The following is a 288,358-nucleotide window of genomic DNA, read 5'->3' on the forward strand; positions in this document are numbered from 1 at the left end:
GTCTTCTGCTCATTTTTGGATTGGGTTGTTAGTCTTTTTGATACTGAACTGCATAAGCTGCTTGTATATTATAGAGATTAATCCTTTGTTAGTTGCTTCCTTTGCAAATATCTTCTCCCATTCTGAGGGTTGTCTTTTCTTTTTTTTTTTTTTTTTTTTTCACGGTTAAAGATTTGATGACAGTTCATAATAATGCAGTTGACAAGAAAATTAGTTATTTCTGAGATATACATTTTAAAGTAATAAATAGGATGATTACTTATAACATTATACCAGAACATATAAGATTTTTAGAAATTTCATGTAATGTCTGAAACATTTATATTAACATATTTCCATACATATTTCCATACAAGTACAAATATAAGATTTTTAGAAATTTCATGTAATGTCTGAAACATTTATATTAACATATTTCCATACATATTTCCATACAAATACAAATATGATTTTTAGAAATTTCATGTAATGTCTGAAACATTTATATTAACATATTTCCATACATATTTCCATACAAATACAAATATAAGATTTTTAGAAATTTCATGTAATGTCTGAAACATTTATATTAACATGTTTCCATACAAATAACCCAATGAAAGTTTAGTATTAGTTGTTTTGTTTGTTTTTTTATACTGCAGGCTCTTATTAGGCATCAGTTTTATACACATCAGTGTATACATGTCAATCCCAATCGCCCAATTCAGCACACCACCATCCCCACCCCACCGCAGTTTTCCCCCCTTGGTGTCCATATGTCCATTCTCTACATCTGTGTCTCAACTTCTGCCCTGCAAACTGGCTCATCTGTACCATTTTTCTAGGTTCCGCATACATGCATTAATATACGATATTTGTTTTTCTCTTTCTGACTTACTTCACTCTGTATGACAGTCTCTAGATCCATCCACGTCTCAACAAATGACTCAATTTCGTTCCTTTTTATGGCTGAGTAATATTCCATTGTATATATGTACCACAGCTTCTTTATCCATTCGTCTGTTGATGGGCATTTAGGTTGCTTCCATGACCTGGCTATTGTAAATAGTGCTGCAATGAACATTCGGGTGCATGTGTCTTTTTGAATTACGGTTTTCTCTGGGTATATGCCCAGTAGTGGGATTGCTGGGTCATATGGTAATTCTATTTTTAGTTTTTTAAGGAACCTCCATATTGTTCTCCATAGTGGCTGTATCAATTTACATTCCCACCAACAGTGCAAGAGGGTTCCCTTTTCACCACACCCTCTCCAGCATTTGTTGTTTGTAGATTTTCTGATGATGCCCATTCTAACAGGAGTGAGGTGATACCTCATTGTAGTTTTGATTTGCATTTCTCTAATAATTAGTGATGTTGAGCATCTTTTCATGTGCTTCGTGGCCGTCTGTATGTCTTCTTTGGAGAAATGTCTATTTAGGTCTTCTGCCCATTTTTGGATTGGGGTGTTTGTTTCTTTGATATTGAGCTGAATGAGCTGTTTATATATTTTGGAGATTAATCCTTTGTCCGTTGATTCATTTGCAAATATTTTCTCCCATTCTGAGGGTTGTCTTTTCGTCTTGTTTATGGTTTCCTTTGCTGTGCAAAAGCTTTGAAGTTTCATTAGGTCCCACTTGTTTATTTTTGTTTTTATTTCCATTACTCTAGGAGGTGGATCAAAAAAGATCTTGCTGTGATTTATGTCAAAGAGTGTTCTTCCTATGTTTTCCTCTAAGAGTTTTATAGTGTCCAGTCTTATATTTAGGTCTCTAATCCATTTTGAGTTTATTTTTGTGTATGGTGTTAGGGAGTATTCTAATTTCATTCTTTTACATGTAGCTGTCCAGTTTTCCCAGCACCACTTATTGAAGAGACTGTCTTTTCTCCATTGTATATCTTTGCCTCCTTTGTCATAGATTAGTTGACCATAGGTGCGTGGGTTAATGTCTGGGCTTTCTATCTTGTTCCATTGATCTATGTTTCTGTTTTTGTGCCAGTACCATATTGTCTTGATTACTGTAGCTTTGTAGTATAGTCTGAAGTCAGGGAGTCTGATTCCTCCAGCTCCATTTTTTTGCCTCAAGACTGCTTTGCCTATTCGGGGTCTTTTGTGTCTCCATACAAATTTTAAGATGATTTGTTCTAGCTCCGTAAAAAATGCCATTGGTAATTTGATAGGGATTGCATTGAATCTGTAGATTGCTTTGGGTAGTATACTCATTTTCACAATGTTGATTCTTCCAATCCAAGAACATGGTATATCTCTCCATCTGTTGGTATCATCTTTAATTTCTTTCATCAGTGTCTTATAGTTTTCTGCATACAGGTCTTTTGTCTCCCTAGGTAGGTTTATTCCTAGGTATTTTATTCTTTTTGTTGCAATGGTAAATGGGAGTGTTTCCATAATTTCTCTTTCAGATTTTTCATCATTAGTGTATAGGAATGCAAGAGATTTCTGTGCATTAATTTTGTATCCTGCAACTTTACCATATTCATTAATTAGCTCTAGCAGTTTTCTGGTGGCAGTTTTAGGATTCTCTATGTATAGTATCATGTCATCCGCAAACAGTGACAGTTTTACTTCTTCTTTTCCAATTTGTATTCCTTTTATTTCTTTTTCTTCTCTGATTGCCGTGGCTAGGACTTCCAAAACTATGTTGAATAATAGTGGTGAGAGTGGACATCCTTGTCTCGTTCCTGATCTTAGAGGAAATGCTTTCAGTTTTTCACCATTGAGAATGATGTTTGCTGTGGGTTTGTCATATATGGCCTTTATTATGTTGAGGTAGGTTCCCTCTATGCCCACTTTCTGGAGAGTTTTTATCAGAAATGGGTGTTGAATTTTGTCAAAAGCTTTTTCTGCATCTATTGAGATGATCATATGGTTTTTATTCTTCAATTTGTTAATATGGTGTATCACATTGATTGATTTGCGTATATTGAAGAATCCTTGCATCCCTGGGATAAATCCCACTTGATCGTGGTGTATGATCCTTTTAATGTGTTGTTGGATTCTGTTTGCTAGTATTTTGTTGAGGATTTTTGCATCTATATTCATCAGTGATATTGGTCTGTAATTTTCTTTTTTTGTAGTGTCTTTGTCTGGTTTTGGTATCAGGGTGATGGTGGCCTCATAGAATGAGTTTGGGAGTGTTCCTTCCTCTGCAATTTTTTGGAAGAGTTTGAGAAGGATGGGTGTTAGCTCTTCTCTAAATGTTTGATAGAATTCACCTGTGAAGCCATCTGGTCCTGGACTTTTGTTTGTTGGAAGATTTTTAATCACAGTTTCAATTTCATTACTTGTGATTGGTCTGTTCATATTTTCTATTTCTTCCTGGTTCAGTCTTGGAAGGTTATACCTTTCTAAGAATTTGTCCATTTCTTCCAGGTTGTCCATTTTATTGGCATAAAGTTGCTTGTAGTAGTCTCTTAGGATGCTTTGTATTTCTGCAGTGTCTGTTGTAACTTCTCCTTTTTCATTTCTGATTTTATTGATTTGAGTCCTCTCCCTCTTTTTCTTGATGAGTCTGGCTAATGGTTTATCAATTTTGTTTATCTTCTCAAAGAACCAACTTTTAGTTTTATTGATCTTTGCTATTGTTTTCTTTGTTTCTATTTCATTTATTTCTGCTCTGATCTTTATGATTTCTTTCCTTCTGCTAACTTTGGGTTTTGTTTGTTCTTCTTTCTCTAGTTTCTTTAAGTGTAAGGTTAGATTGTTTACTTGAGCTTTTTCTTGTTTCTTTAGGTAGGCTTGTATAGCTATAAACTTCCCTCTTAGAACTGCTTTTGCTGCATCCCATAGGTTTTGGGTCGTCGTGTTTTCATTGTCATTTGTCTCTAGGTATTTTTTGATTTCCTCTTTGATTTCTTCAGTGATCTCTTGGTTATTTAGTAACGTATTGTTTAGCCTCCATGTGTTTGTCCTTTTTACGTTTTTTTCCCTGTAATTCATTTCTAATCTCATAGCGTTGTGGTCAGAAAAGATGCTTGATATGATTTCAATTTTCTTAAATTTACTGAGGCTTGATTTGTGACCCAAGATGTGATCTATCTTGGAGAATGTTCCGTGCGCACTTGAGAAGAACGTGTAATCTGCTGTTTTTGGATGGAATGTCCGATATATATCAATTAAATCTATCTGGTCTATTGTGTCATTTAAAGCTTCTGTTTCCTTATTTATTTTCATTTTGGATGATCTGTCCATTGGTGTAAGTGAGGTGTTAAAGTCCCCCACTATTATTGTGTTACTGTCGATTTCCTCTTTTATAGCTGTTAGCAGTTGCCTTATGTATTGAGGTGCTCCTATGTTGGGTGCATATATATTTATAATTGTTATATCTTCTTCTTGGATTGATCCCTGGATCATTATGTACTGTCCTTCCTTGTCTCTTGTAACATTCTTTAATTTAAAGTCTATTTTATCTGATATGAGTATAGCTACTCCAGCTTTCTTTTGATTTCCATTTGCATGGAATATCTTTTTCCATCCCATCACTTTCAGTCTGTATGTGTCCCTAGGTCTAAAGTGGGTCTCTTGTAGACAGCATATATATGGGTCTTGTTTTTGTATCCATTCAGCCAGTCTATGTCTTTTGGTTGGGGCATTTAATCCATTCACGTTTAAGGTAATTATCGATATGTATGTTCCTATGACCATTTTCTTAATTGTTTTGTGTTTGTTTTTGTAGGTCCTTTTCTTCTCTTGTGTTTCCCACTTAGAGAAGTTCCTTTAGCATTTGTTGTAGAGCTGGTTTGGTGGTGCTGAATTCTCTTAGCTTTTGCTTGTCTGTAAAGCTTTTGATTTCTCCATCAAATCTAAATGAGATCCTTGCCGGGTAGAGTAATCTTGGTTGTAGGTTCTTCCCTTTCATCACTTTAAGTATATCATGCCACTCCCTTCTGGCTTGCAGAGTTTCTTCTGAGAAATCAGCTGTTAACCTTATGGGAGTTCCCTTGTATGTTATTTGTCGTTTTTCCCTTGCTGCTTTCAATAATTTTTCTTTGTCTTTAATTTTTGCCACTTTGATTACTATGTGTCTCGGCGTGTTTCTCCTTGGGTTTATCCTGTATGGGACTCTCTGCGCTTCCTGGACTTGGGTGGCTATTTCCTTTCCCATGTTAGGGAAGTTTTCGACTATAATCTCTTCAAATATTTTCTCTGGTCCTTTCTCTCTCTCTTCTCCTTCTGGGACCCCTATAATGCGAATGTTGTTGCGTTTAATGTTATCCCAGAGGTCTCTTAGGCTGTCTTCATTTCTTTTCATTCTCTTTTCTTTAGTCTGTTCCGCAGCAGTGAATTCCATCATTCTGTCTTCCAGGTCACTTATCCGTTCTTCTGCCTCAGTTATTCTGCTATTGATTCCTTCTAGTGTAGTTTTCATTTCAGTTATTGTATTGGTCATCTCTGTTTGTTTGTTCTTTAATTCTTCTAGGTCTTTGTTAATCATTTCTTGCATCTTCTCAATCTTTGCCTCCATTCTTATTCCAAGGTCCTGGATCATCTTCACTATCATTATTCTGAATTCTTTTTCTGGAAGGTTGCCTATCTCCACTTCATTTAGTTGTTTTTCTGGGGTTTTTTCTTGTTCCTTCATCTGGTACATAGCCCTCTGCCTTTTCATCTTCTCTATCTTTCTGTAACTGTGGTTTTTGGTCCACAGGCTGCAGGATTATAGTTTTTCTTGCTTCTGTTGTCTGCCCTCTGGTGGTTGAGGCTATCTAAGAGGCTTGATGGGAGGCTCTGGTGGTGGGTAGAGCTGACTGTTGCTGTGGCGGTCAGAGCTCAGTAAAACCTTAATCCACTTGACTGTTGATGGGTGGGGCTGGGTTCCCTCCCTGTTGCTGTGGCGGTCAGAGCTCAGTAAAACCTTAATCCACTTGACTGTTGATGGGTGGGGCTGGGTTCCCTCCCTGTTGGCTGTTTTGCCTGAGGCAACCCAACACTGGAGCCTACCCGTGCTCTTTGGTGCGGTTAATGGCAGACTCTGGGAGGGCTCACGCCAAGGAGAACTTCCCAGAACCTCTGCTGCCAGTGTCCTTATCCCCACGGTGAAACAGAGCCACCACTCGCCTCTGCAGGAGACCCCCCAACACCAGCAGGTAGGTCTGGTTCAGTCTCCCCCAGGCTCACTGCTCCTTCCCCTGGGTCCTGATGCACACATTACTTTGTGTGTGCCCTCCAAGAGTGGGGTCTCTGTTTCCCCCAGACCCGTCAAAGTCCTGCAATCCAATTCCCACTAGGCTTCAAAGTCTGATTCTCTAGGAATTCCTCCTCCCGTTGCCTGACCCCCAGGTTGGGAAGCCTGACGTGGGGCTCAGAACCTTTACTCCAGTGGGTGGACTTCTGTGGTATAAGTGTTCGCCAGTCTGTGAGTCACCCACCCAGCAGTTACGGGGTTTGATTTTACTCTGCTTGCGCCCCTCCTACCGTCTCACTGTGGCTTCTCCTCTGTCCTTGGACGTGGGGTATCCTCCTTGGTGAAGTCCAGGGTCTTCCTGTCAATGATGGTCCAGCAGTCAGTTGTGATTCTGGTGCTCTCGCAAGAGGGAGTGACAGCACGTCCTTCTACTCCGCCATCTTGGTTAATCCTCCTGAGGGTTGTCTTTTCATCTTGATTATGGTTTCCTTTGCTGGGCAAAAGGTTTGAAGTTTCATTAGGTCTCATTTCTTTATTTGTGCTTTTATTTCCCTTTCTCTAGGAGGTGTGTCAAAAAGGATCTTGCTGTGATTTATGTCATAGAGTAATCTACCTATGTTTTCCTCTAAGAGTTTTATAGTGTCTGGCCTTACATTTAGGTCTTTAATCCATTTTGAATTAATTTTTGTGAACGGTGTTAGGGAATGTTCTAATTTCATTCTTTTACATGTAGCTGTCCAGTTTTCCCAGCACCACTTATTGAAGAGGCTGTCTTTTTTCCATTGTATATTCTTGCCTCCTTTATCAAAGATAAGGTGACCATATGTGCATGGGTTTATCTCTGGGCTTTCTATCCTGTTCCATTGATCTATGTTTCTGTTTTTGTGTGAGTACCATACTGTCTTGAATACTGTAGCTTTGTAGTATAGTCTGAAGTCAGGGAGCCTGATTCCTCCAGTTCCGTTTTTCTTCTCAAGATTGCTTTGGTTATTCGGGGTCTTTTGTCTTTCCATACAAATTGTGAAATTTTTTGTACTAGTATCTGTGAAAAATGCTATTGGTAGTTTGATAGGGATTGCATTGAATCTGTAGATTGCTTTGGGTAGTATAGTCATTTTCACAATGTTGATTTTTCCAACCCAAGAACATGGTATATCTCTCCATCTGTTTGTATCATCTTTAATTTCTTTCATAGGTGTCTTATAATTATCTGCATACAGGTCTTTTGTCTCCTTAGGTAGGCTTACTCCTAGGTATTTTATTCTTTTTGTTGCAGTGGTAAATGGGAGTGTTTCCTTAATTTCTCTTTCAGATTTTTCATCATTAGTGTATAGGAATGCAAGAGATTCCTTGCATTAATTTTCTATCCTGCCACTTCACTAAATTCATTGATTAGCTCTAGTAGATTTCTGGTAGCATCTTTAGGATACTCTATGTATAGTGTCATGTCACTGGCAAACAGTGAGGTTTTAATTCTTCTTTTCCAATTTAGATTCCTTTTCTTTCTTTTTCGTCTCTAATTGCTGTGTTGAAAACTTCCAAAACTATGTTGAATAATAGTGGTGAGAGTGGGCAACCTTGTCTTGTTTCTGATCTTAGTGGAAATGGTTTCAGTTTTTCACCATTGAGAACAATGTTGGCTGTGGGTTTGTCATATATGGTCCTTATTATGTTGAGGTAAGTTCCCTCTATACCTACTTCTGGAGAGTTTTTATCATAAATGGGTGTTGAGTTTTGTCAAAAGCTTTTTCTGCATCTATTGAGATTATCATATGGTTTTTATCCTTCAGTTTGTTAATATGGTGTATCACATTGATTGATTTGCATATTTTGAAGAATCCTTGCAATCCTGGGATAAACCCCACTTGATCATGGTGTATGATCCTTTTAATGTGCTGTTGGATTCTGTTTGCTATTATTTTGTTGAGGATTTTTGCATCTATGTTCATCAGAGATATTTGCCTGTAGTTTTTTTTTTGTGTGTGTGTGTGACATCTTTGTCTGATTTTGGTATCAGGGTGATGGTGGCCTCGTAGAATGAGTTTGGGACTGTTCCTCCCTCTGCTATATTTTGGAAGAGTTTGAGAAGGATAGGTGTTAGCTCTTCTCTGAATGTTTGATAGAATTTGCCTGTGAGCCATCTGGTCCTTGGCTTCTGTTTGTTGGAAGATTTTTAATCACAGTTTCAATTTCCGTCCTTGTGATTGGTCGGTTTATATTTTCTATTTCTTCCTAGTTCTGTCTCGGAAGGTTGTGCTTTTCTAAGAATTTGTCCTTTTCTCCCAGATTGTCAATTTCATTTGCATATAGTTGCTTGTAGTAATCTCTCATGATCCTTTGTATTTCTGCAGTGCCAGTTGTTACTTCTCCTTTTTCATTTCTAATTCTATTGATTTGAGTCTTTCCCCTTTTTTTCTTGATGAGTGTGGCTAATGGTTTATCAATTTTGTTTATCTTCTCAAAGAACCAGCTTTTAGTTTTATTGATCTTTGCCATCGTTTCCTACATATCTTTTTCATTTATTTCCGATCTGATCTTTATGATTTCTTTCCTTCTACTAACTTTGGGGTTTTTTTGTTCTTCTTTCTCAAATTGCTTTAGGTGTAAGGTTAGGTTGTTTACTTGAGATGTTTCTTGAGGTGGGATTGTATAGCTATAAACTTTCCTCTTAGAAATGCTTTGGCTGCATTCCATAGGTTTTGGGGTCGTCATGTTTTCATTGTCATTTGTTTCTAGGTATTTTTTGATTTCCTCTTTTATTTCTTCAGGGATCTCTTGGTTATTTAGTAGCATATCGTTTAGCCTCCTTGTGTTTGTATTTTTTACAGTTTTTTTTCCTGTAACTGATATCTAGCTTCATAGTGTTGTGGTCAGAAAAGTTACTTGATATGATTTTAATTTTCTTACATTTACCAAGGCTTGATTTTTGACCCAAGATATGATCTATCCTGGAGAATGTTCCATGTGCACTTGAGAAGAAAGTGTATTCTGCTGTTTTCGGTTGGAATGTCCTATAATTATCAATTAAGTCCATCTTGTTTAATCTGTCATTTAAAGCTTGTGTTTCCTTATTTATTTTCATTTTGGTTGATCTGTCCATTGGTGAAAATGGGGTGTTAAAGTCCCCTACTATTATTGTGTTACTGTCAATTTCCCCTATTATGGCTGTTAGCATTTGCCTTATGTATTAAGGTGCTCCTATGTTGGGTGCATAAATATTTACAATTCTTATATCTTCTTCTTGGATTGTTTCCTTGATCATTATATGGTGTCCTTGTCTCTTGTAATAGTCTTTATTTTAAAGTCCATTTTGTTTGATATGAGAATTGCTACTCCAGCTTCTTTTGATTTCCATTTGCATGGACTATCTTTTTCATCCCCTCACTTTCAGTCTGTACATGTCCCTAGGTCTAAAGTGGGTCTCTTGTAGACAGCATATATACGGGTTTTGTTTTTGTGTCCATTCAGCCAGTCTCTGCCTTTTGGTTGGAGCATTTAATCCATTTACATTTAAGGTAATTATCGATATGTATTTTCTTATTACCATTTTCTTAATTGTTTTGGGTTTGTTATTGTTAGGTCTTTTCTTTCTCTTGTGTTTCCTGCCTAGAGAAGTTCCTTTAGCCTTTGTTGTAACTCTGGTTTCGTGGTGCTGAATTCTCTTAGCTTTTGCTTGTCTATAAAGTCTCTAATTTCTCTGTCGAATCTGAATGAGATCCTTGCTGAATAGAGTAATCTTGGTTGTAGGTTTTTCACTTTCATCACTTTAAATATGTCCTGTCACTCCTTTCTGGCTTGCAGAGTTTCTCTTGGAAGATCAGCTGTTAACCTTATGGGGATTCCCTTGTATGTTATTTGTTTTTTTTCCCTCGCTGCTTTTAATATTTTTTCTTTGTATTTAATTTTTGATAGTTTGATTAATATGTGTCTTGGCGTGTTCTCCTTGGACTTATCCTGTATGGGACTCTCTGCACTTCCTGTACTTGATTGACTATTTCCTTTCCCATGTTGGGGAAGTTTTCAACTATAATGTCTTCAAATATTTTCTCAGACTCTTTCTTTCCTTCTTCTTCTTCTGGGACTCCTGTAATTCGAATATTGGTGCCCTTAATGTTGTCCTGGAGGTCTCTGAGACTGTCCTCAATTCTTTTCATTCTTTTTTCTTTATTCTGCTCTGCAGTAGTTATTTCCACTATTTTATCTTCCAGGTCCCCTATCTGTTCTTCTGCCTCCGTTATCCTGCTATTGATTCCTTCTAGAAATTTTTAATTTCATTTATTTTGTTGTTCATCATTGTTCGTTTGCTCTTTAGTTCTTCTAGGTCTTTGTTAAACATTTCTTGTATTTTCTCCATTCTGTTTCCAAGATTTTGGAACATCTTTACTATCATTTCTCTGAATTCTTTTTCAGGTAGACTGCCTATTTCCTCTTCATTTGTTTGGTCAGGTGGGTTTTTACTTTGCTCCTTCATCTGCTGTGTATTTTTCTGTCTTCTCATTTTCCTTAACTTACTGTGTTTGGGGTCTCCTTTTCACAGGCTGCAGTTTCGTAGTTCTCATTGTTTTTGGTGTCTGCCCCCAGTGGGTAAGGTTGGTTCAGTGGCTTGTGTAGGCTTCCTGGTAGAGGGGACTGGTGCCTGTGTTCTGGTGGGTGGGACTGAATCTTTTCTTTCTGGTGGGCAGAGCCATGTCCAGTGGTGTGTTTTGGGTGTTCTTTGAACTTAGAATGATTTTAGGCAGCCTCTCTTTTAATGGATGGGGTTGTGTTCTTGTCTTGCTAGTTGTTTGGCATGGGGCATCCAGCAGTGGAGCTTGCTGGCCGTTTTGTGGAGCTGGATCTTAGTGTTGAGTCAGAGATCTCTGGGAGAGCTCTAGCTGATTGATATTATGTGGGGCCGGGAGGTTTCTGGTGATCCAGTGTCCTGAACTCGGCTCTCCCACCACCGAGGTTCAGGCCTGACACCTGGCTGGAGCACCAAAACCTTGTCAGACTCACAGCTGGGTCATCCTTTTTGCAATTGGATTTCTTAGGTTTCTTCCTTTATTTTCTCAGCAGCCATCTCACTAGAATGAGTCACCTTCCAACCCCTCTATTAGGTCCTATGTTGGATTTGATTTTAATATCTTATTTTGGAATAGCCTAACTCAAAACTATCTACCTCCAAGCTGCAGAGTCTAACAAACATCAGTGTATTTTATTTTGACTGGAGTTATATAAGGTAAGCTTTTTCGTTCATTCATTCATTCAAGAAATAGCTTTTATAGAGTTTACAGTCTAGTGATCACACTGGTGAGTTCAACTTCATGGTTAGAAATGTTGTATTTCTTTGGTTAATTAACAAAATAAGAAAGCAAATTCATTATTACCTAATAAAATTGGGTAATTCATAGCTAATTAGTGTATACAGACAAATGTTTCAAAACAAGGTTTTTATGAAGGAAAAACAAGATTGAAAATAGTCCTTGGGGGACTTCCCTGGTAGCACAGCAGTTAAGAATCCACCTGCCAATGCAGGGGACCCAAGTTTGTTGCCTGGTCTGGGAAGATCCCACATGCCATGGAGCAACTAAGCCTGTGGACCACAACTACTGAGCCTGCACTCTAGAGCCCTCACGCCACAACTACTGAGCCTGCACGCCACAACCACTGAAGCCTGTGTGCCCGAGAGCCCGCACGCCGCAACTACTGAAGCCCACGTGCTGCATTTACTGAAGCCTGTGTGTCTAGAGCCTGTGCTCCACAACAAGAGAAGCCACCACAATTAGAAGCCCATGCCCCACAACAAAGAGTAGCCCCCACTCGCGGCAGCTAGAGAAAGCCTGCATGCAGCAACGAAGACCCAGTGCAGACAACAACAGCAACAAAATAGTCCATGAGAAGCAGTAGAGGATAAACGGTTAAGAAGACAGAGTACCTGAGTTCAAAGCCTGACCCTTCTTCCACTTACCAGCTGAGTGCCCTTGGGGAAATGACTTAATATCCCTGAATCTTAGTTCACACTTTTGCAGAATTGGAGCAATAATAATAGAACCTACTTCACAGGATTGTTCTGAGTACTTGGGTGAAGTTATTATTATTACTTTGGGGATAAAATACTTGGAAACTTACCACTTCAGATAATATGGTTTGAGAAGGTGTCTAGCTGGGGAGACCAGACAGGTATTTCTAAGACAACAGGAAAGCAAAATAAGTCTGTATTAAAGTAATCCATACTGCCAGTTTTGAGAAAGCAGGTGAAATTTAGGTGTGCTCAATTTGATATGGAGCTCATGAGGGAAAAAGTCCTAAAGGGGCTAACTCTTGGATTTGGTCTTCAAACTATAAAACTTTAGAGTAGAAGTGAGTGTAGAAATCATCCAGTTCAACATTCTTCATAAAACATTTCACATCAATAACCTGGTGGGAAGTAAAACAAAAAAAAAGGATGAGAATATAAGATTGGCTAATAAGAAGTTTACTGCTGTGGACAATTGATGCTGAATCCTATAGGGACCAACTGGAATTGCTTCTGATTTGCTCTGTTTGAGGGGCCAGGAAACTGAGCTATTTATCTGTCTAGTTGTGTCCAGGAGCACTTCTATGGTTGGGGGTTTGCTCACCAACAATTTCATCCTAACCCATGTGTGGGTCAAGAATGCTAGTACATTGAGAGAAAGCCATCAGGCAAAATCATGGGAGTTTGAGTGAGAATCTATTGGCACACCCAGGAACAATGAGTGTGGTGAGTAGTGGGTAGGGAACCAACAGCATTTGCTACAAACCACCACTTTCCCCTCTTGGATCAACTAGTGCCCTCTATTAAGTTTATTCTGTTCTTTTACTGATTTTTTCAATGTGGGGGATGGTCACAGTTTCTTAAGAAAATAAAAAGAGAATTAGTGGCATAAACTATAGTCCCTATTGCTGTAGATGGTCCTGAAGCTACTGCTGATATTTATCATCTTCCTCCTCCACCATCCATCTAGATTCCCTTCACCCTTAGCCAACACTTCTGCTTGTCTAGGTTGCTTGCCTTACAGGGTGACCCAGACCTTTATCTCTGAAGGGTTCAAGTTCCTCATTACTGGGCTGTTGTCAGTCTGTGGTTGCTGAAATTAATGGTTCTATGTCAATCAGCAGTCTGGAAGTAACAAGAGCGTCTCAGTGAATCCTCTGAGTTCCATACATACTTTTTACTACCCCAGTTATGTAGCAGCTATCTTATCTTCTCATGATAACTAGGGCTAATAACTGCTAACGATATAGAAACTGCCAATTGTCCCTGCCAATAAAGAGCCCCAAATGACCAGGCAGCAGGTGTAGTTTTAGAGTTAGAAGAATTTTACTGTGTCCACTGGTAGAAGTATTTCCCCACCCTGGAAACCTACAGAACCTAAAATTGTAGAAATGGGAAGCACAAATTCAACTACAGGTCACTGGAAGAAATTATTCCCAGAGCCTCTTCCCACCCCTGAGTTCCCAGATTTTTGTATTCTACCTGTTAGAAACACAGCACCATATAGTGGCCATTGGTTACAAATATATACAGCATCTTGAAAAATAACACCCTATTCTGCAGAGTTCATCTCCAAGCAGGTGCATTAGCTGTTCAGAAGCTATTCCAACATCTTATCAGGCCAGCAGCTTCCAAATGATGCAATATATGGTAGAAAAGTTGATCTCATTGACATGCACCCATTTCCACATTTCCTTTGTCTTAAAGAGTCTTTTATCTGAGGTGATATTATATGGGCTCACAGGTCAGTAAAATGAACATTCTGTGGACTATCAAATAGTGATGCTGACCAAGACACTACCAGCAGGAAAGGAAAATCCTTACCCAGAATATGTATCAGTTTCATTCAGGATGAATCATTGCCTTTTCTAGAGAGGAGTCTGATATAATCAGTTTACCAACAAATGATCCGTTGATCCCTTTGAGGGATGGTACTATATCAAGGGCTCGGTGTTGGTATCTGATACTGATGGGTTGAATATTCAGCAATAAGAATAACTATATCAGCCTTGGTGAGTGGATCACCATGCTGTTGTGTTCATGCACAGCCTCTATCCCAGCCACTATCACTGCTCAAATCCCATGGGACCAATGTGGAGGATCCTAGACAGATGCTGTACATGGTGGATTTGCAACACAGTTGAAGAACACTGAGCTTGGGAATTTAATGCTTTTACAGCAAGAAAAAGCAAGCCTACTCTTTGACTGGAGGGCGTCATAGCCTCATTTCTTTTGTTAAATGTGCTTATTTTGAAATTCATCTATGTTATTTTGTGTATCCATAGTTCATTCCTTTCTTTACTGAGTAATATTCCATTACAAGTATATGTTTATTCATTCACAGTTTGATAAACATTAAGGTTTTTCCAGTTTTGGGCTATCACAGATAAAGCTGCTGTAAAAATCAATGTACAAGTCTTTGGATGAACATATGCTTTCTTTTCTCCTGGGTAAAACATCTAGGAGACACAATAGGGGTATGTTTAAATTTTTAAGAAACTGCCAATTGTTTTTTCAAGTGGTTGTTCCATAAGAGTCCCAGTTCTTTCACATCCTCTCCAACTCTTGGTATGGTCAGGATTTTTAATTTTAGATATTTTAATAAGTATATAGGGAGGACCTTTAAGATGGCGAAAGAGCAAGACATGGAGATCACCTTCCTCCCAGCAAATACATCAGAAGTACATCTACATGTGGAACGACTCCTACAGAAGACCTACTGAACACTGGCAGAAGACCTCAGACTTCCCAAAAGGGTCTTGGTGCTGCGGCCAGGTGTCAGGCCTGAGTCTCTGGGGCAGGAGAGCCGAGGTCAGGACATTGGTCCACCAGAGTCCTCCTGGACCCTCATAATATCAATCAGTGAGAACTCTCCCAGAAATCTCCATCTCAACGCTAAGACCCAGCTGCACTCAACAATCAGCAAGCTCCAGTGCTGGACACCACATGTCAAACAACTAGCAAGAAAAGAACACAACCTCACCCATTAGCAGAGAGGCTGCCTAAAATAATAATGAGTTCACAGACACCCCAAAACACACAACTGGACGTGGCCCTGCCCACCAGAAAGACAAGATCCAGCCTCAGCCATCAGTAAATAGGCACCAGTCCCCTCCATCAGGAAGCTTACACAACCCACTGAACTAACCTTACCCACTGGGGGCAGACACCAGAAACAATGAGAACTATGAACCTGCAGCCTGTGAGAAGGAGACCCCAAACACAGTAAGTTAAGCAAAATGAGAAGACAGAGAAATATGCAGCAGATGAAAGAGCGAGATAAAAACTCACCTGACCAAAGAAATGAGGAGGAAATAGGCAGACTACCTGAAAAAGAATTGAGAGTAATGATACTAAAGATGATCCAAAATCTGGAAACAGAATAGAGAAAATACAAGAAACATTTAATAAGAACCTAAAGAGCAAACAATCAATGATGAACAACACAAGAAATAATATTAAAAATTCTCTAGAGGAATCAATAGCAGAATAACAGAGGCAGAAGAACAGATAGGGGACCTGGAAGATAAAATAGTGGAAATAACTACCACAGAGCAGAATAAAGAAAAAAGAATGAAAAGAATTGAGGACAGTCTCAGAGGCCTCTGGAACAACATTAACTGCAACAATATTAGAATTATATGGGTCCCAGAAGAAGAAGAGAAAAAGAAAGGGAATGAGAAAATATTTGAAGAGATTATAATTGAAAACTTCCCCAACATGGGAGAGGAAATAGTCAGTCAAGTACAGGAAGTGCAGAGAGTCCCATACAGGATAAATCCAAGGAGAAACACGCCAAGACACATATTAATCAAACTATCAAAAATTAAATACAAAGAAAAAATATTAAAAGCAGCAAGGGAAAAAAAAACAAATAACATACAAGGGAATCCTCATAAGGTTAACAGCTGATCTTCCAGCAGAAACGCTGCAAGCCAGAAGGGAGTGGCAGGACATATTTAAAGTGATGAAAGTGAAAAACCTACAACCAAGATTACTGTACCTAGCAAGGATCTCATTCAGATATGACAGAGAAAATAAAATCTTTACAGACAAGCAAAAGTTAAGAGAATTCAGCACCACTAAACCAGCTTCACAACAAATGCTAAAGGAACTTCTCTAGGCAGGAAATAAAAGAGAAGGAAAAGACCTACTAAAACAAACCTAAAACAATTAAGAAAATGGTAATAGGACCATACATATCGATAATTACCTTAAATGTAAATGGATTAAATGCTCCAACCAAAATACATAGACTGGCTGAAGGGATACAAAAACAAGACCTGAATATATGCTGTCTACAAGAGACCCATTTCAGACCTAGGGACACATACAGACTGAAAGTGAGAGATGGAAAAAAGATATTCCATATAAACGGAAATCAAAAGAAAGCTGGAGTAGCAATTCTCATATCAGATAAAATAGACTTTGAAATAAAGACTATTAAAAGAGAGAAAGAAGGACACTAGATAATGATCAAGGGATCAATTCAAGAAGAAGATATAAGAATTGTAAATATTTATGCGCCCAACATAGGAGCACCTCAATACATAAGGCAAATGTTAACAGCCATAAAGGGGAAATCAACAGTAACACAATAATAGTAGGGGACTTTAACAACCCATTTCACCAATGGAAAGATCATTCAAAATGAAAATAAATATGGAAACACAAGCTTTAAATGACACATTAAACAAGATGGACTTAATTGATATTTATAGGACATTCCATCCAAAAACAACAGAATACCCTTTCTTCTCAAGTGTTTATGGATCATTCTCCAGGAGAGATTACTGCCATTTTGCTGTTTGGTCTTGCTTCCCTTTTCCGTAAGTACCTGCATGGGCCATGCTGAGACTTGATGTTATATATCCTATATATCTATAGGCCATTGCTGTCCAATATAATTTTCTGTAATGATTGAAATATTCTATGTATTTCAACATTATGGTACTATCTTATTTGAAAAATGAACTCATTAAGGTTATATTTATCTTTGCCTCTTTTTTGCCTTCATTAAGTAAATTAAACACAGGGGCATAAATCTTTATAATAAAATCAATCTTAAAATCCAGTGAATCCATACACAATACTCAAAAAAATAAGCGTTCTTCTAACTGTACACAGTAAAAGGCACAAATAATCCAATAATAATTTTCCTAATTGGCCAAATACATTTCCAACTCTTCTCAAAACAATCAAGGGAGACAAGAGCAGATCCTGAGGAGGATATCATCTTGTGATGAGTCTACTTCAAATCAGGGCTTTGCATGGTCTCCAGGTGATGGAAAATTCACTCTATCCATGGGAAAGCAGCTTCTCCTGCCATCCCAGAGACACCTGAGGGGGAATCTGAGGTTTGAGCGTTCTCAAAGATATACACCAAAATTCCCTCATTCCTGTTCTCAGGGTCTCATTCCTTCCCTTTGGGGTCCTGACCCTTGCATAGGGGCCCTGCAGGAGCTGTAAATTCAGCTTCCTTTGTAACTCTTTCATTCTTACAATCAGATCTTGGGCCTGATCTTCAGCATAGCCTGCCTTGCAACTGCAAGGAATTAAGTCTCTTTTAACGTTGCCATGGAGATCCTCTACCTTTCACATCATGCCCTGAGTAGATAGTTGGCTGATCTATCATATGTTTTTTCAAGTTCTCTGAAACTTGCCAATAAAACAAGCCAGCCATTTTTATAATTAATATTGCCTCCATTTCTTTAAAATAGTAGAGCTATTGCATAAGCCTTCCACCTGTATTCCATCCCAACCCTCAAGAGGTGAACACCTAAGTAATTGCTATGCTACACATGCTGTGGGTATCACCAAATTACTTGCACTGAAATCTTTGAGGGAAACCCAAGGTGAGACAAAGATCCCAGGGAGCAATATTAGGCAAGAGGGGACGTGACACAGGGAAGAGAGGAAGTAGTATGTGTGTTTATGAGCACACTGGGGACCACACGGACCTGTGTAGAAACCGTCTCAGAGGCTGAGTTTGTTGGGCATTTATCAGCCAGTTACCATCATCATTGGTGGTAGCTGTGCCTGTGGCTTTAACACCTCAGTACTTCCGTCCACTCTGCGCATGGGCAGAACCTGCCCCTGAGACCAGAGAAAGCGCCCAGGCAGAGTAACGGGTTGGCAGAAAGGGTAGTCTGCATGCCCAGGCAGAGTGAGTGCCGGGGGGAAATGGTCGAAGACCACAGCATAAGGTACAATGTTCTTTCCTCTGCCTTTTGTTTATCTTCAGCCTGCACAACTCATGCCATCTGTGGTTCTCTTGAAGATCTAAGATTTGCAGTTTCTCTAACCAAAACACCTGTTTTCTTACCTCAACACCATCGCTCACGCTGTGCCCTTTGTTTGAAATATCCTCCGTTCCCTAAGGTCCACCCTACTGCCCTGCTGAACTACAACTCTTCTTTCAAATCTCAGTTCAGCTGCCGCTTCCTCTTGGAAGCATTCCCAGCCTCCCGCAGGCAGAGTTGCGTTGGCCTCGAAGCCCACTTAATACCCTGGACATATTTCTGGTATAGAGCTTCTTGTGCTGCTGTTGTTACATTTGCTTTCCTTGCCTATCTCCCTGAAGGAACTTGGAGCAACTTGAGGGGAAGGATTTCTCTTATTCATCTTTATTTCCTAAGAACATAGCATGGGGCCTGGCACTGGGTAAAGAATCAAAGGCTGTTGAATGAATAAACAAATGAATATCATCTACTATAGCTCAGATTGTTTTCCAACGTCTCATAGCCAGCCAGTAGCAAAGCTGGGGGTAAAATTCATGTTTTTTAATGCCCAGTCTTGGAGGAAGTGGCTTTTATCTTAGGTAATTAGAAGGCAAAAAACATGGGTGTCCCCGGATGCCACGTACAAAGAATTCTCTCAGTGTTGTCTTGTTTACTTTGGTATTCCAGACCGTGAGGGTTGTCCTGCTGACCTGGAGAACTTTGATTTCAGGGCCAGACTTGGAGTGGGTGTTGGCGGATCTTGGAAGATGTACAGTGGCTTTTCTCCTTAGACGTTCTGGCAGGAAGAACCTGGTGGAATGGATCTGTATTAAGGGAAAATGATGGTTACTTTTCTGAACTGTCATTGGTACTTCACTGTTCAGAAGGCCCTTTCAGTGCTTTCATGAGTGTGCCTAGCTCATTGTTTGCTTCACATTTTCAGCCCGCAAATTTCTTTCCAAATGAGCTCAGCACAGCCTCAGAGTAACTAGTTTAATTTGCTTTCATGCAAATGCCTTATATGTTACTTTTGTCATCACCCACAATAATGATCTTTCTGGGTACTCCTTTAGGGTTCCCCAAGAAAATCCAGAGTTGCTGAACCACCACTTTTCCTTCAACGTGGCTCCTCGTTCTTTGAGGGTCAGCCGCCAGGTGAGCTGAGTTTTACACTGGCCCAGAGTTTTATATAAGCCCTCCCAGGCCTGGCTCAGAATGAAACAGTGATTTTCTGCTTAGCAGCCCAAAGATTTGGGTGGCAGGCAGGGTTGAGGTAGGGGTTAATCAGGATAGGCTCGCTGGTGGGCCGCCAAGGGGCTGCAAGGTGAACATTCATCTTGGCCAGGTGACTGAGGTCAAGGTCTGACCCTTGGCTCTATTGCTTTAGAAACCTGGTTTGTCAAGGAGGCAGGATTCGTCTCTCAAGAGGCTCTTGCAGAACCTGAGCTCAAAGAGACTGACAGATAACACAGAATACTCACCTATTACTTTATATTGAAGCACATCTCTCTCATGTACATTAGGAAATGCACATCATGGTCTCTGTCAAATTCTAGAAGGCCAAATTCTAATCGGAAACGAGTTCTGTGAGCAGGGAATCAGAAAAAAGGGAGCCTGCGGCATGACTGAAATGCTTTATGGCATCTTGCTGATAACTGAGCCACTATCCAATGGATAGCTGGGCTACCATGTTAAAAATGCAAATCTGAACATAAATCTCTTGGCTTAAAACCTTCAGTGGTTTCAAATTGCTCTTGGAATAAAGGGGAAAAAAGAACTTGTTCCATAAAGTCTGACATGATTTTTCCTCAGCTTCACTCTATCTAGCTTCTTGGTTTGCTTTTACTCTCCAAAGCCTTCTTACCTGCCCTTCTCTTCCTGCAGTGGCTTTTCTCTCTCTTATCCTAGTTAACTCCTACTACTCTTTATTTATTTATTTTTTTGACTTCTTTATTGGAGTATAATTGCTTTACAATGGTGTGTTAGTTTCTGCTTTATAACAAAGTGAATCATCTAAACATATACATATATCCCCATATCTCCTCCCTCTTGTGTCTCCCTCCCACCCTCCCTATCCCACCCCTCTAAGTGGTAACAAAGCATCAAGCTGATCTCCCTGTGCTACGTGGCTGCTTCCCACTAGCTATCTATTTTACATTTGGTAGTGTATATATGTCCATGCCGCTCTCTCACTTTGTCCCAGCTTACCCTTCCCCCTCCCCGTGTCCTCAAGCCCATTCTCTATGTCTGCATCTTTATTCCTGTCCTGCCCCTAGGTTCATCAGAACCTTTTTTTTCTTTTTTTTAGATTCCATAGATATGTGCTAGCATACGGTATTTGTTTTTCTCTTTCTGACTTACTTCACTCTGTATGACAGACCCTCGGTCCATCCACCTCACTACAAATAACTCAATTTGTTTCTTCCTATGGCTGAGTAATATTCCATCATATACATGTGCCACATCTTTAGAGAAATGCAAAATGCAAATCAAAACTACAATGAGGCATCACCTCACACCGGTCAGAATGGCCATCATCAAAAAAATCTACACACAATAAATGCTGGAGAGGGTATGGAGAAAAGAGAACCCTCTTGCACTGTTGATGGGAATGTAAATTGATACAGCCACTATGGAGAACAGTATGGAGGTTCCTTAAAAAACTAAAAATAGAACTACCATATGACCCAGCAATCCCACTACTGGGCATATACCCTACTACTCTTTAAAAAATGTGTGTAATACATGATTTCCAATCACCTGTAGTTTTATTCGTTTTTTAATAAACCTGTATTAGTGCCTCTTATGGGTATTAGGGATACAGCAGAGCAGTGAACAAAGCAAAGTCTGTGTCCTGTAGCCTTCTTGGAGAGAGACAAACAGTAGGAGGAACAACCAATGGAAAACAGAACATTATACACACACTGCACGCCTATGTACACATATGTGCATACATATATGTATACATTTTTATATATATATAATATCTAAAAGTAATAAGTATAATAGAGAAAACATAAGTGGCATTAAGGGAGGTGGCGAAGGAGGAAATTGCTGTTTTATACCAGGATTATCAGGGCATGTCTCACTGATAGAATGATGTTTGAGCAGACCTGAAGGAAGTGAGGGGAGAGCTTTAAGGATATCTGGAGAAAAATGGTTCCAAACAGGAGGAACAGCAAGTGTAAAGGCCCCAAGGTAGGGTTGTGCTTTGTCTGTGGCTTTGTAACATTTATCACAGGTATTCGTTACAGCAATTATATATTTATATGTGTTATTATTTTATTAATGCCAGTCTCTACCACTAGACGTCTAAGCTTTCTGGGAGCAGAGACTCAAAATTTTTTAACTTTGTATTCTCAACCTCTAAAGCATAAGTCCTGATAGAGACTATACAGTTCATACATATTTGTGGAAAAGTGAAAGGGAAGGAAGGAGAGGGAGGGAGGAAGTGGATGGGAGAAAGGGAATGAGGAATGAGGGGAGAGGGAAGGAGGGAAGGAGGGAGAAAGGAAGTAAGAAATCCCCCAAAGAGATGAGTTAAGCCCCTTGTCTCGGGCACCCTCTTCTCTGGTATGGGCAAAGACGGGCATCACCAATATTAACCCCCAGACCTTTTCCCTCCTCTGCTTCTGTTGCTGCACAGCCCCTCTGTTGCCAGACATATTTTTCCCTTTAAATGTGTTGATAATTTCCTCTGGGTTAGCGTCAAGTCTTATGTGCCTGGAAAAACTCTTCTGAATCTTTAATGTGAATTCTCATATTTTTGCTCTGATACATTTTCTGTTGATTTTACAGTTTAACTCTTGGAAGGCCTCTGTTTTTCCTTGTATTCAACACTTAGAGGAACCTTACTTTCGCCCCCGCCCCTCCTTAACATGCATCCTTTCTCATTTTCTTTTGATCTCCACTAGCCACCAAACTAGGCCAATGCCACAGGTTAGTCCAGACAAATGTCTCTTTTCTGGGACTGTCCAAATTTCCCTGGCAGTTGGGCAGGGGTTCACTTCCTGTATTTTTAAAGCTCTTGCAATTGAATGCCAGGTTTGGAATAGACACTCTCTAATCTGAAACAAGGACTCTCAGGAGGATTGGCTTTTTACCAAGTGAGGTGGGCCAGACCACAAAGTTTGGTTTGGGTTCCAGGATGGGTAAGAGTAGTCACACACCCACAGAGTGCTTTGGCTTAGCTTTCCTCCTGAACTAACACACCAGTCGTGAACCACCATGTATTAGTTTGTACCTGATAGCGAGGAAATAAATATGTTACAAGGGTTTTGCATTTTTGCCAAGAGTGTCATGTAAGCCCTCCGGACTCAAGTCTCCCACGATCTCCCCCAACTGCCACATGATGTGGGGCTTTCCTGGGCAAGTCCAATCTTTCTCCTGTCAAGAGAATTGAGGAGGCCTTTTTGCCCCTTCAAAGCAGTGTACTGAGAAAGACATTTGGACTTCAGAGCAAAGAGATTAGAGGGCAGCTTAGGTGTCTAAGTTCAGAGCTAGTGAGATACTCAGAAATCACCAGGGGTCAGCAAATTTTCTATAAAGGGCCAGATAGTAAATATTTTAGGCTTTGAGGACCATATGGTCTCTGTAGCAACTATCTCTAATATTAGAGCATAAAAGGAGCCATGCGTTCCAATAAAACTCTACTTAAAAGACAGGTGGTAGCCTGAATTTGGCCCATGGTGGAAGTTCGCTGACCCCTGTCATAAGCCATAAAAATCCTTCATTTCTGTTTGAATTGAACTCTACATTTGATGGTGAGCTGCCACCAAAAATGTTGAGTATGTAGTTATTATTTTACACCCTTTAAAAAACGTTGATCATTGTGCACATTTTACAGAATATTGTCTTTTCCCCCAAAGAGTCTATCATCTAGTATGTTTAATAAGAAATCTGTGATGACAAATAGGAGTTACATCAACAAAGTGAAAGATGCTCTTGTAATTTGCTGTTCAAAGTGTGCCCATGGGCAAGGAGCATTACGTCATCTAGAAGCTAGTTAGAAATGTAGGATTTCAGGAACGTCCCGTGATACAGTGCGGCAGAATTTGCATGTTGACGTGATTCCCAGATGCCTGGTGTGTATTAAAGTTCAGGAAGCCCTGTTCCACCACTCAGCCCTGAATGCAGTGTCTCACAAGCATTTCCTATTGCAAAACCTAAAAGATGGAATGCAGATTTCCAACAACTCTCTAAAACAACTGTGGTAATAGGTCCAGATTTTCTCAGAGCCTCCTACAGTAAATTTTTGTTACATGAATAACCATCCATTTACTTAACTATGTTGCAAATGATTGGTTTTCACACTATTCCTTAAAAAGTCTGCCACATTCCTACTTTTACACCTGGACTTTCTCAGTTTTATTGGCCTGGAATGACCTCTCACTAACTGACCTCTTTCACTCACTGAACCCCAAGGATACCCTGGGGCATGATTCAAGCCCCTTTCCCTTTGACGTGGTTGCTCCCTTTTCTGAACTCCTATTATCTGGTCAACTCACAATTTGCTAAGCATGAGTTCTAGACCGCAGTCTCTCTAAGAGTGGAGACCAGCATCTCAATCATCCTTGAAACCCTAAGGGCTTACAGCGTCCTCCTTTGAATATGGTAAGAACCTTAAATATATATCGATTTCCATATCACGGGACGATAGGGTCCACTCACACCTGCCAAAGAACTGAGGCCATGTTCTTTCTCTGGAAAAATAGAAATCTCACTGTGACTTAAGTAACCTACATCTTGACCCCATTCAAACCAGGCAGGAACTAGCAGCAGTAGCACTTAACCGTAACTCCAGGCACTCTGTGGGTAGCATTGCAGACTATGAACTGCCAACATAAGAGCTCATAGGTGGATGGCATATGATATAAGATCCATGCAGGAGCTCATATTTTCCAGCACCTGATCCAGCCTATCAGATGTCATTTGGTTGAGGGTAAAGTGAAGATCTGCCACTGATACTTGGGTGTTCTCAGGTCAGGAGAAGCTGATTCCTATAGGAAGCCTTGACTGTGTCCATTTAATAGATTCTGCTGCTATAGTGAGACTTTTGATGAATGAATAAATCAGACTCAAGTCTGATTTATTGAGTGATTCTTGGTATCTCAAACTTAGCACTGTGCTTAATGCTGTGAACATATAAAAAGACATATAAAGAAGAACGCAGTGTGATCCCCGATCTTTTAATTCAGTTGGGGAGGTAAGTGAGGACCTGCTTCCTTAGTTAAATAAAATGCATGGTCACTCAGCCAGAGCTGCTTGTGGCAAGGTGGCCAGTACTTAGTACCAATGCAATGAATATGTGGTCAGTAGGTGCTATGGTACCTGGTAGGAGAGCCAGAGAGATTACCATAGGCTGGAGAGTTAGGAAAAGCTTACTGGCAGCAGTGGGCTTAGGGTAGGCCCTCAGCAAAGGGTACTTTGAACAGACTTGTGTGGAAAGGCTTGCGTTGCCCAAATCTGGGATAAGGTTAGCTTCCTTATCCTTATCCATCCCTCTCACCCCCACCCCTCCTCCTTGTAGCGTGTAGCCAGGGAAAATCTGCTGCTCTTTCTTTCCTGGAAGCTGAACCACTGGCTTGGGCTTGTCTGTTAGTCTCCTTTACTCCTCCCCATCACCCAGCAAATCCGGGCGCTTGGCAGCGTGGCTGGACTAGTGATGCAGTGGTAAATGCCCTCTTCTTCATCAGAACTTGGTTCTCTCACTTGGTGCCAAGCTGTCTTCTCTCTGGGCTCCCCGAGGAGGCCATGGAATAGACAGCACGGCAGCCTGGGCCTACCTGAAAGTGAAAGTGAATTCTTGCCGCAGGAAAAGAGCAAGGAGCTACATATGCCTCATCATCTGTTCCTGCGTATTTTTTTTCCCTCTGCTGCAATGAGACCTGCTCTTAGCTCTGGGGGAGGCAGCAGCTAAAGTTAAGTCCCATCTTTAGGAGGAAATATTTATCAACTTTTATATAGAATGTGTTTGCATGTTACTATGCCCCTTATTATGTAGTCAACAGATGTTTATTAGGTACTGATTTTATGCCAAGTCCTGTATCAGATACTGGGGGTGTGACACCGAGTTAAGGCACAGTTCCTGCCTTCTTGGTATTTCCTGTATATGGAGGAAACAGAAAAATTAAGCCAGGCAATTATAGTTCAGTGATAAGTGCTGTGAGACAGGTATACAGGAGATTATTAGGCACCACCCAGGAGAAGTACTTCACCCAGACTTGGGGGTAGTGCAGTAGGAAAGTCTTCCAGATGCACAAATGTCTAAGCAGAGTTTTAAGAACAAGTAGGAGATGCTAGGTGGAATTGAATAGGAATAGGAAAAGCACTAGGGAAATAATTCCAAAACAAGGGAAATGCCTGGACAAAAATCAGGGGAAGAGAGAGGTCATAGTGCTTTTAGGGGATTGCTTGTGGTTCAGTGTGGCTGGAGAGAGAGTACGGGTGAGGAGAGTAGCCTTAAAGTTAGAGACGTAAGTAAGGAACTTGTGTTTGGTATTTTTATATGAGATGGCCAGTCAAGTATTGTCATAAGAGGAAACAGATGAGAAGACTCAGGAAAACCAAGTTTATTGAACTCACAAGTCCTAGAGACAGGGGATATGGCATACTATGCAGGGCCACATGGGAAAACACCAGGGGGGGGTGGTCAGGGGAGAGAAGACAGGGACCAGGCAAAGGTTTAGGCCAGAGCCCTTACTGGGTTTCCTTGGAAAAGGAAGACAGGGCAATGGAAACAGCATAGGATTGGCTAGTTTGAAAAATTATGGAGGGCTTTGGGCTGTAGGAATGGTCTCTAGTTGACTGGTATCTGACCCTAGGATAATTGAGGCAGAGGAATATTGTCTCCTGGGGTATATGGGCCAGATAGGGGAGATAAGGCTCTGGACTGGGTAGTTTGTATACTAAAGGCCTGCCCCAGGCTCAGTCCTTGCTCTCTATGAATTGGCTAGCCCAATTAGGGGGCAGTGTCTCCCCAGGCAGAATGGTTTTTTAGGAGGTCAAAATATCCTAACAAACAGAAAATTAAAAAGTATATATACAGTATACCTTGCATGTGGTATTAGTTTTGGAAGTTATTATTCCAGGCAATAATGGGTAGATACTGAAAGATTTTAAGGGAGGCAGTAATGTGATCATATTATGCATTTTAGAAAAGTCACTTTGGGTAGAGACTGGGTTGGAGAGGGGCAGTACTAGGGCAGAAGGTTGAGGCAAAAGTCATGCAGCTACTTGAGTGGTTTGTGGCAAAGTGGTCTGTACTCAATACCAATGAATGGTAGTTGATAGGCTAATGTTGTCCCAGCACTAAGTTCTATGAAGGAGAGTTCCATTTCTCCAAAAGGCCAAATAACAGTCACAAAACTCAGTCTTCCACACTGCTCTTCTGACTTAGATCATGCTCCTCTTCCTGGAACCAATCATTGTGGCCGGTAAAGTAATAAGCCTGATTCGGCCTAGACCAGGTTATGGGCACCTCCCCTAAAGACTGCTTTCCCAGAGCCCTTGGGCTGAGAGTTGACCAGCAGAGGTTCTTCTAAAGGGAACTCATGGCAGGGTTATCAGAATGAGAGCAAAAAGCAGCTGGGGAAATAAAGAATCAATGCCCCCCTCATAAGATTCTGGTTTGGGCAACTGTCTGGGTCATGGTACCACTCACTGAGACTGGAACCATTGAAATAAGTGTGAGTTTTGAGTATAGAAGGGTTTGATAATTAGGTTTAAAACACAATGACTTGGGACATGGGAATTTTGAGTACTAGAATGAGATATTCAGTATGGGTGGAGAAAAGATTACCTGTGTCTGGGCTTTGTTATTTATACAAACACTGTCTCTGAACTGATGATGTTGGCTCAAGAATTCCTCTCTGTTGTACAAATCTTCTCTGTTGTTCTAGACACCACCACTGTCCCAGACAAGGTTGTAGGTACTGAAAATACAAAGTTCAGTGATCTCTGTCCTCCAGGATCTGATTGTGTGGTAGGAAGGAAGGGACATATAAATAAGAAACTGCATTATAGTGAATTAGGGTAGTGAATTAGGGATTATTAGAGAAGACCAAAAATGGACAGAATTAACATAAAGAAAGGGACTAGTGATAGACTCTATTGGAGAGCTGGGGAAGTCTTCAGAGAGGAGGTAATTTCTGAATAGAGTTTTCCTGCGAGTGGGAAAGGGAGTGGAAACCCTAAATAGTATGTTAAGTGTTTGCAGAATTGCAAGTAGCTCTGTATAGTAAGAACGTGAAATGGTGGAGGTGTTGGTAAGAGGCTTTGCCCACTGATAACTCTTATTCTAAATAACAGCATGTCCACCTCTCCATGTGGTACAATTTGGGAAAGAGCAAACTCTTTCTTCTTCCATCATTTTACCTATCCATCATAGGTATGACCTATCCATCATTTTACAATAAAGAATTAGGGTTTTGAGCAAAAATTAAAATATTAATCTTGAGGCAAGTAAAAAGCAAGGTAATCATTACCTTTTATTATGTATTTTTTCACATTAGCTAATCACATAAGATTAGACAAGAAGGGCTTCAGGAAGTGGGATACATTCTTGATACTCCCCCTCCTTCCTAGACACGCATTAGGATCCCAGCCAGCGTCTGTATATCAAAAGTTCAAGAGCGTTAGTTGCTGCTACAAAAAGGACCACGATTACTCACCAAGAACTATCCAACTCTCTTTAATACGGAAACTCCTATTCATTCTTCAAAATGCTAAATTGCAATACAATAAACCATGATTTGAACTAATGTAGCTTCTGCTTCAAGAGCAATTTTTTCAACTATTGGTACATTGTGTTGCAATACTTCTATTCACTTATCTATCTTACCTGTGAGATGTTAAACTCTTTTTTGGAGGCAGCAAAGGAACCTTATGTATCCTTGTAACTCAAGGGTCTAATGTAATGTGTGGCACACTCAGAAATCTTTTAAAAGACAGAGTTCCATATGGTTTAACCACCATCCAGCTCTAGACACTTCGCTATAGTAGTCCAGAAGGGGCCACCTACTTAGAAGTTTTAACACAGGAATTTCTAAAGATGACACAATTATTTGCTGATGATGATTGAAACTAGTCTGTGTTCTTCCCCTCCCATTTTCTGTCAGTTTTTATTTGTGTACCCAAGCCTCTTCTTCTCACATACTGTTTTGTTAGGGGTGGCTATCTTCATGTTGTAGGACTTTTAACTCAACTGTAAAAAGTTGAAATGTAATCGTTGTATAAACTGATCAAATTTCATTATAAAAATCTTTATAAAACCCCACTGTCTATTTTTTTAGTTTTATAAATACCAGCTTATTGTAGAACTTCCATAAAGTATAAAAGAATATTAAGTAAATAGATTCCCTCATACCTTCTTTTCTTTTCATCTACCAAGCTCCCTGGCCCCAAGGTGACTACAGTTTTCTTCCAAGTTTTTTTCTTTGCATTTACAAATGTACTCATTTATTTCTTCCTTTCAATACATAATTATTGAAATTATATACTATATGCCAGACTGTTCAGACACTGGTAATACTGCTGTAAATGAAAGAGGCAAGGTTCTTGCTTTCTTGGAGCTGAAATTCTAATGACAGGTAGAGGTAGATAGGTAGGTAGATAGGTAGACAGAGCTAAGAAATAACTTTAAAAATATAAAAATGAGTGATAAAATACACAAAAAGATTTAAAACTGATATTATAGAGATTGAATCATTATATCTATATGTATATATGTACATTTTGCTAAAAACAAGACGACAGGTCCAAAATGGAGTCCCGAATGCTGAGCCCCATGTCACCAAACCAAGACTTAATTAGTTTTGGCTCCCCCAGAAACAGAATCTTAAACCAGTCAATCAGGAATCACCTGATCAGCGCTAGTTAGGTAATAGGCCTCCTAGACCCCTGCCAGCCCCTAAAGGAAAGTAACCTTGCAACAACAAACCCACCTTTTTGCCTGGTATAACTTCCTTGCTCTTGCTCCCTTCTGCCCATCAAAGACTTTATTTCGTACAGCTCCTTGGGGCTCCTTTTCATCTGCTAGATTGGATGCTGCCTGATTTCAAATTGATTTTTGCTCAAGTAAACCCTTAAAATGTTTAATATGCCTCAGTTTACCTTTTAACTATATATGTATAAATGTATATAGTATACATATATGCAAAAAGGAACAATTTAATACGTTCTTTTTCAGATTGCTCTCTATCCTTAATAGAATATTGTAGACCTCTTCTGCTGTCATTACATGTGGATCTATGTTAAGCTGTTGCATAAGAGTTCATGGTACTAATGTTGCACATGGGATGAGGGTGCCCCTGGAGTTGGCAATGTGTTAGCCTTGTATAGAAATTCACTTTAAATACAGTCATCATTGTGTTGTATCATGAGCTTTGATGTTATTCCTTATACTGAGAAAAGTGCCAAATAGCCTGATTTCCTTATTAGCTTGAGGTTGGATGGCTCACATGGCCTCTCAGATGCTGTCTCTCTTTAACCCGAGCTTTTTGGGTTGCATCAGTCTCTGTTCTCTTCTGCAATCAGCCTTGCGGGGGAGCGGGGGATGCATGGAGGAGAAGGTGGGTGTGGGGGAATAGGTAATGATGGGATGTGTTCTTTTGGCCAAATGCATTCTTTGCTGTATTTCTTTCATTGCAGAGGTCTGTTCCTTTTAGGAGGAAGAACCTCTTGCTGAAATATACTGCATTTTTTAAAAATGGATGTTTTCCATTGTAGAGTGCACATCTGCACATTTAGAGTGTTTTCCTAGATGACACAGCTAAATAAGCCAATAGCAGCAGTGGCTATAATGATACCTCTATCATGAAGTTTCTGATAACATAATGTCGGACATACAGTAAGTACTCATTAAACACATGAATGAATGATTGGTATCCGGACCACAAGAGGACCCTGCAGTCATCAAAGAGTGGGAGGGTAATATCTTGTAAGGATGTATCTTGTAAGGATGGGAGAAGCTCCTGAAGGGTAAGAGTGTTCATTCATTCAGCAAATATGCAGTGAGCACTTACTATTCAGCAAATATTCAGTGAGCACAGCCTCTAGAAAGGTGCTAGTACCTTTCTAGTCACTGGGCATGAATGGACTCTGAAGATAGAATTTACCAGCTTCATAGATTTATCAGGGATCTCCCCAAAATAATCTGCAATTTTCCTTAATCACTTGTTTTAAAACTGAATGTTTCAGAGCTCTCTGTGGGAGGGGGATATGAGGATGGGAACAGCAACAAGAAAATTAGGATTATAATATTGTTAGAGCGCCTACAATGATATATTTTAAATCATTTCAACTAGGTCACTCTAGAAAGAGCCTTTCTGGTTCTGAAGAGCTTAACCCTCCCAGATAATTTCCTCTAATGTGCCACTTCAAACCCAGTCCTCTTTTCTCTTTTCTTCCCCAACTCCTTAAACCTCATCAGAGGCTGCTGAGCAATCTTTTTGAACACAAGAAAAAAGATCATTATCATCATTATGCTGTTACCCTTGAAGAAAGCATGTAAAGAGACTGACAGAGGATGTATAATTGAAGAAAACATGGAAACTCGAGGTTGTATCATAGCCTCTTGCTTTCCTGACTGCCAGTAAATCTAACTGAGATGAAATATGTGTATATTTACACACACACACACATACCCCTAATATGGGACAGTGTTTTGATAAGTTTCATCAGACTGTAAGTTTCATGACAATAGGGGCCACATTTATGTGTTCACCAATATATAATCCAGTGTTTTCACAGTGCCTGGCACAAAGTAGGCACTTACTAGATACCAGGTGAATGGACAAATACATAAATTGCATGTCTAGCACCTCTTATAGGTTAATTCTTATGTTTATCTTTTTCTATTTGCTGTAGCTTTTACATTCTTGGGATTCCATTTCAAGTATCTCTCCTCCTCTTTCACAATTGTTCTTATTAGTTTATGGAACTCCTGTACTGTTAGAGAATTACCTTTCATTACCTATACCTATATCTGATTCACGGCTTTAGGAGAGGGTCAGTTTTTCAATCTCCTCATTCCTCCTTTTTTTTTTTTTTAATTAATTAATTAATTTTTTTTTTTTTGGCTATGTTGGGTCTCCGTTTCTGTGCGAGGGCTTTCTCCAGTTGCAGCGAGCGGGGGCCACTCTTCATCGCGGTGCGCGGGCCTCACTGTCGCGGCCTCTCTTGTTGCGGAGCACAGGCTCCAGAGGCGCAGGCTCAGTAGTTGTGGCTCACGGGCCTAGTTGCTCCGCGGCATGTGGGATCTTCCCAGACCAGGGCTCGAACCCGTGTCCCCTGCATTGGCAGGCAGATTCTCAACCACTGCGCCACCAGGGAAGCCCTCTTCACTCCTCCTTTTAATAGTTCTCCAGAATTTTCTTTCCTCTCCAATGTCCCCAGGAGCCTCAGTATTGTCTGCTGATTGAGATTTAATATCCTCACCCCCAGGGTTCAGCTTCAGTTCCAATTTCAAGTCAGGGAAGTTCTAGTGAATGAGGCAGCTGTGATAGGAGGGAAGGAACACTAAGAGTCAGACCTGGTTTAATGATGGTATTACAACTTACTAAATGTTCGGGTCTTGGGAAAGTTATTTAAATTCTGAGCCTTTGTTTCATCATCTGTAAAATGGGATTAAGCACGTTAACATAAGTAAATATCTCAGCACAGTGTTTAGCTGATTGCAGATGCTGCAGATTCACTTGCTTTCCTATATCTTCCCCGGGTTCCCTGGACACTTCTAACTCAAGGTTTCTCAACTGAGCCTCCTCAATACTGACACTTTGGGCCAGCATTACTGACATTTTGGGACAGTTAATTCTTGGCTGTGGGATTTGTTCTGTGCATTGAAGGACATTTAGCAGTAGTCCTAACCTCTATTCCCTAGATGCTAGTAGCCCTCCCTCCCACTTGTGACAATCAAAAAGTCTTCAGACACTGCCAAACATCCCCTAGGGTAGGGACGGGGGGGAAAATTGCCCCAGTTGAGAATAACAGCTTTACCCATAGAAACTGAATTTATTAAACGCATTCTGCAAGTTTAGTTATTTCAGGTGCCTGAACCAATCCTGCCCATATTAGAGGATCTAAAATTCCTTCTGGTAATGGTTCACTGTCCATCCATCCATCCAGCCAGCCAGCCAGCCAGCCATCAATCCACCCATATTTAATTCATTCATTTATAAGCTTCTTGAGGTCAGGGTTTTAAAAAATTTATTTTGTTCTCTGCTACATACCCAAAGGCCTGCGGTTATGTCTGACACATAGTGGGTACTCGTTATATATTTGCCAAATGAATGAATGGGTTAATAAATACATCCATCCACTTATCTATCTATCCATCTATCCAAAATTTACTGTCATGAAAGATAAAAAGATGAATAGAACATGGACTCTCTACTCAGGGAGCTTAGAATTTAATGAGGAAGACAGAAATTTACACAAAACCAATAGAACATCTGCATTCATTTCCCAGAGCTGCCATAACAAAGTAGCACAAACAAATTTATTCTTTCACAGTTCTGGAGGCTGGACATCCAAAATTAAGGTATGAGCAGGTTCACTCTCCCTCAGAAGCCTCTAGGGGAAGATCTTGTCTCTTCCAGCTTTGGGTAACCCCAGGCATTCTTTGGTTTATAGCAGCGTAATTGCAATCCCTGCCTCTATCTTCACATGGTCATCTTTCCATATGAATGTCTGTGTATCTGTGTCTCTTTTCCTCTTCTTATAAGGACACCAGTCATATTGAATTAAAGACACACCCTACTTCAGTATGACCTCATCTTAACTAATTACATCTGCAAAGATCCTATTTCAAAAAAAGTCACATTCTCAGGTATTAAGGGTTAGGACTTCAAATATCTTTGTAGCAGGCCCAATTCAACCCATAATGATATTAAATCTGAAAATAGGGGTAGGAAGAAAGTACTCTAGGACCAAGAGGAGGGAGAGAGTAATTCTTAATTGTTAATGGATGAGAGCAAGGAGAAATTGAGATTGGCTTTTTGGAGAAGCCTTGAATAATGAGTAGAGTTTTGGGTAGCAAGATAGCACCAGAAGCAGCCATTTCAAGCTGAAGATACAGCATAAACAATGGCAGACCTGGGTTAACAAATAGATGGCATGCAGGCTATCAACCATTCCCTGCCTTGGCTCAGTCCATCACTGCCTGTTATCTTACCCTAGTTCATTATTCTTGCTGATTCCAAACATCAGTCTCAAAACTCTCCTCAATACAACACTCCAGGCAGCTATGGCCAGTCAAGCAGCCTGGGCACCCAAGACAAAATTTAATTACTACTGTGGCATAGAGGAGGGAAGTGTATTTAAGTAACTGTGACTAGTTCCTATGGCTGGGACATGGCGTCCACCGTAGGATGGGTGGGTGAGGTGGCTGATTCCATTGCAAAAGCTTTTATGAGAACCCAAGCTTAGTTTTTCGTTGTTGTTCTCAGAGTCTATGAGATTTCTGTGTCTTTACTATAACTGCCCCTCTCCTGAAACCATTTTTTGTTCTACTCAAGCTGGTTTTATAAAGTTTCAGCTCCTTGAAATCAAAAAATCCCCACCCAGATAAGTTCTTGAGGAGTGTATTAGTTTTTTTTTTGGCTGCATAACAAATTACCACAAACTTAACAGCTGAAAACATTATTCATTTATTGTCTTAGAATTTCTGTAAGTCAGAAGTCCTGAGCATGACATGGTTGAATTTTCTGTTCAATGTCTTACCAGTCTGATATCAAGATATTGGCTGGGGCTTCAGTTCTCACTTGGGGCTTGGGAGTCCTGTTTTAAGCTTACCTGTTGCTAGCAGAATTTATTTCCTGACAGCTGTAGAACTGAGGTTCCCATATTCCTGTTAGCTGTCAGCCAGAGACAGCTCTCTGGGCTTCTTGAGGCCACCTCCGTTTCTTGTCACATGGTGTCCTCAGGCAGTCCTCAGAGTAGATGTTTGTTTTCTTCTAGGCAAGCCAGCATGTATCTCTCAGACTTCCTGTTTTGCAACCTGCCAGAGACTAACCTTTTAAAGCACTCATCTAATTAGGTCAGGCCCACCCAGGATTATCTTGATTTGGCATTAAAATGTAACAATCACAGGAGTGCTATCATCTTCACAGGTTCCATCCACACTCAAAAGGGAGAGAATGGTATCAATACAAGGATGAGGGTCACTCAGGGTCATCTCAGAATTCTGCCTGCCGCAAGGCATATTCTGGTTGGGTATTACAATCTCATGGCAGACCTGTGACTGCCTGTAATCTTGGATGATGTGCTTTCATCTCTCTGGGTCTTAATTTTTCTCGCCTGTAAAATGAGGGCACTGTTGTTGATAAGGTTAAGGTTGCTGCTGGTTCCATGAGCCCTTAGGGAACAGATACTTGTGTCCATTGCCTCCCGGAAGGTCTTAAAGTTTTATGCATCAGGTTGATTGGGGGATAGAGGGGTGGGTCACCCTTACCTTTTCTATGCCACATAAGGCTCACCAAGCCCTTTGATTCCAGCTTCAACGTCTACTTCCTGTCTGCTCATAAGACTACACTGAAAGCAGAGATATATACAATCACTATGTCTATGTATGCTTCTAATTCCTCTAATCCTGGCAATACCTACTATGGTTAGGAGCCTCTTAGGAGCCTTTTTTTAAAAAATGAAATTGGCACTATCACATATGACTCTCTTCTCTCAGATTTCTGCCTCTCTCCACCTCTTCCAAGGTAAGGCTTAAATGAATTAAATCATAGTTAATCTTTTTTAAAATTCTGAACATTACCACTATTGCCACTGGCAAGAATCAATAATCCACTGAATGCCACAGGAGTCAGATTCCAGGGAGCTTTATGTTTGGTTCAGCGTGAACCACCCCATCTTCTATGGGCTCTACATTTTAGAGGAGATTTTTTTTGGACCTTTAATTATAATGTAGATGTTTTCATTAACATGGGTGCCGGGAATTTCTATTTGATCTGCCTGCTGTCTTCACTGTAGTTGCTCATTTAGTCAGAACTAAATTAGAGGAACAAATGCCCTCCCTTTTCCTTTGCCACATCTCCTGCTGCTTATTGTCTGCGGCAGCCCCAAAGGGCTGTGTCTGTGGGTTGATGGGCTATCTGATGAGTTATACTGAACATGCTATAAACCAGCTGGAAGAATCAGTCCTCAGAGGGTGTGCGTTTCTCTCACAGGGTATTCGTAAACAGAGCCGGTGTGTTATATTCATCGGTGCACTCTCTTATTTCCTGCCCTTGAGTTTTTCTACAGAGTATACAAATGGGCGAAGATGGCATGTAAAGGCTGAATGGGTGGAGATGCTCTGTTGTACTAATGATGTCTCCTCCCTCCAGTCTCTTCTTGGAGAAGCTGCCTATGTTCCCTTCACAAAGTATGCTTCTCTCATCCCTGCCGAGCAGGCAGAGAAACAGGTAACTCAGACCTTTGGCCTACTCGATTACTTGATTGGAATAGAACCATCCAGTCAGTTCCTTGGATTCTTTCTTCTTGGAGCTTAGAATTCAAACTCAGAAACATCATGTTTCTGCAGGGTTGGGGACTTCAAAAGGCATAAGGGCACAGTGCAGGTGGGGACTGTTCATGTGGGCTGTCTCCACAAAAAATCAGGTAAAACTTGAGATAGTGAGAGAGAGCAAGAGAGAATTCAAATGTAACCAGAGAAGCAGAGATGGCACTCTTTGTGTTGTGTTCACCTCAGACCCTAACACAGTGCCTGGCACTCCGTGGGAGTTCAATAAATGTTTGCTGAATGACTGACTGACCCAGTCCTAGAGAGATGGAGTAATTGCAGTGGTCCCTCCTCTACATCTCCTTTCTTTAGATCCCTTAAAATAGTCCTGTGTTCTCATAGTATATCCCCCCTTTTGTTATTTAGCTCCTATGAGTGGGTTTCCATTGTTTGCGCCTTGATCCACAGCTAAGATCCCAGCCAGCATGAACGCCTGACCTCCAGCTCCTCCCTGAACATCAGCTCAGACCATCTGAGTGGCTAGATATCAGTTTATGTTGCATTCAGAAGGCATTCCTTAATATCTGTGGATGTGACCTGTGTTTCCCAATTTATATAACCTTTCACTCTACAGAAGTGTGTAACGCTGAACAAACAAATCTTGTCCCTCCCTAGAAGCAACTTTCACGTCTGGTTTTCTGTTCCAGGCTCAAAGCTGCCACCCGGTTAGAAGTCCCCATCAAACCACTCCTGGGTGACTCCTGGTTGCTCTGATGACAGTCTCTTGCCTTTGTCTTTCTTTTTCATGGGGCATATTTTATTTATTCACACATATTATTGAGCACTCAAGCTGTGAGAGGCAGTATTCTGGGTGGTGGGAAAATGAGGTAAACCAAACAAAATCCTTGTACCTGGTTATTCTCCGTTTATTGCTTCCCATTCCCAGATCCATCCTCCACTTCTCCGCCCTGTTCTGTGCCTGAGATGCTGACCGCCGCAGACAGCACCACCCGTGCAGCCTTGCTGGCTGGATTCCAGTTGGCTTTGGCTAGTGAGCGTCAACGCGCAAAACGGGGTCAGGGTAGAGTGGTGAGAGGTTGGGCTTTCTCCCTGTCCCACGGTCTCAGCTCCAGCACTGGCCATGTCCTCCGCTGCCACAGCTGCTGCCCGCCAGCCCCTCCTGCAAGCTCCAGAAATTGCTGATTCCGTGGACAACATTTCCTCCCTTTGTGCCTCCCTCTAAGCCTAAGGGTGGTAATGCCTACTGGCTTTTTTTCAGTTCTAGATGTCTCAACCTTCTTCACTGTTTTCCTCAAAACCACTTTAGCCTCTGTAAAATGCCCACCTCTCTTTTTAAATCCTTTGGGTGAAAGCATCAGAGTGGAATTCTGTGTCCTGCTGGGACCCTGCTTGATACAGCCCCCGACTTACATGGAGCTTACATTCTGGTGGGGAAGAGACAACTAACAAATGAATAGCAAATTCCTTTCATATAGTGATAGGTGGTACAGAGAAAAATAAAGCAGGGAAACAGAGTGGCAGACACTATTATGGTGAATGGGGTCAGAGGAGGCTTCTCTAAGGAAACTTCTGACTGAGGGAGGGAGGGAGGGAGGGAGTGAGGGAGGGAGCTACATAGACATACGAGCAAGTTCAAAGCCTGAGATGGGAATGTGTTCCGGGTATTTGAGGAACGCAAAGGCCAATGGGCTGGTAAGAAATGAGGTCTTAGTGTTTAGTATATTGCTTGGTTTAGGGAGAGGGAATGTGGTGTTAGGAAAAGACCATGAATTCTGGAGTCACGCAGTGAATCCAAGGTCTACCATCACTGTGTAGCCCTATGACAGCAGACAAAGTACTTCAAATCGGAGTCTCAGTTTCCTTGTTCACAAAATGAGAATAATAATAAAAACCTCAAGAGACTAAGATAAGATTCATGAATTCATAGCCCAGCACCTGGCTCTAGCTTCTTCTACATTTCTTGGCCTTACTCTTAAATGCTGAATTAAACTCCATGGCTTCATGAGCTTTATCAGACGCCCTTGTTGAATGCTTTCGTAGTACCCCTTATTCATTTATTCATTCTACCAATATGGACCATCACAAATGTTATCACCGTTTGCAGCTGTGATTCCATTTTGAGAATGATCTTTTAAGGTGTCTCTCTCCCCCTAGACTGTAATCTCCACAAGAGCAATTCTTTGTTTACTCTTGGATACCCAGACTGTAGCACAGACCCTGGCACATGGTGAACATTTAATATTTGTAGGATGAAAGGAAGGAAGAAGGAAGAACATCTAGTATACTTTCAATAAGATCTTATTTTCCTAGAGACTTTATTCTCCTGGGGAATTCCAGTTCACTCAATAAATACTAGTTTAATTGAAATGAACTGTATGTAAAGCTTTATACTTATTTCTGTGGGGTATATTAAAGAAGAAAACTCTATGAAGGTAGGGATCACTTTATCTTTTTCATCTTTACATCACTAGTGTTTAGTATAATGCCAAGCACTCAGTGATAAATATGCTTAAATATTTGTGAATAGAAGTAAGCTAACAAATTGATTTAAAATCTGATGTGTGTGTGTCGGGGGCGGGGTGTGGAGATTACAAAACGGAATCATCTTAGATATTTTTGTGATATGCAAAGTCACAGTGAGATTTTTTGAAAACCTTTTCCCTTTCTCCACCCAGCACACAAAAGAGGGCTCTGAAAAGACACTCTTTTGGAAACTGTCTAGAAAAGGTGAGGTGTCACTTAGGAAGGGCCCACACTGTGAAAACATCATTTCCTCTTCTCTGTTTAGAAAAGGTTGATAGGAAGATGTGTAAAAGACAGAGATGTAGTGATTTGGTTGCCCTGGGGGGACCTTGAAGCCACAGATGTCCTGGAGGAGGGGCTCGGTGTGTATTCTTTCCCCTACCTGGAACTGGTTGCCTAGAGAAAGCACATTCCAAGGCTGGACAGCATCTGACACCCTGCTGAGAACAAAGCCCCACAGGCCAGGGACACATGGTTCTGGTTATGTGGGGAATTGTGTTTTTCAAGGACAATAATATTTCCCCTTTATACATGTCCTGTTTCAAAGAGGCTCCTGGCCCTTCTCGGGCATGTCTCCTGTCCAGTGGGGTAGATCCATCTGAAAAGCACAGCCACAGGCAGACTGGTCCTGGCCTCTAGCAGAAGTACCTCTCTATTAGGACCAGGGCTGGGTTCCTGGAGGTGACGCTTCTGCAGGGCATGTGGTGCTCATTGAAACACTGTCTCATCAAAATCCTGGGGTAACAGCTCTTGCCCAAAGTACTCCTTCTCTCTATCTATAATATTCTTCAAAGAGCCTATGTCCGAGACAACCCCCCACCAGCCCAACAGAGTTGGCAGATGCAGTTGTAGTCAGTTATATCTGTGTCCCTGCATATTATTGTCTCTGGATGAAGCCCAGATTTGGACATTAACAAATGTGTGAAACAGCAAATGCTTTGTACTTAAATGTCTGTAAAAACCAACTTTCCATGAGAAGCAGGAAAAAACAATATCTTTCTGCCCATTTCATTCTGTTCTTGAGAAATTTGGGTTAAAAATATGTCCCCGAGTAGCTCCTTTTACATTGATTATGATAAGGGATGCCGTATTAATTGGACTCTGGAGAATAGATATTCCCATCCATGGCAGCACAACCTAATAACCTCTTTCCCCAGTTTGGAGAATTCACCATTACATCAATCTTGATGGAAGGCAGGGTTTACTGCCTTATGTGACAGGCACTAAAAAACAGACACTCACTCTCCCCTCCTGCTGGCCCCCGGGAAGATAAATTAAAGACACCCAGTTAAATTTGAATTTCAGATAAATGACAATATTTTCAGTGTTAAGTATACACTAGATATTGCATGGGATATACTTATACCAAAAAATCTCAGTGTTTATCTGAAATTTCCATTTAACTGTGCATCTTACATTTTCATTTGCTAAATCTGGCAGCCCTACCTGGGGGCCAGGATATATGACTAAAGCTGAACCAATTAGGTGTTCCCTCTCTGTACTTTGAATATAACTCAAGTGATGCAGAGAAGCAGCAGCACTTTAGAATTTATTCAGCCAGTGGCAGTGGTGGCGGTGATGTCCAGTGTCTAGTCATGGTAGAAGGGGCGCCAGTGGTGGTTGCCATGGTGCAGGGAAAGTGCTGGAGTCTGGCATCCAGTAGCAGCAACAGCAGCAGCATCCTGAGGAGGTTATTTCTGAGGCATAACCTTGATTCCTGCCCCTTTCCTCAGTCTTTCCTCCAGCCTTCCCATAAATCCTGGGAGCTACCCAACACCTTCCCATAAATTCCTTTTTTACACGTACTTTAGCCAGCATTGAGTTCTGGTTTTTTGAACTCTGAACCCTGACTGCGATGGTTAGGAATGTGGTGACGATGAAATGTGTTATTCAGCTCTCCCACTGTAAGGAGCACAACTGACCGATGGCTTGCAGCTGTTGCCACTCTGAATCTACCTCTGTGTTGGCGCCCTTGTAGGCTGCTTCTGGACTCTGGAGAGATGCAAGACTCCTCCAGTGAGCAGCCTTGGTTAGAGGACTCCCCCCTGGTCTGGCTGAAACATTCTTGGAACTGTGCTGCCGTCTAAGACTCCTTCTACCCAATCCTCTTTCCTTCCTTCTCTCCTTGTACAGGTGTCAGACCTACATCCTGATCTGAGGGCTCTCTCCACCTTCTACTCCCCCCGCCCCTAATAATTCTCTTTCACATCTAATACCATCTGGAAATCTGCAAGGAACTAACACAGGGGTGGAGGAAAAGTCTACATAGCTTTGGTTTACAAAATTTTCCTTGGCGGCGTTACCCGAAAGATACTGTATGAGACAGAAATGGAGATGTTAAGATGGCTCACACCCTCATCTTTGGTCCCTGTTGTCTATCCTCTTGCAGTCTAGGGAGATTATCTGCAGCTATTTTAAGAATGTGTGGCTGATTGGTGTACTTAAGTACTTGAAGGAATCCAGTTCCTCCTCTCACTTTGACTTTCTGGCTCAGAAGACTATCATGATTTGGGGTGTAATGCATATTATGAAATTTTCCTTGATGTTTCAATATAGAAATTAATTTCTCATGACCACTCTGGAGCTGAAGTTCAACTTCTGTCCACGTTGCACCTTTCAGGTAAGCTTCACCCCAGCATCATCTGCTGCGGGCATTTTCATAGTGATGGTGTCAGTGAGAGCCTAGTTTATAGTGCCATTTAGCCCACAGTGGCTGGTGCTGAGAGGAAAGTTAGTCATCTTGCTGTATTTTGTAATTCAGCATGACGGGGAGGTATAGCTCTGACTGGATATTCCACAGACCAGAATTAGCTTTGAGGAGAATATTTCTAGGCAGTGACCACGGCTGTGGCTTGGCCAATGATCTGTTTCAATCTTCTTGTGACTCTGACATGGAGACAAGGTGATCTGAAGAGCAGGGATGAAGTGAGTACTAGACAAGAAATCAGAAGATGTGATTAGCCCTGACCTTGTCTCTGGGAAGCCACATGACCTGGGGCCATTGAAGCATCTGGGAATAGGTTCAATCAAATATCAAGGATGGAAATACTAGTAGTGTCTACTTTATGGGCTTTGTATTGATAGCTTCTGCTCCTTGTGTGCTATGAGTTCATCTTTCCTAGGGAATCTTACTATTGGTGGCCACTTGTGAAGCTCCCCTTGGTTTTCTGGTGACTTCCAGCTGGTGACCTCAGGACACAGCCCTTTGATGGGTGTTCCTCGTAGCTCCACCAGGTAGTTGCCTCCAGCAAACTTGCAGCTCCCTCCTAATATCCACCTTTGGATGGACTCTAGGACAAGAGATTCATCTTTTTACTTCTTGGAAACTTGGGACCCTCTGCCGGATGGATCACAACTCCACCTCCCCATGCTCTTTTCTCTGTCCCAACCACTCAGAAACAGGCTGGCAAAACCAGACATTGACTGGACACCCAAACCAGGAATGAGGTGTCAAGTTCCTCTTCTGACCCACATTCCCAACTTCTAGGAACATTGTATTAGGGCCCTTCCCCTGAGGTGGCTTCAGGGAGGGAGCCAGTGAAGCACTCCCTTCCCCTTCTAAAGGACAGGAGATAGCATCTCTTCTCAAATACTGCAGTTTCCAATGGCAGCCTTTGGGGCTTCCTGGCCCATCTTACATCTCTTTGGAAAAGACGGTCAGACAAGTTTCAGTTTCTGTGTACTCGGGCAGAGAGAAAGCAGGAAAACTAGCATATTCTGAACTGGGAGAATGTAGTGACTTTGCTTTCAACAGAGTCCTCTAGCCATTATAGTCCCTGCTATTGGAGAACTTTGGGGAGGGAAAGGTCTACGTCATTTCATCACACCGTTGTTACTGCTATGTTGTCTACAGTAGAAATCCAGCGATTCTCACATCTTTCTATTTTCTCTCAAGAACTTAACTATGTAAATGATCATACATTTTTTAATTTTTATTTTAGGCTTTTGGTTTCTTCTCTCCCACTTTTCCTTCTTTCTTCTATTCCTCCCTTTTTTCCATTCTCTTTTCTTTTGGTCCTTGGCCTGGACCACCCAGTTATTATGTGTGGTCTAGTCTCATTATGGTTAAGAGAACAAATTCTGAAGTTAGACTGCCTCAGTTTTCAGCTCTAAAATTGGTATAACAGCACCAGTATCATAGGATTGTTGTGAATTTTAAATAATATAATTTCTTCCTTCAACAAACTATTACATAGCACTTCATGCCAGGTTTTGTTCTAGAACCCACAGAGATGCATGTTTCCAGTCTCATCTCTCACTGCACCTCCTTGGGTTCTTGAATGTTATAGTCACACTGGATTAGTGAACATTCCCAAGATGTGCCTCTTCTTTCCTGTCTACTGCCTTTGTTAATGCAGTTTCCTCAACCTAGAATGTCCCTCCCTCATCTATTGAGTGTCTTGATGGTGTTGGGACCTCAGTGTATGTTTGTGCTGGAGTATTGCTACTTACCATTTTCACTTCCAGGTTTCTGGTTGAAGAGCCAGATGGGGTAAGGAACCTCCATTAGATAAAACTTTCTGGAAATAATTAGATTTGAAAAGAGTTAAGCCTAAATCCTGAGGTCACATGACCTAGATTTTCCCCCATCTGTTTGCAGGGGGTAAGGTTAAAACAGAATAATGAAGGTTTGCTCTTGGGCAGTGGGGTGGCCTCACCTCTGGTTACAGTTTTCACCAATTATATTAATCACTTCACCAGAGAAGGGCAGGGAATGTGCCTCCAATGTTACTGCCCTTTGGAAAGTGGACCTGAAGCACCCTCATGTTTTTTATAAAGACTTATGGGAAGGGGAATAAATAGTCCCTCTTAATGATAAGGAGTTATGACTTAATTCTGTAGGAAATGGGAGCCTTTGAAGTTTTTTCAACAAGGGCATAACATCCTCATTGCTTTGCATTAGGATTCACAGCACTCATACCATATATTGATACATTGTTTTAGTGTTTTCAAAGGTTTCTTCAAATATATGATCTCATTTGACATGTACTTCAGCAAGCAAGTGTATTACATCTTGAACTATATACAGGGCAGTGTCTTGCTGGCTCCCCTTCATACTAGAAATCTGAAGATGGATAGTATATCCACAGGTAAGGCAGGGACTTTGTGTTGAACTCGTAAGCAGAATGTTCTGGGTTTTGTTTTTGTTTTTGTTTTTTTTTGCTATCCCTTGGTGTGGTGAACATGTATCTTGAGAAGTTAAACTTGAAAAGGTCAACCTGTCTTTTAAGCACTGAGTGTCTAGGAAACCACACGGCTGTGAGCCTTTGCCATGGAGGGTTATCTCTGTCTGGAATCGAATCTGTATATATTATGTCAGCCTCAGCCAGTTGTCCAGTGATGAATGTGGTGCCTACTTCGTCCAGCTTGGTGTTCAAGGGGGCCCTCTGTCTTCCAGTTGATGGAAGGATAATTAATAAGCTTGACAGAGGATGGTGAAGAGACTTTTGCATGGAGAATCTGTTGGCTTTGCCCACACGTGTGAGTGATTGTCCTTGTACCCTTGAGGGCAAATCCTCTTGTCTAGTGTGAGTCATAACAACTGTAGCCTCTTAGTTGGAGCCTCAGGTCATATGTGAGGGGAAGACAGCTTGAAGCTGGAGCTGCTCACTCATGCCTTTTCAGTGAAGAGCATGAAATGTAAAAGCCAGGTGGCCCATATCTTTTCATTTTGAGAATTCAGTGATGACCCCTCCAGTTACCCACTAACTCAGTGGTATAACTCCTGAATTTGGAGTTCATCCTTCAGAATCTAAGAGAGGTAATTTTATTCATGCCATTTCCAGTCGGGACAAAGACATCCACTCAATCCCTTGCCCATTCTTTGAATTTGGTGCCCCAGGGCAGTAGTGCATGTGAGTGTACACACACACACACACACAAGCCCACAATTTAGACTCAGTTGTGGAATTTATATAAGTTACAACAAATCAGTGAATAAGAATGATTTCTAAACTATGGTCAGTCAGAGACCAAAAAGCTTGGAACAGATTTTTGACGCTGTTTTACTATTTCTCACTATTCTAAGCTCCAGGAAATATATCTGCTTAGTTTTTATTTAAGAAAAATTATTTTCAGCTAGGATTGTTTTCCATTTCAGATAACAGAATACCTACTTACAGTAGCTTAACGAAATAACAGTATTTTTCTCCCATAACGTTAAAAAGAAGTTTGGAGATAAGCAGCTTCCATATGTTGTCACTCATGCACTCAAGATGGCTACAGAAGATGCAGAAGTCATGGATGCAGTCAAAGTCAGAACTCAAGAGGACTGTATCACTGCTGAGAGCCTTTCTCCTCATCGTTTCTTATCTGAGAGATAATATCTTTTCCTGAAAGTCCCCATCATACTTCCCCTCATAATGACTATTCATGACTACCCCTGCATGGAAGGCTGAGAAAGTATGTAATTTGCTTTTCCAACTTTATAAAAGACATTTTAAGAAAGAGAAGAATATTGTTAGTTGTTTTGGAATAGATGACCTATATATAGGCTACACAACTCTATCTCTTAGTGCCTGATATGGGGCTTGCTACTGCCCAGTAAATAATTGTTGAGAGAAAGTGATCCAATCCCTCAATAATCATTGGCCCTGCTGATTCTCTTTCTTTTCATCAACTATTAAGAAGTTACACTTAAGCTACAGCAGACCAAAGAGATGTGGATTCTTCGTTCCTAAGTCCCAGAGTTTCTTCTAAGTGGATCCCAGGTGATTTGGATCTAAAACTACTCTGTTTCCTTTCAAGAAAAGATCCAGAAAGGATTGTCTCAGTGAATACATCGCATTGTTTGAATTATAGCATCTTTTAAATATCTTAATATTTGATAAGGCTATACCCTTTCAGCACTCTTCTTTTGAAAACAATACTGGATTATTATTGCTTAGTTCCTATAAAATATCAATTTTTTTTCTGTTTTCTTTCTTCCTTAAAACTTTCTGTTTTTGTAAAATTGAAAATATATTGAGTTTATTGGTTAATTAAAGGAAAAATTAAGTTTGTGATATTTGATTTTCTGTTCAAGATCATGGCAAACATTTCCATTTGTTTGTCTACTACTTCTGAGTCCGTGATTAGTATTTTGAAGCTTTATTCATGTAGATCTTACATGTGTTTTCTTAAGTTTGGAATTTATCTATTTTGTTGCTTTTGTAAATGAGGTAGTTTCATTCACTTATTTTCTAATGGTTTTTATTGGCATGTATTTAGCCCATTGTTTTCTATATGTGAATTTTGTATATAACTACCATACTAGTTCTTTTAAATTTGTAATAGTTTCTCATTTATGTTCTGGGTTTTCCTACAAAATATTTTTTGGGTGTGCAAACAATAATGATTTTATATTCATCTTTTAAATGTCTATATACATCTCTCTTTATTCTTTTCCTAATTGCATTGGTTAGTTCCTCCACAAAAATATTAAATACTACTGATGATAAAAACATTCTTATTTACCTTTTTACTCTATGGGAATGGTCCTATTGTTTCTATTAATTAAGATTCTGGCTCTGAGTTCTTTTCCTATTTTCTTAAGAGGTATTTTCAAGAGTGGATGTTAAGTTTTATCCTTTGCCACATCTATGGAAGTAATTATGCTTTTACTCTTATTATCTATTAAATAATGGTTAATCAGATTTTCCAGTGATTCACTTGTTTCATTCTTATTCATTACCATTAGCTTTAAGACTATGAATTTTTCTTTGATCACTTCTGTAGTTTTATTCCATGAATTCAATATGTATAGTATTAATTATGGTTACTTTCAAAATATTTTACAGATTTAATTTTTATTTCTTCCTTGATACAATAGTTGTCAAGAGAGAAGCTAGGAGGAAGATGTTTGTTGCTTTCTTTTTGTTGTTAATTTCTAATTTGTTTCTTTCTTTCTCTTCCTTTCTTCCCTCCTTCTCTTTCCCCCTTTCTTTTTCTCTGTCCTTTTTTTTTCTTTTTTCCTTGAAGATTGTTAAAGGCATCAAAGCCTTATATTCTATTTTCAAATGAGGTTGTGGAGAAGTGCAAGACCAGCCCATATTTTCCCCCTTATGAGTAACTTCATCTTTTCTCCTCAGATATCTAAGGAATACTTCTTATTTTTGTAGTCCAGAAAATATATTGGAATGTATTAATTATTTTGTGTCAAATTTATCTGGAACACATTATTCTCTTTTAATCAGTAAAATTAATTTTTTTTTTTAATTTCTAGAATTTTTTTTTTTTTAGTGACAATGCTATACATTTTATTTCTTGCCTATTATTTCTGTTTTTTTCTTTTGGATCACTATTCATGTGTTTATGTATCTCCATACCTTTATTTCATATATATCATTTTCTCTCTGATACTTTTATCTGCTTATTCATATTTCATTTTATTTCCTCACTTTTCTCATTCCTGTACACTGTCCGTAACTGTGTTTTCAACAATATTTTTATTTCTTGTGCTACTTTTAGTTTGACTTTAATTTTTCATCCACTCTTTTCTAAAGTTTCTACACCAACATTTTATCTTCTGTTACCTTATTATAGCATTCTTAAACTCTTGTATCTCTCCTTTGTGCTCTTGTTTTATAGAAGTTGTTGCTATATTGTTTTAAAAAATCATAGTGATATATTTGTCACAATTTTCTTCTGCTTCAAAATTTCTGGTGCATGATATTTGTTTGACATTTTTCCGGTTTTTTTTTTTTTTTCTTTTTATAACATCTTTCCACATAACATCTTTAGACCTTTAGGTGAGTTTTGAAGGTGGTTAAATATGAGGGAGAGTCAAAACCTCCAGTCTGAACCAGAAGTATGAGTGAATTTTCCTAGCCTTAAGTTTGTTCTCTAGGGCTGTTCACAATATAAATTTACTTCTTTTTCTATGCCTCAATGGCAGGCTACTTTCCATATTTTTTACATTTGGTCTTGTTCTTCCCAGCATCTCTAGACTTCATGCTTAAATTAATTCAAGGAAGCTCCCAACACCACTTATATGTTTTTTTCCCTCCTTGTGTTCTGATGAGTTTTTTTTCTCAAAATGTGCCACATACTTTGGAGAAGTAACTTTTGCTGGCTTTGTTTGAATTCTAAAGCTATGGATATTCTTATTTTGTGTCTTTCCATACCCTAGTATGCTTTTTAGTGTATCTGTCCTCCTTGGTTATATATTTTGGTTTACATTTTATATAGATATAGTTTTGTTGAACAAGGATTTGGTATTACCTTTGCTGCTTTGGAGGTGATTTCTAGAAGAATCAGGAGGCAACTCCTATATTTTTCTGTGATTTTTAAAGCTTGAAGATAGTTTATTTTATAATTAACAAAATTTAAATTATAAATGCAACTGTGTGCTCAGTGTTAGAACAAAGTGTATATTGAGTATTGATTTCATTTTCTTCTGTACTTTTCCAGCATAATCATATGATAGTATGATATTACAACCTTTACTTTACTTCACATTGGACTTTTGCAGTATGATAATTTAGAGGGTTACTTTTACAAAAATATTCTGGAATGGCACTATTTTTCCATAGAACTACTCTTAATCTTTGATATTCAACTACTTCTATTTTGGAATGCATATCTCACCATCCATGATGATTTCTTTCTTTTGTATTAATTAACTGGTCTAATTTTAACAGGTTCTCTTGAGTCAGTGACTAGTAGAATTTGAGAAGTTCTGCAATGAGAACTTAGCATAATTCATGGAACCATGAATCTCTTGCAAGTTTGTAACTTTATTTGTAGTCAATTTGCACTGTGTTTGCATTGTATTTTTGGTTGTTTAATAGCTTACAAACAGAAGAAAGTGACCCTCATAGGTAATATAAAGGTTAGGAAAATACACTATTAGTAGGAGGGAAGCAATGTTAAAGTGGAGAAAATTTTTACCTATGATCATAGGAGAATATTTTCATTTTATGATGTTTCCTTCCTACACAGTCTTATAATTACAGGGATTTAAATAATGTATATTGATATGAAGAGGACCTCCTAAACTCCCTTGTTTAGGTAACATGTAAATTCATGAAAGTATAGCTTAGCAAGGAAAATAAAAATTTACTTAAAGTTAAGTAAAATTGGGTTTTATTCTATTTTGACAAGATCCTGGATAAATACATAGATATAAATATATATTGTTATATTTTGTGTGCTATATTTGTTTACATTTTCCATTGCTAGTTCAATATGATTATGAAATTAAGATGATTATCTGTCACCTACTTAAAATAATCCTACCTCAGATATTTTTAAATAATTACATTTACCTACTTTTAAAACTTCTAATTTCACATTTGCTTTAGTACAGATGATTCTTCAATCCATATTAGTGATTGAATCCTTCTTGAATGGAAAAAAACGGTAAATTAGGAATTATAAGACTTGAGTTGAACTTCTTTCCTGACTAGTAAACTTAGTCACGTCATGTCACCTCTCTGAATGCATCTTGTTTGAAGAATATTTTGAGATTTAACTAAAATATTATTGAAAACTTCAAAAGTATATTAAAGTATAAAAGAATCTCTATTCCAAAGAACGTCTAGAAAAACATCATTGGGTGGTATCTAGATGAAATGAAAGAATCAGGCAAATGAGAATTTGCTTGGTCATTTCAGTGACAAAGGAGTCACTTGTGTAATTATCATTTTTGTTTTTCAACAAGGATGATTTTATGTAGATCAGCCCTTATGGATTTGCATCACTTCATATCCTTTCACTGCTGTGTTTCCTCTTGCCTTTAACATAGCTCAGTCACAGAAGCCATAAGATAACATTCTTAGCATATTTAGTATATTAAATTAATCAGTGCCCACATATAAATATATGCCCACTAGCAGTTCTGTAACAACTCAGTGTCTTTCACATAGGTGATCTAATTTGGCTGGATACCACCAAAACACAAAACTGACTATGGTTCCTGTAGTATCATTTCTGTAGTTATTAGAGTTTAAACATGTCACATCTGGCCTAAACAGATGTATCATTCAGATCCAAACCTGACAATCACTTACTGAGATCCCAGTAATTCAATTATACATGCATAATTTATTACAAATATTTACTGAGAATTTTTGCATCTATTCTTTGTTGATATTACTCTAGGTAGTGGGAATGTGGATGCAGAAGATGCTGTCCCTGCTTTCTAGGAGCTTAGAATTGAATGTAGCAAACAGAGGAGTAATGGGACAATTATATTAAAATCAGATATAGGTGCCATTTCCTACCACTCTTCCCTTGTTTACTCTGCTCCAGCCACAAAGGCCTGCTTCCTGGTCCTCAAACATGTTAGTGGAATGTTCTACCCCAGAGAGGCATATGCCTAACACTTCATCTAGCTTTCTGCTTAAATCGCCTCTTTAGTAATGTCTTCCATGACCTTCTTATGTAAAGTGGTACTTTTTCACTCTGCTTTATTTTTCTTCATGGCACTTACAATTTCCTGATATTATATTATGTTATATCATATCATATCATATTATTTTTCTTATTGTCTTTCTCCCCCATTAGTATGTAAACATCCCAAGGGCAGAAGCCTTGATTTGATCACTGCTTTACCAGACCATCAAAAATAGACCCTGGTTCATAGTAGGCATTCAGTAAATTTTTTTTCATAATTCAATAGCTATAATAGAGATATGCACAAAATGTTTTATGTCTGACACTAGACCAGACTTTCATATACATAAATAATTTCAATTAACTCCTACAACCCATGAAATAGCTGCTATTATCTCCTTGTCAGCAATATGGAATGTGAGACATGAAGGATTAATGTGCCTTTATCTGGGGGTATAGTGAGGTACAGCATAGTAGATGATAGAGCCCAGGTCTTCAGAGTCCACTTCCAGTAATCTTTCCACTACACATGGACTGTCCGGTAGCTAGGAGAGCAGATGAGAGGTTAAATACATAACAGAAAATATTCTGTTATTGTTTTTGCTGAGACTCTTCTCACAGGCCTAGAAAACTCTTATCAACATAGATTTTTCTTTAACATAAATCACCCATGAAACCTTGAGTTAGTTCCTTTAGGTAGAGTTTTTATGACCCTGTAGCTCATCCTTTCTATTTATCTCTGAATGGGATGACAGGTCTAAAATGTGGAAAGGGACTGTATGAAGCCACGTGATTTATTGTCTTGGCCAGGTGTCTTTTGGTTGCCAGTGAGAGAACCCCAACTCCAATGGTAAGAGAATTTATTGGCTTATATAACTGGAAAAACAAAAGGTGGATATTCATGTATTGCTGCATTCAAGTATTTGTAGGATTGCATCAAGACCCTGTCTCATTTTCTCCCTCTCTTATTAACAAAATGCCCCATGGCAGTTCCAAGTCACCTGGTCTTTGGAGTGGATGAAGTCAGGAAAAGAAAGAACAACTGTCCCCATGGTACTTGCGAAATGTTTGAGGAGAGCCCTGATTGGTCTGGCTTAGATTACACACATGTTTACCTGACCCAGGAGGCCTGGGGGCTAGTGAGTTCTTTCAGGGTTCACATCCCTGGGTCCAGTGTGGGCCTGAATCTTATAAAGTGAGAATTATTATAGCATTGGAGCTTCTCTTCACTTCCCTGAAGGAAGGCATGCTATGCAGACAGAAACTATTCAACCACCTCACTTAACTCACCCTACTCCTATAAACCTTATTTCTGCAGTAAGCAAATCTTTGTGAGAATGTTCCCTATGCCAAGCTCTGGGATAGGCCCTGACTATTATCTTTTTAATCAATAATCCTTGACCTTGAAGATACAGATATGAAGAGAAATGGCCAACATGGAAAAGATAAATAAAATCATAAACCAAGGTAGAAATTGCTTTGGGAGCTCAGATGAAGCACTGAAAAAATATGGACCTGTTTCCTGACCATGCCCCTCTATATCCCTCCTTCACCATTTCCAGTAATTTTAGATGACAGTCTCCTTGCAAACTCTAGTGTATCCTTGGCCATATTCTTTCTGCATTTGTTCTGTCATCAAAGACACTCCCTCTCTAAGTCATCTCAAACAGCTCCAAAGCTGCCTTTCCAAAGTCATGGTTTTGCAATGTTTTAGGATCTTACTGTCCTCTTTTTATTTCATGCAATTCCTTCAGTGACATTTTGTTCTTAGACATCAGGGACTGTTGCTGGGAGAGGAAAGGGATGGGAACAAGTGGGGAGGGTTAAATCGTGGCAGAAAGTGAAGTCGGGGTACCTTCAAATTAGATTTATTTATTAGCATGATGACTCACAGGATAATAATGCCACTTTGCCAGTGGCCAGGATAGAAGGCAAGACTATAAAGGAATAACTGGCTGATACTTAGAGGCATTCAAGTTGTAATATCTTTAGGAAGTTAAAAAAAGTACCTTAGTGTCTGCTTACTCATCCCTGGGCAGGATGTTCTAAGCTGGAAGAAAAAAAAAAAGTTTGCTTTCCTCTGATTCTGATTGTCAAGGACAAAAGGCCCAAGTTCTGCCACTAATTAGATTTGTGACCTTGAGAAGTCACTCAATCTAGCTTAACCTCGGCTTTTTGTTAAAGAAACAGTTGGTAAATTATATCTATTTTATGGTTTGGTATGAAAATCTATCTACATATCTAGTATCATACCCACTGACATATTTATATGATATGTATATATATACGAAATATATATATATACATATGTATATATGTGTGTGTGTGTATATATATATATATATATATATATATATATATATATATATATATATGAATGAGAATGTTTACTAAGGTCCTGTTCAGCAATAGAAGACAGTAGGTATTGAGTAAATCATCTTCCTTATTGTTCCCTCTTCCTCCCACTTAGTCTTGGTTTCCACCTTTACAGATGGCTGAGCTGAGTCAACTGATCACTAAAATACCTTTTCTTCTCTGAATTCTATTCTTTTGGACATTTTTATATCTTTTACAAGTGAGGAAAATAGCATTATTTTCCAGAAATTATTTTGTGTAAGTAACATTTCCTCTGGTCAGAAGAACTCTTCTGCTCAGTGTTCTCACACACATTTTTTTTCTACCATAAATACATTTAAAGAGTCATTACCACTCAGTTTTACCATAGAGATTTCCAAGTTACGCAGTGCCAGAGAGACAGCCAGAGCCTTTGGGAAAGGGAGAGGCAGCCTTCAAGGGGGACAGAGCTCACCCTCCGCGCATGGCTTTCTCCAAGAAGTTTCTTGGGGATGAAGGGTGGGTCAGTTTCCACGTGTATAGTCACTGCAGAATTTCTTTACTCTTCATCTTTGCCCTCACTTGGAGAGGAAATGATTCAGAGGACAATGGGACAGAGCGTTTCTTCTAAAGCCATCCTACCCATCATCACATCAGCACTGAAGTTAGCTTCGTGTTTCCTGCCAGACTCAATGAGCTCAATTTCCATATCATTTTCCAGGACTCTGGAAGAAACTGTCACAACCCACAAACAGACCAGTAGAATCATAGAATAACAGAATGATAGAGTCAAAAACAACTAAAGAAGTCACCCCCATTTAACTCCTTGCTTTAAGGATAAAGAACTTGATGGTCCTTAAGATTAAGTGACTTGCTCAAGGTCTCAGAATAAGTTAGTGACAGAGAAAAACAAACCAATATTGTCATTACCCATCCCTGGTTAACATTTATGTAACACTTTAAATTTACAGAATGCCTCTTCTATATGTGTCCTATTTCACAATTAAATTTATTTAAATTATTTATTATTTTCATTTCCACATACAGGGAAGCTAATTTGAGGTTAGAAAAGATTAAATAACTCTTTCTGAGATCATATCTCCAGAAAATACCAAAACATAGATTTGCATTCCAGTTATTTTTATTTATTTATTTGTGTGTGTTTGTTTCCCTTGTCATCCATCCAGTCAGGGAACAGCTGGCCAGCCTTACTTTATCAAATTTTAATTAAGGGAAAAAGTAATGAAAGGTATCCATAAATTAGACCCTGATGATTTAAATAGAAAAGAAATCTATTGTGTAATTGGTGGCTTTAAATTTACAATGGACAGACTTGTTTTTGATTGCTATAGAACCATGACTTTTAGAAATCTTAGTAAATAAATACTAACATACTCCTGATTTGGCTTCAGTAGAAAATTTAATATGTCTTTTATTAGGGAAACTGGTGACTTTTTATTTAAAAAATATGAATTATTAATTGAGGTAACATTAGAAATACCTATAAGAAAAGGGAAGAGTATAAAAATTACCCATCCACGACTTTACAATCTAGAGAAAACATTTGGTATACATGCTTTCAGATTTTTAAAATTGTCTTATGCATATGTATAATTCTTTAAACAGAAAAAAAGCGATTATACTATGTGGACTCTTTAAACTATTTTAAAAATAAATTAAGATCATTTTCTTATGAATATATACAAAGATTCTTTTTTAATCACTGCCTAATACACATTTTATGCATAAAAAATATTTAATTTCCTTTTGCTACACATTTCAGTTATTTCAAATTTGACATTATAAATCATGCTACAGATGAATACCCTTGTTTATAGATATTTGCACATTTCTCTGATTATTTCCCTAGAATATATTTCTAGAATTGAATTGCCAAATCACAGAGTATACATATTTTTACAACTTTTTATACATCATGGCAAATTGCCTTCTAGGGTGGGGAGGATGGTATTCTTCCTACCACAACACTCTGTCTTAATAACGTCTGATTTCCCCCATCCAAATACTATTTTCTGAGTTTAAGGGAATGGCTTTGATCCATGTTAGTAATATTTATCACCAATGACTTTAGGAAAAAGAAAAACTCTTACATGTAAGATTGATTCAGATATTCTGGCTCCTAGAAAATTATAAAAAGAATCCTAGCCTCTGGATTTGGGTACACTGTGAATATGCCTAGTACAAGGGATTCTAGTACTTGGTTTCTAGGAAGAAATAGATGGAGACTTCTGGTCTGCTTTTCCAGGGCCATGGTCATTGGCAGTATAGCAAAGAGCGTAGATTCTAGAGCCTGAGTATCTGCATTTAAATGCTGACTCTATTACCCACTAGCTGTGTGACTTCAGGCAATTACTGAATTTCTCTGTACTTGTTTCTTTACCTTTAAATAAGGATGGTAATAGTCCCTATTTAGCAGTGTTATATGAAGATTAAATGAGTTATACAGTTAAAGCTCTTGAATAATGCCTGACACATGAAAATACTAAATAAATATTAGCCGTTATTGTTGTTGATATTATTGTTATTAAGCTGTAGCAATTATTACTGAAAGCCAAATACATAGTAGATACTCAACAGTGTTTGCTGAAAGAATAGTAAAGGAATGGTGAATGCATCTAGAGAGAGAGTTCTTGGCTAGAGACACAAATCTGGGAGCCTCCTACAGAGCAATGGTAGGTGGAGTAGGTAAGTGATTGAAGGGTGGTCCAGCAAAGAAAGTTGAGGAATGAAGTCCTTGACTCAGGAAATACTACTCATGTCTACTATCAGAAAGAAGAAAGTAAGTTTATAAAAGACACAGGTGGAGCTGATGTTGGTGATGAAATAGTTGGAAAACCAGGACAGCAAACAGAGCAGCCTATTCCGGTTTGAGCAGTGGCTTTGGGTTTTAACCCTGGGAGATAAAGATGAAGAAAATAGATATGAGAGGGAATAAGGATCCCTTTGCCCCTATCCATGACTTTAGGATTATAGGTGACCCGATATACTAGCAATAAACTCTTAAAAACCAGCAAGGAGTTAAGGTATGGTTCTTTCCAGATAATAATTGCATTTTCTCTACAGCTGGACTGTCTGACATGATAGCCACTAGTCATATGTGACTACTTAAATTTTACTTGATTAAAATTAAATAAAATTTAAATTCAGTCCCTTGGCTGCACTGGCCACATTTCAAATTTTCAATAGCCACATATGGTCAGTGGCTACATATTTTACAGCACTGAATTAAACATTTCCATCATTTCAGAGAGTCCTATTGGACAGTGCTGCCTTCTATGATCTGAAGGAGTTAGCAGTGTGGGGATTTCAGACACCCTGGCAACAAGGAAACTGTGATTTGAGGGTACAGCACATCCTGAGCCTTATTTAATTCCTGAGATCAGTGTATCAGTCTGGTCTCAGCAGGAAAGAGACACTACACACAGATTGGACAATTTGAGGAGAGTTTAATAATAGATTCCCATTGGCTGGACCAAAAAGAAAGCCAGAGGGTGAAAGAACCTGTTAATGTAATCCACTAAGGTCAGGTGTAGAAGGATGGACCACAGATCTGCAGGGTTACTTGGCAACTGTTGATAGAAATGACTTGTGTCATTTCTCCAGCGCTGAGGTCTTTGACCTACTGAGGGAAGCATGCAAAGTGAATCCTTGCTCTTCTCTCTGGGTAGTCTGATCTTTTCCTTCTGTCTTCTCACAAAGAGGCTTTGGGGAGCCTTTTTTTTTTTTTTGACATTTTTCGCACGTTAGAAACACACTGTTTAAGTTGTGCCTGGGTGGATTTTATTTTACACTTGGAGAGTCTGACATTTTTTATGTTAGTGAATTACCCATTAGTTAGGCATTAAAATATACAATACAAATCAGAACCAGGCTTGGGCATAACCTCAGATGACCGAGGCTATGGGGTGAGGGAGAGGAAGGGGAGAAAGCCCTCTAGACTATACAAGTAAATTTGAGGTATGGAGCCTTGATTTTCTCAAGGATGAAGAAAATGTGGAATTAAGTAGGGAAACATCTGTTTCCTTTTTGATGTCTGGATACAGTCACCAGGCAGCTTTGCTTTTTGAAAGTTAGATTGGGAGAGAAGTATTATACATTTGGTTATGGAACTTGGTCCCCTCACAGACAGTTTCTCACTACTGGTATTTTGATAAGTGATAAGTGGTTCAAGACAATTCAAGAAGAAATTCTTATTCAGCATAAGACCACCTCCCAACACCCACCCAACTAAAAATTGTGTAGCTCTTTAGTTTGTGTGTGGCAGGTATCAATATTAATATCTCATTTTGGAGATGTGGAAACTGAAACTCAGATTAAACAGTTCAGTCTGAATCACACATTTAATTGGTACTAGGATACTCAGAGCCTTCCAATAAAAACTGGTGCTCTTCTACTAAACATTTTTCTGGCATATATAAAAAAGGGATATCACTTATTTCTTGTTTTGATTAAATTTTAATTGAAGAGAAAATGTGCATACATGAAACAATGAGATGGTATTCCATAAATTTAAATATACTGAGGACTCATAGTACCTTCTAGGCAAATTCATTTTCTTTCCCTCCAAACCTGTTTCTCTTTCCATATTTTCTATCTTGGTTACCACCATAATCTTTTGAATCACACAAGCTGGAAACCTGAGAGTCATCTTAAATTTTCTTCTCTTTCTCAAATCTTTCAGTCCATCCTCCAAGTCCTAAAGACTGCTAAAGATCTATCCCCTCCTCTCCAACCCCACGCCTCTGCTCTAAGTCGCGTATTCCTCATCTCTCATCAGAACTGTTCCAATAGCATCTTCACTGGGCTATAGCTCAATCCCAGTCTGAGCCGTTTTCCATCCTGGTCCCTTGGAGACTTTCTTTAAAGCCACATCTGAGCATGCCATTCCAGTTACTATAGCGGTAATTCCCAAACTCTGGCCTTTCTAGTCTTGATTACCTGATTTTAGTCATAACGGCAGATTATCTATACCCAGGGCTGATTCAGCTGATGTGAAGCAAATATGGCCACAGTGATCATTAAATAATGAAAAATAACTCACTCTTTCTGATTTTCCTTGTTCTAAGCAATAATAACTGAAATCACAGGTTGGAATATGCTGATCATATGATGTTTTTATATGAGAATCATTAAACTAAATACATAAGTACTAACTGTTTAGAAGAGTTATTAGCATAACACCTAAAATCATCTTAGGGTAAATGTTTCAGCATTCAGAAAACACAGGACTTTAAGGCTTAACTCCTTAATGTGATACCAAGATCCGCTAGAATCTGACCATATCATTCACATTCTCTCTCATTGGGTCTTACTTTTTTTTTCTGTAATTCTAGATAATTATGTATTCTGACAACTGGTTAGATCCTGGTACAAAGTAGATATTCAATAAATAGTCATTGAATAAGCACATGAAAAGAACTTGCCTGCCCTACTAGATGTTAAGCTCCCTTAAATTTGGGATCAACATGTTGGTCATCACTCTCTCTCTCCTTTTTCTCCAGAACATTGTGCATATAATAAATGTTTGTTGAGGTGACGTGCCAGAAGTATGTAGATAAAATACATCACTGGCAATAAGAAAAGTAAAAGAGCAATATGAGCCAGTGGTTGTAACAGAGGTAGTTGTAACAGAGGTGGTGTGATTTGAGATAGGTCTTGAACTAAGGGTGAAGAGAGAGAAGGAGATAGGGAATTCCATGTGGGGGAATGAATAAAAGGTCAAGGTGGGGCAGATCATGAGCGACTTAGCTAGAGTGTGCATTTGAGAGGAGGTTTCTGTGTAGCAAAGAATTTAAACTTGCTCAAAGAGAGGTCTAGGCTTTGTGCTCGGCTTCTGGGAGGTAGTCTTGGAATGTCATACCTAATAAGAATGTCTTTGTTCGCCTGTAAGTCTTGGGTCACATTGGATAGTCTAACAAAGAAATTAAGGGTGCAGGCTTTGAGTCACATGGTACAGTCTACCTCCAGAGGGACTGGAGACTGAGATCCACCACAATCATCATGCAATCAATCATGCCTATGCCTGATGGGCCCCTAGTAAAAACTGTGGATACCAAGGCTCAGGTGAGCTTCCCTGGTTGGCAGTATTCTGTGAGTATTGTCACATATCAGTGCCAGGGGACTAACACTGCTCTGATGCCACAGGAAGAAGACAATTTCAAGCTACATGTTTGAAAACCTCCTGGACTCAGCTCTCCCCACCTGTTAACTTGGCTGATTTTTAAGCTGTATCCATTCGCTGTAACAAACTGTAACTGTGAATGTAACTGCTCTCAGAGTGTTCTATGAGTCCTTCCAGTGAATTGTATCAATACCTGAGGCTGGTTGTGAGAACCCTCTGAGTTTGCAGTTGGTGTCAGAAGTGAGGAAAGTCGTGAGCACACTCTTCCCTCTACCTTTGCAGCTGGCGAACTTTCCTACTTGCCGACTCAGTTTAGATCTAAAATTATTTTTCTTTTTATTTATTTATTTATTTGGTTGTGCCAGGTCTTAGTTGCAGCAGGCGGCCTCCTTAGTTGTGGCGTGCAAACTCTTAGTTGTGGCATGCATGTGAGATCTAGTTCCCTGACCAGGGATCAAACCCGGGCCTCCTGCATTGGGAGCGTGGAGTCTTAACCACTGCACCACCAGGGAAGTCCCCCAGATCTAAAATTATTTTTTAAAACAAAAGAGTCCATGGAATCCCATTACCTAGAGCAGATGTAGAAGGAGTTGCTGTGACTGCAGCAGGCTACAGACTCCACATCTTGCTGCCTTGACCTTTCTCTCACTGGCCTTGGTAGTCCTGAGGCCTCGGGCTATGCCCATACCCTCAGAAAACCCCCATCACTGGCTAGATGCTCTGCTAGAGGAAGGAAAAGTAATAACATCTTAACACCTACTGAATGTAGCCTTGCAAGCTATTTCATGGCATTTCATTTAATCCTTCAGTCACCCTCTGGGTTAGGTATTTGTCCCTTTTACATGCATAGAAAATAGGCTTAGAACAATTAGGAGCTAGCCCAAGGCCACACAAGTGAGTGCAAGGCAGAGCTGGGATTAGAAAGTCAGCAGAAGTTCAACTTGATCCTTCAGTAATAGGGAGATAACTTGGGGGGCTGAGCAGGGCAGGAATTTCACAGGAGAAGCATGGGAGGAATATGCAGTGTCAGTGTGGAGTCAAGAGAGGAATGAAGATGCTGGGCGATGGTTGAAAGATGAATAGAGTCATGGCTGTGCTTCAGCCAAGCTGCTAGAGATACAGTGTGGATACAATTTAACTTCACAGAGTCCTGGCCTTTTAGGTCAGCACTGGAAGAAAAAAAAAAAAAAGAGAATTTCCTGGACCATTGCTCTCTGCCCCACCTCTTTAAATAGTGAAGAAACATCCTTCTGTGTTTAAATTTTTTTAAAAGCTATTTCATTTTAAGTCACTCATGATTTCACCTGTCAAAGGACAGGCTTTCTCAGAACTAGGAAGAAAATGAATAAAATCTAGAGAAGATCACTAAAGAACTCTAAACCATGAAAGTGTTTCAGTGGTATGTGTGAAAAAAAAAGAAAATCCTGGTGACCTCTGCCAAACTGGAGTCAAAACCAACTCACTTTGTGAGATAAAACTTCTTGACTTGAAGTATTTGACACATAGAATCGTAACAATGTAGGGCATAGGGAAGCTGCTATGACAATGTAATAGCTAGTGGGTGTGAAGCACTAACTCCCTTACGTTCCCACAATGCATTAGCTCATGTAATACACTAACCCTGTGCATGAGGCAGGTGTGTTTAGACCCACCCAGCTGTTCCAGCACAACTATAATTAAATCATCATTTTGTAATTTGTTGTTTAGTGTGTATCTTCTGTTCTAGAATGTAAGTTCTCTAAGGACACAGACCTGGCCTGTCTTACTGATCAGTTCCTCAATGTTCACATGCCTTACCTTCGATAAATATTCTGAGAATGCATGCTGAGTATATATTGCAGCTCCAAATTCAAACTCGGTTCTTCTGACTCTCAGGCAAAGTTGTACACGGTGGGACCCAGGATGATCATTTAGGTCACTATAAACTGACCCCTTAGCTTCTTCCCCAGTGACCTTTGTTGTATCTTAGTTGCCTGACCTATCTGAACCACAGTTTCCCATCTATGAAGTGAAATGCTTGGGATTAATGACTCCTGAAGTCCCATGAGTCTTTGTGAAGCTATGAGTCCCTGAATTTCATTAGTTGGTATTTTAGTCGAATTCATCTTTAAGAGAAGCAAAGCCTGTCATATGTGATAGGGGCCATGGTGCAAATACGTTTCTTCTGATATTATGATTTTTTTTCCCTCCTTCGCCAGGGGATCCCAATAAATTCAGTAAAATTAGGCATCTGTTCCCACTTTACTAGCAATAAGAAGATCTGCCTTCATGTTCTGATTCTGTGATCACTTGATGATATTGAGCACCTTTGGCTTTCAAGCTCCCCATCTGTCATTAATAACAATAATGATAATAATAATACATAATAGTAAGAATAAGAATAAAGTCTAATATTCTTGGAATGTCACTGCTATAACTGAATGTTTGTGGCCCCCTGAAATTCATATGTTGAAACCTAAAGCTTTATGAGGTGGTATATTGAGGTGGAGCCTTTGAGAGGCCATAAGGGCAGAGCCCCCATGAATGGGATTAGTGCCCTTATGAAGGAGACCCCAGAGAATTCTCTTGTCCCTTCTACCACGTGAGGAGTCAGTAAAAAGACGGCCATCTATGAACCAAGAAGTAGGCTCTCACCAGACACTGAATCTATCAGCACCTTAGTCTTGGACTTCCCAGCCTCTAGAACTGTGAGAAATAAATTTCCGTTGTTTATAAGCCAGCTTATCTATGGTACTATGTTATAGCAGCCTGAATGGACTAAGACAGCCAGGTACTATGCCCTCACTTTATATTTTTAATTCATTTAATTTGTAAGACAATGTTATGAACCAGATACTATTATCACCACAAGTGACTATGGAAACAGAGACTCAGAAGTAACTCGCTTGGGGTCTCACATCTTAGAAGTGGTGGGAAAAGGAATTGAAGCAGACCTCTCTGACCTATAGATTTAAAGACTTTAGCCATTACATTGATAGCCTTTGAGATGAGTGAGGTGGACCAGTCCAATTTTTGGACTTTTAAGTTAATTTTGTGTTTTTAAAGTCTTTGTGAAAATCTGATGAAAGTTATAATGTGCCTTCCCCAGAAAAATAAATATGATTATAATCAATATTTTGGAGGCAGTGTAAAGATTTCATAAACTTCCTAAAATGTAGCAATTGGAACTTCAGAATAAAAAAAAAACAACAACAAAAAAAGAAAAGCCCCAAATCTGAGCTAGATTTTCTCTAAGAGCATCTTCCAGAATGGACTTTCAGGAGCCTATGAGGAAAATCGTTTTAAGAAAAGTCACGAGTACAATTAACCCCTTTCACCATTAAGTCTGTATACTATGGGTTTAGTTATACTGAGGCCCCAAACCATCTCCTCGCCTGCCTGTAGGCTGGAGAATTCAGCCTGATTACTGATTACCACCATTGTCACGAGTTTCCACGTTTGCTCCAAGTTCTCAGATTTCTGTTTTTCAATTTTAATTTGCTCGGGACGTTGCAGGAAGAGAAACCGTGGGGGCATGATTAAAAACATATGGCGTATGAGGTGGGGAGGGGGAGCAGTGAGCACAGCGGGAGGGAGGAGGGTTGCTAAATTCAGTGTTTCTAATAAAGGAGAGTGGGAGAGTATTTGCTACTTTTGCTTGGGCTAAACTGTACTGTGTAATACTCCTCTCTCTTGCCCTCCAGGTCTAGCTTGGCAGGTAGAGAAGGAGATTAGGGAACTGTGATGTTACGGTGTCTGGTGTCTGGAGATACATATGTATATATATCTCCCTCTGGAGAGCTTTCATATTCTCTAATGACATAATGACAGCCATCTCTGTCTCTGTCTCTATCTCTATTGTCTCCTGTTAAACGAACAGGACAGTAATGGTTCCCAAACCTGATCTGGCATCAGAACCCCTTGAGGAACCAGAATGTTCCCAAATACATATTCACGGGTCCACCCAAGATGCACTAAATCAGACCCGTGGGGGAGCTGCCATTTGCCTTTAAGTATATATCCCCCTTGTGTTGTCAGTTTCCTCTATCAGAATTCTTTTACAGTGTAATAAAGGCTAAATGGACTCCCAGGATATTACTGCTATAAATAACTTAACACCTGTTAAAGTGGACACTTGTGGATTTGGGCTACCCAAAGTCCACTCTACCTTCTGTTGATCACAGCAGCTATGTTTCCTTTTAGGAGTTTTAGGAATTGATCTCTCCCCATTGTGTGCAGATTTAATTGGATTTACTCTTGCTTTCACCTGGTAATGGGAAGGAAGAATGGTAAATTAGGTTAGTGTGTTCTATCTCTTAAGAATGTCTGAAGTGATAGAAAGGCATCAGAGAGAAGGAGAAGAAGAAGGAGGAAGAGGAGGAGGGGGAGGGGGAGGGGAGGGGGGAGGGAGAGGGAGAGGGAGAAGGAGGAGAAGAAGGAGAAGAAGGGGAGGAAGAAGAGGAAGAGGAAAAAGAAGGATGGATGCACATGTGCTCCAGCATGAGCATGCTGGTTAGGCTGCGTGGGAGTTCCTGCCCCTGAGGTCCCCAGAGCTTCTCTGGTCCCTGTTCTTTCCTGGACTGGTTCCCTGGGACTTCTCTCAATTCTGTGAGCCACCTGAATCTTTCCAGTGAATTTCTTTTAGACTTAAGTTAGCCAGAGTCTTCTTCTGTCACTTATCCTTACATCCAGTTTTCTAATCCAACACCTTTATTTTATGTAAGAAATAACAGAGATCCAAAGATCCTAAGTTACTTGCCTAAGGACTCCAGGTTAATAAGTGGTGACATTGGCCTGGAATCTGGATCTCTTGATTTCAGGGATGAGCCATGAGTATTGGTTTGCCTTTATCATATGGTTCCTCAGTTTTCTGTTTAACCTCACTGTGATTTTCTAGATTCTTTTGGAAGTTAGGCCAATAGGAATAAGAAGCCCCTCTTTGTCTGCTAATGTCACATTTGGAAACACAACTTGCATCAGTTCTCAAAATATTTCACAGGGCAGCAGGCCTTGCAGCCTAATTTCCTGCCTTTGGCAAATATCTATTTTAGATGTTTGTAAAGAAGATGAACTCTCTCCTCCACTGGGGCACCTGGCTCAATATGCCACCCCTATGGGGAGAAGACACTTTCTTCTCACAGCCAGTGGTTGTCCCAAAGCCCCAAGGTGTAGCTATTGATTGAGCACGGTCGAGTTGAAGAGGTGGGTCAGCCATGCTATTTTCATCTTGACTTTTCCCCCCAAAGACACCACCATACACATTATGTAGAAATATTTACACTAGTTAAACCTGGAGATGGAGTCTGAGGTGGTTCAAGTCTGTTGGTTGAGGAGGAATTAAAAGACACAGGTCACAGAGGTTTTAGGAAGTGCCTGAAAATAATTGTTTCCTCCTGTTTGTGATCATCTCCTCCTTCTCTGTCCATATCATTCACAATGCTTTAATAATGGTTCTATCTATTTTAACCCATTCTTTATCATTTCACACAGTTCTTTTCATTCATTCAGCACTTAGTAGTTCACTTACATTACATACTATTAAATTTTCCCAGTACCCTGGAAAGTAGACTCCTGTGAGCCATAGGGACACTTCTAGAGAGGTTAATAACATGTCCAAGGTATACATGCCCCATAAATGGCAATATGAGATCAGAAACCTGGTATCCTGGCCTTGTGCTGCTGCTGCCGCTTCTTTTACACTGAATTGCTGTCATCATGCTGGCAGTGTCTTTGGGGAGGAATAAAGGGGTGAGTATAGAAGATACAAGAGAAGGCTTCAAGTCAGATGTGAGAGTTTTCTGACTGTATATAAATCACTTGCCATTATTCCTCTACCACTCACTAGAGATTGGGTAATTTGTTAACCAATTTATTCATCAAAACTTCTATTACTCTCTTACTGTGTACCTCCAGTTCCAAAAGGAATAAAACACAGCACTCCCTCTCCTAATTTTAAGTTCTTACGAAAAACTGCCTGGCCCAACTTGTCAGGTGGTTCCCTTTGAGCCAAATCAGTTGCAGACATGGTGGGTTCCATTGTGAAAGGTGGATTTGGGAATCTCACTCTGTGATCTGTTACTCTCTGTGATGTTGTTTGTCACATAGTTAAGGAGTTGGGAAGCCAACCTAATAGATGCCTTCACACAACAAGGTATAACGTATTGTGCAGTAATATAGTGTAAGTGGGAAAGAGCTTAATTTATATCAATTCTGCTTTTAAGGTACATGGCATGGAGATGTTGGCCATAAAATAAAGATCTTACAGAGGAGCTTGGTATTTTGTTGAGGTCTTTAGGAAGGTATGGCACAGCAATACCTGGGTCTAAAATACTTTAAAGCTATAATAGAGTAAGTAAAAATTAATAGTATGTAGGGCTTCCCTGGTGGTGCAGTGGTTAGGAATCCACCTGCCAATCCAGGGGACACGGGTTCGAGCCCTGGTCTGGGAAGATCCCACATGCCGCAGAGCAACTAAGCCCGTGTGCCACAACTACTGAGCCTGCACTCTAGAGCCCGCGAGCCACAACTACAGAGCCCGTGTGCCACAACTACTGAAGCCCGTGCACCTAGAGCTCGTGCTCTGAGAAGCCACCACAATGAGAAGCCCATTCACTGCAACAAAGAGTAGCCCCTGCTCGCTGAAACTAGAGAAAGCCCATGCGCAGCAACGAAGACCCAACGCAGCCAAAAATAAAAATAAATAAATAAATTTATAAAAAAAAATTAATAGCATGCAAGCAAGTCACCTAAGTACTTTCAATTTTGAACAGAATTCTCTGGAGGAAATGCATCCTATAAATCTCATAAAAATAAATGAAAAATAATGTTGGTCATCATAAACTAAGTGTGAGAGTATATTGTGTACCCAGGAGAGAGGATCTTTTTTTTCTTCCTCCTAGCTCTGTTATGGAAAGTGTTAAGACATATTATCAGCCAGGCTCTTGATTTGGAAATGATCCATAAGCCATGAAACATTAGTGGAAGTGAGTATATTGGTGCTATGACCATTCTGGGATATTAAAATGCCATTGACATCCATAATTACCAATGTATAAAAATAACAAATGCTAATGAAATGACCCAAGTGCTGAGAGCATGAAGTTTGGCCCTTGTCAATGTTTCGCTTCATGAAATATAGGCCATTCTGCTTCCCCTGCTTACGTCAGACTGTCCAGGAGAATATGCACTTCATTATTCTACTGCTATCCATCAAAACTTTTGTACCCAAAAAGTATTAGGGGGAAACAGTGCCTTATCTTTTTCCTTTTTTTTGCAGGCTGGAGAGTTTGTTGAATAATGGAGTTAAGATTTTGGAATGCGGAAGTGATTCTTTGGGCCCAGGTAATCTGATTATACTGTTTGTATTTACCAGTGAATACTATTTGCTATAGACTGCATGCTTGTGTTTCTCTGAAGTTCATACATTGAAAACCTAATTCCCAATGAGATGGTATTAGGGTGTGGGGCCTTTGGAAGGTGATTAAGTTTAGGTCATGAGGACTGAGCTTCCAGGATGGGATTAATGTCCTTATTAGAAGAGAAAGAGATGAGAGTTTACTATCTTGGCCTTGTGAGGGTACTGTGAAAAGGCAGCTATAGACAAGCCAGAAAGCAGGCCCTCCCCAGGCCACAGATCTGCCAGATCTTAGAATTGATCTTGGATTTCCCATCCTCCAGAACGGTGAGAGATAAATGTTTCTGGTTTAAGCCTCCCAGTCTATGGTAGTTTTGTTACAGCAACTCAAGTTGATACAAGTCTTCCCTGACCAAGCCTCAATATCACACTCTTTGTAATAAGGTGCAAGTTTGGCATTTACACTAAAACATGCCAGATGACTATAGTTGAGAGTCATGTATTGAGGATTACAAATTTATATGAATTTCAAATTTTGGATAACACTTAATCAGAGTGGTAAAGAAAAATGGCATTCTTTGGGTGGTTTATCAAATGTCTACTGAATATCTACTGTATACAGAGCATTGATTCAGATACTAAGAATTGTCTGGAATAGATGCTAAGGACTTACAAGATAATGTTCTCATTCACACAGAAGAGGAAACACATGTATTAAATGATGTGAGGTCAGTTAGGGAAGAATGCACCAGTGCCTGATAAATATCATCCAAATACAATCTCTATGCTAAGAAAAAGCAGTGTTGGACTTCCCTGGTGGTCCAGTGGTTAAGAATCAACCTTCCAATGCAGGGGACATGGATTCACTCCCTGGTCAGGGAACTAAGATCCCACATGCCGCGGGGCAACTGAGCCAGTGCGCCGCAACTACTGAGCCTGTGCGCTCTGGAACCCATGCCCCAGAACTAGAGAGAAGCCCGCGCGCTGCAACAAAACATCCTGCATGCCTCAACTAAGACTCAACACAGCCGAATACATTTTTTAAAAAAGAAAAATTTATGAGACCAAGTGTTAAGGTGACCAAGACCAACAGATTCATAAGTAAAAATCATGAATAGATAATTCACAGAAGTGAAATATTGCTCATTTACAAAGATGAGAGGATGTTCATTTTCACTAATAATCAAGGGAGTGCAAATGAAACCAACAACACTGATATACTAGTCTCTCTATCAACTTGGCAACTTTTCTTTTTCTCTGTGAAGACAATTCTTCATGCAGGCAAGGCTGCACAGCCCATCTGGGAGTTACTTGGCAAGATGTAACAAGCATCTTCAAATATTCACACCCTTTGCCTCTGGTAATTCCAATTCTGGGAACCTCTCTGCTAAAGAAATAGCTAATTCTAAATAACAAAAAAGCTTTTTCAGGTGAACAGCAGTGCCTTTTTTAATGGTGGAAAATGGAAAACAATGTAAATTCCTGAATTTGGGAAACAATTAAGTAAATTATGGTAAATTGACTTAAGTGCTAACGTTTATTGTTTAGACTTTGCCAGATTCTGTTCTAGCCACTTTTGGTGTCTTAATGCATTTAATTTTCATGGAAACTTTGTTACTATTCCAATTTTACAGATGAGGAGACTGAGGCATAGAGAGGATAAATAACTTGCCCAAGGTCACTCAAGTAGCATATGGCAAGGAAGGGATTCAAATTTAGGTGGCCCTAGACTGATGGGCTATTCTACAGATATTTAATAATAAGTTTATACAGCATATCTAATACTGACAATTCTTATGAAAGTGTTAAAATAGCCCAATACATTGTGAGACAATAGCCTAATTCAAAGCTATTTTCAAAACCAACCATATATAGAGTGTATGTAATAAATAGAGATATATATTCTGAATTTTGCTGGCTTTTAAGGCCTTCCTTTTGATTCCATAGCATTCTCCTATTTCCTGCTCCTTCATTACATGACTCTTCCTCTAATATCTAGGTTGTTTTTCTGTCCCCCTCCCTGCTCATGTATATTATATAAATTATAAATGACTTCACGCTCTCATAGGTTATCCCCTACTCTCACTCTTCTGTAGATATTTTTTCAAAGCCCAGTGTCAGTTCTACCTCCTCCAAGATCTATCTAAGATTGTTCCAGCTCATGCTGACCACTCAGTTCTCTGATAGCCATTGCCCTGACCCCTCACAATTTCCTACTCTATCCCATGCTGTCTCACTTACTCATCCCTTCACGTGTATCTGTATGTGTTCTCTGAACTGACCTGTGTGCACCTTGAGGATAGGCGTTACTTTGTACGTCTCTTATCTCTCCAACAGCTCTTATCAGAAGATTGAGTACAAAAACGGCCTCAATACACCCTGATTCACTGAAACAAGTTTTAACAAACCTTTTTTCAAAAGGCTCATTTTACATACTGCTTTAAAATAGAGGAAATTTGTTTAAACAAACAGGGCTTTATTTCAAACACTTAAGAATTACAGAGAAGTCAGACTTCAACACTTTATAATAGAATATTCCAATTGGAAAAAATTTTGAAGGTCCTACAATTCAACTCCTAATTTGACCAATAAGGAAAATGAGACCCAGTGAAATGCAGCACTTGGCCCAAGTTCTACAGGAGTGGAATTAGGACTAGAATCCAGGGCTCACACTTCCCAGGTAGGAGCTGAGATGGACTAGGTGACACTGCACTGTTTCCCAACCACATTTAGATGACTCCTCTCCTTCCCTTGGGCTCCATCCCATACTTCTCCAGTTCTCCATTTTTTTTTTTTTTTTTTTTTCCCTAGTCCAAAACATGGACCTTGCATCCGGGTCATTCTCAAAATGCAGAGGTCCTGAAACAACCTCCTTCCCTGCTGAGGAAGAGGAGAGAAAGAGTTTCCTGAATGTCTTTCTTTTTCCTGACCCCTTCAGCTCTGCCTAATTTTCTGCACCCTGGCACAGACTGCCCTGCTTGTCTGTGGAGAGACAACCCCTGCCATATTCTGCATTCAAAAGTTTTGGGTTTTATTAGAAAGAGCTATAACATTTGACCACCTTACATCAAGACCTCTGACATGCAACCACATGGCCAACTGAAAGCCTTTGAACCCATAATTTGACACTTGTTTTTATTTTTAAAAATTCATTAGTCTTCATTAGGTATCCTACTCTCCACTCAGGTCAGTGATGGCATTTCCTGACCCCACCATCTTTATTGGAAACAATATTATTTCTTTTCTCTGATCACTTGGATGAATGAATATACACACTCACAAGAGCATGGTTCCCAAATGATGTTTATTAGGTAACATATGTGGGAAAATTACAAAGGCCTGCTGTGGTCACCAAGGTGTGCTGGCCAGGAGTTCCTCCCTGCGGGTGCCGCCTACTGAACCACGACAGCCAGAGCTGCTGCCCCTGGTAGCTCACGTTACTTCCATCTCAGGACAGTTTGCTCTGAGAAGTGATTAAATGTGACTTTTCATGCTTCCCTGAAGCCTGCTAATGGAACCTCGCATGATGATGCAGAAGGCAGCCTGCATTGCAACACGCTGTAATCTGGCTGGAATTAAATGAGCTTAAATAACAAATGCTCAGATCGTGGTTACTAATTAAGAGTGATGCCAGAATGTCTCTAAGTTTTACATATGTTCCTTGTTTGGCTGAAATTTTGACAATGAGTAATGCAACACAGACTTGGTCACCTGACCTCCAGGCAACCCTGCTAGTTGGCTGGGAGCTAAGATCCCAGTGAAAACCTTGAGACTATAAATCAGACTGGTCCTAAAGACGACTGCACTGACCAGGATAGCTAGTCCAGGAATGAGGGTATGTGTGTGTGTGTGTGTGTGTGTTTGTGTGTGTGTGTGTGTGTGTGTGTGAGAGAGAGAGAGAGAGAGAGACAGGCAGACAGGGTATGCTTTACCTTGCAATGAGATCAGAACAGATGCCAAGGTCTGACACTAGGAGAGGTATAAATAATCAGTAAAAGCCTTCATCTACTAGCAGCTAAATGCATTTATGTGTGTCTTACAACTATGTTGTACCCAGGAAACAAGGAAAGACTGAACCCAAAGATAAATCTCATATACTATGTGGCCACCCCTCTCCAGCAACCTTGGAAGATGTTCCTTATGGCAGGACCGTGAAGTGTATAGTTTCAAGCACAGAACCAGCCCCTCCAGCACAATCAAAGTTCATTACTGGTGGAATGTAGTTCCCTCACCAACTTCTCCACGTTTCTCCCCCTTCGGCTTTGCTCATCACTACTCTTGTCATTCATTCTTTGTTCTAAACCTTGGCCCTGCTTCCTGGTATGGGCTGATTCCAGGCAAATAACAGACTTCTTTTACCTGGTCTTGGGACATTGTTCTGGGATTGACCTCAGCACATGGTCAGCCCTGGGACACGATCCAGTCTCACGAGACTCACCCTTTCTTTGCCAGTTCTCGCTGCACGACAGTCCCCGTCCCCCAATCGTATCCTTAATATTAAGACAAAGTTTCAATTGCAATTAATCCTTTTTTTCCTTTAGCGTTAAAATAGTTCTTGTGTCTCTGTCTTACTGCCTCTGATATCTGTATTACCTGCCTCATCCCATAGGACCCTTCCCTTCAGAGGACTTTTCAGAGACTCTGTCATCATAGTTTGGTGACAAAGAGCATAGACTTTCATCAGACAAACCTATGTTCTAATTTTGGGCTTTTTCCACTGGGACAGATGACATTTTCTGAGTCTCAGTTTCTCCTCTGTAAAACGTAGATAATAATACTTACCACGCAAAGTTATTGTGAAGATGAAAGGAAATAAGGTACACACTCCATTTAGCATGGGGCTGGTACAAAACAGAGTCAGAAATAATAACTAATAATATTCATTAACAGTTCTCTCCTTCTCCAGTTACTTTCCTTATGATCTTAATTTTTGGTGTAAGTCAATAGTATCGGGTGGTAGTAATCAGAGATGAATGTTCCAAATTAGTGGATTGTTGAATACCAGGCATGCCTTGGAGATATTGAGAGTTTGGTTCCAGACCACCACAATAAAGCGAATATCGCACTAAAGTGAATCACATGAAGTTTTTGGTTTCCTAGTGCATATAAAAATTGTTTACACTATACTGTAGTCTATTAAGTGTGTAATAGCATTATGTCTAAAAAAACAATGTACATACCTTAATTAAAATACTTTGTTGCTAAAAATTTCTAAGCATCATCTGAGCCTTCAACGAGTCATAATCTTTTTGCTGGTGAAGGGTTTGAAATATTGTGAAAATTACCAAAATGTGACAGAGAGACACGTTGTGAGCAAATGTTGTTTGACCAACATTGAAGAAGATCTGTATGTCTTCTTTGGAGAAATGTCTATTTAGGTCTTGCTCAAGTACTTGCTCAATGCAGAGTTGCCACAAACCTTCAAGTTGTAAAAACAAATGTAATATCTGCAAAGCCCAATAAAGCAAAGCACAATAAAATGAAGTATGCCTGTCCTCTAAAACTTCTTCAGGACTATGCATCAATTGGACCATAGTTCTAATCATCCAAAATTCAGATCTTTGATAAAAAAATTAATACATCACTGATCAGTCTTCTTCCCTCACGTTGGACTAGTCAGTACAGAGTCTTTCTCATGTGACCAGAATAAGGAGAGTGTGACAACTTTGACAAAAAGTAAACACTACTATTGGGTTGGGGCATTGGGAATTCCAAGACCAAACAGCAACTCGAGTTACTGTAGAGTATGTAGGACATGCTGGATGTGAAGTCCAGCAATATAATTTCCCTCTGCACTAAACCTGCTGAACCATAGAAGACAGCTTTAACTAAAGAGAAAATCCAGCAAGATCTCCTGCAGGGAGTTGTGTTATATGAATAGAGTGAGTTTTAATTTTAGTCTGCAGATATGAGCTCTGTAACACAGCACCACTGTCACCTGCAGGCCCCGCCTTTTGTCAGTATGGCTCCACTTCTTCGTAACCCTAGCAGGTTGGCATCAGAGTCTTGCATTTCACTGTATTAAATATTTACCAACAACCTATTGGCCATATGTCATTGGAGCGTGTGTGTTGACAGACTCACTACTTGGCACCTTTTCAGGTGGATTCTGTGAGATCTGCAGGGTTCTGTAGGCTCACAGATCCTTTTTAATAGCCAAGTCTTTTGTCCTTTTCAGTCCTCCTGTTCGCTGAGCTGGTATCAATATCATACGCAGGGTTCTGAGGGAGTGAACTTGTCCCGTCATCCTTTCTTCAATATTCTTTCTTCCTGGGGTACCATGAATGATATCAGTATTCCTTCCTCATTGCTTATTTATTTGCTTTTTCTATTGTACAGGTGCTGACTCGTTTTCCTTTAGAAAATGAAATTATTCTGAGAGTTGAATTCTGCTTACGATGCTTATTTACCAATGAGTTCTGATTTCTTCGATGCTGTTTTAAGGAAAACACACCTGAAATGATAAACTTTGGATTTAGACTCGTTAGGTTTTCGAATTGAAAGAAATTCCATGGAGAAAATGGAGCAGTTTATGACATTAAGCGTCGCTTGAAAAATGTTTTGAAATGAATTGCATGTCCAATTAGAATTGATTGAGGAAACAGATATTCTCCATTCTAATAGCTCAGATCCACTTAACAGACATTTCCTGAGGGTCTACTATGTACTTCTCCCTTGTTAAGCATGGAGCTAAATGGATCAATCAGATAGTTTCTGCTCAAGGGTTATGGGGCTGGTCCATCAATTTTTGGAAACTGGTAGCTTCTCTCTTACACCTTGACTTATGTGAAATGACACAGCTTTAACGTTTTTAAAGAAACTTACATAAAGCAAACATACTGGTGAAAGTGTATAAATTTATGGCTTTATCAGTTGTGTATGGTCAACGTGAGTTTTCATTCATCCAGTCTTTTTACAATCTATAATTTTTGTAGATTTACAGTAATAAATCTACATTTGAGTTTTTCACTTATTATTGGTATATGAGATATTATTGACTTTTGATTCTGCAGGGAACCTGGACATTGTGTCTTGTTCCATGGGGTGGGAGAAAAATGAGAATTTTTTTTTTTAACATCTTTATTGGAGTATAATTGCTTTACAATGGTGTGTTAGTTTCTGCTTTATAACAAAATGAATCAGCTATACATAAACATATATTCCCATATCTCCTCCCTCTTGCGTCTCCCTCCCACCCTCCCTATCCCACCCCTCTAGGTGGTCACAAAGCATCGAGCTGATCTCCCAGCAGCTATGCGGCTGCTTCCCACTAGCTATCTATTTTACATTTGGTAGTATATATAAGTCCATGCCACTCTCTCACTTCATCCCAGCTTACACTTCCCCCTCCCTGTGTCCTCAGGCCCATTCTCTACATCTGCGTCTTTATTCCTGTCCTGTCCCTAGGTTATTCAGAACCTTTTTTTTTTTTTTTTTTTTAGATTCCATATATATGTGTTAGCATATGGTATTTGTTTTTCACTTTCTGACTTACTTCACTCTGTATGACAGACTCTAGGTCCATCCACCTCACTACAAATAACTCAATTTCATTTCTTTTTATGGCTGAGTAGTATTCCATTGTATATATGTGCTACATCTTCTTTATCCATTCATCTGTCAATGGACACTTAGGTTGCTTCCATGTCCTGGCTATTGTAAATAGAGCTGCAATGAACATTGTGGTGCATGTCTCTTTTTGAATTATGGTTTTTTCAGGGTATATGTCCAGTAGTGGGATTGCTGGGTCGTATGGTAGTTCTATTTTTAGTTTTTTAAGGAACCTCCATACTGTTCTCCATAGTGGCTGTATCAATTTACATTCCCACCAACAGTGCAAGAGGGTTCCCTATTCTCCACACACTCTCCAGCATTTATTGTTTGTACTTTTTTTGACAATGGCCATTCTGACTGGTGTGAGGTGATACCTCACTGTAGTTTTGATTTGCATTTCTCTAATGATTAGTGATGTTGAGCATCCTTTCATGTGTTTGTTGGCAATCTGTATATCATCTTTGGAGAAATGTTGATTTAGGTCTTCTGCCCATTTTTGAATTGGGTTGTTTGTTTTCTTGATATTGAGCTGCATGAGTTGCTTGTAAATTTTGGATATTAAGCTTTTGTCAGTTGCTTCATTTGCAAATATTTTCTCCCATTCTGAGGGTTGTTTTTTCATCTTGTTTATGGTTTCCTTTGCTGTGTAAAGTTTTAAGTTTCTTTAGGTCCCATTTGTTTATTTTTGTTTTTATTTCCATTTCTCTAGGAGGTGGGTCAAAAAGGATCTTGCTGTGATTTATATCATAGAGTGTTCTGCCTATGTTTTCCTCTAAGAGTTTGATAGTGTTTGCCCTTACATTTAGGTCTTGAATCCATTTTGAGTTTATTTTTGTGTATGGTGTCAGGGAGTGTTCTAATTTCATTCTTTTACATGTAGCTGTCCAGTTTTCCCAACACCACTTATTGAAGAGGCTGTCCTTTCTCCATTCTATATTCTTGCTTCCTTTATCAAAAATAAGGTGACCATATGTGTGTGGGTTTATCTCTGGGCTTTCTATCCTGTTCCATTGATCTATATTTCTGTTTTTGTGCCAGTACCATATTGTCTTGATTACTGTAGCTTTGTAGTATAGTCTGAAGTCAGGGAGCCTGATTCCTCCAGCTCTGTTTTTCTTTCTCAAGATTGCTTTGGCTATTCGGGGTCTTTTGTGTTTCCATACGGAAAATGAGAATCTTGATCTGAATTAAAGCTTATTAAGTGATCAATCTCCTCAGCTGATGCTGTTTTACATGTCTCGTGTGAAATGAAAACATATCATTAGTTCAGAGTTTCAATTTATTCTGAATTTGAACATCAAAGCAAGGATAGCCCTAGAGAGTTAGATTTGGACCAGATTTCAGCCATGACCTCAATATCTATAGTGCTTCCCTCCACAGTGCAGTACCATATCTATACTTAATACTGTTAAGTAATTGTGTTTTAAGAACATTAAAATCCCAATAATGCAGGTGATAATAGATGATGATAAATAAAGTGAGAAAATGATTTATTGGCCATAGACAATCACAATTATTTAATGCTTTAATGTATCAGTATGTATTGTACATAATATAAGGCACTGGTTTTGTCTACCAGCCTAAAGCAGGCAAAGGTAGAAAACAACATATGTTTAAATATTAATAAAACAGTATGCACTGGTTGTATTATGTGTGACACTTTCTGTTGTAATCAGTTTCAGTTTACTGTGTGATTCCCCATGCATAATATTTAAGTGCTTATGAAATGAAGTGTTCTGGTTATTGCAGATGTAACATTAGTGGAGAGAGCTCAGACTTCAGAATTAGATGCTAAAGTTGCTGTTCCTGGTTTTACTACTTAACTTTCACATATTAAATTTCATTTTTTTGTTATGATCAAGATTAAGAAATTGTCCAGATATTGATGATTTCAAAACAACTGGTCAATCACAAGAAATAACACTAGTAGCTGACATTTTATGTTGTGTTTACTAAGTACCCAGTGCTTTCTAAGTATTCTCTGTATATTTACTCACAACACTGCTAGGTAGGTACTATTATTTCTCCATTTTAAAGTTGAGGAACCTAAGGCACAAACGTAATAACTTAATTGCGTACAGCTTCTGGCATGTGTGAGAAGAATTCAGATTCCAGTTCCTTCCTTTGTGTATTTGACTCTCTTAGGCCTGTATCACTGATACATTAATTTGGTTAATTCAGCAGTATTTACCTAGCTTGCTCTGGGTGCGGCATAATGCTTCATATTGGTGACAGCAGGCACACAATCAGTGACCATAAGAAATTGTAGCTCAGAGAAAGAGAAAGACAAGCAAGCAGATAATCACACCTCAGGGCTATGATGGGGTACTAAGGAGCATATCGCAGGAGGATATAACCTTGGTACTAGCCATGCAAAACGTGGGATGTGCATGTGTGTGTATGACAGTATGTATGTGGCGAGTAAGAATGTGGTGAAGGTTGGGAGAAGAAGAGGGAGAGAGCAAGAACATGCCAGACTGAAGAAACAGTATTATAACGCCACCTGTGAGGCAATGAACATTATACACTGCGTGGTCGAGGATGAATTGAACAATTGAGAGGTGAAATGAGCCTGGAGAAGTCAACAGCAGCCAAATCACAAAGAACTTTATTTCAAACCATGTTAAGGAGTTTGGATTTTATCTTAAAGGCAACCCCCTACCCAATTCTACCATGTCCATGGTATTTATTACTAATCAACTGTGACAATGAACTTCAGAAGGCTTCTCAACACAGCTCTCTAGGTAGCCAATAAAAACGAATTGGAGAAAAGGGAACACTCTTGCACTGTTGGTGGGAATGTAAATTGATACAGCCACTATGGAGAACAGTATGGAAGTTCCTTAAAAAACTAAAAATAGAACTACCATACGACCCAGCAATCCCACTACTGGGCATGTACCCTGAGAAAACCATAATTCAAAAAGAGTCATGTACCAAAATGTTCATTGCAGCTCTATGTACAATAGCCAGGACATGGAAGCAACCTAAGTGTCCATTGACAGATGAATGGATAAAGAAGATGTAGCACATATATACAATGGAATACTACTCAGCCATAAAAAGAAATGAAATTGAGTTATTTGTAGTGAGGTGGATGGACCTAGAGTCTGTCATACAGAGTGAAGTAAGTCAGAAAGTGAAAAACAAATACCATATGCTAACACATATATATGGAATCTAAAAAAAAAAAAAAAAAATGGTTCTGAAGAACCTAGGGACAGGACAGGAATAAAGACGCAGATGTAGAGAATGGGCCTGAGGACACAGGGAGGGGGAAGGGTAAGCTGGGACGAAGTGAGAGAGTGGCATGGACTTATATATACTACCAAATGTAAAATAGATAGCTAGTGGGAAGCAGCCGCATAGCTGCTGGGAGATCAGCTCGGTGCTTTGTGACCACCTAGAGGGGTGGGATAGGGAGGGTGGGAGGGAGACGCAAGAGGGAGGAGATATGGGGTTATATGTATATGTATAGCTGATACACTTTGTTATACAGCAGCAACTAACACACCATGGTAAAGCAATTATACTCCAATAAAGATGTTATTAAAAATAATGAATTGGAATTGACAATGCTATTGAATTTATAAATGTTATTTTTCTCAATGTGATCTTAAAAACATTATTTTATTTCATCCCTATTTTACAGATGAGGAAATTGGGATCCACTGAATGAGAAAGATTACATTTCTTCCATTTAGACCTGAGCTAAGAAAAAAGTGCCCCTGCTTATTTTCGCAAGATGACAGCTCTGAGTCCTTGAGTCCATGTGTCCTAGGCAGGGGTCGAGCTTCACAGCTCCAGCCATGTGGGAAACACCAAGCCAGACTCCATTCTGGTGTCTGCCCACTGCAGATTTGAACACATTTTTTTTTACATCAGCTAATGGTTAGGCTATTTTCCTTTTCATTTTCTAAACACAAAAGTGTTCATTCCGCTTCGTCTTATCTTGGATAAGCGATCTTGTTGTCTCCAGTTGAGCTCAGATCATTAAGGAGCTGGATTTGTTTGTAACTGGCTATGGGGGTTGGGTAACATCTATTTTATAGATTTTCCCCCTTTTCCTTTACACGCAACAGCTGATTATGCTCCTCTTCTTGGACAATAGAACTTGAATGCCTCTAAGAGCTTCAAAACACAAAAAGTTTATCTGCAGGACTGCCCCAGTGTCATGCGCTCTCCCATAAATGACAGGAGAAATGTGTGAAAATAAGATCAAGTTAAAGCTACACAGATGAAGAAAATAAGGCTCAGATGTTGAACGAACTCCCCACAGTCACAGAGCTCGGAAATGCATGGTCAGGGTTTGAATGTTTGTCCTAGTGATTCACACCCTGTGTTCTAGCCCTTATACCAGGTGGCTGTTGGAATACAACTATTATCTCTGAGCCATAGGAAGCTGGTTTTCAGTCATGATTGTTGTGGTATAGTGGGAGGTGGCATGGACTTGAGCCAGGCTCTGTGGCCAGACTGGCTTGAATTTGAATCCTAGCCTTGCTATTTATAAGCAGGGTGACCTCAGGCAAGTTGCTTAACCTCTTAAACTCAATTTTCTTACCTGTATAATGTTAATCATGCTTATCTGGCTGGCTTGTTGGGAGAGTTGCCTTAGATTGACGGTTTTCAAACTTGAGCGTTCACAGAATCACCTTGAAGACTTGTTAAAACACAGAGAGCCGACCCCATTCCAGAGTTTTTGATTCTTCTGGTCAGAAATGGGGCCTGAGAATTTGCATTTCTTACAAGTTCCCAGGAGGTGTTGACACTGCTGGTCCAGGGATCACACTTTGAGAACACTCGTATTAGATAGTGTTTATGCAGTGTCTGGTTTAGTGAGTAGCTTACTCAGTATGTCATCCACCCCTCCTCCCTAACAGAAGACAAAGGTCTTGAGGCAATGGGACAAGAAACAGTTAAGTTTGATTAAGGGAGGAAAAGAAGAAGGGAAAGCTACTCACTCAATTAGTTAAGATGCTATCACCCAAGGCAAATGCTAAGGGGAAACTGTAGGGGCAGTAGGTCCTGAAAGAAGGGTGGTATAGAAATGCTGAGACAAATGAGTAGGTCAGAAGAAGGGAAAGAAAGGAAGGTCCAAATCAAAGCTCAGCAACTTCCCCTATTGTCAAAGGCAGACCTGGTGGTGACTTCAGATCTATGTTCAGGTGGTTTCCTAGGCAGTTGCCTTGTTAGGCTTCCCTGAACACTGACCGTAGACAGTCTTAATACACCTTCCACTGTGCAAAATGCTGCCACCTAATTACCTCACTTGTTCATCTCAATGGTCCTGCATGGCAGGGGCTAGTATTCCCATTTTATGAATTTGTGAACTGAGGCCCAAAGAGGTTAAGGAGTTTGTCCAAGTTCAAACAGACAATCAGTGAAGATTTAGAATTTATATCTTGAGTTTTCCAAATCCACATTCCTTTTTCCCCTCTTAGGTTGACTTCTTATGTCTCACTTCTCAAAGTGTTATTCCAATCCCTGAACAAAGAAACAGACCCTAAGAACAAAGGCCAATGTGTTCAGAATCTGGTCCTCTCGTGCATCTTTTGTACCTTGAAGTGATAAGAATGCTTCCTGGCCTGAGCACTGGGGTCCCCTTATTTGCACAACCTCCTGCCCAGGCAGAGCCCACCCCATAGCCTGGGCATGTCCCAGAGCCGCACTGAGTTTTTCCTAGATCTGGTTGGCCTGCTTTTTGCCTTTTCATAACATTCACTGTTTGAGGATGTACATGCAGCTTTCTCTTTGCATTATTTAAGAGACAGTTTCCAGTAAGGGAAACAGTTGAATTTTAAGTCTCCCTGTGATGCTGGTTTTAGGATTTTCTAACTTAAAAATAAAATTGCTTTTTCCTCCTTTACTCATTTATTTGCTGAAATGCCAGTAAATGGTACCAGTGCTTTTCCCAAACTGAAGCCACTGCTGTGAAAACCTGCAGGACTCATCTTCCATGGTGGTCAAAATTCTTGTATAGCAGCTCCTGTGAGAAAATACCAGCTCTGAGCTAATCTGCAACCATTTGTATCACAAGCAAGGTTGGCCTTGTAAATGATGGGTTGATTGATGGATTATTTGGTTCTTGTAGTCCTTCAAGAATACAATCCAGCACCTACCATAGGATGAATTAAAAAACTCTCTCTAATCTTGGGAGAATATGATGGTGAGGGAGCAGATTTGGCATCCTCTATGTATTTTATATAAAACCTGAAAGAGGAATTCTTTATTGTCAGCCTCATTAGGAAAATAAGCAGATATTCTGTCAGTGGAAGAGTTCATCCACATTTCTGCAGGCTCCCTGTATTGTCATTTGCTTCCCTCCTCAAACGTTTAGGACTTCGATAGCTATATCTCCTTCTTTTTTCTTCAGAAACTTGTCACCCTTTCTTTGATTTTCTTATGGTGTATCAGAGTAATTTCACAGTTTGTTGCACTCTCAAGATGCTCTCTATCTTTGTTGTCTCGGAACACAGTTAGGAGAAAGCACAGATATCGTTTTCCTCATGTTTCGTCCACGTGGATGGAGCACAGTCTTCCTTCCTCTCCCTGACTCCTTCCCAGGACTGAGGAGAGACCTAATCTGATGGGTGTTTTTGAATAATTCAGTCCCTTTCTCTCCTTTTTCTTCTGGGGAACCCACTTGCTTGCAGAGGGCATGCGTTTAACGAAAAAGGCTCTGTTCCTACCTGCAGAAACCTACAACTTGTCAGAACTCTCTATGACTGTATAGATGTCTGATAATTTTGCAGCTTCATAACCTACCTACCAATAGGTATAAGCTACATTCTCCGAAATCAGCTTTCTCAATTATAAGGATGATATGTTGGTGCCTATCTGTTTTATTATTCTGTCTTATTTCTCAATATGTTCAGAACTTGGGTGGGAAAGAGTTACAGTATTATGTATTGGACTCTTTCAAGCCCCAACAAAAAGCATTTAAAGTGCTTATTGCTATTTAATATGAGAGAGACATATTTATTCAACAGACATGTTTGTTGAGTGTTAAATCTGTGCCCAGTATTGTGCCAGGTCCTAGGAATACAGAGATAAGATTCCTTCCCTCAAAGAGTTTATGCCCCAGTAGGAAGGACCTCATGAAACAGGAATTACCTTGCACTGTTATGTTTGTCATAACAATAAAAGTTTGTACAAAGTGAAGGAAACCTAAAAAAAAAAAAAAAAAAAAAAGTTATGATAGAAACAGCAAGGCTGGGAATATACACACACTCCAAACACTTATAGAAATCCTAGAGTCAAGGTCTCCACTCCGTAATTTTCTTTTTCCCAGCTCATAATCTAATATGTTTTGCTTTCTTCTTTTCATAGCATGGCAAGTAAGACGCCGGCCTCAGTATTCTCAGCTCTACATTTAGAACTTAGGTTCCAATCCTGGCTATGAGTTTTTGTTTGTGGGCTTTGGGTGTTTTAATTTTGTCTTTAACTTTATCTTGTCCTCTGGAAAATAGGAACTAAATTGTACCCATCTCTTGGGGTGGCTGCGTGAAGTGAATATAATAATCCATATGAATGTTTAGCTTGATACCTGGTACAGAGTAAGCATTCATTAAATATTAATATCAACTTTTCCTATTATCATCATCTTACTGTTCATTCAACATGAAGTCAACAAATCTTTTTTGAGCACATCTTACATGGCAGGCACAGTTCTAGGGTCTGGGACTCTTCAGTGAGTAGAATGGATTGAATGCACAGAATGGATTCTTCTTTCTCCTCAGGAGTCTACTCCTTCTCAATCTCTAAGTCTAGGAGAGATTTTTCTCCTTTGAAGGATCTTCATACTGGAGGTTCATGGGTAAGTTTAGGCAGAGTAGTAGGTGTGAACTTGGAAGCTATTACTCAAATAGATTCTAATCACAAGTGGCTAATTTTCACTTGGTGGGACTTCAGCCTGGGAAATGTCTATCTCCATATACTCTTTGATCCTTTGAGGAGAAACCCGGTAACCATATTTTCCAAATAATAAGTTAAGACCAATTGTCTGACGTTGATAAGAACCCAAACCATCCAATTCCACACACTTCCCTGTTCTCCCTTAACATGACTTTATTCTTCTAAGAGTATGGAAGCATAAAATAATTATTTACTGTCCAAGACTCTATGAAACCCTTGCCTTGAAATTCTTGCTTTGCTGTATTTACCAATCCTAAAGTATAATATTATGTCATAATCCTTACCCAATCCGATCAAAAGACCCACCTTCAACCAGACACCCAAACCTCATAAATATCCCAGCTTTATTGTCACCTCTTTCTAACTGTATTGTCTGGAGGCAAATCCCTTAATTTCTGTTAGCTGAGTTTCCTAAAGGGAGATAATAAGTATAGAGCAAATTTATAGGATTGTTTTGAAGATCATATGAAATAAGCCATGCAAAGTTCATTCAGCTCTGAGCTATGGCGAGAACTAAGTTACAGCGAGAAAATGAAACGTCATGATTTGTGAGCTGTTTGGCCCTTGCAATCCTCCTTGGGAATTGGTAGCTTGATCACAAGAGCAGACTTTACACTGTGGCTACAAGAAGCTCGTGAACACATTGCACTTTGGGGTGTACCACTGGATTCTCTAAGTGGAGACAAAATTCAACAACGGCAGAATTAAAACACTCCTTCGGTCTTTTCCAAGCATTTCCCAGCTCAGCAAATTTGGCCAGACTGGCAAAATCTTAAGGAAATAAATCTTCAGGAGAAATAAGCAGAGGAACCATTTTGACATAACAAAGCTGTTAATGCTGGTAGCAGACTGGATTGCCAGTTGGCTTCATTTAACTTAACTCTTGGTCCCAGACAGACAGGCTCCGAGGGCCAGGGGTGGGATCACTCAGCAGCCTGGGAGCTGACTCTGGGACTCGATGAGAACACATATTTGCAGCTCTGGACAGGAGGAAATGGGGCTCTAACTGAGAAACTTCCCCAGTTCTGGGGACTTTGTCTCCTACTCTGAGGATGAGAAATAAAACAATTTCGACTCTTTTTGTTGTTCAGAACTTAGTTGGGATTTCACAAGTCTTCAAGTAGACTCTCCCTCTATTTTGGCTTATTGACGATTTAATGGATTAATTTATTCAGCGTCCACTGATTGAGCACCAACTCCAAATGAAGCATATTGTCCCTCAACACACATCTAGTTATGTAGGAAAAGCAAATAAAATTATTAAAAGTTGTGTTAAATGTTATGGAATGTCATTTACAGGTGGACCTAGAGGGGAGGAACTAGGGAAAACCAAGACCTTAGTGACAGATTTTTAATCTATTCCATGTTCAATTTATTCTGACTCAACAAAATAAGACAAATAGGACAATCACAATATTTCTGTACCGTGTCAGGATTAGATGAGGATAATCATGGATGTGCAGCTGAACTGCGTTTAACCAGTCTGTTATTACATGTTGTCAGAAAGGCTGCATCTGAATCAGAGTCCTAAAGCATGAACCAGCATGTGACAAAGGCCTGATTGTGGCAAAGTGAGGCCTACTGCATTTTCTTGTTGGAATTACAAATACCCTGATAGTCTAGAACATGTCTACATATGGAAATCAGTTAAATTTCAGGATACATGATTTTGTTATTGCCTGGCCACCAAATTGGAGGACATTATGCCTGGCAGAAAGGTCTATTTTAGAAAGGGTAAGAGTAGAAAGGAGACAGGGAGGCTTAGTACATGCAATCTTCATGCTAATAAATTTTACATAATCCTTTGTTATGCTAGACTAGTTGTTTAAAGTATAACAACACCTATAGTTTGTTTTCAAGTGCTGTTAACATGATGACTGGAAAATTAATCAAACTTTTTTTTCTAAACCTATATACTGTCAAATAATGAGTATGACTTGTTTTTCTTTTCTCCTGTACTAAATTTATCCAGATGACTGATCTAAATCTACTGACCAATTGTTATGATTATAGGTAGTATCTAAATTTGGATTCTTTTGAAAAAATAACTTAAGACAGGGAGTTATGAGCCTAGGAGGTAGTTGCAGGAAGCAGGAATGAAGAATCTGGAAGCGAGAGACAGGGAAGGAAAAAAGGCCAAAGTCAGGGTAAGTTATTCAGGAAGATGCCAGGGCAGCTGAGAGGTCTGAGAATGTCCCTCAGAATTGTCCATCTGAAGGAAAGAGGCTGGTGCATGTTTTTATCCACCAGCTCCTGCCTCTCTTGCTTAAATGTTACCCCCAGAGGGTTAATTCCTATATTTCTAGGCTGCAGTTCCAGTAGAATGGACTCCTGTGGCCTCAGAGAAGGTTGTCAGGCAGAGCTGAAGACAAAGATGCTTGCAGAGGGACGTGAGTCTCAGCTCTCTGGAAATTGCCCACCACAGCTGCAGCTGAAATCAGGGGGGAGCCAGGTATGTGAAAAGAGGTACCAAAGGCATCTTCTAAGGTCACACATAGCTTCTCCTCTTTAGACATCTTATTTATCGTCTTTCCCTCACCGTGAGTGCAAAATTAAGCCAGATCTTTTGAAAGAAATCATCTTTGTTGGCCTTGCATAAATCCCCCTGTATTCTCAAAAGTGGACATGAAGATTCAAAGAGAATTTCTGTTAAAATGTGTTTCTAGAAGCACATATAATTCAATAAGTCTGCATTTTTATCACCTCAGCGTCTCTAAAAAAGGACCAGGAAAAAGAAGTAAAGAGTTTGTCCATGCTATAGAGGTAGGAAGTGTATTTTTATCACTTATGTAATGGCCACAACAGGAGCTTTGGAGGCCATGTTCATAATGATTTAGCACACCTGGCCAGGTTGTCCTTTTCTCTGTAGGGAGTTTGATGGGAGCCACAAGCAACCACTGGCCATGCTGACTTTCTCCTCCTCCCTTCTCCTCACTGAGGCATCGGTATACCTGGACGTTTAATTCAGATCTGAAGAAATAGATAATCTCAATGCCTACTTCAATGTCAGCAAGATCCCCTGCAGTGAAGAGTTTTTACAGATGGATTTCAATGCAAGCTACCCTCTGGTGGGGCACTCTGGGATGTCAGAGGGGATGGAGAGCTTGGCTTACCCAAAGGCAAGGAGCAAAGGCTTCTCTTTACACTTTCATTGGCATAAAAGCTTGAGTTGTCTGAAGTTCTTTCTGCAAAGGGTTTCAAAGGCTGCAGAGCCCTGAAATAAAGTTGCATAGCAAATAATGACAATTCTGACATACCCAAAGTCTTGTGAGGTCCTCTTATCCAGAGGCTGGGGGGAGAAGTGGTGTGACTCAGTGTCCAGAAGAGCAAAAACGGAGGATTTCCAGACATGTCTTCTGCAGAGCTGCTTTGCTGTTATGACATCAGAAACAGTCTATAGGGAGCAGAGGAGAAACTATGGGCAGAAAAACCCACAAAATGATAAATGACCTCAAAGTTGATGAATTTCATCCCAGCATTCCCTTGGACCTCAAACTAGTAACAATTTCACACAGCCTCAAGCTGAAAGATGAAAACGTTTCATCTCATCCTTTCCAGGATCTTGTTTTGTTTTCTCCCAGTGAATAAGATTGTAATCCTTCAGGCTAGGACCCTCAACCCAGGCAAAAAGTAGCATCTGCTTGGCTGGTGATAGGTACTTAATAAATATTTGTTGAAAGGTTGGATAGTTCATTATGGTGTAGTGTAAAACAAATAGACTGGAATTAGGGGGAAAAAAAAACATGGTCCTTGCCCAGGCTCTGTGACTAATAACTTCCTTCACTCTCAATTTGTTTATCTGTAAAATGAAACATTAATTGAGCTTCTGTAGAGAACAAAGCTCAGTGCTATGAAGAATATAGTGAAGAAATTCAAATTTAAGAAGTAGTCTTCATCTTCAAAAAGGATGCTAATTATTTTAGGAGAGACATTTATGAATCATAGAGTGATGAAGAGCTCAGACACTGGAGTCAGTTTAACTTGGGTTCAAAACTGAGGTCCCCCACTCATCAGTAAAATGGAAATAAGAATAGACTACTCCAAGTGTTGTTGTGAAGGTAAAATAAAATAATGCATATGAAGCACACAATACTAGAACATAGCACTCCATAAATATTTATTATTAACAATTAATTATGAACAAGTGATTATAATAAAACCCAGATGCAGCTAACATGTTAGTATATTCTTCTGCAGCGACTGGAGAGGATGGGAACGTTTATGCTGACTCACCGTGTGAATGGAGCAGGATTGGGTGTTTGCAGGAGGCTTCAGAGTTGCTTTTGATTTGGCTCATAAAGCGTGAGAAAGATTTTAGTGGAGAACTTGGTGGGAAAGCCTTCCCAGGAGGAGAGGGGCAGCATTATGAATGTCAAGATAAGGGAAAGGCATCACATAGACATTCTCTCGTGAAGCGAGGGTTGGCGATATTGCAGATCCTAGGGAAACTGGATGAGTAGCACTTATACTGTGACAATTTTTCCCTTCTTCAGGAACAAATGGATTATTATTGCTCTGAAGTGTGTGAGGTACTATTAGCTGCCTATCTAATTTCACTATACCCCTTCTTCCTCCTATTTTATCACTGGAACTCTGTTTTGGTAAAGAGTGTCAATGTGTTCGTTTACAAATGTTCACCTCCCCTGATCCCTTGCAGCTAGGCAAGACTATAGGACCTTGTTCCAGCCAGTGAAATTCAAGCAAAATTCTAGTGGGAGTCAAGCAGCTTCTGGGCAAGCAATTCTATTCCTGACCGAAAGGGACCATTTCAACTGGCAAGAAACTTTGCCTTCACTCCTTTCCTGTCTTTCCCTGGTTCTGCCATGAACACAGAAACAATGTCAGGAGAAAAAATCTTGTACGATGAGGACAAAAACCATATACTATGGATGGTGGAGCAAGATACTAGAATGGGCCTGAATATTTGAGGAGGTCCTTGAAGAGCCACATGGGCACTATGCTGCCTGCCTCATACTTCTTATTATAGGAGAGAAACCAAGCCCTATTTGGTTAAGCTGCTATAATCCAATCTCTGCTACATGCAATTGAATACCATTTTAACAGATACATTCAGCTAGACAGGGGTTGCTGTCTTTTTCTGTATGATATGCTTATAACTACACTGAAAAAGAACGTGGAACGTATCTTGTTTTCCCTGTTTGAGGTGCCTTTGTTTAGGCTCTTTTCAGTATGTATATTTCCTTAAATAGATTAAGGAGAAATTAGTTTCTTTGAATTCAAAATATCTGAAGCAAGTAAGTTAAAGGGAAGTTGTAATAAAATTTTACCATAGGAGGTGATAGTCCCTGAAAACCAAATCCAGTTTATGGGTCCGTAATCCTTGCCCCAAGGAAAGTTTTGAAGAGGGTTGGATAGCACCCTTTCTCTTGCTGGAGAGGTCTTTATAGAATGGCTCAAGCTGTAAGCTGCAGACAAAACCTCTGTGTGTACTGTCTACTATTTTCCCAAGTACTACCCAGTAAACAATGCCAGCTAGTGAAGATTCCCACCTTCTATCAGTGGGAGGAGTTAAAGAAGGTGGTACTTGGAATCACATTTGATAGAAAATAAAGGACTCATGAAACTCTTTGATCTGTCTCAATCTCCTGGTTCATGTCAATGGAAAAAATCAAAACAAATAGAAAAGTCACCTCAAGTCCAGCAGATCCCAAGGAAACACTATACAGGCAACTGGAATTAGATCACTGAGGGTTATCAAACTAAAATAACTGCACATTGTTTTGTTAAGGCAGGCCAGTTATTATAGGCATTCTCAGAGCTGAGGTTTATTATTGTTGTTGTTGTCAATAAGGCTACCTAGTACTTGAGTGCTCAGACCCTGTGCTATTTACTTTACATGGGTTATCTCAGTTAATTCACAATAAACCTTTTGAAAATTTACTATCATTAGCTCTTTCTTAATATGTGAGAACATTGAGGCTCAGAGATGTGAATGACTTGCCCAAGTTCACCCTTTATTATGAAATACTCTATTGTCCTATTTGGTTCTGGCACAGTTTATTTTGGATAAGCCTCTGTTTTCATTAATACAGCTATTGAACTTTCAAGCTTTTCCAATTGGTAGATCATGTCCTACTGGTGAATCTTAAAGCTTTGCTGACAAATGTTCAAAGAGTTTGCCAAAGTTTCACTCACTGCCCTTTTATTCAAAGATCATGATAACAACCTTTGCCTAGATTCCTAACTGGGAGAATACAGAAGGCACTGTTGCCTTCCCAGATTCTTCTCCAGTCACTTATTTATTCCTTTATTAAATATTTATTGTGCTCCCAATATGTGCTAGATTAAGTCTAGGAGAGGAGACAGAGAGGCAAACTGGTAAGTGCAGTAAAGTATTGAAGGTGCAAAGGTAGAGGGAAGTAAGTAAGGCTTGTGAAGGAACTGATCAATTCAACTAGAGAGACGGTAGTCTGAGCGACATAAGAGCTTCATCTTATTAGATGCATATAGATTTGAGACCATCTCTGCCAATGAGTTTCCATCCTACTTCTCTAGTGATGCTCCTCATGTATAACTAAATATTCTATTTTGGCTGGATGTGGTCACATCAGTCTTCTAAATCCTAGAATACTAAATTTTCAAGAGTACAACAGAATCTTCTTTGAAAAGCCATCCAATACTTCGCGATGCAATGATGTCTACTCAGAACACTTGAGTATTAATTCTCATTGTATTAAAATACACAATATTACCAATATATTTTAGAATTATTGGTTGTTAGAATGTGCATTGTTGTATACTTCTATGATGTAATTAATAGAACATCACTTATTCATTAATTTCACAAGTTATTAAGCATCTGCTATGAGCCACACCACATGATACAATGTTGATGATACGGAGATTCATGAAACAGAGTCCCTGACATCAAAGAAGTTACAGTTAAATGAAGAGATAACATACCCTGGTAATTATAATAACTTATTTTAGGTATTATAACAGAGGTGAGTTTAGAGTTCTGTGATTATTTCTAGCTCAGAAAAATCAAGGAATTCTTCCAGAAAAGGTGATATTCAGAGTAGCCTTTGAAATATGAGTAGGAGTTTCTGGAGTTTGCCAGAAAGAGTGCCGTATGTTGGGGGCGGGAGCATTATACACTGATGCAAGAGCAAAATCAGGGAGACAAGAAGGCTGTGACAGTCTGGGAAGAAAAAGGAGTGTGGTTAGAATGTAGAGGACCTGGCAAGAGGTGGGAGACAAGATAGAAGGGCACACTGAGGATTTATTTTGAACAATTTCAAATTCCCTTTCACCTCTGCTCCTTTCCCACAACTCCCTAAATCTTTAATGACCAAGATGCTTCTGCTTTCATAATTTCAGGAAACCAAATGAAGGCAATTTATCACAGCAAATCCACAGCTGACAACCCTCCCTAAAAGTATTTGTTTTTAATATCTCTGTCCTTTTCTCTTAGCAGCACTTTGGCTTACCGGAATAGCTGACACCCTAACCATGGAACATCTCAGCAGAACTGACTTTCCAAAAGGTCCCCACAACCCTGAGAATGAAGTGTTCTTCCTGTGTGTAGACCTATCATTTCAAGCTTTCATAATTTTAAAAATACTTAACCATTGTCTTCCTGAATATTTGGCATGGATTTCCTTCTTCCAGGATCACTAAGATTCTGCTAGCCTTGAACTTCCTAGCCTCTACTATTTGTTAAGTTAGAAGAGTGGAGAGAAAAAAAAATCATTGCAGGCTTTTTTTAGAATGGAAAATTTTATTTTATTCATCCTGATGTAGCTGAAAAAGTAGCTGGATGGAATCACATAAAACTTTTTAAAGAAATTCATCTCAGAGTTCAGATGAAGTGTGGACACCTTTAGGTTAAGAAGAATATATTTTTAAGGAGACTGTGGGGAAACTTGGAAAATAGGTTTGGGGCAGACCATCTCTCTCTCTCTCTCTGTGTGTCTCTTTCCCTTCCTCTCCCCTCCTTCCCCTATCATGCAGGCATACACATACTTGCATACACATATGTAGAATCTTAGTTCAGTGAAACTTCACTTAAATGGTGGCCATGGCAATTGGTGTGTTCCAGAAAAGTGAGTTTTCTGGATAACAGAAAGTCAATTCTTCATACTCATTAACTTTAATACAAAGACTAATTACTGTTAGTGAAAATGTTCCTCCAGTGTCTGGTACATTTTTCTGCCTTCTTAGAGTCCAATAAATATAATATAACTTTTCCAGTTCCACAACTACCTAAATTATGAGTTTGGGGTACATATATAAACTCTGTTTCCGCTTTCTTAGTTTTTCCTTTTCATTCTCTGTATTGAGATAACTACAGTGTTCTGGGTGCCCCAAATCTCTACCCATCCTTCATTCAAGGGTTCTTCCTGAATTCCCATCCTCAACTGCTATTTGCTGCCCCCTGCTGGCGCCTGGTGGCAGTACCCTTCACTTTTGCTGTTGGGGGGGAGGGTACCCTCCTTAACCCTTTGATGGCTCTGTGAATCCCTCATATTCATATTTTGTATTAGTTCTCTCTACACAAGAGAAAATAGATTCTGGAAAGTATAATTTAAATAAGGTCACATTAATTGCCAGCAGAATTCCAAAGTGGATTATTAAATGTGTGGTTCGTGAGCACTTAAAAAGAACTCATGGTCATGTGGAGTGAGTAATGGATCACTAAATATACATGAAACATATTAACCCCGCTAACCCTATCTTCTTTTAGGTTAGAAATACTAGCCTAGATTAGTGAAATGCTGCAGATGTTGATCACATCGGTTTTGCAAGGCATTTAGACCTTGTTGATATCTCCGTGACCCCTTTCCATTTCTTTGTAGTGTTGTCCTTGCTGCAGTGTCAATCCCTTCTGGATCCACACTGAGACAGAGAAGTGTTAGCCAGGGGATTGTACAGCAGTATCAGTGCTCAGCTGAACAAATCTGAGCCCCTGAGGGCAAAGACGGAATTTTACTTTTTAAATTCTCTGTGTCTTTCTCTTTATATAAATATATACCAGAGTGCAGTGTATTTGTGCAGAAAGCTTATTGAAGTTTAGTAACTAGCAGGATGATGTTGGACAAGATACTTATTTCTCTGGCCTTCATTTTTATCACTTAAATAATGAACTGGTTAGACAAGATCTCTAACGTTCTTCAACACTCTAACATCCACTGTACAAAGGTATAGCCTCAGATATGACTGAGTGGGACAGAACGCTAGTTGTACCGATACTAAATGACTTCGGCTTTAAGTGATAATTTTTAGCATTTTTTGGTCAAAGTAATTTTTACTATTTCTGTCACCTATCCACTTGATAGGCTGTCAGCTCTCTGTTCTCTCTATTCCAATATTTATTTATTTTATTTATTTATTTTTGGCTGCGTTGGGTCTTCGTTTCTGTGCGAGGGCTTTCTCCAGTTGCGGCAAGTGGGGGCCACTCTTCATCGCGGTGCGCGGGCCTCTCACTATTGCAGCCTCTCTTGTTGTGGAGCACAGGCTCCAGACACGCAGGCTCAGTAGTTGTGGCTCACGGGCCCAGTTGCTCTGCGGCATGTGGGATCTTCCCAGACCAGGGCTCGAACCCGTGTCCCCTGCACTGGCAGGCAGACTCTCAACCACTGCGCCACCAGGGAAGCCCCTCTATTCCAATATTGATCACTCCTCTCCCACTTCTTATTCTTATTTGCTGATACTAAACTTTGTGTCTGGGAAACCAACACCAATGCTAATTTTTCCATAGTACTGAACAAAAACATGTAAAATCCTGAAGCCCTCTGACCCTTTGTGGTGACCTGAGGTTGACTCCAGTTCATTCTGGGGCAGAAAGCACATGGCCTTGGTGAGAGTTGTTTTTCTTTCTCTCCCACACTTTCCCCCTCCCAAGTTCTGCATTGTGGCTATGTTTCAGATAGATGATGTGGCCATAAATCTTTAAATAAGTGGGGAGCATTATAGTATCATCACTGATAGGCCACCTCTGTATTTCTATTCAGAGCATAATCTGGCTCCACATATTGACTGATTTGTGAAAAGACCAGTGTATAAATCAGTGAACAAATATTTAGTGAGAATGTCCCTTTACTCTACGCATCATGGAGAGCCAGAGGAATGGAAGACAGAGCCCCCAATCTCAGGAAGATGTAACACCAACAGTAAACCGCAGTTACAAACAAACTGGAAGCCACAGAGCAGTGCTTAGCAGTCAAGCGCACGGTTCAGAGATTTAGTGCATTGACTTCGGAGGCTACAATGGATCAAGAAGATTCCTTTGCAGGCTCCTGGGTAGGGAGGTTCTGACACAGAGCTCTACCGTCTTTTTAACAGAGGTGTGTTCACTGTTTCTTCAGAGGTGGGTTTTAGCTGCCATCTTGTGTCCCCTCTTCTCTAAGAAGGCTTGTTCTGTTGCCTCTTCTCTTTTGCTCCAAGATGGCTCTGTCTTTCCGTTCTGTAGTTTGGTGCTTGCCTCACCTTCCCTGAATGGTGGGCCTGTTCAGAAGTTAGAGAGGCATTTCCTCTGGCAGCTAAAAATAGACTCCCTCATGCACACTGCTCCTCCATGAAGTACGACCTGGTGCTTTTATGACCACTAAGGTTCAGCTTCCAGAATGGGAATGGGATGCGAGAGGAAAAGCATGGAGTCAAAGTCAGATGAACCTGGCTCTGAATCATGCTCTACCCCTTCTTGGTTGTGATACTCTGGTCGATTTTCTTAAACTCTCTAAGCCTCAGATTCTTCATCTGTAAATACAGGATAACAAAGAGCGATGACTTTAGGAGAATACATTTGGCAAAGATAAGGTTCTGAAACTTTATGAGGTCAGGGACGTTGCCTATCTTATTGTTCTAGCACCCACCTCCCACAATGTGTGGGTCCTTATAGCCAGTCACTTGATAAATATTTGACGAATGAAAGTACGTCACATCCTAACTTTGCCACATCGCATCTCAGTGACGCCTGAAGTATAAATGGAGGATAATGACATTTGGCTGGTAGAATCCAATATGGCCTGAGTGGCTTTACCTTATGGCATGTTTGGATGACTAGACTTTGGAGTCGGATGGTCCTGAGTTAGAATCCTAGATTTCTTATTTAATAGCTATGTTGAATAAGTAGTTTCATTACCTTGAGCCTCAGGTTCATCTTCTATAAAATGGAGATAATATCATCAACCTAAAATGTGTTGTAAAGACTATTTATAACATATATAAAATGGTTAGTATACTGCCTAACATATAAGAGGTAAATAATCTAGCTCTTTTAATTTTTTATTGTTGTTGTTAGTAACATTAGACCCAACTCTTCCCAGCCATTTGACAAACTAGCTTTTGTTTCTAAGTTGGACTATGTGAAAGAATGCAGCTCAGTGCAAAGCTCATGCACTGTCAAACACTTGGCTTTGGAGAACCAGACTTATTAATAAAGCCTACATCTGGATAGGAACTTGCTATAGCCAGGCTCTTCCCCTTGGTGGGCTTCTCTTTTACCCTCTTATCAGGACAGCTAGGGCCTGACAGACTTGCCTTTCCTATTGATGTGGGGTTCAACATTGCTGCTAGAACACATGGCTGTCTTCTCTACCCTTCTTCCATCCAGAGACTCAGTCTCCCAAGATACTCTGGGAAGAGTGGCTGGCATTGCTCTCAGGGTATGATGTACATGCCTGCCTCCTGCACCAGTATTCCAACTGCATCATCCCATAGAAATGTGATGGAAGGGGTTTGATGGCAATGAGATTTTATTTGTAGAACTATTCTTCCAATAGACTATGAATTAGGAAACCTTTGAGGCTAACCTGGAAACTATCATCATAACCCTTCATCCCCAGCTCCAGTCCCTTTAAATCCCCATCAGTGCTCCGCAAACTGTCACCACACACCATGATTTCTATAAAGGCAATAGTTTATATTCCAACAACCAACATGCAAGTGGTTTTTGGACTACAGCTGGTTAGGATGTTTTCATTGTTAGCGCAATTGTTATGAAGTATGTAATGTGTGGTACAGAAGACCCATTCTGGGGATTTTCGCTCTAAGTCGAGCTCTGCCCCTCACTTGCTTTCTCACTTGGGACCAGTCATATCCTCTCCTGGGACCCAGTATACTTGTCTGTAAAGTGACAGGTTTGGACTGAAGCCCCTTTCAGCTCAAAGGGCCTCTGATTCAGCAAAACCCTTATCATTGTAGCTGTTAGAAAAGGCTTGTTTCAGATTGACTGTGGTGGCCACTGCTTTCTTGGCCTGTCACAGTGTTCATTTCTTCCTTTTCCCCTCATGTCCCAGTGGTATTTTGGCCCAGGATGAGTCACTCTGCCGGCTGTGGCATACATCCGGAAATGGACTGCCATCCTCCTTCCTGGCACAGGGAGGGAGGAGTGTGACTTTTTATATCCCCTCTTATTGATTAATGACATCTACTACACAAGAATTATGATTACTGTGGTCTCATCAAGCCATATCTCTGAATACAAATCCTTTGCATTCCTGCAAACTCAGGATGAGTCTGACCTCGGAGAGGCTTTGGGAAACTTTAGAAAGCATCTCTCTCTACCACTGAAAGGTTCACAACTATTGTTTTCCTCTCCTGACTCATCTTTGAATCAGTAAATTAAATATGTATAACTTGTGAAGATTTCATTTGTATTAAAGCAACGTGCTTTGCTGAGAAACGTCAAGATTTAGAGGTATTCAGCTCTCCTTTTCTCCCTCCTCAATGATTTTCTTTCCTTTAGTGTGCAAGAGGGCTTTCAGAGAGCTGCTTCCTCTCTGCCTCTCTGTGGCTCTGGCTCTTCCCTGTAACATGGAGAAGTTAAAACTGAGTTGACTGCCATCTACTCTCCTAGGGGACTGGCAAGACTTGAGGATCCAGAGGCTGTTTCTCAAGTAAGTGCTGGTCATTGTATCTTCTGGGAGATTGTGCCTTCCTCTAGAATTGGGGAAGAGTCATATTTTGTCCTTATATTGTTTGTGATGTGTTCTGGAATACCCTTTCTTGATGATCCTCCCATCTAGAATGTTCTTTTCCTTTACCCCCCTCGTCCCATCTGCCACTTTATCAGTTCCTAACTTCCTCCATTTTATTTCCCCAAAGGGGACTGATTTATTTTTTTACCTAAAGCCTTTCTGCCTCCATTATTTTCTCCTAACATGAATGTCTGTACAACTTATCATCTCTCTCATCTTTTAAATAATTTGTTTGGGTAATGTATCGGATTTTGAAATAGTTTTTCCTTGGTATGCAATTCTTGCCTTCCCAACTGAATTGGAGGTTTCTTGAGGGCAGGAGACCGCATGTTTTAAATAAATAAATACAAATTCATCAAGTTCTTTTTATGTTTATGGAACATATTATAATTTATTTCTCCCTGTTGTACTATACTTAGCATAAATTTTAGGTGTTACCAAAACCCTTTGTTAACAACAGATTGAGTAGCATATGACATCACCTGAAAAAATATGACTCTTACCTGTTAAACCACCAGAGTAATGAAGGGCAGAGCATTTCGATGTTGTTATTTAGACTGAATTCTTAACTTTCTCCATACATTTTAGTCCTACTCAATTCTCCAAGGAAGTAATAAGTGCTCACTAAATGCCAGGCACTATCCTAGGTACCAAAAATACCAGGAAAATGCTCAGGCTCCCTTTTGCTCAAGGAATGGTTATGCTATCTTTAAGTAAGTCATTTAACACTCAGATCTATTTGCTTCCCAAACAATGGGGACAATAATTGTATCTTGAAAAAATATGCAAAACTTTTTGAAATTGGGAAGTGCCAAGTTACTTTTTATCCTCCTTAATTCATGGAGAGGATATGCCTTATGAAAGGTGATCTTTTCTTGAATATGGGAGGCTTTCTTCTCTTCCTTTAAGTAATTTTTACTTTCACAGAAGGGGACACCTAATGTGAATGGTAGTTTTATGTACCTACAATAAGAAGTATGAGTGACAATGAGTTGCTAGGGTGACAACCTCAGTCTTTCCCCTTTTTACACTTATTTCCAGCAGGCCACTTAGAACTTCTAACTTTTTCCTCATTTATCTTTCCTTTTGGCTTTTTCTTTTCTTTCTGTTGAATCACTGTTTTCACCATAGTCAAATCTTTATCAGCTTAAAAATATTTATTCACCAAACAAGTATTTGTTGAGTTCTTACTATGGTCATTGTTCTAGACACCAGGATTACAGGAGCAAACAAAACTGACACAATCCCGCCTTCATGAAGCCTACTTTCTAGTATAAGTCAGAAAATAAATAAAATAAATAACTTAAAAAAAGAAGAAGAAGAAGTCTATACTGGCAGAGTAAGAGCCATGGAGAAAAATAAAGATGGGGAAGTCAATAAGGGATATGGGGAAAGATGGCTACAACTTTAAGTAGATAATAAGGAAAGCTAATCTTTGCATAAGGACTTGAAAAGGGTCAGGGACAAATCATGTGGCTATCTGGTGGAAGAACATTCCAGGGAGAGTGAGCAGTTTACAGCAAAAGCTCTGAGATGAGAATGAGTAAGATAGGAAGTAGGAGATGCCGAGACAGGGATCAAGTAAACAAGGGTCCGAAGACCTTTGTAAGAACTTTGGCTTTTATGCCAAAGCATTATGCCAAAATGCTCCAATAGCATTTTGAGGAGAGAAAAGACATGATTTAATTTATGTTTGAAGAGAATTACTCTGGCTGCTGGATTGAGATAGACTTTAAAAGGGCAGGTTAAAAGTAAAAACAAAACAGTTAGGAGACTATTGTAGTAATCTACATGAAAAATGATGGTGGTTTAAACCAGAGTAAGAGTGGTAGAGGTTGGGAAAAATGTCCAGGGTCCTGCTGGAGGTAGGGCCCAAGAGAATTTGCTGATGGTTAGGCCATGGGATGTGAGAAAAGGAGTATATTCAAGGATCACTGTAAGGTTTTGGCCTAAGCAGCTAAAAAAATGGACTTTCCATTTTGTAAGAGGAATATGTTTGAGGCACTTAAGTTTGAGATGTTTATTAGAAATGTTAAGTAGGCAGTTGCTTACAACAATATGGAATTCCAGAATGAGGTTCAGGTGGGAGGTTTAAGTTCGGACGTCATCAGTGTATAGATGGTATTAAAAGTCACCAGACTGGATAAAATGATCAAGAGAGTTAATGTAGATAGAAAAATGAAGAGGTGCAAGGGCTGAGCCCCAAGGCATTCTGTGGTCAGGACTCTGGAGAGATGGGAGGAACCAGCAAACCAGACCAGCTTATAAGGGAGAAGGAAAACCAGGAGACCGTAATTTTTCCAGTAAGACGAGTGAAGAAAGTGTATCAAAGAAAAGATGAAATGCTGCGAATGCCAAATGCTGCAAAGTCAGATGAGGATTATCAAAATATCCTTCGACTGGAATCCTGGTTTTTCTATCCCAAATTTCTCAATACCATTAGATTTAGCTTCCTGAAGCATGGTTTTTATCATGTCCTACTCAAAACAACTCCCAGTGAATTTAATTATTATAAACTAAAGCCCAAATGCCTCAGCTTGTCATTCAAGCCCTTATAAAACATCTCTACTCGGGCTTCCCTGGTGGCGCAGTGGTTGAGCGTCAGCTTGCCAATGCAGGGCACGTGGGTTCGAGCCCTGCTCTGGGAAGATCCCACATGCCGCGAAGCGGCTAGATCCGTGAGCCACAACTACTGAGCTCTGCGCGTCTGGAGCCTGTGCTCCGCAACAACAGAGGCCGCGACAGAGGCCCGCGCAACGCGATGAAGAGCGGCCCCCGCTTGCTGCAACTAGAGAAAGCCCTTGCATAGAAACGAAGACCCAACACAGCTAAAAATAAATAAATAATAAAAATAAAGGAATTCCTTTAAAAAAAAAAAAAAAAAAAAAAAAAAAAAAAAAAAAACATCTCTACTCATATCTGTCTAGTCGGAAATGGCTTGTTTCTTGGAGGTTCCTATACCTCTCATGTTCTTTCCTCACTCTGCATATTTGCTTATGCTGTATTCACACTGCATATGGCCTTCCCATTCCTTTCTACCAACCCCAGTCCTTTCCCTTTCCCTTTCCCATCCAGCCTAAATCCCTTACTATGCCAGGCCTTGAGGTGCACTCCCATCTCTGAGTCCCCAAACCTTGCCACTATACCATCCACAGTGGCACTTGTATTGTCTCATGATTTTTCAACAGTCCATGGGCAGATGTGTCATCTTCTTTATGAGACTGTGAGTTCCTTTAGAGTAGGAACCTTGTTTTAAGCTCCATGGTTTCTGTAGCTCACTGAAAAGCTGAGTCTTTAGGATTGCACACTTACTAAGCCTCCAAAGAATATTTTGAATCATTGGAAATTAGAACAGAAATGGAAAGCTATCATTAGCTATTTGGCTGGTCCAGAGGTTTTCTTTCTTTTATTTCATATCAACGGTATTATTTCTTAAAAAGAATATCTTGCAGGAAATCTCAACCTATATAAGAGGATAAATGTAGAGCTGCTATCTGTGGTTGAGGGTAGAGGGTAGGAGCCTTGAACTTTGCCATGTGTCCATCCTCCTTCAGTCACCCTACCCTTATCCCTAGGGCAGCTCAGGGGCACTTCCGTGGAACTCAGTGTTACAGATGAAGAACTTGAAGTTCAGAAGCAATTCATACAAGTAGTAAATAACAAAATTAGTATTTGTGTCCCCAAGTATTGTACTTTGTTTACATTATATGAAAAGAATGAATGAATGAGCTAATGACTAAATGAAAAAAGAGAGAAGTAGAAGGTAACTGATATTCATTCATCAATATTCATTCACTGCTGACTGTAGCCTGGATCTCTCATGACTTAACCTTGAGCTTCTTAACAAGGAAGAACAATCACAACACCCATTGTATAGATAAGGCTGGGGTGGGGAGTTAAACAGATGGCCTCAAGGTTAAGAGATGAAGGTGGGATTCAAACCCTCAAAACTAGTGCCGAAATTTTCATTCTTTTTGCCATGTCAGACCCCTTCTGGAGCAGAAATAAGAGACTAAAGAAGGAAATACATTCAGAGGATATTTTAAATTTATACACCAAAAACTCTTACAGCTTTTATCTGTTCTATTTCTCTCCTCTTTCCCAACTTCCCTCTCTCTTTCTTTTTTACTAGTTATAATATCAGTACAAGACAACTGTAAAGGTATTTATCAGCAAAGGGCTGCAGAGTCACAGGCCAGAAGCTAATTTTGCATTGCAGGATGGATTTCTGCTGAGAGCATATTTCATAAACTTAAAACAACATATTGGGTGGGGACACAAGACAACATCACTATGTCTCATATTTAATTTATCCTGCAAACACGATCTCTCAGCCAGTAGAATTTTACACATCCTGTGTGGGACGCGGGATATTTCTAACTGGTGTCACTTAGTAATGTTAAATGGGATCAGGCTACAAACATTACTTTGGGAGGTTTTTGAAATATTTAATGTACATTTGCAGATCATTTTATGATATACTACATTTCTTTGTAGCCCAGCTTAGATTTGTCTAGAAATGCTGCAGATTATTAAAAATTAAGTGAAATGCCTTCTTGAATGGAATATAAAATATATCCATTCTGGGAGCTTCATAAGTGCTAATTATAAGAAGTTCTAGAGTCTAAATTATCTACATTACAGAAACTATGACTATTCAGGTACATACAAAGAATAATTATGCCATATCTGAGTAATGCTTTCAGTTTCATAACTTGCATTTACATATCCTGTCTTATTTAATTCTCATAACAACCCTGTATTGTAGGTGACAGTATCCCCACTTTAAAGATGAAGAATTTAGGGAGCATAAGACTTACCCAAGGTCCTAAAACCTCAAGCTGATATGTCATAAGTGCTACATGTGGTGGGAAAAGTGTGTTTCTTTATTATATTATTATATATTTATTATATTTTTTATTATGATAAAGAAACATATTTTTTCCCTTCCTAGGTAAAAATTTCCCAGGACTTACAAATTTAATATTTTTTATTAGCATCTATTACTGAGCTAGTAGACTCCATAAATGGTTTTGCTGGGTACTCGTAGAGAACTGATAACCAACAGAGAAGAATATATTCTGTATAGCAATCTGTGGTTGACAGAGAACATTTATCTGCAGTATCATATTTGATCCTTCCACCAATCCTGAGAAGCAGGTTGGTCAGGTATTCTTGTCCAGATTTTATAGATGAGCTGGTTAAGTGACCTAGTAAAAATCTCGTAATCACAGATTGTAAGGGAAGAGACATAAACCCGGTTTTAGATGTCAAGTCCAGAGATCCTCCATGTGGAGTGCTGAACACATTATTTGGCATATATTAAGTTCTTAACACATGGTAGTTGCATTTTATTATTACTTTTGTTGTTTTTTTCTACACCACACTGATTTGTAAGCATATCTCTCCTTGGCCAAGTTGGCTGATGTCTACAAACCCAGCTAGTGAACCCATTCTTTAATCCTCCTGATAAACCACTCAGCTGCAAACAATCAAACAAGTGTCTGGATTCTGGAAGCTGAATTTGAGTGGTCTACTACTGAGACCAACTACTGAGTGGTCAGTTAGGAAACTTTGCAAACAGAAGTGGAGTTTATTTTACAATGTGGTGAAATGTGCAGATATCATTTTATGCCTCTTAGCCAAGATGGCCTTTAGGTTTTATTAATTTTCTTAAGGTTGCAGGGGTGGGGAAAAGATGCCATGGTGACCACTAAATATCATGGAATGTTTAAGTTGCTATAAAATGAAAGTTGCAGTCATATGGAGGCAATCTCAGACAATTACTGAATTGAGTAATCAGAAAATTATTCAGGATTGTTGCTGCAGGACAAAATGCTATGTGTCTCTGTTTAATTCAGAATTTTCAGACCTAAAATCATCCTAAATGTTAGTTAAAATTATTGTCTACATTTTACAGATGACAAAATTGAGTCACCAAGAGGTTAAGAAAGTGGCCCATAGTGCACAAATAGTAAATGGGATGGACCCCCGCAGCAGTGCACCTGCAGAACACATGCAGTTGGGAATAATGCTATACATCCCCCAAATATATGATTGTAGCAAACACATTTTCTTGTAAGAGCTATTTAAATTCCACAGAATTAGTGTTTCCCAGAATACATTTTAGGAAACACTGCCATAGAGCAGCGCAAGGCAGGGAGAAGGAACTGACATTTATTTATTTATCTTTTTACTGCCCTTTATTGATCAACTTTCTGTTAAGCACTTTATATACATAATTTCATTTATTTCTCACAGTGATGTTATTAATAGATATTAATATCTTTATTTTATAGTGAAGAAATGGACACTTAGAGCTATTAAGGTCACTTATCTATGGTCACACGTCTAGTAAGGTTCCAAGCTGGAATTCAAATCCAGGGATATCTACTCTCCTGACACCTCAACTGATTTTTTTTTTTAACTTGTTCATTCTGCGTCTGTCATGAGCTTAGCCTAAAAATGAAATACATACCCATGTAGAAAGGCTCTGAATATTATGGGTGAATATTAATTTGAATGTGAATAGATAGTCCGTTAGAATAATTCAAAAATCTTTTTAATAATACAACATTTTTAGAGAACAATAAGGGTAGAAATTAGTCATCTTTTAAGTTGCGTCACTAGATTCTTTGATGTTACATTTATCCAAATTCTTTAGCCATCGTTAGTTGAGCAGTTATTTGGTGAAAGAATTGAATACTAATCACTCCTATTCCCTCTTCTTAGGAAATATTTACTGATTTTCTACTCTGTGCCAAGCACTATGCCCTTCTCTGTCTTAGTTCCCTTATCTGCAAAATGGATCTCATAGGGTAGTAGTGTGGAAATCAAATAATAGCTTCAAAGCACTTAGAACAATGCTTGCCTCATATTAAGACGTCATACATCCATATGTTCATTTATTCAACCAATTCATTTATTCAATCAATTGGGTATGCAGTATGTGTCACAATTTTGGGAACAAAATATATGAAGGTCCTGCCCTCATGAAACTTATGTTTTGATGAGAGAATCAGACAATGAGAAAGTAAATATGTTTCAGGTAATATATTAGGATTGTCTAGGTTGTGCTGCAGTAAAAAAAAATAAGCTCAAATCTCTGTGGTTTACCCAATAAAGTTTATTTTTCACTTATGCTACAGATTTAAAGCAAGTTAGCAGAGGGGCTCTGCAATTCACAGTTACATAGGCCTTTAGGACAGAGGCTCCACCTTGACCCATATGCCATGATCTTCAAGAGAAGCATGATGAATTCTGCAATGACTCTTAAAGCTCCTACCAAGAAGAGACATAGGCCACATCTCACTGGCAAAGGCGAGTCTTATGTCTGTGCCTAACGTCAAAGGGTGTAGGGAGTATGATGCTGGCGCATGCTTGGAAGGAGTGTAGAACTGCCCTGAAGGTGATCACATGTAGTGAGAGGAGGCCTGGGAGAGAAATAAAGCAGGACAGTGGGGACTAGGGGCCACTTGTGGGGGGAATGCTGTTTTATACAGATTAGCCAGGGAGAGCCTCATTGATTGGGTGTCATATAAGTGGAGAAATGAAGTAAGGGGGGTTGGTCTTGTAGTTGTTTGGGGGAAGAGTTTTCTAGTCCAAGAAGATAGCCAGGGTAAAGGCCCTGAAGAAGGTGTATCCTTGACATGTTTGCAAAACAGCAAGAAGGTCCAAATGATTGAAACTGATGGAGCAAGAGAGAGAGTTAGGGAGATAAGGTCAACGAGAGCAGGAGGCCAGATCAGGTAGAGCCTTGTGGGTCATGGTGAAGACTTGGGCTTTAGTGCAGAGCAGGATGGGCATTTTGAAAAGATGAGAGATGCATCTAGTGTACACGTTAATGGGGCCACTCTAGCTGCTGTGTGGGGAAGGAGGCTGTTGAATTATCCAGGTGAGGGATGGTACTGGCTTGGATCAGAGTGATAGTAATGGAGAAGGTGAGAAAGGGTGAGATTATAGATATATTTTGAAAATGGAGTCAAGAGGATTTGCTCACTGACCAGACATGGAGTGTGAGAGAAAGAGGGAAAGAAGTTAAGGGCAAATCCAAAGTTTTTAATGTGAGAAACTGTAAGGATGAAATTATAATTTACAAAAAGGTGCGACTTTGAGAGGAGAGCTCATAAAGTGTTGTCTTAAGTATCATGATTATTTAGTCTTTACAGCAGCTCTACTAGGACATTTTCCTAGCCTCACTGAAAAAAATACAGAGCGAATGCTCAGTACTGTTAAGTGGCTTAACCAGGGAAATAGCTCCAGAACATTTGGTTCCCAACTCCAAGAGACATATGATAACACTGATAATTACAGGGCATATTTCTTCTATTCTGGTTTACATCATGAAGGCTAAATTACTTTAGAATGAGTAAAAATCCCAATGTAGAATTTGTAAAGGGGTTGGTGTAAAACTACTAAAGAGGGACTTGAAGCTCCTATCAATTGTATTATTAGTATAGAATTACACCAGCACCACTATCGTCTACAAAATGAAAAAATTACAGGTAAATCTGGATAAAGGTATATCTGCATGCATGATCAGGGCATGCAGCCAGATCAGTGGAATAGATTGGGGTTTCATTTTAATATTGTAAATCAGTATTAAGGTAGCTATATATCTGTATCTATATCTATATCTATGTCTATGTGTATATCTACATCTATATTATATGTAGTCTATGTAATTATATATATGTTTTATATATAACCTATTGTTTTAAACCTACTGGAAAAGTTTGCTTCTTATGTATAAATCCTGGACACATCTGAATTTTGTTAAATTATGGAGGAACTTGTAGTTTCTTAATATTGTCCTTGGTTCAACATTTAAAACTTTTGTGACTTAAACCACTCCTTCTATAGACTTGTCTCAATGCCACTCCTCCAGTCTTACCAATTCTTTGCATCCCAGAATTTTCCGTTCTGGTTTATAACTTCATAAACTTACAGATGCTCTTCTCTTTCTCTAAAATGCATTTTCCTGCAACCTCCCTTAACTTTCATGAAGTCCTGCTCATCCTTCAAGACTCAGACAAGGGCCATCTCTTTTTAAAAGTCTTCCAAAACTCTCTCTCCAAAAAGGGCCTGGTATCTCTCCTCTGTGTCATCACAGCACCTTTAGTATACTTCCCTCAGCACTTAGCGTCCTGTACTGTAATCAGTAATTTATTTTCTATCTCCCGCACCAGGCTGTAAGCTTTTTGAGGTCAATTCATCCTAAATGCCTCCATATTCCACGTACCTAAGCCAAGTGTTCACCACATAAAAGGAACTCAATAAATATGTACAAAATGAATGAGTAGATGAAAATTTTCGAGTAAAAGTCCTCACTAACTTTATCTATAGATGTTGAAGTAGAAATTTTAAAATAGGAATAGCAAATGAGTTTCATCCCTTCTGCCTAATCTGGTCGGTTAGTGGTATCACCCTCAAGTGTCAAATAAAAAAAGGTGTTCTGAGGTCCTTTTATCTGCACTTGTTTGGAAAAGAGAGGCACGGTTAATGTGATGTCTGAGGTGGATTTGGGAGAGGGAAGTCAAGGCATTCATTTTAAGTTATTTGACTTCCCTGGGCTAGAATAGTGTGCTAAATTCATGTAACTTCAAGGACTTGTATGGAACGTTTATTTTCTGATTAAATGTCTACTATCAACTTATTTTTACACAGGGTTGCTACTGTGATTCAGATGAGGACCTGTTGCTAATTTCATTGCTGAGCAAGTTTTTCTGCTTGACTGTAATCTCTTGAAGAGAGTATTTCTAAAGAAAATACAAACAGCTCTTGCTTTGACATAAGTCCAAGGTCTCAAAGAGTGACAGGTACATCTGGAAATATCATTTAATATTACTTTCGATTCCTCACTCTGTACTCTTGGAGGCCCGTTTAGAAGATTTTATGGGAAACGTGAAGATTTCTCTTCCATGATTTCAAACTTTTTCTGAAGTGAAAGAATATAAAATAAAGCAAAAATCCAGGAAGTTCATACATATTTTTAAATTACAACCACCTTTTCCTGATAGCATTATACCTGCTATTCCTTCCTCTACAAAAAGCTAACTGTGAAAAACCTAATTATAATAATCATTTTATCAAACACTTTCTAGTGCCAGGCACTGTGCTGTGTGTGTATGTGTGTGTGTATTTATACATAGAGTACATAAATATATACATAGAGTACATAAATATACATACACATTTTATCTATCTATTTATCTATCTATCCATCCATCCATCCAATCAGTATAAGTTTGTTAGCTAGCTTATCTTAAGAAAGACTGCCCTTTATTCTGAAATTGTATCCTTCACACTTTTCTTGATGTTAAAATGCCTTTTCTTTTACTAAATAGTGGAGATAGAAGACAGAAGAGTTGTTATTTCGGTAATGTCCTTACTTGCAAAATGAGGAATAAGAAATCCTACATTTTCCTCCTCCACCATCTCATAGTCTTCTTCCTTTCATCATCGTCATCATCATCATTTTTAGTTTCACTTGACTGAAAACTGAACTGTGCAACAGAAAATGTGAAAAGACATTTTCAATCGATGTGAGGTTGGGTACCCTTGTGGTTTTTCCTCACTTTTTTTCTTTCAGCCAACATGGGACAACATATTGGATTCAGATTCTCAGGGATTATTTCTTGACTTTCGAAGAACACATAAAAATCAGTTTTAAAAGGTGATAGCCAACATATCAGGAGAGCTAATCTGCGGATGAGACTTTGCCTATAGCTTTCCAGAACTTTAACTGGCACATAAACAGAATATTGTTTCTTTACTGTGATGAGAATTTCATCAAAATAAATAAAGTCAATAAAAAAGTTTTAATGATTTTCTAAAATCTCCATTGCCAAGTTGATAAAGATGTTGCCTCCATTTTGGAACCAACCAAAAATCAAACGTAGCCCCTCGGCCTCCTATTTCCGACATCTGTGTAAACTTTGGGTACATTTGTGTGTTTGGTCATAGATTAACACACAGAAATAGAGTTAATATCAACAGTATTGTAAAGGATAGCCTTTTATGTAGATACTCATAAAGTAAATACTTTTTAAAATAAGCACTGTGTCTATTTAAATGGAAGCCTTAATATGAGCTGTTCGCAGACATTTAACAAATGAAAATTATTCATCAAACCATAGTTTTATTGTTTGCCTTCCAACCTGTTGTGAAAACTTCACAGAACTTTTATACTTGAAATCATTCCCAAACTATATAATACCCCAAGTTCCTAAACTTCTTATTCTTTCATGCTGTCAGTTAAAAGATTATTTTGTTCTTTAGATGAAAAACCTAATTGAGCATGGAGAGATCTTTCTTGCTTCAGTACATTAGAGGAGAACTACTCCAACTTTTTGTTTCCAAGACCTTCTTTACACCCTTAAAAATTATTGAAGAACCCAAAGAGCTTTTTTAAAAATGTGGGTCATATGTATTGATACTTTCTGAAGTAGAAATGTAAAATATACATATTATTTTAAAATAATTTTAAAACAATACTAAACACAGTACCTGTTAACATAAATAACATTTTAAAATAAAATATAGGTATATTTTCCAAAACAAAAAAATATTTAGTGAGAATAGCATCATTTTAAATTCTTCCAATTCTCTCTGTATCTGGCTTAATATAAAAAGATGGGTTCTCGTATCTGCTTCTACACTCAATCTACTGCAATACATGGTTTTAATTGCAATATAGGAAGAAGATTCAGCATCACACAGATAGTGCATTTAGAAAAGGGAAGCATACTTCAATAGCCTTTTCAGGTCATTGTGGATATTCTTGCCTAATGCCTAATGTTATTTACAAGCTCTGCTCTTGCTATACTGTTCTTCTCTTCCACTAGAGCCATAACTGACTTTAAAGACTTTACATTTATCATTGAGGACATTCTTCTTTGATGCTCCACCAAAACTTGACAGGTGGTATCTTGCATATTAAAATCCATTGGTCTATCTTTGAGTGCATGCTTTTCTTTACCAGGCATAATTTTGTAACATCATTCAATGGTCCTGTGGAAAATATCAGTTCATTGAATTATGTAGCTCTTGTAAATGTTGACTCATTCCACTGCACAGCATGAAACATTGCACCACTTATTTCACTAGAAAAGTCTTTAAGTTTGAGGAACCTATCAAGCTCACAGTGGTGGATACAACTTTTCTAAAATTCTAATAATTGTTTGCAAGTGGAATTGTTCTCGTTGACAATAGACACTGACAGTTGTTTTCCTTGAAGTGACAGGCTTGTTTCATTTATTTTTGAGAAAATGTCTGCCAGATACCCAAGTCTGAATAACCATAGTTTGTCAGTCATTATTTCAGTTAAAAATGACACTCCATGAAAAAAAAAAGCAGCAGATTCAGCTGGCAGCTCGATCACACAGTACCTTTTCTTGAGACATCTTCAGTATTTAGCAGAAGTGCTTTATTCATACTTCCCCTTTTGTCACAAAGAATATTAAAAAACACATATTCAAGGGTTGAGGTTTAATAAGATTAGCAACCTTTACTGCTTCATCAAGGACATTGTTAAGTGAAACTGGCCTTCTTTTTGTGAGTTCATTTGGTAAAGACTGTAATGATCGCTGGTTTAGTGTTTAGTGTCAGGTCAAGGTGCAAGCAGCGTTACTCACCATTACTTTTGCACAGTCAGTGAAAAAGCAAATATCATCTCAGTGTTGTTATGAAAACCCTTCTGACTTTGTGCCTAAAAATTTCTTGGACACCCCTGTGGGTCCACAGAACGTTCATATCTGAGGCATGATAAGATCCAGGCTAAATTTTGAAATAGGTAAGGATTGCCTTTGATATACACCCTCTCTCACTGTACCCACTCCTTTCCCGACACCCTTCGCCCACACCGTTCTCCTCCCTGCCCACCCGTGCACCACAGCACTCTTAACAGGCCAAGAGGCACTGTGTCTCAAGTGGGATCCCTGGGTTGAATTCCATCTTTGAAATCATCATTTATCAGCTCCCTCCCACCAGTTCTCCATTCCAAAACATGTTTCCTGTGTATCTCATCATGAGGGATAAAATTCCACAGAAAGTACCCAGGTGTACTGATATAAGATCCCATGTAGCATCTTCCTTTTCCAGTGCTATATTTATCACTAGTAAAACTATACATGTTATGCTTACAAGGTTGAATGTCTGTTTATATATTCTAAATCACTAATGAAAAAAATGTCCAAGATCAGTGTTAAAGTGTAATTTTCAATAAGTTAAAAACATGGCCCTCATACAAATATACAGTAATCACGTATCAAAGATTTATTTACCTCATTAATAAGGGAACCAGCAGGATGGTAAACCTAGTTCAAAGGAGAAAATGAGAAAAAAATTATATATATATATATATATTTATAGTCAGTGGAAAAAAGAATGCTAAAATAAGGCTGCAAAATTAGATTCCAAACTGATTAATGTCCTGCAGTATAATAATATCTTAACCTTTGGAGTTATATTTCCTACTGAACAGAAATTATTCACATCTCTACTGGATGAAAATAATTTGCAGCTCATCCATCTTGTACAAGTTAAGATCTAACTTTACCAAGTCCAGGCCCTGATCAAGACAATTACAAATCAAATAGACAGCTAGGGGGAAGCAGCCGCATAGCACAAGGAGATCAGCTCGGTGCTTTGTGTCCACCTAGAGGGGTGGGATAGGGAGGATGGGAGGGAGACGTAAGAGGGAAGAGATATGGGGATATAAGTATATGTATAGCTGATTCACTTTGTTATACAGCAGAAACTAACACACCATTGTAAAGCAATTATACTCCAATAAAGATATTTAAAAAAAAAGACAATTACAAATCAAACACAGTTGTCTTTCCCTAGATCAAAAAATGGACACTTATGTGGGTTTGTTCAACAATAGTTCTGTGTGGCTTTGAAAGGGAGTCCAGTAACGTTTTTGCCTTATTTTCAAGTTTGAACCATTTTTCTTAAATTGGAAATAAAACTATGGAGAAGGATACTTAAGGGAAGATCTTCCCGAGCTCTTAAAATGCTACAGTATAGTTGAATGTGGAATATTTCTTAAATATTTATTGAACATTTCCTTTGTGACAAGCAGTATGCAAAGAGATTTCATGTATAGTTTTATTTTACCTTCACAACAACCTCATGAGGTAGTTATTATTTTTTCTCTTATATAGAAGAGGAAACAGGGACAGGAGTTTACAGAGTTGCATAAGGTAACACAGTAAGTAGTAGAGCAAAGATTCAGATATAAGGTCTGTCTTTTAACCTGCATAGTATGGTACTCCCTACAATGCTCAAGGGCTGTTTCTACAAATTTCACATTTTGTCTCTGGCAAGCAAAATTAATTTATTCATTTTAGAAAGTAATATTTTCTGATTTTAAAAAATATTATAAGATCATTATAGAGGATGTAACAAATAAAAAGAAAAATCAAACTCCCTCAAAATTTCATTACCCAGACACAAACCCAACATTTTGGTGTGTTTCCTTGTAATTTTTATTAAATGTAAAAGTTCATGAATATATGGTTGCAAATTATACTGTGATCTATAAGGTGGAAACACTGATTGAATTATAATATAATACTGCATGGATAGTGTATTAGATAGATCCCCTATCATTGGACTTAGAGTTTTCAATATTTAATAATATAAATATTGTGATGAACATTTTTATATATTGTTTTTTTAATTCAAGAGGTTTTATTTTTTTTTGAATTTTTGAATTTTATTTTATTTATTTTTTTATACAGCAGGTTCTTATTAGTCATCAATTTTATACACATCAGTGTATATGTGTCAATCTCAATCGCCCAATTCATCACCCCCCAACCCCACCCCCCACCACTTTCCCCCCTTGATATCCATACCTTTGTTCTCTACATCTGTGTCTCAATTTCTGCCGTACAAACCGGTTCATCTGTACCATTTTCTAGGTTCTACATGTATGCGTTAATATACGATATTTGATTTTCTCTTTCTGACTTACTTCACTCTGTATGACAGTCTCTAGATCTATCCATGTCTCTACAAATGACCCAATTTTGTTTCTTTTTATGGCTGAGTAATATTCCATTGTATATATGTACCACGTCTTCTTTATCCATTCATCTGTCGATGGACACTTAGGTTGCTTCCATGACCTGGTTATTGTAAATAGTGTGGCAATGAACATTGGGATGCATGTGTCTTTTGAATTATGGTTTTCTCTGGGTATATGTCCAGTAGTGGGACTGCTGGGTAACATGACAATTCTACTTTTAGTTTTATAAGGAACCTCCATACTGTTCTCCATAGTGGCTGTATCATTTTACATTCCCACCAACTGTGCAACAGGGTTCACTTTTCTCCACACCCTCTCCAGAATTTGTTGTTTGTAGATTTTCTGATGATGCCCATTCTAACTGGTGTGAGGTGATACCTCATTGTAGTTTTGATTTGGATTTCCTCTAATAATTAGTGATGTTGAGCAGCTTTTCATGTGCCTCTTGGCCATCTGTATGTCTTCTTTGAAGAAATGTCTATTTAGGTCTTCTGCCCATTTTTGGATTGGGTTTTTTTTTATTTTTATTTATTTATTTTTAACATCTTTATTAGAGTATAATTGCTTTACAATGGTGTGTTAGTTTCTGCTTTACAACAAAATGAATCAGTTATACATATACATATGTCCCCATATCTCTTCCCTCTTGCATCTCCCTCCCTACCACCCTCCCTATCCCACCCCTCTAGGTGGTCACAAAGCACCGAGCTGATCTCCTCGTGCTATGTGGCTGCTTCCCACTAGCTATCTATTTTACATTTGGTAGTGTATATATGTCCATGCCACTGTCTCACTTTGTCCCAGCTTACCCTTCCCCCTCCCCATGTCATCAAGTCCTTTCTCTGGTAGGTCTGCATCTTTATTCCTGTCTTGCCCCTAGGTTCTTCTGATCATTTTTTTTTCTTTTTTTAGATTCCATATATATGTGCTAGCATATGGTATTTGTTTTACTCTTTCTGACTCACTTCACTATGTATGACAGTCTCTAGGTCCATCCACCTCACTACAAATAATTCAGTTTCATTCCTTTATATGGCTGAGTAATATTCCATTGTATATATGTACCACATCTTCTTTATCCATTCATCTGTTGATGGACACTTAGGTTGCTTCCATGTCCTGGCTATTGTAAATAGAGCTGCAATGAACATTTTGGTACATGACTCTTTTTGACCTATGGTTTTCTCAGGGTATATGACCAGTAGTGGGATTGCTGGGTCATATGGTAGTTCTATTTTTAGTTTTTTAAGGAACCTCCACACTGTTCTCCATAGTGGCTGTATCAATTTACATTCCCACCAACAGTGCAAGAGGGTTCCCTTTTCTCCACACCCTCTCCAGCATTTATTGTTTGTAGATTTTTTGATGATGGCCATTCTGACCAGTGTGAGATGATATCTCATTGTAGTTTTGATTTGCATTTCTCTAATGATTAATGATGTTGAGCATTCTTTCATGTGTTTGTTGGCAATCTGCATATCTTCTTTGGAGAAATGTCTGTTTAGGTCTTCTGCCCATTTTTGGATTAGGTTGTTTGTTTTTTTGATATTGAGCTGCATGAGTTTCTTGTATGTTTTGGAGATTAATCCTTTGTCAGTTGCTTCATTTGCAAATATTTTCTCCCATTCTGAGGGTTGTCTTTTCGTCTTGTTTATGGTTTCCTTTGCTGTGCAAAAGCTTTTAAGTCTCATTAGGTCCCATTTGTTTATTTTTGTTTTTATTTCCATGTCTCTAGGAGGTGGGTCAAAAAGGATCTTGCTGTGATTTATGTCATAGAGTGTTCTGCCTATGTTTTCCTCTAAGAGTTTGATGGTGTCTGGCCTTACATCTAGGTCTTTAATCCATTTTGATTTTATTTTTGTGTATGGTGTTAGGGAGTGTTCTAATTTCCTTGTTTTACATGTAGCTGTCCAGTTTTCCCAGCACTACTTATTGAAGAGGCTGTCTTTTCTCCACTGTATATTCTTGCCTCCTTTATCAAAGAGAAGGTGACCATATGTGCGTGGGTTTAGCTCTGGGCTTTCTATCCTGTTCCACTGATATATATTTCTGTTTTTGTGCCAGTACCATACTGTCTTGATTACTGCAGCTTTGTAGTATAGTCTGAATTCAGGGAGTCCGATTCCTCCAGCTCCGTTTTTTTCCCTCAAAACTGCTTTGGCTATTCAGAGTCTTTTGTATCTCCATACAAATTTTAAGATTTTTTGTTCTAGTTCCATAAAAAATGCCACTGGTAATTTCATAGGGATTGCATTGAATCTTTAGATTGCTTTGGGTAGTATAGTCATTTTCACAATATTGATTCTTCCAATCCAAGAACATGGTATATCCCTCCATCTGTTGGTATCATCTTTAACTTCTTTCATCAGTGTCTTATAGTTTGCTGCATACAGGTCTTTAGTCTCCCTCGGTAGGTTTATTCCTAGGTATTTTATTCTTTTTGTTACAATGGTAAATGGGAGTGTTTCCTTAATTTCTCTTTCAGGTTTTTCATTATTAGTATATAGGAATGCAAAAGATTTCTGTGCATTAATTTTGTATCCTGCAACTTTACCAAATTCATTGATTAGCTCTAGTAGTTTTCTGGTGGCATCTTTAGGATTCTCTATGTATAGTATCATGTCATCTGCAAACAGTGACAGTTTTACTTCTTCTTTTCCAATTTGTATTCCTTTTATTTCTTTTTCTTCTCTGATTGCCATGGCTAGGACTTCCAAAACTATGTTGAACAATAGTGGTGAGAGTGGACAACCTTGTCTTGTTCCTGATCTTAGAGGAAATGTTTTCAATTTTTCACCATTGAGAATGATGTTTGCTGTGGGTTTGTCGTATATGGCCTTTATTATGTTGAGGTAGGTTCCCTGTATGCCCACTTTCTGGAGAGTTTTTATCATAAATAGGTGTTGAATTTTGTCAAAAGCTTTTTCTGCATCTGTTGAAATGATTATATGGTTTTCATTCTTCAATTTGTTACTATGGTATATCACACTGATTGATTTGCGTATATTGAAGAATCCTTGCATCCCTAGGATAAATCCCACTTGATGATGGTGTATGTTCCTTTTAATGTGTTGTTGGATTCTGTTTGCTAGTATTCTGTTGAGGATTTTTGCATCTGTATTCATCAGTGATATTGGTGTGTAATTTTCTTTTTTTGTAGTATCTTTGTCTGGTTTTGGTATCAGGGTGGTGGTGGCCTCATAGAATGAGTTTGGGAGTATTCTTTCCTCTGCAGTTTTCTGGAAGAGTTTGAGGAGGATGGGTGTTAGCTCTTCTCAAAATGTTCGATAGAATTCACCGGTGAAGCCATCTGGTCCTGGACTTTTGTTTGTTGGAAGATTTTTAATCACAGTTTCAATTTCTTTACTTGTGATTGGTCTGTTCATATTTTCTATTTCTTCCTGGTTCAGTCTTAGAAGGTATACCTGTCTAAGAATTTGTCCATTTCTTCCAGGTTGTCCATTTTACTGGCATAGAGTTGTTTGTAGTAGTCTCTTAGGATGCTTTGTATTTCTGTGGTGTCTGTTGTAACTTCTCCTTTTTCATTTCTAATTTTATTGATTTGAGTCCTCTCCCTCTTTCTTGATGTGTCTGGCTAATGGTTTATCAATTTTGTTTATCTTCTCAAAGAACCAGCTTTTTGTTTTATTTATCCTTGCTATTGTTTTCTTTGTTTCTATTTCATTTATTTCTGCTCTGATCTTTATGATTTCTTTCCTTCTGCTAACTTTGGGTTTTGTTTGTTCTTCTTTCTCTAGTTCCATTAGGTGTAAGATTAGATTGTTTCCTTGAGATTTTTCTTGTTTCTTGAGGTAGGCTTGTATAGCTATAGGCTTCCCTCTTAGAACTGCTTTTGCTGTATCCCATCGGTTTTGGATCATCGTGTTTTCATTGTCATTTGCGTCTAGGTCTTTTTTGATTTCCTCTTTGATTTCTTCAGTGATCTCTTGGTTATTTAGTAACGTATTGTTTAGTCTCTATGTGTTTGTGTTTTTTACGTTTTTTCCCTGTAATTGATTTCTAATCTCACAGCATTGTCACCAGAAAAGATGCTTGATATGATTTCAATTTTCTTAAATTTACTGAGGCTTGATTTGTGACCCAAGATGTGATCTATCCTGGAAAATGTTCCGTGCGCACTTGAGAAGAAAGGGGAATCTGCTCTTTTTGGATGGAATGTCCTGTAGATATCAATTAAATTTATCTGGTCTACTGTGTCATTTAAAGCTTGTGTTTGCTCATTAATTTTCTGTTTAGATGATCTGTCCTTTGGTGTAAGTGAGGTGTTAAAGTCCCCCACTATTATTGTGTTACTGTCGATTTCCTCTTTTAGAGCTGTTAGCAGTTGCCTTATGTATTGAGGTGGTCCTATGTTGGGTGCATATATATTTATAATTGTTATATCTTCTTCTTGGATTGATCCCTTGATCATTATGTAGTGTCCTTCCTTGTTTCTTGTAACATTCTTTATTTTAAAGTCTATTTTATCTGATATGAGTATTGCTACTCTAACTTTCTTTTGATTTCCATGTGCATAGAATATCTTTTTCCATCCCCTCACTTTCAGTCTGTATGTGTCCCTAGTTCTGAAGTGGGTCTCTTGTAGACAGCATATATATACAGGTCTTGTTTTTGTATCCATTCAGCGAAACTGTGTCTTTTGGTTGGAGCATTTAATCCATTTACATTTAAGGTAATTATCAATATGTATATTCCTATTACCATTTTCTTAATTGTTTTGGGTTTGTTTTTGTAGGTCCTTTTCTTCTCCTGTGTTTCCCATTTAGAGAAGTTCCTTTAGTATTTGTTGTAGAGCTGGTTTCTTGCTGCTGAATTCTCTTAGCTTTTGCTTGTCTGTAAAACATTTGATTTCTCCATCGAATCTGAATGAGATCCTTTCTGGGTAATCTTGGTTGTAGGTATTTTGCTTTCATCGCTTTAAGTATATCATGCCACTCCCTTCTGGCTTGTAGAGTTTCTGATGAGAAATCAGCTGTTAACTTTATGGGAGTTCCCTTGTATGTTATTTGTCATTTTTCCCTTGCTGCTTTCAACAATTTTTCTTTGTCCTTAAATTTTGCCAATTTGATTACTATGCATCTTGGCATGCTTCTCCTTGGTTTTATCTTGTATGGGACTCTCTGGACTTTCTGGACTTGGGTGGCTATTTCCTTTCCCATGTTAGGGAAGTTTTTGACTATAATCTCTTCAAATATTTTCTTGGATCCTTTCTCTCTCTCTTCTCCTTCTGAGACCCCTATAATGCGAATGTTGTTGCATTTAATGTTGTCCCAGAGTTTCCTTAGGCTGTCTTCATTTCTTTTCATTCTTTTTTCTTTTTTCTGTTCTGCGGCAGTGAATTCCACCATTCTGTCTTCCAGGTCACTTATCCGTTCTTCTGCCTCAATTATTCTGCTATTGATTCCTTCTAGTGTAGTTTTCATTTCAGTTATTGTATTGTTCATCTCTGTTTGTTTGTTCTTTAATTCTTCTAGATCTTTGTTAAACATTTCTTGCATCTTCTCGATCTTTGCCTCCATTCTTTTTCCGAGGTCTTGGATCATCTTCACTATCATTATTCTGAATTCTTTTTCTGGAAGTTTGCCTATCTCCACTTCATTTCATTTGTTTTTCTGGCGTTTTATCTTGTTCCTTCATCTGGTACATAGCCCTCTGCCTTTTCATCTTGTCTATCTTTCTGTGAATGTGGATTTTGTTCCACAACCTGCAGGATTGTAGTTCTTCTTGCTTCTGCTGTCTGCCCTCTGGTGGATGAGTCTATCTGAGGCTTGTGGAAGTTTCCTGATGGGAGGGACTGGTGGTGGGTAGAGCTGGCTGTTGCTCTGGTGGGTAGAGCTCAGTAAAACTTTAATCCGCTTGTCTGCTGATGGGTGTGGCTGGGTCCCCTCCCTGTTAGTTGTTTGGCCTAAGGTGACCCAACACTGGAGCCTACCCGGCCTCTTTGGTGGGGCTAATGATGGACTCTGGGAGGGCTCATGCCAAGAAGTACTTCCCAGAACTTCTGCTGCCAGTGTCCTTGTCCTTACAGTGAAACAGAGCCACCCCCCAACTCTGCAGGAGACCCTCCAACACTAGCAGGTAGGTATGGTTCAGTCTCTATGGGGTCACTGCTCCTTCCCCTGGGTCCCAATGCACACAGTACTTTGTGTGTGCCCTGCAAGAGTGGAGTCTCTGTTTTCCCCAGTCCTGTCAAAGTCCTGCAATCAAATCCCACTAGCCTTCAATCTCTGATTCTCTAGGAATTCCTCCTCCTGTTGCCAGACCCCCAAGTTTGGAAGCCTGACGTGGGTCTCAGAACCTTCACTTCAGTGGGTGGACTTCTGTGGTATAAGTGTTCTCCAGTTTGTGAGTCACCCACCCAGCAGTTATGGGATTTGATTTTATTGTGATTGCGCCCCTCCTACCATCTCACTGTGGCTTCTCCTTTGTCTTTGCATATAGGGTATCTTTTTTGTGAGTTCCAGTGTCTTCCTGTCAATGATTGTTCAGCAGTTAGTTGTGATTCCGGTGTTCTCGTAAGAGGGAGTGAGAGCATGTCCTTCTATTCTGCCATCTTGAACCAATCCCCATGATGAACATTTTAAAATAAAAGTATCCTTTAATCTTCCTCTCATCTCAGTGTATAGGTACTATGATTATCTGTAGTTAGTTGAGGAAGGTAAGAAACTTGCACAAAGACACAGCTGGTGGGGCAGAGCTAAGATGAGCCCTTAGAAAACTAAACTTAGATTTCTTTTTCTCCACACTGTTTTCCATGTGCTCACACAAAGAGGTCATGGGATAGTCTGATATTCATTGTAATGTCTACCTGCACATTTGAAATTTCATTTACTGCCACGATCTGAGAGATCTTGATTTCTTGAGATGAAATCCATTCTCAGCCTCCATACACAGGGTTCGTCAGCATCTACTTTGCTCTTTCTAAGCCGATAAAACATACCCTGGGTGGTGGTGCTTCATACATCTGCTTGCCATGTGCTGCCACTCACAATCCACAGGTGTGTTTTTATCAGATTATTAATACTTCTCAACACACACAAAGCTTCAGTCTGCCCAATTCTGTAAAACTCTCTCCTTGAGAAAAAGGTTTGTTTGTTTATTCAATCAAAAGAAAAGTTATCTTCAGTTTTGACACATACAACATATGGAATTGCACGGCATTACTAGGCAAAACAAGAACTCAACCACAGCTGTGAGCACACCAAATTCCACCAAATGTTCGGGATTTGGGGAGTGTTCAAAACTTCTTTAGTGCAAATAAGATGTTAAAAAGTATTAAACTCACCAGAGAGCTTCTACATTTCATATATTTTGTCCTCAGGCAATGGAGAGCAGAGATTATATTCTGAGCCTAACATATCCTTTAATTATGTAAATTAATTTGTTTTGTTGTGCAAAGAAAGGTTTCTCTTTACTGATTTACAGCCTTTGAGGATATAGTTTCAAACCTCTGTTCTGCCTTCTGAAATTATATTTTGTAGGCTTTTATCAATTTGACTCATTCTTGTTAGTTTATTTTTTCAAAAACATGTTTCCATAGCATGGCTAGTGTTGAGTGGATTACTGAGAAAAGTAAACAAGGATATTTTTGAAACGGGTTGATGTGTCTGCTTTGAAAGATATACTGAGGTCAGAAAGGGTCTTTTTAACAGGCTGGATGTACACAACCTTCTGCTTATTAAAAGTACAAAAAAACCAATCATCATCAACAACAATAAACGTTCTTCCAGCTAACCCTCAATACAAATGTTCATTATTTTGAAAATGCTCTTCTTGCAAAGCAATAGAAAATTTGACACAATTAGTGGCAAACTCTGACATCCGTCCTCAAGGGACTCATGTAATTCTCCAAAGTATTTTCAGCTGTTTATGTCATTTTATATCTGGCCAAGTGTGAAAGGAAATCTTATATTTGGCCCCCAGTTTGGAGGAGCTATTAAAGGCAGAAAAAAGCTACATGTCTATTTCTAAATGTACTTTTGAATCTGTCTTCAGAATCAATGCAGAGAAGAAATATTTTATGGCTTTTATGATCGAAAGTAGTAAATTCCTAGTGATACTGATGCATTTATGCAGTACCCAGAACCTCCCTGAACCAGGGCTGCTTCGGGGAGGCGAGTCTTAGGACCATCTGTAAGCCCCAGTGTATCCTGGCTTAGTCTATTAAATGGGGGTAGTGCTGAGTCACTGGCAAGTTAGAAAGCCAGGGCTGGGAGCAACAATGGATGGGTGTTCCTCTTGTTTGTATCCCCAGGTCTCGGGCTTGTAAAGAAACACCAAAAAAAAAAAAAAAAAAAAAAAACACCAAACAAATAAAGTGAAGTGTTCTCCTGGCTATTCTCCCTAGAATTTCACTTGAGCTACACTAACTCTGGGCCCCATAACATCAGAACAGATAGCAAAACTTGCTAACACCTCTGTACCCAAGAAACTCAAAGAGCTAAAAAGGAGGGAATGTTACAAGGGCATCTGCTTTCAAATAGTAGAAACAGGCTTGTCTTTAATATACTGACCCTCCAAGCTCACAAGTATTTTGTGGTGTCCAATACCCCATCTTTTCATGTTAATAGACAACACAGATTCCTTCAAAAAATAAAGCCCTTTCAGTGCCCCCCACTGATTGGATCATGTGGCAGTATTCAGGTCCTAGATAATATGGCTGGGGTTGCTATTTTATGTGAGATAGAAAGAGAAGAGAAACTGATGGCACTTCCTCAGGTCTCTGCATCTCACTGAGCAATGCTGTCTTTCCTGCTGTGTACTGTGAGTCCAGTCAGGTTCTGTCTTGCAAGGAGCTCTGTGCTTCACATGGACGGGTTAGCCCATCAGGAAACCTGGGGGCCATTCCTAGCTTTGTCACTTTCCCAACTTTGGCCCTTCGTTTGTTCTCTTGTAGAATGAGAGGTTTCAATGAGATGTTCTTGGTAGTTCTTTCTGGATCTAGCCTCCTAACAAGGAGTGGTGTGACCATGTTCTGAGTTTCTCTTTAACTTTCCCACTTTCTGCTGAGTCATGGAGGCCATGGATTGGAGAGGCTCCCTGGGACGGGACGCTGGCTCTGCAGGTTGCCAGCTGTTGCACTTTGGACAAATTACTTGTGCTCTCCATCAACCTCAGTACCCTTATGAAATGGGACTTGTCCTCCTACCTTGTAGGTATGTAATGAAATGCGATCATACATGAGAAGTGTTTAGAACAGTTCTGGAAACATTTTAAGTGTTATAAATGTTAGCTGTTTTTTTTCTTTTTTTTTTTTAATGTTAGCTGGTTTTTTTTTCTTTTGTTTTAAATGAGATAACCTCTGTTAATGTACACAGCACAGTGCCTGGCACATAGAAAGGATCTAATAAACGCAACCATTTTATTATTATTGTCTTCGGCAGGAAGTGAAGGTTTTATTTTTAAACTTTTCAAGAGTATTTTTGGTTTGAAGAAAGCTATTTTACTTCATCCCTCTGGAGGTATTTAAAGATGAAGGTTTTCTCCTACCTTTCTCTTGCCTTAGTAGAGAGAACGTGCTGACTTCAGAAAATAATTCTGCTAACAATCCTTTGGTGTCCACACTTTGACCTGGACACAGGACATAGTGTTCTTCCTCGTCTATGTTTCTTTTTTCCCCTTTTCCCTTTATGCACCCTCAGGCAGTAAGTAAACAGAGGCTCAGATGACTTCAATTTGAAGACAACCTCCTGCAGCTGCTGGTGGCTGCATCGGCCACAGTCTGTGCTGGGAAGGGGCTGTCACTCACATGCATGGAAGAGCAGGTCATCAGTCGACCCAAAGCAGACCAGCCCATTAAAGTAGCCAACAGAAGAAATCAAGCAAAGGCATGGGGAATAGGAGACAAATTATATATCCAGATAGATACATACACAGTGTTTTAGTCATCTGGGGCTACCATAACAAAATACACACACTGTGTGGTTAAAATAACCGAAATTGATCTTCTCACAGTTCTGGAGGCTGGAGTCCAAGATCAAGGTACCATCAGGGTTGGTTTCTGGTTAGGCTTCTCTTCCTGTCTTGCAGACAATCACCTTCTCACTGCATCCTTACAGGGCTTTTCCTCTGTATGTGCACAGAAAGAGAGAAAGAGAGAGAGAGAGAGAAAACGAGCTCTGGTGTCTTTTCCTCTTTTTATAAGGACACCAGTTCTACTGAATTAAGATTACACCCTTACAACCTCATTTAACTTATTTACTATCTTCTGAAAAGCTCTATCTCCAAATACAATCACAATACAATTCAACATATGGATTTCGAGGGGACACATTTCAGTCTATAACATATATATAGATATATCTTCAGAGAGAGAGAGAGAGGGAGGGAGAGAGAGAGCCATTTGATTCAGAGATTTGGTCCCTGTATTCTGTGTCTTTGTGATCCCATAATTCTGATAAAATAGGCAAAGTTACTTTTTACCGTCCTTAACAATGTCTTCTGTGAATCTTCTGACTTTGTCATTTCTACCCTACCGTCTGCAGTCATTGTCCTAAGTGCCTATCTCCCGTGTAGTTTTTTTTAACTTATATTATTATTTGTTTATTATTCAATTAACATATGTCTCTGTCTTCTAGACTCTATCTGGTCTAGGCCCTAGGCTTTGTCTGACTCCTGCTTTAGAAATTAGGCTTGTAGAGAACAGGACATTTGTTACTTTGTTCACTACTGTTTTGCTCTGGTCACTGAGTACAGAGTCTGGAATGTAGGACATTCTTGATAAAATATATGTTAAATACATGAATGGACAATCATTTGTTTAGATAATCAAATGAAATTTTTTGAGTTTAGTTCTTTCAAAAGGGGAATATGGGACAGTAAAAATAGGGGATACATTAATTCTCCTCCCAAGAACAATCTTTCTCTACTTCCTTGACTACTCCTATGTATTCTTTAGGTCTCCATGAGCCTTTACGTGATCCATGAAGTTGGGAATGGGTGTCCCTTCCATTTTCCTATTTTCCTATTACAGTGAACTTCACCTTGGTACATGCATCGTACTCCTCTGAATTCTCTTAATTACTTACTAGAATGTATGTTTTATGAGGGCAAGACCCAGGATTGCTGTCACAGAGTAAGAGCTCATTAAATATTTGCTGGATGTATGTTAAGTCTTTGTAAAATGGGGAAAGGTTTTCCAAGCCATAATTAGCTCAAATAACTTATTTTTCTACCCTAAATTCAAGAGTCTATGGGTCGGTTCTCTACCACGTTTAGAACCATTTCTGAAGCTGAGTCCTCCCACAACATTTTCTGTATTACAAGCCTCCACGTAAAAGCGTAACATGGGAGAAACCAGAACACTTTACTTTTGGGGATACATTGTGGGGGCTTCCAACTGGAAAGGAATATGTTCACTAGTTTGATTGAAAAAGACTTGGAAATAAATCCTCTTTTTAACAAGAAAAGGTATTAAATTTTTTTTTTAAAAAGAAGAAAATTCTGAATTAGGTTCTTGTTCCAGGAACCATATTAAGAACTCTATGCCCAATTTCTTATTTAAGACTTAAACCATAAAGTAAGTAATATTATTAGCCCCATATACGGAAATTGATGTTTAGAGATATTGACTCACCCAAGATTATAGACCAACTGAATGATAGATCCTGGACTCTGATCTCAGATTATCTGACCCCCAAACCTATCCTTCTCATCAATGCTACTCAAAGCACTGCTTTGTTTATGTGTTCTATATCATATTACACCTAAGAGAAATTATTTGATTCAACGAGCCTATGAAGCATGTCTATAAAGCCTTGGAGAAACTGTACTTAGACCTTAAGGGGATATAGAGAGCCAAAAGTAGATTTAGAGTTCCTAGTAACCTCCATAGTTTATTCTTGGCTTCCTCAATAGAGGGAAAATCCAAGAGCATTCGAGCTGGAAAATGTCTTTAAAGGTCATCTTGTTTAATGTCTTCATTTTAGAGATGACGAAACTGAGGTTTGAGCAATGATAGGACTTTCCCAATGTCATCCAGGTAAGTTGTGGCAGAGCTAGTCCAGAGTGTTCACTGCTTTGGAAAAACAGAAAAAAAGAAAAAAATCTATTGGTAGCATGAAATGAACACAATTTAAAATAATTATCAGGCTGGGATTAAAAATAGCCAAGCATGCTTGATTAGATCTACTCTTGGGAGTTAAATACTTGTGGTGTAACTTAGTAGGAATGGATACATATATCTTAACTTCAGTCTGTGTTCCTGATAGTTTTTTGAAACCAACCATTAAAAAAGTGATTTATTTGACCCTGGTGCATGCTAAGGTAATTTACGAGCTTGTGATAAAAAGGGATAAGGTTGTGTTAAAGAATGATGTGTAGATATGCTTGGGTAGTTTTGTTGAATCAATAGATACTTGGATCTTGCCATTATATAATTTGTTATTTGACATCTTCATTGGGGAAATTTACTATCTGCCTACTCAGTGAACTCACAGCTAATACCAAATTTGAAATGATGTGAAAATCAGTGTTTTACATATGCTACTTCATTAAAATGGTTATGATTATTATTAAGCCAAGCATGGGATCAGCTCATAGTAGAAGCCTAAGGAATGGCATTTGCTTGTCCATTTTTAGGCTGTACTGGAAATAATTCAGATACAGCTTCTCATATCCACATTAGTTGGGGTGAGAACTAAATAAGAAACGCTGAAAAAAGCACACCAATAGAAAAATTATATAAAATCTAAATACTCAGCACCATAATGTCAAGCAATCAACCTGAATGACACTGAGGAGGATATTCCATCAGCTGACTATAAAGTTTTTCTAAAGGAGTCAACATGGCTCAACTCTAAATTCACAGTAGACTAAAAGTTATAGTGAATTTTCCCCTTCAATAGGTACCTTGCTGAAATCAATTCATTAAATGAGTAGTGGGCTTTTCACTTATTGAACTTAATGTGTTAAATGCAGTTCAGGCTCTTTTTTTAGTGTCCTGGAGTCCCTTGGTTTTGCCAGGAATAGAGAATGTGGTCCAGATGATGTCTACGTATCTTGACCACCATGATTGCATCCCTCCTTTGGGAAAGAGGTGGCTTAGTTAGCAGTCAAAAGATGCTTGTTCTTGTCTTCCTCATCCTCTTTCTAGCAACTGGGGAGTCCCTTAACTTCTTTGCCCTTAGTTTCCTTAGGTATAAAATGCAGATAATCATCTCAGGGGCATTAGGGGTAAAAATGAAGATAAAAATAATAGGTACAATTTATTGAGCATCTACATGGGCAAGTGCCTGGGTTAGGGACTTTGTGTGTTATTCCATTCAATAATTACTAAAACTCTGGGCAGTAAGCATTATCCCTTTTCATAGACAGGAAAAATAAAGGTTAGCCTCAAAGAGATTAAGTGCTTGTCCAATGTCACCTGACAGAATCAAGGTTTGATATGATTTCTCTGATTTCAAAGTCAATATTCTTAGTCACTAGAGTATGCTGCCTCTGGTAATAAACATATAGAAAGCATTGTTAAAAGCAAATAATGGGGAAGGAAATTACGGAATACCTTCAATATACTTAACATCGTGGAAGGTGTTTTCATAGGTAATCCTATTTAATCCTCATGACTCTTGGGGTAGCTATCTTCACGTTTATTATTTATTTACTTTTTCTCTGATTTCAATATATTTCTGTACTTTGCCTAGGTAGAAACCAGAACACTGGTGAAATCACACGAGGTCTATACTATGAAAGTACAATATTATAAAATTGAAATTGTCTCATTGGATGTGAAAGAATGGGTTGTGAAAGGGAATGCTGGTTCTTTGTGACGTCCATCTCAAGAGTTTACTTGAGGGCTTTGAGGATTTTCTTTGGACATACTAGAAAAGAGCAGGCTAGAAGAAAATAATTAAGGGTCAACACGACTTTTCACAATGGTAAATGTTATAGTTGCGGACATTTGCCTGATGTAGTTTTGCTTTTCTAATAAACCTGAAGTGAGAGTAATAAGGAAGACTCAACATGCTACAGTTTTATTTGGAGATGTGAATTTGCAAGTGTAAAAAATTCTTCTAATATATCTTTTATTTTTGAGGAATAAACATAGATATAGTATTTAGGGAGGATATCTTTATCTAATAGACTTCATAAACACTTCTTTCGATAAATACAAATGGTCTAAGTGGAGAATAAAAATATTATAATCAACAGGACAGTGCTACAGGTGTCTTTTAGAAGAGTGGCAGAAATTTTGATATCATGTGGTGAAAAGTATAGGATGGTTTTCAAAAGATGTAAAAGCTGAATCAGAATACAGACTATTTCTTTGCCTAAAATATTTATTTAAAAAATATCACTTGGCTTTTTAGTTCTCAAGTCTCATAAATATTTATGTGTGTGTACATGTGTGTGTGTACATATGCAGAGAAAGTTTTCAATACATTAATTCTTGTTCTGCCTAGATTCTCCTACATTTCCCTTGTCAATTTGGCTTTACCTTGAGAGAAATTGTTAATTCTAATTGATTTTGGCCAAACTGGCAAAACTCTTTGAAAAGTTTTCTATCAGTGCCAGCTTTTCAGGCATTTTCTCATACTCGTGGGAGATGAAAACAGTTTCCAAGCAATATTTCCAAATAGATGATCTTTCTTGATACTTCTTCAGGCACACCGGATCATTGGCCTTTTGATGCCCATACCATCAAATGCACCTGTCTTACTCATTTCCAGTCACTGTACAGTTCGCCATAAACCCTCTGCCACCCTTCCCAGGCCTATTCAGAAGCTTTTGCTTCTAGCCTGAGTGTCAGGCTCAGTTCTCTTTCTGGTTTGCCTATCACGTGATTGGCTCCAGTTGTCACCAAACCCTTTTGTATCTCTTGTGAGGCACTGCTGCCTGTGTTCTCTGACTGTATCTTCACCAAGGAAGCTATTGTATACCAAGGAAGCTAAGATCCATCCTATGAAACCTGCAAAGATTTTCACTTGAAGACTTTAAACATACTTTCAGAGCTAGAGTGAAATGTGCCAGCCCTGTTGGGGACTTAAAAGAGCTGGTAGGTGGAAGAGGTACCACCTTCTGTAGAATGATCTCTGTTGACAGTGGTGGAGCCAAGCTCTGTAACTGGAGACTGAAGACCTCTTTCAGTGCTACCAGGAGAGCTGAGAGATATCCAACTCTGAATCAGCTTGACCAACAGCATGACCATGAGAAAAGAATGAAAGACCCCAGTTACACTTGGCTGGAGTACACAAGATCTCTGTAGTGAATAGTTCATTTTCCATCTAAACTTTCCCAGCATTAAGTTAAAAAACAAGTGACTCAAAACATTTTTAGGATTTACTGCTTGTACATTACATAGTGAATAAGAATGGGTTTTGTCAAACACATTTGGCAATTATGTACTGTGGGTCAGCTGTAGCTGTGACTTGATGTACCCTGAGTTAGAAGTGTTTGTTCTCTAAAACACATGGTTCCCAGACTTACAGTCTGCTATGATTTGATTTTCAAATACCAAAAAAAGCTGTAAAATGCACTAACATAGAAACATTTATACAGAGAAATTTTCAGGTGAGGAACTAATTCCAAATGGAGACTAAGACATGGGAGGAAGATAGCATATTAAATGGTCTGTAGTTTCACATTGGTATAGAGATATAATTCTGGAACTTTACATTTTACTTAAATTTATAAACCTTTGCTGTGGGCAAAGCATGAATAAAGTTATGGTACAGAGTCCCCAGTCTGCATGGATTCTTGGTTCTCTCTTATATAACATGGGACGTCAGGGCCTATCCCATGCACACCCCACCTTTCATCTACTAACCCTCCAGCAAAACCACTGGCTTCAGAGTGTGTGAGAGACTAACCTCTATGAAAAGTTGATAGCTGATCCTTGAACAATGAGTAGAAAGAATCTCTTAAGAAAAGGGAAGACGATTCATTCTAGAGAAAGAGATTTTTAAAAGGCTGACAACATTATAGACCTGAATTAAGGTAAACCAACAAAAACATCTCAGTATTAAGATGATGTACTAGGATGATAAGATGAGTGAGGGGTGCTGGCAGCTGCAAGCACAGAAGGGGATGAGCAAGGTGGGCGTGGAGGCCTGAGTGCCTGTGTGCCTGGTTACACTCATGGGGAGATGGCAGACTGGGGTAGAAAACCAAAGTTAAATGCAGTGAACATTGACACACTGAGTTCTGAGTTTTAATTACTGATATAGTATGTTTGAGTTATCCCTTGCCAGGGGAATAACTGCCAATAAAAATCTAGTGTCAGATATTAGATAGAAAAGGAGAACTAATTTTTATAAAAGCCGTTACTTTAAGCATAGAGGGCTCTGGAATCCAACTGTGATTTAAATCTTCTCAGTGCTCTGACTAGCTCCTCGTGTAGAAGACCCACCTCACAGGGTTTTTGCGATGATTATATAAGATTTTGATGCTTAGGTCCAGTATAGGCTCAATGCCTATTAAAGGTTTATCCCCTTTCAAAAATTCTCACTTTAACATAATTTTTGTTGGTTTTATAAGAACTCCTGTTAACTTAGTTTTGGGCACCATTCGAGTGTAAAGGGTGAAAAGTTACCACAGGCGAGTGGTCTTATTACCCACGCATTTTGTTTTTCAGAAAAGGTTACATGCAAAAAAGGGATTTTATTTGCATCTTCCTTGACTTACAGTCTTTCCTCCTCAGTTCACCCATCATGGGCCTTATTTTGAGGCAACTTGACCAGACTGTTGTACAGATGCCTTCTTTGGTAGAGGGTCCGTAGGGTTCCTGTTTTGAGTCATCAGATCATTTGGAATAAAATCATGAGATCCAGATTGATCAACAAGCTCCAAAAGCCTCATGAGGGTTTTGTCTAACCTCTACTGATTTCGTTTCTCCAAAGTTTATAGTTTAGATCCTCTGGTTCCCATTTTTTTCATTATAGTCTGGCCTGTCAATCTACCTTTCTCTTATTTTATAGTTACACATTTTGGAATTTCTTTAATTGGGCTGCTGGCTCTTAAATTCTTCCATGAGATAAAAGTTTTAGCAGAATCCTGCTAAATTGGTCTAAGAAAGAAAGTTATATCTTGAATAAACACCTATTGTATGAAATTGAATGTTTCCTACCATTTGTTGAGGGTACATTTCATTTTTCTTTTCACTTATCGTTTGTTAGCTTCTGGGCATATTTAAAAGAAGATCCCAATCAGCCCTGATGGATGCTGATATTTGGCCAGATCTACAATTTAGAACAAAGTAGAGGAATGACTCAATTATCCTTACTCATGCCTGAATTATCTTTGTAATTGGGACAGAGAATTACAGGCAAAGAACGCTGCCTATTGCTATTTTTAAGCTCTGCTCCCCTTGTGTTGTTCTTCTTATGTTTCACTAGCACTGTCATTGGCTTTACATATTTTACATATCATAATTAATGATTTGGTTGAACCCTGAGGCTTTCTTAGCAAAAGGTACAATTTGCAAATTGAATAGCAAATAATTACATAGGTGATACCGTTCATGAATAGGAAATGAACAGATATATTATGTGTCTTCAGGTTTGGGTATTTAAACAGCATGTACTCAATTTATTAGTGAGAGGTTACTATTGTCAAAGCCTCAGGTGTGTGTGGGAAGGAAATTAACATTAATAGAGTGATAATTGATCTTTAATGATATAAAGAGAGAATGGTCTACTTGACCTCCAGAGTGCTTAATGGTAAAGAGGAAACACATTCAAATTGATTTTCTCATACAGGTAGAAATCTTTTTGGTCTCTGTAGGTTTTGTTTGTTTGTTTGTTTTGTTTTGTTTTCCATTTTAAAATAGAAAGTGGAACCCTAGCCCTTAGAAACAAAACATAATAAAACTCAATCAAAAACTGGACTTTAGACAAATCTTAGTACTGTGCTTGCATGCCAGTTGTTACATAATTATAATTAGTAGGTATTTCCAATTTTAGTGAACTCTCCTGTTTACTAAGTAATGGGTTACTGTCATTGAAAGTTAGATATCTCCCTTCAAAGGGAAAACCTGCTTTAATACCCAACCTAAAAATGCACTTCCATAACCAAAGACAACTTGGCTATAAATAGACAGTCATGATGTTATTGCAGCTGAGGAGATTTCATCCCATTAGAAACTTCACTCAGAAATGTAGAGGAGTGCTTAATAATGAATGAATGTGATTTAAGGCCACTTTATACTGATGACACTTTTCCTATAAATATTACAGAGACATTTAAATTTTTATCTCCCGTAATTCTAATGAATGAATTTCCCTGACCCTTACTGAAAGTTATACCTGTAAAGTCTGCAATTTACTGATGATTGCTTGGGCTATTAAAGAGACTAGGATTTCAAAACATTTTCATTTCATTCATAGATTCCTGTAATGCCTTCAGAACCAAAGTTTAAAGAAGCTGGATTGGCTGTGCTTCCAACATTAACCATTGGGAGAGTGTTGTAGTTTCTTCAACAACTAACTTCATGAACACAGTAAAGGTCCAACTAAAGTAGAAACATGGGGGCACACAGGGAGCCACTGTCCTGTGGATGGTGTGCTAGGAGAAATATTTAAAAGGGAGAATGGTGCTGTGGCTGCTACTGCTATATTTTGAAAGAGTGTGTCCAATCCACTTGCATTTGTACTAAAGTATTCCTACTCCTGCGTTCCAGTTTGAAGTATAAAGACTAAGGGACTGGGATGTGAAAGTCTTGCTATAATTATTTCCAGGATTAACACTAACTAAGTAATAACACTAATTAATTTCTATCAAATACAAGAGTGAGCGACGCTACATTTAGCTAGAATTATCCAACTTTTCAGATAACTGTAGCTTAACTCTTCCAGTAATACAGGGTTTAGATTTTATTAATTTATTCATTTTAATGGGATACTGTCTAAATTGCCAAACTTATATGGCCCAGGCTGAAAGTATATCAAACATATAAATTCATCCATCAACATATTTTGAGTATCTGTAAGTGATTGAATCACTGTGTGGGGGTAAGAGTGTGCTGTTTCAAGAAATATATACACAAAATTCACAAGAATATGGGCAGAAAAGGTACTATGAGAATAGCATAGGGAGAGATGCACTGGGGAACTTTCTAGACATGATGTTGGACTGAATTTTAATGATGAGCTCTTTCTTGTTAATGGAAGAAAATACATTTCAGGCAGAGAACAAGTATACAAAGCATCCATAAGTAGGGAACAAAATTTAAATTCTCTGATAACATATGTGATATAGGTTCATCCTTTTCCCTCATGCCTCCCCCAACTGAAAGTTTCCTCAGATGTTTAATTAGTCACTGTAAATTTGATCTCCTCAACATCTCCTGAAGCTCTTCCTCCCTGTCTTTTCTGCCCGTGGCCACTGATTTAGTTCAGGTCCTCCTTTTTTCTTCTATGGATTATCACAGTAGCCTTCATACCTCCAGCCTTACCTTCCTTTATCCCATTATTCACACTTTTCTCAAAATGAGCTTCTTGAAACATATATCCAATCCCATCACTCTCTTCTTCTGATTCCACTACCTCCTGGATGAAGGTCAGACTCCAAGTTCAGGGCCTCTTCTCCTGTCAAGTCCCCATGTCCACATTCACAAATGGATTCATTCACAGTTCTCCAAAGATTTCATGCTTTTTCCTGTCTCCTTGCTTTTATATTCAATATAAGTTCTTTTCTATGCCTCTATTCCTAGAACACCCTTAATTCTTCATCCCTTAACCCAATGTGTCTTTCCAGACACATTTCAAGTATCCTCTCCTCTTGGAAGCAATTCCTGGTTCCTCCTGCTTCAGTTACATGTAACTTCTTTGTTTTCTCATAATACATATTCCTGTCTTCTAACATGTATCACACAATAGTAGACAATCCTCTGTGTGTGTGTATGTGTGTGTGTACTTTATCTCTCCATATATGACTCCTAACACAATATTGTACATGATAGAAATTATCAATGAATTAATGAAATGAATAAGCTACTTCTTCCCAGGAATGCAGTGTGTTTATTATTCTTATAATATATCCTCATATCAACACCTTATAGAAAATTCAGTTATCTTGAAGCTCTCTTGATAATTTTGGCACATTTATTGCCTAGGACAGTTCCCAGCTCATAGACTTTGATCCATAAATACTTGTTGACTGAATGAATAAAGGAACTAGTGTTATGGGTTGAATTGTGTCCCCCACTCCCACACACACACACACACACACACACACACACACACAAAAGTTGTTGAAGTCCTATCCTCCAGTACCTGTGAATGTGACATTATTTGGAAATAGGGTCTTTGCAGATGATCAAATTAAGGTGAGATTATTGGGGTGGGCCCAATTCCAATATGACTGTTTCCTTATACAAAGTAGAACTTTGGACACAGAGACAGAGACATAGGGAGAATGCCATGTGAAGATTGGATTTGTGCTGCCAGAAGCCAAGGAATGCCAACAGCTGCCAGCTAACCAACAGAAGTCAGGAGGGAGTCATGGAACAGATTCACCTTCATAGCCTTCAGAAGGATCCTTCCTTGCCTACAACTTCATCTCAGGCTTCTAGGCTCCCAGAACTGTGAAGCAATGAATTTTTGTTGTTTCAAGGCACTCAGTGTGTGGTACTTTGTTACAGTAACCCTAGGAAACTAATACATCTAGGGACAAAGATTTAGATATTTCATTGCATCCAGGGGCTGGTATGGCTCTGTAGGTAGCCTGTAGTAGCACTAATGAAGATTATAGACATCATGAAGGCAGAAGGTCAAGCATTTTTTTTAACAATGGCTAGTGAGAGAATTACTGTAGGTATTATTTTAAAAACTGTAGGTATTATTAAAAAAAAAAAATTCAGATTCTTGTGGTGGGAATATTGGGGGCAGTCTACACTTAACAATTGAGAATTGAATTTTCAGATTAGTGACCAGGCATGTGTATTTTTATAAAAAGCTGCAGGCAAGCCCCAGTGTGGGTGGTGCCAGCTCCCTCCAGGTTGCCTTCTCTTCTCAGTGTGCATTCTGCTAATGGTTAGATTGCAGTGGGAGTGAGCCAGGCCTCCTTGTTCCTTTTCTGATGAGGCTCTGTCCATGAGTGATAAACCTATGTTTACTTTTACAATTGCAAACTTTTCTCATTTTTTTGTTTACCTATCTTTCTGTTTTCCCAAACTCACCTGTGGTACTTAGTCCTGATAAAACTTCTGAGCTTTACCACGCTTTCCTATTATTTTTATTTAAGGAAACAAGCCTTTTTCTTTTCTTTCCTTTCCTTTCCTTTCCTTTCCTTTTCTTCCCTGGGTCTTGCTTTTTTTTTTTTTTTTTTTTTAACTCTACCTTGCTCTCAAATGTTGCTCTCCATGTCAGAACGGCTGAACTCAGACATTGCCACGGAGACTAGTTAAACATAAGTCTTTCCAGGTTAACTCTTGATTTATTATCTGATGAAGTCTTCTGCCCGTTTGAATTTAAAGCAAATAAAAATCCCCAGAGAATCAGAGGGAAAGAATATAGTGTTAAATGACTGTTTTACAAGGATTCAAAAGGGAAAGATACTTTCAGAACCAGGCTAATGTGCACAGCTTATGAAGAAATACAGAGATTTAAGTGTTTTGTGTTTATTTCCATTTAAAAATATCAAAACAAAATGGGATCAAAGGGTTTGAATTTAGTGTACATGAAAGAGCTTGTAGAACTTCCCTTGCATTTAGAGCAATCAGCTAGAGCACAACTTAAGTGGAAATGGATGTTTGAAAAAATCTATATGCTCACTGCAGAATGATATGTTTGTGAGACTTGCTAAGTGCTTACATTAATACATCCTGAAGTACTTTCTAATCAAACATATTATTGCATTACTTTCCACACTGTTGTAAGTTGGAAAGTTTCCTCATATGTTAGTGGTTTTTAAAAATGACATATTAAGTCCTCATTGCAGATCCATTTCATCATCTCCCATTATTCTAAAATGTTTTGTTAGTTTCCACCAAACTTCTGGCTGGCCATAGTTATGCCTTGACATACCAGGCTATCAGTTTGGAGACGGTGCATCTGTTGTCTGAACTTTGCAAATCAGGAAGTGTCACTTCCACAGTTAGACCAGTGGTTATTGGTATATGTGTTGGAAGGGAGAATACCTGCGATGATGACAAATGAAAATACTTTCTCTGTGGAAGCTCAAATCATTTTTGTGAAGCCAAGTTCAAGGCCCATCCAACATATGTCTATAGTGACTTGTGGCTGAAATTTTACACCTGTTTATATTATACATGAATTGAGCCTGGTATCATGTGAATTGTTGATGGTGAAACTTGAAACCATGTGAAAATTATCCGGTTTCAGGTTTGGTTTCCAAAGCAAGACTCAGGCAATAGTTACAGAATGTTCAAGTGAACCTGGGTGAGTTTGTGTAATTCTCCTGGTTTAAACCCAGGGAAATGTTTGTCGTCCTTCCTAGCTATGACATAAAACTATGAAGCAAAAAGGAAACATGATCATGAATGTCTAGGGAAATGTTTAACAGGGATCGGGGATAAACTAAAGAAGCTGGTAAACCCAAGGATGCTATAGAACACTGAGGGTGCAGCCATTACAGTCCCATACACTTTGAAACTTTCTGTTATTCCTTCAAGTGTCATCTTCTTTGTGAAGCTTTCCTTGACCCCACAAATTAGCATTAGATAATTCTGTCCTCTGTGCTTCCAAAATATTTTATTTCCGTCTATTATAAAAGTAGATACTTCTGGGGGGCAACTTTGTTTATTTCTTGTTCCCCCCCCCCACTCCTACACTGTGGACTCCAGAAAAGCATAAACTTTTATTTGTATTCATCTTTGTGTTTCAAAAACCTAGTATAGTGCCTACCACGTAATAGTCAAGCAATATTTGTTGCATGAATAAATGACAGAATTGGTTGACTGTGTGTCATCATTTTTATTTAGCTGTTTGAGACATGAGTGTAAACAGAATGTCAAGCCATAAAAAGAGTGCAGAAATTCCTAAGAAATTGGCTTAGTGTTGTAAATAAGCTCCAGAACTTGGTAAATGTGGAGAAGACTTGAGGAGACCAAAGAATGAATTAAAATGAGTTGTTCTTAAAATCAAACTTTAGAAAACAGAGGCTAAGTCTATGAAGACCAAATGTAATCCAAAAGGAAACTTAGATGTGAAATGATGGGGTTTGATACAGAGTATCATGACCAGTTATTGGTTATCTCCACTAGGATAAAGCAAGAATAAATAGAGTAAGGATTAAGCAAGATATAAAAAAGCTATTACATCTTGTGATAGGTTACTATGGGGCATCAGAATATTTTCCTGCTTCAGACTTCATCTAATAATTGTCCACACTGCCATCAAAGGAATGATTCCAAATTCCAGGACTGAAGATACATTTTCGCAGCTGAAAACCCCTCATTGACTATTTTTTACTTCCAGTATTATTTTCTAAACTTGCCTGAAAATAATAATTCCCCCAGGACACCGATAAACCACAGATATTCCTGCTCATCCTCTGAATGAGAATCTTGGGAGGTGGGCACTGGGAGTCTGTTTTTTAATAAAACATTTGGATATTCTTATCCTTAAGCAAGTCTGGATTTATCACTAGGATAAAGTGCCTTTTCCTTAGAAAAGCACTCTAGGTCCACTCTCTTATACACGGCCTCATTTGCCATGTACCCCCATAATGATCCAGTAATAGTAACATACTGTTTCTCTTTGCTATTTCTTTCCAAATGCTATTATCTCTACTTAAATTCTTTTTTTTTCTCTTTCTACTTAAATTCTATTCACAATTTAAACTGACCTCAAATGACACTTTCTCGAAAACCTTCTTTCACCCTCCCAGAAAAAGTACTACACTTTCACATCACATTCTCTTTATTTGTTCTTCATTTATATTTTTCTATATCAGGATCTTCTTAAGATTAATAAATATGTCTAATTTATTAATATTATTGTCCAAGACCCAGCATAGTGCCTGGACATAATAGAGTATGTATATTTCTCATCTTCCATTGTGTACCAGATAGCTCTTCACCGTACATAGTTTGCCCTTTGTCAAGAACCATCCCACGTGAAGACCCCTCCATGATGACTTTCTGCATGGCTTTAGACTTCCAGTGATAGCTCTTCTTTACAGTCATCCATAATTACCACATCCTGTTTGCTTCTCTTTTTTTTTTCTTTCTTTTATTTTTTTAATGTATGTCTGTCTGACTAGAGTGCAAGTAGCTTCTGAGCAGGGAGAACATATTATGTTTTATTTTCATGTACCCCTGAGTTTGTGGTATTTCATAAACAGCCTGAAACTGTATATAATTTTTTAAAGTATGTGCCCCTTTTTTGGGAGCGAGAGCTCATAACTTGAATTACATTCCAAAGAGATGTACAACCTCAAATCATTTAAGAGCAACTCTTCTGAATTTGCAATAATAATGGTAAGAATAATTTATTTGTGCAGGATTTTACCATTTACAAAGAACTTCCTCATGCATTACCTATGCATTCTGTATAGCAGCCCTGAGAGGCAGCCGTGGCAGACATTCTTAGCTCTATTGATCAAATAAGGAAACCAACACTCAGGGTGGTGGAGAGCCTCCACTGGAGAGTAAGTCTCACGACTCCAGAGCTGGAGTTCTTTCTACTATATGCACCAATGGCTTCTTTCCATAAACACTGGTTTATTTAATCTTCTTTGGACACATGGAGTAGGCTAAGCTCCTGCAAGCAGCAGACAGGCAGGTAAAACTTGAATTACCCTTTATACTTAATGAATGAGGTGAGTTACTTCACTCTGCCAGTCATTTGTCTTCAGTGTCCTGCTTTTGTATAAAAGGAACTTCCTTTTCCTGCTTTCATCCTAAATACAGATTAATTAGGAAAATCCCTGGACTCTCAACACCAGCATCTTCTTGTTCATCATTGAGAAACATTTGTTGAATGCATTTCATATGCAAGGCACTGCGCTTAGTGCTAACAACTGTAAATACATGAGCTGATACGTGCAGACCACTGGACAATTAATACTAAAATAAACCAGCTGGTCCAGCCAGCATTAGGAAGCTGCATCACTGAAATACTGTTTCAGTAATACTTAATGGACTGAGGGCCTTAAAGTGAACTATATATACCCTTTGAACTGGTCATTCTACTGCTAAAAATTGGTCATATATAATTCTAAATCTAGAAAGCTCTTTATGTTCTAAGTAGCATTATTTAAAATGGTGAAAGGATGGAGACAACCTAAATCTCCAGCAATAGATCAATTGGTATTTAAATTTTGATTCATTACTTGTGGATGAACAATTGATCCTTAATCTTTTTTCTACCCCAACACACTTGAGGGAATGCAACATCTTTATCTATAGCATTGGCTCACCAATACAGAGATTCACAGCTGAAGTAACAAGAAAAAAGAAATAAAACTAAAAATCTTTTATGAAGGACAGAAGGTATACATTGAAATGCACCTCATAAAGTCCTGCTACTCTCCTTCTTCCTGGGATAAGGAATATTCTTACTTTGTGGAAAATTCATGGTTCCTGACATTAGAAAATACTCATCTCTTGATTGTGACTATCCACTATTCCTCCTGGCTGTGCTCTTAGAAACAGGAGCTTCCCTTTCTTTGGGAAATTGCTCTTCCCCAACTTCTTATAGTTTTAAGGGGGAGAGGGGTCTACCCCAACACAGCGACTGATCCGGGTCCACCAGCGTCCTTCCCTGGGAGCCAAGAAAGCTCATTCCTCTGGGATTCTAAGTGGGAGGCTGTCAAAGTACTCTCCCTCTTCTTGCCACATTATGTGAATATTTCCTATTTGTAGTAATTGAGAAAAATACCTGATCAACCCCTATTCTTCTAAGTTACATGAATGAGCCTTTTTCTTGTAACATTTTTTTCTCTTAAGCTTATTCAGTTTGGATTTTTGTCACTAGCAACCAAAATATTCCTGAGTATAACAAGTTAATATGGATCCTACCAATACAAACACACTTAAAACAAATTAAAATACACCAAAATTCCAAAATTTTATTCATAGGGAAAATACTGTATGGAACGGTTCCAAAGTAATGATTATTGATTTATTAGAGATCAATTTTTCTCTCAATCTTCCTACATTTCTGTATTCTCTCCCAGATTTTCTGTAATAGGTATATGCTTCATTTTAAACTGTAAACAGCAGCACTCACAATACACGTAGTCTGGCACCGTGGCAACCTCCCAGAAGAGGAAGGGGACAAGAGAGGGAGAGATGTAGGCAGTTAGGTATAGACTGCTTACTGAAAAGTATATTGTTTCCTTTTCACTTCCACCAATTGCTCCTTGAGAAAATATGCTAAGCGCCACTGAAATGTTTAAGTTACATGCTGTCAGACATCTATAGCTGTCATGAAGGTTAGTAGTGAAAAATGTTAAATCGACATTTGTTCCTGAGGAGTGCGTAGGTGTTTTATTGGGAGAGAATGTCAGATAAATAGAGGGAAAGGTTAAAAAAGAAGGCTTTCATTTTAATAGATAGCAAAGAGTAAATATCTTGGTAAATCTTAATAGACTCACGCGATGTTTTGACACCACTGGTATGAAACTGCCAAAAGAGGTACTTACTGGGCCAGGGCGAAGATGGACCAACGCAGCAAGCCATCTACAGTCTAATCCCAGTAGCCTATTGTTAGATAATGTTTGACTACTACTTCAGGAGGAATGAAATGGCTGTGATGATCTGTATATCCTCTTAGCTTTATCAGCAACTGACAGAGCCTTGAATATGGCAGACACCTTAAGTTATATTTCTTTATCTGAAAGGAGTCCCAGGTTCTGGAGTCCTGTGGTGTATAATAGTCATCCGCTGTAAAGCAAGTGAAGATAACAGAGCTTCCACAATAGACTGTAATAGGGTTAAAACTGGTGTTGGTTTCTGAGTAGGCAATTTGCTAGCAAAGCACAGGGCACTTAAAACTGAGCTGAGGTTATAGTATCATTGGATTCAGTCTCATTGTCAAGAGATGGATGGAGTAGGGCTCTCCAGGATAATGTAATAGTTAAAGGGATTATTAAAAACTTTAATCAGATTATGTATCATCTTTGGAAATTTGGACAGTAAATTTAGGCAGTTACATTTAACCCAAGAATTGGGTTCTGAAAACTGACTTCCCAAAGTAGACAGGATTGAAAGATGACATGGCAAGTTGAAGGAAACATATTTTCTGGCCCCTCCCAGACCTGTGTTTCTAACACATGTTTTTATGACAGATTATAATGTTAATTTGGTAGTTGCAGACATTTGCCAAAATACTTCATTATTTGGCCCTGTGATAAGGAGATTAATTTAGCATAGACTTTCATTAGACCTTTATCATGCCTCACCTGGAGCTCTTCCCTAGTTGACTGTCTGACCTCTCAGCCTCCACCTCTTAACCCTTCCAGTTCGCCTTTCCCACCACTATCAGAATGATCTTCAAAAAAAAAAAAAACAAAACTCTCATGAGAACTTGCTTCTATCCAAAACAAAAGAAAACAAGAACTGAGGAACCAATTCTCTCTTTTAGTTTTCTGTTGCCTAGAAAATTGTCTTCTTCTTTATCTTGATATTATATCTCACCTCAACCTACCTGTCTGTACCACCTCTTGCTGCTCTTTACATGGCTCCCATCTTCTTCAGCTACCTTAAATTTCCAAATGTTCCTTAATATGTCACAATTTTTCATGTCTCTGAGATTTTATTTGCATATGTTTTTCCTCTGATTAAAGTGCTTTTGCCTCCTTCTTCGTCTGGGGAAGGTAGTGAATCGTGAGGCAGGAGAGAAACATGGAAGAGTGTAGTGGAGAACTGTTAAATATTGGTGGAGAATTTGCACTTTATCCTAAGGTCAGAAACTAGAGACTCAGATGATCTTGAATCAGAACACTTGGGGTGATAGCTGTCTGAAATTTCTTTCTCTTTTCAGGGATCTGGGATCTCCGGAAAGAAAAGGACTCCATAACAGACCCTGACAACACAGTGTTATAATTCCCCTGATAAAAAAAAAAATCTCCACTTTACAAATGAGGAGACTGAGAACCACACAGTTGTGCCTAGAATCTTGTGACTGGTAAATCCGTTATACCATGCTGCACCTAGACTACCTCAAGTATCCCATCTCAACTGCTTCTTGACACTTTGCTTGTACATCTGCTTTAACATCTGTCAAGTGGTGTTGTAACTTACAAACTTGCAATTTTTTCTTCCTCTCTAAGTTGAAGTCTACAAGAATATGTCATTCAAGTTTATTGCCACAGTGCCTGGCACATTATAGGCAAGTCAAAGAAAAAAATTGTGGCATGACTCATAAGTAGAAGAAAACTTGGTCTGAAAGCACCTTTTTAGTCATTGCATCCACAAAATATATTGTGTTCTACCCAAATTGGTACTTACAATGGCCCTATTTACTATTTTTATTTATAATCTAGATGACAGAATGGTGACCAGCAATACTGTTACAGCCAATAATATTTTGCCTGACTCCAAAAGAAAAGGATTTATATTTAAAATATCTTAGGAATTTAAGAAATGTGAAGATGTGATTCAATACTGTTTATAATTACTATGTAAAGAAAAGAAAAATAATCTCTGAATGTATATTACACAGGACAAGCTTTAAGAAGATCCCAGAAAAGAATTTGTAGATCATTTTGGATCAAAAGAAAAATATGAATTCATAATATTCATACTTTATTGGATTTTTTTTTTCATTTTTTTTAACTGATTTTTTTTTTTTTTTTCCTATTTTTTGGCTGTGCCACACATGCGGGATCTTAGTTCCCCAACCAGGGATCAAACCCGTGCTCCCTGCAATGCAAGCGTCTTAACCACTGGATCTCCAGGGAAATCCCCATGCTCTATTGTTAATTAAGTAAGACACATGTGAATTGGTAATGAAGTATAAAGTTTTCTGGATTATTTATGGTTCTTAGATGACTGAACCTCTATATATACTCTATGACTTAAACAACATATAAAAACTTGAAAAACATCCATTGATAAAGGAAAAAGGTGGGTAGGCAGTGATAAAAATTGACATCTAATATGGATTAGGCATGTTGTTATAAATGATTTATGCATTGTCACATTTGATCCTCACAGCAATCCTTTGAGAAAGTTGAGTAAACTGGGTCTCAAATAAGCTGCTCATCCAATTAGTCAATGGAAGAGCCAAGACTCTGATCCAGAACTGAGTCCAATTCCTATAACCTTTACCCAGTACCACACTGCCTTCAGAAGAAATTTGATTTCTGTGACCTAGAGAAAATAATATTGCAAGAGCCTATGAATATTATAAGGAGTATATATTTATACATAATATGAGAGTCCCTGCTTCCATCAAAGCCTGGACATGAGACCACCCGGTTATAAGTTTCAGTTAGGTCATTTGAAGAGGACACTAGAATATATTGCCTTGGAAAGTGGTGGAGTCTTCTTGGGAGATCAGATAAAGAAAGTTTTAAAGGCCTACAGCTTTCTCTCTGGAGGTGAAGTAGTCATAATGATGAAAGTCTCATTTCAGCCCTAACTTTTGATTTTAGTTAAACAGGGTACTAAATGCCGATTGAGCATCTTTAGAGACTCCAGGGAAGGCAGCAATTAGTACTGCTATGCTGTATAGGGTAGCAGGACTTCTGTTGGAACAGCTGTTTGTTGATCCAGCTGACATTCTCTTTCATCCACCCATCCATTGTTCTCTTTCATCCACCCATCCATTGTTCTCTTTAAACAATAGCGAGATACAAATGTGAGTTTTACTCACTCTAATGAAAAGGGTAGAGTTTCTTTCCCTATAAATATTTTCAAAAGCCTTGATGATTCATGAGATTTGCACAAATACATTTAGAGCTGAAAGTAAGTGTATAAGGCATTTGGAGAATACTCTGCCCCTGGCATAACAGGGAGAGGAGGGCTCCTACATTAAAAATAACTCTGCTTGTACTTTTAAGGCAAACATGTTCTTCATTACTGTCCTCCCTACCCAACTCCCCCCTGGAAAAAATAAACATTATCCAAAACAAAACCTGACAGAAAAGACGACAGCTTCTTGGGTGGGCATAAATGCAATCTTGCCTGAAGCCAGGGGTATACACAAGATGACCTTTAAAATTTCCTTTCAACCCCATTATTCACTGGGTTTATCTAAACATTGTTTATGAAGGAAGATAAAATATGGATGAGTTTTCAAATGAAGAAAGCAGCAAAGACTTACTGACTCTCTCTTGTTGCAAAAGGGAAATTGGATTTGTACCTTCATCTCCTGCATTGCTCATTTATTTCATTCGGGCATGCGGGGGATGTTACCAAGTATCAAATTCACCTGTGAAACTCAGCTTGTACAATCAAAACATGAAGGCTTCATCTCTTTTGCTCTGCAGAATCTACATTTTCATTTCAAGTTAGTAGTCATTCTTGATACTTCTCCCTTAGAGAAGATTCCAAACTTTAAAAAAAATCTCTCTCTGGGCATCTTTCTTTTAGAAATGCTTCTGAAAAGAGGGGCTCAAAGTACATATGAGATTTGACTCAAACACCTGTGGTTTTCCCAAACATTTTCCAAGGTAACCGATCACAAAACCTAATTTTTTTTTTTATTCCTTGTCTTTCATCTAGACACTGAAACCCACTCATTTAGGGCTGTTTCTTACAATTCAGGATGCAGCTTGAATGCCATCTCTTCAAAAATCTTCCTGACCACCCCAACCTAAAGTAGCCACTCAGTCACTAACTGTCACACCCCATTGTTCCAAATCTCTACCTTGAATTTGTTACCATCTTATTTATTTAATGCTCACACCTCTCAGTTGGAATGTGTTCCATAATGAGCAGAGGTTAAGTTAGCTTTACTCACCTCTCTACACCCAGCAGTTACAAGAGCTTACAAAGAGTATGTACCCAATTAATATTTGTTGGATGAATGAATGTATGGTGCCCTCAACAGGAAATGCACTGCAAATGTCCATGAATAATTTCATATTATACAAATAACATAAGTGTGGAGAAATATAGATACATATTAGTTACTTGGCATCAAGTTTGTGTTGATTGATAACGATAAGAAAGGTTGAAAAAGCACAAAATTGGGGTGGATTTTCCCAAGATAGAACATATTAAGGTAAAATGTTAGGGTTTATTCTGGCATTGCCTCTTTATATCAGCAGAACTGCTTTCCTTACGGAAAAACCCAGTAAGAATAAGTTCTTGGCATCCTTGCTGGCTTCAAAGGTTGGATGATCTCTTTTGTCTCCTTTTGAGATCCCTATCCTGTTTCTCCATCTAGCTGACATCTCCTTGAACCCAGGTTTTTTTTTTTTTTTTTTTTTTTTTTGGCCACACTGTGCTGCATGCAGGATCTTAGTTCCCTGAACAGGGATCAAACCCTCACCCCTTGCAGTGGAAGAGTGAAGTCTTAACCACTGGACTGCTGGGGAAGTCCCAGATTTCTTGATTTTAAACACTATTCTTGGGTCGGACCCCATTTCTTTGAACACATCTTAGTTCCATTTTTCAGTTAAAAATTGTTCATACCCCTTGAAGTGTGTCTGCTCTTAGCCAATTTGGGTAACGGACTAAGCAGACCTGCTTTGGCTGCCTCTGCCAGCAACCAGAGACTGAGAGCCCTGGGTTTTTCTTAAGTGCTTACAATTCTCAAGTCTTTTAAATTATCCCTCTTCTTAGATGATCACTCCTTCCATTTTCATCCTCGCTCCCACATCTGTCTCTGCTCATTCCATTTGACTAGCTTGCCATGTTCTATCAATCGTCAGGTTTTAAATTGTCCCCAATCTGCAGGACAAAGAACAATTTGGAAATCAAGCTATAGCTTTAATATCTGTCTTAATTGGAGCCTATACAAACTGTATTTACTCTGTTTATAGTCACAATGTATTTTAAAATTTATTGGCATCCACATTAAGTATGCTTGGAAGACCTCCCTAAAGATAAAGTAGAAATTTTATATTTCTCAAACTGGGCTTCAAATTGAACATTTCAGTAATGGTAATGATTTTTAGATTCCTGAAAAAGCTACTTGATTTTTTCTAAAATTTATGACTGGTGACACCCTTAGCATCAACATTTAATGGAACAGAGTTACAGCCAAGTATATCTTTAGTTGCACAACCAGGATTGGTGAGGGGAAAAGTAAAATAACTTGATCATGGCATTAGAAGTTTTCCATTAGTTGACTGAAAGCTCTATTAAATTACATTTTTTAAAACTTGAATTTATGTAAGTATAGAAGTATAATTACATAACAATCCTTTGTTCATTTTAGAAAATTTAGAAAGTACAGTTAAGGGAAACACATAAACATACGCACTCCCATCTTCACTTTCAAGCAAGGTTTCACTATTCTGCTAAGATTCTTCCTCAGCCACCCAGACAATTGGCCTTGTCACAAATATATCACACTTTCCCTGTCTTTGCTCAGATCGTTCCTGCAACATGAAAAACCCCTTTAAATCCCTTCTCTTTTTGAAATCATAATTACTATTCAGAGTCTAACTCAAATGCTACCTTCTTTATCAAAATTGCTCATGTCATTTCAGAAGAACCCAATTCTTCCTTCCTCCCCTCTAAACAATCAACTTAGCTCATCCCTCAGACTTTTGAATTTCCTGTGAATTGGTAGTTGGACCTTGTGGATTGAGAAGATTTAGGTTAGATTTATTTTATTTTTTCATGGGGCTATTTGGATCAGGAGGCCCATGTTGTCATTTTCTTTCTCTTTTTATAATTTAGCTGTAATTGATTCTCAATGCCTAGATCCATTAATAATTAGGGGATGTCAAATGATGCTATTCTAATTCAGTTTTTCTTCTGTATTATTAGTTGGAATACTTTTATTAAGGAAAACTTTCCTCTTACTTATCATTTGGTTACTGCATGGTAAAGTTTGATAGGAAAAGCAGAATAGATGCCTGATTTTTACTTCCCTCTTTACTTACCAGTTGTCAAATAATTTGATTCACTAGCATCCTCTGAAGATGACTCTCACTTTTAAAAGATCATTCAGTGTTAAAATTCTATCTAGATGATCTTGTACTATCAGATAAAATGAGAGAAGGTATCTAAAAAGAGACTCCTAACAGCAAACCATTGTATTTTCCATAAACAAATGTTCTATCCTTGTTTTATTCTTCTTTTTCAGAGAACAATAATTTTAAATCTTTTACATGTCTCTACTTATTGCACCTTGGAAATGTCAACCAGCCTCATTATTTTAAATACAGTTTATATGTCAATAACTCCCAAATTCCTGGATTTGGATCCTGTCTGGATCTTTTCCCCAAATTCCTGTTTCATGTACCCAAATATTTACTTGGCTCTTGACATCTCTACTTAGATGTCTAACAGTTATCTCCTACTCAACATTTCCAAAACTCTATCCCTAAACCTTCTATGCTCAGTTTTTTCCATTTACTAGCGGCAACTCCTTTCCTTCAGTTGATCAGGCAAAAAATTCGAGTCACATATAAGTCCCCTCTATCTTTTATATCCCCTGTTGGCCATTGATTAAAAAATATATCCAGAATATAAATATAATATAAATATTTCTCACTTTCTTCACCACTGCCATCTTGGTTCAATCACCATCATCTCTTATTTGAATTATTATAATAGACTCCAAAGTTTTCTACCTACTTTTGTTCTTAACTCCTACAGTCTAATGCAAGATGTTGAATCATGTCACACTTACACTAAAAGCTCTGTAATACCTTCTCATCTCACTCAGGGTAAAATCCAAAGTCCTTGCAGTGGTTAGTAATCTCATCTCCTACTATTACAACCACATTAAACTCCTTATTTTTCCTTTAGCAGACAAATCACCACCTTCTTGGGACCTTTACATTTTTTATTCCTTCTGCCAGGAAGGCCCTTCTTCAGATTTTATATGTGTTTTACTTTTACCTCCTTCATTCAAGTGTTAACTTTTTAGTGTCTCCTTCCCTTGTAATATCACCTTCAGTTGTCATCTTCTAAAAAAGATTTATTTACTTATATTGTTCATATTCTGTTTCCCTCATTAGATCATAAGATCCAAGAGGGGAGGAGATTTTGTTTTGTGCACTATTTTACCCCTTTCTCTTAGAAGAGTGTCTGCCAGTAGTTACTCAATAGTTATTTGTAGATTTAACACATTAATTCTGAGCTTGTTACTTCTTATGATCTTTAATTTCTTATTTTCTATTTTTCAGTTTTAGAATGTTCATTTGGCCAGTGTTTATAAATTATAATTCTCTTTTAAAATTCTCTCTCTTCTTCTACTTTGTCCAATTTTTTTGTAACTTTCTTAAGCATATTGATCATAGTTACTTAAAGGTCCTTGTTGAATAACTCTAATATCTGAATCATCTCTAGGTCTATTTCTATTGCCTATTTTCTCTCTCTTTTTTTTTTTACTTTCAATTATTTGATTCTGTGGGTTTTGTTTTTGTTTTTGTTTTTGCACGTCTCATAACTTTTGGCTTGATGGATGAAACATTTTAGGGACTCTTTTGATGGACATTTCTCTAAAGCATGTTAAGGTTTTTCATCTGGTACACAGATGGCTGGCAGATTACTATAGTCCTGGTCAGACTTAGTTTTAGGCTTTGTCAAGATAGGTCTATTTAAATTTTGCCCTTACATGTAGTACATAGTCCTCACTTCTAGAATATGGCACTTAATCCTAGGATGGCACCCTTCTGAGGTGAAAACTGAGAAATACTAAAATTTTTGCAAATGCTTCTTTACTTCCATAGGGATTAAACTCTCATTTTTGTTTTCTTGGTGTGGCTGCTGAGATACATTCTTAAACCTCCCATTTGCTGTTTTATTCTGGGTTATTTGGACTCTCACTCTATAAATAATATAATAGAATTTACATATTATTTATATATATTTATAATATATATTATTTTTATATATTTATGTAGTTTAGGAGTCAGTCAGCAGTTGGGAAAGGGGGATTTGAATGTAGATTTTTGGGTTTCTTCTTTGAACTTCCTCACTCTCCAGGCTTTTCCTCTTCAAATGCTAACTCTTTGGGCAGCCCTGAACTCCATCTTCTATTTTTCAATTATCTTCTGTTCTTTTACTTTGTTTCTGGTCTTTGCTTATGCTAATGAAATGCTGTTTTCATTTCAATAACCAGCATAGTAAATTTTATATGTGGTAAGGTATTTACTCTCATCTCTTTTTCAAAAAGTTTCTTAGAAATTACTACATATTTATTTTTTCCATATGTATTTAAAAATAATCTCTCCAGTTTCTTTTTAAAATTTTGAATTCTTCATGCAATCACAGTAAATTAAGCTTACCAGTTGCTGTTTTATTTTGGGTTACTTGGACCCTCACCCTAAATATAATATATAACATAACATAACATAAATGTAGTTTAAGAGTCTGTCAGCTGTTGGGAAGGGGGGATTTGAATATCAACTTCTGGATTTTGTAAGCCAAAATTTAATGTTAATATGCATTATGTATTAAGAATGGCTACTGAGGGCGGCGACTGCGGTGGAGGCTGCGGCCTCGGGCTCTGGAGAACCCCGGGAAGAGGCTGAGGCCCCCGGCCCCGCCTGGGATGAGTCCCAACTACTCAGTTATACCTTCCCGACCTGGCCCATCCTGCATCTCAGTCAGAGCAACCCCGGGGCCGAGGAGCTTATTGAGAATGAGGAGCCTGTGGTGATGACAGACACAAATCTTGTGTATCCTGCCCTAAAATGGGGCCTTGAATAACTGCAAGAAAATATTGACAACAGAGACTTCTCTGTGTACAGTGCCAGCACCCACAAGTTCTTGCACTATGATGAGAAGAAGATGGCTAATTTCCAGAACTTTAAGCTGAGGTCCAATAGGGAAGAAATGAAATTTCATGAGTTTGTTGAGAAACTGCAGAATATACAGCAGTGAGGAGGTGAAGAGAGGTCGTATCTGCAGCAAACACTCAACGACACTGTGAGCAGGAAGACTGTCATGGACTTCTTGGGTTTTCACTGGAACTGGATTAATAAGCAACAGGGAAAGCGTGGCTGGGGGCAGCTGACCTCTAACCTGCTGCTTAGTGGCGTGGAAGGAAATGTGACACCTGCTCACGATGATGAGCAACAGAACTTCTTTGCTCAGATAAAAGACTACAAGCGATGCATTTTGTTCCCTCTGGATCAGTTTGAGTGCCTCTACCCATATCCTGTTCATCATCCGTGTGACAGACAGAGCCAGGTGGACTTTGACAATCCTGACTACAAGAGGTTCCCCAATTTCCAGAACGTGGTTGGTTACGGAACAGTGGTTGGCCCTGGTGATGTTCTTTACATCTCAATGTACTGGTGGCATCACACAGAGTCATTACTAAATGGGGGCATTACCATCACTGTGTACTTCTGGTATAAGGGGGCCCCCATCCCTAAGAGAACTGAATATCCTCTCAAAGCCCATCAGAAAGTGGCCATAATGAGAAACATTGAGAAGATGCTTGGAGAGGCCTTGGGGAACCCACAAGAGACTGTTCCCGGGACTGCCCTGGTGGCGCAGTGGTTGAGAGTCCGCCTGCCAATGCACGGGGGACACGGGTTCGAACCCTGGTCTGGGAGGATCCCACATGCCACAGAGCAGCTGGGCCTGTGCGCCACAGCTGCTGAGCCTGAGCTCTGGAGCCCACAAGCCACAGCTGCTGGGCCCACGTGCCACAACTACTGAAGCCCGTGTGCCCTAGAGCCTGCACGCTTCAACTACTGAGCCCACGTGCCGCAACTACTGAGCACGCATGCTGCAATTACTGAAGCCTGGGCACATGGAGCCCGTGGTCTGCAACAGGGGAGGCCACCGCAATGAGAGGCCCACACACCGTGGTGAGGAGTGGCCCCCACTCGCTGCAACTAGAGGGGGGCCTGCACACAGCAACGAAGACCCAATGCAGCCTAGATAAATAAATAAATAAACAAATAAACAACCAAACAAACAAGAAAAGAATGGCTACTGAATTTTATGATTTATTTTAATATAATCACATGTTAATTTTCTCCTTTAATATGTAACTTCAAGAGATTTTGACTTAACCATCAAGGCAATTCATACATCCAAAATTTATAAAATTATGTTACCTTAATGAAAAAAATGTGTTTTTTAATATGCTTTTTCAAATGGGCTCATACTGTGTTTAATATTTTTATAATCTATAATACTTTTCCACTTAACAGTTTAATGTAGGTATATTTCTTGTTTATAAATACAGTCCTACATTACCATACAGGTGACTACATAGTATAGTATTACATGGATAGATACCATAATGTGTCATGTTGGAAATTTAAGTTATGTGAGTTTCTAACTATTAAACACTTTTTAAAGACATTATTCAAGGATGTTTTGAATAATTTTGCAACCTGAAATTTACAAAGTATTTTACTGATTTAGAGAGAAAAGATTATTCACAGTCACATAAATATTTAATTTCTTCCTTTTCTTTCTCAATCATAGCATATGCAATTTCATTGTCAATATTTCAAAACTTTGCAAATTTCCTACACATCCCTAATTCATGATAGTCCATTTAAGAATTAGTAGCCACGCATGGCTACTTTTTTCCTCAGAAAATTTTGTAATTATACATGTTGGTTCGGCTTGCAATGATAGAATTTCCATGTATTCTTGTTCTTAACAGAAGAAAATTGAGGGGCAGTCAGAGAGGAAGAATAAGGGGGGCTGTGGAAAACACCCTTTGTGTAAAGTAAAGTAAAATGGGGTGAGGTCACCATCAAAGAATCTTTCCTCCTTAGGAGAGTTCATTCTCTTAGAAACTGTTTGTACCTCATGTTATCATCTCTACCTTTCACTTGTCCAAATCTTTTTATAGGTCATTTCTAGAATACCTTAAGTTAGGTAGTTAAAGATAGTATGGAACTTTCTGGAAGAAATATGTATAACGTCTGAGATAAACTGAAGACAACAATTGGTCAGTGAGCACCAGGATTATAAAAACAGACTATGTCACTAAAATCATATGCTTTTGAAAAATATTTTCAGTCTTTCTCTACACTGTGGAAAGTGTATAGCCTTTGAAATCAGAGAGACCTAGATTCATTGTCACAGATCTGCAGTTACAACACTTAAACTCCTTGAGGTTCAGTTGCTGGAATTGTAAGACGAAGGTAATAATACTTACCTTGTTAAAGGAATGTGGAAACTAGAAAAAAAACATATGAAAAGTTCTTTGCATAGTATGGGGCACTCTGTAGGTACTCTGTAAATGGTAATCAATTACTGTGATAGCATTTTTGCTGGTAATAATAATAAGATATTTTTAATATGTATAGTTTACAGACTAGAAAATGTTCAGACTTTTTCTTTTAACTTTTTAAGAATTTATATTACTCATCTAGCTACTATTTGCTTATACTCATTAGTATTCGTCCTGGAGACTGTCTTGCCATAGTAGATTATTGATGACAGTGCTTCCTGTTCTACTTTTTGTCTGGGAGCAAGATTAATTTATATGCTGATTAATCTGGGGGGCTGCTCACCTTACTCCTCTGCCTTTGTCATAGATCTCATTTGTTTGTAATCAATTTTTCTTAACCTTTATATACCCAAGGAGATGGCACATGAATACAATACTTACTTGCTTCATACTTTCATTCATAAGACAAACAGCTAATGGATAGAATGTTAAAAAAAAAAAGATAAATTATGACTTCTTTTGGTATCAAAACAGTTTCTTTCAAACCTGGAAAGATTAGTTTTGTGAAAATTCTTACCACTGATATCATGTGTACATAAATGAAAATATGGATGCAATGTATATTCATGGGTCATTAAATAAGTATGTATGAAACTAAGAGGAAGCATAGCATAAAAAGTATTTTTCCTTGAATAAATTATATATATAAATTTAAGGTAAAGAGAGGTCCTCTCAGAATGAATGTATATTTTTTTCTAGCTCAGACCTACTACTTAGCTTGTCTAAGTTCTGGGATGCATTCCTATCATGATACCTTTCAACCCTGAAATCTATGATTGTAATGTAACACTGTTGAAATTATTTTTTAAAGAGTAATCTTATTACATGAGTTAACAAACAGTTGTCCTTGAGTGGTAGGGCAAGGGTGTGGTATTACAATAACTGATATCTTGAGAGGCTAACATATTTCATAGTGGGAATGTCTGTAGCTCAATACTGACCATGATTCTGAGCTTTTAAAATGACATTAGAACATCACAATTTTTCCTAAGTCATCCAGTAGTTCGGTGAATAATTATCAACCATTCTCAGAATTAGTGTATTTCTCCCTATTTTTGTCACTAAAGTTTTATTACTAGATGCAATGACAAAAGACCATTCAGGGAAGTGGAAGAGTTACTAGATGGTAATTAAGAAGAAAGAATTAAGAGTAAGGAAAGTAAGAAGGAAGAGAGGGAGGGAGAAAGACAAAGATGAAGAAAGGAAGGAAGGAAGGAAGGAAGGAAAGGAGGGAGGGAGGGAGGAAGGAAAAAAGTAAAAAATGGAGAGGTAAAAAAAAAGAATAAAGGAAGGAAAAATATTAACAACCATTCTTTACTATGTCTCAGTCTAAGGGTTAACACGTGACATTGGATCCTCACAGCATTCTGAGGTAGGAATTTCCACCATTTTATAGATGCATACCTGTGTGGTGCCCATAGAAGGAATGTTTGATTCCAAGGGGTCACAGATACACTGAGCATGACGTTATGCCAAAGCCTTCATACCTTGTTTCTTCACTGGTTTGTGTTTTGGGCTTTATTTCCTGTCTTTGCTCATTAACCATCATGAGCACACTCTGTGGTCTAATTTTAGCCGCAAGGGTTTAATGTTACTGTTAACTACAGACGGCTAGGCAATTAGGTAATTTTGTTTCTCTAGTGGCAGCCTGTCAGGGTAGTGCTGATAAAGCCACTTTAGCTGGAGGTCACTCACTCACCAAGGGCTCCAATCATTTATCTTGTTGTGTACAAGCTACTTTAACTGAAAACACAAAAGCAAAGAAACAGAGTACCATTGTGTGTGAGACCCTGGCTCAGGACCTAGACGGACTGGGTTTGAATCTCAATTCTGCTACTTTTACTAGATGGGATATCCTTTGGGAAATGGCTTAATCTTTCTATACCTCAGGCTTTCTATTCTCTAAAATGAGGATCATAATAATATTTATATCACAGAGTGCTTCTAAGTATTCAAGGAGTTGATATGTAAAAATGTCCAGGCACATAACAAATGGTATATAATTATTGTTGTTATTATTGCTTTTATTATTATCCATGAAGTTAATTCTAGCTTTGAATTCAGTAATTCTAGATGATGTCCCATCCATACACTTACTACTACCTTCTTGAACCTTCCCTGAATTCTAAGCACATCCACCCCCTTGTTCTTGCAGGAGGTCACTGTCTTTGCGTGTTGCCGCTCCTTATGCTGGGAATTAATTCCTAAATCATATTCAGCTCAGTAGAAGTCTTCTCCATATAGTTAGCTATGTCCTCCACCCCACCCCAAAGAAGGTAGATTAGTCACTCCTATACATCCCTATCATGACTCATCGTTGTATACATTATAAATACTGTCAACATCCCTCCGCCACTGGCCCCTTCTCGTATATGCATCTGAAAGCTCTTGGAGGACAGGAACTATATCTGGCTCTTTCTGCCTTCTGGGCACATATCACAGTGTTTGGTACACAGAGGGCTGGCAGCAAATGTCAAAAGAATAAATGAGCTTACCACTGGGAGGGCAGAAATCCAGAGGAGATAAAGTGAATAAAGCCTAGGTACCCAGGGAAAGTAGGTATGCAGCCATGGCAAAGGTTCATGAGAACAGTTATTGGCCTATTCAGCTATCTGTCATCTAGCTATCTGATAAAACTAAAACTTTTTAAGTGCCTTATCCAAAATAAACTAGTAGGCACTTTACATTTGACATCTCATTTAATATTCACAACAAGCTCATGCAATATATACTATTATTAGTCCCATTTTATTGATGAAGAAAGAGGCTCAGAGAATTAAGTAACACAGCTATGACTTGCTAAAGCAGGATTAGAGCCTCAATCTCTGTGACTTCAAACTTTATGCTCCATGTTCTAAATTGATCCTATATACATACTGCCTTTCAAAGTGATAGATACAGAGATTTTTTTATAAAAATATTTTATCTTGTTCAAACAAAGAGTTGAAATGTCTCCCAATAGTTGAATCTCTTTTATAGCCCAGAATAGTCCATCCATCTTATTATTTCTGGGGCAGAATGCAGGAGTTTAGGCGGGAAAAGTTCAGAGAAATATGATTATCTCTTTTCTCTCAGTTTTTAAAAAATCTTGACCACAGTTTAATATTTGCATATTGCTTTTTAATATCCTCTTTTATTAAAAAAATTTAACAGATATCTCTAAACTCAGGGAGAAAAACACATTTAAACTTTTAAAAATTGGGACAACTCCATTTGGTTTAAAAATGCCTTGAAAAACAAATTAAATTGAAGACACAAATTGACAACTGCCACCAGCTCCTTTGAGAGTCATGTTGGAATGGGCAGATTGTCATCCTCTAAATCCTTAGCAGTTGGGTTAAGATGGAAGCCCTGTCTCACTTGACCACCCTTTTTTTCTTTCTTTCTTTCTTCTTGTTTTTTAATGGCAGAGAATCAATCCAAATGCTGAACAACCAGAACTGCATCTTCTAAGATACTCAATTTGACATCTTTTTCTGTGCAAATGAGTATAAGGTGGTGAACAATGTGAACGGATATCTTAGTTTGAATATTTTCCCAAAGTAGAATTTATGAGGCTATTGAAATCCTGCTAGACAGGAATTATTGCCTATGTATTTCCAAGCTGAGCAATTTGAGATAGATTAGAATGAAACCTCTGTGATCAGAGCTGCTAACAAGGAGGCTTCTTACCAATAAGCAATATATTATGGTACTCTTGGTGGGGAGGCTGTGGCAGCCAGTTCTTTCTGGCATAATAGGAGTGGATCCAGCATTTTTATTCCAAGTTACCACTCCTCACCAAAGTAGGGTACTTTGCAAATGCTATCAACTTTTTACTCATTTCACTTCGGAAATCAATGTTGAGAGAAAGGAATTATCTTCAACTGCCAGGTAAAGAAGAGCGGGAAGTAGAGGTGAAGTTCAGGTCATCATGATGAGTTAGGAATCTGGGCTTCTGGATGCCCAGTATTTATCATTTTACGCCCTTCAGCATAGTCTCTGATGTGAAATGCTGATGACTTCAGCATTGGAGAATCTATGAGCCTTCTACATAGCTTGTGAAATTACAGCTTGCTCCTCTGGGAAGTAGACAGGGGTTTCTGAGCTTGGGCATTTACCTTTTGGGATCAGTAAATGTCCCCATTCATTCCTCTCTTTATTGAAAAAAGGTCTTGCAAGAGATCATGGCAATATTCTCCAGTTATATTTCTCTCTCAATTCATGCAGAACAAAGAAACAAAAAACAACAATAAAAAAACCCTACATTTAGCCTATAGAAAAATCATTTCATTAAAACCCTCTTTTGAGATACCCTATTTCTCATCTTCAAATGTAAGATATTTCTTAATATTTGAGCACTCACGGTTTTCTCAGTTTTTTGTGAAATTATTCATCTATATATTACTACACTCTCATACAATTTTATGTTTGTTTTTGGTAGTGATGGTTTATTGCTTTTGCTTTTTTTTTTCATTTCTTCTTTTGTTTTAATTTCAATGTTTAGCTTTGCTTTACTTACTGATGTTAGTGACATATTCTATAATTTCAGGTATAGTACACTGAGCTTTACTGAAAACAACTCCATATAAAACTGACCCTCTTAGAGAAGGTAAGCACAACTCATGGGTTTAATCATTGCATTCCATAAAAGGAGATGTCACTTAACCAGCTTTCCTCTCAGTGCCAAGAGATCAGCTCAAAGTATTTCTATTCAGATAAGTGAACATGCTTGTCATAGCTTACTTATGCCTGTTAAATCTTTCTATGAAATATTTTACAGGGAAATATGTAAATATTTTGACTGCTTATGCCATTCTTTTCAGACTGCTTTGCAGATTACACATGAATCTCTATATGAAACAGGAAGGAAAACCAAGCAGAAATTTCTTAATGTAGCATTTTTCATTAATGAAGACAGAAAGGCTAAAGGAAAAATTTTTTTTAAATGGAGTCTTAATGTAAATAGCCAAGAAGAGTAATATATACTCTATGAATTGGCCTCAAAGTGATACCAGCGTGATGGAAATACATTATGAGTTTCCAGGACAGCATGTCCTCTTACCTTTTCTTACTGACAGCAGATAAGTAAACCAGGGCTTAGGAGTATAGTATTTGCCAAAAATACATTAGCACAGACTTTGTACGTAGCAAGAGTTTTATGAGTTTGCTACATCTTACATGAACAAAGGTCTATAAACCAGCCTTTAATCTTAGAAATACATGTTCTTTACAGCCTATAGTTAACAGATGTGATATATTCTGAACATAGATAGGGTAGAGAAAAGTAAGGGAATTTTTCCCAGGCAGTTCTCATGAAATGTAGAAAGTCTGTTTCATTTCAGTTATTTAATTTTTGCTTTTTTTCATGATTATTTTTGAAAGAATAAGATGATGCTGATGAAACTTGAAGATCAACACCATGGAATAATTGTGCTGTTTCCACCATCTGAGATGACATGGTTGTAGATGCTTTTAATTGTCAAATGACCATATTTTCCATTTTTTTCAATGGAACACATTTTCTTTAATTTTGGAGGTTATATGTGTAAATGTGTGACTTGACTGAGGAAAGCATTCCATCACTAATATTTCCTCATGACTGTGGAGCTGAGTAAAACATCATTCAGAGTCCCTGGTTTGAAGCAACAAAAACCATCTCTGGCCTAAGCCAAAAAGAGATGCATTGGACAAATAGCAGGGATGCCCATAATTGACAATTGGCTGGTAGCCTTAGGCTTAGAAAATGGAGCTTTGCAGGCCAGGCTGCAGGAAGCACAGTCAAAGTCATACCACAGCAACTGTATGATTCATGGGCTCTTGTGATGGTTGGAATCATCTGATTTCCCCCACATTTCCTCATTTTGTGCACTATCCATCCAAGATTCAGAGTTCCAGAACAAAGGCCAGATCAACAAAGCCTAACTCATTGGCTTCTTCTGTGGTACAGCCAGGAGTGGTAGAGGAAGGTCCCAGCTTCTGTGGTTTGAGGGAGGAACAGCAATGGGAAGCAAGCACTGGGAATTGTCTTCCAACTATGTTGGCACACAGTGAGGAACTGATAAAAATAGTGGGAAGTGGATTATGGTCAGCTGAAGAATGACAAATGTCCAAATAAATATTGGCTTTGAAGTCATGATGGGTTCTTAGATTGGACTTTTTTATCATTGAATACTGTGAGACCTTGGATAAGTCCCTTTTGCTGCCTGTTCCTCAGTCTTTAAAATGACAAGTTTGATTTAGAGCAAGATAAGTTCCATTGTCTTTATGCTAGTTTCCATAGCAAACATCATTAATCAATCACTGTATTCTTTTCTCCTGAGACCAGACATGACCTCAGAATCCTTCTCAATACAGTGTTTTGGCAGCAACCACTAAATTGAGTCAACAAATGAGATAAACCTTTCAAATATCTCTGAACTAGAGGTTAATTACATTTTCTTAAAGTGTTAATGTTCTTTGAAGTTCCAGGACTGAAAAGTATTGTTAGTTGAATTATTTTAGAAAATTAGAAAGAACCTAGACCAGATGGGAATAGACTCATAAAGCAGCAAATCCAGTAAAATCTGATTGAAGTGAAAGAAAATATTTTCAAATTTGACTGGCTTTCATTATGAATGTTGAGATATAGAAGGATCTCTTTGTTTCATTGTAGAATGCGCTGATCACCCTCTGTCATCAATCCAAGAAAGTCCTGAGCTCATAAAGACTATTCTTTGAACAATAGAAAAACATGATATCAGTCTGAGGTTTAAAACTGTGAATTATATTATAGAGGGTAAATGAATATAATATTATATTGTTAATGGTAAAGAAATTACCATTAACCATGAATTATATTGTTAACGGTAAAGGAACTACTGTTTAAGTAGTCTTTTAAAATTTATAGAATACAGGATCCTAAATGGGTCAAAAATCTAAATTCATTAGGGTATGTTACTAAACCTAATAGCAGGTTTAGCTGTTGTGACCAAATAAACATATTTCTTTAGTACTGTCTTGTTTTTCTATTTTATTAGTGAGACTTTGTATTTAGATCTTTCTTTAACATCTCAAGCCTAAGCTAAATGGGTTCGCAATGTAGGGCAAGTGACACGAGATGGAAAAACTACAGTCCAGGAGTTGCTAGGCTCCAACTAGCTAACAGCATCTCTTCTCTACCCAGGAGATTTCCATTGTCTTCCATTGGGCTATGTTTGTACTCATTTACACATCAAAGTTTCTTTTTGGAACGATAATGACTTGTAATATGTCCTTGAATCACAGCAGGAAAATATCTTTCTAATTCTAGAGTAATTTCCAGTACCAAGAAACAACAAAAAGTCTTCTAAAACAATTTTTGGACACTGGCTTTCTGTAGGGTACCTAGAATGAGGTCAGTTTCACAAGCTATCCTTCCTCTGTTGTTCCTATGGTAGATTGCCAAAGGACCCGAAACTTTTCTCCTTCCTGTATGCATGCCTTTAACAATGCAACTTTTATCAAGACAAGTGGAGTCTATTTCTCTACCCCTTGCTTCTGGGTTGGCCACATGTCTTGCTTTGGCCAAAGGGTTCTTAGCAAATGCGATGCAAGCAGAGTCTTGAAAAGTGCTTGCACTTTGGAGTTTATCTTCTTGCTATTTTGGGGAGCACTGAGCCCACCACCACACGAATTAGCTTGTGTTAGCCTTCTGGATGATGAAAGATACATGACCAAGTTACCTCCACCACTGTAGTTAACATGGATTCAATCATCAGTCATGTCAGTGAGGCCATCCAACACCATTCAGCCCCATCTGAACTGGCCCACTATGAATTGCCCAGTTAACTCTCAGAATTATGACAAATAACAAATCTTTGTTGTTTTAAGACATTAAGTCTTATGGTGGATTTTTAAATGGCAAAATATGTCCCAGTAGTTGCATCATCATTCACCCGGTATTGGTTTGCTTACCCTCAGAGGGTAATCTATAGAAACTCCTCAGATTTACCCACTCATTGTCAATGAATTGAATGAACCTTTAGATTCACTGGGAAAGACTACTAACACCCTTTCCATGGTTGTTAAAATAAAACTGACTTTGGACTTTTTGGTTTTCATTATTTTAGATTCAGGAATTATTTTTTTAAATGAAAACATCAGATGTTGACATTCTTTTTTTAGATCTAGCAATGATACAGGTGTTAAACACCTTAACATATATAGTGAAAACTTCATAACACCAGTGAATTTCAAACTTGCAAAAGAAATAATTTCTCAGCTGTTCAGGGTTAATCTGCCACATGGATTTGATATGGCATTGAAGAGTGAAAAATGCAAAAGAGACCAAAATTGTCTAAGAGAGGGAAGGAACCTCATAACATTTAAGCTACACAATATCTTCCTGATGGGAGCTGAAGGTCAATTTACTTTTAGAATTTATAAAGTTCTTTGTTTGAGACATTTTGCTCTAAATCCTACCATTCTCAGCTGTATCTTATCCTACATCCCAGGGCCAATGGATTCATGTCTTCTCTCCTCCACCTTCAGGCTATTTCTAACAACTCATCATCTGTTTTCCCTGGGAATTGTCTTCACATACAGAGTTCTCTCCAGAATTTTCATCTGTTTGACTGTGTTACCTGGTCCCCTTTCAAAGTTAGTTAGTTTATATATGTACATACACATGCATGTATTTATGTCATACTTCTCTGCTGTTTCTCCTTTGTGCCTTCGAAAGGGTTTTCTGGTGGAAAATTGGCCAGAGACATGTTTGGGAAGAATGGCAAAGCATGGTAATCTATGGTCAGAAAGATCGTGCCTGATTATATATCATATCTGTACTTGTAAAAAATGCTTTTTTGTTTTTATCATCATATTTCAGTAATGTGATTGTACTTTGGGGTACACAAATGTGCTATTTATTCAGTTCTGGAGTTCTTTGGTCTGGTATCGTGATGTCAATTATTTCAATTTTCACATCTTAGGAACTGTGGAGAAGTTGACAGAAAGTGCTAGTTCCATGACTAGGCATAGAGCAGTACTGGTGTTGCATTCTTTAGAAGCAAATATCCAGATTCAACAGAGAACCACAGTGTTCCCTGCAAGGGTGGGAATAGGGTCACAGTGGCTCCTATGGCAGCTGGTTTTGAATAATTACTGGTAAGAACTCTCCATAGACTGAAAAATTTAAACTATCAAGAATAAGACTCAGGCAAATGTCTCATCATTTTTAGTTCAACACCCCTTGGATATGATACATAACATGCAGTGTTTTCTTTAGAAGTCAGTAGACTCTGTGAATCCCTTTATTCTGGGCAATTCAGTTCAAATTCTTTCCAAACTTTTCCTTCCAAAATAAGTGTATCAAGCATTTATTGAAAGTGCTACTGGCTAACTCTGGGCAACGTCTTATGAAATCCATTGACTTCTGAAATAGAGGTGGCAGGAAATAGAGATGTCTCAAGGAAATATATTGTCTTAACTCTTTCTCAGTTGGGACTGCCTGTATCAATAGGGGAAAGGAGTAAGAGGATATTCTGTTTTAACTGTGGTTAAAGCAAATTTTGACCTGTAATTAGTAACTTACAGGTTAAAATTCCTGTAAAATTCCAACTTCCCTTCTGCTTCTCAGAGGGAAGGCATCTGGAACTTTGGAATGAGATAGATTCCAGCTGACTATAATGAGGTGATAGGATGTGTGAGAAGAATAACTCTTTTCTGCCCACTGCTAAGAAGACACTCCAAACCTGGGTTCTAGTGATGAATGCTCTCTTTTCAGTGTCCAGTAAAAACTGGTTAAAGCATCAAACAAGAGTCTTGACTGTGCCTGGTGTGGTAGCTCAGAATCAATTTCTCCTCTTCCCTAATTCTTTCACTAGTCAATGGGAACAGCCTTGGATTTCAACATGATTTGTAACCTTCAGTGAGATGTTTGCTTATAGGTATCCCTAACTGTATACAGTCAAAATCAGACTTATGTTATCATTAAGCCTCTCCAGTGTTTGTGTGGGAATTATGAGGACATGAGCTGCCCTCAAAGAACCCTTCAGCCAGGGCCAAAGTTTAGAATTACCTTCTCCCCACCCAACTGTCTTATAGGCAATCATTCTATTTCAGTAGCTCCTAAAATTATAACAATACCAAAAGTGTATTGGTGATTCCATCTACTTTTTTCCACATGTATTTACTGAGTATCTTGTGTAGTATATGCAAAGCACTGTGCTGGTGCAGCTGGGGGTTCAAAAGGAATAAGACCAAAGCTTTAACCTTAAAGTGGAATCAGGTGAAGATATGGAGTAGAACCATCTTTTAGCTCTCCAGGAGGGTCTAGTTATTGATTAAGTGGGAATATGGTATTTGTTAGCCTTGAGGATCCAAACTAACTCATCTTAAGTATAGACCACTTCTCAATCTTGCCTGTTGGCATGATGCATTCATACAAAACACAGTTGTTTTCTTGAGCATCTAACATCATTCATTCAGTTATTTGTTCATTTAAGAAAGTTTATTGGGTGTCTATTATGTGCCAGACATTGTACTAGTCTCTGGGGAGAGAACAACGAGCAAAATGGAGAAAAATCCCTGCCCTATGGAGTTTTCATAACAGTGGGAGAAGACAGATGATAAAATGAAGAAGTTAAAATACAATAAGTTAAATGAAAAAAAAAAAAACTATGGAGAAAAATGAGGCAAAAAAGTGGGTTATTTTGTGTGTGTGTGTGTGTGTGTGTGTGTGTGTGTGTGTGTGTTAGGGGTAGCAGTTTGAAATAGTATAGTGACAGACAGTTCTGTTAGATTTTGGAGAAAGGGTAATAAATGAGACACATACTCATAGATCTTAGACTGGTGGAGACAAAAGATGATTATACCGGTAATTATATTAAATTGTGATGTTAGGATAAGAGGTATATGTAATGCTATGGATGAGGACACAGGAAAAGGAGACTTTGAACAGTCAGGAATGGTTTCATGGGTGAATTGACGTTAACACTGAAACCAAAATATAATATAAGCCAGAGGAGAAATGAAGTGGGTTGAGGGTCAGCACAGGAAAAAATAAGTTCAAAGATTCAGAAGGAAGTGAGAACGTGGTACATTCAAGGAAGTGAAAGTTTAAAATGGCTAAAGTATGGATTGGAAGAAGGAGAGTAATGTGAGATGAGTCTCCAGAGTAAGCATTAGTAATGTCACAAGAGCACTGAATGCCATGTTAAGAAATTTGGACTTTATCCTAACAACAAACAGAAACCATTAAAAGAATTTAAAGGGTTGGAAAAGACTTGAGGTTGATCCCCAGGGGCCTGTAGGGAGGCCGGATGGAACTCTGTTCATTCAGAATCTTGATCCTGAACGGCCCCTTAACTCTGTTCTTTGATTCAACTAATTACCTTGCCTTTCCTAATAATAAGGTACATTTATTTGTGACTCACCCATTCATTCATTCATTTATTCTCCAACAGATATATAATATTGGTAACTTGTATTCTGGTCATGTCCAAATAAATCCTTTTAATTCAGATATCTGATAAGATTTGTTTCTCTTAAAACCCAAATAATTACAGGTCAGCTAAAAATTCTGGGCGAACAGTACCAAGTTCAAGACTGCAATTTTGATTTTAATTTTAACTCACTTGAGCTTTTATTGCATTTGACTGCTTTGATTGACATTTACAAAATACAACAAGAAGTTAATTATTTCATAACTAACTCCCTCAGCATAATACATGTTGTTATCCAAAAATATAATATACGTGTGTCATTCTCAAGAACATTCCATAACATAGACATGAACTTTTATAGTTGGAAAGGTCCACGGGGATCAAAATTATTATACGGATGAGGAAACTGCCACCTTCAGAGAGAATATCACTTAATTTATATTATGTACAAAGCTTACTTATAGTATTATTACTTGTACTTTATATATTTTATGTTTTATGTGTTTTAATAAATTGTTTTTTTAAATTGTTAATTCATAAAAATGGTGCAAAAATCCAAAAGTTGTAAAAGTGTCTACAGTTAAGTCTCTCTTCCACCTCTTTTGCTAGGCCACACTGTTTCCCTCCCCTGATGCTATTTTTATGTAATCTGTCAAGATACATCTTACATATATGCAAATATATATTACCTATGTGTGTACACAGTGTGAGACATAAATGTTAGCATTATCTACATATTTTACCTCACCTTGCTTTAACATTGAACAATATATTTTTGAGATTATTTCATATGGATATAGAGAGAGAGAAATGCCTCATTCTTTTTATTAGACATATAATATTCCATTGCATGGATGTGCCCTCATTAAATTAATTAATTCACTGTCTAAGGGATTTTATTTTTTTCCAAACATTTTCATGATAAAAATATTTCAATAAATATCATTTATACAATATCATTTTTACCATGTGGGATTCTATCTACAGGATATTCCTAAGCATCAAAGTACTGATTTAAAGAGTATGTAAATCTTGAAATTTTTAATAAATATTGACAAGTTATCTATATAATGCTATATATTTCCATTAACAGTTAAGAAGAGTACTGTTTTTCCCATGCTCTTTTCAACACAATGCCTTACTGAACTTTTTGATTTTTGCCAAAGATCAAAATGGTAATTCACTATTATTTTAATTTACACTTCTCTTTTTAAGGGTAAAGATGAGCATTTTTTCATATGTTTAAGATTTATTCATTTATCATTTTCTGTGAACTGTTAATAACATTTGACTACTTTTTGCATTGTTATTATGTTTTATATTGATTTGTAGATATTATTTACATATAAATAATTGAAACTTTTGTGATATGAGTTACAATTTTTTCCCAGTTTGCAGTTTACTTTCTAATTTTATTTAAGGTGTTTGGTTTACTATGCAAATTTTTTAAAGTGTAGGTAAACTTACCACCCTTTTCTTAAATCACCTCTTAGTTTATGTATTTTACATAGAAAGGCCTTTCTCACTGAGATTATTTTTAAAAACCCTATGTTTTATTCTAGAGAATTTATGGATTAATATTTTAAATGAAAATATTTTGTATAAAGATATAATTTCTATAATAATTGATATACAAATCCAAGTCTATTTTCTTCCATATTGTCCCAACATTAATTTTTAATAATCCAGTCTTTAATATAGCCCCTTATTTGAAGGGCCAACTTTATCTAAATTAAATTTCTAAAAATGTTTGCATCTATATTTGGACTTTCTATTATAATTCCACTGATCTGTGTGTCTATTCATGTACCATTATTGTTCTATTTCAATTATTGTAGATCTAAAATATGTTCATAGCTGGTAGGTCTAATCCCTCATCATTGGTCTTCATTTCCAGAGTTATTTTTGGCAAAATCAGTTGGTTTATTTTTTCATGTCAATTTGGAATCAATATAACTCCAAAAACTCTTGGGAACTTTTAAGGTGATTTAATAATACATATAGATTCATTTAAAGAGAATTAGCTTCATTTTGAAATTGAATCTTTCTGTCCAAGAGAAGAGGATGTTTTGGGTCTTCCTTTGTGTAAAACAGCCCATAGACTGATACTGGTCTCTAGTAAGATAAGATTAAAAATTAAAAGCAAACATTTAAAAACTTTTAGAGCAATTTGACATGTTTGTGACATCCATTGTTGTTGTGACACTCTTTTAGCAATTCATTTTTATTGTATTGTTTAAAATTATCTAACCATGATAAAGTGAAAATAAAAGATTGGCCTTTCACCAGGACAGTTTGAGAAGCATTGCTAGAAAACATGATAGCAGTTTCTGTGGTTATTATTATTATTTTTTGAGGATAGTTTAACTTGATTATGTGTGTGTGTGTATATATATATATATATATATATATATATATACACACACATAGATATGCTGATACATGTTTACATAAATATAATCATATGCATGCTCCTTGTAGATTTAAAAATTTTTTTTTTTTCTGTTTGCCTTTTTCCCCCTTTTTTCTCCCCTATTCCACAGCATCTCTCCACCCTAAATAACCCATGTTAACAACCCATTGTGTATTCTTCCATATTTTACCTAGAAAAATGTTAAATAATAGTGGGCAAAAATTTCTTCTCCCTGAACCTTAAGGAGAATACTGGTAGAGCTGCACCAGTAAATATGATCTTTATTTTGTCAGATATGCATGTTTATAATGTTAACAAGGTATTCTTCTATTCCTTTTTTATTAAATTTTTAAAAAGAATATATTTTAAACATTATCAAATATATTGTTAGCATCTGTCGTGATGTTTTGTGATATTCCTTTTGAGTGTATCAATCCCAGGTCGTGGATTATGGTGTATTAATCTTTTTCCCCCAGCTTTATTGAGCTATAATTGACACATAACATTGTTTAAGCTTAAGGTGTACAATGTGATGATTTGATACACAAATATATTGCAAAATGAATACCACAATAAGGTTAGTTAACACAACTTTCACCTCACATAATTACCATGTTTTTGTTGTTTTTATGGTAAGAACATTTAAGATTTACTGTCTCAGCAATTTTCAAGTATATAGTATGGCATTGTTAACTACAGTCACAGTGTTGTACATTAAATCCCCAGAACTTATTCCTCTTATAACTGGAAATTTGTACCCTTTGACCAACATCTCCTCATTTTCCCTGCCCCTAGCCCCAGGAATTGACCAATCTACTTTCTGTTCCTATGAGTGTGGCTTTTTTAGATTCTATATAAAAGTGATATTATACAGTATTTGTCTTTCTCTGTCTGACTTATTTCACGTAACATAGTACCCTCAAGGTTATCCAGGTCAAAAGGGCAGAATTTCCTTTTGTTTTATGGTTGAATAATATTTCATTGTGTGTGTATATAAACTTATTATATATATAATATTTATATCACATATACATGTACAAATATATTTTATATATTTTAAATTAATTTATGTATTATATGTATACATATATATATAATGTATACATATTTTCTTTATCCATTCCCCTGTCAATGTTTTGCCTTTAGCTTTGTTCTTTCTCAAGATTGTTTTGGCTATTCAGTGTCTGTTGTGGTTTTATGTAAATTGTAGTATTGTTTTTTCTATATCTGTGAAAAATGCCATTGGAATTTTCATAGGGATTATTGAATCTATAGATGGCTTTGGTGTAGGTAATATGGACATTTTAACAATATTAACTCTTCTGATCCATGATCATGGAATATCTTTCCATTTATTTGTGTTTTCTTTAATTTCTTTCATCAGTGTTTTATAGTTTTTGATATGTAGATCTTTCACCTTCTTGTTTAAATTTACTCCTAAGTATTTTCTTATTTTTGATGCTATTGTAAGTTAATGGTTTTCTTTATTTCTTTTCCAGATAGTTCATTGTTGGTGTGTAGAAATGATGCTGATTTTTGTACGTTGATTTTGTATTCTGTAACTTTACTGAATCTAAAACATTTTTTGAGGAATCTTTAGCATTTTCTATGTATAAGATCACTTCAACTGCAAACAGACACTTTCATTCTTCCTTTCTGATTTGGATGTCTTTCATTTCTTTTTCTTACATAATTGTTTTGGCTAGGACTTCTGGTACTATGTTGAATAGGAGTAGGGATAGTGGGCACCCTTCTCTTGTTCCTGATCTTAGAGAAAAAGCTTTCCACCTTTCACTGTTGATATGATGCTTGTCATATATCCATTCAGTCATTCTATGCCTTTTGATTGAAGAGTTTAATCCATTTACATTTAAAGTCATTACTGATAGATAAGGACTTACTAATGCCATTTTAGTAGTTGTTCTCTGGCTGTTTTCTAATTCCTTTCTCTCATTTTTCCTCCCTTCATGTCTTTCTTTGTGAACTGATGATTTTCCTTACTGGTATGCTTTGATTCTCCTCTCTTTATCTTGTGTGTAACTACTATAGGTTTTTGCTTTATGGTTTACCTTACATAAAAAATCTTATAGATATGTTTATTTTAAGCTGATAATAGCTTAACATCGATTGCATACAAAAACTCTTCTCGGGCTTCCCTGGTGGCGCAGTGGTTGAGAATCTGCCTGCCAATGCAGGGGACACGGGTTCGAGCCCTGGTCTGGGAAGATCCCACATGCCGTGGAGCAACTGGGCCCGTGAGCCACAATTACTGAGCCTGCGCGTCTGGAGCCTGTGCTCCGCAACAAGAGAGGCCGCGATAGTGAGAGGCCCGCGCACCGCGATGAAGAGTGGCTCCCGCTTGCCACAACTGGAGAAAGCCCTCGCACACAAACGAAGACCCAACACAGCCAAAAATAAATAAGTAATTCTTTAAAAAACAAAACAAAACAAAACAAAAAAACTCTTCTCTTTTACTCTTCTCTCTCCCTTTTTTATGTTTTTAATGTTACAATTTACATCTTTTTATATTACATATCCATTAACAAATTATTGTAGCTATATTTATTTTTAATACTCTATCCTTTAACCTTTAGGCTAGAGTTAAGTGATTAACACACCACCATATTAGAGTATTAGAATGTTCTTAATTTGTCTATATACTTACTTTTAACAGTGTGTTTTATATTTTCATATGTTTTCATGTTACTAATTAGTGTCTTTCATTTCAGCTTGAACAACTCCTTTTAGCATTTCTCGTAAGGCGGGTCCAGTGTTGAATTCCCTCATATTTTGTTTGTCTGAGAAAGTCTTTATCTGTCCTTCATTTCTGAAAAACAGCTTTTCTGGTAAAGTATTCTTAGTTGGCGGTCATTTTCTTTCAGCACTTTGAAGGCATCATCACACTTTCCCCTGGCCTGCAAGGTTTCTGTTGAGGGATTTGCTGATACACTTATGGGAGTTCTCTTGTAAAAGAAAAATATGGAATGCTTCATGAATTTCCATGTCATCCTTGTGCAGTGACCATGCTAATCTCTGTATGTTTCCCATTTTAGTATACATGCTGCCAAAGGGACCCTATGTTAATTTTTTAATGTTCTGTTGGATTCTGTTTGTCAGTATTTTATGTAAGACTTTTACATTGACATTCACAGGTGAAATTTCCTTGTAGTTGTTCGTATGTGTGTGTGTGTGTGTGTGTGTGTGTGGTCTTGATATTAATGTTATGTTAGTTTTATAAAAAAATTGAAAATGTATCACTTCTTTTTCTGTGTTCTGGAAATGACTTTGCCATTAATTGCTCTTTAAATAATTGGTAGAAATCTTCCTTGCAACTTTTAGTCCTGGCATGAGGGGGGTGTGTTTGAGATGGTATTGCTCTTTGACAGCTATATTTTCCCATGGAATAAGGTATAAAGTCAGTTTTGGTAATTATTTTTTCCTAGAAAATTATCTACTTTAAAGCTTATATAGGGGCTTCCCTGGTGGCGCAGTGGTTGAGAGTCTGCCTGCTAATGCAGGGGACACGGGTTCGAGCCCTGGTCTGGGAAGATCCCACATGCCGCGGAGCAACTGGGCCTGTGAGCCACAACTGCTGAGCCTGCGCGCCTGGAGCCTGTGCTCCACAGCGAGAGAGGCCGCGACAGTGAGAGGCCCGCGCACCGCGATGAAGAGTGGCCCCCGCTCGCCGCAACTGGAGAAAGCCCTCGCGCAGAAACGAGGACCCAACACAGCCAAAAATAAATAAATAAATAAATTTATAAAAAAAAAAAAAAAAAAAAGAGCTACCCTTCTCAATGTCACACCCCATCAGTGCACTTTAAAAAAAAAAAAAAAAAAGCTTATATATATGAAGTTTATAAATTAGTCCCTTTATGACTCCATTAATTTCCTCTTCATTTGTGGTTTTCTCCCCATTACTGATTTTATGCATTTGTGTTTGCTCACTTTTTGATCAGGTTAAGCAAAGTATTTTTAAGAAAAATTATTAGATATGTTATATTTTCTGTTCTTCATTTATTAATTATTGGTGTTAATGCCTTCACCTTGTTTTCTTAGTTTTATTATGTTTCTTTATTTGAAATATTCTAAGTTGGATGATTATTATATTTATTTTTATCCTATACTGTTTATAAATATGTTTTAAGCCTATGATTTTTCTTCTAACACTTCTTTAGCTATAACCCATATCATTTGATATTTATTATATCATTATAATTATTTTGAAATATGTCATAATTTTAATATTATCTTCTCTTTGACAGAAGAGTTGTTTAAGAAACAGTAATAAAATGTCAAGATAGTATTTTGTTATTATTATTATCTGGTTTGTAATTTCATGGTTGATGAGGTTTTCTTAAATTTATTTTTTATTTTTTTACTTTTTTATTAATTAATTAATTTTATTTATTTTTGGTTGTGTTGGGTCTTCGTTTCTGTGCGAGGGCTTCCTGTAGTTGCGGCAAGCGGCGGCCACTCTTCATCGCAGTGCGCGGGCCTCTCACTATTGCGGCCTCTCTTGTTGCGAAGCACAGGCTCCAGACACGCAGGCTCAGTAGTTGTGGCTCACAGGCCTAGTTGCTCCGCGGCATGTGGGATCTTCCCAGACCAGGGCTCGAACCCGTGTCCCCTGCATTGGCAGGCAGATTCTCAACCGCTGCGCCACCAGGGAAGCCCCTTAAGTTTATTTTTATTGAAGTATAAATGACTTACATTATATTAGTTTCAGGTGTACAACATATTAATTTGATATTTTTGTACATTACAAAATGATCACCACAATAAGTCTAGTTACCATCTGTCACCATACAAAGCTTTTACAATATTATTGACTGCATTCACTATGTTGTACACTACGCCCCCATATTTATTTTATAACTGAAAGTTTGTACCTCTTAATCCCCTTCACCTATTTTGCCCATCCCCACACCCACTTCCCCTCTGGCAAACACCCATTTGCTCTCTGTATTATGAGTCTGCTTCTGTTTTGTTGTTTGTTTGTTTATTTTGTTTTTAAAGATTCTACGTATTTTGTTTTAAGATTCCACATGTAAGTAAAATCACACAGTATTTGTCTTTCTCTGTCTGACTTACTTTACTTAGCATAACTGTCTTAGTACTATTTAAAAAAATTCTTTATAGGTTTTTTTATTACTAATATATAGGCAACATTTAGGTGTGTGTGTTTGACTATTCCATGAGTACTTAAAAATGAGGTCTTAATTTTAAGAGCACATACATTTTTCACATCTGCATGTGAAGTTTGCTTTTGATCATCTACTTTTTAACTTGTATATTACCTCATTGATTTATCTCAGACAAAGTGAAGTAAATTAAATATTCCTACTTCTAAGGTACTTTTGACAATTATCCTTACATTTCTTAAGTTTTTATTTTATGTATTTGGATCGTATGTTATTAGGCAAATAAATATTCCAATGTACTTATTGGAGATTGTACTCTTTATCATTTTATAGAAGCTTTGACTTGTTTTTTTACTGTTTACCTTGAACTGGTATTAAGAGTAACCCATGCTTTTTTTTGGGGAGGAGTGGTTTTTGTTTTCCAGATATGCTTTTTATTTTCAGTCATTCTGCGTTACTCTGTTTTAGGTGTCTCTCTTATAGACAGCAAAGGGCTGGCTTTTGTGTTAGTTCAAAGCCAGGACTATATTCTATGCTAGGAAGTATTTAAACTTAACTTCCCCAAGACAGAGCATTGACCATTAGTGAGTTCTTTAAGCCATTATTCCCTCTCAGTCCAAAGATACTGGCTTAAAGAGTATCTAACCTTCACTCTATTGACACTGTTTTGGGCAAATAGTGGGAGTAGTTTTGAGTTCTCTTTCAGCCCATCTCCCTGTGCTTTAGGTTGGTATCAAGTTGAGCTTTTGGGGATTCCACTGCCGACTGGTAAATTTCATTCCTGTTGTATGAAACAAGGAGTCATTAGTTTCATCCCCTCATGATGTGCCATCAACTTTGGAGAATTATATTCTGATGCCTTTGTTTTTCTGAAATCTGCAGCTGCAGGTACAGTTTTCTTACCTGTTTGATCTTCACTGCATTTGCAACCCATTTTTTATATACTGAGAGTTATGAATTTGTTTTAGTTTCATTAAAGATGAAATTACAATTCTATTTTTTCTTATTGTTTTTGTTTTGGATGGTTTCTTAGGGACGATACATCATGATTTTTACATAACACTTTAAAAACTAACATTTAAACATCACCTTTTGATAGTGTTAATCCTACTTAATTCAAATTATTGTCCTATTGGCACAAATTTTATTTTCAAAAGATTTTCTTCTCAGACTCATGTATTTCTCTTTTCTCACAAAACATTAAAAAAAATAGGAAAATGTAAATTTTGTATTTTTTTTCAGTGAATTTAAGAGAATAGATTCTCTTGTAATGATTTTGTTTTATTCAAGTTTAGGTCTTCATCTTTAGATTTATCCCAATAATGATTTTAACTGATATCAGCCATTAACATTATGTGCAAATCTCAGAGCGATTTGAAAATTACTATCTCAGGCTTCAAAGAGGAAAATAGTGTTTCTATAAAAGGAGTCAATTATGTATAATATATTTAGACACGGAGAAGTAAATAATGAGAAATGCCCATGTCACAAAGCCCTACTTTAGTAAAACAATAGCCTCTATATTAATGTATTTTTAAATCATGCTGTGTGGTATATCGTATGTGTAAGTAACATAATAATGAAGGATGTCCATTGGAAACTAAAGTGGAAATTAAAACAAACATTCATGGAGCTGCTCTTTATTTTTCAGAGAAGCTGAGAAATAATTTGAGAACTAAGAGCAGCAAGAGATGATTACCTCCTTTTGCAGGTGCACCTCAGTTTATGCCACTGCTGCACATATGTTTTATAATGCCACCTCACTGACCCCAGGAACTCAAATCCAAAAGCTTTTGCAATTTGGGGATACAAAGTAAAATTCTGGTAAAATATACAGGGGAAAAACTATGGCAGAGATATTTACAAATATCTCTTAAACATTCAATTCACCTTGGAAAATCAAGCCATTTGATTTCAGTTCAAAACTTAAGATGTTCTGATTGCTTTCGGAAAATGTTTTTGGATTACAAAAGGGGTTATCTATGCATTGATGACCCAATTTTTGTCTGTTAATATTCTAATTTCACTCATTCCTTACTGTACTAAGGAGGTAGAGAGAAACTTATCTCATAAATTACGTTATTTAAACACTCAGGCCTTTAAAAAGCCCAGCCTAAACTATATAAACAAAGCACATAGTTGATACTTGGGACCAAATATTTTACTGTACAACTGACTTAAAGTTGGATTTTTTCAAAACATGGAAAGTATCATTGAAACCCAAATTGGGGAGCTCACATAAATGCTATATTAAATGCTGCAAGTAGCTCTGAAAACCAAGGTGGCAAACATGAAAAGCAGTCAGTCCACTCATAATTACTATGCCACTTGAATTCTAGTAATTTATGGGGAAGGAAAACAAATCTAGTCACTCATCCTCTTCGTGAATGAAATGTGCTCTGCACTACAAATGCAAATTATTTTCCCTCATCTAAATCATTGACTTAATGATATTCTATTTCCAATCTCACCCTCATGTCACTGAGAATGAGCAAGCTTAATCTAATGATTAAAAAGTATTCTCTGTTATATTTGAACTGGAGTTTATTTCAGAGTTGTGGCCTTTAAAATAATATAAAATAGGGGTTTTATGTTTTTATATCTCTGTAAGAGAATATTAAAAAATAAACATTTCTATACTTTCTCCTAAAGAGAAATGATGTAAATATATATTAGTTCCTGCCCAGAGAGCTCAAAATCTAATTCAGAGAGCCAAGCTATAAATACACAGGAGAGCAGTAAAAATTCAAAATGATAAGATAAGCTCAAGGCAGTATATTAAAACCTCCTTTTTGTGGAAAATTTGGGAAATAATCTCCTAAATATTATAAGTGATTTTTATTATTTTGAGTAGTGAAGTATTCTTTTTTTTTTTTTTTTTTTTTTTTTTTTTTTTTTAAATATTTATTTATTTATTTTTATTTATTTATGGCTGTGTCGGGTCTTCGTTTCTGTGCGAGGGCTTTCTCTAGTTGCGGCAAGTGGGGACCACTCTTCATCGCGGTGCGCGGGCCTCTCACTATCGCGGCCTCTCTTGTTGGGAGCACAGGCTCCAGATGCGCAGGCTCAGTAGTTGTGGCGCACGGGCCCAGTTGCTCCGCGGCATGTGGGATCTTCCCAGACCAGAGCTCGAACCCGTGTCCCCTGCACTGGCAGGCAGATTCTCAACCACTGCGCCACCAGGGAAGCCCGAGTAGTGAAGTATTCTTAATTTTATAATAGTTTGATGGCATTCTAGCTGAAGTGTTATACACATACCTCTCCCTTACTTTGTAACCGTAACAATGACCATAAGTTACATTTTCCTCGGTGATTCAAAATTGTGGTTGTAAATGTCAATGTTATAAAACAGGGACTGGTATGTCCTTTATCTTTAGTAATTCCTAATGACAATATTTTAGTGGTTGTGTCTCTTTTTGTTGTTGCGGTTTTTCTGTCTCCTGATGTGCTCCTTGAGTATTTTCTACTTGTTCTTCTTTGGACTAGGAAATAAGGTATGGTGTGGGAGTGGGTGTGTATATATAAATGTGTGTGTGTGTGTGTGTGTGTGTGTGTGTGTGTATTTGTATATGTCTGTTGGATTCCTTTAGTTCAAGGAACTGAAACACTTGTTATACCTAAAATTCTAGAGGATTTTTCATTATGTGCATGTGAAAATAACAAAGGCAGAAATGTCTCCCAGATGATCATGCCTAAGGGAATCTACCAACAATTGTGCAATAAAAGATGAGAAAGTGGCTGAGGAACTAGAAAGTCATTTAGGATATAAAACAATTCTGGGGGCTAGGCTACCTCATCACCTTCTCTTCTACCGGACTCCTGCAAAGAACTTGGCCAATTCGACCCATCTCTTACTCTCTCCTTTTATTTGTCTTAGTATTTCCATCAACCACTTATACAAGTTCTAATTAGTTCACTTAGTTGCTATGACTTAAGTGGCACTTTACTTCCCAACCATTTTAGAAGTCCCTGGCCAGCCTGTGAATTGGCTGCTTATAAGGCCAGTTTTATTTGGTGCCAACTTGGCTATTCATTGAAATAGAAACCCTTAGAAAGGGACAGCATTTGAGTATTATTAGATATCATGAGTTTTCGCCAGTCCAAATTTCAAGTGAACCAGTTACTTATGACTGTGTTTAACATAAGACTAAATATGCTTGGAGTAAAGCTCTCAGGAAATGGAATCATATCTACAATGAATGTGTTTTCTAAGTGTATATTTTGACTCTGCAGTGTCTTTCTCTATAAAGTCAAGTGCCCCTTTTGTATGTTTTATATCATATTTCATAATCCATTTTATGTTAATCTTTTATGAATATGTCACTTTGCTCCTTAATTGGTCAACCCACATTCCTCATAATGCCTAGGGAACTCCCTTGCTTAAAACTGACAATGAATATATATTCATTAGTTTGTAGAGAAGTGCTAATAACTATGGTTATCAATGATGAGTTATAAGAAATCAGTGCCATGAAGTCAGAAAAGAGAAATAATACTTGGAACTGACGTCATTGGGCAAGCTTTATGGAAGAGGTGAACAAATGAGATGGTTATATAATCACAAATCATAAGTCTTTTGTTTTAGCGATGACCATCATTGTCATCTCCATCATCAAAAATAAAGTTTCACCTGCAATTGTTAATTACTATGCAATACTCATTCTTGTTCTGATTCAACATCTAATACTTGAAGATGGATAAATTCATAACATGGCCAACTATGCAAGGAAGATAGGATATCAATCTGGCCATTTTCCCCCTAGAGTATGAGCCACTATATTAACAGGCTAAGGATATATAGAGAGAGTTCATGGTATAGTCAAGTTCCCCTCTCTTGACAACATTTTTTAGTGAGCTTGTCTGCAAGATCTAATAACTCAGTGGAGACAGCAAATCTATTTCATACAGAGATGAAGAAAATGAAAAGAATAATAGTGGGAAGTTTTGAAATTTTTCATATTCAGAACTGAGTAAAGGAATACGCTGACCCCAAGAAGTTACAGGATATGTAGATAATAGATAAATGGATAGATCAATCTTCATAAATAACAATTGCTTTTTCTTCTCTGACCCAAATCTGTTCCCAACCCACCTCTTTATTTTTTATTGGTCTGTGAACTTGATGTTCTCATAAAACAACTAAACAGAAATAGTAAATTTAAACTTATCTGGGCTGAATCAATGTCATTGGGGAAATACGAAGTTCCCTTAGCAGTATTGGGTTATGTATGGTCATCCACTAAGCCCAGAATTTACACAAGTGCATCAACTTTCGGTCAATAATACTCCTTCACCACTTTATCAATATGTTACATAAGCTAAAGTGAGTTGCCCACCGTGGTTGAGGAGACCATGCTTTACTCATTTCTGTATCCTCACTAACTAGCATATAGTCTAATGGCATGTGTTCAATGTTTGTTGAAGGAATTTATGAACTAATAAATCAGAGACATACAAATAATCTGTAGCAGTCATTGTAGTCAGTGGCACAACCTTTGAAGAAGACAAGTTTGATCAGTGAAGAAATTAAAAAAAAAAAAAAAAGAAGGAGACAAGCTTGGGTATGGCTTTAATCTGTAGATACAACATATAATTTTTCGTATGTAAATGTTCACTTGGTCTGTATGGGTACTGGATTAATGACATAGGACTCATTTGCAGTACACAATCCCCAGCTTGGGTAGCCAATCAGAAACAGAAAGATCTTTGAGCTTTGTATTCTTTGTGTGAAAAATTATTTGCCCTTGGTGTAAGTGCTTCAGTGTTAATCTGATTTTGTTATTCAAGCCTTTGCTCTAGCCTTACGGATTGAAAGGCTTTGAAATACATGAATTAGATTAAAAGCTGAGTGATCCTCACCTTTTACATTGGGACACAAGTACTATATGTCTTCCTGTTCCACCATTCCTAGCCTTTGTCTCCATGGCCACAAAATGACCACTGTGTCTTCAGCCATCACATCTATATTTAGAGCAAAAAAAGGGAGAAGGATGAAAAAAACAAGCTGAAAAGGTGTGTCAGCAAAGATTGTCACTTATAAAACCAGCACTGGGACTATGCAAGATGAATATTTTAATGTTTCAGCTTCTATAATTGGGAGAGGCAAAGGAGAAGTAGCCAGTTCACAATATGGCATTGAAACTTGGTAGAAAAAGTCAGGAGATAGACAACAATAAATGAGATTGCCAAGGGAGAGATTACAGAGTAAGAACAAAAGACTGAAGTAAGAGCCTTAAAGATATCAGTAGAAAGATTGCTCTTTTATGAAAGTTGAGGAGGGGGGCCTGAGAGAGCAAAGATGAAGAGCCAAGAGGAAATAGTTCCAAGAGAAATGTGTGAGCAACAGTGTGAAATGTTATGAAATAGTGATTAAGGAGTAGAAATAAAAATAATAACCAGGAGGTCATTGGTAAACTTGAGTAGAATAATTGTGTAGAAAATTGAGAAAAGGAAACAGTTGGCAAGAGCTGAGAAGTGAACACATTTTGAAGAAAACAAAGAATAGGGACTACTCTTTTCAGGAATTTGATAGTGAAAAGAAAAGGAAATGGAACTGAGTCAACCAAAAAGTTGTCAGTGTTAAGGAAAACTTATGAATGTACTTTAGACTGGAAAGATCTGAATATTTATTTAGGCAGGGAGTATATAAAACAATATCTAACAGATAGCAAATACCTAAGGAAGGGAGATTTCTTTGATTCTGGTTTCTTTCTTCTTTACACTTAATGTTGTTGAATGACTTTTATGGTGGAATCTTTAATTCTTAGTGCTTGGGTTACAAAAATGAATATGGTATAGTCTTTACCCTTAATAATTTGCAACCTAGAAAGTGAGAGAGACAAATAAGCTGAACTGAAGTTTTAAATTCTGATTTGTGAAACCTAAACCTTAGGGAATATCAGGTTTGAAGATCTTGATAAGGGTGCTAAACATACAAAACCCTTTAAGAAAGACCTCCCTCCTTCACCTTATAATTCTCTTTCCAACATTCTATTTGGGAAGTGATGTTTTATACAGCACAGACCAATGGTGTTTAAAAAACAGAAGACGCTTGGAAAATCCTTCTGAGCTTGGGAAAAGTTGTTGAAGCTTCAGGGCTCTTGGTGACGAATTTGATCATATGCATGTTTCATTAAGAATCAAAGCATGTGCATCCTTCCGCATTGAAGCCAACAGCAGAAGCACAACAGTGTTCCCAAGGTGCGGTGACTAATACCTTGAGAAAGGCCTCAGCATTCCCTTTATAGATCAGGTGTTAATATACACTGCCATTCTTGCTCACAGCACTGAAAATTAATACGAACACAGTGGGCTAAATAAAGTGCCACTCTGAAAATACAAATGCTTTGGGTAGAATGGGAAACATTTTATGCTTTTCTTTAGAAATATTCTCTCAGTTCCTTTGAAGATAAAAATAAACTGCTAAAAATCCCATTAAGGCCTTTTTAGGGGTGGTTGTATTTTTCCTTCTACATCTTGTGCTGAAGTGGAACTTTTGACTTATGTTAAAATAAACATACTTCTAGAAAAGACAAGCTGGAATTAATTCATGACCAAGTATTTTTCCAATGACAAATCATTTTTATCCTTTGGAACAATGATATTTTAAATTAAGATTTTTAAAAATGTTTCTCCTGGGTAGATTAATTATAGATTCAGTGGCCTGGAAAGGATAGAAGTGGTCAGTTAAAACATCTGGACATACAAGAGTTTTATCTCCTTGGATAGGGAACTTTGACCACCCAACATCTTTGAGAGCTGACAGTGACCATTTTATAGGTTCATTGAGCCTGTAAGGACCTTGGAGATCAACCTAGCAGGGATTATTTAAAGATCTCTGTGATTCTGAAAATGTTTTCCTTAAAGTGGGTTTAGGTGAAAAAGATAAAGAACTCTTAAGTTCAGACATAAGGAACTTTAATAATGCAGCTAGTTATACTCTTTCTATGGGTACTGGCCCAAGTTTAATGCAGTGGTTAAGAGCATGGAGTATGCTACCAAACTATGTGACCTTGGAAGACTTACTAAACACCTCAGTTTCCTTTTCTGTAAAATGGGAATAAAAATAGTCCCTACTTGATAAAGTTTTTGTTAATATTAAGTGAGTTCATAGATAGAAAGAGCTTAGAACACTCCCTGGCACATAAAAATTACTCTTTATGTTTAAGTTGTCATTATTATAATTTAATTCCTGTAACATTATTAATGGTAACTAATGTTTTAATTTTACGGATGGGAAAATTGACACTTACAAAAGGCAAATAACTTGCACAATGTCATTCAACTAATAAGCAGTACGGCCAGGCATAGAGCACTATGACTTTCACTCCAAAGTATGTATTCTACATGATACTGTTTTGAAGTTTCTCCCGTTGTTAGCGTGTGCCACCTATGTCATTATACATTCAATGCCACTTGAATTAATGTTCAAATTTTAATTTTAAAAAATCAGGTCATGGTATTAGTCATTTATTTATAATTTTTATACTAAGTTACAAGTTTTATTTCAACGCACTTTTTAAGAAAAAAGATATGTTAATTTTTTATTGTTGCTATAAAAATTGCCATAAACTTAGCAGCTTGTAAGAGAAATTTATTTCTCTTGCAATTCTGGAGGCCAGAAGTCTGGAACCATTTTCACTGGGATAAAGACAAGGTGTCTGCAGGCTGGATCCTACTGGAAGCTCTAGGGGAGACTCTGTTTTCTTGCCTTTTCCAGTTTCTTGAGGTCATTTGCATTCCTTGGCTTATGGCCCCTTTCTCTGTGTTCAAAGTATATCACTCAGATATTTGCTTTCATTATCACATTGCCTTCACACTTTCTGACCCTCCTACCTCCTTCTTATAAAGATCCTTGTAATTATACTGGGTCTACCTGGATAATCCAAGATAAACTTCTTGTAGCAAGATCCTGAAGTTAATCTCATCTGCAAAGTTCCCTTTGCCATGTAAGGCAACATTTTCACAGTTTCTGGGGATTAGAACATGGACATCACCAAGGGGGCATTAGTCAGCCTACAATACAAGGTTTAGATTAAAAGATACTAAGTCATGTTATTTTGAAAATGTTCTAAATAGCAAAAATTTAAAGGACATAGAGAAAATTTCTATAAAACTCTTGATACCCTTTCATCTTTCACCCTCTCTACCCACATACTTGCTTACCAAGGCTGCTGTAAGATCTGATATTTGTTAATTACCAATTTTATTGCCAGAAAGATGCCTACTTAGGATACAGTACTCATCTAAATATGTCAAGGGATTCAAGACAACAAATGTTTGACTGTAAGTATTACTGGGTTAAAGGAAAACCATGATAAGAACTTTAAGGAGAAGAATAAATATTCCTTAACGTTTTTGGCTGAATCAAATTTGAGCTACATTTTTCAAAGTGTTGTTTTGAAAAATGTACTCAGATGACCACTTATCCTCAACCCCATATTTTAAGTTTTATTTTACAAAACAATGAGGGTAAAAAGCAATTTTGCTTCAGCTTAGATTCGTTTTATATAATGACATCTTTTGGATAAAGAAAGACAGTGCATCAGATTAAGTTTATAATCCAAGGTTGCAGGTGCCATAACCACTCTAAAGCCAGAGTTGAGAAAAAGCATGACTGTAAAGAGATCACTTTGCACGGGTGAACATAAACTAGTTAGGGATGGGATTTCCCTGGTGGTCCAATGGTTAAGACTCTGTGATTCCACTGCAGGGGGCACAGGTTTGATCCTTGGTCTGGGAACTAAGATCCCACATGCTTCAGGGCGTGGCCAAAAATTAAAAACAAACAAAAAACTATTTAGAGCTATTCAGTCAGTAAAAATAAGAACTGAGAATGGATATATGATTTATCTCTATAAAATCACTTTTGTTATGTATAGGGGACCTATAAATATTATTGACAAATATTATTATATGAGTAAAGGCACCATCCTCACTCCTAAAATTTTAAAGAAGTAATTTTAAGACTCTTTTTTTAAAAAGGGAACTCTCAATAGGCTAGCATTTTCAAAGAATGGGTTGGCAGACTTAAGTAGCATTGTCAAGTAAGTTCCTCCAATTTTCGAAGACCATTGAACTATTTAATACTAAAGTACCTATTCACCAATCAAATGAAAATATTTATATTGAGTTCTTACTCTGTGTCAAGCACTCTGGTAAATGTTTTGAAATGCAAATATAAATAAGATACCACTCTTGTCTTCTAAGACTTTTGAGAGTCCAGTTGAAAATCATATAAATAAACAAGCAAAATAAAAAGAGTATACAATGATAATATGTACTATGGTGGAGGAATATATATAGTATGAGAACACCTAACTTCAAAATGGACAAGAAGGTAGGGCTTCCTGTGTGTACTGCTTGGCCTGAGACTTCAAGGAAAAGTAGCAATTGCCTCTATTAAGAAGAGTTCACATCACTGTCAAAAGTATAGACTGGCATAATTTTTCCAGGGAACTATTTCACATGGCAAGATAGAGTGATAGGCTGTGAGGCAGACTAGCACTAAGTTGTGAATGACTTTTTGTATTAGAGAATTTGACTTTCATTCTGAATTCAATGTATTCAAGTATAAGGAATAAAATAATATCTGTGATTTGAAAAAAAATCAATCTGGTGGCATATCAAGACTGGATTAGATGGTAGAGAGATCACATACAGGGAAAACAACTAACTAAAATACTATTTCAGTAGTCCAATTAAGTAATAAGGTTACTGACTAAGATAATAGAAATAGGCATGAGTATGTGTGGCAAAATAAAGATAGGGACGTAGGTTCAACAAAACGGGAGAAGTGAAGTAAAAGAGAAGAGTCAAGAATTTATTTCAGGTAGATGATAATGTAGTGACTAAAATGGGGAATATAAGAAAACAGGCAGTTTTTGTAAAAAAAAGGTAATGAATAAGTTTTTGGACCTATTTAGCTGGTAGTACCTATAGGCTATTGCAATGGAAATGTCATCTATATAGTTGGATATATTGGCCTGGGGGTCAGAAGAGAAGCCTGGCATAGAGATATATATTTATTAGATATTCACTAAGAATTGAAGCCATAGGTATGATTAGATATGTCCAAGAGAAGTAAGAAGAGTAAAATAGTTTAGGATGAATGTCTACAGGATACTACTCTTTAGAGGAAAAAAAAGTAAAGATAAAAGGAAGACATGCAACTAAAAGGTCTAAAGCCTGGTAAACTAGGAAGAAATAAGGGAATAGCTTTAGGATATGAAGCAAACATTGCAGCAACTGCTACTCTCATTTTCTAACCCTGAAGTAGCAAATTCAATGACCCATAGGAACCAGGCATGTAATTTAATGAGCAGAGAAGCTTGAGTGTAAGATAAAGATGGGGACTGTCATATGGCAGAGAGCACCCTATCCACAAGTGGAAGCTGCTATCTAGGTCCTGCCTATTATTGCCCTGTGGGAATTTGGGTCAATGTTGCCAGATATCAATATGTATTTTATATGAAATCTGCCAATTTTAAAATGTTCCAAGCTTCACGAAAAGTGTCTGTGGATATTTTTCAGCTCACAGGCTGCCAATTTGCAACATCTGCTTCAGCATCCATGATGAGAACAATCCTGGACCAGGAAGATCACTGGTTGGACCCACTACTGTAATCTTCCATTTCCATATTCATGAGTAGATTCTCCCCATAGATTCCTGGATGAGTAATTTTGACATTCTGTGCTACTATACATAAAGGTTAACAATTGGAAAAACGAAGAAGTAGCTCATGAAAACATCTAATCAATGTCTAAGAATGTTTTCTAACCTTTGCTAGCTACTGTCATGTAAGACTTTGGTATCTGTAAACAAGCTGACCATATATTTTAGCAATCAAACATGGGCACATTTGGGGAGAAAAGGGGGTGCTCTTGGCAGGAGGTGTAAAGTGAGATGTTTGATCTCTCTAACTATAAATGCATATCATCAGTGTTGACCTATCTACATTTTATTTAGACCCTGTGAATTTAATGTTCCTAAGTTAAATGGGACTCATTTTCTCAAAGTTACTTGATCTTCAGTGTCTATCTTGAGAGTACACCATGAGCATTTCAGTATTTTTAAGTCTCGCTTGCTAGTCATATAGTTTATTTGAAGCAAGAGTAATTTTCCTGTGTATCAATTAGTGGTTTCTTTTTTAGGAATATACAGTCTAAGTAACCTTAGAATAGGAGAAAAATTGGGTTGTGTCTCTTCACAGGTTGTACATATAATTTTCTTGTTTATAAATTGAGCATCAAGTGTTGCTCTACTTCTGTGTGTCAAAGGCCATTCAATTAGTAGGACTAATTTTCTCTGGCTTTATGTCAAGTTCTGTTATTTGGCTGTGGGTTCTGAAGCAGATGACAAGTACATAACAACAACAACAAAAAAGACTCTTTTCTTAGGGGATGAAATAGAATGGTTTTTCAATACATTAATGATAAACCTTTTGTGCACCTTGATTCCTAAGATGGCTGTTATGGGCCTCCACAATTTTCTACTCCACAGTGAGGATGCCAAGAAAACACCCACTCACATGGGCATTGCTGGTTATTCTCTACTAAATTACACTGGAATGGCCTTGTGGGGAGGAAAATAAAACATAATCATCCCATATCTGATATGCTCCAAGGAATTTGATGCCAAAGTGTTTCTGAGCTGGTTATAAGGAAAACCCCTTTTAAGATACTTTATTTGAAAGGATTAGCCAGCAGTAGGGAAAGAAAATTTACTTGGGAAAAAAATAAATAAATAAATAAGTAAAAAGAATTCTTACTACCGTGTTGTTACTGTAAATGTGAGTCATGGAATTTATCAGATGAGGAGGTTTTAAAGTGCATGTATGGGACAACTTCTGCAGTCTCATAAATACTGACATATTTCAAAATATGATGTTTGAGTATTTCCAAGATAACTTTTGGTATAAAGTGTTATCAGTCACCTTTTAGAGCAGAAAATGGCCTTTGCGATTTTTTTTAAAAATTAATTAATTAATTTATTCATTTATTTTTGGCTGTGTTGGGTCATCGTTTCTGTGCGAGGGCTTTCTCTAGTTGCGGCAAGCGGGGGACACTCTTCACCGCGGTGGGCGGGCCTCTCACTATCGCGGCCTCTCTTGTTGCGGAGCACGGGCTCCAGACGCGCAGGCTCAGTAGTTGTGGCTCACGGGCCTAGTTGCTCCGCGGCATGTGGGATCTTCCCAGACCAGGGCTCGAACCCGTGTTCCCTGCATTGGCAGGCAGATTCTCAACCACTGCGCCACCACGGAAGCCCCCCTTTGCGATTTTTGAAGTTCAATTCTTCCTCTACTTTTCAGAGGAGGAGTTTGGTAAAATCAGAAGGCTAGTTAGTGAAAGCGTTAGAAGTCACATCCCGGGCTCCTTATTCTAAGCCCAGGGCATTTTCGACTCTACATTTTATGTTTCCACCATTCTTTATAGTATAAACATCATTTCAATATCCAGGGAACCAAGGGAAGAAATCTTAGGATGTTTAAATTGGCTTGACATACCATGAAAAATTCAGTCATTTTAACATGGTATATCTAGATGGAATTAAGACTTTTAAATGACCATTAAAACACACACCCGTAAATATACACCCGTAAATATATACATGCACACTTTATCCTGTATTGTTCATCCTCAGCATATCCTCTGAACTGCAATAGCTATTTGGTTACTATTTGGTGTTATTTCTATTTTTAGTAATACCTGGAGGGATATTTAACTTAGCGCTTGCCCTGGTAAGAGGTTTCTGGGGACAAATATTTTTTTAGAAGTCCTGAAACTAAAATCCTCTCTCCCAAGAATATACCTCTTTTTAACAAAAGGTCTCATTTATTTGGTCATTGGATTCTCCCCTGAATTATTTTAAAATTCTGGACTTTAATATAGAAACTAGCAGTTGCAACTTGATCGTCACACAGCAGTTGGCATTTAGGCACAAAAGTTATGTTTGAAAGGTATGATTGAGACTGATATGTGCCTACATGTTTGCAAGAGACTGTGACCTTTTTTTTTCCTTTTTTTAAATACATCTTTATTGGAGTATAATTGCTTCACAATACTGTGTTAGCGTCTGCTGTACAGCAAAGTGAATCATCCATATGCATACCTATATCCCCATATCCCCTCCCTCTTGGATGGACCTAGAGTCTGTCATACAGAGTGAAGTAAGTTAGAAAGAGAAAAACAAATACCGTATGATAACGTATATATAGGGAATCCAAAAAAAAAAAAAAAATGATACTGGTGAACCTAGTGGCCGGGCAGGAATGGAGGTATAGACGTGAAGAATGGACTTGAGGACACAGGGAGGCTGGGGTGGGAAGCTGGGGAGACTGTGAGCTTCTTGTGTCTGTATGGTCCATCCCTGAAATGCCAGGCTACTTCTGAACTACACCTACGTGGACCCATTAAGGAGCAGCCAAATAATTATTTCTCTCAGAGATGAACCTAGTTTGTGCTCTTTTTTAAAACAACTAATTTAAGGGAGAAAATTACCTGTTTATAGCTCCACACCAGAAACTATAAAGTTATTTTTCATTAAATTAAAAAAAATTATGAATAGTAAATGTAAATATAAAATATACATATAAAAATAAAACAATTATAGATTAATACAGAATTTTATTATAGATTAAAACTGGTTAATAATGATTTCTCTGTCACACTAAGGAATGAAAACTGGGTACTGTTTGTATCTAAATTAAGCATGATTATCTGCACAGATATGAGCACTAGATAATGAACTTGAAAGACTTTTAGCTTGTTTGGTTTGGGATATCTCTGTTTTGGCCTGGTTTAGGTTCATTATGTTGAATTATTCAGACTCCAGAATCATCTCCTCTGGCCCATGCTGTTCCTTTCCCAGGGAGGCTGTGACAGAGAGTCTCTAGGGTGGTCCCATGATTCCTATCTCCTGATGGTCACACCCTTGTATAATCCCCTCCTCCAGAGTATATGCAGGACATGACTTGCTTCTAAATGGCAAAGACAAAGGGGTGTATATGATGATGTGTACATAATTACATTACATAAGACTGTAACGCCTACCTTGCTGAGACATTTTTTTATTCCTTGTTGGCTTTGAAGATGCATGCTGCCATGCTCCAAGCTGCTAAATGGAGAAGGTCCTGTGAGAAGGGACTGAGGTCCGCCATTAGCTGACAACCAGCAAGAATCTTGAGACCATTCATTAACAGCCTGCAAGGAACTGGATTCTGCTAACAATCATGTGAGCATAGCAGTGGATCTTTTCCCCATTTGAGTCTCGGATGAGACCACGGCCCTAGCTGATACCTTGATGGCAGCTTTGTGAGACCTTGAAGCAGAAGACCCAAATAAGCTGTGCTTGAACTCCTGACCCATAGAAACTGTGAGAAAATAAATATGTATTGTCTTAAACAGACAAGTTTGTAGTAATATTGCTACTAGTAATAGATCACTAAAACAGTGGCCTCTATTAGAATGTTTGTTCCTTATATCAGGGTTCATTTGTTTAGTCATTTATTGCACAAATGTTTATAAAGGTCTTGTGATGCATAAGGCTGCAAGGTGTCCTGGTCTAGAAGATGAGAGAAATGCCATCATGTGATATAGGTACTATGAACGGAGTTTGGGCGTGTCCAGTAGAAACACAAAGAAGGAAGTGAACTGTCTGGTTTGAACAATTCAGTAAGAGGGAGTAATAGTTATAGGCTGTGATAAATGCTAATAATAATCAAAGCCAATAACCATAGGCTTCGATAAATATTATAAAGCACATAAATAGGATATGGTGGTAAATAACAATAATAATAGTTAATAATCATTGAGTACTTATGTCGAGTGTTTTTTTCAAAAATTTATTAATCTGTACTCTGTTTTAGGAATGTAAATTAATTTCTAGCATTTTAAGTAAAGTAATACTTTTTTTTTTTACAGTATTTCTATTAACACTTTCATCTTATAGATGAAGAAACTAAGGGGCTGACAGATTAAACAACTTGTCCAAGCTTTCCCAGTGAGTCAGTGGCAGACCTGAGACTTAAACTTTGGCCATCTTGCCCCAGAGTTTATGTTCTTAAACAGGGGGACCTACTTTGGGTGGAGTGATCAGGAATTCTTCTCTGAGATTAACTTTAGTTATTATGTGATAGATGAGAAGAACCCAAAGATGCAAATAGCCAGGGGAAGTGCAGTTCTGGCAGAATGAACAAAAGGGAAAAATTCATTAATAGAGAAAAAGTTGGCATATTCTAGGAGCCAACAGAAGGCCAGTGCCACCAGACTTCAGTGAGCACTGGTGATAATGGAGCAGGATGTGAGGGTCGGATCATTCAAAGAGGTTTACTTTATTCTTAGTGAAATACAGAGGTGTTTTACACAGGGAAATGAATTGACTGCTGTGCAGAGAATGGTTTGAAAGGGATAGAAGTGGATAAGAAGAGACCAATGAGGAGGGAATTGCAGTATGCCGAGTGAGTGACAATGATGGCCTGGACCAGGGTGGAGACAGAGGAGATAGAGTGATGGATAGACGACAGGTCTATTGTGGAGGAAGAATGACTGGATGTGCTGAAACAGCTGGGATAAGGAAAAGGGAGGGGTTAAAGAGGAGGAACACATTTCTGCCTTTAGCCCTGGATGGATGATGGTGCTTCAGTAATTTATTGAGCATACATTATGTGCCCATGACTGTGGTCGGTACTGTGGTGGTAGATACAACACCTTCTTGTCATTGGCTTTCTCAACCGAGAGAGAGAAAAAGAGAGAGAGAGAGAGAAATTGATTAATTAACAACAGACTATAACATGATGTGATAAAACATAGAAGCATCTTAGTGCCATGGAAACATGGAAAAGTAAAAGGGAATGAGTCATTCTGCCTGGTTTTCCAGGGGCAGTGTGGGCTAAATATCAGGAAAAGCTTTCACAGAGAAGAGGGTATCTGAGCTAGACCTTCAAGGTGAGTGGATAGAAGGAAGGAAGGAAAGCAGAGGAAATGGCTTAACAAGGGCACCAGTTTATCTAAATAACTTCACTTACTTATTTATAATCCTCATTCCACAAAGAATTTGAAGTAGTTCACAGAAGGACAAAAAAGTGTGAAGTGTTTAGAGAATAATAGCCTAGTGTGGCTAGAAAATTAGAAGCAGGATGGGAAGTCAAAATTTGCAGAGGCTGGTTCAGGATGTGTTCATGAAGATTTACATGCCATGCTAGGAGGTTGTTTTTCTCCTACTAGGACTTCATGCAGGTGTGATGAACATCTTGGTAAGTACAAGAGGTATTAATTGTATTTCAAAGACTAATAAAATCCCAAAAAAAAATAGAAGCAACATACCATATGTTTTTTTCACTATTTTGCAGAGTCAAATTGTACATGTATTTATTCATTCAATAAATGTTTAACAGTATATTGGAATCTCATTAGTCATAACAAGCTAAATATGATTATTGCACTTTGGGTGCAAACAATCTAGTAGGAAAGATAATTTATTAGACTGATAATCTAACAAAGTAATTAATTAGATCTGTGTAAAGTGCTAGAAAGTAAAAATGCAGTTTGCTATGACAACATTTAAAATGGGAAACTTAACCTAGTCAGGGAGGTCAAGGAAGTGATAATTAAGGTAAGTAGCTCAAATGATAATAAGTGCTCTGTGGTGTGTGAAAATGCCTATTTATAGGAAAAGGTAAACAACATTTGTATATATCTGTTTGTTTATTTATCCAACATGTTAAAGTTCGAGGTTTGAAGCACTATGAGAGAAACAGAAACAAGTAATATAATACCTCCAATACATTAATTTTTCACGTAATAGTTTATAAGCCATTTAAAAAGAATCAGATACTAGTTCAATTACACCAAAAAACAAGACTCTGCAAATAGATATCCTTAAACATATCTTACATGGATGATAAGGACTGTCTTTTTGGAAACCATGGCCTTTGGGGGAACTAGAATAAAGGCAGAGACCTCTCTGGCTTATGCAGGATAAAGCAATTTTATTAACAGTCAACTGAACCATAGGAACTAAGTTAAGAATTCACCTTGCCCAGTCCAAAGGCTCAATTATGAACAAAGCATATGTGATTAAAATAATTGCAAGAACAATAGGAACAGCAATTTCTCTCATTGTAACATTCCTTAGTCTTCTCTGAGTTTTAGTTGTGTCCTATCAGCATTACAACCAGAAGTAATAGAGCTAAAGGCCTTTCACTAGGATGTCTGCCAGAGACATTCTTCCCCAGACATCTTCTCTGATACTCTCTCCTTGGGGATTCATCCTGTGACCACCAGCATACACCACAAAATACTAAGGAATCCAGGTTTTACTCCATATTTAATTATATCATGTAAAAGGTATAATTGGGTCTTCCACCATGTCTGGTAGCAACAGAAGAGTATAGATTATATAGGTCAAGTAGAAAAAAAAAGTTAAGTCAAGATATTCTAATGAAAAGTGAATGCAAATCACCACTGAATGGTAAGGGACACCAGAGCAGCTCCCCCAATTCTGACTAAAATAACCTATAACAGAAACAGGATAAAGTGAGCCTCAGAAGTCACAATGATCTTCTGAAGACTAAATACTCAGTTAATTGTTCAGCCTAGTCTCGAAAGTGTCTCTTAAGCATACAACCAAAACTATTTTTCCATCACAACTATCACTCTTTAGGTCCCTGTGCCAAAAAGGAAGGTCAAGTTTAACAGGAGAGATAAGACATAATATAAATAACCAAAGTATAAAGTGCAGTATGGGAGACACAGATAGAGTGGTGTTATACTGACTTGTTTTCAGTGGAAACTCATAGAGGCCTTTACGAACGAAATGGAATTTGTTACACTCAGCCATCCCATTCATGGCAAGGGAGCAATTTCTTTAGGCATAAAGCATCTTGCAGTATTTGAACCTCAGAGCAGATGGCATAAAGCTAAATAAGTGCCAAGGATGGCTTTGCTGTTTTTACTTTATTTATTTTATTTTTAAAGATTTTATTGGCAGTTAAGCTCAATTCTGAGACTTCTACTTGACAAGAGTACTACTAGCTTAGCTGCATTTGGGACAATTTACTATGTGATAAAAACTGTCATTTGTAGATGCTTTTCCTGTCAATAGAGACTAAGGATTTCATTACCAACAAAATGCCTGTCTCAGAGTAAAGGTCAGAAGCGTGTTGGGGAAAATGCTCATATATTTCGCTGTCATGAAACTGTTCTCTTCCCACAAACTCTAGAATGGGTACTATCTGAGGGTTCACCATTTATTGCACGTAGAATGAATGTGGGCACTTGGTTATAGAAGATACTAACATTTTAAATTTGATGGCGTCTTTCATCGGTGGAAAGAGATGGAGAGGGAGCTGTAACTTGCACATTCGAGATGCTTATGGGAAAAAAAGAGTGGGCATGTGTGTGAAGTGAGGGGTAGGAACGGGATCGAATGTTTCTGCTCAGGTCGTTTCCTGCCAACCTTTTTATTCAACCCAACTCAAGAGATGGTACTTTGTGGAACCTAAATGATTAATAAGGCTTCCCAACAGGACCGCGAACCAACCTAAACCATGACAAAATGTTACAGGTTACTGTCTAGAGTAAGAACAAACGTTCTCAGGGGGCTATAATGACAATAAGAAAGATCATAGAGGACTTAAAATGACATCAGTGAGATACTGCACAGAAGGAAAAGAAATGAGTCGGCGCGCTTTGTGCGGATATCCAGTTTGTGCTGGGATAGGTTGGATTTTAGGTAATCAGAACAAACAGAAACAGTTATTATGTACCTAGATGTTGCAAAAGTATCGCACGCAGCCCCTTTAGCTCTCCTAGGGCCCCCTTATGAAATGGGATAGAGAGTCTGAGCTTAGTTGTGCACTCTATCAAGATGTGCTTTAGTTTGCCATTTTCCCTCCAGTTTCTCTGGACACTTGTCCTCAGGATGGAATGGGAGTAGGCCAGTCAATTTAGCTTCATGCACATGGTAATAAAGCATGACCTAATTTGGGGACATCTCTTCACATTATTCTATATACACAATGGATTCCAATTATTCCAGGAATTGTTTTTTACAGCCAAACAAAGAAAAGACCTAGCTAGCTGGAAAATGGCTTTGATGTTCAGCTAAAAATATGGATTTTGATTTGGAGATAATGAAAGAATTATCCAAAAACAGCAAGTGAGTTAGCGATTGCATATACAGCAAAGAAAAGGATACCATTATCTGGAATCAGCATAGCCAGGTCCTCAAGTCTAGATTCGGTGTTACAGATAAGGAAGAGAGGAGGATTCTGGATAGGCAATGGCCAACCATTGATAAAGGAAACACATACACACACACACACAAATTGCCACCTGCGGTGCAAATTCTTTTTGAGATTCTTCTACGTGATTAACTTTGTAAATCAATTAGTAATACGAGAAATGACTATTTTCTTGTCTTTAGGTTTCCATCAAGTATTACCATTTAGTTACATTAATGTGGACTTTACTGTCTGTATTAGTTACATATTGTTGCTGTAACAAATTACCACAAATTTAGTGGCTTAAAACAACACACATTTATTATCTTTCAGTTCTAGAGGTCAGAAGTCTGAATGGGACTCAATGAGCTAAAACTAAAGTTCCTTCTGGAAGCTTTAGGAGAGAATTTGTTTCTTTGCCTTTTTCAGCTTCCAGAACCTAACTGCATCCTCTGGCTTACAGACTCTCCCCCAACCTTCAAAGCCAGCAGCACAGCATCTTCTAATATCTCTTTGACTCTGACTTCCTCTTCTATCACCTTCTTTCACTTCAAAGGACACTTGTGATTATATTGGGCACATTGAATAATTCAGAATAATCTCCTTATTCTAAGGTCAGTTGATTAACAAACTTAATTTCATCTGTCAATTTAATCCTTTCTTGTCATGTAGCATAACATATTCACAGGGCTCAGAGATGAAGACATGAACATCTTTCAAGAGAATTATTTTGACCAGCACAACATCTAACTGAATATTAAATTAACTTATTTACATGCAGAGCATTTTTAATTCAAATGTGTCTTGACAGAGGAGACCACATCATTCAAGCTTTAGAACATGTGCAGATGCTGCATTACTCTATGATCCTCAAACTTTAATCTACCAACCAATCAACCAACTAAACCTCATCTATTAATAACTCTTTCTCAAAAATATGCCTGCTTTTCGTGGAATAATATCTGAATTCATTAGTTTTGAATTCTTAAGGGAGATTTTGCTTCTTAAAAATGGATTCAATTGCCTCAGTAATTTTAAATTCATGTCTTCACCATTCCTCCCACCCTATCCCTATACATTCATTCTCATGTTCAACAAGTCCACCATGTGTCAGATACTCTGCTAGGTACAGGATATTCAAAGATGGATAGAACACATAGTCACTACTGCTTAAACAGGATCTGAAGACAGAGAAGAGGACATAAAATTAAAGAATAACAATATAGGGACTTCCATGGTGGTTCAGTGGATAAGACTCCATGCTCTCGACACAGGAGGCCCGGGTTGTATCCCTGGTCAGGGAAGTAGATCCCACATGCATGCCGTAGCTAATAAGCCCACATCATGCTGCAACTAAAAAAAAAAAAAGAAAAAAAAGGTCCCTCATGCCGCAACAAAGACCCAATAAGACCTGGCACAACCAAAATAATAATAAATAAATAAATAAACAAACAAATAAATAAATAAATTTTAAAAAAGAATAACAATGTGGTTTAAAGTAAAGTACTATGAACTATAAAATTAGAGAGACAAGCCCTAACTCTGGCTGAGAAGGTCAGAAAAACTTCACTGCAAATATGAACTTTGGATGTGATGGGTAAGGGCAAGGCGGGGATGGCATTTTAGTTAAAAATGAAGAAAAGGTAGAAAGGGGAGACCCCCATGTCTCGTTGGCTCTTGCTGTTTGTTCTTCCTGGAGTGTCCCCCCACCTTCTGCCATATCTGACCCTTCTCTCTTCCTGTCCCCATTCCTAGGCCACCTGTCAAATCTCCATTTCTGTTTTATTGAAAGAATAAGATGAGGACAGAATAAAGTCTTCTTACATGATGTATAAACTCCTTATGATTTTCCTTGCTTACTTCTCCAAATACATCTCTTAACCACTTGCCCACATAGACCTAAATTCTAGATATTCCAGGTTTTATTTCATATCTCTTTTTATGGATTCCACTGTGTAATGGGAAAAGAAGAGAATTGGGAATAAGAAGGACCTAAGTGTGAACCCTAGAGCAATCATTGACAAAGCATGTGACTTTGAATGAATTTCTTTATTGCTTTCAACTCTATGTAGTAGGGATGTTGTAAAGTCAATATAAGGTAACACATGACTGATTTATTGAGTAGGCCGAATATGGTTTGGATCAATCAGGAAACTATCAATGTTTTATTTTTCTACAGTCTTCAGACGTGCTCTGTTGTACTTCCCTTATTCCAACAATATTTAGGCAAGACTTTACAGCTTTAGCTCATTTTAATAGGAATCAATTCCATTTTGATCATAAAGATTAAATTTCAGGCATTTAAAATGTTTCATCTAGACTTAAATCTAAATTCTAAACGTCAGTCTCAATTCCATTCCATCTATATTGGGGAGATAGCATGGTTTCTCCTTTTAGTATTCCTCAATATTTCTTTCATTCCCTAACTACCCCACTTTTCACCCTCCAACTCCTCCGGGGTTAAGAAGAAGAGGAAGAAAATGGTCAAAGTTATTTTTATTTATCTTGTCCTGTTTGAAGTTCTATCTTGGCTTATATTACTTGTCATTCCCTCTGTCTTGGCAAATGTTTAAATGCTCCTGTTTTTGTAAGGCACAAATCCGTGAGTGGTTAAATGCCCATCCTAGACTTCCATACTGGGCAGCTACTGATGTAGATGATGCATTTGACACCTGGCCTGTCATATCCACTAACCAGTCTACCTCTTGTACAGCAGTTCACCCCAAGATACTTATAGTACCCCTTTGTCTTGGGGAGTCTCAGTAACACAGCTCAAGCTGGCTATCTTCTGTGGGATCCAACTGACCCAAAGAGACTCCTTCATTTCTTCCATGACAAATGTGGACACGTACAATCACTGCTACCCTCTCTTCTTGTCTTAGACTCTAAAGCATCTCTAGTCATCCTCCCACAGTCAGAATTTTCTGATGGAAAGAAGATACTAATCTTGATTTAGGACAAAACTCTAGAGGATACATGTCAAGATCCTAAGGCATTTATCCCCACACTGTACTCTCATGACAGCACTGAGCTGGGCCTAAGGGTTTATCTAGGTCATCAAGCATCCAGTCTTGGAGGGAGATGTCCATCTTTTCTTTTTTTCCAGTGTTCTAGATGTCTGTGAGTTTTCATTTTGTTGTTCTGCATCTCTTAACTGGTGGGCATTCGAGAACCACCTACCTCCTTTCTCCCACTAGGGAGAAGCAGTGGACACACTCCCAACTAGCCTGGCAATTCTCCTCCACCTGACCTTACATGAGTTGGATGGAGTGATAAGTTGAAGGTTGAAGGGCTGGTGTGGCCACTATCTAATATGCCTCCTTTACTGCTCCCTTCAGAATGCAGAGGGACTTGTCTCCCACTGTCTGTTACTGAATAGTATGTGATTTTAGCCAAAATGCTCAGATAACAGTAAACATTCCATTTTACACTCAGGCTCATATGTGAACTTCATAGCACAGTGCCTGGCATATTATGGGACTCAGAAATGTTCATTGTATTGGGTTTTTTTTTGTTTTTACTTTTACTTGCAAAGTCTCAATTGGGTATTCCTGTAATGCAACTACTTATATAACTTTTTAAGGGGTTATTTAAATCTAACACTCATATTCTGGCATTTTTTAAATGAGTAAGAAAGCTAAAAGAGGGTAAAAAAAAAGTAAATCTAAATTTTAAGAACTGCTTGGGGGAATGGAGAAAAATAACACCTTTCTACATTAAAATACTTTTTTTTCCTTCAGTTCAGAGGACGGTGGGCCTCATTTACACTTGCCTTTTCCAGAAGCTAACTTGTAGCTCAGCTCACCTGCTTTTAGGAACAGGTTGATTCATTTTACTAGCATACAGCTAGTGCATTTGAAATTGCTGATGAAAGGTACTGTCAAATCCCTGGTCTATTTTGATAATGATTTGTACTTGTAAGGCAATCTGCCCATTAGTGTAGGAAAGGAGAATTGGGACAGCACCTTATAAAATGATCTCTGAAAGCAAGCACGGAGCCCCAGAGTCTGCTGGGCAGGAATTTATATCCCCATAGCATTTTGACTCAGCACACAAATGTGGGATGTATGGGGGTGTTTGCATCAGTGCCAGATTGTTTGCCTACACCATAGGCTGTCCTAAGAGATTTGTTGTATCTGCCTTTGCTTGCAGATTGGAATTTAGGGAGCCTTTATTTCAATGCTAAGTTATAGCACAGGGTTTCTCTCCATTTTATCTATGACTGCCCAGATATAATCACCCACCAATAATCATGATATATCAAATGTATCCAGTTGTTAGCCAATTAGGTGGAATATAATCCATCACTAACCTTCTCTTGTTAATGTTCCCAACAAAGGGATTACTAAACAGGAGGCTATTTGTCTACTGTAATATGCAATGTAATCCTCCCCCATCCATGCTGTGAACTCTGCCATGCTACCCCAATATTTTACCTCAGAAAATGCAGTTGTATTGAGAAAATGTAAAAACTATAACCTGGGATAAATTAGGCATGAGTTTAAATTTTAACTTGTGTCAGTTTGAGTAAAATAAATCTTACTTTTTCTGAGCTACATTTTTAAAAGACCTATATCTTAAGTTTGCTGTGAGGAGAAAATGAGATGACATGAGCATAGGTGGTCAAGAAATAGTCATGCTCTTCTCTCCTCAGTGTTAAAACTCACTTGTTACTCTTGCAGCCAAAACTGCCACTGAGCATCCAAGAAAGTTTTTTGATAGCAGTCGCCCCAGCCTTGAATTTTGGGGAACTAACATTATCTTGAACTGGTGTGCCTCAGGGAGACAGGAGAAGGTCATTCTGCTGTTGTCGTCACCTCTTGTATAGTCTTACTCTGAGGTGTGTAAAAGGAAGCCCCTTCTCCTTTACAGTCATGTTAGGAATTTGTGTGCATGAGGAAACCACATTAATGGCTGTTTGTTCCTCTTGGTCAGTTGTAAAAGTGAAGATTTTTGTTGGGATCACTGTTGTCTATTAAGATTTTTAGGAGGTAAACTTATGAGCACTCAGAGGTTTAGGATTATGGTCCTTTTACTCCCTACCCGCCTTGCCTGGGATCTAGTTCACTTGGGGACACAGTGAAGGAAGAGCATGTATATCAGAGCCCGGCAACCTGGGTGTCTCCCACTATGCTACATATCTTAATGCCTTCAGGCAAGTCACTCAGCCCAGAGCAGACTTCTTCCAGTTCTTCGAACAGGCAGATTCTTTCCTGTCTTAGGTCCTTTGTCTGCTCTGTTCCTTCTCTGTAACGCCCCCCACCCCTCTTTTCCTGACTGACTATTTCTCACCTTTCCAGGCTCAGCTTATATTACTCTTTCAGAAAGACCTGTTTCGGGTTGACCTCCCTTCCTCCTGCAGTTAATCACTGCTCTCTGGCTGCTTTCTTTACCTATCACGATTTGAATGAACATATTTATTTGTTTATTTGTTTCTTTACCCTCCCAAACTCTACACTAAGACAAACTCCTTGAGGACAGAAACCAGGTCTATCTCACAACCCTAAACCCAATGCCTCTCATAGTGACATATGGAAGGGGCTCAAAAATATTAAAGGGAATTCCCTGGCGGTCCGGTGGTTAGGACTCTGTGCTTTCACTGCTGAGGGCACAGGATCAATCCCTGGCTGGGGAACTAAGATCCCACAAGCCACATGGGGCAGCCAAATATATATATATATATATATATATATATATATATATATATATATATATATATATATATATTTGTATATATATATAAATATATAAATATATTTTTATTGGAGTATAATTGCTTTACAATGTTGTGTTAATTTCTGCTGCACAGCAAAGTGAATCAGCCACACACATCTCCTCCCTCTTTGACCTCCCTCCCACCACCCATCCCACCCAACTAGGCGATCACAGAGCACTGAGCTGAGCTCTGTGTGCTATACAGCAGGTCCTCACTAGCTATCTATTTTACACATGGTAGTGTATTTATGTCAAACCTAATCTCCCAGTTCATCCCACCTTCCCCTTCCCCCCCAAGTCCACACGTCTGTTCTCTATGTCTGCCTTTCTATTCCTGCCCTGCAGATAGGTTCATCTGTACCATTTTTCTAGAGTCCACATATATGCATTAATATACGATATTTGTTTTTCTCTTTCTGACTTACTTCACTCTGTATGACAGACTCTAGGTCCATCCACATTGGTACGAATGACCCAATTTCATTTCTTTTTATGGCTGAGTAATATTCCATTATACATATGGACCACATCTTCTTTATCCATTCATCTGTCTATGGACATTTAGGTTGTTTCCATGTCTTGGCTACTGTAAATAGTTCTACAATAAACATTGGGGTACATGTGTCTTTTTGAATTATGGTTTTCTCAGGGAATATGCCCAGTAGTGGGATTGCTAGGTCATATGGTAGTTCTATTTTTAGTTTTTTAAGGAACCTCCATACTGTTCTCCACAGTGGCTGTATCAATTTACATTCCCACCAACAGTGCAAGAGGGTTCCCTTTTCTCCACACCCTCTCCAGCATTTATTGTTTCTAGATTTTCTGATGATGACCATTCTGACTGCTGTGAGATGATATCTCATTGTAGTTTTGATTTGCATTTCTCTAATGATTAATGATGTTGAGCATTCTTTCATGTGTTTGTTGGCTATCTGTGTATCTTCTTTGGAGAAATGTCTATTTAGGTCTTCTGCCCATTTGGGGATTGGGTTGTTTGTTTTTTTGATATTGAGCTGCATGAGCTGTTTGTATATTTTGGAGATTAATCCTTTGTTGGTTGTTTTGTTTGCAAATATTTTCTCCCATACTGTGGGTTGTCTTTTCATCTTGCTTATGGTTTTCTTTGCTGTGCAAAAGTTTTAAGTTTAATTAGGTCCCATTTGTTTATTTTTGTTTTTATTTTCATTGCTATAGGAGGTGGGTCATAAAAGATCTTGCTGTGATTTACATCAAAGAGTATTTTTCCTATGTTTTCCTCTAAGGGTTTTATAGTATCCAGTCTTACATTTAGGTCTTTAATCCATTTTAGTTTATTTTTTGTGTATGGTGTTAGGGAGTGTTCTAATTTCATTCTTTTACAGGTAGTTGTCCAGTTTTCCTAGCACCATTTATTAAAGAGGCTGTCTTGTCTCCTTTGTATATTCTTGCCTCCTTTGTCATAGATTAGTTAACTATAGGTGAGTGGGTTTATCTCTGTGCTTTCTATCCTGTACCACTGATCTTATTTCTGTTTTTGTGCCAGTACCATACTGTCTTGATTACTGTAGCTTTGTAGTATAGTCTGAAGTCAGGGAGCCTGAGTCCTCCAGCTCCGTTTTTCTTTCTGAAGGTTGCTTTGGCTATTCAGGGTCCTTCATGTTTCCATACAAATTGTATAATTTTTTATTCTAATTCTGTGAAAAATGCCATTGGTAATTTAGTAGGGATTGCACTGAACCTGTAGATTGCTTTGGGTAGTATAGTCATTTTCACAATATTGATTCTTCCAATCCAGGAGCGTGGTATCTATCTGTTTATGTCATGTTTGATTTCTTTCATCAGTGTTTTATAGTTTTTTTAGTACAGGTCTTTTGCCCCCTTAGGTAGGTTTATTCCTAGGTATTTTATTCATTTTGTTGTGATAGTAAATGGGATTGTTCCCTTAATTTCTCTTTCTGATCTTTCGTGGTTAGTGTATAGGAATGCAAGAGATTTCTGTGCATTAATTTTGTATCCTGCAACCTTACCAAATTCATTGATTAGTCTAGTAGTTTTCTGGTGGCATCTTTAGGATTTTCTATGCATAGTATCATGTCATCTGCAAACAGTGACAGTTTTACTACTTCTTTTCCAGCATGTATTCCTTTTATTTCTTTTTCTTCTCTGATTACCATAGCTAGGACTTCCAATACTATGTTGAATAATAGTGGCGAGAGCAGATATCCTTGTCTTGTTCCTGATCTTAGAGGAAATGGTTTCAGTTTTTCACCATTGAGAATGATGTTTGCTGTGGGTTTGTCATAGATCGCCTTTATTGTGTTGAGGTATGTTCCCTCTATGCCCACTTTCTGGAGAGTTTTTATCATAAATGGGTGTTGAATTTTGTTGAAAGCTTTTTCTACATCTATTGAGATGATCATATGGTCTTTATTCTTTATTTTGTTAATATGGTATATCACATTGATTGTTTTCTCTATATTGAAGAATCCTTGCATCCCTGGGATAAATCCCACTTGATCATAGTGTATGATTTTTTTAATTTGTTGTTGGATTCTGTTTGCTAGTATTTTGTTGAGGATTTTTGCATCTATGTTCATCAGTGATATCAGTCTGTAATTTTCTTTTTTTGTGATATCTTTGTCTGGTTTTGGTATCAGGGTGATGGTGGTCTTTTAAAACGTGTTTGGGAGTGTTCCTCCCTCTACAATTTTTTGGAAGAGTTTGAGAAGGATAAGAGTTAGTTAACTCTTCTCTAAGTGATTGATAGAATTTGCCTTTGAAGCCATCTGGCCCTGGGCTTTTGTTTGTTGAAAGATATTTAATTATAGTTTCAACTTCATTACCTGTGATTAGTTTGTTTATACTTTCTAATTCTTCTTGGTTCAGTCTTGGAAAGTTGTACCTTTCCAAGAATTTGTCCATTTCTTCCAGGTTGTCCATTTTATTGACATATAGTTGCTTGTAGTAGTCTCTTATGATCCTTTGTATTTCTGTGGTGTCAGTTGTAATTTCTCCTTTTTCATTTCTAATTATATTGATTTGAGTCCTCTCCTTTTTTTTCTTGATGAGTCTGGCTAAAGGTTTATCAATTTTGTTTATCTTCTCAAAGAACCAAATTTTAGTTTTACTGATCTTTGCTATTCTTTTCTTTGTTTCTATTTCATTTATATCTGCTCTGATCTTTACGGTTTCTCTCCTTCTACTAATTTTGGGTTTTCTTTGTTCTTCTTTTTCTAGTTACTTTAGGTGTAAGGTTAGATTGCTTATTTGAGAATTTTCTTGTTTCTTGAGGTGGGTTTGAATTGCTATAAACTTCCCTCTTAGAACTGCTTTTGCTGCATCCCATAGGTTTTGGATTGTCATGTTTTCATTGTCATTTTTTTCTAGGTATTTTTAAATTTCTTCTTTGATTTCTTCAGTGATCTCTTGGTTATTTAGCAGCACACTATTTAGCCTCCATGTGTTTGTGTTTTTTACAGTTTTTTCCTGTAACTGATTTCTGACCTCATGGCGTTGTGGTCGGAAAAGATGCTTGATCTGATTTCAATTTTCTTAAATTTTCCAAGGCTTGATTTGTGACCAAAGATGTGATCTATTCTGGAGAACATTCCATATGCACTTTAGAAGAAACTCTATTCTTCTGCCTTTGGTTGGAATGTCCTATAAATATCAATTAAGTCTATCTGGTTTACTGTGTCATTTAAAGCTTGTGTTTCCTTATTTATTTTCTGTATCGCTGATCTCTCTATTGGTGTAAGTGGGGTGTTAAAGTCCCCCACTATTATTATGTTACTGTCGATTTCCCCTTTTATGTCTGTTAGCATTTGCTTTATGTATTGAGGTGCTCCTATGTTGAGTGCATAAATATTTATAATTGTTATGTTTTCTTCTTGGATTGATCCTTTGATCATTATGTATTGTCCTTCCTTATCTCTTGTAACAGTTTTTATTTTAAAATCTATTTTATCTGATATGAGTATTGCTACTCCAGCTTTCCTGTGATCCCCATTTACATGGAATATCTTTTTCCATCCTCTCCATTTCAGTCTGTATGTGTCCCTAGGTCTGAAGTGGGTTTCTTGTAGACAGCATATATAAGGGCCTTGTTTTTGTATCCATTCAGCCAGTCTGTGTCTTTTGGATGGAGCATTTAATCCATTTACATTCAAGGTGATTATCAATATGTATGTTCCTGTTACCATTTTCTTAATTGATTTCAGTTTGTTTTTGTGGGTCTTTTTCTTCTCTAGTGTTTCCTGCTTAGAGAAGTTCCTTTAACATTTGTTGTAAAGCTGGTTTGGTGGTGCTGAATTCTCGTAACTTTTACTTGTCTGTAAATCTTTTAATTTCTCCGTTGAATCTGAATGAGATCCTTGCTAGGTAGAGTAATCTTGGTTGTAGGTTTTTCCTTTTCATCACTTTAAATATATCCTATCACTCCTTTCTGGCCTGCAGAGTTTCTGCTGAGAAATCAGCTGATAACATTATGTGGAATCCCTTGTATGCTATTTGCTGCTTTTCCCTTACTGCTTTTAATATTTTTCTTTGTCTTTAATTTTTGTCAGCTTGATTAATATGTGTCTTGGTGTGTTTCTCCTAGGGTTTATCTGTATGGGACTCTCTGTGCTTCCTGAACTTGGGTGGCTATTTCCTTTTCCATGTTAGGGAAGTGTTCATCTATAATCTCTTCAAATACTTTCTCACGCACTTTCTGTTTCTTTTCTTCTTCTGGGACTCCTATAATTCGAATGTTGTTGCATTTCATGTTGTCCCAGAGGTCTCTGAGACTGTCTTCAATTCTTTTCATTCATTTTTCTTTATTCCGCTCTGAAGTAGTTATTTCCACCATTTTATCTTCCAGCTCACTTATCTGTTCTTCTGCCTCAGTTATTCTACTATTGATGCCTTCTAGAGTATTTTTATTTTCAGTTATTGTGTTATTCATCACTGTTTGTTTGCTCTTTAGTTCTTCTAGGTTCTTGTTAAACGTTTCGTGTATTTTCTCCATTCTATTTCTGAGATTTTGGATCATCTTTACTATCATTACTCTGAATTCTTTTTCAGGTAGTTTACCTATTTCCTCTTCATTTATTTGGTCTTGTAGATTTTTACCTTGCTACTTCATCTGTAACATATTTTTTTGTTGTTCCTTTTTTTTTTTTTTTTGATGAGTGGGTCTGTATTCCTGTCTTACTGGTTGTTTGACCTGAGGCGTCCAGCACTGGAGTTTGCAGGCAGTTGGGTAGAGCCAGGTCTTGGTGCCGTGATGAGGACCTCTGGGAGGTCCATGGGGTCTGAGGCTCTCTGTTAGTCCAGTGGTTTGGACTTGGTGCTCCCACCACAGGAGCTCAAGCCGGACTCCTGGTCTGGGAACCAAGATCCTGCAAGCCGCGTGACATGACAAAAGAAAAGAAAAAAAAGGAGCAGTACAATAACAAAGAATAAAAAATAAAATAATATTTGAAAGATAAAAAATATATTAGGAAGAATACAATTATAATTGAAACTACAACATGGTATAACAGAACCACAACAGAAAAAAGAAAGGAAAAAAAAAGGGAACGTGCCAAAAAGAGCAGAACAATAGCAAAGTATAAAGAATAAAATAAAATTAGAAAAATAAAAGATTTATTGGAAAAAATAAAAATATAAATGAATCAACAACAACAAGGTAAAACAGAACCACAACCTAAAAGAAGAAAAAAGAAAAGAAAGCAAGGCCAGAAAAGTCATTGGCTGTGGGGGGCGGAGGTTAGGCAGGGGGTGGGACTTAGGCAGGGGCGGGATTTAGGGTGGGGATGAGGCCTAGGCGGGGGTGACATTTAAGCACGGGGCAGGGCCTAGGCTTAGGACTTGTATGGCAGGGGAAAGGCAGCACATTCTGAGGGGGGTGGTCTCAGGATTGTGGAGTTCTTGAGTTTGGAGGTAAGGCCTTGGGTGAGGGTGTGTGGGCGGGGTTTAGGCCCAGCGCTGTTGGAGAGGTCTCAGAGGGGGTCTTAGAGTGCTGCCTGTAGAAATAAGGCACTGGGTGGGTGTGTAGGGGCAGGGCTTAGGCGCTGCAATTTTGGAGGGAGCCTCTGAGGGCAGAGGATTAGGCCCAGAACCCCAAGAGGCTCCCCAGTGCCCAAGTGGCCAGGGAAAGTGCTGGCTGTGCTCCCTTCTGTTCCTCCACTTTCCCGAGTGTCTCCCCCGTCACCGCTGAACTGTGGGTGGGTCCCACCGGGTGTGGGAACTCCTCCCCTCCCCCCGCTGCCCCTCAGGGGTGCCGGTCCTGTTGGTCCAGCCTTTAGTTTTGCTCCCCTTCCCCTCCCTCCCACTCTCTCAGGACCCCTGCAGCTTGAGGGGACCTCAGTGGGCAGAGGATCAGGAGACCATCTCAGCAGGCTTCCCAGGGCCCAAGTGGACAGGGTAAAAGCTGGCCATGATGCTCCTTTCTGATCCTCTGCCCTCCCAATGGTCCCCCCACTTTTCCCCTCCAGGCATGGGATCCCTTCCCCTCCCCCAGCTGCCCCTCAGGGGCGCCAGACTTGTTCCACCTCATGTCCATTTCTCCTGCCCCTCACTCCCCCCAACATCCTACCCGGTCGCTGGGGGTTCCTCCCATCCCCTTAGGTGTCTGTGGTCCCCCACCGGTGCCTGGTAAGTGCTCTAGTTTTGCGGAAACCCGAATTCCACAACCTCCTAGTCTGCCATCTTGACCCCACCCCTTATATATATATTAATTAAATCACTGGACAGTTGCATTTCCCAGCCTCGCTTGCTTCATCTGTAAAGGTGATAATAATAACCCTTGGAGTGAGATTTAGGTGAGATATTATAGAAATGGGAAGGATCTGGCAGAGGGCCCAACCCAGGCTTGATGTTATCATTAAAAGTACATGAAATGGGCTTCCCTGGTGGCGCAGTCATTAAGAATCTGCCTGCCAATCTGCCTGCCAATGCAGGGGACATGGGTTCAAGCCCTGGTCCAGGAAGACCCCACGGAGCAACTAAGCAACTTAGTTGCCACGGAGCAACTAAGCCCGTACACCACAGGTACTGAGCCTGCGCTCTAGTGCCTGCGAGCCACAACTGCTGAAGCCCGCATGCCTAGAGCCCATGCTTCGCAACAAGAGAAGCCACCGCAGTGAGGAGCCCGCGCACCACATCAAAGAGAAGCCCCCGCTCGCCACAACTAGAGAAAAGCCCACACGCAGCAATGAAGACCCAATGCAGCCAAAGATAAATCAATCAATCAATTAATTAATTATAAAAAGATTAATTAATCTTTAATTATAAATTAAAGATAAGATAAATTAATTAATTTTTTTCAAAATGCGAACATTAGGCTATTTCATGTGAAGAGTCCGTTTTACCTATATAATTCTCTGTTAGCATAGAGAAAAACTATATCTAGATTTTTTTTAGCATATAAGACACCATCTTGACTAGACAATTAAATTATTATGCTACAACATGGCCAAATATTTGAGTTATTATGTAGTGAGAACAAGAAATTACTCCTTTTCCACTGGGAAATTCATTACCACCCAAGAGAAATGGGGAATGTTTCACTGGTTGTAATTCTGTGAGGCTTACTAGCAATAAAAAGAAGAGCTGGAAATAACACGATTTCTCTGCTGTGATAAAACATGTATAAAATTCACTGCAGAATTAACAGCTTTTACCATTTATAAAAACTGCAACTTCTTCTCCCATATTTCTAGATTTTTTTATTCTGAAGGAGGAGGTTGGGAGTGTGCAATATTCTGATTTGATCTATTTAATTAAAATTGTGGACTTGCTTCAGAGGTATTACCAGGAAAGCTCTCCTTTGCCTATGGTGATATGGCTCATCCCATTACCCTATAGTGGGGAAGTTTTGCCTCCTTGCCCCCATATGACTTCCTGTTACAACAAAACATAATGCACTTCCCAATTTGCAGGCCTTGTTTCAAGCAGTCAACCTGATCCACACAACAAATCTTCCCATGATGACTTGGGGAGATGTGTTACGAGAGTAGATAGACTCACTTGAGTCATCTTTCTCCTTTATTTTCCATCATTCTGTGACTTGGTACATTTTGCCTCTATTTTCTACAGTTAGAACAATAATGAGCACAACAACAACAACAAAAGCTAATATTTAATGAGGGTTTACTTTATCTTGGGTGCTGTTTAAAAACTTTACATGTATTAGCTTATTTATTCCTAATGTTGTAGGAATTATTTTCTTCTACCCTTACAGAGGAATAAAGAGGTTAAATAACTTGTTCTGAATGACAAATTATTATGTAATAGAGGCAGGATTTGAAGGCAGGCAGTATGGCTCCAGAGTCCATGCACCTAACCACTATGTTTATAAACATCCATCATCAGTGTGAACACCTGTGGTAAGCAACATCTAAAATGACCCCCAATGATCCCTGACTTCTGACATTCAACCCTTCTGTAATTTCTTCCCTTTGTGTAAAGACTGGACCTAATGACTTGCTTCAAATAGATAGAATATGGTAAAAGTGAGGAGATAAATCACTTCTGAGATCAGATTACAGGAGTCTGTGACTTCCATCTTATTCTCTCTCTCTGGCTCTTTCCCTGGCTCTTCCTTCTGATGAAGCAAGTTGTCATGTTGTGAGCAGTCCTATGGAGTAGCCTATTTGGCAAAGACCTAAGGATGGCTTACAGCCAACAGCCATCGACAAACTAACGTTTTCAGTCCAATATCTAGTGAAGAACTAAATCTTGCCAACAACCATGTGAGTGAGCTTGGAAGTGGATCCTTCCACAGTTGGGCCTTGTAAAGACTGCAGACTAAGCCAACACTGTAATTGTTCTCTCGCAATTGTTCTCTCCTGTGGGAGAACCTGAGCTAAAGGACCCAGATACATGGTACCTGGATTCCTCACCAAAACTGTGATATAATAGATATTTTAAGCCACTAAGTTTTGGAGTGATTTATTACACAGTCATAGATAACTGATAAAACACTCTAGCACTTTTATTATTTATTATTTTCCTTCTTCTTTTTTTTTTTTTTTTTGGCCACACCGTGCTGCATGTGGGATCTTAGTTCCCCTATCAGGGATCAAACCCATGCCCCCTGCATTGGAAACGTGGAGCCTTAACCACTGACTGCCAGGGAAGTCCCTACTTTCCCTTTCTTTCTTTCCTTTTTGTCAATGCTTGCTATAAGTCACACAATACTTTCATATACATTGTCTTATTTAACCCTCATTCAGCCCTATAAAATATATTATAATTTTCATTTTACAGGTGAGGAAACAGTCTCAGAAAGTTTATGGAACCTCATAGCTAGTAAGTGGGAAACCCAATGTTAGTACCTGGGTGTCTGTGATCTCTTAATCTTTTTAAAATTTATATCCCTTCTTCCATAAACTATTCCCTGTTTGATTCAATCCCCAAACCCTAATCTTACAAAACAGAGCTAATCACTTTCTTATCTATGATACCTCTCTCTGCATCATTTAAAATAATTACTAGTAATAGATATCATTGTTGAGTGATTTTAATGTGCCATGTACTATGCTAAGAGCTTTATATAAATTATCTTACTTTGTTCTCATAAAAATAATCTGAAATAGGTTCTACTACTTTCATTATTTTGTAAATGAGTAAATTGAGGATCATAGATGTTAAACAACTCATAGTCACAGAGATGATAGAACATTTTGTATTACTTATTAGTTTTAGTTGTAATTCACATGCCTGATTTCCCCAATAAACTTTAAGCTCTAACAGGGCTTGCATCTTTGCACACCATGACGCTCAGCACAGACCTTCCCATATGGGTGCTGAATGAATGATTATTGAACTGAATTTCAACCTTAAGTCCTCCATTTTGTGCATATGGACAGTCAGATTTATTCAGAGTGATACAAATACCAAGAAAACTCATTCAGTACTATATAAGTTCATGATATATATATATATATAAAATATTTTTTCTACAAAAATCTGATGTCATTGACTCCCATGACTCACACAGCATAGAATCACTCAAATCTCTTTCTCCTTCACAATTTGTATCTTTATCTCATATCATTTACAACTAAAAGTTATGGCCAGAATAGTGAATTCTGAGAGTCTACAAAATTAGTAGTTATAAAATAAGTAAATACCTTAATACATTGCTCTTGCTTGAAGAGTTCAAGGCAAGAAAGCAGGATACAAAAAGATTTTCTAAACTGGGATTCAAACCAAATGATATTTGGAAATTAGAATGATGAGGTAGCCAGAAAACTCCTTAATCAAACTCTACATTTCAGTAAATTGAATAATTAATATAGTTTATCTTAGGGATTCTTACTGAATTGCTTCATAAGAATGCAGCTTTAAAATTATCAACTTGATTAATTCATCAACTGAGTTAAGAAATATTTAATGAATGCTTACGATAGCAAGACAGTGTTTTTGTAAACAATAACATAGAAATGAATGAAACATTGTCTCTGTGCCAAGGGTCTTTCAGTATAGTAAAAAAGTTAGATGTGGATAAATACAGTATCATCTAAGTGCAAAGATAGGTTTAGGTTTTAGGAACACAGACAAGGGAGTTTCTACTCTCAGTGTTAGGAGTATATCAAAATAGTATGTGGTGTATAAGACTTTAATCCTTTCATATTTCCATGTGATTCCATATTCTCTTAAATTTTCTTTAAATGAAGAAATATAGAAACTACCAAATAAATATAGACATTTTGGAAAGCTTTGGCTCTCTACAACAAGTTCCTAGCAGCTAATGGGTCACCAGAAATATGGCACAATTAATGTTATATCTCTGTGTACTAACGTTAGAACAGAATCACTCCAGGAGAAGGTAAGAGTCTGAGAACCACAGACACTTTGAACTCCCCAAACGTGTCTCAACTTCAGTAGCACCTGTGCTAAATAACTTTGTGAGTTTTTGCTGTGATGACTCAAAGATATTATAAGAATGTGGGACTTTGCATTGCCAGATTTTCTTCCTTATGATTCAGAGGGAAACGTAGCCCTGTGCTATAGAATATAGAATTTATGAAGTCCAAATAGAATTACGCTTATCCCTCTAGGAGTGTCTAATCTAATAGAAATATAAAACAGACTGACTTTGAGACTTACAATTGTTTGGGTCATATGGAGACTACATTTTAAAACCAGAATCATAATGTATTTTGTATTAAAATACAATATTTTTTGAAATAACAATTGTTTTGTTAAATTAAACAATAGCCCCCATATTTGTCTTACAGACCACAATTCCTTCTTCCTTTTGAAACGTATGATATTTGAGTATACAGCCCTCTATTTCTCATTATCACTAGCATCTAGGCACCATCTTGTCTATTGCCCTCTTTCTTTGAAGGCTCTTTTACTTGTTGCATGAGGTTTGTGTTTTAAGTTTGGCTATCATCGTAGCTAACTTACACATCTACATAAACAGCATATCTAATACCCTGAACTTGTTAAGAACACTACCACTTCTGAAACACACTATATCCGAACTGATTCTCATGATCTGCTTTTCTTCCCGGTTCCTCACACTGGTTTTCTCCCACTCCATACTCCAGTACATCAGGGAGAAGAAATACTTGCAGTCATCTTAGACCTTTCTCCCTTTCAGTCTCTATTCTATTCTCATAAAATTCTATCAATTCTTTCTCAAAGATGTTTCTCCTTTTCACTTCCCCCCTTCTTTTCTTTCTTAGTTCTTGCCACAGCTGTGGCATTTCATACTCTGGTCTCTTCCCCCTCGGGTTCACCACACATACACCCTTAGATGATCTTCCTACATCACAGTTTCTGTTCATCATTCATTTTGGGCAGAGCACACAATGAATCACAACTGTATCTCACTGAGTTATTTTTCCTTCAGTATAGTTATCACTTTTCTTTTATTATAAGAGTTTTGCCTACTCATAGAAAAAGTAAAAAGTACTGACGCGATTGTAATTCAAAACGTTTTCTTCTGTATTTCCTAACTGGTTATCATTGTTTTATATAAAAATGTAGATATCTGTTAATTTTAAAATATTTTTACATGCTCAACTCTCACTGATTCTAGGAATTTTAAGTCTATTTTTCTTGGAGTTTCTGGGCACATAATCTTATATTCTTCAAAAAATGATAATTTTTCTACCCCTTTCTTTTCAACATTTTATTAAATTTGGATAGAACTTCCAGGAAAATGCTAACTAATAATGGAAATAGTCCACATCATTGTCTTGCTTTTGATGTCAGTGGGAATGACTCCAGTGTCTCATTAAGTATCATATTAGGTATGGTTTTATGATTTATGTTCCTAAGTAAGTATCCTTTTCTTTGCTTTCTAAGAGTTTTAACCAGGAGCAGCTGTTTAATTTTTATCAAATGCTTTTTTTGCCATCATCTGAGAAGGAAAAAAATGTTTTTTCCTTTTAATTACTCTTGCAATGTAATCTTTAATAAATTCCCTAATGTAAAATGAATGTTCCTCATTTTCATGAGCTTATGAGTATGATTTAAGATATGTTCATATTGATAATCTAAAGGTTGATGGCTCATTGATCAGGAACACTGCTCCACTGATAGTTCTAACCTGATACTACCCTACCCCAAACTTTAGTGATTTCTTGTTTTCAGAAGGTATTTAGTGGGTGTTTAGGAAGAATTAATCTCATGGCTTTCCTCTCTGGTCTTCTTGCTGATGTTGAGAAAGGTGTGTGGTCACCCTCTCTCTTCTACTGGCAGTTCCTTTTATAAGAATGATACTTTTGAAAGAGGGAAAGTTTATTATGGATTCATACCACAGATGCCTACAGATGAAAGCCCTCAAGACACTAAGTCCCTCTGTGAATGTTTGAAATTTTTCTACACTACCAGTTCTATATTGAATTTCATGAAGAAATAGGGATTCTTCTGAACACTGTCTCTGGGACACTGCAACATTGCTTACAGCCTGAAGTATCACAATGCATTTCAAGTCAAAGGGCTGTCTGGGAGCCACCAGTTTGTGGGCTGGACAGGTTCGGCTATATTCTGAATCTAGTTTAGATTCAGATAGGTCAGTCATATATTAATAATATTAATTACTTAATATTAAGCAATTTAGTCAAATTTATCCAATTCAATCATGTTTTCCATTACGTGAAATACCCTCCCCCTTCCTTGGGCTTTTTAAGCTCTAGTCTTTCTGCCTACAGTTTCCCAGCTATGTCTTCCTATATATTGGTTTTATCCTTAATTTTCCTGGAGTATATCCTCAAATACACACAGATAAGAATCGTGGGTGCTCAAATTTCTGAACCTTACATGTCAAAAATACCATAATTTGCTCTTCTTCGTGAATGATTATTTAATTGAGTATAAAATTCTAGAATTCAAAGGCATTTCCCTCATTCCTTGGAGCCATTGCTCCATTATCTTCTAGCATTTTGTGTAACTGATTTTTAGACCTTTATAGTTGACCTGCTTTTCTCTCTCTTCCCTGTAAACTTTTATTGTCTTATGTTTAATTTTGAAAATCTGAGGCGGTGTCTAGTACTTCACTCCCTGGACACATTCATTCTAAATAAGAATGCTTTCCTTTAACACTTTTGAATTTGCTATTGTCACTTTTGTTGATGTTGTTTTCCTCTCCTTCATTTTCATCTACTTTTTCTTGTTGGAATGACTGTCAGTAGGATATTGAACATCCTGAATGGCCCTTTATGTCTCTTCCCTGTTTTTTCATAGTTTATTTTTTGTTTTGTTTTCTTTGCTCTGAGATCAGAGATTAAAAATAAAAAAAATTATCTCCCAGGTCTTTCGTTTTTGTTTTTGTTTTTTTTTACAATTAATCTATTGACTTCCAAAAGGTCTTTTTCTTTTCAGATTGATAATTTTTGTTAGCACTGTATTTATATTTTATCGGTGCTATAACTTTAAATCTCTTTTAGGATGCATTAAAAATTGTTCCCTTAAACTATATAAATTATATTTCGTCTGGGATTTATTGTTATGTTTATTTTTAATTTTATATTATTCCTTTGTGCTACTACTTTTTCTCATATTTTCTTTTTTTTTTTTTAAACAATTTCTTTTTTTTTTTTTTTTAAGAAATTCACATTCTTTTATTTATTTATTTATTTATTTATGACTGTGTTGGGTCTTAGTTTCTGTGTGAGGGCTTTCTCTAGTTGTGGCAAGTGGGGACCACTCTTCATCGCGGTGCGCGGGCCTCTCACCATCGCGGCCTCTCTTGTTGCGGAGCACAGGCTCCAGACGCGCAGGCTCAGTAATTGTGGCTCACGGGCCCAGTTGCTCCGTGGCATGTGGGATCTTCCCAGACCAGGGCTTGAACCCGTGTCCCCTGCATTGGCAGGCAGATTCTCAACCACTGCGCCACCAGGGAAGCCCTCATATTTTCTTTTGGCTCATGGATATTCATATTTAAGAATAAAGGACTTGTTTAAATATTCTCAGTAGCTAATCTGAGTTTCTTCTATAGCTGGGTATGGAGATCAATTTTAACCATAGGCTTTTCTCCAAAATGGGAAAGTTTATTGAAAGTTCGTTGTTGGTGGACAGAGTTTATGGATAGGAGGGCTTTCAGGTAGGGTGTGTGGATAGGAAGTTGGCTTCCAATGCTGGAATGAGAGTCTCAACCTCAAGTCTTAGCTATCCCAGGGTGGTTCCTTCCTTCCTTCCTTCCCTCCTTCTTCTTCCCTCCTTCTCTCTCATTCTCTCTCTCTCTCTCCCTCCCTCCTTTCATCTTTCTTTCCTTTTGAGTAAAGCCTTTTGATTTTCATTCAGACAGAAAATAATGGGTTGACAGTCCTTCATTTTGAAGTGTGGGTTATGGGGAATGGGCAGAGGGCTGAGTAGCATGGCAGTTTTGTTTTCAGAACTATAACAAATTCTCTTGTTTAACATTTCCCTCTCACATCTCCTCTTATCTACTGACTCCATGGTGTTCCATTCTCAACTTTGAACCTCCCCCATGTATTTATTCTGGATTGCAAGTACTTCAACTGTTTTGTCAACCCACTTCAACTACAATCCATTTTCCAGTAATTTATTGCATTCTCTTATGCTATAGATCTTGACCTGTTGATGTCTCTGACGTGATTTCTTCTGTGTTATGAATGTATTACTTTTCAGAGTTGTACACTCTCATTACAATGGAGTCTTGAGAGGGAGAGAAGACAAATGCCTGTGTTCCAAATATCAGCATTTGCACAATAAAAACTATGGTTTTTATAAAAATGATATATTGTAATTATAAAAATTTTACACAATGAAAAAAATAGTGTATAGAAATATGCCAAAATTCACACAGAATTCAATGATCCAGAAAATACCAATATTAATGTAAGTCAAACCTGGTTTCAGGTACTTTCTATATATAAATTTAAAAATGGATGGCTTAGAGATATGGTGATGGAAAAATATAGAGAGAATTATATTGAAATATCCTTTATATTAGAAAAAATTGCATTTTATTTTCAGAATTTCATCTTGAATGAGATATGCCCCCATGCTCAAATTAATTTCAGTGTTATCAACCAAATCAATCAATGTTTATGAACAAAGCCACCAAAGAACCATTTCTCAAATCACCTTGGCTCCATGTTGCAATTTATTCACAACTGTGATCCTTCCAAGTCCTTCCTGAATATTTCTGGGAATTCCCAAAGGATCTTCATACATCTGGGTCTCTTCTACTGGCCTCTGGGCCTGGCTGCTCATAACTCCTCCATGATATACTATACAGGCTCTGAAGATGAGAGAACAAGAGTGGTTTACAGTAATTCTTTGTAAATTAAGAAAAATCCCACATCTGTTGTTATATCTTGGCTATTTAAATTTTTATTTTGTAGTTATTAGATATGTTTGATTTACATATTTTTATAATATTTGAGATAAAACCTTTAAATTATTGTTTTTACAACTTTTTTCTTCAACAAATTTCTGTTCTCCTTATTTTCTTAACTAGACTTTATTGTCCTCATAACTTTCTGTAATGTGAGAAGTTGAAGGGTAGGAATTTGCTGAATAGTGAAGTTTTTCCCATATATAAGATTTAAAATATATATATATAATTTTCCTTTACATTATTAAATACACCTTAGTTTTTAGTTGTGTTTTCTTTATGCTTTTACAGCAATATTTATCCAGGATAGCATACTTTAAAGTTTTCCCTTTTTAGACTTTTATTTAAAATTTTTGGTTTTATAATGACATGGCCAGATAAATTATTCTGTAAAATTTGTGATTTAGGTGATCAGTTAAAATTTATTTGAGACCTATTTTATTCTGTAAATTTTCCAAAAATAAATGTGATACATATATTCATATATGTATATTTTATTGTAGTAAAAAACACATAACATGAAATCAACTCAAATTTGTAAGTATACAGTACAGCATTGTTAACTATATGCAAATTGTTTTACAGTAGATCTCTAGAACTTTTTCCTCTTGCATGACTGAAACTCTATGTCTATTGACCAGCAACTCCCATTTCCCCCCTCCTCAAAGTCCCTGGTGACTACCTTTCTACTTTTTTATTCTATGAGTGTGACTACTTTTAGATATCTCATACAAGTGAAATCATGTAGAATTTGTCCTTCTGTGACTGGCCTGTTTTACTTAGCATGTCTTCAGGGTTCATCCATGTTGTAGCATGTGTCAGGAGTTCCGTCTTTTTTAGGGCTGAATAAATGAAAATTACATTCTCTTTATCTATCCACCCGTTGATGGACATTTATGTTGTTTCTACCTCTTTACTATTGTGAATAATACTACAATGAACATAGGAGTGCAAATATCATTTCAAGTTCTGTTTTCAATATGTTTGGATAAATACCCAAAATTGAGATGGCTGGGTCATATGGTAGTCCTATTTTTAATTTGAGGAAACTCCACACTATTTTCCATAGTGGCTGCATCATTTTTCATTCCTACTAACATTGCACAGGAGTTCCAATTTCACCACATCATCACCAACACTTACTTCCTTCTTTTTTTTTGATAATAGCCCTTCTAACATCTGTGAGGTGATATTTCATTGCTTTGATTTACATTTCCCTGATGATTAGTGATGTTGAGCACCTTTTCATATACTTGTTTGCCATTCTTATGTCTTCTTTGGTGAAATGTCAATTCAAGTCATTTGCTCATTTTTTAATCCATTTATTTATTTATTTATTTACGCTAATAAGGTGTAAGAGTTCCTTATATATTTGGAAATTAACCCCTTATAAAATATATGGTTTGCAATTATTTTCTTTCATTCTGTGAATTGACTTTTTACTCTTATTTCCTTTGCTATGTAGAAGCTTTTTAGTTTGATGTGGTCCCACTTGTCTATTTTTGCTTTTCTTGCCCATGTTTTTTGTGTCATATTCAAGAATTCATTTCTAAGACCAATGTTATAAAGTTTTTTCCTTGTGTTTTCTTCTAAGAGTTTTATGGTTTCAGGTCTTACATTTAAGTCTTTAATTCATTTTGAGTGTATTTTTGTGTATGGTGTAAGAGAAGGGTCCAATTCCATTTTTGGCATACAAATATTTAGTTTTCCCAACACGATTTTTTAAAGAGATTATCCTTTCCCCATTGGGAAGTGTTTGCACTCTTGTCCAAATTTCGCTGCTTTTTAAAAAGATCTGTGGGCAGGCAGGGGAGTCCTGGGATGAGAAACACCTGGGGGCAGGAGTGCTAAGGCCCCTCCTCCTCCCAGACTCCTGTATAAGGAGTTTAGCTCACATCACCTATCACACAGTCCCGAGTGCTGCTGCCCACCCCCTCCCCCCCTTCCCAATCAGAGCCACAGGGCAGTAGCTCCGGGCCCCAGAGGCCGGACCAGCTGTGCAAAATGTACGTCTCGAACACCCAGAACAGGCAGGGCCGCAGACGCCAGAGTGAGGGAGTGAATTGCGCATGCGCGGGCAGCAAATCTCCAGCTCCTCAGGAACGGAACCAAAGCGCCTGGCGTAGCGCGGGCGCTTCTGGCCCGGCCACCTAGGGCTCCCATGCTAAGTCTGTCAAGGTCAAGGCTACAGCAACTCTACAAGCCTTTCCACTATCCTCAAGTCAAGCAGTTTTTGCTGGGAGCTTGGAGGTATCTAAAATTCGTGCCGGAAGGCCAACTGTGCGTGTCCCTCAAACATTTGCCTTTAAGGGCAGCTTCAGGGCATTACTCTGTTTCTGAACCAGCGCATCGGGCAGCAGCCTGGGGAAGCTGCCTCCTCCACTCAGTCTCCTCCATCAGGAACTATTTTCTTCTTTGAACACTGTCAGGACGCCCGCGGCAGGAGCTGGGGGCCTGGTCCAGGTGAGTGGAGTGTGGAATTTCCCAGGAAGCCGCAGGGCAGAGTCTGCAGGGTGTGCTTCGTGACTTCGGGCTCATGTCCTTTGTTCACATTTCTGGGCTCTCTATGCTGTGCCATGATCTATAGATCTGTTTTTATGTCGGGGCCATATATATATATATATATATATATATATATATATATATATATATATATTTTTTTTTTTTTTTTTTTTCAATAGTTTTGTAATATGTTTTGAAGTTAGGAACATTGGGTGCCAGCTCTACTCTTCACTTTCCCCCCAGGGAGAGGCCTCCAAGTTGTGTCCTCTCTGTCTGCTATACCGCTGGCCCTCAGGAATAGCAGGGAGGCTCCCGGCTCTTTTTGTTCTCTGTGGCACCCAGGCACCTAGAATATTCTGGGTTCCATTAGGGCCTTGAGATAGGCAAAACAGAAACCAGTCTCTTGGGCAGCCCTCAGGAAAAAGCTAGAACATTGGCTGCATGTTCCGACTCTCCCTCCTCAGGGAGAAGCCAGGAGTTGGGGATTTCTTCCTGCTCCTTCTGTGCTGAGCCGGGGGGGAGGGGCTATGGCGAGTGAATAGGTGCTAAATTGTCGCCTTTGTTCTCAGCAGCTCGCAACTTGACACCTTTTCCAGTTAGTGCTTAGATTCAGGCAAGACAGAAATCAGCCCCTTGGGTACTTTCGCCAAAAGTCTGAATGTTGCATGAATATTTCAGTCTTTTCTTTTCCTCCCCAGGGAGAAGCCAGGAACTCGGAGTTTTCTCCTGATTATGCCGCAGAGCGCCAAGGGGAGGACTCGGTGAGTGAGTGCCATGAATTTTCCTACCAGCTTAGATACAGCTAGTTTTGCCTTTCCACACAACTAGGCGGTGGGAACCTCTTAACTGGTTTATGGATATCTCACAAAGGGAATTTGTTCATGTATTGCTGTTGAATAGATGTCTCCTTAGGTAAAAGAGGGTCTGGGGCTTCCTATTCTGCCATCTTGTTGACATCCTGTCGTGTGTGTGTGTGTGTGTGTGTGTGTGTGTGTGCGCGTGTGTGTGCATTTTGTATTTTCTTTCAGTTTTTGAGATATAATTGGCATACGGCACTGTATAAGTTTAAGGTATACAGCATAATGATTTGATTTACATATATCATAAAGTGATTGTCGCAATAAATTTAGTGAATATCATCTCATATTTATATATAAAATTAAAGAAATAGAAAAAAACTTTTTTCTTGTGATGAGAACTCAGGATTTACCGTCGTAACAACTTTCGTATATAACGTAGAGCAGTGTTAATAAATTCATCGTGTTGTACGTTACATCCCTAATACTTATTTATCTTATTAATTAGAAGTTTGTACCTTTTGACTGCCTTCTTCCAATTTCCCTTCCCCCCAACCCTCTGACCCTGGTAACCCCAAATCTGATCTCTTTTTCTGTGAGCTTGTTTGTTTTTGAGGTATAATTAATGTACAATGCTATGTTAGTTCCTTTTACACAACATAGTGAGTCAATGTTTCTATACATTTCAAACTGATAACCACAATGTCTCGTTACGTTACCGTATGTCACTATACAAAGATATTATATAGTTGTTGACTGTATTCCCACACTGTACATTTCATACCTGTGACTCATTTGTTTTGCAGCTGGAAGTTTGTACCTCTTAATCTTACTCACCTATTGCTTTCCTCCCCCCACCCCTCTAGCAAACACTTGTTTGTTCTCTGTATCTATAACTCTGTTTCTGTTTGGTTATGTTTGTTCATTTGTTTTGGTTTTTTGGATTCCACTGGTTTAGCTGAACTGGTTTATGAATATCTCACAAAGGTATTTGTCCATGTATTAACTGTTGAGTAGGTTTCTCCTTAGGGAAAGGAGGATCTGAGGCTTCCTATTCTGCCATCTTGGTACAAAATTCAATATATATGCGTTAATTTGACATTGTTATTTTATCATTTAAATTACCTGTGCCCTTATTTATCTTTTCAGATATTTTCTTTGGTAATGTATGAAAGAATTTTGTTAAATTCTCTCAGATATTGAGTTATTATTATCTCCTTTCATTTCAAGCTATTTTTGATGTACATATTTCAATGTTATGGGCTTTTTTTTAACCTTGTGAAAGTCCATGAATGTATCAACTTATGTTTAAAAATAGATTTGATCCATGTAAAAATTTTTCAGTTTGCTTTTTGCCTTAGATTCTAAGGACTTTGCCTTAGATTCTACTTATTTAATGTATATATTTCAACTGCTGCTTTACTTTATTTTTGCCTAAAACATATTTATTCATTCTTTTATTTTAACCTTTCTGTATGATATTGTTTAGCTGTGCCTCATAAGATTATTTATTTTTTGACATAATTAAAATCTTGTCCTTTTAAGAGAGGAGTTTAAACCATTTGTATTAAAATAATAATAACTATATATATTTTAACATTATATATTTTAAAATATTGTTCAATATTTTCAGTGTTTTGTAAAGCATATTTTATGGTTTTAAATATATAAGTGGTTTCCTTAGCTTTCAAATTGTTTCCTAATCATTAAAGTCACAAGGGTAATGTTCTCTTTTCTTTCTTCTCTACAGAAAGCAAGGGGTTTAATAAAACTTTGTTTTGTCCACATCTCATCTTTAAAAATATAACATTAGTTTGTATCCTCATATTATTGTAATTGATTTTTTAAATTACAAATGTTCCCTTCCAATCTTAATTTTGTCATATTTGAATTTGGTATTTCATTTAAATTAAAAACAGCATCAACTCAGGTATTTATTTTTACTGCTCACTTCCATTCTCTTCAATTCAAAAATTTCTATTTTGAAATACTTAATTTTGATTACTCTCTGGGCCATCTCAAGTCTCTCTTCGGGAAGGGTAAATGGGTATATCTTCTTAGTCCTTGTTTCCTTGATAGTGTCTTAGTCTTGTCTTTACATTTATTTAAGTCAAATTGACTGAGTTTCACGTTTATGTCTTTCAAAACTCCATTTTGAAATAGAGCTATGTAGCTTCATTTTTTTTCATATAATATTTCAAAAGGATCTGAAAAAAATTCTGACTTTTATTCTTATCTAGGTATTCTGTTTATTATTTTGATGTTGGATTTTATTCAATTTTATTTTTTATATCCTGCTTTTACTAATTCTGTATATATTAATTCAATTATTTGATTTTTAATTCCCTCATTATTTTCCTTATCAATTCCAGCTCTCTTTTTATCTTATTCCATTGCATTTCGTTCTCAACATCTTCTATTTTCATGACTTTCTGATGTTGTTTCAAAAGGTCATGGCTTTTTGTCTCACAATGGTAGATCTATCTAGATCAAATTTGGGCTGGCATCCAAGTATAGACATTTTTATTGGTATACCTTTCCATTCCGGTGATGGGTGACTCTCTTTCCAACAGATACAGTTGGATGGGAACTTCTTGTGCAGTACTAGCCCACTTCTGCTTTTTTCTTGCTTCACAGTTTGGTTCTCTAGAACTTTGAAAGAGGTGGTGCATATGAAAAAGAGACTAGAATCCTAAGTATGTAACACTTCTTAGTGCTTCTCTTTCTTTATTTCCCTATATACTCCTTTATTTGTAAGTTTCACACCTCCCAGGGTGTCATGTTCCAAAAAAATACCTTTCAGTACCTTTCTCGTATTTGAAATCTCCATCTGAATGTAAAAAGTAATATACTGTGATAGATGGGATATGGTGACTTTTCTGGATACACATTTTGTTTTTTTGAGCCACTGGAGAAGAAGGTAGAGAAAGACAAAAGATATGCTTGCCTACTTTTTGCAGGTTTAGTGTACTATTGATTGCCCTTCCAGTAAAAATTTTCATTTTTGTAATTTATAGAAATTTTCCTAGATTTTGACAGGAGTTGAATAAGCAGTAGTCTTGCTATGAGATTTTGCTTTTATTTTTACTGTCTTTAGATATAGTTTAGTGGGAAATTGAGAGTGGCTCTGTCATGGAGAACTAGCCAGTTACTTTTATACCTCTCTCATAATGTAATAATTTTGAATATCAAGGTCCTCCATAAAGTAAACTCACTTGCCTTATCAAATGATGCTTTTCACTGTTCCCCAGTAAAAACTTAATGCACCAATAAGGAGAAACACAGTGTGCTGATTTCTCTGTTGCTTATATCTTCCTGTTTTTTTCATCCACATCCTACTAATCCATCGAGGGTCAAATAATATATCATTATGAGGGTTTCCTTTATTGAACTCTCAAAATGTATTCTTGATACCACAAATTGATGCTCTGAGTTACTATTTTTGTCTTCTGATTGTTCCATAGGTCTAATCTTAATTTCATGACTGGAATTCTTTGGCAACAGGGCGGATGTATCATGCCATGATTACTTATTAAGTATTCTTTGAATATCCTCAGTACGTTGCAGTAGAGTTTGTAAGGATATTTAAGATAAAAAAGTCCCAGTTTCAGAGAGTTTAATTCCAATAAAGAAAATTCTTTGTAGATACCTCCACGAAGACTCATATTACTGCACTATGGATAACAAATTACACATTCCATACGATGTTATAAAATCAAAGGAGGGATAAATGGCTTTTTCTAGTATCAATCTGGCAGTGGCCTTAATGATGTATGAGGGAGGTGAAGGGTTCAGAAGTATTTATGGACTGATTATTCTATTGAGAAAGCACCGTGCATGATCAGTTGGTTGCAGCATCCTAGGAACATGCTTGGTGGGTGAAAATAAAATAATCTTGAAAAGTCACTGAAGAAAAGATGAAAAAATGAGGTAAGGTTTGGCAGTTTACTAGATATTTTTACTAGGTTTATGAAGGGCAGAAATGATTATGTTCCCTGAGCTAACGTATTTTAGATGTAAAGACAACCAAACTGCTAGCAGCAATGTATTTTCCTCAAAACTACCTTTGCCTGCTAATTAAAACTTTATGATAATACTGTTCAATTAAGGGAATAAAGTGACGCTGAGTCATGTTTGAAATCTGAATGTTGCTCAGCCGGTATCAGATTTTCACCTAAATTACAAATTTGTAACTGGATTCCATCTTTCCTTTCATTGCTGTCTTATTCTTGCCTATCTGAGTGACACATGATAATGTGATTAATTACTCTAATTTGTCTTCAGTGAATCTTAATTTCATAGTTCCAAAATGTATAGGTTGTCATCTTCTAACAGATAACATCTAGTTAATAAGCACATGTGATATGCTGCATTTACTATAATGATCTATGCAGTGAAATCAGGGTGTATCAAATTAAACCACGAATGCTCAAATAACATTTGCAAGGACTAAAAGTGGTACTTCCCTTTTAGACTCCTTTGAACGGACAGCATTTGAATTTAAATGTTAGATAAAATTTGACCATCATATTTACGGTTAATTCCATGCCTATTTATATTTCATTTGGAAGTCTTATCTATGTATTTATTTTTAAAATTCAAAGGATCAAACTAAATGTTGTTTAACACATTTATTGACACCGATAGAACCAGTATTTCTTTTTTCTGTTCTTGACAAATAGAGCACTTAGCAACTTTACAAGCCTTGAGGCATTACATCTTGGAATCTAAGAGCTGGCATTCATTGGACCCTTCTGCTATACCTCCTTCATTTGTGTTTTGTTTTTTTTTTTTAGTTCTGAGAAATGAAGCATAGATTTGTTAAAGGACTTGCCCATGTTCATGTTTGTGTTTTATATAGAATCCATATTGAAACCTACATGTTTTTTGATGGTGCTATCCAGGGGTTTTCCAGGGCTCAATGTTGACTTAACTGATAATGTAGTTTTTAATATTCACTATTATTAAAAACTAGGGAAAGATTTTCCTAACTCCAATCTTTTTGTTCTTATAGATCTCTAATCATGGCTTTGAAATGTTTCATTTCCAAATTTACTGCTATGGAACATAATTCATTTGGGCCAGGACACTCAAACAACAGAACACTCAAACTCATTTGGTTTCTTCTATCTTCTTACATACTTTGGGCAACAATTATCTTTTAAAGTTCCTTTCTGACATTAAAAACCAATGAATATTCATTAAAACTATAGAATTGGTGATACCTGTGTTTCAATTGAAGAGTGTTAAAGGGCTCTACTTTTGGAAGTAGGTATACCAGTGTCCAAGTAAAGTTTAGCCACTTACTAGCTGTTATTACTTGTTTTTAAATATTTGCATGCTTTTGGAGCTACCTCATATTGAGGTAGCTCCTCATAGTTCTCATATTGAGAACTAACTATAAACCACTTGCTATTCTAAGTTCTTTATGTATAATAAATTATTTAATCCTTAATCATGACCATTTGAAATAACTACTACCATTATTCCTATTTAATAGAAAAGGTGATTAAGACACAAAGAGGTTAAGTAATTTGCCAGTAATCACAAAGTAAATAAGTGGCAGAGCCAGAATTCAAACTCAGTCGTTCTCAATACAATCTGTGCTTTTTACCCTCATATTCTATCATAACATCCCTAGTTCTTTGTCACTAAATTGCAGATGATAATAATTAATTTAATCTCATTGAATTGTGATTATTATATAAGACAGTAGTACATGTAAAACAGAAATAACTAAGGACCTATTATGAACACACCCAACAAATGTCCACTTCTTCCCCTCCAACTTCTTCCTTCTCCTCTCTTTCCCTTCTCCTTTAAAATATTAATCAAGGCTAAGTAAAAGAGAAAGAAGAACTTGCAGAAATACAGCTTAAAGTTGCTCTACTTTTGCTGTTGTTGTTCTTAGTACCTCACAAATTATAAATTTTATCAAGATTTCTCTTTGAGTCCCTTCCCCTCCATTCGATTATTCTCTACCTTTTCCATGAATAGCCATTTCACATGTGGGATTGAGTCCTATACACAAAGGAATTTAGGAGGTTGTGCTGATAGAAAGTTGAAAGTGAAACCATGAATGGTAATTTTTTCTTTATATGGCCTGCAAAGAAAGTAAGTTATCTTCTTATATTTCAGGTTAAAAAAACATGTCAATGAAATGGTCAGGGTTAGCACAACTTGGTTTCTCAGCAGAAGTATCATTTTGATTGTTTGGTTTTAAAAATAATTAGGAAGTTATTGTCAAGTGTTAGTAAGATGATTAGCATCATTGTAATATTTTGGTTAGATATCTACCTTTAAAAAGTATGGTTCATTTTCTCAGAAGGAGGAGTGAGAGACTACTGGAAATTTCTCTGACATACTTTGAAATATGGAGAGCAAGTGATTCAGATTGTATTGATTGATGCCTTCTGGTCATCTTGACCAGATTTGCAAATAGCCACATATTCTTGTTAACGCACTCAACATCTGCTCAATGAAATGAGAAAAATCAATTATTTGGGTCATGAAAACAGTTTCTGTGGGAGGAGAGTGCTTTAAATGATTTTTTTCCCCCTACCTTTTAACTAAGTGCATTGGCAGCCTTCGGAGACAATGTCTCTTCTGGGTAGGAGGTAGGAGTAATCTGGTTATCAAGGCTGTGGGCATCTCACTCCAATATTTTAATAGGAAATGGGGTCTTGGGTCTGAATGAGGTAAAGAATTAAAACTAAGATGGCTGAATAGGCTGAAACCTCATCAAAAGGTAAATTGACCATAATTTGCCACAGCACAGAGAACTGGCAAGAAAGCTTATATATCTAGGCCTGGGCTCCTGACTGGGGTGGGGGAAGAGTCACCTGAAAAATTCAAGACTTGAGTCTGTATTCACAGAAGTTTAAAATTTGAATTTGTACTATTAAAAGGTTTTGAAATCCTTTGTGCTCAGGAGTGACCATAAAAATAGGTCTGGGTAATGAAAAACCATTCTGGAAGGATACTTTCACAATGTAGACCATTGGGAATCTCACACATTAAAACAACCACTAATGAAGATCAGCTGTCAGTCGGAAAGTTGAAAATGTGTGATCAGCAGTTCAACATGAGTGAGACTTGGAGGTAGCCAAAACAAAATAGAAGATTGAAGCTCCCTGAAAATTAGAATAATACTCTAAAAAAGAATATAAAATAATTATGTTTAAATGATTAAAAACATAAAAGAACATAAAAGGACTTGAAAAAGTAGCAAATAGAACTTTGAAAAATGAAAAAAATAGCTACTGATATTAAAAACTAAACAGATTAAGTAGATTAGGCATATCTGGAAAGAAAATTAATGAATAAGAATGATACCAAGCAAATTACTTGAAAGTGAGAAAAGAAATTCAAAAATTAAAAACAACAGAAAAATAGTATATAGGCAAAGAGAACAGAATGAGATGTTTAACATATGCATAATAAAGATTATGAAAAAGGGAATGGGGGGATGGGGCATAGATATTTGAATAAAGAATGGTTGTGGATTTTCCTTTATGAAAGATATAAATCCTTCAATTAAGAAGTTATAATTCATTTTAAGCCATTTTTTAAATTGAAGTAGAGTTATTTTATAATGTGTTAGTTTTGGTTGTACAACAAAGGGATTCAGTTATACATATATATATACATATATGTATGTATATATATACATATATTGTTTTTCAGATTCTTTTCCATTATAGGTTATTGAATATAGTTCCCTGTGCTATACAGTAAGTCCTTGTTGTTTATCTATTTTATATATAGTAGTGTGTATATGTTAATTCCAAACTCCTAATTTATCTCCTCCCTTCCCTCCGCCCCTTGCTATCCCCTTTGGTAACCATAAGTTTGTTTTCTATGTCTGTGAGTCTGTTTTTGTTTTGTAAATAAGTTCATTTGTATTGTATTTTTAGATTCCACATATAGGTGATACCATATGATATTTGTCTTTCTCAGATTTACTTCACTTAGTATGATAATCTCTAAATCCATCCATGTTGCTGCAAAAAGCATTATTTCATTCCTTTTTTATGGCTGAGTGATATTCCATTTTGTATGGAATATATATATATATCTACACACACACACACAACACACTCACACACACATGAATACCACATCATATTTATCCATTCATCTGTTGGTAGACATTTAGGTTGCTTCCATGTCTTGACTATTGTAAATAGTGCTGCTATGAACATTGGGGTGCATGTATCTTTTCAAATTAGAGTTTTCTCTGGATATATGTCCAGGAGTAGGATTGCAGGATCATATGGTAACTCTGTTTTTAGTTTTTTAAGGAAACGCCATACTGTTTTCTGTAGTGACTACACTAATTTACATTCCCATCAACAGTGTAGTAGGGTTCCTTTTTCTCCACACTCTCCAACATTTATTATTTGTGGACTTTTTAATGATGGCCATTCTGACTGGTGTGAGGTGATACCTCATTGTAATTTTGTGCATTTCTCTAATAATTAGTGATATCGAGCATCTTTTCATGTGCTTGTTGTCCTTCTGTATGTCCTCTTTGGAGAAATATCTACTTAGGTCTTCTGCCCATTTTGGAAATTAATCCATTGTCGGTCACATCATATGCAAATATTTTCTTCCAGTTCATTGGTTGTCTTTTCATTTTACTTACGATTTCCTGTGCTGTGCAAAAGCTTTTAAGTTTAATTAGGTCCCATTTGTTTATTTTTTTTATGTCGATTACTCTAAGAGGTGGGTCAAAAAAAATATTGCTGTGATTTACATCAAAGAGTGTTCTGCCTATGTTTTCCTCTAGGAGTTTTGTAGTATTCAGCCTTACATTTTGAGTTTATTTTTATATATGGTGTTAGAAAACATTCTAATTTCATTCTTTTACATGTAGCAGTCCAGTTTCCCAGCATCACTTATTGAAGAGACTGTCTTCTCCATTGTATATTCCTGCCTCCATTGTATATTCGTTGTCATAGATTAATTGACCATGAGTGCGTGGGTTTGTTTCTGGGCTTTCTATCCTGTTCCATTGATCTGTATGTCCATTTTTGTGCCAGTGTCATACTGTTTGATCACTGTAGCTTTGTAGTATAGTCTGAAGTCAGAGAGCATGATTCCTCCAGCTCCATTCTTCTTTCTTAAGTTCATTTTGGCTATCCAGGGTTTCTTGGGTTCCCATACAAATTTAAAAATTTTTTGTCCTAGTTCCATGAAAAATGCCATTGGTAATTTGATAGGGATTGCATTGAATCTGTAGATTGCCTTGGGTGGTAAGTTCATTTTAACAATACTGATTCTTCCAATCCAAGAACACGGTGCATCTTTCCATCTGTTTGTGTCATCTTCAGTTTCTTTCATCAGCATCGTATAGTTTTCAGAGTACAGGTCTTTTACCCCCTTAGGTAGGTTTATTCCTAGGTGTTCTTTTTGATGTGATGGTAAATAGGATTGTTTCCTTAATTTCTCTTTCTGATATTTCATTGTTAGTGTACAGAATGCAACAGATTTCTGTATATTAATTTTGTATCCAGCAACTGTAATGAATTCATTGATGAGGTCTGGTAGTTTTCTGGTAGCATCTTTAGGATTTTCTATGTATAGTTTCCTGTCATCTGCAAACAGTGACAGTTTTACTTCTTCTTTTTCAATTTGGATTCCTTTTGTTTCTTTTTCTTGTCTGATTGTTGTGGCTAGAACTTCCAATGCTGTGTTGAATTAAAGTGGCTAGAGTGGGCATCCTTCACTTGTTCCTGATCTTAGAGGAAATGCTTTCAGCTTTTCACCATTGAGTATGATGTTAGCTGTGGGTTTGTCATACATGGCCTTTATTATGTTGAGGTGTGTTCCTTCTATGCCCACTTTCTGAAGAGTTTTTATCATAAATGGATGTTCAATTTTATGAAAAGCTTTTTCTGCATCTATTGAGATACAGAAAAAAAGGTATAATCAGAACAAGAAAACAAATAAATAAATAAAAACATTGTGCGTAATCTGTAGAACAAAAAGATAAAGGTGATAAGGTGAAAATCTAAATGCAACTGAGGACAAGAAATAACAATTAGACCAATTAAGCTAGATATCATTAATAAAAAGATAATAGAAAACATATAAATGTTTGAAAATAAAGGAATAACGTGTATGTGTTGCTTTTTTTCATAATAGCTTTATTGAGATATAACTCACATACTACACAATTCACACATTTAAAGCACATAATTTAATGGGTTTCAGTATAGTGATAGAGTTGTGCAACTATCATAACAGTCAATTTTAGAACAGTTTTATCACCTCTGAAAGGTACTTCACAACCTTTAGCTATCATCCCCAATTCCTTGTCCCACACTTTCGGCCTAAAACAGTTACTAATCTACTTTCTATCTCTATATATTTTCCTATTCTGGCAATTTCATTTAAGTGAAATCATATGATATGTGATATTTTGTAACTGGTTTCTTCCACTTAGAATAATGTTTTCAAAGTTTATCCATGCTGTAATATAATCAGTACATCAGTTCTTTTTTATGGTTGAATTATATTCTGTTGTATGGGTATACCACTTTTGTTTATTCATACATCAATTGATGGACATTTGGGTTGTTTCCGCCCTTTAGCTATTCTGAATAATGTTGCTATGGACATCTGTGTACAAGCTTTTGCATAGACATACATTTTCATTTCTCTTGGGTATGTATCTAGAATATGAATTGCTGGGTAAAGTGGTAATTTTATGTTTAATTTTTTGAGAAAGTACCACACTGTTTTCCAAAGTGGCTGCCCCATTTTACATTCCCACCTGCAGTTTTTTGGTTTCTCCGTGTCCTTGCCAACACTTGTCATTACCCAACTTTTTGATTATAGCTATCTTAGTGGAGGTGAAGCGGTATCTCATTGTGGTTTTAATTTGCATTTCTCTGATGATTAGTGATGTCAGCAGCTTTTCATGTACCTGTTGCCCATTTATATTTCTTCTTTGGAAAATTGTCTATTTGGTTCCTCTGTCCATTTTAAAATTGGAATTGTTTTTGTTTTTGCTGTTGAGTTCTGAGAGTTCTTTATTTATTTTTAATATTAACTCCTTATCAGATATATGATTTGGAAATATTTTCTCCTATTCCATAGATTGCCTTTTTATTTTATTTTTTGATGGTTTTCTTTGTTGTTCAGAAGCTTTTTAGTTTGATGTAGTCCTACTTGTTTATGTTTGCTTTTGTTGCCTTTGCTTTTAGTGCGAAGTACAAAAGAATCATTGCCAAGACCAATGTCAAGGAGCTTACCTCCATGTTTTCTTCTAAGAGTTTTATGGTTTTAGGTCTTAAATTTAAGACTTTGATCCATTTGGGTGTTGATTTTTGTGTATGGGGTAATATAGGAGTCCAGTTTTGCATGTGGCTGGTCCATTTTTCCCAACACCATTTATCGAAGAGACTATCCTTTTCCCATTGTATAACTTGGCTGTTTTGTCATGTATTAATTGACCATATATGTCTAGGTTTATCTGGGATCTCTTCTGTTTCATTGATCTATATGTCTATTTTAATGCTAATACCATACTGTTTTGATTATTATAGCTTTATAATATAGTTGGAAATCAGAATGTATAATGTTTCCAGCTTTGTTCTTCTATCTAAAGACTGCTTTTGCAATTTAGGGTCTTTTCTGGTTCCATATAAATTTTAGGATGGTTTATTTCTGTGAAAAACAGCATTGAATTTTTGATAGAGATTTCATTACATTTATAGATTGTTTGGAGGTGGTATGGACATTTTAACAATATTAATTCTTCCAACCCATAAGCATGGAATATCTTTCCACTGATTTGTGTCTTCTTCAGTTTTTTTCATCAGTGTCTTATTGTTTTCAGTGTACAGATCTTTTACCTTTTTGGTTAAATTTATTCATAAGTACCTTATTCTTTTTGATGCAATTATAAACAGAATTGTTTTCTTAATTTCTCTTTCTGATAGTTTGTTGTTAGTATATAGAAATACAACTAATTTTTGTATATTGACTTTGTATCCTGTAAATTTACTGAAATCATTTAGTCTCTATTTATTTTGTCTCTATTTCATTTATTTCCACTCTGATCTTTGTTATTTCCTTCCTTCTGCTAACTTTGGTTTTAGTTTGTTCTTCTTTTTCTAGTTCCTTGTAGGGTAAAGTTAGATTGTTTATTTGAGAGTTTGCTTTCTTCTTAACATAGGTGTTTATTACTATAAACTTCACTCTTAGAATTATTTTTGCTACATCCTGTAAGTTTTGTATGTTGTATTTCCATTTTCATTTGCTTCAAGGTATTTTTGGATTTCTCTTTTGATTTCTCTTTTGACCTGTTCTTTGGGGCCTGTCTTTGGGCAGCAGCCAGAAAAGCTGGAGCACCAGACATGTATAAGCTCCTTCCCAGGGAGGTGTTCGTGATTCATAGTAGGCTCAGGTGAGAAGGCAGAGGCTGTGTCTGCTGGCTTCCGTGTTCTCTGGGGCTTGCAGTTAGCCCCTAGATGCATATTAAATTAGAAGACTGACCCTCAAGCAGAAGCTTTTAAAGTATGCAAATAGGCTTTTTCCAGGGAAAGCCTGGGACATAAGGGTTTTTTTTTTTTGCCTGTTTTCTCTGCACTGAGTCCCAGGGAGGGGTAGCCACAGCCAGTCCTCATGAACCCCTTAATAACTGTGTCTTTGTTTGCAATAATCTTGTGGGTCTCCTGGACTCAGGCCTCGTTGGCTTTCAGAGCTGGCTGTTCTGGGGTCTGTCCTCAGGTGGGAATCTTAAAAGATGGAGTGCTTGACATGGGGACCAGACTCTTTGCTCCTCAGGGTGAAACTATGAGTTGGGAGTTCCCCCTAATTGTACGATGCTATTTTTGGGGTGGAGTTTATGGTTAGAGTGTGTCTCAGCATTTCCTTCCTATTTTGATGTGGGTGATGTGGGTGTTCTTTGCCTGATGTGTAGGAGTCATTCAGCTAGTTTCTAGATTTCTTTCAGAGGAAACTGCTCTGTGTGTAGCTGTAGATTCCATGTGTCCATGGGAGGAGATGAGTTCAGGAGGCTCCTATGTTGCCATCTCGGCCTGGAACCCTCCACAGGGTCTTTATATTGCCTGTTCCCTCTGCCTGGAAAGTACTTCCTCCAAATATCCCTTAAGCTCACTTCCTACTCTTTCACCTCTTTCAAATTTTTACTTTAATGTCACCTTTCAATTTCTAATTGCCCGCCCCAGCTCTGAATCTTCCTTATTCCTTATTCTGCTTGATTATTTCATTTTTCTAGAGCATTAGTCACTCACTGAATATAAAATGTATGTATTAATTAATTATATTTGTTGATTATAATCTGTCTCACCCATCTAAATGAGCTGTGAAAGGTCAACAATCTTTATTTCTTTAGTTTACTGATGTGTTCCAAATACCCAGAATAATGTCTAGCACATAGTAGGCATTCATCAAATATTTGTTGAATGTGTAAATAAATGAAATAACATCAGAATATTGGTTATTCTTGGGAGGGAGAGAAGAAGGCAAAAACGGATGTAAAAGGGTGAATCTTTAGCTGTAACTATACTTCTTGAAAGAGTGGTGGGGGGAGAGAAAGCAGATACGATGACATGTTAACATATATTCTCAGTGGTACGTGCACATAGGGGTCTATTAAAATATTTGTACTTTCAATACGCCTAATTTTTTTAAGAATTAGAACTAAATATGGGGATAGTATTTAAACTTACAGTAAAGTCATAGACCCAAGGATAACAGGCATTCATAGTGTTGGTAAGAAATTAATCTGTGGATTATATACTTGAACACTTTCTAGATCAGGGGTATGTCTTCAATATGGCAGATATTTAGACATATTAGAATCATACAGAAATGTGTTTAAAAAGTCCTCAAACCATTCTTGCTTCTTTATTACTGTTATATTTTTCTTCTCTCTTTCATCATATTCTCAGGTGCCCATCCTGACAATAGTCATTCTTTCAGTAATATCATTTGAGTTTCTTGGGATGGAACCACCTCTACTTGAGGGCAGGGGCCATGACTCTTTCTCATTATTCTATCCCCAGTCATATAAAATGTTCCTGGTATATATCAAAGAGTAAATACTTACATGAATAGATGAGTAAACTTCAGCAAGGTGTTATATCAAATGTCACAGTCTTAGGAGGTAACATATTGGAGTTGTAATAGGTAGACTTTGAGGACATATAATATATATTTGGTAAAAAGAATAACTCTTCAAATGCTCCAATTTTAGATGCTGTGATGGGGCATATCACAGGGTTCATGGGAGTAAGGTACATTTTAGGTGACTGAACATCACACCAATGAGATGACTGTCAACTTTACTCACTTTACATGGCTGGTTTTTCCAGCTAAAGGGGGGGACATAACTAGTATATGCCAAGTTACCATGGATTGCTTATAGGTAGTTAACATATTACAGACTGAAGGTTAGTTTTTTGCTAGGTCATTTTTCCCCTATAAATCTAAAGTAGGTTTCTAACCCCTAAAATACGTCAATGTAAGTGAATCTGGAATTGATGCATTGCTATATTATTTTAAGTAGAATTTAATGTGTCTGTAAAATGCCTTTCCATTAGTGGCATCTGGTGATAACACTCGTCTGTTTGAGAAGTGTGATAATGCTTAAAGTAGAGGGCAGTTCGAAACTCAGCTATTTTTCTATGTGTGATGACTCTGAGCTTCTTTGATTTTTTACAGAAGTGACATAATTCTTCTGGGTAGAACAAAGGCCACTGTTGAGATCTGCAGACCTTACTTCTCTCTCTCTCTCTCTTCCTCTTTCTCTTTCCTTCTGTCTCTTCTTCTCCTTCTTTTTCTTCTCTGCATGTTTATTTCTCTCTTGCTTTTGCATTTTGTGCACTTAAAGTACATTTTCTGAAGCAGCGGGATCAAGGAGCTTCATTTCCATCCTTAATGAAGTTATGCTGTCTGGTTTCTCAGGAAATCACTGGAGGCTTTATAAACTGTGCTTTTTAATTCAGATTTATATAACCTACTCCACTTAATGTCTGACCCAAAAATTGAGACATGAGAATATCATTCTTTGAGCAAATATACTATAAATCAGGGTTAATTTCCTCCTCTTGCCTAAATTCCTTGGAGGAGGGGGACAAAGAATGAGTTTGGAATTATAAATTTCTAGTCATTTTGTGTGCTCCAGGCTTATTTGGAAAAAGAAATTCATTTTAGAGATGGCTTATGCCCTTGGCTGTACTACTGATGCAACTGTGATAATTTAGAAAGGAATGTTATAGTAGTTGAAAGGATAAGATAACAGTAACATTCCAAGACAACTGATGCCTGAAAGAATCCTCTCCTTGAGGATTGACGTCTATCAGTTAATGAGCATTTGGTACCTACCAGGCACTATACTTTGTGCTTTACGTACATCATTTCAAAAAATCCTTGAAGACAGAAAACATTTTAAGGATTGTATATGTGCTATCATCTTCATTTCATAGATGAAATTCAGGAAAGTTAAGTAACTTGTCAAAGGTTTTAAAATTAATTAGTAACAAAGTCCTAATTCAAATCCATTTTTCATGACTCCAAAGCCCACACTCTTAATACTTCAAGATACTGCTTTCTTTTATTTCCATCCACTTTCACTGTCTTGACAGTAGATTACAGAAAACTGTATGTATTCTATTTTATGAGCATAAAAGAGAAGATTTCTCTTCCCTTTTATATAAAATCTATGGTGACCTACATTCTTTGGAAGGGAATTTGTCCTCAATTGGCAGTATAATGTCACCAGAAAAAAGAATAGGAGATTGGAAAATTATTAGCTCATTAATTGATTATGTTAGTGTCCTTCTGAAGATTGATTTCTTCACAGCTTAGACAAGGAGAAAAAATTTTGACAGAGAAGTTATTGAGATACTGTTTCAAAAATCACAATTATTTTGTTTTGGATTTTCTTAATGATTTTTGGTGGTCAAATACTCTGGACAATGAAAGAATACCATTTTTAGATTCTCTCACTGTATGTAAGAATTTTTCCTAATATCACAGGAAATGGACATAATTGGTGTTTGAAAATTTGTTGTTCTCAAGCACAAATAAAAGTCTGTATAACTTTAAACATTTACCATAGGATCATATTGGATCACAGTGTTACTGAGGGAAAAAAAATTCCCTTTAAACAAAAAATGTGTTAGACAAACTATGTATCCTGACTCTGATATTCTTATCTTTAATAAATACATTCCAAAAGGAGAATAAAAGATGATTTTTGTCACGGATGAAATTCATCTGAACCAAAGTGATCCCCAAACAGATTGAGCTTTATCATTATGGTGTAAAAATGATGCTCTCAGGTAGCATCATTTGAAGGATGCCTGAAGGTCTCATATGTTTCTACACCTATTAAAATGCATAAAAGTCCATTTTTACACTATTAATTTGTATTGGATAATTGAGGAGAATGATTTTAAAACTGCATTAAATCAAGTCAGGGTAAAGTCATTTATTTGGTTATTATTCATTAAGTGTGCCTATGTTAATTGATTATATCATTGATTATTTTTTTAGAATTCAGTAGTACTTTGAAAAATTTGAGGCATCTCATAGTAAAAGACATACAAATATCAAAAAGGCTTCTTTCTAGTGGAAGTTACATGCATCAATAACAGTAGCATCTCTGAATAATGAATAGGAGGTAGCCAAACAGAAGTAGCCATGGAGGATACTTCATGTTGACACAGAAGAGCAGATCTCAAATTCATGTTTTTTCTCTGGAGGAAGAAGGTACTTTTTTTGTATAAAGTCAGGAAGCCATTAGCCCACTAAAACCCACCTTATCACCAAGCATGGTGGAACACAGAGGTCGAAAAAAGCAGAAGGTCATTGGACTGCCAACACAGAGAGGAGGCATTCCCGGTTAATAAGCAATGATAGCAGATAATTCATAAATTACATTGAAGAAACTAACATGCTTAGCGCTGTCATTGGTAAGTACTTAAAGACAATTTAAGCCATGGAATTTGCAATGACAGGTGATGTTCTGCAATTCAAATTCAGACACATGCACAGATGATTCTAATGTGTGTGAGAAAATATGATAACTTATGCTTGGTCCTGTGGTAGAAGAGAAACAGGGATAAGGCAATCTGATGGAAGTGTAGGGTAATAAAGAAATCTTTCTGGAAGGAGCAATACCTGAGATAGATCTCGAGAACTGAACAGAATTTACAAAGGCAAAGAAAGCGCGAATGTTTTTCAGACAAAGTGAATTTTGTGTGTAGAGGCAATGAGAGAGCATGGTGCGTTTAGAAAAGTGAAAGTTGTTTAGAATGGTAGGAGGCTTTCTTGGGTGGAGGGGGTTGGAAAGATATGAGCTCCAGAAGTAGAAAAGGGTCAGATTTGGAAGGACATTGAGTGCTATGTTAATGTGTTTGATTTTTTTTTTCCCTGAGTACGATATAGGTGTATTAAAGGATTTTAAGCAAGAAAATGGCATAATTATATTTTCCATTTTAGAAAACTTTTTTTCCAGATGCATTGAGAAGAATAGATTGAATAAGGTTTGTACAGGTGTAGGGAGAAATCTTTTGAGTATCCTGTAAACATTTTGGAGCAAGATGATGAAACACTGAAGATAGTAAGTGGGAGGCGAGGAGTGGAGGTAGAATGGAGGAAAAAGATACACATGTCAAAATGGCAGAATGTAAAAATCAAGTGATTGGATATTGAGGGTAGAAAAAAAAAGTCTTGGAGAACCAGGCTGCTGTTTGTGGTGCTCAGTAAAATAATTAATGTGCGAAGGGAACTAAGTGGTTGTGATGCAAGGAACGATGGATTCAACTTGAAAGGTACTGACTTGAATTGCTGTGGCACAGCCAGGTGGGGATGCCTAGTATGGAACCTACAAATATTGCATTCACGAGTGAGACTTACACAGAAAATATAGATTTCTGAGATGCTTCATGGGCATGAATTAGATAACTCAGAAGGATAAGAAGAAAATGCAAAAGTCCTTGGCAAAAATTGGAGAGTAAAGGGAGTGGGTTGGAGGAAGAAAAGGTTGGGAGCATCACTGAAAATAAGACTGTAGGGAAATTGGTTTGCACCTAACAGAAGGTTGTTCCTGTCTCCGGAATTCACGTGTGATGCATTTTTAATTTGTCATTTTCAAACTAAAGGAACAAGAGCTGAAAGTAAATTGATTGGTCCTGAGTCACCAAGTATTTGAATGTTAGAACTATATTAACATTCTGGGTGTATTAGCCAGCAAGATTTTCAGGAGCAGCAGATGTTGCTGGGATTAAGGACATGGGGGAAGAGATGAGCACAAGGTGAAGGGCCCGTAAAAGCACTTTTGAAAGATGAACAACAGGAGTTGGTAATAATTTAAGGAACAAGAGAAAGGAATGGAAGCCTTGGGGCCTGACAGTGGTGAAAAGACTTGATTTCCCATTACATTAGCCCAGCAAAGATGATCCTGGTGGTCCAGCACCACACTCTGGCCCCTTTGATAGCAAACTGCATCCAAGGGCGTTTGAAATTGTTGTTTGAAAAAAATTATGGAGAGAAAGCATACTGTATTACTCTAAGAGGCAAATTAGAATAATATGCCTGATGTCTTAAATCTCTGGAATCTTATGAAATTGCTACATTAACTAATGTGGTGTCCAAGTAATAGACAGATGGAAAGGTTTAGGATTATGGCTACAAACCAGATCAGCAACAATACATTGTTCTAAGTATTGACGCTCAGTAAGTTATGAAACATGTTTACAAATATAGAAGAGTAATTAAGAAGTATTAAAACAAGAGATGCTAAATGTAGCAATCCCAAAGCAACATTATCATGTAGTTTTTGTGAATAATGTGATTGATGAGCAAAGAGCCAACACCTATACTCTGATCTCTGGCCGTGAGTCAGCAATGACTGACTTTCTTCCTTTAACAGGACTGTGTCTTTAGTTTGGATTAGTGGGGAAACTAACATGTGCTTCTTCTTGAAATTTTATATAGATGAGCCTCAATCTACCTAGTCAGAAAAACTAAATCATACAATACTTTAGAGAGTTATGTTTTGGGAGTTCTCAGAAGGTGTTTCAAATATGTTCGGGAAGATATCAGCCAACAGTTTGGTTAGTTACCTTGTGGTACTACTGATATTCCACTTGTCTCCTGCCTGGGCCCTCATCACTGTGTATCTCTACACTTGCTGGACACTGCTAGGAACCTCCATGGCTTCCGCAGAGTTCTGCAGTGTGAGGCTGGAGGGCACGGCCAACTCTTGCCAGACTCATGCTCTGTTGGTATACAAAAAGTGATCACTGGGCTGCATGATTTTCTCTTGTGAAAGAGGAAGGAATGTCTCTCATTCACTTCTGACATATCCTGTTAGAAGGCGCTAAAGCAGCACTCCTTGGGCCCCAAGATCCATGTGGAATGTTGACTTATTCTAGGCAAGTCACTTGGTGTTGAGTATGAAATAATGGGCAAAAACAGCCACTTTCGTAGAGGAGCCAGACCTTACTCAAATAAATTCCAATAACGACACATGCAAGTACAAGACTACAATCATGGAAAGGATTCTAAAAGGAGGGCTACTGTGCAATTGCAGGGATCAGTAAAAAGTAACTAGATAAAGTGGAATGGATAGAGTGGGGATGAGGGGTAGATTATTGTAGCAGAAAGAACTGTCCAAAGGCTGTGGTGGTTGAAGCATAGTGATTCTCAGGATCTGAAGAAATCCAAGGTGGCTAAAATACAGAGTAAGGAAGAGAATGTGCAGCCTGATGCTGGATAAGTCTATAAGGACTAGAGTGTGCCTTGTTAAGGTCTGTAGTCTTCATTCCAAGAGTAAAGTGTTACAGTGTGTCTTTGTCACAGTTGTGGACTACTGTGGAGAGTTGACTAAAAAGAGGCAGGACTTAATTTAAGTGAAATAAGACTTTCATGTTTTATACAAAGCCCACCTCCCCTCCTTCCCTCACCCACATTCTCAACAGGACAGAGCAGTGAGTCTAAAGAGGGGGCTATGGTTAGAGTTAAATCTAAGGAACAACTGTGTTGTAGTCAGATTTGTTTATCTCCTCTGACAACTGTGGATTTCTGGTTGAGTCCAACTTTTTGTGGCTGGCCTTGTAGAAACCATCTCATGAAGATTAACTTTGGTTAAGACTGTTCTAGCAATACACCAAAGATGCCCGGCCATTTCTGAGTCCCAACACATTAAATTCCAGCTGGGATTCCCCACTCTGTCAGGATAGAGAAAATGCATCTCCTTCAGTGCTCTGGGTTCACTGTCCTTAAAATCGCCTGTATTAATCTCTCAGTCTCCCTAGTCAGGGAAGATAGTTATTCTGATTTTATTACTTTTTAATTTCACCCCATAAACTGGGATCCATGATTCAAATAATAGAGTAGTCATTTTTTATTGAACATGCAACAGCTAAACTAATATATATATATATTTTGTGGTTTCAAATATTTGTTTCCAAACAAATATATATGTTTTGTGGTTAACTAAATTAACTATAAAATTTAAAGGCAGAATAGAATAGAGATTTCAACTGATGTTAGACAGATGTAGATACAGATTCTAGCTCAGCTACTTAAAGCTCTGAAATTTTGGGCAGATTTCTTTAATCACTGATACTCAGTCTCCCCATGTGAAAAATAGTTGTACAGTAGTTGTGAGTATACAGTAAAATAGTACTATATGTAAAGTGCTTAGAAAAGCACCTAGTGTATCACATTCGAAAATTATGATTATTGCTGTACCATTATTATTAATCAAGTTTAATGGTGAATAGTGCAGTATGATAAAGATAAATGACTTTCTACCAAGTCTTCTTTTTCTTGTTATTTAGTGAAGACTTCATGCCGGTAGATATTAATAATATCTTCCCTTAATAAGCAGCACGTGAGATTATTTTTTACAAAGCTTCATAAAAATGGAAAACTTAAGTTTTGCACTCTACTCCAAAAGCATATGGGAAAAACAGTTTCAGAGGCTTTAAATATTAACAGGAGGAACACAGCATAATGATACAGGGGAAAAGTGCGAGCATGAATGCTCAGAATTGCTTTTAGTGGGAAAAAGCAACCAGCATTTGTTGAGAGCTAAAGATTTTTTTTTTAAATAGATCCGAGTTTAATTGGCAGGACTTGGCATCATTTACAGGAAAATATGTTTTATTTATTTCAGTTTAAATATATTTCAAACACTATTTTAAAATACATTTCTGCCAAGTGATGGGGCAGCTGTTAAGTGGTTCAGGATTTAATGCCCTCGTTAGCCTTTCACCTCTGAGGCCCTTGATCTATCTCCATGTAATTAAGCTCATACATTAAATGAGTTTTATGGAATAAGGGAGCCCCAAGTGGAAATATGGATGGTTCATACTAGGAAGCCATTTTGGATAATTGGCACTTCAACTTGAAAACCACTTGGAGTGAGGTTGAATGGGTGTTGCAAGTTTACATCGGTATCAGCAAAAATAAATACCAGTGGTGAAATTGAACTCTTTCCTGTTTTTAAGCAGGTCCAACCTGAGGCAAAATTATAAAGTAGATGAAGAGTATCTTCATTGGGATTCCATCTCTACCAGTGTTTTTTTCTTCCCTCTTTCTCCTCTACTCTCAGGGGGAATGGACATGCATACATCTGTGAGATGTAATTTCTCACTGGGGCTCTGCTACCACAATACCACACTGAAGACTTAACTACCTGCCAGAAGTAACTACTTGTGATTCTCTGTGTCATGCAGATTCATAGCTCATGCCTTTCCTTGTGCTGTTACCTCTGCTTAGAATGACAGTCTCTAGCCCCCAAACCTCCCAGGGCTCCCTGGTGAACATAACAATTTATCTTTCAAAACTGAAACAAGAGCATCCCCCAGGCAGATACTCCAGGTAGCATTAGACAATCCAAGCAGAACTGCCTCCTCTCTGCCCCCTCTGTATCCTGTAGAAACTTCCATTACAATACTACTACAGTAGTTTCAGGGTAATAGTCAGGATAGAGTAAGTTATGGCAGGTGGGTCCTAAATCTCAGTGACTTGGCATAGCTAAGCTTATTTCTTACTCTCTCGCAGGTCTGGTGCGGTTAGTGGGGGACATTCCTCAACAGAGTGGATCACTCAGGGACCTGAGCTGAAAGAAGCTCTACCATCTCATGATGATACCATATTTACAGCTGGCATCTAGCATTACCTTGATAGGAAAAGAGCAAGTATGGAAAATTCACACCAGCTTCTAAATGCCCTGGACCGAAGTGACCAGGTCACTTCTGTTTTTAGCCTATTGGCTACAATCGACCTAACTGCAAGGTCTGCAAGTTAGCACAAGGCATCAGCTGAACTCTAAGGAGGCTGGGTGAACATTACTTTCTTACACATAACCGGTAACAAGTTAGCGCTCTTGCTTACATGACTGCTTTCTCTATAACCCACATTTTTATGTTCTCAAGGACTGGAAATTTGTCCTAACACAATATTCAAATATTGTGCACTAGCAATGAATTCATGGTAGAGAATTAGTATGTTGGTCCATAAGGAAAGAGGTAGAGAAACAAAGAAAATCCTTCACACACACGAGCTCATTAAATTCTCACGGAAATGGAAGGCAGCATTTCTCTCTTCATTTTACAGATAGGACTCTAAGGCTCAGATTACTTAAGTGAATTATCACAAAGTTGGAATTCCAAGTCAGGCTGACTCTTAAATATATGCTACATTTAAAATTTTGAAATGTCTCGTTTCCAAAGGAGATATCTGGAAAGACTAAAACAGAAAGGAATGAATTTCTCATGTGAAGTTCTCATGGCTTAATTTACTCCATAAGTAGGGGTAAGTTTGGTATATGTGACAAAGAACATTTGGGGAAGCTTTGAATCATAAAATCAATGTGACCTTGCCCAGGATTTGAATGCTCTAGTAGATCCCGTGTTTAGTGCTCTGACAATCTGACCTTTTGGTCCATCTGATAGTAAGTACAACCTCATGGGTTTTTGGAGAGGATGAAAGGAGACCTAAGGTTTGTAAAGCGCCTTGGATTATGTCCGGCCCAAAGCAAACACCCCAAATTATTGGTCCTGTGCCTGCCTGACTTGTACCTCTTTTTGGCTGAATAGACCCTTTGCTTATTCCACAGAGTATTGCTTCTAAAGTCACAGACAAAAATATCAGAGGTGGCTTTTTTATTCGAATGGGAGTATGATAGAATTTTAGATATGTAGGGGCTTTAGTTTACAGGGAAGAAAACAGGTTCAAAGAGAAGGAAGTGGCTTCTTCAAGGTCACAAATGTGACAGTAGCTGGAGTAGTCCCAACTCCTAACTCAGTACATTTCCCCTCTCTGAGCAGTGAGAAGGTGCTCAGTGGTAAATACTTGTCAGTGACTGAGTGATTAAGAATATTAAATTTCTTCCACTTGGTTGTGTGCATGTTAGGGGTAGTTGAAGTCTGTGTGCGGCGAGGAGGAATCTCACTGAAGTCATTTCAGCCTGTTTGGTTCCTATCTTTAGAAAAATACTGTCCCAGCCAATGTTTTCAATAGAATAATTGCATTGTATTCATAACCAATTCAAACTCTTTTCAGCAACAGTTTCTTTCCCATGTGAGAATCATGGTGAACATTTCCATTCCATCTTAAAATAGTCTTTTCATTTTCGGGTCTAAACATAGTAACTAGGGTAAAGACTTAGTCTAAACTTAGCCACTAATAGCCCAGACTGTTAAATTTGTCATTACAGTAATTCTTTTTTTCCTGAGTGCAAAACTATCGCAGAGTCAGATGAAACAGTCTTTTGTTAGTCTCTGAAGCTATTGCTTTTAGCCATGTAATTTCCAGAAAATAAAGAGGGCAGTACAGCATGGTTTTCCTCTTATTAATAGATGACACAGTCACAATGTGTTGCATGAGCCTTTCCAGTTAGAGGGATGGCGGGGGTAGAGTGGGCAGAAACCACATTAGGTGATGGGGTCTATAACCAGGAGCCTCAGCATTTATTTCCAAGGTGATTGATACCCTCGTGAGGAGGAGGGTGTGATATGGTGCATATTCTATCACCCACCATAATGTGGGAGGAAAGGAAGAGGCTTTCTTGATATTATTTTCTGCCTTAACTCTGCTCTCTAAATGTGAGTCCAAATTCACAATTAAATCATCTTCAAACATAATGTTTTGTCCTGTTTCCTTAAACTTGTGTACATAAAAAAAGGATTAAAGTGCAAACATAAACATCAGAAAGGAAGATAATTTAAAAGTTTGTCTAATTTATTCTTTCAGTTTGTACCTGGATCACATTTAAGTCATCCCCGGTGAGTGACATTTTCCTTAAACTTAAATAGCTCTCACCTCTTGTGATAATGAAGAGAACTTACCTTGTGACAAGCCTAACTTATTCCTATATCCCTCCATCCTACATGCCTGATTAAGCCTCACCCAGATAAACCCAACAATTTTTCGTCTGTCCCCAAGCACATAAATAGGTCTGGAGAAAAAGATACAACCGTGTGGACCAACTTTAAATTCATGATCACCAATCTCAAAAGGGTGCCACCTTCTCCTACTGTGCTTCTTGGGGTGTGCTCTCTGGGATTCTCCACATTTTCTATTTCTCCTCTAGTATCAAAACACCAGGACCCTTTTCTCTTACTTCACAGTTTAATGAGAAAGATCTAGACGATCGCACTTCATAGTTTGGTGAGAAGGAAATACACATCTGGTAACGCCTTCATCTTCCCACCACCAAATGTGTAGAACTATCTACACCCAGATGCACACTTTCTCCTTTCCCTTTGGTTAGAGAGGTGTCCCCTTCCTCAACTGTACCATTTCGCTCTTGATCTCTTTCAGTCTTGCCTTCTTTTTTTTTTTTTTTTTTAAATTTATTTATTTATTCATTCTGGGCTGTGTTGGGTCTTCGTTTCTGTGCGAGGGCTTTCCCTAGTTGCGGCAAGTGGGGGCCACTCTTCATCGCGGTGCGCGGGCCTCTCACTATCGCGGCCTCTCTCACTATCGCGGCCTCTCTCGTTGCGGAGCACAGGCTCCAGACGCGCAGGCTTAGCAGTTGTGGCTCACGGGCCTAGTTGCTCCGCGGCATGTGGGATCCTCCCAGACCAGGGCCCGAACCCGTGTCCCCTGCATTGGCAGGCAGACTCTCAACCACTGCGCCACCAGGGAAGCCCCCAGTCTTGCCTTCTTAAGGACTTTGTTTCTGCCCTGTAACTCTCTTTCTCTGGCACCATCAATTTTTCTCTGTTTACTGGTTGATTCTCATCAGCATAACAATATATGTATTAGAGGCAGACTAGCATAGTGAGGGACAATTCAGAGTAGAGTTTAAAATTACAAACTCTGGAGTCACACTGCCTTGGTTTAAATACTGGCTCTAGCATTCACTAGGTGAAGCACATTTCTCTGTCTGTCTCTGTCTTACTCCCCTCATCTATAAACTGGGGATTGGATTAGTACTTCCCTCATAGGGGTCTTGTGAAGTTTTGTAAATAAAATCAGGGAATGCATTTAGAAGAGCACCTTGCATACAGTAATCACAAAGTGGTAGGAACTAATAGTATTTATAACTTCCATCTCAAATAACATGCAAGCAATCCAAAAAAACTCTTTTGACAGATCTTCTTCTAGATCCTACTCCATTTCTCTGTCCTCCTTCAACATCAGAATCATAGTTGTTCATATCTGCACTTCCTCATGTCCCGTTCTCTCCCCAGGGCACTCTGGTTGGGCATCATTCCCTACCTCTTTACTCCTTGCCAAGTCATCTTTGAAAAGCCACCGATCCATCTCCAAATCCAGTGGCATTTTTCTGCTGCTTTGCAGGATCTCTCAGCATGTTTTGACAATGATCATGCCATCTTCTTCAAAAACAGGCTAACACTGGGTTTTTTTTGTTTGTTTTTTTAAAATTTTATTACTGTAATCCCACCACTACCTGGTTTTCCAGGCACCTTTCCCATGACACCTTCTCTGATTCCTTTGCAGTCTCCTTTAGCTATTGGTTTTCCTCTTGACCTAGCACTAGGTTCTTCTACTTTTCCTCAGTTATACTGTTTTGTTTTTTTTTTTTTTTCTAGGTGATCTCATCTGTCCTTGTGGTTTTAAATGTCATCCTGTGGGCTGTTGTCTTCCAATTAAAAAATTTCCCGTCCTGGCCTGTCTACTTAGTTATAAATATGTGTGTCCAATGACTTACTTGTTATCCCCACTGGGGTGCCGAAAACAAACTCTTCATTTTCGTCTCTACTTAAACCTGTTTCTCCTCCAGTCTTCTCCATTTAGCAAATGGTAAAATCTAGTTATTCAAATCCCAATCAAAAGAATCTTATTGATTCTTTCTGTTCTATCACACTTACATCTAATTTGTCAATAAGTTCTGTGTTTCCAAAATATAGCCTCAAACAGTCCACTTCTTTGCATCTCTACCACTTCTGGCCAAGATATTAATTTACTTGCTTAGAATCCTGGAAGAGCCTCCTACTGGGTGTTCCTGTTTCCATACTTGCCCCATTAAAATCTATTGCCACCTAAGCAGTCATACAGATTTTCATGCAAATTAAGTCACTTCCTTCTTTTTTTTAAAAAAAAATTAATTAATTAATTAATTTTTGGCTGTGTTGGGTCTTCGTTTCTGTGCGAGGGCTTTCTCTAGTTGTGGCGAGCGGGGGCCACACTTCATCGCAGTGTGCGGGCCTCTCACTATCGCGGCCTCTCTTGTTGCAGAGCACAGGCTCCAGACGCGCAGGCTCAGTAGTTGTGGCTCACGGGCCTAGTTGCTCCGCGGCATGTGGGATCTTCCCAGACCAGGGCTCGAACCCGTGTCCCCTGCATTGGCAGGCAGATTCTCAACCACTGCGCCACCAGGGAAGCCCCGTAACTTCCTTCTTAAAATAGTCCAACGAATTCTCATCCCAATAAGAATAAAATCTGAACTTCCTTTCAAGCTTCCTTTCTCTACTCTTTTTCAGGCATATTATTATAGTTTTCTTTTTCTTGAATATGGAATCTCATTCTCACTTTATGGCCCTGGTACTTGCTTTTCTCTCTGCCTGGAGCACCCACTCTCCAGATCTTCAGTAGTTCATCATTTCTCAACTTAAACATCGCCTCCTCAGTGAGGCTTTCCCTGACCACCTATTCTGATGCTCCCCTACCCACTGTCAATATAAATCATATCATCCTTTTAATTTTACTTCTAATGTTTATCTTCATCTGGGATAATCCTGTTTATTTTCTCATTTATTGACTATTTTTACCATTAGAATGCAGGTTTCATGTAAACAGGGTCTTTGTCTTGTACACCAGTTTCTCCCTTGCATATGATAAGGGCTCAAAAATAGTTTTCAAATGAGTAAATGTAAACGCTAGTCTCTCCATGCCTTAGGCCTGATTCTCATTGCAGCTCAGCTCATCTCTCGCTATCTGGATATCATTGTTTGTTTCTTTTGTTAAGATTAGATTTTGATTCTTAATTATTTCCCCCCCTCCCCCGTACAATCTTAGCACTTCATGGTTCAGAGTCTCCCTTTTAACATAGTTGTAGATTGTCTCTATAAGCACCTTTCCTGTTTCACTCCAATTTGGAGGCTTTTCCTACAAAGACCCTTTCTTAGGCCTCACTCCACCAAATTTGCTGTTTCTCAGAGTCACAGAGGGGTACTAATTCTCATGGCTTGAGGTAGTAGCTTTTGCCTTGGGGTTCCCCAGAGCACTTCAATGTCAGTGAGCTAGTTAATGAGAGAGGGGATGCTCTCCTCTATCCCCTAGTTTTAAACTCAAACAGTTTTTACATTTTGAGAGTCTGCATATTCATATTGTTAAAGAAGAACTGTTATGTTTGTTTGTTTTATTTGTATAGAAAGTGACCGTCCAGGTACATTCTCTTCAAAGTTCCTATGACTGAAGTGTTTGCAGTGTATCCTAAAATGGCATTATCTATTCTGAAACAGTTTATTTCCAAGTGATAACTTTACTATAGGTTTGTTTAACGATTACCTGGGCCAACTCAATGATATTTGCTGCTCAACAGCATTTAAATGACATTCATCATTTGAATTTAGATTTTAAAGAAATCAATTGAGGAACAATTTTTTACCACATTTGAAATCTATTTGCAGGTTTTATTAACTGTTAAATCATGTCCTTGTTTACAGTTAATCACATGGATGTCAGATAGGTGGAGTTCAGGCCCTATCTGCTCAAGGCTTCAGAGCAAGTAGTCTAACCTTGATGTTCCAGGGAATCGAAGGCCCCAGATGTTCCAGGGAATCGGAGGCCCCAGATAGCAGTCTTCTTTTTTCCATAGCTTCTATTTCTTTTTCTTTTTTTTAATTGAGATACAGTTGATGTACAATATTATGTAAGTTACAGGTGTACAACATAGTGATTCACAGTTTTTGAAGGTGATACTCCATTTATAGTTATTGTAAAATATTGGCTATATTCCCTGTGCTGTATAATATATCCTTTTAGCTTACTATTTTATACATCATAGTTTGTACCTCTTAATCCCCTACCTCTATCTTGCCCCTCCCCCCTTTCCTCTCCCCATTGGTAACCACTAGTTTGTTCTCTGTATCTGTGAGTCTTTTTCTTTTTTGTCATATTCACTAGTTTGTTTTATTTTTTAGCTTCCACATATTGTACAGTATTTGTCTTTCTCTGCCTGACTTATTTCACTTAGCATAATATTCTCCAAGGCCATCCGTGTTATCACGAATGGCAAAATTTCCTTCTTTTTTATGGCTGAGTAGTATTCCATTGTGTGTGTGTGTGTGTGTGTGTGTGTGTGTGTGTGTGTGTGTGTGCGTGCTCACGTGTATATCACATCTTCCTTCTCCATTCATCTGTTGATGGACACTTAGGTGGCTTCCTAATTAATCAACATCATGATTAATGATGTTGAGCATCTTTTCATGGGCCTGTTGGCCATCTGTATGTCTTCTTTGGAAAAATGTCTCTTCAGGTCTTCTGCCCATTTTTTAATCGGGTTGTTTGTTTTTCTGATGTTGAGTTGTATGAGCTGTTTATGTAGGTTGGAAATTAACCCCTTATCGGTCATATCATTTGTAAATATTTTCTCCTATTCTGTAGGTTGTCTTTTTGTTTTGTTGATGGTTTCCTTTGCTGTGCAAAAACTTTTTTTTATTTTTGCTTTTATTTCCTTTGCTTTAGGAGATGGATTAAAAACATTATTGGTACGATTTGCGTCAAGGAGTGTTCCGCCTATGTTTTCTTGTAGGTGTTTTATGGTTTCTGGCCTTACACTTAGGTCTTTAATCCAGTTTGAGTTTATTTTTGCATATGGTATTAGAAAATGTTCTTATTTCATTCTTTTACATGTAGCTGTCCAGTTTTACCAGCATCACTTATTGAAGAGGCTGTCTTTTCTCCATTGTATATACTTGTCTCCTTTGTCATAGATTAGCTGACCAAAAGTGTGTGTGTTTATTTCTGGGCTGTCTATTCTGTTCCATTGATCTATGTGTTTGTTTTTGTGCCAGTACCACACTGTTTTGCTTACTGTATCTTGTAGTGTAGTCTGAAGTCAGGGAGAATAATTCTTCTAGCTCTGTTCTTTCTTAAGATTATTTTGGCTATTCTGGGTCTTTTGTGTTTCCATACAAAGTTCAAAATTATTTGTTCTAGTTCTGTAACAAATGCCATTCGTATTCTGATAGGGATTGCATTAAATCTGTAGATTGCCTTGGGTAGTATGGTAAGTTTAACAATATTAATTCTTCCAATCCATGGACACGGTATGTCTTTACATTTGTTTGTATTATCTTCAATTTCTTTTATCAGTGTCTTATAGTTTTCCAAGTACAAGTCTTTTACCTCCTTGGGTAGGTTTATTCCTAGGTATTTTATTCTTTTTGATACAGTGGTAAATGGGATTGTTTTCTTAATTTCTCTTTTGATGGTTAGTTGTTAGTGTATAGAAATGCAACAGATTTCTGTATAAATTTGTATCCTGCAACTTTACCAAATTTATTGATGAGCTCTAGTAGTTTTCTGGTGGTGTGTTTAGGATTTTTTATGTATAGTAGCATGCCATCTACAAAGAGTGGCAGTTTTACTTCTTCCTTTCAATTTGGATTCCTTTTATTTCTTTTTCTTGTCTGTTTGTTGTGGCTAGGACTTCCAATACTATGTTGAATAAAATTGGTAAAAATGGTCATCTTGTCTTATTCCAGATTTTAGAGGAAATTCTTTCAGCTTTTCACTGTTGAGGGTGGCGTTAACTGTGAATTTGTCATATATAGCTTTTATTATGTTGAGGTGTGTTCCCTCTATGTTCATGGCTTCTGTTTATAATGTTCATGACTCATTTTGTGAGTTTCTTGGAGGTTCTTGGTAATTATAAACACTCTTAGACCTTGTGTATGTTTACTCAGTGCTTACTTCTGGTAGTGCCCTTGTTTTCCACACTTAATACCAGGCAGCACATTACTCTTTGTTTCTCCAGTTGTGGTGCTGTCCAGCCACTGTGGTTTTTTAAGTGGAGGGTCAACTCATCTCCCTGTGGAAAACAACCATTTTCCTTGTTATTAGGATAGGTAATTCATTTGCCCTGTGCATTTCTGGCATGAAAGATTAGCTCCTGGGGAAGAAACATGAAATCACATCTTCTAGGGAAGACCAAACAGATGCTTTCCCAGTTATCATTTTAACTGTTGGCTCAAGCACGCCCTCACTCATAACCCAACTGTACTGACAATGATAATAATTATTATCATTATAAAAAAATATAAAGCAATTATTGATAATTCACCGTGTGCCAGGCAATATGCTATGTCTGTTACATATATGATTTAATTTCATTCTCAAACAACCCTATGAAGAGATTCCATTATTATCAACTCTGTTTTGCATATTAAAATGATAAACATATTCATTTTAAAAATAAGGAAATTAGCCTTAGAGAGGTTAAGTGATTTACCCAAGCTCACAGAAATAGTAAGTGGATGCAAACGAAATTTGTATATAGATCTGTCCAGATACTAAATCCATATTATTTCTACTATATTAAATAGGAGTATTTTGAAAATATGGCACTGAAGAAGAGTTTGAAATTATGGAAAGTCCAGTACATGGAATCTGGGAAATAGCTATAATAACAGTAATGTCAATAACAGCTTCCATGGATATCATTGGAAGAAGAACAGGTGTCTGTGGCTTTTCTGAGAAAGCTGATGGCTATCGCTTTGTAGCCTGCCATCCATCTGGGTAGTGCTGGTTAGTGAAGATTCTTTATCACATGTGTTTGCTGTGTATTTTCATTTTATTTATTATCTGCCTAATATAATGCATCTTACTGGATCTTCTTAAGGACATTTACAAAAAGTAGACTATATCTCCAATTCAAGGGATAGTTATATGCTAGCCATAGTAGTGAGATTTTTACAAGACTCAAAGCATGACACAGAAATAAACATATGTGCTTTGGAGCCAGGAGTATCTAAGTTAAAATCCTGCTTCCTCCACCTAATGCATAACCCCAGGCAGGACCCTTAATGCCTCGAGTCTCAGTTTTTTCATTTGTACAGTAGGGTGATGTTTACCTTATAGGGCTGTGGTAAGGATCAAATGAGGGACCTTAGCATGGTACCTACGGTATAGCAGGAATGAAATAAATGGCTTCCTTCTCATTTCCTTCTTTTTTACAGAGAATATAATGCAGAGAGGAGATAAGACAATTTCAAAATCATTGTAATTGTTCACTAGAAAGGTAAAAATCACACATGGCATGCCTCAGTTTTTGGTGGATTGAGGTAGTGAACAAATAAATAAATGAAAAATCAGAATTATAGAAAGAGCAAATGCATTGTGGTATACTCACACAGTGGAATACTATTCAGCAATAAAAAGGAACAAGCTATTGTTACACTCAACAGTAACAGAAAAAAGTCTCAAAGCATTATGCTAATAAGCAAATGAAACCAGGCACAATAGAGTACATACTGTGTAACTCAGTTTATAAGAAATTCTACAATAGGCAAAACTATTGTGATAGGCATCATAACAGTGGCTGCCTCTGAGGCAGAGGGACTTGCTGGAAAGGGGCATAAAGGAATTTTCTGGTGTGGTGAAAACAATCTGTGCCTCAGTTGGGGTGGTGGTTGCCTAGGTCAAAACTCAGTAAGCTGAACACCTAAAATCTGCATTTTGTACATGGAAAATATAACAATTTTAAAAAGTATATATGTCTAAGAAGACTTGAAAGGGGAAGAAAGTAAGTCTAGCTGAGGGGATGAGGAAAGTGTTTGAAGCATTCATGTGGGAGCTAGAATGATCGAGCATTAAGCAGAAGGGGTGGAGAGGGCATCCCAGGTGAGGACTTGCAGGAGGAAGAGTATGCGGAGAGGAAGTGATGGGAGGGATTGTTGAGGGGACCGCAGGGGCCAGATTGTAAAAGGCCTTACATACCCTTCTGAGAGGTTTAAACTAATTTATAGGGGAAAAGAAGGGCCACCGGAGGGTTTCAATGTAGAAGACTGGTACGCTTGAAGCACTCCTTTAGGAATATTATTCTGACAATTACCTGCTGACTAAACAGAAGGCAGAAAAAACAGAGACATTGGGCTCCTTGGAGTAGACAGATGGAAGAAAGGCTGCACAGGGGAACCTATATTATGCCTTTTAGGGGGGAACAAAGTTCTACTCATGGCCTACAGGTAATTTTTCCAGTAGGCAAAGCTATCAAGTGTTTCCTTTATAGCTTTTACCCCCTTTCCAGTTTGTGTCATAAGAAGTGTGCCAATGACTCTAGCTGGTTTCATTCAAGGGCACTGATACCTGCCTATTTTCGAAGTCTGAAAAGGGAAAAACATTCTCCAGCATGTTGTAATGCAGAGGTATTACTAGAAGTCCAGTTGGATGGCTGTCAAGAGATCTTATAAGGTAATATTTTTCCCTGATACGGTTGCTGTATGTCAGAGTTTGGGTATTACATACTTCTAAACTCAGGTTTTTTTTTTGTTGTTGTTTGGGGTTTTTTTGGTATCAAAGAAATGATGAGATTTGGATGTTTTGAATCATGCTAACTCATTTCACAGGAAATTGATGTATAAACAATATCACTTTAACTGACAAGAAAATTATAGCTGAGAGCAGAGCCCCAGACAGGTCAATATTGATTGGGTAGGAGGAAGGGCCAGGGAAGTTTTAGGATTCTCCAGGTGATGAAAGCCCCCTGTGGAAACTGAAGATACCATCCCCCTCACAGCTCATGCACAGGTACTTTATTATGACCCCACACACCCACACTTAGGCCCACCTTTGAATAAGAAACTAGTGGTGCAGGAACAGGAATTGTGCGAAGTCCATTCTAGAAAGTCAGTTTTGGTGGGAGCCACATCAGGTGTCAAAAGGCAGCAATTTTCAGGTTACTGTCTAGGGCCCTGCATCAGTGCTGTGGTTGAAATGCAGCAATTTTCAAGTTACTGTCTAGGGCCCTGCATCAGTGCTGTGGGCCCTGAGAGCTGAGGCCCTGCCCCATGAGGCAGTGGTATCAGTGCTGTCTTCACTTGATTCATTTTGCAGTGTAACTTTGCTTGTCATTCCTGCCCACAGAGCCAGCCACCACCCAGCCATGAGCCTGTTTGTCTGTATGTAGTTATTCCTCTGTAAATACTTATATGGGAAATAGGAAACTGAGAGTAAGTAAAGGATCAAAGGGTTTCTCTGTAACATCCAGATTTTCTACCTCCAGAGAAATCAGGAATTCATGCAGTCCCAGAGCACGAATAAACTTTTAGAAACAATCTCTTATAATTCTTATCATACCTCCTAGAAAACGAGTTTCACCAGGGTAAGAGACGATACCTTATTTAATCTGTCTTTATCCATGCATTATGCGGTCAGTGCCAGGTATTGGCGCATACTCAATAAATGCATTTTGAGTGAATAAACCATCTAGTTCTTGCAAGGTAAGGACCTGGCAAAATTTGCCAGGTCAGGTCTAATTCCCAGCAGACCTTGGTAACTCATCAGGTTAATCTTACCTTGCCAGCAGATCTTATATATGATCTCAGAGCTCTTCTCAACACAAGATCACCTGGAGTTGGTATGAAGATGAAACAGTTTGCCATTTCTGAAATTCAAGATTGTCCATAGAGATGAGAAAACTAAGATATAAAATGTTAACTATTTTAAGAAGGATCACTAATGGCTGGTTAGTGGCAGAATCAGGAATAAAATTCAAGCTTTAGATTCCTAAACTAGCATTTTCCACCTTTTCACACTGCCTATTTATTTTTAGTAGGTCTGACTAATCAAGAATGTTTTGTCTTTGAGCAAACTAAGGAATTAATATATGTAATGAAAGAACTAAGTGAAATAGGGGTCCAAGAAGCCATACATCTTAATTAAAATAATGTATTAAGGTGCTAAAATACTACATTGTACTATCGTTGCAGAATTATGAAAATTGTTGTGAAGCAGGCGTTAAAGGGAAACCTCATTAAGTAAAAAACTCTGAATTGTTTATCCTTGGTCCAGTAGTGGGAAAGTTTATTATAATAAGAACCATATAAAATTTTCTAATAAATTTAAATATCTAAACCAACATTTCTGGATGTCAAAAAAACACAATATTTTCATATTTTCCAGTGCTTTTCCAATTAATTTTTACCAAGGTTACAGTTCCCCTTCTCTGGGGAACTGACAGCATTTTTCTGATAACCATGCTTGTACAGTGTGACCTTAGCTCTTGTTGATTGGAAAAGTGATAGACACTTAAGGGAAGCTGGGCCAATCATATATTAGAATCTTGGAAGTTTGATCTCTGAATGAAAGCTGGGAGTTGAGTTGTACAACTGGTAGAGTTTTAGAAGGAAAGCCATGAAAACCTCCTAGTGGATGCTCTAGGGGTATCTAGTTCACCATCTTTTCTGAGACTTAGTTGCTCTAATTTTTTTTTCTTTGAATTACATAATATACCTAACAGTAGATTCCACTTTTTCCCCTTAAGCGTTCTTAAATAATGTCCTTACTTATTCTTCTCTCAAAACAAGCAAAAACGAACTCATACATTAAAAACAGTTTACCTGCTTGGTTTTTATCCTGTCCATCTTGTGTTTTCTACGCATCTACCTTACTTCTTAATGTGGACTTTTCTGGGATCAATCTTTAGGCTCCTTTTCTTTTCTATCTGAACCTACTTTTTAGTAGCACCAATAAATACCATCTCTATGAAGATGATTCCAAAATTTAAATCTGTACTCCAGAGCTCTTCCCTGACCACCAGACTTACAAATCCAAATCCCAGCTCATCCACTCAGATGTCCAACAGAAATGCCAACTTTATCAGGTCCAAAACCAAACTCTTAGCCTCGTTTCCACAGTCCTTCCAGTCCAGTTAATAATAACTCCATCCGCTTGGAGGGATCCTTGCCACCACTCCTCTAAAACCCCACATCCAGTATGTCAACAAACTCTTTCCACCTAAACCTTCACAATATTCCCCAAATCTGATGACTTCTCACCAACTTCACTGCTTTTACTCTTAGTCCATTTTGGCATCATCTCTTGCTTAGTTTCTCCTACAGTCTTTTTCCATCCTTGTTTCTGTTCAGTCTGTGCTCAGCAAGGCAGTTGGGACAATGTTCTGTTAAAAATGAAGTGATGGGGGCTTCCCTGGTGGCACAGTGGTTAAGAATCCACCTGCCAATGCAAGGGAGATGGGTTCGAGCCCTGGTGCGGGAAGATCCCACCAAGTTTTTTCAGTAACTCCAAAAAAAAAAAAAAAAAAAAAAAAAATGAAGTGACGTCATGTGAGAGAGATGAAGCCAAAGTCTTCACGCTGTTTTGTACATCTCAGTACCTGACCTACATTACCTCTTTGATTTTATCTTTTCTTAGATCCTCCTTCCTTCCTCTATTCCAGATTTGCTAGCTTTGCTCCTGAACATGGCCAGGCATTCTTCCACTCAGAAGAGTTGTAGTTGCTGTTTCCTCTGCCTGGAATACTCTTTCTCTAGCTGAGTGGTTTGCTCCTCTCCTTCTCAGTGAAGCCTTTTGTGACCATCCTGCTTATATTGCAGCCTTCCCCCGCACCCATGGAATTCCCTACATTACTTCCTTGAATTATGTTTCTCTGTAGCATTTACCATCTTCTAGCGTATTATGTATTTTATGTTATTATCTGACTTCCCACTAGAATGTAAGCTCCAAAGGGGCAGGGATTTTGTCTGTTTTTTTTTTTTTTTTTTTCACTGCTATATCTCCATTGCCTATGGTTGAATTACTGACTGATGTATTCTGTCATCAAAAGTTATGACATTTCTCTTCTTGGTCCCGCTATATTAGCAATGACCGCAGGCAAGTAGAGATCAGGTTTTCTATAAAGAATTTAACAGCTCAGTTTTATCTCACTACCCCACCCTGACATTGCCTCAATTTAGCCTAGGAAGGGCAAGTTTATTTTATTTTTAAGAGTCACTGGGTATGAGCAGAACAGGAGCATAAGACAAACAGACCTAGATTCCTGTTCTGTCTCCATGTCAAGTTATTGGCCATCAGTTTGTCATTCAGCTTCTCCAAGCTTCAGATTTTTATTCTATAAAATAAGATTAAAACTACTCACTTCTAAGAATCTAAGGATTATCAATTATTTTTAAGGTCTGGCACATTGTCTGATACATAAAGTTCACTTAGTAAATGATGACAATAATAATAGTATTGGAATTTTACTTCCTGGTGATTAAGTCAGAGTTAAAAAAAAAAATGTGTGTCTAAGGTTGCAGTTTTTGAATTCGGGTCCAGGGGAGTAGAGTGACCCTTGGATCTTAAGTGACCAAGGGCATTCTCTGGGCCAATCTAACTTGATTCAAATCTTAGGTTTGCCATTTCCTAGATGACTAATTTTGGGTAAATTATCCATTCTGGGCCTCAGTTTCCTCATCTTAAAAATAGAGAAAATAATGAGCTCCTGTCTCATTGAGTTGCTATGAAGATAAAATGAATTATTGTCAATAAAATATTTAGAATGGTGCCTGGCATATGCTAAGCATTCAGTAGATATCAGCTATTATTAACAGTGGAATGCCTGAGATCATGTCAGTTTTGCACTTGCTAGTAAAACCAGCCATTTAGCCCACCATAGGTCCTTAATAAATATTAGGTAAATCTATTAATAACTCCTGATACTTTTAAGTAGCCCATGTTTATAAATACATATACATGCATTCTTTTGCCCCACTGAACATATACTCTAGAGCATATACTGGGTAGTGGCTTGGTGGACCTACTAGTAAGTGACTTGCTTTTTGCTTACCAGTTTCACAGAGTCCATGATTTAAATTCACATCTCTGGAAAAATTATCACAGATTACCTTTAAGGGCTCTTTGGGGTTGCTTGAGAAGAGTAAACTCATGAAATAGTTAAGTATGCTCATGCCAAGGGTTCACCATGCTGTACCTCAAGGTAGTGGCCATCCTTCACCACCACTTCATGTGGCCTGAGACGTATGTGATAGTTAGCTTTTTCTCCCTTTGCTTTTCCACCCTCATCAGTCCACTAGAAATAAGCTATTTTGAAAAGATGACGAACAACAGTCCATGGAATAAATTAGCATAAATAAATGAAACCAAAACGTGATGAGTGTTAATAATAAGGTCCCAGTTGGCTTTGACATTAGATGAAGCAACATCCAGAATATGAAGGCACTGGGCTAGGGCATCTCTCCTGTTTCTCAGAAATGAAGGCAGCTCATATCAGCCATTTACTGGCATTAGATACCTTCTTGCAGGAAAAAAGTATCAAATGTAGCCAGCATATTCACACTTGTACTATTTCCTTATGAAAAAATCCATAGCCCTCTTAAGAAATAAAATTAATATTAAATATTCCATTGGCTGAATCCCATGCAGACACTAATGGGAATCTGAAAAGAGCTCGGCTTTTGGTAAGCAGTCTTGAGTGATTTTTTTTTTTTCATAATATTAAAAAATATGGATCTGGTTCTTATCTCTTTCTCCTCTATGAATCTATCCTATACTCTTTGAATATAAATTGGCGTATTTAGATAGTTTATGAAAAAACGGACAGTAGAGCTCAGATTTCCTAAAAACTTCCTTGTCCAGCTTCATAGGGAGCCATAATATAAATGAAAGCAAGTTTCAACATTAAATAAAAAGGCCAATGTAATGGTATTGTCTGCCAACTTCATCTTTAATCTCTCCTGGTCTACAAGTCAGCTTTATTATTTGAAGTTCCTCTCCTGTATTTATTTCATCAATATTATTGCTTATTATCATTAATTATCCATTATAATCAATTAATTATTAATAATAATGAAGAAGCAACCAAATAGCACTGGTTCTCTCTCAGCTTGTTACCACTTTGATACCCCCATCCTTTATGCTGTACTTATGCCTAACCAGACTTTCTGACTTTTCTTCCTCTGATGGCTTCAAGCCCTTCAGCATAAATCTAACAATGATCCCTAGTGTATTTCATCCTTTCTCTGATGGACTATTTCTCTAATTAATCAAATGTTCATTTGAATTATCTTTCTGTTATCTTGTGTTACAGGCAGCCGTACTCAAGTTAATGTCATCCACTGATTGCATGAACATAATTATTTTCATGATTTTATTGAGGTCACTGGTAAGGATAAAATAATTACCTGTGTTCTAGGAGTATTTCCTTCCAAAGAAGATTCATGGAATAATCCTTTAGACACAATTGTCCATTTATGCAACACCCAAATTTCACCATCAAAACCAAATTTAACCAACCTTCATCAAGTTCCTCATGAACTGATCATCTTGCTGTTGTGCACCTATCAAAATTGTAGCATGTTCCTATTGGCAAAACAAATTCTTTTATTAAACTAGATAATTAGCTGTGTCATTATAAATTTGGCAGTGCCCCAAAGCTCAAATAAGAAAGGTAAGTACACTCAATATTATGTTGTGTGAGAAACAGCGAACAGAACTAGGTAAAGTTAGGCTGAAAGTGAAGCATTTTGGCAAGTACAGGGTATTATGGTTGATTTCAAGCATTGAGAGTGCTGTCTTACAAAGGAAGGAATGGTCTTATTCTGCACTGACATGAAGAGCAGAACTAATACCAAGTAGTAACTGACGCATGTCAGACTTATTTCATGGAGAATTTTGAAAGAGATATGAGGAATGTAGATTTCTCAGAATATAAGGTGTAGTAAGCAGGAATGGTGGTAAGTTTCTTGTCAATCCAGGCATCCAAGAACTGACATGAAGATTACTTTCTGAAGCTCTCGTAGAAAGAAATTAAGCCTCAAAATGGAGGTTTTACTAACTGGCCCATGTTTCCTTCTAACCCTGGTAATCCATGATTCTATGAAGTATGCCGTCTACATTCATCATCTCTAATTCCCTCCCATTTACTTCTCATTGTCTTGCAATCCGAGTGTGCTCATTATTACTCAACTCATTTCTCTTGCTAAAGTAACTATGTTAGATTGCACGCATGGTCCTGATTCTTCACCCAGCGTGTATCTACACTCTTTACTGTGTGATTTTTGCACTTCCTACCATTAAAGAGGAATATATTTCCCTGCCTTTTGACTTGAGTTTGACTCTGTGGCTTGCTTTGCCTGATGTGATACGAGGAGGCATGAGGTGGCAAAAGAATCTTTAAAAATTTCTGTGTGATTGGGCTTACCTTATTGTGCCTCTGATATTTCCATGAGAATCACATGCCTCGGATAGCCTGCTGGTCCCAGGAGGAGGAAGACGGACATATGGAGCAGGTCTGAACCATTTCTGCTGATCCCAGCCTAGATCAGTTGATCCACGGCAAAGCTGCTTTTCCAGAAAATAGAGTATTGTTGTTTTAAGCTGCTGAATTTCTGGATGGTTCATTATTGTAGTTTTTTTGAGCCAGTAGCTAACTGATACAAAAATCAGTACCTAAAAATGGGCAGCTGCCATATTAAATACTTGAAGTTTGTGACGTGAGTTTTGGGACCAGCAAGTCAGTGATGAGGAAGCAATTAGAGGAGTGGATAAATGGCAACTCACACTACGTAGTGATGAAATTAGTAACATTGTCTATTATAATAACTGGGAAGATAGAAAATATACTTCAATGAACTTTTGTACTTGTGTAGAACTGTAGGCAAAATGTTGAAGGTATATTCTGGTTTCTTTTACTTGTGTTTGGATACAAGTAAACTCATGAAACTTTAAAGAAAGTCATGAGTTTAGGAAAGTACTGAGCAGATTGTGAGCAAAATTTAGAAGGAATATGGAGTCCCTAATTGTTGGATGGGAAAATGAAAGAGGTTCTTATCTCCAGCCTCTCCAGACAGCAAAAGAATCTTCAATTCTGATAAATCCTAAGGGTGAAGATAAAATCTAGAGTACAGCTGATAGGCACAAGGCCTTCAAATGAAGACCAACTAAAGGTTATGACCATAGGTCCTATAAGTCTATAGTCATAGACTGTAGGTCTTTGATAAGACCTCTGAAAAATTTAGGGTAGTACCTTTTAGACTCCATTAGTTGGAGCAAAGAACTTTTAGGAAGGTTAAGGCTATGAACTCACAGCAACGTAATATGCCCAAAATACATAATGAAGTCAGCTATTCTGTCCTACATGATAGCCACTAGACACATGTGGCTATTAAAATTAATTGTAATTAAATATTTGGTTCATCAGTCATACTACCTACATTTTAACTGCTCAACAGCTACATGTGACTAATGGGTACTTTATTGGACAGTACAGATAAAGTATGTTTCCATCAGTGTAGAAAGTGCTATTGGAGAGCTCTGGCAGAGCTATCTGATAAAATTCCACTAGATGTTTTAGAGAACTCAGGTACCCTATTTGCTACCATTCTGAACTAAAAGATACTGAGACTGTTCAAAATGTAAGGAGACCATTGGATCCCCAACTTTTTCCAGGCAGGAAGTTGCTCAGCCATAGAAATGTCCTGTCTTTCAATGTACTCTTCATAAGTAGCCAAGGAAGTGTGATAGAAAAGAAGGGTGCTTCAGAGGTCAGAGCCATGGAGAAAAAATGTGCAGGGGAGTCACTCCCAGAAAGAGAATTAGTGCCTAATAAACATTCCCTGCCCCAAGAATAGGAGACAGACAGTTCTGCAGTGTGATTTTAGAATTACAGTGCTCACAGAACTGCCGTCTCATTTCTCCTTTTTGAATGGGAGTGCTTTTGCTCTTATCTTGCCCCTGTTTCACCATTGTATATTGATTTGCATAGGGTAGATAACTTATCTTTTTAGATAGTGTCTTCAGATCAAGGGAAGTCACATTTGAATGTGATAGATCACAAGATCCTGGTAGAGTTTAATACATGACTGGATGAAAATTTTGTGGTTTCTGAGGTGAGGCTCAGCGTATTTTGCATGTGAGAGGGATATGAGTAATTGCAGTGGGAAGGGCAGACTGCAGCAGATTACTTTATTAGCCCTCATGCTACTTCCCTCCCTGTGTCCAGGTCTTTGCTCTGTGACTTTGCAGTTTCTATAACTAAAAAGGAGAAGTATATTTCCTTTTCCTTTGACTTAGGATTCAACCATGGCTTTGGCCTGTGAAATGTTACTGAGTGCAATAAGACCAAATGCTTGAAATTGCTTATGTGATTGGGTTTATCCTCTTGACCCCTGAGATTGCCATGAAAATAATGTTTCTGGACTAGCTTGATGGTTCCAGGAAGTGGATGAGCAGATGTGAATGGCTCCAGCTGAGTTCAGACTAGCTCAGCTGTTCTAGCAACATGCACATCAGTGAGAATCAATGATTGTGGTTTTAAGCCACTGATTTGGGAGTTGTTTGTCATGTTGCATTTGTGTGTCAATTGTAAACTAGTAAGAGTCACAGATGACCTCTTGTCTATTAAATTCAATAAGCACTTCTTAATCTTTATCTAAACTCCCTGCAACATTTGTCACTCTGACCACTCCTTCTTCTTGTAACTTGATTTCCGTGACTCATTTGTTTTTCACCTGCCTACTGTTAAGGTTGCTCTTTATTAGTTTTCCTTTGTGGGATTTTTTTCTCTGCTTCTTCTTCAAATCCAGGTTCTATCTGTCCTCTTTTTACTCCACGTACTATTCTTGGTGATGCATCTCTCTCCTTAACTAAATTCTCTCCTACCAACTTATAATGCCCAGATCTCTGTGTCTCACCAGAATCTCTTTGTGCTCTAGAATATTTAAGCATTGATAGGCTACTTCAGCATGCATGCATCACTTGATTTGTGTAAACACAAACTCCTCATCTTTATCCTTAAATAGGTACCGCTTCCTGTGTTTGTTTGATCAGTGGATAGTAGTACCACATATCCAGTTTCTCAGGCAAGGAACCTAGGTGACTTGAATCCTCCTTGTCCCTCACTTCCCATATCTGATTACTTGCAAAGTCCTGTCAGTTCTATCCCTTTATATATTTTATTTGCATTCACTTCATTTAAACCGTCTAGCCTCTGTGTTCTTCTAGGTTGCTGTTATTTCTTGCCTGGATTTCCACAGCTTCCTTTTAACTGTTTTTCATTCCTCCAGCTTTGTATTCATTCAGAGTCATTCTTTGCACTGCTATCAGGCTGATCGCTTATAGTAATTAGGGTTCTTTGGTGGCAAGCAAGAGAAACCATCTCTGGTAACTTAATTAAAAAGATATATTGGAAGGAATTAGAAAGATATGTGGAAATTTAAAGATAGACAGGTATTTTAAAGAATCACGTTTGGAACGACTATGAACTAATTCCTGTCAGTGGGAATTGCTCTATAGGTTTGCCTAGGCACACTTGTTGGAAATGAAAAACATATATATGTTTTTTGCCTCAATTGACTGGGATTAATGTTTCTTTTGTTCTGAATGATTATCATAGAGTAGTGAGAGAAAGGATGTGACAATTGGAGCCTCCAGTGACTCTTTCAGTTTCTGAGGACAGAAGAGCTTGGAATTACAATCTCTCTAAGATTGTATACAATGAGATAGAGGTCATTCCCAAGAGGAAATTAGAGTGTCATTAGGAAGGGGAGAGAAATGCTGGATGGCTCTAAATGGCTAAATGATTATTATCTCTTTCTACATTTTCTTTACTTTGCTTAAAAGCATTTTCATATCTCTTCATGTCCCTCAAGGTAAATCCCATAGTCCCTAACATGACAGGCAAAGCTTTTCCTGACCCCTGGTTATGTCCTCAAACTTGTAGAACATCATAATCATCAAAATCAGCAGAACAGTCAGACAGACTACTTATACTTCTTCTAACATGCTGAGTCCTCATCTGGTTCAGGGACCTTGGCTCCTGCTACCTCCCAGGCCTGCTCCCAGCTCTGCCTAGCTAACTCTGTCTAGTCCTTAAGGACTCACTTAAAATTCATCTCTTCCAAACACTGAGATGGCATAGTGTGTCTCCCATGAGCTCATGTAGGCCCCTTGGGCTTGCTTCTAGCATAGGACTTATGCTGAGTTTTTGTTGTCTTTTAAAGAAGCTGGACTGATTCCCACTCACATTTGAATTCCCAGTGGCTCACACTGTCATTGGCACATAGTACATACTCAAGAAACTTGTGGAAAGTTCAAAAATATGTTTCTCATTTCACTGGTAGATTATTTGCAAGCACCATTAAAATGGTAGTAACATTAACCGCATGACAAAGATGCAAGATAGTAAGGCTTTGAATTAATGAAATCTACCCACTCTGGCCTCATAAATCACACTGCAGCATCCTGTTCCAGATTCCACAGGTGCAATGCTTACATTTAATTGCACTGATCAAACTCTCCTTATGCTGAATTCCTGTATGTATCATCCTCTGGGTAGGATCAACTGAGCAGTTTCAAATCCATTTGTTTCAGGATCCCAGGAGGACTCTGTGTTCTTGTATGACTTTGTGTTACTTCCTGATGACTCATGGAGTATAAGAGCAGTGAAAGTAGATGCTGCGTAAATAGATTCTCCTGGGGAGAAAATTCCTCTTTAAATCAATTTAATTTTCCAAGGTTTTTGAAATGTGAGCTAAGCATGTTGCATCTTTCTTTTAAGGAGCTTAAACCTCTTTGCAAATATTTGGTCCCTTATTTATTTATTTATTTTTTTTTAACATCTTTATTGGAGTATAATTGCTTTACAATGGTGTGTTAGTTTCTGCTTTATAACAAAGTGAATCAGTTATACATATACATATGTTCCTATATCTCTTCCCTCTTGCGCCTCCCTCCCTCCCACCCTCCCTATCCCACCCCTCTAGGTGGTCACAAACCACCGAGCTGATCTCCCTGTACTATGCGGCTGCTTCCCACTAGCTATCTATTTTACGTTTGGTAGTGTATATATGTCCATGCCACTCACTCACTTTGTCACAGCTTACCCTGACGGGAATAAAGACACAGACCTACTAGAGAATGGACTTGAGGATATGGGGAGGGGGAAGGGTAAGCTGGTCCCTTATTCTTAAAGCACCCCTAAAGCCTAAAATGACTGGCTTCAGCTTCCAGGTTTCCTAGTTCCCTGTAGTTTTGTAGGTATATCAAAGGCTAGAATCCATTTGTTCTGTTTTTATAGCCAGATCAGTGACATATTCAGAAAATAACAATAAAGAAAATGATACAAATAAGGTGGATTTCTACAGAGCGTGTTTTTGTTATAGAATTGAAAATTATTTCCCATGTATTATATTATCATATTATTTGTTTTGTCAACATGACATAAATGTGGAAATAAAATGGGTGGGGACGCAGAGGCATAAGAAAAAAAAATTCCGTTTAATCAGATCTCCAGGCTTATCCTCCTGTTGATAATCTCCAAAACATGCTGTTGCCCACCCACATTTACAATGTTGGCTTGTGATCATTTGAATATCACAATGAGTATATTGGCAAATTCCTCTCAATTTTTCTCTGGTTAGTATGCTTTAGAATAAGAATGACTCCCAGTTGACCAATGTTATGTTTTGAATACATACTATAATGAATCAATTTGCACAGGCAAACATTGGCTTCCCTTACTGATTTGATTTTCTGAAACCTACCGAATGAAAGTCGGAATTCATTAGCTTGACTCTAAGTCTTCTGCCATCAGATCCCCTAAGCATTCCCTCTCTCTGCTCTAACCAAGCACTTTACAATGTATCTTCACTAAGTATTAGTCCTCTAAAATATTCTGGGAAGGAAGTGAATTCCATAGTAAAATAAATTTATTAATGGCGGTATACTACATTACCCTCTTAAGGATTTAAAATACAAATTAGCATATCAAAATCTCTGAGAAGTCTTTTAATAAGGAAACTGGTTCCATTTTTTTTTTTAACATCTTTATTGGAATATAATTGCTTTACAATGGTGTGTTAGTTTCTGTTTTATAACAAAGTGAATCAGCTATACATATACATATATTCCCATAGCTCCTCCCTCTTGCATCTCCCTCCCACCTTCCCTATCCCACCTCTCTTCCATTTTGTTTAACCCAGTGTCTTCACATACCTCTAACTTCCTAAGGAAAGAGTTGCTTTCCATATTCTGGAAAGCCTTTCTTTAGCCGCACTGAATTGCTGCCCAGAAGTTTCCTATGTTCATTCAGTTCTTTCACCCTGGAATATTTCATCCACCATTTTCAAGTATCTTTCAAAGTGAAGTCTATGTTCTATCCATCCTCTTTCCAGATCTTCCCAGGGACATGTGTCCCTTCCCGCTTCTGAACTCCTATTGCATTTTACCTCTCTCAGATGGCACTGCTTCTTCTCTACATTGAACAGTAGGAAAGCTAGTTTAATCCTTTCACTGGACTTTGGGCTCCTTGAGGGCAAGAGCCTAGTTTTAATCATTATTCTATCAACATCTGAAGTATAGATACTGTATCATTCATAGTACTTTTTCTAGGACACAAATGGTATTGAGTAAGCAAGTAACAAAGGGGTGAATCAATGAATGAGTGATTAACTTTTTATACATTGTTAATCAAATGTCCTTTTAGTGTTAAGGCTAGGTTCAACTCTGTAGAAATAATTTTGTTGCTGATATGCAAAATGACAAAATATATAATTTAATGACATTGATACTTGATTGACAGTTGAATTTACATAGGGATCAGCTGTCAATTAGTAGCCCCTCCACTTCAGGCCTAATATTGTTGCCTGTCTCTTACATGAATATAAATCCTCAAGAACCAAACATTTTAGCCTGGTTTTCAGGGGTCTCCTGTATTAAGCTCCTCTTACTTCAGTCTTTGACTGTCGTCAGTAGTGAAAGTATGTTCCGAAAAAATGTCTCCTCATAAAATGAATGCGTTGTCCCTTCTTGCCTTCATGCTGCCTTCCATGCTATACATTCTTGCCTTCTATATACTTTTATTTTTAGAAATTCTACAGGAGAAGAATTTCTTTTTAATTGGAGAGGGTTAAATAAATATGCCCCAAAGAGAATCGGAACCCAAGATAGTTATAATTTCTTTTTTTCGTCATGTGAAATAAACTCATATTTAAGCCCAGATATATGAAATACAGAATACAAAGACATAATCACACAAATAAAATAATATTTGAAATAAATAAAACTCTGCATGTATACTTTCAGAAAAAAACTCACTGAACTTTGATAACTTATGGAAAATAGCAGGCATTTTCAAATCCCAGGGAAAGTAATGTGTTTTAGATTTTTTTGTTTTTAATTTCAGATAAGGAATACTTTTAAATTTATTTATTTACTTATTTATTTTTTTAAAATTAATTTATTTATGGCTGTGTTGGGTCTTCGTTTTCTGTGCGAGGGCTTTCTCTAGTTGCGGCAAGCGGGGGCCACTCTTCATCGCGGTGCGCGGGCCCCTCATTGTCGCGACCTCTCTTGTTGCGGAGCACAGGCTCCAGACGCGCAGGCTCAGTAATTGTGGCTCACGGACCCAGTTGCTCCGCGGCATGTGGGATCCTCCCAGACCAGGGCTCGAACCCGTGTCCCCTGCATTGGCAGGCAGACTCTCAACCACTGTGCCACCAGGGAAGCCCTAAATTTATTTATTTTTATATTTTATTTTTGGCTGTGTTGGGTCTTCGTTTCTGTGCGAGGGCTTTCTCTAGTTGCGGCAAGTGGGGACCACTCTTCCTCGCGGTGCACGAGCCTCTCACTATCGCGGCCTCTCTTGTTGCGGAGCACAGGCTCCAGACGCGCAGGCTCAGTAATTGTGGCTCATGGGCCTAGTTGCTCCGCGGCACGTGGGATCCTCCCAGACCAGGGCTCGAACCCGTGTCCCCTGCACCGGCAGGCAGACTCTCAACCACTGCGCCACCAGGGAAGCCCAGCCTCAGATTTTGAAGCAGAAGTTTTGTGTTGTGGAATGAGCGAATGGGTTAATCAAGGATCTGCTGGGGGTTCATTCTTCTCTGCTTGCAGCGATAATTTGACAGGGCTTCTAGGGTTAGTAAGATTGACTTTTGCCGAGCTCTCAGGTGATTTTTGTAGACACCCGAAGCATAAACAAACTTCAGAATTTCAATGTGCAATACTACTCATGGCAAAGTTCGGGAAGTATTAAAAGAATTGTAATGAATAAAGATAACACTAGGCATTAGACAAATACATACAAAAAGCGTTGATAAATTGTTGATTTGCCTTGTGATGTTATAATTCTAAAGAATCCCTGCCTGTAACTCGGTGATCAGGGGTGTCTTCCATAGCACCTTCCTCCCCAAGAAGCTAAGGATACCCAATATCTTGTAATAACCTGTAATGAAATATAATCTGCAAAAAAACTGAATCACTATGCTATACATGTGAAACTAGCATGATATTGTAAATCAACTATAGTTCAGTTAAAAAAAATAAATATAATAATTTAAAAAAGAAGCTAAGAAGCTATATCAGGGGTTTATGTATTTTTAGGGCCCTCTTCTGACTTTTTACACTGATATTTCTGATAACTGGTTATCTGTTAAAGAATCCTACTAAAGTGTTAATGTATAATAACTTAATGTGTCATCTCTCTCCAAATTAAATACATGTAAAGGCTGGACTACCTAAGGATACATTGCCTTGGTCTCAAATGACCAATATTTTAAGGTAGTAATTCTGCCATCAGAGTAGGGCAAAAGGAGATAAAATATTGGTCCTAGAATTAGTATTAATATTTTTGGCCAAATTTGTAAGGCTTGTGTGTGTGTGTGTGATAGTTCCAGAATTCCCTTGGGCACTCTTTAGCCTCTTATTCTCTCTGTACCATCCTCCTCTGTAAAACTTGCCTTCTGGAAAGACTCTAATGCCAGTCATTTACAGCTTAATGCAAATTTAAGCACCAGTATTTCTCTCCAGTGGCATCTGAATTTTAAGTCTAATTTAAAAACAAGAGATTCTATCCACAGTAAAAGATGTTTAAGTCATTCTAATATTGAGAAGAAGGAAGTAAAATTCTGGCTTTCCAAAATATCATCTGTACTGGTTGAGTAGTGTTCTCTCCCAAATTCATGTCTACCCAGAACCTGTGAATGTAACCTTATTTATCAATAGAGTCTTTGTACATATGAACAAGTTAAGATGAAGTCATATTGGATTAGGCTGTAATCCAATGACTAGTGTCCTTATAAGAAGAGAGAAATTTGGACAAAGATACATAGGGAAGATGCTATGTGAAGGCAGAAGCAGGGATTGGAGTTGCTGCCACAAGCCAAGGAGTGTGAAGGATTGCTGGCAACTACCAGGAGCTAGGAAGAGTCAAGGAAGGATACTCTTCCAGAGCCTTCAGAAAGAGCATGACCCTGCCAACAACGTGATATGAGACTTCTTGTGCCCAGAGTTGGGAGAGAATACATTTCTGTTCTTTTAAGCTACCCAGTTTGTGGTAATTTGTTACAGAAGCCCTAGGAAACCAATAGATCATCCATACAACCTGTTGATAAGACAAAGTTGAGTTTACTCCTTACGTAGTAGGGAGGAACTTGTCTACCCTGCTAGAGTTTTAGTAGCTTCTTAGATGGGGAAGGGAAAAGTTGTCAGGACATTTATTGACATTTTTGAAGATGGGTCTCTCGATGAGTAGGCTTGATTAGCAGTGGGTAGTGATCATGCTCTGATTGTTTAGTATTGGTAGATAGCAAGGTGAGAAAGTGGAGTTGAGGAGTCCAAATACCTTGGAGTGTGAACTGTCATTTGAGCTTTCTAATAAAGAGTTGATGTATTGTTCAGGAAGTTCCTAGCATGAACAATAAAGTTCTTTGCAATTATTATCTTCTTGTCAGGAGATCCCTGGAGTAGTAAATTATGCTATAGTCAGTGAGCTACTCTTACCATCTCACATAAGCACTCACTTGCTGGGAGGGGCCCGCCATCCTGAATGCCATGATTTCATCAACTCTCCTCTTAAGGTAAGCAGCTCACTAGATCATGTCTCTGATTGGCCATTTTTTACATGTAAGTACTCGGTTCTGGAGTGTTCAGATCTAGAAAGAGCAAAACAGAACCATGTCTCATTTTTGGTAAGACTCTTAAAAGATGGAGAGGGCTATCTCTGAGCACTTTTAACTTGTCCATTGTAAAGAGAAAATGGCCCTAAAGATCCAGTTTGAGTTTTACCTCTAGAGTGTAGCTCAGGCAGAAGTACTTCCTCCCTCTTTTGTGTGTCTTTGACATATGTAAGCATCTTTTCTGTAGAGAGTATGTATTAGTAAGAGTAGGCTAATTGCTATAACAAACAACCCCCAAATGTCAATGGTTTTAGACAGTAGATATTTATTTCGTATTCAGGTAAGCATTCGGTGTGAGTATTTGGCAGACAGCCTGGTGAGCAGAGTTTCTGAGATGCATGTTCCTTCCATCTTGTGGCTCTGCCAGCATTGAAGTTCTCAGAGTTCTGTTTATCAGCAGGTGAGGAAATGAGAGAGAATAAAACCTGTGGATGGTTTCTATGGGCCAGAAGTGTCAAACATCATTTCTTTCCATATTCCATTGGCAAGAACTCAGTCCCATGACCATACCTATCTACAAGGGAGTCTGGGAAATGTACTCTAGCAATGTTCCCAGAAGAAAAATGAAGTGGGCTTTTGTGCACATATAGCAGTCGATGTCACATATAACTTTTTACATCATGTTCTAATTAAAATTGTTTATCTGCTGATCTCTCCCACTCTTCCGTGAGCTCTTTGAGGATAAGAACTACATCAATTTATAAGGTGGTATCCTCAGAGCCTAGCAACAAAGTTCCAGGTATGAAATAGTAGGTACCTAATAAATATTGATTGAATGATTGATTACAGTAGTATTTAGATTGAAAAACTATTATTTGATAATTTTAGATTATATAGAACTTACCTATTGTATTATATTTTCAAAGTTATTGCTAAATAATAAAATTGACTAAGAAATAACTCACTTTCAATGTATGCAATTCACCCACCCAATAATTCTAAAGCACAAATTAAAGCCTCTCTTCTCCATGCTATCACATTGCTATTATTTGAGCCTAACCTGCATGCATGCTGTTATTATGGGATTAATTTCCTCGCCTAAGTTTTACTGGAAACTGTTTTACTGACTACTGTTAAGAGTAATGTCAAATACTTAGGACTTGCTCCATTAAGCAAAGCAAACATTGCTTTTAGCACTTTCCTTATGGTTCTTGATACATTATGTTTTTTTCAAAAGGCTCATTCCAGTAAGACTGAGGTTTGCTCCAATCTTCACTTTAAGTGGTTTTGACCCATGAATACTGTCTAGGAATATTTATGTGGGAAAACATTCCATACTTGAGGAAACCTATATTAAGCTTCTGAGTAGCAATCTTATTTCCAGTAAATTTTCAGATATTAAAAAATGCCAAAATAGTATATATTTGCTGTGTATTGTTCCATATTATAATAAGGAAACACAGCTTGCATAATAATCATCAATAAACACTTATTCTACACGTGATGTACTCAATGCGGTTATGTAAAGAGAAGGAAGGGGGATATTATAGAGGAGTTAAGAGAACAAGTCTTTGAAGTTTGACATTAATGGGTTTAACCCTTAGTTTTGCCACCAGAGCTGTGTGATCTTAAATCTAGACATCGCTGGGCCTCAGTTTCCTTCTCTGATAAATGAGATGACTAGAATAAAAAGGGAATTGGGTCTCTAGTAAGTGGTGGGTTCAGGTTCTAGGACTTGTCACACTGTATCTGCTACTGTTCTTGTCCCCAAAGGGTTTACAACCCAACTGGAGAGAAAAACAAACAAATAAACAAAAACTCAGTGGAATAGTAAACTCACTGGTGTGATAGCTAACAATTGAATTATTTCTGTGCATCAGGCATTTAAAAAATCCTATATACATTATTAGGTAGATGCTACCATTTTCCCTATCTACAGATGAGGAAACCAAGGCAAAGAAAGCTTAAGTAATTTGCCTGACTGTATATATCTAAGAAGCGTCCTTCAAAATCCCGAAGCTGGAATGGCTTAAGAGACTGTATGCTAACTGTCAGGACACACAACTGCTACAGCACAGATACGTCATTACATATGGTATGCATTATGTGGTACAGAAAAAGGATGTAGCTGTAAGAATGATAAGTGTTTAAGTGAGGAAAAGAGACAAGATTGTACTAGATCTTGAAGACAAGAGAAAATTTAGATCAATGGAAAAGAGCAAGATGAGCAAGTCAGGAAGATGGACTAATATGGTCAAATGGTGAAATTTGCAGTATAAATACTTCCAGCCTATTACAGTAAAAAGAACTGTACATTTGCTATGAAAGTATCTGGACACTGTGGCACCAACGTGAAAAGGCAGAACTGTTGAGCAAAGCATCCCAAGAGCCTTTGAATGAGCGGGCAGCTATTGAAAGAAAACATGGGTGATTGACAGGTAGAGGCGGCTCAACCTGTTACTTGCCTTGAAATCCTTTCAAGGGTCATCCTTAAGTGACAAGCTCATTGAACTTCACATGAGAATCCACAGGATAAGAAAAATGAACTCATATCAAAAAGTCTATTGGAAATGGCCAAGGGAATCTGATAATGAAAATGGCAGTGCTCTTTAACCTACTTAAGGTTTTGAAATGGTTGTTCCAAGTCATGAAACTAGTTTATTAGTCCAGTGATCACCTTATGTCCTGAGCAGCTGAATGAATAGTTGACTTTCATTTTTAATTTTAGCTTATTTGCCTTTAAGACTCCACTGAAGCTTTGTTTTCTATTTCCACTTAATTCCTATGTTAGCAAGAAATTGACTATAGCAGTGAATTTACCTCAGCAGTGTTCTCTGGTAGAACCATCTCCCAGTAGAAGTATCAGATGCTGAGTCTTAGGCTGTTTGCATCTACTTTTTGATGTATCCTCACAGCTGTTTTTTCTGTCCACAGAGTTCTTCTTATTGCTCCTTGGTGATCATTCTCTTGAGTAATGAGTTAATTCTCTTTATATTCCTACATTAACTAATAGAATAAATTCAATTTCTGAGACATTAAAAACTAGAAGCCTTGTCATCTCTGTTTCTGATGGTCTGCAGTCTATATTGGTGTAAAGATTAGGGTGGCATGGTAAGGCGTGGTGAAAATCATCAACATGACCATCATCACCATTATCGTCATGACACCATCAATGGCATCATCACCACCACCACCATCATCATCATCATCATCATCATCATCATCATCACTATCACTATTCATTGCAGGCTCACTGGCTGTAGTTGCAACTGTAGTTGCCAGAATTTATACAGCTCTTTATTTTTTTCACAAGACTTATTGTGAGAAAGTTGTAATTATTCTTCCCACTGAACAGGGGTGGAAATGAGGCTCAGGGAACACATGCAAAGTCACGTTTCTGGTTCGTAGAGGAGAAAAGCTGGGTTTTTACCAAGATTTACCTTTCTGAGTCTTGTTTCCCCTTTCTACGCTGCATTTTAGTCTTTTTCACCAATTTCCATCTAGAACCCTGGCTCGTGTCCCAGGGAAGAGTATTTCTTTCTCACAGCCATAACTTAAAACTAATTCAGGGTTACTTAATATCTGCACTTTGACGTTTGGGTTGAATAATGCTTTTTAGGGGAATGGGGGGTGGGGGCTCTCCTTTGTATCGTAGTTTGTTTAGCAGCATCCTTGGCTTCTACCCACTGGATGCCACTTGTACCTGTCTGCAGTCAGGACAATCACAGATGTCTCCAGACATTGCCAGATGTCCTTTCGGGGGCAAAGTCATCCTGGTTGAAAACCACTGAGTTAACGTCTTGGAAAGTATTAGCGTCTCAGGAATAGAAGAGTTATTTTTCCCAGGGGCATTTCCATAGAACTGATTTCAAAATGATGACAATTTTAGGCATTTCCACAGACAAGCAGAAGCTAATTTTAGGTGTCGGATAGATGCAAGAGGTTCTTCTTGATGCTCTTGAAAGTATTATTTGTTTCATCTAAGCCGTCACAAGGCAAATGTTGCGGATATTAACATAATGTAAAAAGAGTGAAAAACCTAACACAGTGATTGCCCAAATATCATAACCTTGTTTACTATGGACTTCTCTCACACCACTCAAAATTTTATGGAAACTGTTACATCTCATTTAACTAATTCAATTTTGAAAACACGAACTTTTTAAAACTAATTTAAAAAGTGAATAATTGTATTATAGAAAATTTAGAAAATTATATCATACAGTAAAAATAACCACCTATTCTCAAAGTGACTATTGTTCACATTTTGGCACATTTCTTTATATGTAGGGTTTTTGTTTGTGTGTGTTTGTGATAATAACAATATCTTTCTCACAGGGCTGTTATAATTCTCATTTACTGTCTAGCATAGTGCCTGGCAAACAGTAAGGACTGTATTGTGCTTGCTATTTTTGTTATTGTTATCTTATAACTTAATTATAAGATACTATATATGTTATAGTTTAGTTATATATTATATATTTTAATTATATCATTAAAATTACATTTATTACATTTTAAAATAAATACATTTTATAAATAAAATTATAAATAAATAAATTAAATAAATTATTTATTTTAATAAATTAAATAAATAAAATAAATAAATTTTATAAATAAAATTATGTTTTAATTATATAGTTTAATGAAAACTTTGCATCATATGAATGTATCATAATTTACTTGATTTTCCCCCTATTTTGCGGCATTTAGATTTGTTCAAAAAATGAGAAATCACTTTTGAATTCCAGACATACTATTGAATTAAATTTATAAAGCAATAGCTGCTTTCTGGATACTCCCAGATTAAAAGAGGGAACAGCCTTTTTCAAGGCCAGGCAATTAATCAGTGAAACAATATCTTCTTGCATTACCATCTGTCCACTCTCCTCCCAGTTCGACCTTATGGCAAAGATAAGCATTGAGACAGAGAGGTATTTGTTGATTAAGTTCAGGTAGGATGGGCTGTGCTTTCAAACCTTCCTTTTGGAATGATCAGATCACCTGTAAAGTATGTGGATGTTTTATATGAAATTTTTGATTCAACTGCGGCAATCATAGGGAAACAAATTTAATGGTTGTTGCTGTCGCTAACCCACTTCTACACAATGTAGAAAACGAACATAGCTCCAGGAGGTCATTTGCTTTGGATTCAGTCAGCAGCTTGGACATTCGGCAAGTGAGATGTGAAATAGCCTCCCCAAACCAGCAGTCTCTCAGCATCGAGCTTACTAGGCTTTGCTTGCTAATGGCTATGGTTCTGGAAAGGTGTCTGTTGGCTTAAGTTAATGGCAGCTGTTTGCTTTAAATTGTTTTTTGAGATGGTTTATGAGTAGGCTTTGCAAGAATAAGAAGCAGGCCACTGGGTGGAGGTTGTCCTTCCCGGGGTGTGAGGAAATTAGGGTTTTTGACAGCCCTGCAGCAAAGTTATTCTGGGACTTGGGCTTTGTTTCCTCCTCTTCAACAGTGAGAGTAGAATTAGATCACTTTTAAGTCCTCTTACCACTTTCTCATTTGATATTTCAGTTTTATTTAACAAGTGTATTCAATTCCTTGAATGTAGGTTGATAGAAGTAGGTTATTAGTATGCAGTATATTAAATCTGTCAGAAAAGAGATCAGAGAAAACCCCTGGTAAAGATCACTCAGCTTTTAAAGAAAAATTCAAGTGAGTCAAAGGATTTCAATCTATGAGACTGAATGAAGGGACTGGATAGCAATGGAGGTCTGCTTTGAGACACAGACACCAAATGCAAACGTTACCTAATACAAAGACTAAAAAGAATTATCTATTGGATAGTTGGTTTGAAGTCTCAGAAGCTTCTTCCCACTTGGGTTATATATTCAGTTGGATCAGTTAAAAAAATTGGAAATAGCAGAAGCTAATGAGGCCACGTTGTATCTGCTCCTTAGTCTGCGTTCCGTAGATTGTCAGGGAGCACACGCTGCTAGTAACTACAGACCTAGTATTTTTAACTCTTGATAAGGATATCACAAACATATACCTCAATTTCTTTAAATTGGGGTGTAATTAACATATAAAATTATATTAGTTTCAGGTGTACAACATAATGATTTGATGTTTGTATATATCTGAAAATGATCACCACAATAATTCTAGTTAATGTCCGACAGCATACATAGTTACCAAAAGTTTTTTTTTTCTTGTGCTGGGGACTTTTAAGGTATATGCTATAATGTGGATGAACCTTGAAAACATTATGCTGAGTAAAAGCAGCCAAACACAAAAGGACAAATATTGTATGCTTCCACCTATATGAAACATCTAGAACAAACATCATAGAGACAGAACATGAGAGATTAGGAGCTAGGGAGAGGAGGGATTGGAGAGTTACTGTTTAATGGTTACAGAGTTTCTGTTTGGAGTGGCAAAAAAGTTTAGGAAATAGTGGTGATGAATGTACAATATTGTGAATGCAATTAGCACCAATGAATCGTACATTTTAAATGGCTAAAGCGGCAAATTTTGTTTTATATATATAAATTTGCCATTTTAGCTATATATATTTATATATAAAACCACATTTAAAAAATACCGTAACATACCCAAACCCACTGAGTTGAACATTTTAACTGGGAGATATGTGAACTATATCTGTTTTTTTTTTTTTTTTTTTTAAAAAGAATACCATGCAGGTTACGTATGTAATTGTAAAGTTTCTAGTCATATTTTAAGAAGCAAAAAATAAGGGTGAAATTAATCTTAACAGCATATTTTATTAAACCAACATATCCCAAACATTATAATTTCAATATGTAACCAATTCTGCATATGTTCCGTAACTAATTACATTACGTCCTTTTCTTTCTCCTAAGTCTTTGAAATTTCGTGTAGATTTTATACTCAAATCACATCTCAATCTAGACTCACCCCATTTCAAGTGTTCAATAACCACATGTGGTGAGTGGCTGTTATTGGACCACAAAGGGTGGTTCATGGACCAGCAGCGTGAGCATTACCTTGGAGTTTGTTGGAAATGCAAGATCTCAGGCCCCACTCCAGATGTACAGAATGAGGATCTACATTTCTGTACCTGTGTCAGACATGACTAATCTATCACAGCACATTTGCCATCACTCAGTGGTACTCATCAGCAGTAATTTACAATCAGTGCATGGATGCCTTCCGCGGCCATTCCAGATTTATCTAACCTCCTTCTTTTACATATGGAGAAACTGTGGCCCAGAGACATTCTGCAGCTCACCCACATCTGCATGGCGTGTTGGTGACAAAGCTGGGAACACAGGTCAGGCTACAACTCCCTTGTCCAGAGTTTGCTACCCCTACAACATCAACCCTTATAGACTGAGTGAGCACACTCACGCTTATCCGGCTTTGAGATGGTTGCTCTGCTGGTGTGGTCCTTTCAGAAACCACCTGGGTCAGCAGGGGATTGGGGGAGGGCTTGGCTAAAGTAGGCCCAGGATCTAGGTTCTGTCTATGGCTTTGTAATCTGCGGAGGGGACCAAGAGGTCTCAGCTGCAACTGGCATGTTCCAAGGAGGTGAGCAGCTAACTCGAAACTCACTTCTGGGGTCTTGAGTTTGCCTCTCCAGGGGCTCACGTCAAAGGAGCTGGCTTTTCTAGAATCCCAGTGTGGCTTAGCACATTGATGAGTTGGAGACAAGGCTGGGGCAAGACTGAGTTCCAGAGCAGTGCATCTCAAAGTGTAATATGCGTTCATATCACCTAGGGACTTTGTTAAAATGCAGATTCTCATTCCTCCCCCTTCTCTCCACTCAAGCCTCAGAGATTTTTGTGGGATAAGGTGTGCACAGGCATGTATAAATCACTGATGCTTTCTGCAGGATTTGATATAGCACTTTACTCTTTGGGATTCCCAACAAGTTGAGTGAATACAAAATGATAAGAGCTGTAATATTGGTTCTCAGGCCAGCATACATTTCATTTTACCACATAGTGGATAGTTTAAAATTTGATCATAATTTAAAGACAGAAACATGTGTAGCTGAATGAATCTGGGCCGCATCCTGACTGAATCCCATAGTTAGTCTACTTCAGACGTACTGATCTGTACCCCCTCCTTCAGAGAAGAGGAGAAAGCACCTCTGGCTTGCCTACCTGTTCATCCATTTATTTGACCACATTTATGAAGTGCTTGCTTTTGCTACACGTCAAGAGATCTAACATTGTAGAGATTCACACTGTACACACACTTGAGGGACTTAATGTCAAATGCTGTCAGGGTGTGGTAGCAGATCTCTCCAGTGGTTTATAAACAGATACTTGGCCCAAATTATTATTTTTTTCAATATATTATTTTGCCCATAAGATTCTAGCATGATGCAGAATGTTGTTAATCATCAAATTCCCCCAACGCTGAAGGCACTCATAAAACTAGTGGCAACTGAATTTTCGATTTTGATTGGAAATAACACAAAGACAGGGAAACTAGCCTGTTGTTAGCAAATGAACTCTCCTGTTCCTCAAGCAGTTTGCAATTTGTTTCTCACCCAACTGCTATTAGTACATCTCGGCAAGACATTAACTTTTTTACTTAATAGTGTACTCACATATCGCTTCATTAAGACTGCCACAAAATGCAGTTAACTTTAGAATTTTGCAGTAAAACTGGGTGTTAGACCAGCATCGGTAAGGCAGTAACAGGAACAATAATAGCAATAGTAACAATAACAATAGCAATAAGTGTGACAATAATATTAATAGTAACAATAATAGCAGAGATATCAAGAATAATAACAATTATAATATGTATTATTAATTGAATATATATGCCTGATGCTACTTTAAATATCTTTTCCACATTGTTGTTAATCTTCACAAGAAGTAACATAGGAAACCCAACTAATTATCCAATATAATACAGCTTATAAATTGTGAAGCTGGATTCCAACTAAAGTATGTCAGATTTTGGAATCCATTCTAATTGCATCAGGCATACGATGACCAACAGGTAAGAGTCTTGAGAAGAATTCTGACATTGCCATCAGTCTCTCTCATGAGCGTGACAAAGGTGAGGACTGGCAATACTGCCACCTCTGCTTGTGTTTTGTTGCCTCTCATGAGGGATGAAGAAACATTTCCCAAAACCTCTGGCATTCTTCTAGCTAGCTTTTCAAACCCTTACTATTGTTAGGAAGATATCTGGATGTATAAGCATAAATTTTGTCTGTTGAAAAATTGACTTTTTTTTTTAACCATCTTTATTGGAGTATAATTGCTTTACAATGGTGTGTTAGTTTCTGCTTTATAACAAAGTGAATCAGTTATACATATACATATATCCCCATATCTCTTCCCTCTTGTGTCTCCCTCCCACCCTCCCTATCCCACCCCTCTAGGTGGTCACAAAGCACCGAGCTGATCTCCCTGTGCTATGCGGCTGCTTCCCACTAGCTATCTATTTTACGTTTGGTAGTGTATATATGTCCATGCCATTCTCTCACTTTGTCCCAGCTTACCCTTCCCCCTCCCCATATCCTCAAGTCCATTCTCTAGTAGGTCTGTGTCTTTATTCCTGTCTTAACCCCCGGGTTCTTCATGACCATTTTTTTTTTTTCTTAGATTCCATATATATGTGTTAGCATACAGTATTTGTTTTTCTCTTTCTGACTTACTTCACTCTGTATGACAGACTCTAGGTCCATCCACCTCATTACAAATAACTCAATTTTGCTTCTTTTGATGGCTGAGTAATGTTCCATTGTATATATGTGCCACATCTTCTTTATCCATTCATCTGTTGATGGACACTTAGGTTGCTTCCATGTCCTGGCTATTGTAAATAGAGCTGCAATGAACATTGTGGTACATGACTCTTTTTGAATTATGGTTTTCTCTGGGTATATGCCCAGTAGTGGGATTGCTGGGTTGTATGGTTGTTCTATTTTTAGTTTTTTAAGGAACCTCCATACTGTTCTCCATAGTGGCGGTATCAATTTACATTCCCACCAACAGCGCAAGAGGGTTCCTTTTACTCCACACCCTCTCCAGCATTTATTGTTTGTAGATTTTTTGATGATGGCCATTCTGACTGGTGTGAGATGATATCTCGTAGTTTTGATTTGCATTTCTCTAATGATTAATGATGTTGAGCATTCTTTCATATGCTTGTTGGCAATCTGTATATCTTCTTTGGAGAAATGGCTATTTAGGTCTTCTGCCCATTTTTGAATTGGGCTGTTTGTTTTTTTGATATTGATCTGCATGAGTTTCTTGTATGTTTTGGAGATTAATCCTTTCTCAGTTGCTTCATTTGCAAATATTTTCTCCCATTCTGAGGGTTGTCTTTTCGTCTTGTTTATGGTTTCCTTTGCTCTGCAAAAGCTTTTAAGTTTCATTAGGTCCCATTTGTTTATTTTTGTTTTTATTTCCATTTCTCTAGGAGGTGGGTCAAAAAGGATCTTGATGTGATTTATGTCATAGAGTGTTCTGCCTATGTTTTCCTCTAAGAGTTTGATGGTGTCTGGCCTTACATTTAGGTCTTTAATCCATTTTGAGTTTATTTTTGTGTATGGTGTTAGGGACTGTTCTAATTTCATTCTTTTACATGTAGCTGTCCAGTTTTCCCAGCACCACTTATTGAAGAGGCTGTCTTTTCTCCACTGTATATATGTGCCTCCTTTATGAAAAATAAGGTGACCAGATGTGCGTGGGTTTATCTCTGGGCTTTCTATCCTGTTCCATTGGTCTATGTTTCTGTTTTTGTGCCAGTACCATACTGTCTTGATTACTGCACCTTTGTAGTGTAGTCTGAAGTCAGGGAGCCTGATTCCTCCAGCTCTGTTTTTCTTTCTCAAGATTGCTTTGGCTATTCGGGGTCTTTTGTGTTTCCCTACAAATTGTGAAATTTTTTGTTCTAGTTCTGTGAAAAACGCCATTGGTAGTTTGATAGGGATTGCACTGAATCTGTAGATTCCTTTGGATAGTATAGTCATTTTCACAATGTTGATTCTTCCAACCCAGGAACATGGTATATCTCTCCATCTGTTTGAATCATCTTTAATTTCTTTCATCAGTGTCTTATAGTTTTCTACATACAGGTCTTCTCTCTCCTTAGGTAGGTTTATTCCTAGGTATTTTATTCTTTTTGTTGCAGTGGTAAATGGGAGTGTTTCCGTAATTTCTCTTTCAGATTTTTCATCATTAGTGTATAGGAATGCAAGAGATTTCTGTGCATTAATTTTGTATCCTGCTACTTTACCGAATTCATTGATTAGCTCTAGTAGTTTTCTGGTAGCATCTTTAGGATTCTCTATGTATAGTATCATGTCATCTGCACACGGTGACAGCTTTACTTCTTCTTTTCCAATTTGGATTCCTTTTATTTCTTTTTCTTCTCTGATTGCTGTGGCTAAAACTTCCAAAATTATGTTGAGTAATAGTGGTGAGAGTGTGCAACCTTGTCTTGTTCCTGATCGTAGTGGAAATGGATTCAGTTTTTCACCATTGAAGACGATGTTGGCTGTGGGTTTGTCATATATGGCCTTTATTCTGTTGAGGTAGGTTCCCTCTATGCCTACTTTCTGGAGGGTTTTTATCATAAATGGGTGTTGAATTTTGTCAAAAGCTTTCTCTGCATGTATTGAGATGATCATATGGTTTTTCTCCTTCAGTTTGTTAATATGATGTATCACGTTGATTGATTTGCATATATTGAAGAATCCTTGCATTCCTCGGATAAACCCCACTTGATCATGGTGTATGATCCTTTTAATGTATTTTTGGATTCTATTTGCTTGTATTTTGTTGAGGATTTTTTCATTTATGGTCATCAGTGATACTGGTCTGTAGTTTTTTTGTGACATCCTTGTCTGGTTTGGTATCAGAGTGATGGTGACCTCGTAGAATGAGTTTGGGTGTGTTCCTCCCTCTGCTATATTTTGGAAGGGTTTGAGAAGGATAGTCATTAGCTCTTTACATGTTTGATAGAATTTGCCTATGAAGCCATCTGGTCCTGGGCTTTTGTTTGTTGGAAGATTTTTAATCACAGTCTCAATTTCAGTGCTTGTGATTGGTCTGTTTATATTTTCTATTCCTTCCTGGTTCAGTCTCAGGAGGTTCTGATTTTCTAAGAATTTGTCCATTTCTTCCAGCTTGTCAATTTTATTGGCATATAGTTGCTTGTAGTAATCTCTCATGATCCTTTGTATTTCTGCAGTGTCAGTTGTTACTTTTCCTTTTTCATTTCTAATTCTGTTGATTTGAGTCTTTTCCCTTTTTTTCTTGATGAGTCTGGGTAATGGTTTATCAACTTAGTTTATCTTCTCAAAGAACCAGCTTTTAGTTTTATTGACCTTTGCTGCTGTTTCCTTCCTTTCTTTTTCATTTATTTCTGATCTGATATTTATGATTTCTTCTGCTAACTTTGGGGTTTTTTTGTTCTTCTTTCTCTAATTGCTTTAGGTGCAAGGTCAGGTTGTTTATTCGAGATGTTTCCTGTTTCTTGAGGTAGGCTTGTATTTCTATAAACTTCCCTCTTAGAACTGCTTTTGCTGCATCCCACAGGTTTTGGGTCATCATGTTTTCATTGTCATTTGTTTCCAGGTATCTTTTGATTTCCTCTTCGATTTCTTCAGTGATCTCTTGGTTATTTATTAGTGTTTTGATTAGCCTCCATGTGTTTGAATTTTTTACAGTTTTTTTCCTGTAATTGATATCTAGTCTCATTGCGTTGTGGTCAGAAAAGACACTTGATATGCTTTCAGTTTTCTTAAATTTACCAAGGCTTGATTTGTGACCGAAGATATGATCCATCCTGGAAAAAGTTCCATGAGCCCTTGAAGAGAAAGTGTATTCTGTTGTTTTTGGATGGGATGTTCAATAAATATCAATTAAGTCCATCTTGTTTAATGTGTTGTTTAAAGCTTGTGTTTCCTTATTTATTTTCACTTTGGATGATGTTTCCATTGGTGAAAGTGGGGTGTTAAAATCCCCTACTATTATTGTGTTACTGTCGATTTCCCTTTTTATGGCTGTTAGCATTTGCCTTACGTATTGAGGTGCTCCTATGTTGGGTGCATAAATATTTACAATTGTTATGTCTTCTTTTTGGATTGATCCCTTGATCATTATGTAGTGTCCTTCTTTGTCTCTTGTAATAGTCTTTATTTTAAAGTCTATTTTGTCTGATATGAGAATTACTACTCCAGCTTTCTTTTGATTTCCATTTACATGGAATATCTTTTTCCATCCCCTCACTTTCAGTCTGTACGTGTCACTAGGTCTGAAGTGGGTCTTTTGTAGATAGCATATATATGGGTCTTGTTTTTGTATCCATTCAGCCAGTCTATGTCTTTTGGTTGGAGCATTTAATCCAATTACATTTAAGGTAATTATTGATATGTATGTTCCTTTTACCATTTTCTTAATGGTTTTTGGTTTGTTTTTGTAGTTCTATTCCTTGTGTTTTCTGCCTAGAGAAGTTCCTTTAGCATTTTTTTGTAAAGCTGGTTTGGTCGTGCTGAATTCTCTTAGCTTTTGCTTGTCTCCAAAGGTTTTAATTTCTCCGTTGAATCTGAATGAGCTCCTTGCTGGGTAGAGTAATCTTGATTGTAGGTTTTTCCCTTTCATCACTTTCAATATATCCTGCCATTCCCTTCTGGCTTGCAGAGTTTCTGCTGAAATATCAGCTGTTTACCGTACAGGGATTCCCTTATATGTTATTGTTTGCTTTTCCTTTGCTGCTTTTAACATTTTTTCTTGTATTTAATTTTTGGTAGTTTTATTATTATGTGTCTTGGCGTGTTTCTCCTTGGATTTATCCTGTATGGGACTCTCTGCACTTCCTGGACTTGACTATTTCCTTTCCCATGTTAGGGAAGTTTTCAAGTATAATCTCTTCAAATATTTTCTCATTCCCTTTCTTTTTCTCTTCTTCTGGGACCCCTATAATTCGAATGTTGGTGCATTTAATGTCGTCCCAGAGGTCTCTGAGACTGTCCTCAATTGTTTTCATTCTTTTTTTTTTATTCTGCTCTGCAGTAGTTATTTCCACTATTTTATCTTCCAGGTCACTTATCCGTTTTTCTGCCTCAGTTATTCTGCTATTGATCCCTTCTAGAGAATTTTTAATTTCATTTATCGTGCTGTTCGTCACTGTTTGTTTGCTCTTTAGTTCTTCTCTGTCCTTGTTAAATGTTTCTTGTATTTTCTCCATTCTATTTCCAAGATTTTGGATCATCTTTACTGTCATTACTCTGAATTCTTTTTCAGGTAGACTGCCTATTTCCTCTTCATTTCTTTGGTCTGGTGGGTTTTTACTTTGCTCCTTCGTCTGCTGCTTATTTCTCTGTCTTCCCATTTTGCTTAACTTAGTGTGTTTGTGGTCTCGTTTTCGTAGGCTACTGGTTCATAGTCCCTTTTGTTTTTCATGTCTGCCCCCAGTGGATAAGGTTGGTTCAGTGGGTTGTGTAGGCTTCCTGGTGGAGGGGGCTGGTGCATGTGTTCTGGTGCATGAGGCTGTATCTTGTCTTTCTGGTGGGCAGGACTGCGTCCAGTGGTTTGTTTTGGGGTGTCTGTGAAGTTATTATGATTTTAGGCAGCCTCTCTGCTAATGGCTGGGGTTGTGTTCCTGTCTTGCTAGTTGTTTGGCATGGGGTGTTGAGCACTGGAGCTTGCTGGTTGTTGAGTGGAGCTGGGTCTTACCGTTGAGATGAAGATCTCTGGTTGAGCTCTTGCCAATTGATATTATATGGAGCTGGAGGTCTCTGGTGGTCCAATGTCCTGAACTTGGCTCTCCCACCTCAGAGGCTCAGGCCTGACACCCAGCCAGAGCACGAAATCCCTGTCAGCCACACGGCTCAGAAGAAAAGGGAGGAAAAAAAGAAAGAAAAAAAAATAAAGTTATTAAAATAAAAAAAATTAGTAAAATTAAAAATTTAAAAAGTATTAAAAAAGAAAAGAAGAGAACAACCAAACCAATGAAGAAATCCACCAATGATAACAAGCGCTAAAAACTATACTAAGATAAACATAAAAATCAGAAACTAGTCAGTTGCATACAGCAAACTCCAAGTCTACAGTTGCTCTCAAAGTCCACCACCTCAATTTTGGGATGATTTGTTGTCTATTCAGATATTCCACAGATGCAGGGTGCATCAAGTTGATTGTGAAGATTTAATCCACTGCTCCTGAGGTTGCTGGGAGAAATTTCCCTTTCTCTTCTTTGTTCGCACAGCTCCTGGGGTTCAGCTTTGGATTTGGCCCCGCCTCTGAATGTAGGTCGTCCTCTGGCATCTGTTCTTCACCCAGACAGGAGCAGGTTAAAGGAGCGGCTGATTAGTGGGCTCTGGCTCACTCAGGCCGGGGGGAAGGAGGTGTACAGAATACAGGGTGAGCCCACAGTGGCAGTGGCCAGCGTGGCTTTGTAGCAGCCTTTGTTGTGCCGTGTGTTCTCCCGGGGAAGTTGTCCCTGGATCACAGGACCCTGGCAGTGGCGGGATGCACAGGCTCCAGGGAGGGGAGGTGTGGATAGTGACCTGTGCTTGCACACAGAATTCTTGGTGCCTGCAGCAGCCGCCTTAGTGTTTCATGCCTGTCTCTGGAGTCTGCACTGATAGCTGCAGCTCGTGCCCATCTCTGAAGCTCACTTAGGTGGTGCTCTGAGTATCCTCTCCTTGCGCACCCTGAAACAATGGTCTCTTGATTCTTAAGCAGTTCCAGACTTTTTCGCAGACTCTGTCCCAGTTAGCTGTGTTGCACTAGCCCCCATCAGGCCCTGTTCACGCAGCCAACCCCATTCCTTTCCCTGGGATCTGACCTCCGAAGCCCAAGCCTTAACTCCCAGCCCCCACCCGCCCTGGTGGGTGAGCAGGCAAGACTCTCAGGCTGGTGAGTGCTTGTTGGCACTGATCCTCTGTGCGGGAATCTCTCTGCTTTGCCCTCTGCACCCCTTTTGCTGTGCTCTCCTCTGTGGCTCTGAAGCTTCCCCCCTACCCACCCCCTGTTTCCACCAGTGAAGGGGCTTCCTAGTGTGTGGAAACTTTTCCTCCTTCACAGCTCCCTCCCAGAGGTGCAGGTCCCGTCCCTATTCTTTTGTCTCTGTTTTTTCTTTTGCCCTACACAGGTACATGGGGAATTTCTTGCCTTTTGGGAAGTCTGAGGTCTTCTGCCAGTGTTCAGTAGGTGTTCTGTAGGAGTTGTTCCACATGTAGATGTATTTCTGATGTATTTGTGGGGAGGAAGGTGATTTCTACATCTTACTCCTCCGCTTTCTTGAAGCTCCTCCACTCCTCTAGTTGTATTTTTGATGTGTTCATGGTGGGAGTTGAGCTCAGGGTCTTCCTACTCTGCCATCTTGATCCTGCCTCCCAGTTACTTTATTTTTATATGACTTTCCACATTGTTTCTTCAAACTTATATTCTATCCTTTTCACATTCTCTTATTTCTCTCGGATTAAATCTTACAGGTATCTTAGATGTTCCAATATTGTTCATTGGTTCTTGAGATTTACTTTATTTTCTTCTTTTCTTTTTCTCTTTGTCTTCTATTTGGGTAATTTATATTGACTTAACTTTAAATTCATTGTTTCTTTCCTCTCTTGTTTTGAAGTCTACTAATGGTGTCATTAAAGGAATTCTTCATTCCTAGTATCACATTTCTTATTTCTAGTATGTTTATTTAAGTCTTTCTTATAGTTCTCATCTCTGTTTTGATGTTCCCCATGTGTTCAGGATTTTGTTAACCTTTTTTGCTATATCCTTTAATATATTAATTATAGCTATTTTAAAGTCTCTGTTTGATAGTTTCAACATCTGGGTCGTCTTTTGAGTCTGGTAATATTAATTGCTTTGTCTCTTGCCAGTGGATTTTTTTCCTCTTTCCTTTATGTGTCATGATTTTTTATTGAATGCCTGTGTTCATGTACGGAACAGTAGATAGAACAGTAAGTAACCCTTGAAATCGGCATAACTCTTCTGTTAAACTCAGCATGGGGATTTTAGTCTATCCATCAGCAGCTGAGTTAGTTTTGATTTGTTGTTTTTATTGTTACTCTCAGTGGTCTAAGGCTTTAAATTCCTCTGGTGGTGGGCTGCTTTTGCTTTGTACTTAGCATGTGGACTACAGTGCTGGTGAGTGTCAGTATTCCTGTTCCCCCTCAGCTTTCAGCAGTCCCTGGATCTCTGAGCTCTTGCTCCTCCCCGGACTCAGTCTGAGCAGCCTCTGTGCATGTGGGTCTTGGGAATGAGTCTATTTCAATATTCCTGCTCCTTCTTACCGTGGCAACCAAACTGGTTTGCAGCTGTGCTTAGTCTTGGGAAGGAGATTCTTATTCTTCCCTCAGCAGTTACAGACTTCTGCTTGGTATGGTCCCAAGATAAATCACTGCTTCTTCCCCAGTGGTAGAGGATTTTTTTTCTGCTACTATTTTCCTAGTCATAATAGATCTTTGTCTGGGTCCTGAGAGTGACAGATTTGCTGCCCTTCCCCAAGCTGTTTTAAACTTTGCTTTGTAGGAGAGAAGGGTCTGTGGAGTGGGCAGGTATTCATGTCTGCCTACTAAGAGCCACCAATCAACTCCTGCATGCCTGGACCACTGAACAGAGCTCTTTCTATTCTTCTTCCCTGCCCTCAGTCTTCCTTCTAAGTACTTAGTGGAGGCCCATGGAACAAATCTTGTAAGTGAATGCAGATTTCACTTATGTTTCATACGTCCATCTGTTCTAAAATAATGATAGCCCACATTTGGCCTTTTACACTACGTTACTTTTTAAACTGATTCCTTCTTACCTGCTGGTGTGGTAGCCACCTGTCTCCCATGCTCTGCCAAACGTACAACTCTTTTTGTGTTTTGTCTGTCCTTGGAAGAACTTGTTCCTTTCTGCTATTCAGGTTACTTGGTTGCTTCACAGACTTATCTCTCTGATCGGCTCAAGAAAAACGTTATGATTTTTTTAGATTGTTCATCTTTTTATCATCGTTAGGATATGAATGATGTTCTTTGCAGATTTTTATCCTAAAATAAAGCTCTGCTATAGTTACTTTGACTGTACTTAGTGATGCTATCATAGAAATAAGTTATAAATTGATTTTACCTGGACAAGAACCTGGAGAGCTAAGATGCTCTTAGTAAGTGAAGTGAAGGCTTGTACTTCCCCCAAGTAAATAGTTTCGTTGAGTGTTTAAGATTGAGAGGGAACAAAGCCCCCTATATCTGTTTTCAATAGTAATGTCCACAGGCTTAGGAGATTCCTAAATTGTGACTCAAAAATATAAAGCATGTCTGATGCAGGCTCCTTTAGAGAGTATTGTCTCTGGATCAGTACCTGAATTTATTACAAAGATCTCAATTGTTGGAATCAGGAAGGAAGGCAGTTGTGGGAGGATTGTTGGCTGTGACACAGTGCAGACAATTTGGGACTTCATCTTGACCTCATCACCTTGACCGGTATTGCCGGTATGCCTGAAGAAACACTGCTGTATATGGAAGGAGATGAGCCACCAAAGATTTGCAGCCCTGAGGGTCCACTTTTGCTATGCGGCATCCTTTACTGAGTTTTGGTTGAAGAGGGGAAAGTGTGTGTTCTTATTGTAAGAAAATTACTTGGATTAATTGACAGAAGCCTAGAAAGAATCAGGAGGAAGAGAGGGGCCATGAGTGAGGCTCCAGCAGTAATGAAGGCAATAAGGTCAGTCAGAGTGACGTCACTATAGAACTTCTAGGGCTTCTGGCACAGCTATTAGCAACTGTGAACACCTAGCTCTTCTGTTAGTAGCACTGGAGACATCCAACAAAGACTATCAGAGTTGTTCAGACATCTGCATTTACAGACCCTGGCCCTAAGAGAAAGGCTTTAGAATCTGCTCTTCTATCAAGAAATTGAAGATGAGCAATAATAGTTACTAATTCATGAACATATTTAAATGTCACTTAGGATTTGGGGGTGAGGGCTTCCCTGGAAAAATGCTTAAATTTCTGTTAATAAAGTCAGTTGTTCCCAGTCATTTTAATTTGGTCATAAAATCCACTTGAGCACTCTAGCTAGTGAAATACACAGATACACAGGATGTTTGCATTTAAGGATTAAGAAGTCTATACAAAGAATCTAATAACTACACTAAACTCTAGTTTCCTTCAGGATGCAGATAGGTGTTACTTATAATTGCATCACAGTATCTAGTCTAGTACCTGGAACTAACAGTTTTTCATTAAATGTTTACTGAATAGATGAAGAATGACCTTAAAGAGAATGTAATGCGATACTTTAACAATATTTATTATTTGGGGCTTTTTTTTCTTGAATAGTTCCTAATAAAAACATTCTATAAATGAGAATACCATTATTTCAGTCAATTGCCTATGTGTTATATACAATGGAATATTACTCAGCCATTAAGAAGAATGAAATAATGCCATTTGCAGCAACATGGATGGACCTAGAGATTGTCATACTGAGTGAAGTAAGTCAGACAGAGAAAGGCAAATATCGTATGACATCACTTACATGTGGAATCTTAAAAAAAAGATACAAATGAACTTATTTACAAAACAGAAACAGACTCACAGACTTAGAGAATGAATTTATGGTTACCAGGGGGGAAGGATGTGGGGGGAAGGATAGTTAGGGAGTTTGGGATTGACATGTACACACTGCCATATTTTAAATGGATAACTAATAAGGACCTACTGTATAGCACAGGGAACTCTGCTCAATATTATGTAACAACCTAAGTGGGAAAAGAATTTGAAAAAGAATAGATACATGTATATGTATAACTAAATCACTTTGCTCTACACCTGAAACTAACACAACATTGTTAATCCACTATACTCCAATATAAAATAAAAAGTTAAAAAAATTGCCTATGTGTTTGTTTATACAGATAAAATTTTTTTTTAATATATAGATTGTAATATTTCTAAAGCTGGCCCAATAGTAATTAGTATAATTTAGAAGTTTAACAAATGTCCACAGTTGTTTATGGCCCGTGGACTACAGAATATCTATGGGTCAGATCCAGCAGCTCAGGAGCCGTTTAGGATTGGAATATCCTAATCAGATATTACCTGTAGACTCATTGTCCCATTGGGGTATAAGGATGTTCTTCAGAAATGGAAAACACAGTTTCAAGAAACAGCAACAACAAAAAATATTATGCCTATGAAAAAAAATGCATTCCTAAATGCACAAGAGCATATAGTGGCACAGATTTCTCACTTGGTTACACCCAGGGTAGAGAGTGAGGTTAACTCATTGCAGGCATAGTCTTAGACGGGAGGTGACAGACTACAACTCACAGCCTCGCTCTACTCCCCAGCCTGGTTTTGTAAATAAAGTTTGCTTTATTTATGGAACACAGGCATGTCCATTTGTTTATGTATGCTATAATGGTATAATTAAGATTCGACAGACTGTATGGCTTCCATTGCATAAATTTTTACTACCTGGTTCTTAACAGAAGAACTTTTCCCATTTCTGCTCTATGAGAAACCAGTTATGTTTGTGTGTGTGTGTGCACACACATGTATGTGTGTTTGTTTTTCTTTGTGCATATATAGGATTTCAAGAGAGGGTGTTATGCCCAGAAATAACTGAGACTTTGCAGAGAGGGTTTGATGTGTATGGCCCAGAAGAAGCTTTGAATCTTCTGTGATGAGATTTGAGCTAATTAACGCACAAACTTGGGTCTGTTAACATAATCTAATAACCACACACATGGTAATGCTTTGGGAAATTCGAGTTACATAGTCGTAAATAAGTAAAGAGAAAATCAATGATTCTAGCCTCTCACAACAGATTCTATTTCAGTGTGCTCTTTTAGAGAGCTTCACCATGATTTTTTCTTATTACCATGAATAAAGGTTCAAGATGTTGCCATGCATTTGATCAAATATTAATAACTGTGCTTGGAGAGAGTGAATGTCTACCAGCAAAACAGAGGGAAAATGTCATCTGGACCTGACAGAGAAACTTAGTAGGAAACCAGCAGTGGAGATTGCGCTAGGAGGCACATGAGAGTGATCATTTTTCACAGCTGTAGTTGAGTGAAATGAAAGTGCCTAACTTTGTCTTTCTATGGCAAAGGCTAGGGAACTATCAATCTTGTCAGCACCTGAATGCTATTCTACTGGCGGACTTTAATTACATAGGCTAGACAGCTTGCAAGGGAAAAAAAAAAGTTGAGAATCTCTCTTCTGGGGTAGATTTCCTAAGCAGTGTGTGAGAGGTGTACGCAGAAATCCTGTTGACAAAATATTTTGTGCAAGTGCCTCCCACACACAGCTTTCAAATGTTACCCCTATGCATTTTCCATTCCTGCTGCTCTTCAAGTAACAAATGTCTGCAGCATCTTAATCTGTTTCTTTCTCTCCCTTGCCCCATGACTCCACCAAGAAACATTAGCAACTATTGCATTCATCTCCTTATGTCATTTCATGTCATTTTACAATGATTTTAGAATTAAATTGAGTTCTGAGTTTCCCTGAGAAGTTATCTGGAAGGTAAGTTAAATTAAATGAACCAGGAATGCTTCACACTAGTGTAATACGCTTTTTAAGGTATTGAAATCCACACTTTCATTGAAAAAGTTGTAAGCTGCCTTTTATATCATTTGTGTATTTTCAATGTTTTCGGGGGGCACTGAGGAAACACACAGTTTGAGATTATGGAGTGACTGATCTTTCTTCTGAAGGATCTAAACATTTTAATGATGTCAGTGACTTCCTCAGTGACTCTAGTATCTTTCTTACCTCTACCATTAAGGGAACCATCATGTTGGTCAGTGTGTCTTTGCAGTTTCTGGAAGCTATATGGAACATGCCCACTGAGGCAACCCCTGAAAATGCTATTAACAGGGAAATTCAGGTCATTCCTTCCCTCACCATTCACCCAATAAACTTTTATTGAACTCATGTGGCATATGTATTAAAATTGTGTGATATTGAGGAACACATGTTTAGAATATGGATTCAGGAAGAGTAAGAGTGGAATCCTGCCTCTGCCCTTGCTTGGCTGTGTGGCTTTGGTGACCATATTTAACCTTGCTGAACTTGGGCTCCTTCACAGCTCATCTTAATATACATGGATATGAAGATTAGAGTTACTCAGATGTATAGAGCCTAAGATTTGGTAGAAGCTCAGTTTAGGCAAGTGACTTTTCTTCTGTCCTTTTTTTAGTGGTGAGTTGTCATGAATGTTGGGAGAGAAAATGAATGTATGGAATGCAGTCTTGTATTAAGACATATCTGGATTTGAATTCCCACTCTAGTAATTTTGTGTCTAGTGGGGTCTCAAAATGACTAGCCCTAACTCAGTGGTACAGAGAAAAATGTAGACACTTTATTTGGTCTATAACCAGTCAAGTTTCTGGAAAGATATGGGGGTCAGTGTTAAATGTCCCACACAGATTAGCTTTATAGCTCAGGCTGTGCAATAATTTAAATAGTCTCATGAGATCAGTGGTTCTCAAACTGTAATGTACCTTGGTATCACCAGGAGGCCTTAAAAATACAGATTGCTGAACCTCAGCTCCAGAGTTTCTGCTTCAGTAGGTCTGGGAAAGGCTGGAGAATTTGCATTTTAGCAAATCCCCAGGTGACGCTGATGCTACTTGTTGGGGGACCAAATGTTGAGAATCTCTACTTTAGATAATATTCAGTCTTTAAGGAAAATTTCTCCTGGTCTTTTATTTCTTCCTGCTATTTCAAATCCTTGGATACCCAATTTATTTTAATAAAATTTTTCCTATAATTGATAAAAATATAAGCATATTTGAGTTAATTCTGAATATATGTTAACATTTATATGTTATTGGTATATAAATATATTTATATAAAGTAATAAATAATGATCATATATAGTATATACTATATATATAAAATGTACGTTAACATTTCTGATAGTCAGCTCAGGCAGTGATAGAAACTTGAAGATAGTATTTAAATAACTTGGGTTTATCAATATAGAACATTAGAAAATATCATTTTAACTCATTACATTAAATTAGTATAATTTATATCATTTGCCCTTTTGTGTAATATTATGAACCTATGACACTTTAAAGGTTTAACTTTCTCTAGTGAAGTTTAATTATTATTTTTGTTTTTACCCTTTTGGTTAGAATTCTTGTCCTGTTTAGCACTATTCCAGATAACTTTGAAAGCACACTTGCAGTCTGACAACAAGACATTCTAGACACATTTTGGTTTTCCCTGTCCAAAACATAGATTCTACTAATGTCAGTAAATAATAATATTAGGAATCAAAATTTTGTTTCCCAGGAGTGTATATTAGGTTAGGTAATAGAACTGGGAATGTTTATTGAAAATCATGAATTCATATTGCTATATCTAATTTATTTAAATTATTCTAACTTTCAAAAGCCATTTCTTATCCTCTTCTAATATTTTAAAAGCTTAATCAGTTTTTCCCTGTTTTAAATATATCAGTTTCTATACTATCACAAAATTTTCATCAAATTTTAGTATGCTATGCTGTATTCTGTCATTGTGAATAATATGATTAATTTAGAATATTGCCATATTGGCTGGAATCTAAGATGCCACATCATTGTATCATAAAGAAACCATGCTATATGGATATCATATTCAAAAAAATAAATCTTGACTTCCACCTCACACTACACACAAACATCAGTTAAGGTGTGTTATAGATCTATACGTGAAAAGTAAAACAGCGGGGCTTCTAGAAGATAACCTTCAAATCTTGAGGTAGTAAAATATTTCTAAGATAGAATACAAAAGCATTAACCATAAAAGAGCACTAATAAATTGGACTATATTAAAATTAAGACCACTATTAAGAAAATGAAAAAGCAGGCCACAAAGTGGGAGAGATTATTTATATTATTAATACATATAGCTGAAAAGTGTTAATATCCGGAATGTATAACCACTTTTCCAAATCAACAAGAAAAAAGGCAGACAGCACAATTATAAAAAGTTTTAAGTGGGCAAAAGACCTGAACAGTTACTTCACACACAAAAAGATATCCAAATAGCCAAGATACTTTTGAAATATTTTGACTATTATTTGTAGTCAGGAAAATGCAAAGTGGAAAATGCAAAGTTAAAAAAGCCACTATGAAATTTCACTTCATACCCACAAAAAGGCTAAAATAAAATTGACCGAAATACCAAATATTGGTGCAGATGCAGAACTTTTAGAATTCTCATGCACTGCTGATAGGAGCCTGATTTGTACAAACTCTTTGGAAAAGTGTTTGGTAATACTGTTAAAGTTGACATATGCATACCCTATGACCCAGCAATTCCTCTCCTAGGCATATATTTAACAGAAATCTATACATATGTGCACCAAAAGCCATGCACAAGAATGTTTATAGAAGTATTACTCTTAATTGCCAAGGTCTGGAAACAGTCCAGTATCCATCAACAGTAGATTGGATAAATAAATTTTGGTATATTTATACAATGGAATGCTAAACAACAAGGAAAATGAATGGACTATTGCTACATAAAACAACCTGAATGAATTGAACAAGTACAGTATTTTCCTAAAGGCATCAGACACAAAGGAGTACATAGTGTGTGTATAATATTTATATAAATTCAGAAATAGGAAAGACTAATTTATAGTGGCTTTTGGGGAAGGGGGAAGGATAGTGACCAGGAGGGGGCACAAGAGGGCACTCTGCGTTTCTACAGATGTTCTATTTCTTGATTTGGTTCCAAGTTTGTGCTCACTTTGTAATAGGCCATTAAGATATATCCTTTAATTTGTGTACTTTTTGATTTATACCTCAATGAGAACATTTTTTTGTTGTTGTTGGAAAATCATATGCACAAAGTTATGTGGGAACAGCATAGACAAAATATCTGACTTGGGACATCAAATAAATCATCTCAAAGGGAGGATTTGAAGTCAGACTTTATACCATGATGCATTCCAATGCAAATACAGAAATCCCTTTCTTTAGTAGCTTAAAAAGTAAGGGCTTTATGGTCATTAAAAAAAAAAAAAAAAGAAAGAAAACAACTTAGGAAAGTACATGTCTCGGTAACACATGGAACTTAGGCTAACACAGCTCCCACTGTTCTTACTCTGTGATTTGTCCTTTTGGCTGCAAGAGGCTGTTGCTTCTCCAGGGATTTAGTCTGAGTTACAGGAATGGAGAATGAAAAAGAGGAAAAAGTTGCCCAGCAACCACATACTCATGCCTCACTGACCAGAGCTGTGTCACCCCTAAGTTTGAGGAAGTCTATAATGATAAAATAGACAGAAACAAGGGAAGGGGGTTTGAAATGGGTGTTTGGTGAGCCAACCTATGTGATTTGCCACACACCTGAAAGATATGTCTGCCTGATATGTTTTGGGAGGATACTACAATGCAAAAGAGAAAGCATACGCAAATATAGATTTTTGGCCACCATCTACTTCCTCTAGCTTAAGGAATGTCACATGTTCTCAGAAACTTTCTCATCTCTTCATAGGTAGTAGGGTTTAAGGTACACTGACAATACTTAAAGTTATGGTAATTCTCCAGGACATAAAGGACCATAAAGGAATTCACTGTTTAGGCAGTGAATTTAGAAACAGAAAGAGAAGTGTCTGGGCTCATATAGTAACAATGAGGTGATTTTTTTTTGGGTTTTTTTGTTGTTGTTGTTCTTCTTCTTTAATAGTTTGGCAGAGATGAGATAATGGGAAAAATAATTTTAGGTATCAATTTTCTGAAGCATTCCATAGATAGGCAACCAAACTTAAAGTTTCTTAAACAAAAATGCAAGAAAACAGAAAAAAAAATCATGTCAGGAACTTTAGAAACAACAAAACTATCTTGTTGGTCAGTTCACCTTCAGTAGGATAGAAAGAAGATTTTGTCAATTCTTGAATTCCTGAAAATCGATCACTCATTTATTCAACAGATAATTATTGTGCACCCCTTATATGCTAGGTACTGTGCTACCTAATTAAATATTTATCTTCACAAAAGCCCTTCCCAATTGCAAACTATAAAACTGAGTCCCAGATGGGTTCAGGAATTAACCAATTGTACAGTTAATAAATTCTGGAATTGGAACCAAGGCCTTCTTGACTGTCTGTCTACTCTATGAGCTGCTTGGAATGATCTCAATCCCTGTAATGACCTTGATGCTTGACTGCATCCACCCAACAGTGCAACTAAATAGCCAGTTAATACCAACAATACATCCATGTGGTACAGGTGACGCAGTTTCACATCATTTTACATCAGCCTCAGTTGTTGTTAGTGGGTTCTAAAGTATTTACTGTTAGCTAATTCTAAAAGGGAGAGATGCTTATGAGGGAAGTTATTCGATCTCTCCCTGGAGTGCTCACTGGATTATAGAATTTTGGTGTGATTCTAGCTCAACATTCTGACCACATAAGAGTGGGGGTCTGGATTTATCTCATGCAATGATATTTTGAAATATCACTTTAGAAAAAGTTAGAAAAATCCTTAAGTATTTAATGATATAAAAGGAAAGATGGAATTTCCAGAGACGACATACTTAAAGTGCATCACTCACTTTTCCAGACTTAGCCAGTCCTAAACGGGATCCTAATCAGGGTCGGTATGAGCAACATCTAAGAAGCCATGCTGTGCAGAGATGTGGAACCCCCATTTAGCTTTGCACGTTAAATTCTTTTCCTTGACATTGTTGCATTGTTGGAGGACTTTGACTTTTCTTAAATTAACAGTTGAGGCAAAAGTGTTCCAAGTGACGCTAAAAATGGAATCTTGAACAGAATAAAGTGCTATTCAGAACTTTAGAATCATTTTGTTCTAAAATGTTGATAACCTCATGACAGTGACTCAAAGCCAAATTAGGCAACGAGCACATTGATGTCGATGATCTTTGCATAGATGCACCTGAGGCAGGATATGCATTATCCAGGAGCATGTAGGAACACTGAGACTGGATTATAGTTTTGTCTTGTAAACTGTACAGAGTATTTTTACTCTTTCAACGCCCTTGAGCAACTGATAAACACTTAATGACTACACTTAGCATATTGGGTGGGGCTGTGGCTTTTTCTTCCTTCTCTTTTTTTTAAGTTTGAGGCAAAATATCTGGCTTGCCTCTCAATCATGGAAATAGATCCACATGGGTGAAAAGGAAGCAAAGATATAGATGTTTCATATGACTTAGTGTAAACCACCTTTAAATTAAATATAATCCCTTGTCTGGGAAAGTAAAACCAAATTTGTGTACTTTATAATTTTTTTTTTTTTTTTGACAGCAAGATAGTGCAGAGGATGGAAAATACCTTCTAATGGCTCATGAAACTTGTCACAGGTAGGTGGCATTTGATGACTCACAAAAGAGGAACTGTGGTGCAGATTAATTATTTTTTGGCTATAAAATGATTCTGGTTTACTTTGCCCTAATAATAAGAAAGTTAATAAATGTCATTCAAGTCATTAAAACTGAAGCTTTTGATACTATTAGAAACTGTAATCCAATAATGTTTTGAGGGAGCAAATATTTATGGTAATATACCAGAATTGCTAATATTCCTACCATTAATTTAATCTACCATTGATTGGTAATGTTCCTTGGCAAATCATCTTCATCAAACAATGGATAACTTGCCTCACTGTTTTGCTCAAACAAGATAATCTCAACATTAAAACTTAGTACTAAAGTTTCCTTCCTACACATAAGTATCATACCATAAAATAGTTTTTAAATATGCCATTAACCAGGCCTTGTGTGAGTGAGGATGTTGGAAAATGGACTTCATATATTGCTTGTGGGAGTAAACTAGTACATTTCCAGAGGGCAACGAGTATCAAAAAATGACCTACTCTTTGAACTAGAGTCTAATTCTAGAAGGCTGTTCCAATCAGACAAATGCTAAGGATGTTGGTCACAATATTATTTACAACAGAAAAAATGAAATAATTGAAATTTACTATAAGAGGACTTTAAAGATGTTATTACTGACGTATATAATAAAGTATTATGTCACATTTAAAATTATGTAAATTTATGTGTTTGATATGGAACAT

The 288,358-nt window shown here is 37.9% G+C and overlaps 1 protein-coding gene and 1 pseudogene across 1 annotated transcript; one reads left to right on the top strand and one right to left on the bottom strand.

Annotated features, from left to right (window-relative positions):
• The first annotated feature begins 35,425 nt into the window (after positions 1-35,425).
• Positions 35,426-211,076, top strand: LOC132370196 (hypoxia-inducible factor 1-alpha inhibitor-like). The gene is given in 6 exon segments (XM_059929937.1): positions 35,426-35,798; positions 36,731-36,873; positions 40,885-40,948; positions 144,356-145,403; positions 210,114-210,231; positions 210,969-211,076. Coding segments are annotated over 6 exon segments (1,854 nt in total).
• LOC132371201 (U6 spliceosomal RNA) lies at positions 163,874-163,974 on the bottom strand (annotated as a pseudogene).
• Positions 211,077-288,358: the final 77,282 nt, after the last annotated feature.

Source organism: Balaenoptera ricei, chromosome 8 (genome assembly GCF_028023285.1).
Source record: "Balaenoptera ricei isolate mBalRic1 chromosome 8, mBalRic1.hap2, whole genome shotgun sequence".
Lineage (NCBI taxonomy): Eukaryota > Metazoa > Chordata > Mammalia > Artiodactyla > Balaenopteridae > Balaenoptera > Balaenoptera ricei.